A 211,504-nucleotide genomic window follows, 5' to 3' on the forward strand; every position below is an offset into this window, starting at 1 on the left:
GAAGAGAGAGGTGCAGAGTCCTGCTAGACTAGACACCACAGATACAGCCTGACAGCACGTCCCGTGAAGTCTAGCTTCTGTGCCCTACAGCAGCCTCAGGCTTTGAAGCAGTATTTGACCCTTGTTTCCCCATCTCAGGGCAGGGACAGGCAACTCCCATTCTGCTTCGATGGAAAAAGCTGAGGACATTCAGGAAGGTGAAGCTTGCAGAGAGGGTGTTTGGGGATCCAAAGAAGACCTCCCACCAGCCCCTGCAGCTTCCTCCCAATGGTGTCTTTTGCAGAGCAGAAAGGTCCTTGTTTGGGCTTTTACAGGTGCATCTTTGGGAGTGAGGTGAGGAGGAAGGGATATGCGGAGGGTCATTTTTGTTAAACTTTGGAGCCTGATTGAGGAAATGGTGGAACAGCGGAGGAGACAAACTATTAAAGGTGCAGCTCTGTGTTCAGAAGATTTGACCTAAGTCTACATTCCTTGTTGGCTGCACAGTTGAGGACTGGGGGTCTGGGTAAAAGCTGTGACTGTGAAACCTCTAAGTCAGGTTGTTCTCTGTGGAACTCCTGAATCCTGAGCTCAATGCTGTCCCCAACCCAGTCAGTGAGAAGGTGATCAACTGCCCCTGGACACAGGAACAGGGGAGGGTGGTCAAGTCATAGCGGAGAGCATGCGGCTCATTCTGTTTTAGTTAAAGGTGCTAATGCTTAAAGTGGAGGTTATAACCTTCCTTCTTCAAATGAAAACATATAAATTACAGCTTAGCTATTCAGCCAGTGCTTGAAGTTTCAGAGGCAAAGGAAGGTAGAGGGATGGGAGAGGTGGGTAGGGTGAGGCCCAGTCTCTTAGGGTGGACAATACCTAGAGCCTGCCACCCTCTTTTCTGTGTGTGTGTGTGTGTGTGTGTGTGTGTGTGTGTGTGTGTGTGTGTGTGTGTTTAACTTCAAACCCTGGAGGCACTGCCGGTAGGGAGCTGTCATTGGCAGCACATGTTACAAAGAATCAACACTAAGGTTGTATGGCTCAGGAGATCGAATTTTCACATTAGATTAATATTCATTACAAAACCAAAAACATGACAATTAAGAGCAAATTCCTGAACATTACTGAGTTCCAAAATGCTTTGATGCTTTGTCTTGAATCACAAGAACCACTAGTTCCCGGTATCTCTGAGGTATGTCCATATAACTGCGTCATAAACTCTTAAAGAAAGAGTTTAGGTTTCTGGAAAATTTTGTTTAAATGTAAACCTTATTCCACACATTGTCAGTTTTTATTTTATGTATGTGTATATGTATATGCATACACACTATATATATACATATACACACATATACATATACATACATATGCATATACAAACATATATACATATATACATATACACACTATACATATACATATACACATATACACATCTATACATATACATATACACACATATACATATGCAAACATATATACATATACATATATACATATACACACTATACATATACATGTACACACATACACATATGCATACATATATACCTGGGAACACCCAGTGCTGTACCCGGCACACAGTAGGATGGCAATCCATGGCAGTGCTCCCTTCCTCCTCCCTCACAGCAAGGCTTCTCAAGCTCAGCCAGGCACTTCAAAAGCACGGAGGCTGAGGTCCCAGCCTGGTGAGTCTGGCAGTTGTACAAGCTCCCTGGGGACTTTTGCTGTGCATCTAGATTTGAGAATCACTCCTTAAGTGTCCTGAGCAGATGAAGGACCCAAGGTTGGACAGGAGACTGTGTCCTAATGAGCACAGAGGACTGTCCTGCAGAGCGCTGCCCAGCCATGGACTTGATGGGGGTAGAGGGCAAGAGCGAGGCTGTACGCAGGAGGCTGGGAGGCCCAGCTCTAATCTCTCCCTTCAGTAAAGAGGCTCAAAGGAAAAGGGAGAGTAAAGCACCAACTCCAAAGGGAGGGAAATTTTGTTTCTGTTTACTCTCTTATTTTTAAAGTGAATTGTAAAAAGCCACTTTTTGTAGATACGCTGAATACCACTATCCAACAATTAACACAGTGAAGAGAAGATTAGCCAGATGGGAGCCGATAGCAGGAGAGGCCGGGGTCTTGCCTTCCAGGGGCCGGGCGACATGAGGTTTTAGCCCCCTTGTCTTGGCAGTTGGATGGTCAAAGTGGTGAAAACCTTGCTGCTGAAGATGGGCTGCTCATACGAGGCCGCCTTTCTGGAGGAACAGGGTGGCTGGGAGCTCATGGGGCAGGCGGAGAACCACCATCGCGGAGTGTCCTTGCTGGCAAGGTGAGGCCTGGCACCACCACTCCCGCCCCACTACCTCCCCAGGCAGGGTTCAGAGGGAGGGGAGAGACCTCGGCATCTTCAGGCAGACTTGGGTTCGCATCTGTCTCTAGGCAAGACCCTCCTATTAGTCCATCACCTCTTCTCTAAAACCAGCAGAGTGTTGTCTACCTCAGTGAGTAGACAATACAGATGTGAAAGATGGTACAACACACTCTACAGAAGCAAACTGTGGTTACCATAGTACCTGGCAACTGCAGAGCACGTAGATTTTTTTACTATGCCCCTTTTCTCGCCACATTATGAGTTTATTTTTACTTATTTATCTATCTATTTATCTATCTATTTATTTATTTATTTATTTTTAGGTGAAGGAAACTCTTAGTTGACCTCACAGATTGCAAGGACCTTGTCCGCTTCCAATCCCTTATTTTTTATTTTTTATGCCTACAATACCTGGCCTTCCTAGGTGGTCTCCCATCCAAGTACTAACCAGGCCCGACCCTGCTTAGCTTTCGAGATCAGACGGGATCAGGCTTGTTCAGGGTGGCATGGCCGTAGACCACATTATGAGTTTAGTTCCCACACTAATACAGAAATGTGGGATGGCTGAGTAGTTCAGAGTGTGGCTTTGGAGTCTGAACCCCAGCTCTCCATTTCCAGCTGTGTGACCCAGGGCAAGTTACTTCCCTCTCTGTGTCTCAGTTTTCCTTTTAGGAGTATGGAAATAAGAACAGGACCCACCTCTGAGATTTGAGGTGAGGATTAAATAAAGTGCTTGAAACAGCCCCTGGCATACAGTAAGAGCTCAACATAGTTTTACTATCATTATGCTGACTGGTGGGGCAGGGATTACTGATGTAGAGGAGCATGCCAAGGTCCAGAGAGGGACAGTTATGTACCAAAGGTCACACAGCCAGGAGGTGGCAAAGCTAAGAAACGACTTGCTGACCCAGACCAGGGCTCTTCCCTGAAACCACACACAGCCTCTCAGGAGGTCGGGAGGGGACGCCTTGATTTCATTGATGTGACTCCTGTAGGACTAGCCTGCTTCTTAGCCCTGCACCTGAGTGCCCAGGATGGTGTCCTCTCTGGGGGTCTCAGGATACAAGCACATTTATCGAGCATTTACTATGCTCTAGGCACCATGCAAAGAGCTGTACATATGTGGATTATTCCATTTAATTCTCATCATGACTGATGAAATAGCACTATTATTATCCCAGTGTTATCTATGAGGAAACTGAGGACTGGAGAAGTTAAGTGACTTGCCCAAAGTCAGACAGCTAATGGTGGGGCCAGGACTTGAACCCATGCTGTTTTACTCCACTCCGTGCACGGCTGCCACACTTTCTGGGATTCACTGATGAATGGAACATAGTGCAGTGGTCCTCAGACTTGAGTGAGCATCAGACTCATCTACAGGGCTTGCTAAAACATGATTGCTGGGCCCCACTCCCAGAGTTTCTGATTCAGTCGGTCTGGGATGAGGGCCTGAGAATGTGAATTTCTGGTGAACTCCTAGGGTTGCTGATTCTGCTGATCTGCAGGCCACACTTTGAGAACCACTAACTTAATACAATGAATGAGGCAGCTGGAGTGGGGAGCCTTGGGTTGGGGCTCCAGCGCTGCCTTTTTTCCACCTCTGTGAATCTGGGCAGGTCATACTTCAAGCCTCTGTCTCTTCATCTATGAAAACAAGGATAGTAACGATAATTGTCCCCAAAGCTTGGTGGTGAGGATCAAATGCGTTAACAACATGAAAGCATCTGGCTGCTGCCTGGTGCTTAGTGAGGGGTCCTCACATTCTCTCCTTCCTGTCCCTTCCTCTTGAAGTGGTCCCGTGCAGTGAAGGGTCTGAAGCCAATTTCTCTTACCGATTCACCCTGTGTTGTCGAACAAGTCACTTTCCTACTCTAAGTCTTAGTTTCCCCATCTGTAAAACAGAGCGGTTAAACTAGATGGCCTCTGAGATCCTGTCCAGATGAGAAACGGTGGGAACGGGGAACCCAGGTGTCTTTGCCTTGTCCAGAATTTTGAGTGTCACGGCCAGACTCCCACCTAGCGGGTCTCCCTGGGGCCAGAGAGTCTTAAGGGACTGCTCCCCTGTCTCCATCCCTAGGGCCATGGTGCACTACTCCTGCCAGGAGCTGTGCCGCATTCTCTACCTGCTCATCCCACTCCTGGAGCGAGGTGACGAGAAGCACAAGATCACTGCCACTGCCTTCTTCGTGGAGGTACAGGCTGGGCACTGGGTTATGGGAATGGGAGGTGGGGGGCTGCTCCCAGGCCTTCCCCTGAGCATAGGCTTCAGTTCACATTTCTAGTCTTTTTTTCCTTTGCAAATAGTACTTAACAATTTACAGTCTATCATGAGCTTGATTTCTCTTGACTATGAAGACCTTCCCTCCTCCCACCCTTCTCTCTCCACCCCTTCACTACATTCCATTCTTCCCAGACTCCACTAGTGCCCTAGGCAACCACCATCCTTTGCTGGGCACCGCTATGTGCCAGGTACCAATTGGAGAAACAAATATAAATTTGACTCCACCCTGCCCTCAATGAACTCTTGGTGTAAGAGAGGAGACGGAGAATACCCCAGTTATAACATGGGGTACCATAGAGTGGCGTGTGCTGTGATGGGGGCAGCCCACCTGGGCTGTGGTGGGAGAATAGAAGACTTGAGGTAGTGGGGAGCATCAGAGAGGGCTTCCTGGAAAAAGTGACATCTAAACGACATCTAAACACTTTGCCTGGCTCTGCAGGCACCAGCAGAACATGCTACCTCCAGGAGGACGAGCCTGGATCTTGGGGTCAGGAGTCCTGGGTTCTACTACTAATTTCTCACATGTCCCCGGTGAGAAAAGGGAAAGTACCATTTCTCGAGGGCCTACTATGTGCCAAACACTGTGCTGACATCTTTCATATGTTAGTTATCCAACTAATCTGCACAGCAGCACTGCAAAGAAGGACTTGTAATGCTCAAGTTTAGCTAAGATAAGGGGCATTTTTCAAGGTCACACAGCTCAAGGAGTCCAGAGAGATTCAGACCAGGTCTATCTGACTGCCTCTCCTCTATCCCAGTCAGCCTTGTAGGAGAGGTGCTTCTCTCTTAGTCTGCTAGTGGCTGCCACATGGGTTCTTTGGGGAGGTGGTGGAGGTTGGACCTTGCTAGATATCAGGGATGATGCTCCCATGTCCACTACAGGTGAAGGACTCTAGACTTAACCTTTCCCAGAGCTCCCTTGGAAGCCTGAGCAGTGGCTCTTCCTCGCTAGAGCAAGGGTTCAGTACTTCTCCCACTCCCTAGAAGAGGTGGCCTGCTCAGGGCCAGAGTCAGGCCCATCATGTTTACTGTAGTGCTTCTCTGTAGCTCCGATGTCCCTCCCTGGCTACCCTGGCTATGCTGTCATTGTCTTGTGTATACTTGCTTCTCTCAATGATAGGTAAACTTCTCAAAGGAGCTGTGTGAACCTGCCTATGCCTCAGTGTCATCATCTGTAATATGGGGATAATGAATTGCCCATCTGTTAGGGTTTTGATGAGGATTCAGTGAGGTCTATAAAGCACTCAGAACAGCACCAGCACATAGGAAGCGGTCTCTGTGAGTTAGCTCTGTTGCTATTACTGTTATTATCATTATCATTTTCTGTGTTGATAGTGCCCAGCCCAGAACCTGGTGCAGAGCAGGCCAAAGTATCCACTGGGTGGAAGGCAAGCTGTGGGAAGGGCCCTACCTTTCCTCTTCTCTCTTACCAGCTCTCTCTTCCTATCATACAGATACATGGTCTTAATAGTCACAGTAGATGTAGGGTATGGACATGGGAACGGAAGGGAGAAATGATTCTGAGGACGACCAGGCAGGAACTGAAGACCCATCCATGGCTGTGGTGGGTGGGGAGGGCTGTGAGGGAGAGGAAGGAGACGAGAGTGATGTCTGGTTTGGGACTGGGATAGTGTGGGATGGTGGCTAGTGGTGCAAACCCTGCAATGGGGACACAGGAGGAAGGACAATTCTAAGGATGAAAGGAACCGGACTTCATGTTTTGTGCAACAGTGTTCCCTAAGCACATACTCCATACGAGAGCTTGCATTAGATAACGAGGACCCAATGAGAAACACTAACATGTGTCCTTAAGGAAACCTCCCGTGAGATGGAGAGGCAGATGCATAAGCAGATCAGGGCACTAAGGTCTCCATGTCCAGAGCTTCCAGGGGCCCAGAGAAAGGGGCTGTCAGCTTAGATGAATCCTGGGGGCACTGTCAATCATAGCTTCGCGGAGGTCTGAGTTTTGGATGGAGCCATGCAAGGTGAGGAAGGGCTAGGGCGGAGGTGGACGCCCTGGCAGGAGGGCATCCCACCCAAGCCAAAGGAACAAAACAGCCTGAGTCATTTCATGAACAATGGGCAGCTTGGTTAGAAGCCAATTGATAGTAAGAGTGTAGGCAGAGGGTGGGCAGGTGTGAATGAGGACCCAGAGCAAGTAGAGCTGACGAGCTCTACTAGCTCTTCGGCTCTAAAAGTAGAGGAAAGCAGTGGGGGACATGGGGACTCTGAGCTAGAGAGTGACAAGTTCAGCTCTGCCATGAGGTGCTGATGGACATCAGGCAGAGATGTCCGGTGAACTACTGTTTTTCCAAGTTGGGAATTCTGGACAGAGAGGCTGAGTCGGAGACAGACTTGGAATTTATTCACTTAGGGACAGCAGTTAAAATCTTGAAAGTGGGGAGCTCATTGAGGAGAGTGGGCAGAGAAGACAGGGCCCGGGGCTGCCACCACTGAACACTGGGTGGAGACAGAGGAGCCACTGGCTATCACTAACTGCACTGGCTAATACACCAGCCACATGGGACCTAGTTGGCCCTTGGAATGCAGCAATCTGAATTGAAATGTATTGTAAATATAAAATTCACACCAGGTTTTAGACTTGGTTCAAAAAATTTTTAAGTGTAAAAATATACCAATAATTTTTATATTGATTACATGTTAAAATGATAATTTTTGGATATACTGGGTTAAATAAGATGTGTTATTAAAATTAATTTTACCTATTTCTTTTTACTTTTTAAAAAAGTAAAATTTAAACTAATTCATGTGGCTCATATTGGACAGCGCTGACCAGACACCAGTCATTCATGCCCCAACCCACACTCAGCCCCTAGTCGTCTAGTGTGCATTATCAGTGCGTGGGGAGATGGGTCGGGGGCTGACCCTTCGGCCCAGGGGGTACTCACTGTTACTCTCCCAGCTCCTCCAGATGGAGCAGGTGCGGCGGATCCCCGAGGAATACTCTCTGGGGAGAATGGCAGAAGGCCTGAACCACCGCGACCCCATCATGAAGGTCCTGTGCATCCGAGGTCTGGTCATCCTGGCCCGCAGGACTGAGAAGGTGAGCCTAGTCATCCTGGCCTTGGGCTGGAGGAAGGATGGAGCTGGCCATCATCAGATGCTGGTGGCTGGAATCAGAGCCCATTTCTGCCCCTGCCCCAGTTGCCTCATCTGTAAAATTGATATCCCTTAATAATTCCCTACATATTTTATTCTTTTAGAAATAGTTTCTAATCCAGATTTTCCACAACGACCTTTAAAGGCAATGTGTATAAGATGAGCTGGAGATGGTAATTATTCCTGTTTTACAGATTAGGAAATCAAGGCCAGGATTATTGAGGCATCCTTAGCATTTTAAGAAGGGCTCTGTTTTTCCTACCAATCCCTGTTGCAGCTTATGATATATAGAGCAGGATGAAGGGACAGGACACAAAGCTAATTAACAATACAAGGAAGAGAGTAGACAGCAAAGGGTCTCAGGTATCCAGGCCAGGAAGGAGTCGGTGATGTCAAAGTGAGCTTTGGGGAAAGCAAGAGCTTGAGTGAGGGCATTCCGGGCAGGTGGATAGACATAAGCAAAGGCTTGGAGGTGGGACTTGCTTCACCATGTTAGTCCAGGTAGGAGCCCCCATCCCAAATGCTCCTGCCCCATAGACTGCCAAGGTGCAAGCCCTTCTGCCTTCCATGGTGAAGGGCCTGAAGAGCGTGGATGGGCTGCTAGTGATGGAGGCAGGCCGCAACCTCAAGACCATCTTCAAGGGGCAGGACCGGAAACTAACTGACAGTTCAGTCTATGTAGAGATGCTGCAGGTCCTGCTGCCACACTTCTGTGATGTAAGGAACCCTACTGGGGTGCGGGTGGGGGCGGGGAGTGAGAAGGGTCGGGGGTGAGCATATGGAGGGCAGGTGTTTACTACTCTGGGGGCTGCAATAGCTCCCACGGCCCATTGGGGCCTGGGCAGGGCCGAGTCAGCCCAGGGCCGTAGCACCTTGCTCCAACTCATCTGTGTCTTTTTGTAATTGGTTGGCACAGAGAAAGTTCCTTTTCTAATTGGTTCTCACAGAGGGAGCTCTTTTGTAATCATATCTCCCTAGAGATTTGCCTCATTGCCATTGGTTCACCTACAGGGGGCACATTTTTGTCCTGGCAGCGGGGAGCATTTTGCTATTGGCACTAAGGCACCTTTTAGGTGCGCTAGAGCCCTGGCTGGGAAGAGTGGGTGGATCCCTGGACCCAGGCTCCAGTGAGGGGGATGCCAGCCCCAGATCAGCCTCACCAGGTGGCCTCCACTGTTCCCTGACTCTTTATCTTCTGTGGCTGGGAGGCCCTTCAGAATGCATGGAGGGAAGGCAGTGATGCCTCCACGTGGGGGAGCAGAGGCCCAAGGAGCCTCTCGGAGGTGGGAGCATGCTTGAGCCTTCCGGTCTTTCCCAGTCACGGGAGGACGTGCGCTCCTCCTGTGTCAACCTGTATGGCAAGGTGGTCCAGAAGCTGCGGTCACCCCGCACCCAGGCCATGGAGGAACAGCTGATCAACACCCTGGTGCCTCTGCTGCTGACCATGCAAGAGAGCAACGCTAAGGTGGGCCGGGTAAGTGTGCGCCGGCACCGGGCCCTACAGGCTGCCTCCCTGATCCAGAATCACTAACAATCCGTCTTGGGGAATCTGGTTTCCAAAGGCACCCATGTCAGGAATCCTCCTCAAAACAGTTGACTTCACTTGTACATTTCAAATAGGAATTGGTTTTCTAAAATCCTGTTTCACGTAACATTTTTTCTGGAACATGTCCTGGCTGTCCTGGAATTCCTCAGCTCTGGTATTCTCTTCCTATTGGTCCCCAGATCTGTGTGAAGACCCTGTTCCGCTGTTCCTGCTTCATGGCTTGGGAATTGCCAAAAAGAGCTTATAGCCGGAAGCCCTGGGACAACCAGCAGCGGACGGTGGCCAAAATTTGCAAGTACCTTGTGAGTGCTTCCAAGACTACAGTGGTCCCTTATGAGTATGTTGGAGGTGGGCAATTCTTTCCTTTTCTTTTTCTTCTTTTTACATCTTGACTGGCAATTCCATGACCACTCACAAGTTGTTGGCTTCTGAATGTTCATCCCCGTCTCTGACTTCTCGCCTCTCTTCACTCCTAGTGCTCCCACTCTAGTGGTCTGCTGACACCTCCCCCACCTGAATAATGTGCACGGCAAGCTCAGCATGTCTCTTCTGAACTGATGGACTTCCCATTTCAATTCTGCTCTGTCCCTCTAGATCCCCAAAGCTGAATCCAGAATCGTCCTAGACTCCTTCATCCTTCCACATTGGATCTATCTTAAATATCCTAAATATCTCTGATTCTGTTTCTCCCTCCCCACGCCCACTGCCATTGCCTTTAGTTCAGGTCTTGGATGTCTTTCACCTGGATCATGAGTCCAGCCATCTAGTGAGTCTCTCAGCCTTTAATCTCATCTTTATTCCCCACCCAGGTCACTAGAGTGATCTGGTTAAAACACACATCTTGAAGGGCTTCATTGGCTCCCTTTTCTACAACAGTAATTCCCAGGTGTATTGTCTGTGACACCAGTCCTTATGAGATATACCCCACAGGGGAGAAAAGGAGTTGTAAGACAAATAAGTTTGGGAAATGCTTCATCGTCACCTTCCTCTTGGAGATTTGCAATGCCATCAGCTTAGTAAAGGCTCTGAGATGTTTTGTGCCGAGGAAATGTTTCATGGGTGTTTAATTTATGGTTTCCCAAACTTATTTGACCATAGAACCTCCTTTCTAGGTAACACCTGAGAACATCCTGAGGTAGGAGCGAGCCACAAACACATGGTGAAATGCTGCACTGCAGGACACAGCCCAGTTCTCTGCATACCATTTGGGAAGCTTTGCCATCTAGTCCCATCTACTTTCCCTGTTGTCATGCACTGGGTTCTCCAGGGCCTCCGAGACAGAGATTAGCAGGGAGGGCAGGGAGCAGGAGTGGAAGAGGGAGAAGTCAGGTTATAGTGTAGTTTTACAACAGCTCTCAGCAAACACTATGTGAAATTCCCCAAACTGGAGCCAGGGGTCAGGTCTTCACACCCCTGTGTCTATTTGTCACTGGATGCCAGTGACTCTGGGAAGGGATGACCTTGGGTAAGCAGTTCTGTTCAGCCAAGGCAATCTCTATAGCTGGGAGAATAAATTTTCATATACAAAGGGAGATCTGGGCAGAGCATGGCATCCCCCACACCAATCTAATAAAAACATACAAAGTAAACTTGTTACTAGGATTGAGAAAAGGGTTCAGCACCACCATTATCAAAAATGCTTAAAATCTTCACAATCCAGCGCCAAATATTGTTACCATCATTTTATATACAGAGAAAAAGGCCTGGAGAAGGTGCTTGGTCAGGGTATTATTCAAATACCTATAGTGACCAGTGACTGGGCAGATAATGATCATGAGTGACATGGCGGTGGTAGTGCTTGTGGCAAGCTGGAGGGCTCAGTTCCTTCTGAAAGCATAAGTGGAGCACTCCAGCTCACTGTGTAGCTACTCTTGCCAGGTCCACTGGTTTCACAAAAAAAGCTAGAAACCCAGGTTTTTATAAGACATTAATTAGCAATTCATTTAGCTTGTTTAAAACACTGTGCTGGTCACTGCTTGGCCTGCCACTTGTGTACTGTGGGCTGACAGCTTGTGACCTCTGTGTTACACCCCTCTGGATTCTAAGTTTCTTCTTTGCTCTCTAGGCGTCAACAGCTTTGCTCATGTGAAGGTCAACTTCTAGCCTTAGCTTTAATAAGGGGTAGTAATCTATTCATTCATTTGTTCATTCATTCATTCATTCATCCAACACTTGCTGGGCACCTGTACCATGCCAAGCCTTGTCCAGGGTGCTGAGAACTCTGGGCTGAGTGAGATGGCCCCTCTCCTGGGGAAGCTCCAGATCCAGTGGAGGAGACAGGCACATTTAATTATAGTATGATGTCATAGGTGCCATGACAAAGGCTGTGCAAGATGCTGCAGAAATATCAAGGGTAGTGGGATCAGCTCCACCTGAGGGTTGTGGCAGATTTCAAGGAGGAGGTGGCTTTTGAGCTGAGCCTCAAGAGATGAGAGGGCATTCATCAGGTAAAGAAGAGAGGGAAGGGCACTGCAATCAGGAGTAATCACTTGTACCAGGCACAGATCTGGAGTGAGCTGGGCCGTATCCTGAGGTTGGTGTATAGTGTGCATGGCAGGCGGAGGCAGTGGTGGAAGTGGAGGCTGAGAAGGAACATGATCATGAAGGCTTTGCATGCCAGGCCCAGAAGTGTACTCCCTGATGTGCAGATTGTCAACAGAAGAATGATCAAATGAGATTTCTCTTTATCTCCCTCAACAACCTCTTAGCAGGATGCCTGCTCCCTACTTGCTTGAACTCATCCCGAACACCACTGCCAGACTATTTTATCCCAAATATTGCTTTGACATCATCCTATCAAGAATGAATGCTGGCTTCCTATTTTCTAATGCATATCTAAGCCTTATTTCTGTCTGACTTTTAGGAGCTTTTAAGACCCTCCTAATTCTCCAGTTTATTTCAAACTGCTCTGCAAGTTGAATCATTCACCCTGGTCAGACCTGTCTCTTTATGGATCATGTCCCTCACATGCCATGTCCATTCTCACCTCTGGCTGGACTTGCATTTTATAATTTTCCTTCCAGCTGCAGCAGAGGGTGGATTGGAAGAGGAGATATCCAAGGCAGGAGACCACTGAAGCGATTCTTGTAATCGACTAAGAGAAAATGAGGCCTGGCCTCTGGGGGCTCAGGCCGAGGCCAAGATGGGTAGCAGAGAAGTTTAGGAGACAAGGGCCAGGGCTTGGCTGCATGACAGGGTCACCATTCTTAGCTACATGACGGGTAGAAGGGTAATTAGTCCCTCTGAGGGCCCAGCACTCTCAGAGGTTCTCTTTGTCCCAGGTGAACACCCACCAAGACAGCGCCTTCACATTCCTCAGCCAGAGCCTGGAGTATGCCAAGAATTCCCGGGCCTCCCTCCGGAAGTTCTCAGTCATGTTCATAGGTAACCTGCCCTGGCACGACTTGTCCTGCTGCTGGGGCTTTGCACATGCTCCAATTTGCTTCCTCCCCTTGGAAGGAAGCTGCCAGCCCTTTCGGCACCTGGGTGGATGCTTCCCCTTGGGTTTGAGGCTTGGCCAGGAGACAGTCATGGTTCAAATTAGAAAGGTCTTCCCTCTTCTAGGATGACTGCTTGGGAAGTAGGTCACAGGATGGATACTGGATCAGCAGAAGTGCTGTTTCCTGCTGGAGTACAGCCGGGTCCAGGCCTAGCAGGAATCTGCCATTCACTATGGCAGGAGGGCCAATTGGCATAGTGGAAAAGTGAAGAAGAATCTCAGCTCCATGATCTCTTTTCAGAGCCTCAGTCTGTGAGATGGGACCAAGTATTGTTTCACAGACTGGATGAGAATATTTTTTAAAAATGCGAAGCCTGGCACATCTAGGTGCTCACTCGATGTTACTCTCATTCTTCAATTTCCCACCATCCCAACCTCTGCCTCTGTGGGGAAAAAAACAAATAGCAGATTTCCCCTCACCCAGAATCCCCCACGAGACCCTTCTGATGACATGCTGGGTATGTCTCCTCCCAGCTGCTCCCCTCTCCACTCCCGAATAACTGCCCCAAGGACCAGGAGACCCTGCTGCAAAGAGGATTGGAGAGGATGGCGTTCCCAGCCCCCTCCCCCAACTTTGTAAAGCGGTGTTTCCTTTAGTGCCTTTCCTCAACTCACCTGCAATAGTTCATCCATCCAGTCATACATGCATCTACTCTGTGTCAGGCACTGTGCTTAGACTAGAGAAACAAAGCCCCCTTCAGGTGGTGATGCTGATGGGTATGGGTCTGGGGTGGCTATTAGCATGATCAGTGTGGGGACAGAGAAGCCATGCTCACGACTGCGGGGAGTCCTCAGAATATGGGGTCCTGCTCAGAGGCCACTTCTAACATGGAGTGACATTGTTTCCCAGGTGCTGATTTCTCTCAGTTTTTTTCCAAATTAGTCATTTCTAAAAATGTCAGTGTTTAACACTCTGGGAGTCTCCTCTGTGCCAGGGCCTGTGCTGGGGAAACAAAGCAGAGCAGTGCCTGCCTCTGCCTGTAGAGAGCCCCCAGCATGGTGCAGTGATTCCAATCTCTGTGGGTTACTGATCTTTTGTGAGGCTCTGAAGAAAGTTATAAACACTTTCTCTAGAAAAATGCATATATCCATATGGCCCCTGTCCTGGTGCCATCCCTGCCTGCTGGACCTGTCCCCTCTCCCAGTGCCCCTCTTGGGAGATCTATCATAGGGTCAAAATGAAGTTCTCTTTTTGTGTCCTCATTTATGAGACTGGAAGAGGATGAGGAGGGTTTCTCTGAGGAGGTCTGGTCCAAGGGTGGAATGGGACTGTGGTCGGCGTCAGGAGGTGGGTGTGCTCACCTCTCGGATTATGCTCAAGGGTCCCTGGTCCCCTGCATGGACGGCATAATGACTGAAGATCGTCTAAATGAAGTTAAAGCCGGTAAGTTGTGCCCTGTGTTGGTGAGGTTGCAGGGGCCAGTGAGAAGATGAGTAGGCTCACAGTGGGTTATAAGGAAGGGCAGGGGTCCAAAGGCAAGGGTTCTCGACTCGATCCAGTTGTGCTAGTCTTTGTCCAAGCAGGTACATGGTGGATACCGTGGGGTCACCAAGACACAGAACATAGCCCACTCTAGGGGAGCTTACAGTATAGGAAACCAGGATCAGAAAACCAGACCAAAAAAAGCATTTAGTGCAAGGCAAGTGGTGCAGACTCTTAAGGGGGTCAGATTAATTTAGAAAAATGGGGAAGCTGATAGGAGCATGAAAGTAGGCTGGGGCGATTTAAGAAGGCCTCCTGGAGGAAGCAGGTTTTGCTTCAGGCTTTAGAAGGTATGATTAATTTGAAGAGCTAGGAGGTGCCTAAGCCAAGGCATGGAAGTGAGAAAAAAAGGTTGAGGTGTGAGACCTATGTGGGGACCTGGTCTTAACAAGTGGCCTCTCTCCACCTCATGACTCAGCTCTGGAAAACTTGAGACATGACCCAGAAGCATCAGTGTGCATCTGCGCAGCCCAGGCCCAGGACAACATCCTGGACAGCTGCTGGAGGAACTCCTGGCGGCTGCCGCACGGGAACACATGGGTATGCAACCCGGCCACCACCCACCGCTGGAGCCCAAGCTGTGAGAACCTGCCCACTTCCCACCAGCAGCGTTCCTGGATCATGCAGGCACTGGGGTCCTGGAAGATGTCCTTGAAGCAGTGATGTCCCTGAGCCCCCAGCCCTCCCCAGGGGAGGCCACAGCCCCAGCCATGCTCATCATAAATGCCATGTGGCTTACCTCTCTCCCCTGAGTATTTATGTCCTCGTGGAAGATGCCCTGGGGTCTGGAGCAGTCATAGCTCTGTGCGACAAATCTGTGAGAGGAGCATGGCTTTCATTGTTGACTCAGGTGACATTTACGACTCACATAGGCTGTTTGTCCACATTTTATAAGTGGGAAGCTGAGGCTCAGAGAGGTAAAGTGGCTTGCTCCAGGCCACAGAGTAAGTCTGCTGGATGTCTCAGTTTCCTCTCCCTCACAGGAAGACTATAAGAACAAACAGAGATGATGATTCAGGTGGCTTTTGGGAGAGTTAAAAAAAGAGACTCCTCTTACCCCGTGACATGATGCATATCCCAGAACCCTGATCTCTGAGTCCCACCCTTGAGTCTTTGCCTAGAGATTGGCCACCACTTATTTGGGCATCATTCACTGAAGATAACAGACATGAACAAGACCCAGCTCCAGGCCCTGATACAGTGGTTCCTCACCGTTGGTGATTTTGACACCCAGGGAATATTGGACTTTTGATTGTTACATCTTGGGGATGGAGATGCTATTGATATCCAGTGGGTAGAGGTCAGCAATACTGATAAATATCCTACAATGCACAGGAAAGTTCCCACAGTGAAGAATTATGTATCTCAAATTGTCAAAAATGCTGGGGTTGAGAAACTTTGTACTAATGGAAATGTCAGAGATATATAGAGACACCAACAGCCCAGCAGGCCAGTGCTGTGATTAAAGGAAGCATGGGGGCTATGAAGTTTAGAGGAGATATATAGGCCAGCTTGGGGCTGGGGCTTCAGAGAAGGCTTCTCAGAGACCATATTCCCCTCCAGGGGGTTTGGAAAGATGACCGCATGGTGTCTGTGTATGGAGGACAGCAGCGTACATGGGACCAAGGCCCAAATGGCAATAGGTAGGTGCAACAGAGCCCAGTGGGAGGGGAGTGTTAAGGAGGGAGACTCCATCCAGAGAACAGTGGGAAGACATGGTGAGGAGGGGAGAGGCAAAAAGGGGAATGATGTGGGCAGATGGCTGCTTTAGAAAGCTCCCCGCTCACAGGGATACAGGAGCCCCCAGGCACTGCTGGTGGGAGGGTAGATGGGTGCAGACATTCTGGACAGGAATCTGTCTCTTTTTAGACATACCAAGTTTATGTATAGCCACGACCTTGCAATTTTACTCATGGGCACACATCTCAGGGAAATCTTTTCACAGGTCCATGAAGAGAGATGTATGAGGAAGTCTATCACAGTGTTACTTGTGGTGCCTAGGAGGGAGGCATCTGACTATCCATCCTCAGGGAGTAAATGAGCATCGTGACATTCCACACAGCAGTTAGAGGTAGTGAGGTACATGTAGCATCATAGATGGGACATAAAACCTAGAGCTGAGTGAAAAAAGTTTATTAAAAACATATGCCCCAAAGAAGTTGCACTTTGTAAGAACACTTACAAACGGAAAATGCACATGAAAACACACTGAGTGGTGGGAGGGCATAAGGAGGAGGGCACTGGGACATAAAGGGGAATAAATAAAAAAGGGAGCAGAAGAAAGCCTACTCTTAATGGAACAAAAAGGCAATGGCCGAGGGTTGTGTGGATATGAACACAGGTAAGGAGACTTGGCTGGAGGCTTCAGAGGGGAAGCGGAGGCAGTGCTGGGCTGCAGTGTGGGATGGAGAAGGTGACCAGACCTGTGTGAGATTAAAGAAAAAAAATTTTCAGAACCTAGTGGTTAGTAGAGGAAGGGGAGGAATAGCAAGGCACTGAGGATGGTGCTCAGGTCTCTGGGTGGATGACTGGGCCAGCAGTGTTCCCCCACTGAGTGATCTCTCAAACCAGCAGCAGGTTTGGTAAGGGATGAGTCCAGTCTGGATGTGGAGAGCTTGAGGGCCTTGCGTGCCATGCTAGTAGAGATAGCTACCAGGTGGCTGGCTGTACAGAGGAGGAGCTCAGCAGTGGGATCTGAGATAAAACAGTTTTGGGGTTCATTTGTGTATAAGGGTAAGGTGAGATTCCCTGGGTGAGTGTGTAGAGTGGGAAGAGACATAAGCTTGAGGAGCACCTAGGATCCCATAAAGTAGACCACATAATCATTCTCCAATAAATGGTAGGCCAAGGCTTTCAGGATCCTGGTCCAAAGAGAAAGTAGGAAAAGGGGGTATAACCTTTTCCATTGCCAAGAATGTTCACAAGCATCGTCTTCTTTGCATCTCACAGTAGCCATACAGAATTATTGGAAGGGCAGGTAGGCTTCATTGCCCACATTTGACAGGTGAGGACAGGGCTCAAAGATGGTGGGCTTTGTCCAAGGTCTCAGAGGGAATCAATAAATATGTGGGTCCCAAAGGTTTCCCACCCGTGTCTGAGCCCTTTCTACCTAAACTCACACTGCTGCTTTCATTGGCCAGAGCCCAGGTCCGGGGCTGGCCTTGACACACGACAGCTGCCATATTCAGGGTCTGGGTGGCCTCAAAGCTCAACAGAGGCTGATAGACTCAGTTACTGGCCAACGCCTCCAAGTAGTCTTGAGTTGGAAGAGTTAAAGAGCACTGGGCAAATCACTTTCCTTTTCTGAGCCTCTCCTATCACCTATAAAATGGGTTCTTACAGAGTTTTATAGGAATCGAATTAAAAAATGGAAGCAAAAGGGTTTAGTAGGCTCTATACTCAAGAAGAGACACGATAATGAAGAGAATAAGAATGGGAAATGTGGTTAAGGGAGCAGGCTAGAGGAGGAAAGGTGGAAAATGAAGCTTAGGTTTGGAAGAAAGGAACCAAATGTTCTGTTACGTGCGGGCGAGTTAGAAGGGAAAGACACAGTCCTAGCCCTGGAAGGCTCGTGGCCTTCCACATGTCATCTTTTGCCTTGCTGTCAGCATGCTGAGCTGTTGCACACCTCCACGTCTCTCTGCACATGGGCTCCCAATGCCTGAAATGCCCAACTTCCCTGCAGCCTCCATCCATTTGCAGAGACCTTCCTCATCTCTGTTCTCAGCTCTGCATTACCTCCTCAGTGAAACCTCCCTGTTCCCCTCTCCTGTAACGCAGACCTCTCTGTGCCTCCACTGTGCAGATTTGTGTTTAAGCCCTGGTTTCGACTGGTCTGCAGCCTGGCTGCCTTTCCTTCTAGATAGATCAGGCTGTGGGCTACCCTAGACTGTAACACTCAATGCAGGGCCTGGCAGCCATTTGCTGGGTAACCCAGTGGCTGAAGGAAGACACATCTGGCCTGGAGACCTTGTTTTCATCCCAGTTGTGGGGATAACGAGTGGTTAACTTCATAAATAGACATGTCTGATCACATTTCCTTTCCTTAGAACTCTCCCAAAGGTCCCATTGCACTGAGTAATACCCAAGTCCTCAGAATAACGGTCCATTAACTCTCCCACTTCACCGTCTTTCTCATTCTCCTCCAGCACCATCTCCTCAGTGCCAGCTCCCCAGCTGGGGCTCCGCCCTGCCTGTTCCCTCCATGAGAATACTCCCCCATCCCACCTCCACCCCCAACCATACCCTGGCCACTCCGAGTCTCCTCCTCTGCTTGAATGCCTGTCTACCAGCTTAAAACTTTTCTCCTATAGCTTTTGCTACCACCCGACAAACTCTCATATCTTATTTATTTACTGTCTGTCCCTCCTCACAACCTTATTAACTCCAGGAGCACAGGGATTTTATCCGCTTTGCTCACCACTGTATACCCAGCGACTACAACAGGCCTGGAACCCAGAAAGAGTTTAGGAAATATGTGATAACGGGCTGAACAAATGAGCTGAGGTTTCAGAGATAGTCGGGCGTGGTGGGGTGCTGAGTTTATTCACCATTCGGGGGCCTGGGCTGCCGCACAGCTGCAGGGAGGGCGGGGCGGGGCTGGTGCCTGTAGGGGGAGGGGTGCAGCCAGGTCGGCCACGCCCCCAGAGCTGCGGAACCCGAGGAGCGTGGGCCGGCGTCGCCCGGAGGATTGAAGGAAGAGAGCCCGCGCCGCCGGAAGTTGCAGCGCCATTCCGAGTGCCGGGACTGTGGCGGGACGGCCGAGGACCCGCCATGGAGCAGCCTGAGCTGGAGGCTATCTCTGATGACGCCATGGACTCGTTCTTGGAAAAGTTCCAGAACCAGCCTTACCGAGGAGGCTTCAACGAGGACCAGTGGGAGGAGGTGGGCAGACCCCGGGGCGCTGCACGTGCGTGGGGCGTCCTGCGCACTCGGGCTCCAGGCGCGGAGGCACCTCCCTCAGTCCCCGACCCCTTGCGCTACTAGCAGAGAGGTGATTTCTGCTTGAGTGTTAAAAGTCAGCCTCAGGGGTTTCAGGGTTTTAGTATACCAGTACATTTAGAAGTCTTGGTTTTGAGGTCAGACGGATCTGTGACTCCACCACTTATTGGCCCTGATACTGGGTCAGTTACTTCCTTTAGCGGTCTCTCGGATCTGTAAAATTGCCCTAACTATAGCACCAATCTCGTAGGATTGTGGCGAAGATGAAATGAGATGGTGGGTAAAGTGCCAGGAACATAGAACCTTCTATTAATGGTAATCATTACGGGTCTTGTAAGAATGTGATAAAAGGTAGAATTATTATTATTTTTTTTTGGAAGAATGTTTAGAGATCATTATCCTACACTTTCATTTTACAGATGGGAAACTGAGGCCTGGATAGGGAGAGGTACAGCCAATCATGATGATTTGCAAATTATGATAAGAAAACTTTGATATAGAGACATGGAGTTGGATCTACTCAATGGAAAATCCTATTTGTATAGTCCATTCTTCTCTTAACAATCCCTAGGAATTCGAAAAGATCCCTCTATTTATGAAGAAAACGCCATCAGATATTGATCCCGAGGAGAATCCTGACTTGGCTTGCCTCCAGTCAATTATTTTTGATGACGAGCGATCTCCAGAAGGTATCTTCCATCATTTTAACAATTTGTGTCTCCATTGATTTGAGGTAAAGAGTGATTGGAAAAGTTCTTATTGATAACAAGTAGTAGTTAGCCTGAGCTTACTTGTAACTACTTATTCAACATATACTTCTTTGGATACCTACTAAATGCTAGGCATTGGAGATGGGGATGAAGAAGACTGCCCTCAAAGTCATGCTCCAATGAATATACAAATTGTCCTAAAGAATCAGGACAAACGTGTGATAGTGCCAACATGTAACTATAGACTTGGTGCGGCTGGAACACTGAAGGCGGAGAGGTAGGAGTGGACTCATAATGGATCAGAAATCATTCCAGGGAATAAAACAACATGAACACAAGCAGAAATATAATTACCCCCATTTCTTCAGTAATTAAAAAAAAAAAGTTCTTTCTAAAAGGATAAGTATGCATTTTTCTATTATGTTTCTTTTTTTGTAAGCACTTAATAATCTACTTTCTAAGATATTTGGAATTGATTGTAGCATTAAGTACACATAATTTTGTCCATGTTGATACCCAGTTTTATAGTATTTTGTTTTCTTTCCCTATTGGTTTCTTCTGTTTGGTTTATTATGTTTAATTTTTGCATGATTTAGAAACTTTTAATGAGACTTTTTAAAAATAGGAAATAGTGATTATTTCTTCTCTTCTTTACAGAACAGGCCAAGACCTATAAAGATGAGGGCAATGATTACTTTAAAGAAAAAGACTATAAAAAAGCTGTGATTTCATACAGTGAAGGCTTAAAGAAGAAATGTGGAGATGCTGATTTGAATGCTGTTCTTTATACCAACCGGGCAGCAGCACAGTACTATCTGGGTAATTCCATTATTTAGTGCTTTCTAAAGAGTTAACTTATGATAAAAACCATTATGATGGCTAGTGGAGAGTTTGAGAGTGTCAGAGGAAGAGGAGCTGCTTCTCCCAGAAACTTAGGATAGTTTAATTGAACTCTGATCTTCCAGGTAGACTTGGTGAAAAGGGAAGCCAGATTGTTTTTGAAAAAAATTCCCATCCCCTCTTCCTCCCATAGATTGCATAATTTTTACTATCCGAACCAAATGAGCGACGTGAAGTACCTTAATACAGGAGTTTATGATCTGGGGTTTTTTAGCCCAAATTCTCTCTCAAAAGTTTTTTTCTGGCCTTGTACCCTCTTCTCAAGTATACTAGAAGGATTAAGGCAATAGAGGTCTTTGTGTGAGAACTATATTAATATAAGGGAGAATTTCTCAAAATATTCTGTGGGGCCCTTGAAAGAAAAAATATTCTTTGGACAAGTAAGTTTGGAGAGTGTTGCTTCTTTGTTGGGGATTTGCAGCACACATTAGTATGTTAAGGACTGTGAGAAAACCTATAGCAAAGAACCTTACCCTGTGATTCTCAAGTTCTGTACGCCCCCTTTTCAGTTAACATTTATTAACATGCAGTACTGTTCAGCAGATGTCACTTTGGGAAACACTGATTATTTGGGTGGCATTATTGCTGGTGACTATTTTTGGCCATATTAGACCTGTGTTTTTTATCACAGTTTAGAGAGTACCTGGAAATGACTCCAGGCATTTCTTCGGGCCTGGGAGAGAATAAGCCTTGCAGTCTAGCTGGGATAAGTCTGTTGGGATTTAGTATCATTTGGGTAGTTTCTACCCAACCATAGTCTGCTCCTACTGTTCTCATTTAGCCTGTTTTATTATAAAATTCTAAAAAGTAAGAGTGGTGTAGAACTTTAGAGGTTAGAGGTTATTTGGGCCAACCAACCCCCTCATTTTGTATAAGCCCAGAGAGAGGCCCTTTGGTTTGTACCAGAACCTGGATTAGAAACTCAGTTTTCTGACTTCTGGAGGAATACATCTTCATTCAGATGACAAACTGAGTTCTTATTCTGTTGTAGGCACTGGCATCCTAGAGATGAGTAAGACCCAACCTTTTACTATGTGCTAAGCACTGCATTGTGAACAAGAGCTACATAGTTCTTTTTCTTGGAGAACTTAAAGGGTGTCAGTTATAGGGTTAGTAAGACCAAAAGCACCTTGTAAGAAAAAAAAAGTGTGTGTGTGACACCAGAGGGGCAGATGCTTAATGAGAGCCATTCCTTAACTAATATGTCACTGGTAGAGCTCACTTTCATATTTGTTATCCCTTTTGACCTCTTGGCAACTATGAAAGGTAGGGTAAGTTCTTAGAATATTGTTGGGTCAAAGTATCTCAAAGTGCCTTCTGATTTGCTAATTTACCCTTAGAGTGCCCTTTTCCCATATCTTTAATATTGGATATTCTCTTTAATTTTTACCAATTTCATGTTAATTTTAATTAATCATTCTTGACATTGAACATCTTTTCATGTGCTTACGGTCTGTAGTTCTGTGGGTTGGTTGCTTGGTGTTACAAACAGTTCTAAGGTTCTTGATGACCACAATTATATTTCTTTTCTAAAAACAGTTGCTCTGATTTATATTTATCCAGGATTGTACAGTGTCTTTGTGCCTACCCACAAAATTTTGGAAATATTCTGATCTCAAAACTAGTTCTTTCTTTTACTAACTGGTGTTTTATTAGGCAATTTTCGTTCTGCTCTCAATGATGTGACAGCTGCTAGAAAGCTAAAACCCTGCCACCTCAAAGCAATAATAAGAGGTAAGTCTTATAGAACTAAAGTATGATTGTCATGAAGGAAAAGTTGGCATGTACTGCACCAAAAGTTGAGACATTTTAGGCTCCTGGTCCTTATCCACAGCGACATGCCATTTTTAAAAGAATTCCCCAGAGAATCATATAACCTTTTGTGTGTTAACAATTTGTAGATAAATTGAAATTTCTCATTTCAAATTAGTAAAGAATAAAATTAATTAAAATAAAGCAGTTCCAAAAGCCACATTCTAATTTTTTCCAAATTAGCTGATTGAAAGGTGAGATCTTCAAATGCCATCTTCATGTTAATTAAAAGATAAGTTATGGGACCTTTGTTGATAACTCTGATGCTGAGATGTTTCTAGATTGTTTTTTCACTTGTAGTCTGACCTTTCTATATAATAATAGTGCTTTTATTACTTTTATACTTCATCTTTTTTTTTTTTTTGAGGAGCTTAAAGGTGCTTTGCAAACTTTAATTTATTCCTCACATATTAATCTTCCCTATATTCCCATGGACCAACTTAAAAATGCTTTATCAAAGTTCTGCTTCTTTAGATATTTATGATTGGGTGTAGTAAGTAGATCCATGTCGCTTAGCTGTGGGGAAAGAAGGTACTGAGCAAAGATTGGCAAATAAATTGAATGTAGTCCTGTGGAATTGGACTCTGGCTGGAAGTCTAATCCTCGGCCGAATTGTCAGTTTTACTTTACCATGTGACCTTGGCAAGACATCCACTCTATCAGTTTGCTCATCTCTGGAAGATGAGGTTGGATTCTGTTGACATCTAAACCCTTACAGTTCTGATATTTTGAAATTCTGTGGAAAGCCTAAAGAGGCTAACTGGAGAAAATTGAACATGATTAAAGGAGAGGCAGCTTATACTGGTAGCCATCAAGAGTAATTTTAAGAGAGACCTAATGTCTTTGGTCTTGCCACTGCTTTGATGAATGGCTGAAGCACATTCTGCTTGCTGATTCCATTTAGAAAAATCCTCTGAGATGGGCTTTATTCTTATTTGCAGACGAGGAACCCGAAGCTCAGAGATGCTCAGTTCTTTCTCTAATGCCTTTAATGCCTGGTAAATGACAGAGCCAGATTTCCAGCCCAGATCTGTCTGATTTCAAAGACTATGCTTTTTGCCACTAAGCCAAAAAGCTTTTCCCTTTAGGGTACTGGGTGGTAGCTGGTGGAGGTGGGTGTTCCTGTTTAAGGGGGACTCTTTCCATGCATGTTGTCTAAGGATCCTAATGGTTCTGGGTTCTGCAGGTGCCTTATGCCATCTGGAACTGAAAAACTTTGCCGAGGCTCTGAACTGGTGTGATGAGGGGCTGCAGATAGATGCGAAAGAAAAGAAACTTCTGGAAATGAGGGCTAAAGCAGACAAACTGAAGGTTGGTGGCAGAATCAGTAGCTATTTGACATTTGTTAATTAGTATTAATGAATTAATTAGCATTCTCAAGATTGTGTGTTTTTAGTTGTAAACTTCTTTAAAAACACACTCCAAACCAGTCTTTATCCTTAGAATGCTGGAGGACACAGAGAAGTAAACAAACAATAGTGTGATAGAGGCAAGCAAGAATACAAAGTAGGAGTGGTCTCTGACTTTGCCTTGGCCAAGAGCAGGGCAGAAATGGGGGTAGCAGAGAAGATTTGCTGAAAGAGGTGATACCTGAGTCTAATCTCTTGAAGACTGAGCAAGAGTTTACTCAGTTGGGAGTAGGGGTGAGGGGAACATTCTAGATAGGATAAAGAAGAACTGTATAGCCTTGGATAAGTTCCTGATCTTTCTGAAACTCAGACCCCTCTTTGAAAATAATGAATATAATATATACCTCAAAGGTTTTTATGAAGATTAAATGAGAGGGAGTGGGGGGGGGTGGTGAGAGAGAGAGAGTGTGTGTGTATGTACTTAGTGAATTTCTGAGACATATAGTACTAGATAAATTTGTGGTTATTTTGATTTGAATAAATAAGAAATGGTATAAGACTGCCATAGTTTGGCTGGGTGTAGGGGTGGTAGTGGGGGGCATTTGTCAAAATTAGAGGCAGTTATTTAAGGTTGCAGCTGCCTGAGGCAGTGGCTAAAGGCTTACCAGAAAACTTAAAAGGAAAAGCTGGGGAATGAGATTCTATAAGGGCTTTGTAAAGCTCCAACATATTCCTGGGAATGCAGGTCACATTATGTGCCCAGGGCTATGCACGTGCTCTGGAAAGACCTAAGCAGACCTTAAGCTCTCACTTCTGGCTGATGTGTAGGCTCTGTGCAAGCAGGAAGTGAAGGTTAAAGCTGAATTGTAAACTGCTTGGGTGAGAGTTGAAAGTGTGCACCAACATGTACATAGAGCTTTTCAGCAAAGACCGACTTTGTTGGCTTAAGGCATTTAGGGGAATCTGTCCAGTCATTAGCTAACAATTAAGCTAAACGGTTAGAAACTTTAGTGGTCACATAGAGAATACAGGCTTTACAGAATTAGTTCAGAAAAGTCACTAAGCAAACAAAAAATAACAGCAACAACAAACACTGGGGAGGAGACAGAATCTGATTTCCAGAGTTGCCACATTATATTTAAAATGTCCAGTTTACAACAAAAAATTACAAGACATGCAAAGAAAGGAAAAGTATGGTCATACACAGGAAAGAAATCAATATAAACTGTCTTGGAGGAAGCCTAGACATGGGACTTAAAAGACAAGGAGTTTAAACCAGGTATCTTAAGTATGTTCTAAGAACGAAAGGAAACAATGTCTAAAGAACTACAATAATACCAGAATGATGTCTGATCAAAGAGAGACTATCAGTAAGGAAAAATTATAAAAAAGAACCAAATACAGATACTGTAGTTGATAAGTACAATAACTGAAATGAAAAATTCACTAAGGGGCTCAACAGCAGAACTTCAAAGATAGGTCAGTTTGATTACCCAGCCTGAAGAACAGAAAGAAAAAAGAATAAAGACGAAGAGAGACCAAGACACCTGTGGGATGCCATTAAGTGCATCATAGACATAATGGGAGTTCCAGGAGAGGAGAGAAAGGGACAAAAAAAATATTTGAAGAAATAACAGTTGAAAACTTCCCAGATTTGATGACAAACAGTAATCTATCCTTCCAAGAAGCTTAATAAACTCCAAGTGGGATATACTTAAAGAAATCTGCACCCAGATACATCATAATCAAACTGTTGAAAGTCAAAGAAGAGAATCTTAAAAGCATCAAGAGAGAAGTGACAGTTCACATAGGAGACCCTCAATAAAATTAAAAGCTGATAGCAGAAACCATGGAAGCCAAAATGCAATGGGATGACATTCTAAGTGCCAAAATAAGACTATCAACCAAGAATTCTATATCCAGGAAACTTACCCTTTAAAAATGAAGGAGAGGAAGAATTAAAACTATTTGCAAGTGATATGATCTTGTATATAGAAAATCCTAAGGAATCCACTAAAAGAACTATTTGAACTAATAGTTCAGCAAGCTGGGAAGGATATGTCAGTATACAAAAATCAACTGTATTCCGTATATTTTTAACGAACGTTCCAAATGTAAAAATAAAACAATTTCATTTATAATAAAATCAAGGAGAAATAAAATACTTAGGAATAAGTTTAACAAAAGTAGCATAAAACATATACTTTGAAAATACAAAACATGGTTAAAAGAAATTAAACCTAAATAAGTGGGAAGACATTCCTTCCATGTTCATGGATAAGATCTTGATATTATTAAGATGACAATTCTCTCCAAATTGGTGTACAGATTTCAATGTACTATGCATCAAAATTCCAGCTGGCTTCTTTGCAGAATATTGAGAAGCTGATTCTGATAGTCCTATGGAAATTCAAGGGACTCATGATAGCCATAACAATCCTGAAAAACAAATGTTAACAGGACTCACACTTCCCAATTTCAAATCATACCAGAAAAGCTATAGTAATCAAGACATTGTGGTACTGGCATAAGGATAGACATATACTGTAATAGAACTGAGAACTCAGAAATAAACCCTCACATTTATAGACAGTTGATTTTCAACAAGAGTACCCAGACCATTCAGTGAGGGGAGAAATAGTCTTTTCAACAAATGATGCTGGGACTAAAACTCTTAGAAGAAAACATTGGCATAAATCTTCATGACCTTAGATTAGGCATTGGTTTCTTAGATGTGACACAAAAAGCTTAAGCAGCTAAAGAAAAAAATAGATATACTTTATTAAAAGTAAAAACTTTATGCTTCAGAGGACCCATTGACCCAGAGGACCCAAGTAAAAAGGCAACCACAGAATGGGAGAAAATATTTGTAAATCATATATCCGCTAAGGGACTTTTATCTAGAATATGTAAAACACTCTTAACATCTCAGTAATCAGAAGTTTTTTAAATGAGCAAAGGAAATGGATAGACATTTCTTTAAAGATGATACACAAATGGCCAACAAGCAAAAGAAAGATAATATCATTAGTCATTAGAGAAATATAAATCAAAAACACAATCAGATACTGATTCACTAGCATAGCTGTAATTTTTTTACAGTAGGTAAATAATAAACTGATGAAAATGTGGAGAAGCCGATACCCTTACATATTGCTGGTGGGAATGTAAAATGGTGTAACCACTATGGAAAACAATATGACAGTTCATCAAAAAGTTAACCATAGAATTACCATATAGCATAACATTTCCACTCCTAGGTATGTACCCAAAAGAACTATAAACAAGTATTCAAACAAATACTTATACATGAATGTTCATAGCAACACTATTCATAGTGGCTAAAAAGTGAAAACAATCTAAATGTCCATCTCCTGATGATAAATAAAGGAATGAAGTAGTGATACATGCTACAGATTCGATGAACCTCAAAATACTATGCTGTGAAAGAAGCCAGATATGAAAGATCACATATTCTATGATTTCATATATATATGAAACGTCCAAAATAGGTAAATCTGTAAAGACAGCAGATGGTGTCCAGGAGTTGGGACTGACTGCTAAATGGGCTTGCAGTTTTCTTTTAGGATATTGAAAAGTCTTGGAACTACATAGAGGTGTTGATTGCACAAAATAGTGAGTGTACTATATGCCACCGAATCATATACTTTAAAATGGTTAATTTTATGTCGTGAATTTCACCTCAATTAAAAATTAAAAAATACATATACTAACCAAAAAAGACAAAATTATTGATAAATAGGACTTAGTCGAAACTTAAAAAAAGAGATATCACTAAGATTAAAAGGCAAGCCATAGAATGGGAGAAAATATTTGTAATACACATGTCTGATAAAGGATTTGTATCCAGAATACATAAAGAAGTCAATATGGAAAATTTTTAAATGTGGCAAAAGAAACATACTTCTCAAAAGATTTACAATAAGCACGTAAAAATATGCACAGTATCATTAGTCGTCAGGGAAATGCAAATTAAACCTCAGTGGGATCCCAGTGTACAAGACTGCCTGCCAATACCAAATATTGGCAAAGATGTGGACCCACTGGAACTCTCACATACTGCCAGTGGGATATAAAATGGTATGACCATGTTGGAAATCAGTTTGACAGTTTCATACACCTCTCCTACGACCCAGCAATTTCACTCCTAGATATTTACCTAAGAGAAATTAAAACATGTTTATAAAAAGACTTGTATAAGAATGCTTATAGCCTGTTTTAGTCATAGTAACCCAGAAATAGTTGTGTCTAATAACAAGAAAATAGATAAGCAAAGTGTAGTATATTCATACCATTAATATTACTTGGCAGTAAAAAGAAACAAACCTGTCAGTGGTGGGATGGGGTGGGGACTGACTGCAAAGGGGTATGAAGGAACCTTCTAGGGGATAGAAATGTTTTCTGTCTTGATTGGAGTGTTGAGTACTCAGGGTATACATTTACCATAACTTATCAACTGTACACTTAAAATCTATAAATTATTCCTCGATACAGTTGATTTAAAGTGCGGGGAGGGGGCCTCCTCTGACCTAGTGGTTATTCTACTTTATGTGGGCTGCTGAGACCCCAAACTTCAGCTGAGAGAGCAGGAAGCCATATCCACCCACTTGCATCCTGTAAATAAAGTAAAAACAACATGGGACAGAGGCCGAGTCATCCTTAATCATCCATCTTAATCATTTTCTAATGTGGATCATACACCGTGTGGTTGGTCAGGTGTAGTTCCACTGGGAAGGCAGAATTGGACATAGTTTTAGTGGTATCCATGGGGCAGGCGCTCTTGATAGTATAATCATACTAATAGCAGAAAAGATTTTTGCAGCTCTCTTGGCATACTGAATTGGGGAAGGAATGACCAAGAATTATCAGCCATTGTCTCCCTGAAAGGGTAGATTTTGTTCACAAGAAAAAAAAAGACCCATGTTAACCTTTGTGGGGTATTGTGTGGAAGATAAGGGATGGTTAGTGTTATATTTTAGAGCAGGGGTCAGCAAATTGACCCACAGGCCAAATCCAGTCTGTAGCCTGTTACTGCACATTCTGTGAACTAAGAATATTTTTTGCATTTTTAAAGGGTTATAAACAGCAAACAAAACCTGATAATATATGACAGAGACTATACATGGTCTACAAAGTCTAAAATATATACTCTCTGGCCCTGTAAGGAGGAGTTTGCTGATCCCTATTAATCTACAATCTTGGGGATAAAAGAAGGATCAACTAGTTTGGGGTAGATTAGCAGGAAAAGGAAATCAAAATTATATTTCTGCCAGATTAAGTAGACTGGTAGTACTTTTCTCTCATGGATTATAATTGTGCAAAAGCCAGAGCCTCTGATAAGTTCTTACCCTGGGTTTTTCCAATGTGTTTTCCTATACTCCAGCCACACCAGAGAAGCTGAAATGCCCCATAAGCTCCAACGTTAGTCCCTATTACCGAGAATGCCCTTTCTCCTTCATCTGGTACAATCTTCCTTGTCTGTCTAAACTCACCTCCTCAAAGGGGCAGTCAGTCCTTCCTGTGTGTTTCATAGAACTTGGTTCACACTGTCATGGTAATGCATAACAGACTGTTTACTTAGCTGTTCCCCTCAGTAGATTGTAATCTACTTGGGTACAGCAACTGTAGATTTTTAAATTTCTGCTGCCACTGGTTCTAGCACCCAGACACGTGCTTTTTAAATGCTTATTGAACTGAATCTGGCCATTGGTATCCTTTGTCACAGGAGTCTGGGTTGGATAGAGACCAGAGATAGTAATTCGGAGCAGGCTGGGGTAACAAGAGGAAGCAAGTTCCCTAGAGCTGATGCATCTGAATTTCATTTTTAGCGAACTGAACAGAGGGATATAAGGAAAGCAAAGTTGAAAGAAAAGAAGGAGCAGAATCAGAATAAGGCTTTACTCCAGGCCATCAAGGTGAGTTCTCAAACCTCAGGCCCTTATGTTCTTGCTAACTCCATTAATCTTGAAGCCTCTTGGGAACATTTTTTGGGGTGCTTTACCTGAATGAATTTCTTCATTTTCTCTTTGCTCTGGTGAAGCAGTGTGATGAAGGGGCCCTGAAGTCAGCACGCTCTGAGTTCAGTCAGCTCTCCCACTTGTGTACATGTGTTGGGCTCAGGTAACCTATACTAAATAGTTGCTATGGGTTAAGCATTATTAATCACAGTAGTTTTCTGAAGTAGGTCTTCTTGTTTCTGTTTTGCTAGATGATGACAGTCTTAGAGAGGTGAAGAAACCTCATACAGCTGATGTATGTCAGAGCCAGGTCTTGCTCTTAGCCACTGTGTTATACTGCATTGAGAAAGTGTGAATTTTTAGGATGTTGCTCCTCTAACTAACAATAACAACAACAAATTCTACCTCCCTTACCCTCTTTTTCCTGCATCTTAAATGAACGTAGTCTGATCTAAACCCTGTTTTTACCTGGATATCCAGCAAGTCACCTGATGAGCCTTGGTCTTATAAGAGGGAATAACACCTGCTATGGGAGTATGGGGTAGGTTCTTGGTTTCATTCTTTGGTTAGTTAAATTATGTACCCATTTAAGTGACTTGACTTTGAGAACTTCAGACTACCAAGATACACTCTACTTATCCCTCCCCACTTCAAGTAATCTATTAACATATATTAGTAGATTAAACAGAATGTAATACTCCAGATTCTCTACCTAATCCTCATTTACAGTGAGGAATTTGGTCATTTTCTAAAATGTAGAATATTGGAATGTACAGACATTTGCCCACAGACCTTTTTTTGGGGTTCTTCCTTTAGTCCAACTCTGCATCTCAGACTTCACTGTACAGAAGAATTACTCTCAACAATAGTATACACAAAGCCAAAAATGCTACATGATATCAATGGTTTAAAGCAGGGGTCAGCAAACTGAAGCCCTGCTTGCTTGTTTGTGTTACCTATGGCTGTTTTCACACTACAGTGGCAGAGTTGAGTAGTTTACATCTGCAGAGACCATTTGACCCACAGAGCCTAAAATATTTCTTATCTGACCCTTTAAGGGAAAGTTTGCCAATCCCTGATTTAGGAGATAGCATTAAAGGTAATTTTGATTGCATGTAATTTTTTTCTTGGGTGCTAGCCTTAGCAACCTCCACACAAATACATAAGAGGTGACGCTACTATTTAGACTTTTGATTTATCCTTATTTCCATGAGATAGTTAAGATTAAGTCAATGTGCGTTATTTTTGGTATTCCATGTCCCAGCTAAACTATCTGGTGAGATGTGAAAGCATTTACCATTTTTGTACATGCCATACTCTTGCCCTTTTCTGTGCCTTTGCACATCCTGTTCCTTGGAGTGGAACACCCTTCCACCTTCCCGCATCCCCAACTTCTCTGCCTTTCAGAGTCTTTGTTCAAGGCCCAGCATTCCCCAGTCATCTCCAGTCCCCAGACTGAATTAATTCTTCATGATCTGCAGTTCCACAGCTCTACTTCTTACTGTATATTATACTTATTTCTATAGCTATCTCCCCACTAAACCATGAGCAGGGTCTTGAGTGCAGGAATCGTGTCTAACTCATCTCTGTGACAGAGTCCAACATGAGGTTGATGCCCGAGAAAGGTAAGTTAAACAAATGATGCCTACTATGTGCCAGGCCTCAGGGATAATGAAGGTGAATCCTGTGTAGAGCTGGCCCTCAGGGAGCTTGCAGTATTGTAGTTTCCCTGTTTTAGTGGAATGGATTTGCATCCTTCCATACAATAAGGTTTGTGTCTTTACCCCAGGATAGGAACATCAGGCTAGTTTCTGAAGCTGCCAGTGAGGATGAAGATTCAGCCTCAGAAGATCTAGGTGAACTTTTTCTGGATGGGCTCAGCTTAGAGAACCCCTATGGAGCTAGGCTGAGTGTAGATGACCAGGGCAGATTGAGCTGGCCTGTGCTCTTACTATATCCAGAGTATGCCCAGTCGGACTTCATCTCCACTTTTCATGAAGACTCCAGGTACTTACTTGCCCAAGAGTCCTCTGCTCTTGCTTGCATGATCTTTTCCTGCTTTCTCTGTAGGAGGGACAGGTGGATTTTGGGTTGAGGGAAGAGAATAGTATAGAAGGTTTCAATCTGGTTTGGCATAATCTCTATCCTATACCTGATTTCTCACTTTACTAATTGGCTTTTGAGTGACAAACACAGTCTCACCATTGTATTGACTGTCAAGTACTGGTACCTTCTGGCGAGATATAAAATCGTTGTAAGAGTACATGCATAGTAATGCAAGTGTATATTTATTAGAAAAAATAAAACTAGCAGTTTTAAAGTGTGATTTCATAGGGTTAATGTTTAGAATGCAGCTAAATGTAAGGGATATTGTAAAGCCTGAGTTAAAGACAATTACTATGTCATAATAGAACAAGTGATACACATACACATTTTGGATACTGTAGTCAAAATGGCTGCCTACATTTCATGTTTTGTACATTCTTGATATGTCTGATTTGGTGTCTGGGGACAATAATGTGGGAAAGATCATGAGTTATTGATACCCAGAAAGGATGTGTTATATCCTTAGGTTTATTGATCATCTAATGGTAATGTTTGGTGAAATGCCCTCTTGGGACTTAGAGCAAAAATACTGCCCTGATAATTTAGAGGTAAGTGAAATTTTATTTTGTTCTTCTGTGGGTTTTTTTGAGGGTTAGGGAGAAGTTTCACTGCTCTTTTAAAAAAATTGTAAAATATACAGAACATAAAATTTACCATTTTAGCTATTTTTAAGTGCATAGTTAATAGCATTAAGTACATTCACAATCTTATGCAACTGTCACCACTATCTACGTTTGCATCATTCCAATCTGAAACTACCCATGAAACAATAACTCCCTATTTCTCCCTCCCCTATCCCGTGGAAACCACCATTCTACTTTCTGTTTTTATTAACTTGACTATTTTAGTTACCTCATATGAATGGAGTCATAAAATATTTGTCCTTTTGTGTCTGGCTTATTTCACTTAGCATAATGTCTTCAAGGTTCATCCATTTTGTAGCATGTATCAGAATTTCCTTTTCAAGGCAGAATAATATTCCATTTTTGGGATTTAAAAAAAAAATCAATTTATAGTACAAATAATTTGTCTTCTAATCATTTCAGAATAAGATGCCAGCTGATGCCCCATCACTCCTGAATACTTTAGTGTCTACTTCCCACAATGGGAATCAACCATCAATATTAAGAAATTAACTTGGGTACATTAGTGCCACCTAATCTTCAGACTCTGTTCAGTTTTTACAGATTGTCCCAGTAATGTTCTTTATAGCAAACAGATCTGTTCAGTATCCCACATTGTATTGTATTTAGTGGTCATGTCCTTTTAGTCTCCTTCAGGCTGTGGAAGAATTTCTCAAGTCTTTCCTCAGTTTTCTAGATCTTAACACTTTTGAAGACCAGGTATTTTGTGGAAAGTCCATCAGTGTAGGTTTGTCTGTTTTCGTGACTAGATCTGGATTATGCATATTTGACTGGAATATCACATAAGTGATGCTGTGTTTTGTTGCATCCTGTCAGGTGCACGTGATTTCAGTTTGCCATTACTGATGACATCAATTTGATCATCTGATTGAGGTGGGGGGGGGATCTGACAGGCTTCTCTCTTGTAAAGCTACTATTTTTCACTTTGTAATTAGTATTTTTTAGGGAGGTACTTTAAATATCCCATTGTTTATCACACCTTAGATGTAATCATTTATTTGTATCGTAATCATTTATTTGTATCAGTGGGTTTGTGGTTTTCTATTCATTGAGTTATAATCTGTTACTATGATTATGTTATACTCGAATTGTCTCACATTTGGCCACTGTTTCCATTTTTTGTCTTGTTTCCATTTTTTAAGCACTTCCTTGCTTTCTAGCACAAGGTGTTCTAGGCCGAAATTGTGCTTTTCTTGTCCTAGCTCTGGAGTCAGCCATTTTCCCCAAGGAGCCCTGGTTCTTTTTAGTGAAAAAATGGTATTTAGAAGCCAAGATCTGTGCAATAGGTATACTCATAAGTATGGGAGGGTGGTGGGGGGGTGCAGTGCACTGCTCCAATGCCGTGTATGGGGGCCAGGGGGAGGGAGAGGACATGAGGTCTCACTGGTATCTTCAGTTGATCCAACACCACAGGATCTCTTCCTTTCTGTATTTGTAGCACTGGCTTCTATTATTAATATATTTATTAATTTGATCTCTATATTTAATCCCACTCCTGTCACCACCACTGTCCCCTCTCTCATATGAAACCTTCCTCACTCTGTTTGGACTCTTGATTCCCCACATCCAGCTGCCGCCCCAGTATGGGTGCCCTCATCCTGTGCACTCTCTTGACGCCCCACACTGCATGAACATCCTCTTCGTCCTGCTTGGTTCCCACTCCCCATAGCAGGATGCCCCCTGCCATGAGTGGCTGCCTTCTTCACCCTGGTTAGGCCCCCATATCGGCTGTTCTCATGCATAGACACCCTCCTCACCCCATGTGGGCTCTTGATACCCCACCCTGGACAGCCATCTACCAGGAAGCCCTTCTCACCATGCTTAGGCTGGCCGGCCCCCAGCAAGGATCCCCTCCTCTAGGGGCTGGGCTTTGAGCCCATCACCCCTGCAGCCCTCCTCTGCAGATGCTTCCTCACCCTGCTTGGGCTTTGACATCAGCACAAGGTTATCCTCCGTGTGGACATCCTTCTCCTGCTCTGGGCCACCATGACTTTCTTCCCCCATGCCTATGGCTCTGTGACTGAATTGTTGGGGATGGGAAGGCTTATAGGTCTGGGCTGTGTCTTGGCTCCTTTGTTTACTGGCTGGATTTTTTTGGTGAGTTATTTCCCTTCTCTGAGTATTGGTTTTATCTTTCGGAAAATGGAGCTGATAGTACCTTTTTTAGTGTCACAGGGGAGGACTGAGTGCTTTATACTCCACAGCCTATAAAGGAGCCATTCAGTGAGTAATAGTCACCATCTCTTTAACTTTTCCTTAGACTTGGTCTCGACATGCCTGGTGCTGCTATATCCCTTTGTGTGTATCTGACTCCTGCTCCTTTGTTAATCTTACAGGTCTACTTTGAAGATGAGGACAGGGCAGAACTGTACCAGGTGCCTCCCAAGAGCACCCTGCTGCAGGTGCTGCAGCACCCTAGGTGAGTCACTTCATGGGGCTGAGTAGACCAGGGAAGATGCTTATGTACTATCTCAGGGATACAGCCACATTCTCATTCCACTGTTGATTGCCTTGTACTCTCTCCCTTCTGCCCTGGACACAAAACCATGAGACACCAACCATGGAGACTGGCCTGGCCATTGGCCAAGCAGGTGGCAGTGTGATGACTCAGTGTGATGACCCATTGCACTCAGCCTTGACACCCTCAGACTGGGAGAACTGAATGGCACTTTTCTGAGGAGGGAAAAGCTTTCCTGAAGACAACTTGGATGGCCCTCTGTTCTCAATTGTGCCTTGTCCCTGATGCTGTTATATGGAAAGAACATTGACTCTTAAAGTCAGACAGTGTCATATACTGGCTCTTTGACCCTGAGCACACACTGCCTCTTTGGGTTGGTTTCCTCATCTCTGAATGGTAATAACTCTTACCTACATATTTCTCAAGGAATTTGAGAGCTGATGAGAGAGGAGTCAAAGTGCTTTTGTAAACTGTAATGGGCAGTTGTGCTGTAAGGGGGCACATTGGTTAGTAGCAGTGGCAGCCAGTTGGATTTGGTAGTTGTCCATTTCTTCTCTTTTGGGGTGTTCCTGGAATGCCCTTAGTAGATGTATAAATTGACTCATGGACTACTTTTCCCTAAGCTTTGAGCAAAGCAAGTGTTCTTGCATTTAGGCCCAGAGTCTCATGTGTTAGGGGAATGAAGGTGGTTGGGCGTGGTGGGAGATGAGGCTAGACAGCTGGGTTAAGGCCATGTGGGAAGGCCTTGATGCCCTGCCTGAAAATTGTGACCTTCATCCTGACGATGGTGTTTGGAGCCACAGAAGGTGCTTGTCTATACATAATGATGTATAGATTTTAAGTGTACTATTCGATCGGCGAAGCCTAAAGTAGGGGATGGGTTGGAGAGAGATTTAGGAGGCAGATTGGGAATTGGTGATGTGGTGACTGACTTGGTAGGGGTGTCCAGCTGGTCTTGAGGCTTCTGCTTTGGGTTGGCAAGCAGGAGGTGAAGATTTCTTCAGTTATGATCGATGATTTCTCTTGGCAGTGTTTTTTCTGGCCCCGGATCTATTTTATAGACAAATTTTTAGCTGTTCATTTTCTCAGTAGTTAACAAATTACCTAGATTCTTTAAAGGCCCAAGGTCTACTCTCCCTCATTTATGCCCTCCCCCCTAAAAAAAGGGGGAGAAATCTAAACAGAAAGCAGACTGATTTGTGAAGAACAATTTCATGCTTCTCAGAAAATGTAAATACTGTTGGAAGTGATTAACTTTTAAATGACTGGTATAGGCAAGAGGCTACCCATGACAGGTTTCCAGCAACTTCAGACCCTGGACTGGGTGGAGCCAGAATATAGGCCCCTCTGTCCAGATGTAGGTATATAAGGTAATAAGCCTTGCCCATCTCTCCAACCTGCCTCACTCTGTTTGCTTTATGCCCAACAATAGTGAAAGCTCTGGTGACCTGTACCTTCTGGCTCTGCTTCCCATCACCCCTTTCCAAATAAAGTCAAGCTCAGACATAGTACCTTCTAGGAGCCTTTCCTTATTTCTCTTCTCACAGAAGAAATCATGCTCATTGTGCTAACACTGTACTTTACAAATGCTTCTACAATTGTGCCTTGCTGTCATGAATTGATTATCTCCCTCTCCCCTGGGCTTGAGAGCAGGGACAATGGTTTTTGTTTGTTTTTAGCACAGGGCTTGGTGCACCCTGGGCATTCACTGTTGAGTGAATGAATGAAAGCATGTTCCTGTAGTGTTCTTGTCACAGTGATGCTAGAGGACTGGCCCAAAGGTTCGGGCTAGGTTGTAAAGGGGTGGGGGTGGGGAGAAAGGCAGGCTCTGCTAATTTGCCAGATTTATAAACAACCAAACAAAATGTGCTAAACTTGCATTTTAATGTTGACTCACATCCAAAGGTTCACTTTGTTGTTGGGAAGGTCCGTGAATGATTAAGATTGCAATTCAATTGACCCCTCTCTTTTGTTGTGTTCACTGCAGGTACTTTGTAAAAGCCCTGACACCAACATTTTTGGTCTGTGTAGGATCCTCTCCTTTTTGCAGAAATTATCTCCAGGGGAGAAAGGTGTACCAGGTGAAGTGACTGAGCCAGGCTGTGGGAGCCAGGCTTGCTGGATCTCCTCCCTCATTCTCCTGTCTGGAATCCAGTATACTTCAGTCTGTTGGACATACTTCTAGACTGTCTAGTTGGACACACTATCTGTCACCCTGGGGACAGTCCTTCCTCACATTATGGTGGGAGAGGAGCTGCTGACTTCCCTGAATTGCAGCCTCTCTGGTCAGAGTGCTGAGCCCCAACTGGTCTTCATCCTCTGTTGATAGAAAACTCTACGCCTTGGTCAGGACATCCTTGGACTCACTGTGATCCGTGTTAACCATCAGCCTCCATCTCTAAATGGACCATCTGTTGCAGTTAACCATAGCAACTGACCCAAGGAACTCACTGGACTGACTCAGGATCTAGTGACCTGGTTCTGAAGCTTTTTGGAGTTGGAGGCCTCAGAGAAGCTACCCCTCCAACTGCACATATACAAACCATGCATGTAATTTGAAGGCATTAAAGCTGAGCGACTCCAGCCTCTAGTTATTTCATGAGCACAGAGGATTGCTCTGTGAGGTGCTGTAGATGCCTTGGTGTGTGATGGGGCCAGGAAAGCAGGGTCCTATTTCTCCATTTATAGAGACCTGAAATCTTGGATCCCCTTGAACCCCTAAAAAGTTTGCTAATTTTTCTGATCTTTGCAATATGGAGGATTGTGACACACTTGGACAGTGTGGATTCTGCATTCCTCCCCAGTTTTCACATTTCAGGATTTTGTGCCTTTTAAACTGGAGTCTTTTTGCACATTGACTTATTGTCATAGATTGTATTTTTGTCTGCAGCTATTTGCTTCCTTTTTCCTAGAGGGTTTTATATATTCTTACCTATAGCCATGTGACTTCCTGCAGTGCCCACCACATCCCTCTGGGAGTTGTGTGCCTTCCTGAAGAGCCATTGCATGTTAGGTTCATGCTCTTTTCCCTCTGCTATGAGAAACTTTCCCAGATTGTGGCTGTTCCTTCAGCCTGGGTGCCAGAAGGGTAAGACATGTGGAGCAGAGCTGCAGCAGCTGGCCTGCAGCCAGTGATTGTAACACAAATGAGAAATGAATGTTTGTTGCTGTAATCATCAGGGGTTATGTGGTGGTTGTTACTCTAGCAAAGCTAACTAATACATCATTAAACTGAAACCAGCTGCTGTCCTTAAGATGGACTAATGTGGGATTTTGTGCTGAGTGCTTCCTTGTCTTTGAAGGTCAATTTGCTGTAGAATATTGGCAGCCATGCAGCTTTCCTTCCAGGTGCAGGTCCCTGCCTATGGCTCGTGGCCAGGAAGCTGAAGTCCAGCCTTCCTCCCAAGCCTGGCTGAGGCCATGCTTCCTCACTCCCCAGCTAGAGACTCCCACTTAGCTCTCTTTGTAAGAACCCAGCACTTTGTGTAAGAGGCCTAACATTTAGTAACAACCCTAGCAGACAGTGTAGGGTTCCCTACAGTAGCCCCCTCCATTCACCTCACTGTCTTGGGGCAAAGCAGGTTCCGGTGTGCTGCCTTCTCTGTGAAACAGACTAATTACTCCACCCTCTCCCCAACACTGGGATGAGATGCCAGAGAGCAGGTTATACATTCAAAACTACATATCTGACAAGGGTTGTCACGTGACCATCCCTATCACCCAGCCCTTTTCATAAGGCCTCTGATCGACAAGCTTCTGTTTTCCCTTCCCTTCAGTCTCTCCCTTTCCCTCCAGCTAGGGGTGGGGGCAGAAGTGCAAAGGGGAGAAATGGGACTTAGAATGGCAGACTATTAGACCAGAGGTAGGATCCTGGTGGTTGCTGACTTATTGTGACTATAAGGGACTGTGATAAGAGCCTAGTTCATCTGTAAAATGATTCACTATACCACCTACCTCATAGGCATGTCCATGGCACTTATGTGCAAATATTGTATGCAAAGTGCCTGGCACATTATTCAGTAACTAGCTCTTAAGTAAACAGGTGTACATCCATGCAAACAAGTAGTGGCACTAGACCAGTGGTTCTCAACCAGGGGACTTGCACCCCAGGGGACTTGTCAATGTCATTTTTGGTTATCACAGCTTGGTGGGATGCTGCTGACATCTAGTGAGTTGAAGCCAGGGATGCTACCTAACATCTTACTCTGCATATGATGGGTTCCCAAAGAATTATCTGGGCCAAATTAATACTGAATTTGAGAAATGCTGCACTAAACCTTCCAGAAGGCGAGCTCTCAGAGTAGGGGCCAAATGAGGCTTTGTTTTGAGTGCCCAGGCCTAACACACAGTGGGAGTTCAGTGACTGTGAGTGTGCTGATGAATGGATGGATGGATGAACAGATGAAAGAACTAAGGAATGAAAACAGTCCTGTTCCAAGGCTCCACTTACACACACAAGCATCAACAATGGCATTCCCAGGGTTGAGCCCAACATGGCTGTCTTATACCTCCTCCAGGAAGGCACCTGGCCTCACAAGCCCACAGGCTTTGCCTCCTCTGACCTCTGCCATCTTCTCTGGGTGCAAGAGAGTGGAAGGAGCATGGACTTAGGAGTGGGCCTGAGGAGGTTAGGACTACAACTCTGCTGGGCCAGAGAACAGGGGTCTCTGTGCACTGCCCACCCTGGGACCTCCCCTTCCAGTTCTCTGGCCAGTGGAAGCCTCGCTGAGCAGGGCGGAGGAGTGTGGGAAAAAAGCCCTGGGGGGTGCCCCTTATTCAGGGGCAGAGCCGGTGGGACAGGCAGCCCAAGAGGCAGATGATTCCAAGGGGAGCATGTGGGCCTGGCCATTGCCCAGTGCTTCCCCAGCCACCTGCCCATGGCTGAGACTCCAGCAGAGCCAGAGTCAGAGCTCCTGCAGGGCCTCAACCCTCCCCCGACTCATTTTACAGATGAGGAAACTGAGGCCGAGAGAAGAGGGGCAAGGCACCAGCATTCTCAGCATCCCTGACTTACAGAGCCTTTCCCACCACTTGGGGGCCCCTCCTTCTTACAGGACAAGAGTGCAGCCCTTCTCTCTGGATTTAGGATGGCAGCTGGAGATTTGGGTTGGGGGACAAAGTCCCCTTAAGCTACCCCGAAACACACTACTTGCTGGTTAGGTACACAAGGGCAGGAAGGGAACCAAGAGACATTATGGCGGCTGTCAACATGGAGTTCCAGCACTGTGCAAACCTGAATTCTCATTTTAACAGCCCCGGTCTCGGGTCTAGGATTGCAACTTTATAAATAAGGAAATGAGGACATGCAGCCTTGCCATGGCTGATTGTCAGAGCCATGATATGAACCCAAGCATCTCACTCCAGAGCCCATCTGCCTCCTTTATTGTGTTCCTTTTATTCTGTTTGGTTATAAATATTTAACAAGCACCAACCAAGGGTAAGGCATCAAGGCTGAAGTGCATCAGGCACCCTCTGCCTTCAAGGTCATGCTGTTGAGTGGATGTCATAAATCTAACTCTGGGCTGGAAACTGCTCCAGTGAAGAAAAATAAAGCCACAAAAGCAAGTCTGTCCATGCCTCTGCTCTGAGCCCGCTGTGGCTCCCCTTCATCAATATAGTGTGGTATCTAGGGCCCTTCAGGATCTGGCCCCTTACTACCTCTGCAGCTTTCTTTCTCTGGCCTCCTTAGCCCAGTCATCCTGGACACATTTCAGCTATGGGTCAGGAGGGTGCAGTGGCTTAGAGTATTAGCTCGAGCCAGGCTGCCTGCCCTCCAATTCCAGCCCCACGACTCACTAGCTATATGGCCTCCAGACAATTTGCTTAAGCACTGTACCTCAGTTTCTTCATCTACAATATAAACAAGATAGTATCACCTACCTCATGCAGATGCTGTGAGGATTAAATGAGTTAATTATGTGAAGCACATGTAACAGAGCTTGCCTTAAGTGTTCAATCGATGACACGTTTTTTAATTCTCCTATCTTGCCATGCTCTTAACTTTGGGCCTTTGCATATTGTTCCCTCTGCCTGGAACATTATTTCCACTTGCTCTCCTTCCTCTATGCCCAACTGTTTCTCCCTTTAACACCTAGTCTTCAATCAGGCCCAGCTGCCTCCTTCAGGAAGCCCTCCTGGCCCCTTATCCCACTTGTCCCACAGCCCCTGCACCATCCCTACACTTACCACACTGCATTGTAATTGTTTACTGGATGGTTCTTCCCACTTCTCTGTAAACTGAGTCAGGGACCCTGAACTGTACACTTTTGTACTGCCAGGACCTAGCAGAGCACCTGCTCAACACATAGTAGGTGCACAACAAATAACTACTGACTGATGACACAGAGGAAGGAGTGATGAATTCTGAACAGATGAGGGGTGGAAGCCACCATACATGACGAATGTGGGCCATGAAGCTGAAGAAATTGGTGGGGTGGGGTAAGTGGGTGGGCCTTCGAGCAAAGGCAAAGAGCCTTGGAAAGGCACATTCCAGAGGTAGTGCATATGCTAGCCTGGCTCAATAGTAACAGCTGTCATCTATGGAGCACTTAAGATACACTAGACAGCATTCTAGGTGATTTATGTGGACTGGCCCACTCAATCCTCTCAACACCTCTAGGAGGCAAATAGTTTTATGGCACCATTTTAATAATAAAAGTGGCACCAATGGGGTGGGTAACTTGCCCAAAGTCAACTAGCTGGTAAAAGTAGAGTCAGGACTCGAATTCAGGACTCCTCTAAACCCTTTAGGAGATATTAATAGTGACAAGACTGGGTCCCTGCCTTTGAGAAGTTGGCAACAGCCCAAGCAGCCCTTGCCTGCTCACTCCAAGATTATGGTAAAGTCTTGGCATTCACTGTCATGCAACGTCCCCATCCTGAGTAGAAGAATCCAGTCTGCAGAAACCCCTGCCAGAGCCCACAGCCAAATCTCCACAGCACCCGACACCCCACCAATGAGTCTCCTGGGTCAGCCCACGAGCTTTCTGGGTGAGCCTGGGCAGTAAGTTCTACCCTTGCAAATGGGTATTTAGCATTAACTGGTAAGTGCCTCCTCTTCACTCTCCTGGCTCTACAGTTTTAATTAGCTAAGAGCAATTAAGCTTTCACCATGGAAGCTCACTGGCAGTCTTTAGATCTGCTGGTTTAACAGGAGTAGACACCATACCTGCACCAAGGTGGTGCCTGAATGTGGAGAGCCTAAAGGTGCCACCCCCTTCTGCTGGCCCACATGTACCACCCACTCACCTACTGTGTACAAAAGGCTAACTGGCTTAATATAAGGGCAGCTGCCAAGCACCTGCTGTGAGCCAGGCACTGTAGTCCCCATTTTACCAATGAAGTGTAAGGAGTATGAGGAAGGTCAAACTTGCACAAAGTCATATGGCTATCAAGTGGCCCAGGCAGTCTGACTCAAGCCTCTAGTCTGAGTCACTATGATGTAAGCCATTATTTTAAATTAAGTGAAGTATCTTGCTCTCCTTCCTCCATGCCCAACTGTTTCTCCCTTTAGCACCTAGTCTTCGATCAGGCCCTATTGCAAATTCCCTGAGTTTGCAATAACATCATAAAAATATTTTCCCATTTTTCATATTATAGAAAACTACCCACATTTATAAAAACTTATTCTATCTAAAACAAAGCTTTACATACCCTTGGATGTGTAACAATCCATTCTAAAAAGCATTCTGGCACCTTGGTGGGAACTCTGTGAAGAGGCCTGGCATTCAAGTAGTTAGGAAATGACAATTTCAACAGATTTCTTTTATGGATAGCCCAGCAGGTGTTTCTCCCATTAAAATACAGAATATTAATGGAGCCCTTGATTTACATCCTAAGCTTGATTTTCTAGCCAGTTGCTTCTAGATCTCCCCAAGGAGCAATGATAATAAAGCCCGTACCTGTTATTTCGCCAGCATCTCCATTTCATCATTTCATGGCAAGAAGTAGCACTGGCAAGTTTAGGAAGGAGAAAGTTTATTTTGAGTATGTCCATCTTGCCTCTAAGGAGATGGAACCATTCTGCAGGCATTATTTAGTTCTTGCTGGTGGCATTTCCCAGGAAGGTTGTAAAGCATCTAAGGAAGATAAAATTAACAGGAGAACCTGAGCTCCCAATGGGCATTTTCTAAGTCACCTAGTATTAAGGAAGTGTTCCCTGAGAGCATAGCAAGAGTTAAGCATAACATATAAGCTCAGCCAACGTCCAGACAACCCTGGGAGGTAGGTACCATTATCATGAGTGCACCTTACAGATAAAGAATGTGAAATGCACAAAGGTCAGGTAATTTATCTAAGGTCACATCCCTGGTAAGAGGTGGATCTAGGATTAGGTCTCTTTAAGGTTCTGATCTTTCCACCAAATTACACTGATCTTGGCTACTAGAACAAACACTGGCTTGGCAATCAGAACACCTAGATTTCTTGTACTCTGTATTTGTTTCTCTTGGAAAATAGAGGATGGGTACCTGTTTCATATGTAGAGGCTTCTGTAGTTCAAAGACTGATTTAGCCTGACCTCTCAATACAAGATCGACAGGAAGCAGCCTAATTTAGGGGATGTAGCACCTGGCCTGCAATCAGGCCTTTTGTCAGTCAGATGGTACGTGGCAGGTTAATTCCCACTCCAGGCCTGTTTCCCATCTGTGAAGTGAGGGCTGCACAGGCAGGCTCCAAGTTCTCCTCCCATTCTAAAGTTCCATGATTCTACATCATCCCCAAATCATTCTATAACTTGCACATCTGTGAAGAGTTTAAAATTAATTGGGTGGTTTTTAAAAGTTCTTACATTTGGCTAACGTTCCAAAAATAAGATTATAGAGCACAAACTTTAAAAAAGTATATGCACCCATATGGACGAATTCTAATTTCTCATTAGTTAAGGCTAACTTAATTAGATAGACATAAATAATTCAGTTTTACTTACTGAAATCACTCACATAGTAAGAGGCCATGCATTGTAGTGGGGAGGGCAGGTTTTGGCCAATACTTGGATTCTAGCTCTGATACTTAAGAGCTGTGCATCCTTAAGTTGCTCATCGGTAAAATGAGAGTAACAGCACCTCCTGTACAATTTCAAGGTCTGAAAGGGTGTAAAAAAGGGCATCACAACACAGTGGCATGTGGCAGGCCCCCAACAAATAAATGACCAGACCATTAAAAGCTGAGAGCTCACATCAGTCTGATAATATACAACAAAAATTACTCAAAGAAACGCTCAACTACAAGGTGGGCTCAGAGAAGGCAGCTACCCACACACTAGGAGCTCTCAATAGACTTTGCACGTTAGAATCATCTGAGGAACTTTAAAATTCCTGATACCCAGCCACACCCCTGACCATAACCAGAACCTGTGGGTGGGAACCAGGTGATTCCATCGTGCAGCCAAGGGTAAACTCCCCTGCCTTACAGTCCAGCCTTTCTAGGTCTTCTCTCAGAAGCTGCATCTCCTGGCCTGAATGCTGGGCCCCCAAGCTCCAGTGGTAAGCCTGGGAGTCATTATGGCTTGGTATATGCATTAATTAGGGTACCTGATGGTGTGTGCTTGGGGTGGAGTTACTCAAGCTGTAACAGCAGTAGCAGTAATAAGCTGCTGGGAAGCTGCGTGGCAACTGGAACAATTGGCCAACACAGAACTGCAGTAGACTAGGAATCAGCCTAGGACCCTGGCCACAGGGTGCTGACCATCAACTACAAGAGGCTGGCCACCAAAGAAGGAGCTGCCCCGAACAAGAAGGAACACCCTCAGGCCTGACCGGGAGAGTGCTGGGGAAAAACCACTTCCAGGAGCTGTCAGGCATGTTTTCAGGAGGTGGTGGCCTTGAGCTTGCCCTTGACATATCCTTGTTAGATTTGGGCATGTCCAAGACCCTAATCTAGGGAGCACGAGCAATGAAAGCAGGCGGCACTGCAGTAGTGGCTCAAGTCTGCTCCTAATTTGCCACAGAATGCAGGCAGAGAACTTAACATTCACCCGGTTGTGGCTCTAGGATCCAACTCAGGACACAGTCACTGTGGCACTCGAAGCCTGCTATCCTGGTATCTGTGGGGAGAAATGGTTTAAAACACTTTCTCAGCCACCCATTTTTTTTCTTTGAGAGGAGTATAGAAATGATAGCAAAAGAAGAGTCTCAAGACAGGAAGCCACTACACTATGATGGCAGGTGTCACCACTGTTTCAAATGAACATGCAAGGCCCATCCCAATAGTTTGACTTTATTCAATCAATCCAACATGATCTCAGCATGGAGCGGCCTAAGTAGAGCCTGGTCTCTGGAGGTGCTTTTGGCAGGGGGGGTCATTAGCTGATTAAATCAACTTTCTGTGTAGCTTAGACTAAGGAGGATCAGAGGAACCAGATCTGTCATGCGCCTCTCATGGAACCAGCCAGTGACAAACAGTTGTTAAGGAATTTACAGATCTGGTTCCATTTTCTCATGTCACAGATGGAGAAACAGGCCTCAGCAGGGGAGAGGATGAGTCTAAGTGGAGGAGGGCTGGTGGGCCTAGTATGCAGCAACTGGCCCGTAATCAGACCATCACAACCGGAGGGCCCTGGCCATCGGCCATTCTCATCCTTCACGTGGGAAACTCAGCTTCCAGAAGGGCAGTGACTCGCCTGAGGGCCAACATGAGAACTCTGCCCTTTCTTGCCTCTCTGCCTCCTAATGAAGCTTCCACATCGGAATAAAAAAGGGACTGTATGTGGCAGCATGGCCAATCCAGAGAAAGGGACCAAGTTAATGACTTTAAATACAAGTCCTCTGAACAAATGACTGGATAAAAATTGGTTTCCCTAACATATTCTTACCTTCCATGAACTGCCCTGGTTCTGGGGAGACCAGCCCCAGAAAGGAGTGAAGGCAAAGGCAGTGTTAGAGTGAACTCCAAGGCTGCAAGAGGGGGTGGGGTGGGCTGGGGGCGCTTAGACAACCTGCACTTGGCTCAGTAATTCTATGACTCCTTCCTTGGTGAGAAAGACCACCTCGCCAGTGTTCTGGCACCACACCTCAAAATGGGCAGGGTCCTCCAGGGCCCTCTTGCCAGTGATGATCACAAAGGGGTAGCCAAACTTGTTGGCGTCTTTCAGTCTGTTTCCAATTGTCAGATGGGTCCTGTCGTCTAACAGGACCTCCCCGCGAAGCGGCGGCACCGCCTCTGTGATGTGGTCGTACAGGTGCCCCGTGAGCTCTGCGGCTACCGCCTCCTTACTGCCCTTCTTCGGTGGGATGAGGCAGACTTGGTAAGGGGCCAGAAGTCCAGGCCAGCGGATGCAGTCTTCTGTAGAGAGAACCTCGATGGCAGCAGCCAAGATCCGTGTCACGCCCAAGCCATAGCACCCCATTTCAGCCAAGGATGGTTTGCCATGGACGTTGATAAACTGGGCATTGAAAATGGAGGAGTACTTGGTGCCCAGGTAAAATGTGTGCCCCACTTCAATGCCTTTGGTTTTAGTCAGTGGTCCCTGGCAAGCAGGGCAGTTCCTTTGTGACAAGTCTAGTGTCTCCATGTTGGCTGAGAAGCTGCAGCTGGGACAGACTGCAAACTGGTCCTCTCCAACATCCATTGGTAGCTGGAACTCATGAGACATCATGCCCCCGATGCTACCCACGTCTGCCTGGACCTTGACACATTGCAGCCCCAGTCTGTCAAACAGGCTGTCGTAGGCATCACACACGAGGCTGTAGGTCTGCCGGGCGGCCTCTGGGGAGGAGTCAAAGGTATACATGTCCTTCATGTAAAACTCTCGGCCACGGAGAAGACCAAAGCGGGGCCTGGGCTCATCCCGAAACTTTCTTGTCACCTGGTACAGCAGGAATGGAAGCTGCTTGTAGGACAGTGTCTTCTGGGACGCGACCAGGGCTGTAATGGCTTCCTCGTGAGTTGGTCCTAAGCAGTATTCCTTGCCGTGTCTGTCTCTAAGTTTTAGCAGCTCCTTGCCCATCAAGTCCCACCGGTTGGTGGCTCGCCAGAGCTCTGCAGGGCTGAGGCTGGGCATGTTGACCTTCTGTCCCCCAATGGCCTGCATCTCCTGGTCTATCACCCGCACCAGCTTCTCCATAGCACGAACAGTATAAGGCAGGAGGTGGTAACACCCGGAGCTTGCGGGGTGGATCAGGCCCACCTGTAGCATCAGCCTCTGGCTCTTACAGGTCAGGTCACCAGACTTGCCCTCCAGGGAGAGGACCTGGTCTTCCCGAAGGTTCTGGGGCTGGAACACTCGGGACAACATCAAGCGCTTCCCTCTCCCTGGGGCACAGTGGTGAAACCTGCAAGGGATATACCCGGAAAGCTGGTGGCTGCAGGTGGCCAATGCTCTGAATCTTGCTAGCAGCCTTTCCATGCCACCCCAGCATAGGGAAGCACCTGTGCCTGGAGAAAAATGAGTTGTGCACAAATAAGCATTAACTACGTTCTGACAGCATGAAGTAGCCAGCTCAGTCTGGTCTCCAATAAACTTCTAAGATAACCACTGATTCTGCAGATGCAAACCCTTTCATTTCCAATTTCCTAGCAGATCCAAGTACTACTTCTCTTACCTCTTGTTGTCATGTAAAAAAAAAAAAATCAATATTTTTTCATTTACAAAAGGTATAATAGCATACTGTGGAGAGATAGGAATGGGTGGCGACTGCACAGGCTCTGGAACCAAACAGCCCGGTATCCAGGCAGGCTTCCCACTGACAGCTTGGGACATGTGACTTAAACCCTCTGTGCTCAGTTTCTTCATCTGTAAAATGGCAATGCAATAGGACCTACCTTCTCGGTTTATTGTAGGAACTTAGAAGAGTTATAAAAGGTTACTAGAACAGTATCTGGCACATTCTATGAGCTCAATCGACGCTTGCTATTGTTATTATAGAAAACTGGGAAAAAACAGAAATAAAAAAGAAAACGAAAGCAACTATAACCCCTCAGCCCAGAGACATCTACAGCTGATGATTCCCTCTTTCTTTTGCCAGCCCTGCCCTTTGCCCACCCCCCCTTAAATGTCAAATGTTGTGTGCTTCTTCCTTTCTCTCACACACTCCCGGGTCAGGCCTCGTGCTGACTCCTGGAGAACACAATGCACTTCAAACTCAGCGCCCTAAGAAACTCAGCGCCTTCCCCCCAAACCCACCTCCTATCACTCTGAATGGCACCATAAGCCACCCTTTGTGTAAACCAAAAGACTGGGTTCACCTACCTGTCCCCCATGCTCCACATACACCAACTCTCTTGGCCCTGTCCTCCCTACCTCTTCACATACTATTCAATTTGTCCTTCTCTCCACCTCCACAGCATCCACCCAGGTCCAGGCCACTATCATCTCATCACGCTGCAGCCACAGGGGACACTTCCAAAACACATACGGTAACAGTTTTTCTTGCTTAAAATCCTCCAGTGGCTTCCTGGTACCCTTAAAATCGGGTCTAAGCTTCTGACCTTCACGGTGCCCACGGCCCCACAGGAGCTGGCTACTGGTCCCCTTGGGCCTCTTCGCACCATCGCCCTCTCCGTGTCCCAGTTGCACCATGCTCACTTTTAAACACACTGCCCCTTTGCATACCAACATCTACCCATCCTTCAGGCCTCAGGATTACCATCCTGTCCTCTAGGATGCCTTCCTTGTCCCACTCCTCATACGGCAAAGACCAGCTTCTCCTGCAGCAGCCCATTTGCCCCCTATCAAATACCAATCTCCCTTTGGAGTTACTGCACGTTGGGCTGCTTGTCTTTCAGGCACTTTGCTCTGTGCAGGCAGGGACCACCTCTACCTTGCTCTCCACTCAGCACACAGCAGGGGTTGACTAGACACTGTCTGATGAATGAGTACGCAGGTTTCTCTATGATTTTACCAAATATTCACACATTTCTAATGGCAGTACAATAATTCATTGATTGACTATATCAAGAATGATTCTCTTACTACCAGAGAGTTGTCAGTTTTCTCCTTATGCATAAATTACAAAGAACAGAAGTCTTTATTTTGTTATCTATTTGGGAGAGGATTTTCAGGAATGGAATTCCTGAGTCAAAGGGTATAAATTTTCAAGGTTCTTGATTTATATTGTCAAATTTGGTAAGCATCTCTGATTTTCAGCACATCCTATGGAGCAAAGTTCCCCTGCACTGTGCTGAGAATGGGTTACTGATCCCTCTCAGCTCTGGGAAGCTGGAAGCCCCAGGTGGTCAGCTCTAGCTTTCAGCCTCAAGTCCTCCAGCTGGTGAACTTTGAGTGATGAATTGGAGGTACTGGGGGCGAAGTGTGCCTGTTCTTAGAACAATGAGCAATTTGGGGACGTGTTAGTGGAAGGGTAGGATAAGATGGAAGAGGTGTATTGAGATAAAAATATGAAGAGGCTTTGGTCCAATTCTGAGAAAATTATTGGGGAACCATTAATGGATTATAAACAGGAGAGAGATTGAATCAACTGTAATATGGACACTAGACAGACGAGGTCAAGAATTGTTCCGTTTATTCATTAATAAACCTTTATTGAGTGTCTGCTGTGTCCAGGCACCATGCTGGATCCTGCAGGTACAACTTGTAATAAAAATATACGTGGTTTTTGAAGGCAGAGACTTAGCCTCCAGGTGTGGCCCTGTGCTCTTCTGCCCTGTCTTTTGATACGGTGACTTCACATCTCAGAGCCTCCTCCTTCTCAGAACCTCAGGCAGCTTCATCCATTTCTCCATGCAATGTACAAATATTATCATTTCCTATGTGGCCTAGGACCTGAAAAAGGTTGGGAGGCACTGCGTCAGAGTCCTAGTCTGACTGCATGGAAAAGTGTGGGCCCTGGAGGCATGGCACATGTGGTTCACACCTGCCCCCATCACTTGAGGTCCCACCTCAGGCCCGTGGCCCAAGCCGGAAGTGCCTTCACCTCTGGCTCTTCCTAAAGCAAACAAATCTTTCTTCAAGATTTCTCTTAAGTCCACCCCCTTCTTTCTGTCCCTTACTGCCTCAACGATGGGTTAGGCCCTCAGTACCACTTGCTACAAATTACAGTATACCACTGGTTCTGAAACTTAAGTGAGCATCAGAATCACCTGGAGAGCTTGTGAAAACACTGATTGTAGGGCCTCACCTCCAGTTTGATTCAGTAGGTCTGGGGTAAAGACAGAGAACCTGCATTTCTAACAAGTTCCCAGGTGATGCTGATGCTGCTAATCCAGGGACAGCACTGGGAGCACCACTGCAGAAGCCTGTTTACCCACTCTGATTTAGATTGTAAATCACATGTGGGCAAAAACCACGTATATTTTATTCCAAGTTGTACATGCAGGATCCAGCATGGTGCCTGGACACAGCAGACACTCAATAAAGGTTTATTAATGAATGAACTGAACAATTCTTGACCCTGTCTGTCTAGTGTCCATATTACAGTTGATTCAATCTCTCTCCTGTTTATAATCCATTAATGGTTCCCCAATAATTTTCGCAGAATTGTACCAAAGCCTCCTCATATTTTTATCCCAACACACCTCTTCCAGCTTATCCTACCCCTCCCCTAACACATCCCCAAATTGCTCATTGTTCTAAGAACAGGCAAACTTCCCCCCTAGTACCTCCAATTCATCACTCAAAGTTCACTTATTGCAAGAAGCCTTCGCCAACCCTTCCAAACAGAGTGTCACTTTCTTCTCTGTGTTCCCACTGAAAACACTTCTTTATAGTATTCTGTACTGGAATAATTCTCAAACATGGTTTGGAGAAACTGGTGTGTGCCAGGCATTGGGAATGAATGTTTCATGTCCTATTTCCCTATTAAACCATGAGTTCATAAGTTTTTTTTTTTTTTTTGCATTTTTATATTTCAGGGCCTAGGACAATGCCTAATATTTAGGCTATTATTGTTTGTTGATCAACTATATTAGTAAATGAAGAACAAAGTGAAGGGGTGCAATGAGAAATTACCTGGATAATTTAAATAAGAGCCTTAAGCCCTCTGTCCCGAGCCCTAAATGTGTGCTCATCCTTAGATTCCTCAGCTTAAACCAAGAGAATAATTATTTCAATTTTCTCAGATAATGCCTTGAAAGCAATATAGTAAAAAATGTGTCCAGCACCTCGAGTCTGGCAAAGAGCCTCTGAGTCATTCAATCATTTAGTAAATTTTTATAGAGCATCTACTCTGTCCTTCTAGCACAGGCCTTTTTAAAGGTTCTTTGACTCACAATGGCCCTGCAATCCAAGCAGGAAAACTATGCATAATGTGCTTATAACAGTGCTTGGTATACAGTGTTTGTTATTATCATTATGCCTAACTCACAGAAGAAGGAGGCTCTGAGATGTGAAGTCACTGTATCAAGAGACAGGGCAGAAGAGCACAGGGCCACACCTGGAGGCTAAGTCCCTGCCTTCGATTTTCAATTCCCCCAAAGTCTCCATCACGAACCATGCTGGGAAAGAAAAACAAACAGAAAACAATGAAGGCCCAGACCTAGTTCTAAGAACTGGCTGGGTGACCGGGTCGCATGACATTTTCCGGACCTCAATTTTTCCATGTGTAAAATGAGAAGGTTGGCTCAGCCACCAGGTGAACTCTGAGGGTCTTTCCAGGGCTGGCACTTCTAGGAACACTGTGCCACAACCTTGGAGAGACAAGGAAGTCCTGCCTTCAGTTTTCCATGGAGGAAAATGAGACTAAGAGATGAGTATTACCCCAAAGTTTATATGACTGTGACCCCAACCCAAGGACGGCGTGCACGTGGGAAAGCGGACAGCAGGATCCTAGGTCTCTGCGCTCAGAGCCCATATTCACTCCACCACCCACCGCCAGTCTCTCACCCCTCCCTAGCACCCACGCTCACCAATTGCAGTCCCAGCCGACGCAGCCCACGGGACCGCCGTGCCAGGCGAACGCGCCTGCGCCCGGGGCGTGCCCGCCAAAGCTCCGCCTCCTGTCCTTCTAGCCAATCACAAAGCCGCGCTCAAGAGGACTCGCCCACCTTACAGCAGACGCAAGTGAAAGGTGTTCCGGAAGCTTTGCTGAGGAGGGAGAACTCGGCCCTCCTCAAGATCAAAGATTGGCCTGGGCGCCAATAAGTAAAGCACCATTCCGGAAGTGCGCTCTAGGATTTAGGGAGGTGTAACTCTATCATCAAAGCCTATTTTCCGGGTTTTGAGTGTGGCGTTTCCTCCTACTGTCTGGGGCCGCCTCACTCTCAGACTAGGAGAAAGGCTGGCAGTAGTGTAACCATGACAACAGTGGGCAATGCAGTTGCGAATCTACCCTATTATTTTACAGGCTTACAATTTAAATAAATTAAAAAATTTAAACAATTGGAAAAAGGCACCTTTATTATAAAGCCCAAGACAGCCTTTAAGACATTAAATCAAACTTTCATTCACATTATTTTTTGAGCAGTAACCATGTACTAGCTACTGTTGTAGAAATTGGGAATAGTGGACAAAACACAAACATAATTCCCTGTATTTAATATAGCTCACATTCTGTCAATAAACCAATACAGTGAAACTTGAGGGGAGGTCACAGAACTCGGCAACCAAGAGAAGTGGTATTTTAATGTAATTAATTTAGAAAATTAATGCAAAATCATGGTGAAAAAATTATCAAAAACTTATATAAAGACAGGATTCATCAGATGCTTTTTTACTATAGAGAAAAATTAATTGGGGAAAGTTGGAGGTCAGGAGGTTGCAATTTAAAATAAGATGATCAAGAAAGCCTCATTGAGACATTTTAGCAAAGACCTGAAGAGATGAGAGAGCCTTGCAAATATCTGGGGGAAGAATGTTACAGACAATGAGAACAACAAGTGCAAATGTGCTGAGGTGAGAGCTGCATATCATATAACTCTACCTAAGTAATAACAGTTATAGTTTATTGAATATTTAAAGTGTAGCAGATCCCATGCAATACACTGGTGATTCTAATAGTGACCTTAAGAATCTCTCAGCCTGCTCAGGATCTGCCAGGATCAACAAGGTATGATCAGTGGTGTAATGGGGGCTGAGAAACCTGTAGGAGTGCTGAGAAGGAGGGCTTCGCTGAGGTGAACTTGGAACTGAGCCTGAAGGATGAGTGGGGTTTACCAGGTCAAGAATGCAATGGGAATGGAGTAGAATGTCCAGGCAAAGGGACCAGGACAATCACAAGCATGGAATCAGGAAATGATGAACTGGTATGAGGGAAGCATGGTGTGCTTTTTAAGCATTTTATTTTATTTCATTATTAGTTTTAAGTATATACAGTACACTGGTTAGACATTTATATAGCTTATGATTTGCATCTTCTTTTCCCACCACTCCAGTGCTTGACACACAGGTCAAAGCACTGGTTCTCAACCTTGGCTGAACTGGAATTACCGTGTAACCCCTGAGATGCCAGTTATCGATCTGGGTAAGCCTGGGCATCAGTCTTTTATAGTCCCCCAGCGGCCTGAGCTGGATTTTCTGGCCTTGAGGGAAGCTGCTAGACAACATAGTGGAGGGATGGGATAGATGGTGGATGCATGTTATCATCCTGACCTTACGGTTGAGGAAAATGCAGTTTGGGTGGACCATGCAGTTGCTATCTGCTCAACCAGCTAGGTCAGGCAGAGCTGGACTGGACCTGAGTGCTTTTGCTCTAAGAATGTGGCTCAGCCTATGCAGCCTAGCACTGTGGTGGGGGCTTTCTCCAAGGAGTGCAGTCCCAAATGTTTTACTGAGGCAATATTCCCCATGCTTCCTGCTTAGGGGTAGGAGGTGAATAATCTTTGGTGTATTTTGGGATCCAAAGTAGCCTTAGCTCTCCCTGCTCCCCGTTCACATTATTACATCCCTTCCAATCCTGGAAAAGCCAGCATCCGTCCTCTGCACCCTGAGGTGTTAATTATTTCTCAATTAGCAGTTCCCAGGCTGTAGAGCATAGTGGTGTGGAGAGGCCTAATGACTTGCTATGTTTATACACCCCACATCTTCAGAACACTTTACCAATGGTAACTAATTAATGCTCACGACCCCCTTGGGAGGCAGGCTGAGAACTGCTGCATTTTACTTCGTGTTTGCAGGAGGCTCTGTAGCCTGCAGCTGCAGAGCCTGCTCAAGCCAGCCATGGTCAGGGTAGATTTGGTCCCCACTGAGAAAGTACAGGGTGGCAGAGACCCAGAATCTAGCCTTATTGCGGCTAGCAACTCCCTATGTGACATGTCATCAATCAATTTTTCATTTATTGGGTGTCTTGATTTACAGAGCTCATTCATGGTTAATAACTCACAAATTCCCTAAAACAGGAAGGAAAAAACAAAGTATTTATTCTTTCATTTATTCATTTATTGTCATTTAACACAAAAGGACAGCATACTTGCCTTGTTGCCCTGCAGCCCTGGGGACACATCTTACCCTTAGGGCTTCTATTGGCCCCTGGCTAGGGCCCCTGGGGCAAGTATAGGTTTTGCTCTTTTCTATACCTTGAGCACACAGCTTGGCCCAGATGGAGATTAGCAAAGAGTTTTGCTTTTTGTTTGTTTTACTATATCAATCAATCAATGAATGGATGTTTTGTTTCTCCCTGAGTTCAGAGCTCCTCTGAGGACAGAGAGTCATTTCTGCATCAGGAGCCCATGGTCTGGCACAGACAGGGGCTCCGAGTGTGTATTGAATGAAACAAGTGAAGGCAGAGTTAAAGGTGAACTCCCTGACGTCACGTTGCTCATAACTTCCTGGAGAGGCTGCCTCTCAGCAGCCTGAGGTAAGAAGCTGTGAAGAAGGAGGGAAAAGCAAAATGCCGAGGGACAAGCACTGCAAGGATGGGGCTGGTGGGATCAAGGGGGCTTCTTGGAAGATGGGAAATGGAATTGGATCTTAAAGGATAACTAGGAGCTTCCCAGGCTGACAGGAAGGATAGAAAGACATTCCAGTCAGGGGGTCAGTAAGTCACAACTGGCTGTAAGGAAAAAGAGAGTTCTGGAGCACAAGCATACCCAGGTGTCATGGAAGCACCAGAGGAAAGGCAGTGGGTGCCAGTGGGGCAGGGCCTAATGGACCAGGCTGCAAGTTTTCTTCGTCTTTGAGGCTGGCGAGCCTTTTTCTATGAAGAATGATACTCCCCTATCTCCACAACATATACGCACCTATTTTGAGGCTTAGCCCAAAACAACTTCTTCTCTGAGAGAAATTTTGGACATTTTGCATTCCACTCTAGACATATTTTTGTTATAATTTTATGGCCACCTCTTCTGCTGAGGACGCTGGCGAGTGTGAGAAACAGACCTGTAGGTAATGGAAGAGTTTTATACCAAAGAAGTACATGGTCAGTTGTGTTTCTTGGCCCGAGTGAGGTGTGAATCCAGATAGGAGGAAGAAGATGGGGACTCCTACCATGGACCAGACTGGGGCAGTGGGTGAGAGAGGAGGGGACAGACCCCAGAGAGCCATTAGGACAGTACATCTGAGGGACTCCTGAGCCCACCCTTGCCCCATTAGCCCAGCCCAATCTAGATAGACTGGACTGGAGGAGAGAGGGTAGCCTCGAATTGGAATCCCACCAGCCACTTCCTAGCTATATAACCTTGGGCCAGTTACCTCCTCGTTTCTTCATCAGTAAGACAGAAATCATAATACCACCACACAGAGGTATTCTGAGGGTTCAATGAGAGGTGTAATTGAAAGCATCTGTCCCATCCTTTAACTCATTCTGATTCTGGGAACTGCATGGCTCCGTTGCTCACCATAAGGAGAGAATCATCATCTTGTTGTCATGGAATTCCCTGCTCTGCCACTGTGTGGGATGCCAATCCTTCTCTGACTTCTTGGGCCCAGAGAGTATCACTTGTTCATGGGTTTGGGGCCTAAGTCTAGACTGATTAGAGGCCAGAAGGGTGCTGGGAAGATAGGCCTCTTTTTTATCAAGATTCCTCAGGATTAAAGAGTATGGTCACCAATTGTCATCCTCATCATTGTTCACATTTTCAGAGCCCTTGCTATGTGCCAGGGATAATATTAAACACTTTACACCCATTTCTGATGAAATCCCTACAACAACCACATGAGGTAAAAATATCACTCTTTCATCCATTTTATAGATGAGACAACCAAGGCTTAGGTTGGATAGCTTGTCCGTAGTCAACACAACTAGTAAAAGGGGGAGATAAAATTCAGATCTCAGCTCAATGGCACCCTCTTTGATAAACCTTCTTTGAAGTCCCCGTAGGCAGGGGCTCCACAATCCTCAGAATTTTGTCTGAGTCTCTCAACTGGCCCATTCTCTCTCTGAGGTGTGTGATAGCTAAGTGCGTACATTTGATGGGGGCAAACAGACCTGAGTGCAAATCCTTGCTTTGCCACCCACTTACTATATGGCTGTGGCGAGATATGCAGCCTCCCTGAGGCTCAGGTGCCTCGTCCTCTCCCGTGGAGTTGTGATGAAGATGCAAGGAGTTGGCCCATGTAATGAGGTAGGTAATGAGGTCAGCACAGTGCCTGGCACATAGTAGGTCATGTAGGGCACACAAAAAGGTTTCTCTTTACCGCCATAGACTGCGAGCTCTCAGAGGGGAGGGCCTGTGTCCTGTTCATCTCTAACCCTGCCATAGTAAATCTGTTTACTACATAAAAAGATTTTGTACATAGTAAATCTCAATTTCTACTTGCTGAATTAATGTCATTCTACACAATTCCCTCAATTCTTAAGAATGCCCTGCTAAAAATGCAACCAAACAAAATCTTAGCAATAGTTAATCTGACGACAACAGCCCCTCTTTGAGCACCTGCTTTAGGTTAGCTCTGCAGAGCATTGGGCACAGCTAGAAGTCTGGGGCACAGCATAGGTGCCCCAGGCCAGAGGGAATGATCAAATGTCTGTGAGTTCTGGGTGTGACTCCAGCAGTTTAACTGGTCACTCTCATCTGGGAGGATGATAGAAATTGAGTTCCTTTCAATATGTCTTTGACTTTTCTCTTTGGTGCAGGATTTGGATGAGCTGTGAGTGGAACAAGGTGGAGTTCATGCCTTCCAGAGCTAGTGGCTTACAGAGAGGAATACAGTGTTTGGATCCAGACAGACCTGGGTTTGCTTTCTAGCTCCTGCACTTACAGGCTGTGTGACCTGGGGCAAGGGACTTGACCCTTCTGATCTTTGGCTATACTTCAGTGAGGTCAGTAACCTTCTTGAAATGCTGTGAAGAGCAAGAAAACAACATTACAAAACAATGTAAACTAAAAGTTCTGTATAAATAGTAGTAATAGAAATACATTCATATTATTCTTTTGTGAGATTAAGTATATAATGAGATGATGACTTTTAAGTAATTAAATGAGATTATGTATGTAAAGCACTCGAAGGGCTCCTATTAGTGCTCAGTATAGGATTAACTTTGCATCTGCTGTTCCTCCACCCAGCAGTTCTTTCCTGCCAAGTCCACCTGGTTCACACCTTCAGCATTTTCAGGTCTCTGCTCAAATGGCACCTTTGCAGTCAGGACTCCTAACCTTCCCGCCTCCCATCACTCCCAATACTCCTTCTCTGCCTTTTTTTTTTTAAATAACATTTATCACCATCTAACATATTAAAATTTTACCTAGTTTTTGGTTTATTTGTGTTACCTCTCCCTCAACCCAAGTAGGATGCAAACTCCATCTAGGAGGGTATGATTTTTGTTTGTTTTTTTCACTGCAACATTCCCAAGGGGCACCAAACTTTTTCTATAAAAGACCAAACAGTCAATATCCTATGCTTTACAGGACATATGGTCTCTGTCACAGTTACTCAACTCTGTCGTCATAGCCTGAAAGCAGCCATAGAAGTATGTCAACAAAGAAGTATGACTGTGTTCCAATAAAACTTTATTTACAAAAATAGGCAGTGGGCCAAATTTGCCAACCCCCGGTTTAGATCATTGCCTGGCACATTGTAAATCTTTATATATATTTGTTGAATGAATTAATTAGTGAATAAATGAATGAATGAGCACATGGCAGCTGGTACAGTGCCTGGTACACAGCTGGCACTCGATAAATGCATATTCCTTCCTATTTTATACTTGTCGAGTGAACTCAAAAAGAGTCTAAAGGCTTTGCTAGAAATTTATTCAAAAGTCTTAGAGTTTGCAAACTATGAACATAGCTAGGTGAAAACCCAGATGTGTTTTGAAGAAGAAAGAAAAGAGTTATTATAGTAAAAAGTACATTCTTGAGAATTATCTGTTCTGTATTCTTAGCTGTAGTGCTGGTCCAGGATGTTATTAGTCAGATGTCAGGTGGTCTGGATACGTGAATCCTTCAGGGAGTAATCAGAGGGTTATCTGGAGGTCTAATATATGTCCAGATGTATATGTAGGCATTGATGCAGGACTGGAAAATCCAAAAGTTTTAAGTTCCCAGGCTAGTTAAGTGATTCAATTTTATATATTCCCTATTTTCCCTCTTTCCTCATTAATGCATACAACAAAATAGACCACAGTGTGTTGTATTAGAGGTACAAAGAAGGTGCCAAGGGAGTGCTGAAGTGGTGGAGTCCTCCTCTTTGGATAAAGGGAGACGTCGAGGGTGTCAAAAGCTAGGCGTCCCCAGAAGTAGACCCTGAATCAAAGAGTCTCAGGCAAGCAGTTTATTTGGGAGGCGATCCCAGGAAACACTGGTAGAGGAGTGAGGAAATGAAAGAGGGGAAGGGCCAGGAATGAATACAGGGTGTGATAATGATAGAGCCGGTTGCTGATGTGGGCAACTGGCCTCAATCCCAATGAGCCCTCAGAGGAAATGTGGAATGTGCCTCGGAATGATCCTCCCCACCCTCACCCACCATGAGGCTGGGGTATTCTCCAATTTCCATTCCCCATTAGTTGAAGGCTGCTCTCAGGAGTGACAACTACCCAGTGCTTCCAATCAAGCAGAGAATTGCACGCGGGTGCTTGCAGTAAGATGGCTTCAGCAGGTACCTGGTAGGTGAGGGGAGAAGGGACATGGCAGGCACTGAAATGACACTTGAGCTGGCCTTACAGGATAAATTTCCATTTTGTTTAAGATACTGTCTTCAGGCCTTTGATGCCTAAGGCTAACCCTAACCCTAACGGGACAGCCGCTAATGCCATTCCAATGGATAGATAGCATTTTATGTCTCTGCACCCAGTTGGAAAATTCTCTGGGAAAGACTCTGATTGACCCATCTTGGGTCATAGGTCAGCTCTTGTGGTCAGGAGGTGGGGTATAAAGACTGGCAGCCCTCTGCCTCCGCGCAGAGTGGGGAAGTTGCAATTCCTAGCCCAGGAAGAGGAGGTGTGCTATTACCAGCAGGGAGGGGCTCTGGGCAGATGCAGCAATAGATCTCCGCAGTAAATACAGAGGTTCTTTTGTTTGTTTCTTTTACTTTGTGGATGACAAATAAAACTCACAGAGTTGCTGCAGTTAAATGAAACAATTTACATGCCAAAACTGAACAAGCTCCACCACAGAGCTATTGCCAGGTTTGGAAACATAAACATGAAAAATGCATTCAGATTTTTAAAGTGTTCAGTTTATAGAGCAACATATGTGATAGAAGAGAAAGTAATCATCTAAACTCCAAATAATTAAAAAGCTATTCATTAGTGCTCTTTAGCCCGCCTGCCATACAAGTCAGTGTGGAAGGACCTCAGGAAAGTTACTGAACCACTCCAAACCTCAGTTTCCTCATCTGTAAAATGGAGACAATGCTGATACATAGCTAGCTCATGAGCTTGTGAAGATTAAATGGGGTAGGGCATGTGAAATTCTCAGTAAATAATTATGGCGATACTGATGACCGTGATTTTCTTTGACCTCCCTGTGGGAAATCTTCCTTGTTCGGTCGAATTGTTCTTCTGTGGCCACCTAGAGGCCAGCTGAAGCTTTGCCACAGCTCCACAGTTTTTGCTTACCACTGCTGCCAAGAGTATCCCCCTTCGCCTCTCCTCATCAAAATTAGAGAGATCGTATTCCAGGCAGACCTGGGAGGTAGGAAAGGTGCTCCAGGCAGGCGGAATAGGGTGTGCAGAGGCAGGAAGCGGGAAGCAAGGACAAGGAAGAGCCTGTGTGATGTGCAGCCTGGAGTGGCTGCCCATGGGCAGGAGTTGAGGAAGAAGGAGGGAGCTGGCTGTGCCCCTAACCCCATCAGCAATCCTTGCCAGTGACTTCAGCCCCACGGAGATGGGGAGGGTTTCTCACTGGAAACATGCCTGCCATGTTGGGGATCTGTTTCCATCTGCTCATTTTACTGCTGAGTTGTAAAGTGCTAAATGTCATTATCCTCCCCTTCCTTAAACAAGAAAAAAAGTTAACAGCCTGAGAAAAGGAGATATTTCACTTCATTTGGCATCCAGCCACCATTATCCACACAGGGTGCTCCCTTGGGGCCTGATTAGGGACGGGAAAAGGCCTGCTCTGTTCTGCTTTCAGCTGCAAGCAGCCCCTCTGTGCAGGCTCCTGCCTGGGCCCTGACAACTGCAGGCCAGGTCAGAGCTCAGCCTGGCCATTGGCAGAGTAGGCAGCCACCTTTTGAAGAACTCAAACACCGTACTAGGTACAACAGAAAGAGAATGGGAGTCAGAAGAAAATGACTTATTTAAGGTCAGCATGATTATTAGGGTCTGTTCCGTGTAGTCCCAGAAGCTGAACTTGAATCAGGAGATAAAACCACAGAAAAGAGGATTTCAGCTCAATAGGAGAAGCTCAGAAGACAGACTAGTTGAAAATGAATTGATTTCTTTCAGGGTAGTAAGCTGCCCATCTGCCAGACATGTGCAAGTAGCTCAGGACACTCACTGTTGAGAGGAGTCCTACTTTAGATGGAGAGGCTAGAAGAGGTGATGACTAAGGTTCTTTCCAGCTCTGAGATTCTAAAAATCTATAACTGAAAAATCTCACCTGTTTTCACGATCTTTAACATGCCTTGCTCACAGCGGCTAAACATGAGTTCCAGTTGCCTGATGTTGGCTGTTAGTTAGATGCAGAGGAAAGAATAGGCAGGAAGCATGAGGTGTGATTTATCTTCATTACTCTGATTATGAGGTCATTAGGCTTTTAGTCTGTAGTGCTCCCCTAAGGATCTCCTGCTGCTTTAGCTGTGTGACAGACAGTTGTTCTCCCAGCTGCCCAGTGGGCAGGGGTGTTCCACAGGGCTCAAAATTGTAATTACATGAAGATCAGCCACCCATTAGTCTCCCCCTACCAGCCAGAGCCACAGTCCTGGGAGACTGCCAGGCCTGGCCTCAGCAGTGGCTTGCTAAGGTGAGGTGGCCAAGGACAGCCCCAGGGACAGCCATTCTCTCCTCCCCACTGGGCCGGGGAAAGGCAACTATCACAGAATGTGTATGTCTGGTTTGGAGGGGGAGAGGTAGCCAGCTCTGCCAGCTAAAATCTTCCATAGTTTCCCATTGGTCTCCCCAGGTCCCTACTGTGGCCCACAAGCCCCTGCATAACCTGCTCTGCAGGGTCTAGCCTGTGAGCTCCCTGAAGGCAAGGACAGGTCTATTTTGTTCTCCTTTGGAGCCTCAGAGCTTGGCACTCAACCACTACTTCTACGTATTTGTTCAGTAAAGGAATGGAAGGCTTGTAGTCCTCCTGGACTTGACAGAAATAAACTTGGTAAAGGAGGCAGCCTTGAAAGGGCAGAGACAGTGGCCCACAAGTCAGGAAGTGGGATTCGAGTTTGCATCTGTCATTGAGTCATTGCTTGACCTTGGCCAAGTCTCCACTCTTTTGTCTCAGTTTCTCATTTTGGGTCTCAGTTTCCTAATTGTAGAATTGGAGAATTGGCCTAAGGCTGGAGAGGAGGAAGAAAGAAAGCCCATGCTTTCTGGTTGAGCTCTGGCCTCAAATATCCTTAGGATGCAGACCTGGCCCCAACCTCAAAACTGTGGACTAGTGATGGAATAACCTGTTTGGGACTAAAGTAGTCATGTCGCTGCTGTGAATTTACTCAGTTCAACAACCCAAACTGAGCCTGTCTTTGTGCCAAGTTCAGTGTAGGACCCTGGGGCTGAAACAGTTGTGGTTCCTGCTATAAAGAATCCAGGGTTGGGGTGAGGGCGGGAAATAGACATGACACAATTATGATCCAAGGGGAAGGAATAAATGCAATACAGTGCAACACAATGCCCTGAGAGCTCTCCATGCACAAAAGGGAGTGATTAATGAGAGCTGGGTGGATTTGATAAGACTTCCTAGAGGAAGCATCTTTGAGCTGAGCACTGGGAGGGAAATCACAGGAAAAAAACCCAGCAGAGGGATAAGATGTACAAAGGCACAGAGGAAAAGCAGTTTGGGAACAGAGTGCACTGGGGGGAGAGGACAGGGCAAAGGAACAGGTTGAGTTGGTGATCACCAACCCAATTCTAGACCATAGATGACACATCTCCCAGGAAGGACTGTTTTAGCAGGCAGCACAGAATTGGGTAGGTCTGATGCAAATCCTGGCTCTTCTCATCCTTATCTGTGACCTTGGTCAGTGTCTCAGTGTCCTCACCTGTAAAATGAGCATGATAACGCTACTCCCCAGGGCTGTGGAGAGAATTACAAGTATGAAGTGCCTAGGACATAGGAGGCAGTCCTGGAAACGGGGTTTCCTATCTCTTTTTGGCTTTTGGTCAATAGCCGGAGAGAAGCTACAGCAGGTGTTTGTTAGTCATGTATATGATTAGTGTGAATGAGATTATCAGAAAGAAAGTTTATTTAAAAAGTTTAACAGGAGGAGGCAATTCAGGGAGAAATGCGTGACCTTGGGAATGGGAAAAGCAAGGAAGGAAACAAATCGGGAAGCCTGGGAAGCAAACTTCACTAGCTTCTCAATTTTGCCAGCAGACTGCCATGAATTTAATTTGTCTGTTTGGGGAAGCAGGTGAAGAAAGAGATGGTTTCCTGTCCTAAGGAATGTCACAGGTCACAGTCGTGGGTGGAGAAGGGATAAGGGGAGAAGTGGACAGGGATCTGTGTGCAACTTGCTGTCGAGTCGCCTCCTGATTCAGCTGCAATGGAGGTGAGAGGGAGGAGGGAGAGACTGTCACTGCCCACAGTAGTGAGCCATAATGAGCCAAGAGGTAGAATCTGGAAGTCTCAGAGTGGCCTCAAAGCTCAGGTTTCACAGGTGCTTGGATTGCCACCATTAGACTTAGAATATTATCCCAATGGATATCAGCGCCCTGTGTGACAGGTGACACAAAAACACTAATGCTTTAGTGTTAATCAGTTTATTGGTATTTTTCCAAACCTGAAAAACGCTGACAGTAAGTTTGAGATACAAGGGAAGGGAGGCTAGGAAGTGTGATCCTGGGCAAGCCACTTCCCTTCGAGGGCTCTCAGTCTTCCCATCTGCACAATGAGAGGGTTGGAGTGTGTGATCTCTATGGACTGCACTTCTCAGTCCGTTCTCCATCTGCCATTGGAGATGTGAGAAGCAATGCAGGGGTGCTGGCCTATCCCTGGTTAATGCCTGAGGATCAGGGATATGAGCAAAGCAGTGAGTATAACTCTTTAAAGAAAGAATAAAATATATGCAAAATAAATCACAAACCATTATGGGGTCTTGCCATTGCAGCTATGAATAACTAGCTTTTGTGGAGTCCGGCAAGAGCTTAATCTGGAATTTTAGGTTAAGTTAGTTCTTATAGGTAGGGCCACACGAATCCAGGATGGCCATTCTAAGATTTGATGGCAATCAGAGTCTAAGTCTTTAACAATAAAATTCTACATCTAAGATTCTATGACTATGATTCCAAGAGTGTAAAATTCCAACGTTTTCTTCATTCTCCTGTAAAAGGTTCAAGACTGAGCGCAGATGGCATTTCCTGATGGGTGGGGCACCTGGGTTCCCAGAACAGGTAAGCCAAACAAAGGTTCTAGTGATGGGCTTTATTCCAGGTTGTCTGAGGGCCGTGCAGCCCATGCTGAGCACGGATGAAGCTTGCTGGAAGGCTGCTAGCCAGGTAGGAAAGAGCTCTGGGCACACAGGTGTAGACCATAGGCTTGCCCGTTACCTGCTCACTGTGCAGCTTTGCCCTCTGCTCTAGCCATGGCTATTCTGGCTGCAGGACCCAAGACCCGTTCCAGTCAATTTAAGAAAAGAGGGATTTATTATAAGGATAGAGTGTGGCTCATGGAATTCAAAGACAGGCAGTCAGGCCTCAGAGTCGCACTGGAAGCTAGAAAACCTCCACAACGGTGGCAGTTATCTTCTGTATTTCTCAGGAGACGCACAGACATCTTATTTTCTCTGCACATTTCTGGCCTTCAATCGGCAGTTTCCCAGGGGTCTCTTGGGTCTGCACCCAGCCTCCCTTGCTCTCCCGAATCAGATCCTTCTTTCTCAGTGGGCATGTCAAACTGCCCTACTGTCTCAAGGTCCTCATTCCGATTCCAGAAAGAGAATCTTATTGGCTCCACTCACCAGCCAGCTGATAGCAGGGCCATTTCCAGCGCCCAGACCTGGTAATCAGCTGTGGACAGGGCCTCAACGTCCCTCAGAAGGAGAATGCGCGGCGGCCCCGCGGAGCTCCCGAGCCCTCGCCATCGCGTTCCATGGTCTCAAAGAGCAGCCGCACCAGCGCCGGGCGGCCCTGGGCCACCAAGGCCCGGGCCAGCCCCAGCACTTCCTCCGTGTGACCGCGCCACACTCGCTGCAGCTCCTGGCGCAGGCGCGCTGCCGGGTACTTGCCCTGGGCGCAGCGCAGCCAGGCGTCCACCTCGCGGCCCAGCTCGCCGTCGCTCAGCTGCGCCTGGCTCCACTGCGCCAGCAGAGCCTCGAGCAGGCAGCCGAAGCCCTCGGTGTGGCTGGAGCCTGTGTCGTCCAGCTCCACCGCACGCTTGAAGCAGGCAGCCGCGTTGGCCTCCTCGCCCTTGATGCGTAAGCACTTGCCACGCAGCAGCTGCAGCTCAGGCAGCATGGCACCCAGCTCCGACTCGCCGGCCTTGGCTAGGAAGACCAGAGCCTGGTTCAGCGCGGCCTCGTCCACTGCCAGCATCTCTTGCACCGCATCTACGCCCATGTAGTAGTAGACCTGGGGTGGGGCGATGGGGTGAGCCTTTCTTCCCCAGTCGTGGCTGCTTCCTGATCATTCTGTTCCCACACTTGCTTTTTAAAAAATATAATTCGTTCATTCCCAACCTCCCTCCTTTGACAATTATTCACGGCAAATTTTGGTCTCCTTCCCCTAGAAAAAGAGAAACAGTACTCCTTCCAGCCCCACCACTCTTGGCCACATAACATTGAGCCAGGCAATTTCTGGGCATCAGTTTCTCGTGTAAAATTATGATCTTGTCACCTCTTGGTAATCATCTCCTCTGGATAAAGAATGATGGCCCATACTTTCTGAGTACTAAGAAAGATCAAGGCCTTGTTCTAAAAGCTGTACATGTATCGTCTCATTTAATCCTCACCATGGCTACAGAAGGTAGGTACCGTCATGGGGCAGGGCCATGCCCCCGTATTCCTCCCTATGTCCTCAGTTCCCAGGCCTGGTCTGGCAGATAGTAAATAGGTTCTTACTAAGTCATGGGCTAACCAAGTCAAGAGACTGCCTTACCTGGCCGATGTCCAGGTAGATCTTGAGGCCTGGGCACACCTTGACCACTTCCTCGAGGTCAGCCTTGGCGCAGGCCAGGTGATTCCTGTCAGGCATGCCTCCGAGCCCCATCTTGGCCCGCTCCAGGTCGTGTAAGTAGGCTCTGATGTGGACCTGCCCACAGAGTCAGCTCAGTGACGATGCTCCAAGCAAGGACCCCCATCCTTCTTTCTACCCTAAAGGAAGTCAGTCTTTTTCTTAACAGCAACTCAGAGAGGTTCTGTGGTGCAGCAGAAAACCCCTGAAACTGAGACCCAGGAGTCCTAGGTCCTAGTCCTGTGCCAAACTGAGCTAGCCACTCCCCTTTTAGGGCTTTAGTTTTACCCTGCCTGTACAACGAGGGGGTTAGATGAAGTAAAAGCCCTTCATCCATTCACCAGTTCGTTCAACAAATATCTTTTGAGTGCTTACCATATGCCAGGCCCTGCACTAGGTACTCGGGGTGCAATGGTGATAAGACAGATGAAGTCACTGCCCTGGTGGAACTTAACATTCCAGTAGGGAGATAATCATGAACAACAAGTAAACAGTACCATTTCGAGTGGTAATAAGTGCGATAAAAAAATAAATAGGGTGAAGGAATCAAGGTGATTAGGGGAGGGGGTTATTTTGCCGATTTTGTGAGAGTACAAGTAAGCAGGCAGTTTGGGAAGAATGGCAGGTGGCTCCAACTTACAGGCATCAAATTACAAATGAATCCAGACCCTCGCTTTCACCCCCACTTCCTCCCTTTTTCCCCACACTAAGAGAGCATCATGAGGTGAGGGATTGGAGATGGAAGCTCTGGTTTTATTGCCAGTTGGACTTGGCTAAATTCCAACCCCTCCCCCCTTATTAGCATGTGAGTTGCAGGTGGTTTCTCAACCTCTGTGAGCCTCATTTTCCACATCTGAAAAATCAGTACACTCATATCTTCCTTAAGGAGTTACCATGACGATTGAGAGAACATAGTCTAGCCAGGACCTAGTACATGAGTTCGTTCGTTCATTCATTCATTCAACAAATATTCATCGAGTGCCTGCTATGTGCCAGGCATTGTGCCAGGCACTGAAGGTACACTAAAGAGCAAAATGACAACATTCCCTGCCCCCGTGGAGCTTATATTTTATAATACATAAGCAAATAGAATATTAGAGAGTGATAAGTGCTAAGGAGAAAAAGTAGACCAAGAAAAGAGGACATAAAATGTTGATGAGAAGTTGGCATTTTCACTAAGATGGTGCTCAAAGCTCCTTTTCATCAAGACCTTAGGAAGGGAGGGAGGAAGCCAATAGGACATCTGGGAGAAGAGCATTCTAGGCAGAGGTCCTGAGGGGAGATCTTGCCTCAGGAACAGCAAAGAGGCCAGGGTGGCTGGAAGAGAGGGAGCTGAGCGAGGGGTGGGCAGAGGGATGTGTGTTAGATGTTACTTTACTTAGTCTTCTGACAACTTTTAAGACAGGTGTTGTTATCCATATCTTCCAGATTTGGAAACGGAGGTTTGGAGGGGTACGTGGTTTGCCCCAGTCCTGGAGTGACGAGTGGAGAGGTCAGATTTCAACCCAGGTCAGTGTGACTGCACTGGGTACTAATCAAGAAGAGGCTGCAGGTCATTGACCAGGTCATTGACCAGGTCATTGTAGAAGGGAGGCCTGCAGTGGACGGGAGGCTCCTTCATTCTTTCACTCTACAATTGTATAGAACACAAACTGTGTGCCTTGATGACTCCTAAGCTCCTTTCTGCCGCAAATGCTCCATTACCTTTGGGCTCTGGCAATAGGGTCTTGGCTCCTGGCCCTTGTTCTCTGGTGTCTGATGGCAGGAGGAGCTGGAATTAGAGGTTGACTCACCTTGGCCCTTGTGCAGTATGCCTGCCAGTTGAGCTCTGGATCTCGTAGGACATCCAGAGCCATGTTGCAGGTGCCAATGGCCATATCCTGCTTTCCTAGGAAGTGGAAGATTTTGGCCAGGCGATTCAGGATGGGGGGTTGGTCCTTGGCAATCTCGATGGCCTGGGTAAGGGAGGAGGGTAAGAGTGAACCATTTGTCTGGTTGTTTGTAAGAACTGGATAAATGATGCCTGACTTCCAGGAACCCCATCTCTGGATAGAGCCATGTCACTTCAATGCTCTTAGTCCCGATATCCACCTACCAGTAAGCTCAGTCTTATCATGCAGCCCAACACTTTGAGGTACAACTCACTGGTTCTTAATTCTCACGAACTCGACTCACTGCCATGCTCTCTGCCATGTTCAACGGGTCACATCCAGTGAATTCCTCCAGACCCCTCTTCCTCAGACACATCTAGTGCCTGCTCCCCATTTTCCTGGGGCAGGTGGGAGGAAGGCCCAGAATCAGCCCCTACATCCCCCGTACTTATGCAGTGCAGTGTTTCTGCCTGGGCCCACTTACCCCCTAGTACTGATGGCTGTCTGCCCTGTGTGTCCAATCGGTACTGATGGCTGTCTGTTCTGTGTTTGTTGCTGCCTCTGAAATGGTGGGCCCAGCCCTGGCACAGAGTAAGTTCTTGAGGAGGGGCAAAGGCACTGTGTTCGTTAGATTGGACACAGTTCTCAGAAGACTCATGAACCACTGTTTATACTCTGCTCTATTTTAAGATCTCTCATTAAGAAATTACCCATCACCCACCAGTAAACATTAGGGACGTGCCCCACGCAGGGCACTGTGCTGAGTGCACAGGTGAAGTAAATGAATATCACAGGGTCCCCAGCGTTCAAGAAGGACTTCAAAACTGAACTGAATGTGAAAACGGCCACATAAACAAGGTGCCAAGAATAAGGATTGAATATTACTTTCCAGTTTACAGTGAATAGTTTGTCTGCCACCTCCCTTGAGTCGCTCAATCTCCTAGAAGGTAGGCAGATCACATAATTAACAGATGAGGAGGCTGGGAGATGAAAGTGATTTGCCTTAGGGGCACATGGCCTGTGGGCAGAGCCAGCTACAACCACTCATCCTCTTTCCACTAGGCCATTGCACGTGGGAAGGGAAAATGCAAACCAAAGCCTGCTGGGGCTATGCCTGAGGGTATATCTGGGAAATGGTGTGTAGATTAGAAGACAAATCTGGAGACAGGTGGTGGCCAGACTGGGCCTGGGGAGGGTCTGATTCTTAGGCAAAGAGGACTAAAGATTAGGTTGCACTTTTTTTTAAAAAAAATTTGTTATTATTTATGCCTACAGCATCTGGTCTTCCTAGGTGGTCTCCCATGCAAGTACTAACCAGGTGCAACCCTGCTTAGCTTCCGAGATCAGACATCGGGTTTCTTCAGGGTGGCATGGCCGTAGACCATGGACCGTGGCTCCACTGGGGTGTGAACCCAGGACATTGTGCGTGTAAAGCAGACATGCTAACCACTGTACTATGGAACCACGTCTGCACTTTTGTTTTGGATGAAGAGAAAGGTCTGGAGTGAGGGCACTTCCTGGTGGGCACACAAGGGGCGGCGGGGCGGCGGGGAGTGGAGGGTGACACCCAGAGAAGTAGTGAGTTTCAGGAGAGGAGGCTGGGGTGTCAGGCTCTGTCCCAGTTTGGAGAGTGGGTGTGGATGGGGACACGTACCTTGCCAAAGCAGTCCAGGGGGTCGGTCCCTGAGTACCCGCAGTCGTGGACACCCATGGGGGTGGTAGAGAAGGTATCCTTCCTCTCTAGCAGCATCCCGAGGTAGCACCAGGCCAGAGCTGGGGTGAAGGGTAAGAGAAGGTCTCTAGGAAGCAGCAAGGAGGAGAGAGGGAGGGGAGCCAAGAGGAGGGAGGGGGCCAGCTCCCCCAAGGTGTCAGCCCCAGAAAGACAGAGGGAGAGTCAGCGGCATGAAACCATGGAAGGCCACCCAGGGTCCAACCAAGAGAAACAAGGTAGAAAGAGGGGACATGTGAGTGCATGGACGAATACACGGCAGTGCTTAATCTGTGTTTACTGCGTCACTTAGGGGACCTCCCTGAAGGTGCACAGCTCCTTTGACTCTGACTCTTCGCCAACCCTGAAGTCCTAGTCCCTGTCCTAGCTGTGTGGCCCTGCAAAAAAATGACTTGGCTCCTCTCCAGCACAGCCTTCATTCCCACCCAGAAAGTGGGGATGAGAGGCCGGATGGAGGAAGCTCTCTTACATTCTAGGCCTCGAGGCACACACTTGGATATACGCAGTTTCAGTAATTTGTGATCGGTGTATTCACCTGTGCAAGGCGTGTGAGCTCCTTGAGATGAACAAGCGAGTATATGAGACAGAGGGTGAGAGAGAGAGAAACAAGGTCCCCAAAAGGGAGGCCGTACTAGAGGAGGGGACAACAATAGAGACAGGTGCAGGGAGAGGCTCGTCTCCCACCCGTCCCCAAGGTCCCTACCTCGGTGGTGGGGGTCGGAGGACTTGAGAACTTGCCGGAGCAGGGCCAGTGTGCGGTTGAAGGCAGGCAGCCTCTTCTGCTCCTCAGTGTCCAGCTCCAGGAAGATGCCATCTAGTCTGTGGCCGAGAAGAGGATGCAGCTGGTAGGTATCCCCTTCTAGCTGTCCCCAGCATGCTGTAAGTCCTCCCCTCCCCAGGCCAATGGCAGGGAGGGGAACTCGGGGAGCCCTTGCCATAGAGATGGGTTCCAGGCCACACCTCCCCCCGCATTTTGTGCTCCCCCTTCCCAGCCTGACCTGATGAAGAGCGTTGCCATGGTGAAGTACCAGCCTCTTTTCTCCTCCATTGGGATCTAGGGAAGCAGAGAATGGCCCGTTCTACTGTTATTGAGGGGCTCAGGCCGTGGTTCATATGTTCCTATGCTTTCTACAAACCCTGAGAAGCAGTCAGTACAAGGGCTTTGGCCTTAACACCCTTGGTATAGTCCTGGCTCTGTCATTGACTGGGCAGGTGGCCTTGGGCAAGTCACTTCACTTCTCTGACCACAGAGGATTTGACGCGATAACCTGTGGGAATGCCCCATGTGAGGAGGCCAACACAGTGTGAGTGTGGGATACATTCCCTCCCCTCCTGTCTTGCTCCCCAAGCTAAGCTCCCCTCCCCTGGCTCCCTACCTGTGCTCTGCATCCCCCCACACTGGAGCCCACACTCCACTGGCCACCTTCTCTTTCCCCCACCATCCACCCACTTCTCCCCTTTGGTACCACCCTTCAGCTCCCACCTTCCTGAGAAAGCCCCTTTAGCATGCTGAGTGATTTCAACCAAAACCCAGGACCCCCCTGAGCTGTTTCCCATTGTTATTCTTGCCAACCTTCCTGTGCATTTAGACCGACTTGGGCACCAGATAAAATATTTATGCCATTATTTATGGGAGTAGCTGCTCCTGCCTCGAGAAGGAATTTTAATGAAAACCAATAAAACCCCTAGTGCATATCAGCAGCTCTGCTTCGGGCTCCGGCCCCTCCCTCTGCATTCATCTCCCTCCGATGATCTCCAGGGTTGATTCTGCTCTCAGCAGCCCCCGCCCCCCGCCCGCCCCAATGCTGCCTCCTCAGCCTAGGATCCCCATCATCCCTCCACCCACTCTCAGTAGCCAGGGTGAATGCATTCAGTCCAACCAGCATTTCTGGGCATCTACAGTATGAAGCCCCGTGTTGGGTGCTGTGGGGATGTGGAACAGAATGGGATCTGCACCCTGGCCCAAATGGGCTCACAGCCTGGCTGGGGAAACAGAGCCAGGCATAAATAATAGGGGTTGACTAAGTGCCTGCCTCGTGCCGGGATCTTGACACTCATCATCCCAATTTCACAACAACTTATGAGGTAGATGTCATCCCCATTTTACAGAGAAACACGTTGAGGCTCATAGAGGTAAAGTGACTCGCCAAGCTAACACAGCATGTGAGTGTCAGAGCTGGGATTCGAACCCCTTTTATTAGGCTCCAAAGCCCATGCTCCCATCACCACACTGGGTTGCCAATAACTATAATAGGAGACAAAGTTTGATCAGGGCCCTGAAAGGGATGCAGACAAATGTGGCAGGATGGAAAGGCCATCCCAGCCAGAAGATTCTGAGCTCTTGCAGAGGATGGGCTGTAAGGTGGGTCTTGAATAGCGGTGGCATTTCAGAGGGCGGGATGGGGGGACAAGAGAATTCTAGATGGAAGGCTCAGCATGGAGATGTGGTGAGCGTGGAGCATGGTGTGTGTAAATGGGGTGTGGGCTGAGCTAACACCAGCAAGTTATGTTGCAGCTGTGCTAGGGCAGCCATGGACGAGCTTGGAAGGAGGAAGAGAGGAAGGGGACCTGAGAGTCAGATCCCACTGAGTGAGCCCAGGCCCATGCCAGACAACCAAAAGAGACACCACAAATTGCATTTCTCAGCCACGATTCCCCAAGTATCTTCCTGTGTGGCCCAGGCTGGGTAGTGGGGACAGGAGAGGAAAGGCAGGCCTTACTTTTAGGAGCTTCCTGTCTGGCAGGAAAGTCAGCACCAAAGACACAGAGTAAAGGAACGCCAGGGGTATGGGAGGAGGTACTCTACATGATCCAGGGGTATGCCAAGGTTTCCAGAGAAGGACAAGCTGGAGCAAGGTTCTCAAGGACAAGTAGGAACCACCCCAGTGGATACAGTAACAGAAGGCATTCCACATGGAGGGGACATCATATGCAAAAGTAAACATAGTATGTTGGCAGCTGCATGCAGCCCCAAGTGGCCGGAACCCCAGCTGTAAGGAGTTGAGGGATGAGCCAGTAGGGGTGTACCAAGAGGGGCTCTTGAGTGCCAGGCTCAGGATTTGTAGCTCATCTGCGGGGCAGCAGGGCAGCAAGGAGCCATAGATCCAATGCCAAGATCCAACGTGTTTTTATATTCACATCGCCTTGGAGAGTAATTCTGTTACTTAGGTGGGAATATGTGTGGGCGGTTTTAGCTGGGAACAGAGCTGTCCAGAGGGGAGAACGGCAGGTCCCAGGGGTTAAAGGGTATCCTTGAGAGCTCAATGAGGAACACTGGCTAAAGCAAAAGACTGGGGTAAGCTGCTGGATAACCTTACCTGCTGCACCTACACAGGACCTGGGACAAGGGAAAGGAATTCAGATTCATGGGACAACTACTGTGGGCCAAGCTGGCTGAAGACCTGGACATAACGTCAGTGCCTGACCATGGAAAGACTGAAGGCATGTGTGTCTCAGGTTCTTTGGCAGCTCGTGGGCATGATCTCATGACCTCTGACCCCATGCCCACTTTGAGGCTGGCCAAACCGAGTCATGGTAGGGAGAGATAGAGCCTGTTTCCTCTCTGAGGCTCCTGACAAGGAGGTATAGCCACCAGCGAGAGCAGGCATAGAGACGTGGTGGCTGTAATGCAAACAGCAGAGGCTCAGGTGGCTGGCCCTGGGTGGATGAGTTACCCCTCAGGGCTGCTTCTCCATCTGCATAGGGGGATAATAATACAGGTCTCACAGGCATTGTGAAGCAGTGCCCAGCTTGGAGCACTCGTTCTATTAATGTTTGCCCTCTTTCTCCTGGTTTGGGTTAAAGCTGAACAGAGTTAGGGGTGTCTAGGAGGCTGCTCTGTCCACTGTGACCTCTTTCGGTTCCCTATGAGACAATGAGGTCTCAGGCCCTCAGGCCCCAGGAGTTCAGAGGCATCCTGCCTAACCCCACTCCCCACCCCCTGCTGTGCTCCTACGGCCTCAGATCTCCTAGGGTCCCCAGCACCTTTCTCTCCTCCACAGGTCCCCAAGGTTGGAGAGTAATGTGGTGTCCCCAGGGCTCTCCCTGGTTCATAGCTACTCTCTTGTCTGGTATTCAGGCTGCAAGAAATTAAATTATGTGCCCCAAATCACACAGTTAATACACGACAGAGCTGGGACTTAAACTCATGGCTTCATTGTCCTAGCTCCAACCCTTGTCCGCAACACTCAGTTATCTTGATCTATCTCTTTATTATATCTCTGAGTACACTAAGACCACAGAAGTGAAGCAACTTAACCAACAATCACCCAGTAGTTAGTATCGGCTTAAAACCTAGTGGTTTCACCACCACTCTAAGAGTCTGGTTATGGTTTGAACTAAGCAAGCAATACGACCTACCACCTGGTGGCAGTATGTTTGAATGGCAGGGGCAACTCCAAAGAGTTTACTCTCTTCCCCATCCACTTGAAGACTAAAACTGATTTTCGGAAAAGTGGCTAGCTGACTGACATCTATATGACAAACCTCAAACATAGTCCCTCCTCAGATTCCTGCTTAAGAGTTACATTTGCTGGAGGGCTTATAGGGTTGCATATATAGAACAGATCTGGTCTGAAGCCTTGCTGTGCCTGAGGTTTAATCCTCTACTCCTGTGATGAAGCTGGTAGAGGCTGTTCACTCTGCTGCACAATTTTGGCCCTAAAATGGCTGTCTCTTTAAAAATCCTTCTGGTTGTAACCGAAGCAGCAGCTGAAGCTGTTACCAGGGGCAACCTGGCAAGCCACAGTGCGTTAAATTAAATTAAACAGGCCTCTGACTGCTCCCTCCCCTCCTGGAGGAGGGAGGGGCTGTTCTACCTCTCTCCAGGAGAATAAAGTTGCTGTGAAACCTCTTACACGGCAAGGAATTCACTTTCCGAGTTGATGGCTCCCAGAGGCAAGATGTTTGGAGGCAGCCTAAGAGGGGCTGAAAGGACCTCTGCCAGAAACGGCGTGTTTGCTTAAGGCCTGCCTGGTGTGGGATCTGGGCAGGACGCTCCACTCTTTTTCTCATTTCGTCCTCATCATGACCCTGTGAGCTGGGGGTTCTACAAGAGGGGTCTGGCCAGCGTGTGAGTCGGCTGGAGGGGTCTCAAATTAGGCTGCTGCTCCAGCGGCAGATCTTTGGGAGGGGACTGGGCAAGGCCCAGGCTCCAGCACTGACCCTGGAGTGAAATCCTTAGATGTTGGTACTAACCTCTTGCTTGAGGGGTTCTCAGGACATTTCTCAGCCCCTCTGAGGCCCTCACTATTATTTCCCTCATGTTAGAGATGGGGAAACCGAGCCTTGAAGAGGCAGAGATTTGCCTACTTAACCTGATATTTCAGGCCAGGTTTCTCTAACTTCCGGTTCATGTTTTTTCCCACAACACCTAGCTGTAAGTGTTTGTACAGTGCTTATCGTTTACAAAGTGCACTCCCACAGATCCATGTGATCCTCAGAACATCCCGTGTGGAATGCAAAGTGGCTTAGCATTACCCTCTTAGTACAGATGGAAAAACTGAGGTGAGATGATGTCCTCAAAGTCACACAGTGAAAAAGCCTGGACTGAATCCTGGAAATGGTGCTTTTTTTTTTTTACTACACTAAGAATAGCAAAAATAAAAATTTTAAAGAATTTTTATAAGAGTTTATTTGAGCCAAACTGACAACATATGCCAGGGAGCAAGATCTCAAATGCTCCAATAATAGCAAATTTTATTGAGAACTTGCTACGTACCAGGCACATAGTTTGCATGCGTTAACACATTCGACTCTCTCTCGGGTTACTTACGAGGTAGAGACTACGATTATCCTGACTTTACGGATGAGGCAACTGTGGCCCAGAGTGGCACAGCTAGAAGGTAGCAGAACTGGGGACTCAGTAGCTAAGCCCCAAAGTCCCTGCACCCAACTACCCTAGACTAGTGGTTCTCAAAATGTGGTCCCCGGACCAGCAGCATCAGTATCACCTGGGAATTTGATACAAGAGCAGATTCTTGACTTGCTGAATCAGAAATTCAGCAGGCCCTTGTTTAAGAACCACTGCACTAGGCTCTCACTGTACCACACTGCGGGGAGCCGAGTCAAAACAGGCTGGCCAGTGGATCTCTTTTAAGTGAGCCAAAGCATCAGAAATTGTGATCCTCTAGGTGACAAAGGTGGGTGACCTGGTAGAACTTGCAGAGACTAGTAGGATTAGAATAAGCCATTTCAGAGAAGGTTTTGTTAACTTGGAGGCACAAGGATGGATCTTAGCCATTCCATTTATTTCAAAAGGTGGCCCCCAAAGAAGGAAATGTTGGGGTCTTGGTTATTTTAAAGGATTTCCATAGAAGATCTTTTAGTATATAGCAATGGCTTACGATTCTTTGTGCATCTGAACAAGTTATACAGAGACTTCGTTAGTTCTTAAGGAAAATATTTGCCTTGCAATTTGAACTTTGCCCCTGATGACGCTGTTTTCTACATTTGCGAGTCAGTTCCTGAGAGCTGACTAATTTTCTCTCAGGGGAGGGGGAATGAGAAGAAGGAAAGAGAATGAAGATTTCTTGAGCATTGACTATCCACTGGGCAATTTAGCGCATCATGGCACTGAATCCTTATAACAGTCTGAGAAGGTAGTAAATGCATCTTCCTCCTTTTACTGGCAAGGAAACAGAGGCTAAGAAAAAAGCTGTGGACCAGCCCAGCCCCACAGCTCAGGGCGGAAGTGCCAGGATTCAAGTTCAGATCTGCCTCCCTCCAACGCCCTCATTCTTTCCACCTCATCACGCTGACCGTGTGAAGGCTGACACTGCAGAAAGAAAAGTAGCAAGGTGGCAGGCCTCAGGAATATATTCTTCCTGCACAACCGGAATGTCCTCTGTAATGACACAGAGCAGTCTCCCTGCTCCGAATACTAAGCCCTGCCCCTACCCCACCTGGGCCGGCCCTGCCACCTGTGGTGCCATGTACAGGAAGGCAAGGGCAGCGGCTTTCTCCTCCCCAGCTCAGTTCCTTCCTCAGCGGGTGTGGGGAGTAAACGGATGGGATTGGAGACCCACCCTTGCCTCTACCGCCTTCAGAGATCCTAGAAAGGCCACTGGCCCAGCCTGGGTCTCAGCTTCTGCATCTATAAACAGGGATGATCCACTTGGCCTGCCTGTGTCACAGGCCTGTTAGCGGGGTGCTCAATTTGACTGGGTGGAGGAGACTTGAAGGCTGTGTGTTATGCCATGGAAGTAAGTCACCAGTGTGTCCCTTTTTTGGGTTCCCTGGATGGTTCAGTGTGAACTTAAGATTTGAGCAAATTGACTGCAGTTCCTTGTGTGTCACTCCCTTTTTGGTCTTAGGTCTGTTGTGCAAATGCAGGCCCTGTGGGTCATCTTTGCTTTTCACTTGTTCCTCAAACTTGCAGGACTGCATCGAGCAGCTTCTCTATTCCACTGTCCCTAGAGAAAAGGGACCCTGTCCTGTCCCGAGTCCAAATTCAACTCTAGCACCGGTAGAGGTCTGAAGAAGTATCTTGCCCTCTGTAGTTATAATAGTTATGCCTGAGTTTGCTCAGCTCCTCCCATAGGTCCATGCTGTGTGTGCCCTTAACATACTTTCTTTTTTTCTGTAAAAGAGGCAGTTGGGCCAGATGATGCTAAAGGCAGCTTTGACTCTCGGGTCCTATATCAATGCGGAGGGGAGATCTAGTTCCCGAACTTGCCAGGTAAGTAGGGAGAGAAGCCACCAGAAAACTCAGAAGGTGCTGATACGCAAATGTGAGTGGCATCAAGGCCATGAGAAGGCTGGAGCCAGAACCTCAGGGAAGTTATCCCTTAATCTGGGCTTTATGTCTGAGAGACCCCAGTTCAGTTCCTGCCAGCCACTCATGGCTGTATGCCCTTAGGGAAGTCACTCGAGCTCTCTGAGCCTCAGTTTGCTCATCTGTAGAATGAGGTTAAGACCAGTTCTGATTTCCTAGCATTTCCATGAGGAGCAAGTGAGACAATCTAGGAAAAGCACACGAGTGCACAGCTCATCATCTAGCGGTCATCCATCTCCTTCTCTAGCTGAACCAAATCAAACCACTCAGATTTGTGGAGGGGTGTGTGTGTGTGTGTGTGTGTGTGTGTGTGTGTGTGTGTTTTTGCAAGCACCATGGGAGGATAAACCCTGCCTCTGATCCCCAAAATTGGAGATAAACTCTTAAGTACTCAAAATACCATCCCCCACATTCCTCAAGCTGTGGTTTCCCAGCTCTAGATGTATATTTGTGCATTTTCTTCTGCCAAGATGTTTGTTCCTTTCCTCATTTCTCTGCTTCTCAAAGTTTTTTCTGTCCTTGAAATCATCTCAACCACCACCTTAGTCTAGCCCCCTCGTTTGACACAGGAAGAAATGGAGGCCCAGGGAAGGGAGGTGACTTGCCCACTGTCCCACAGTCAGGAACCCAAATCCTGGCCCCTGACTCCGAGTGGGGTCTTCCTCAAAGTCATTGCTCTTTTCCCAAGGCTGGTTCTGGGTCAGGATAAGGGAAACTGCAAGAAAGGCAGAGGGAGGCAGAGAGGGGAGCAGGGGCTCACTTAGAAGAAGAGTCTGGGGCTCCTGTGTGTCCTTGGTCCTGGCAGCCACATCAGGGGATAAGGACAAGACACCTGTGTCCATTGATGCTTGCTGGGGCCTGGCCTTCCCTCTGTGACACCAATTAATCCTTCTGTAGCCCTGTCAGGCTGATGTGACTGTTCTCATTCCACAGAGAAGGACATGGATATTCAGAGGTTAAGCAACTGGCCTAGGTCATGCAGGGCATGGCCGGCAGAGCAGGGATTCCCCTGCGGCCCGCACTCCCACACTGACACGCTGACTGAGGTCACACCTGCATGTGCCTTACACAGTGTACCAGAGTTGCCGGTGTCTGGGGGAAGTAGGGAGAGAGAGAAAGGAAGGTCGAGGGAGAGAGAAGGGGGCATGTGGAAAGAAGTGTTCGTGCGTGCGTGCGTGCGTGCGTGTGTGTCTCTGTGCATGGGGGGGTTGGGGCCCCTGAGATTACTGATGGGCCACGCCCTTGGCCTTCCTGCTAGGTCCCCACCTGCTGGGTGTGGCAATTGATTGGAACATCTCACACCTTTGTGAGGCTGGCCTACCAGCACTGCCTACCTCCTCTCCTGCCCCTGCTGGCAGAGTGAAATCTAGTACAAAGGGTCACTCTAGGCAAGTCAGTTCCTTCCCTGAGCTTGTTATGAACTTGGTACAATGGGGAATCACAATACCCAACTGGCAGTGTGTCTGTGAGGTTTGAATAAAAATCAAATGCACCAATGAACATAGAATTCTGAGCTCAGTGCTGGGGCACAGGCTGAGATTAGCCACGTCTGCGGCAGCAACGATCCTCGTTGTCACCAGGGCCTGCCCCGGGCTGTGAGCAGGGTGCAGGACCTGCAAGTGTGCAGCAAGCAATGCATGCGTTAACCCACCGATATGCCCGGAAAAGGGGAAGAAACTCAAATAACTGAGTTAGCTTGGGATGGGGAATGTCCCTTTTTTCGAGAAATATAAGTTCGAATTAACTTATTTACAAAAATAATAGGGATTTTAAGGCTTAAAATTCAGTTATTCAATTCAATTAAATTTAACAATAGTCATAAACTCCTCTGGTGTGTCCAGGTCCAGTTCTGTGCTGGACACTTGGTGAGGGAAGACGATAGAGAGATTAACCTCTAGGGGGCAGATTCCTTGGAGAAAAGCCAGAGGCTGGGAATGGTTCTATTAAAAAGCAACAGCAAAGCACGGTGGGGTCAGGGGGCGGGCAGGGAGGAGCAATGGGCCCCTCACGTGATCTGTATCCTGCCTGGAGCCTTTCGTGTTCTCTCCCTTATTCCTCACAGCAACCCTGTGAGACAGATGTTAGAATCTCATTTAGCAGATGAGGAAAATGAGACTTAGAGAAGTGAAATGACTCGCCTGTAGACACCTGGTGATGGAGGCAGAATTTTAACCTGATCTAATTCCAAAGAGTATGATCTTAATACCCATTCAACCTTGAGATTTGCCACCAAGAATCCATCTGTGACTGTGGGTGGGGTGGGGTTGGGGTGGGGGGTAATGGGAGGAGGGGAGGACTGACAGATGAAAGCAATCTGCTTCATCATATTTTTGTAACTTGAGAAAGAGGAAAGGGAGGGAGTGAAGAGCTGAGAAAGGAAGTCACAGACACTCGCCCACACAAACGCTCTGCTTATTTTTGGGTTATGGGTTGAATTATTAACTTCTATAATGTTTTCTCATAATTTTCGTTAGCAGATGAGCCACTATTCATTGGTTCTTTAGCTGCTCTTTATCTTTTGAGCTCCAAGGGCTCTCCCCTGTCTGAGACAGTTCCAGCCCCATGAAGATGGAAAATCCCTTGCAGTACAGGGTCAGCCAGATCTCTGGCTGCCCACCCCAGCTGTGCTCCTGCAGGTGGTGACCCTATCGCTTGGGAGTCTCACAGCTGCTGCTCCGCTGTCCCACTTTGTCCTTCCCCAGCCCCAACTCTGACTTCATCTCTGCACTCATCCTTCCCCACCTGACTGCCGATTCACGGCTACCCACCTTCTCTCTTGACACCTCCTCCACCCTAGATTTCCAGGAGGTGGTCTGTGAGGGGTCTCTCAACACCCCACCAGCCATCTGCACTACATTTATCACACCCCCACTTTTCTGACCATTCCGGAAAGAGCAAAGGCTTTGAAGTCAGGCAGAGTAGAGTGGATTCAACTTCCACATGCTAGCTCTGTGGAAAGCCTCATTGTGGGCCTCCTCGCTCCCAGTCTGAGGCTCTTTACGCCCCACTCTGCTGCCGTGGGCAAGGTACTTAGCCTAGCTATGCCTCAGTTCCCACATCTGTAAAATGGGACTAGAGAGTTCTTGTGAGGACTAAGATAAAGTCCGGAAGGCACCCACAGAAGACATTCATAAATATTATTGTATGAAGTTGTATGTTGTATGAAGGAAGGCTTCAAGGGGGAAGTGAGATTTGAGCTGGGTTTTGATGGATGGAGTCTGCTTTCTAGGCAGAGGGAACAGTAGCTACACAGGGAGGTATGAAACAGCACATCATGTTTGGAGAAGGCTAAGTAGTTTAGAGTAAGGTTCAAGGGAACTAAGAGGAATAAAACTAAAGATGAGGGCAGGAACCAAACTTCAGAGACCACATAGTAGTTCTTCAGGGCCATTATGTGCTCTTCCCCATGAAGCTCTGGCTGCCCTCTTTCCAGGCCTCATCCCCTGTTCTAGTGCAGCTGTCACCAAAGGTCTCAGGCTCTGCAGGACCCCCGACAGGCCCTCTGCTGGGCATGCTCTTACCTCCTTACTGCCAGTCCACTCCTGCCTCTCCCAGACCTCCCTCAGTCACTTGTGCTAAAAGGAAGTATTCCTTCTCTGAAACTCAGTCACTGCCACTCTGTCCCCAGGACCTAGACTCTCCAAGTCATTGCTGACTCCAACACTGGTCCTGATGTCCCCAAAGCACGCATCTTTTGTCAGTGTCTGGGAGCCTGTTTTCAGTTCAGAAAGGATGGTCTCTGGTGTACAGCACTCAGAGATGACTGTCACATGGCACAGGCCATGTAATGAATGCCTGTGACCTCAGCCAGTTGTAGGCACTTCTCTGATTTGTCCCTTCATCTCCTGCTCCCAGGCGAGGGGCCCAGGAAAAAATGTTTCCTCCTTCCTTTGTCTTTAAGCTTCTTCAAGATAGGGCCTGGCACATAGTAGATACTCAATAAATGTTCAGATACTGAGTATATGCTTCTCAGACATGGCCTAGTTTACTGTGATTATCCAATTGAAACATAGGGTCAAAACTTTCACCCTATGTTTCAATTGGATAATCACAGTAAACTGAGGCAGAGATCTCCATTATAAAGTTCATGAGGCAGATGCCAAGGCTAGAGACAATAAGTGACTTGTCCATAGCCACACAGCAAAATAATAAGAGAGCTGGGGACTCAAACTGAAGCCTCCTGACTCTAATTATAATGAAATCATCATCATTAGCCTAACTGCAGCTATTTCTTGAGCACCTACTCTGTGCCAGCTACTTTATAAGCACGATCTCTTCTAATCCTCAGATGATAAAATGTAGGGGGAGGCTCTAAATCTCCAGTTTCTCCTGGGAATTGTGATGGTGGGCTGACAACAGCTGCTCTGTCCAGACCTGGCGAGCAGCAGCTGGGCCAGGCCCAAAGACATAGCACAGAACCTGGTGGCCACCTCCCACCTGATGCAATCAGCTTCCTCCCTGGAGCACTGGGCAGTGCCCTGCTTGACATTCTCTCCTCTGGGAGGTCACTCACTGAGCAGGTGGCCTTCACGATGGCTGGGCTGCTTGGCTGCAGGAAGGGAGAGGCCGGCCGCCATTCCATCCCTACACCCAAACCTCTGCCTCCCTGCTCACCTCCTCCACGAAACCTTCCCCCTGAAAGCAGAAAGGGACCTTGGAGACCACCTAGTCCCATTCCCTGTTCCCCTTTCACAGATGGGGAAACCATAGCCCAGATAGGAGAAAGCCTCATTGTGGGCCTCCTCGCTCCCAGTCCGAGGCTCTTTACGCCCCACTCTGCTGCCGTGACCATGCTCAATACACATGACGCCTGCCAGGCCTTCCACGGAGGGCAGCTGGCACTCAGGGCCTCAGGCTCAGGCTTTGAAACAGAAGACCTGGGTCCCTGTTGGCCCCATTCGATGGCTGCAGCTATACCCAGCATGGGGCGGAGGTGACTCTCAGGCCGGGAGAGGCAGGGGTCGTCTGTGATCCTGCTGTCTCAGTGCAGGCCTGATTCCAGGTGCTTTCCAAATATCAGCTTTTAGTTATGTCATCAACCAGATGAGAACATCCCCATTTTACAGATGAAGAAGCTGAGGACATAAGTACTATTAGTCTCTCCATTTTGCAGAGAGGGAAATGGAAGCTCAGAGATGCTAAGGACCAATTAGAAGTGAGAGAGCTTGGAGGAGTTGGGATTTGGACCTGGACCATCTGACCCGGAGTCTATTGTCTTAAACTACACACAGTACTGCTCCCCTTAAGTCAAGTCTGTGCCCTCCACCCATACCCCCTGAAGTCTGGACTCCATATTTCCTCTCTGAAGCCATAGGCTTTGGTGGAAAAGTCTCCAAAGGGGTGTGCAGAAGCTTTGTAAATGAAGCCCTGTGTGAAGGCTTGTTGTTATTTAAATATCACAAATCTAAACCATTATGAAATGTCATCATTATCAGCTGAACCCTGCCTGTGCTGTGCCTCCACAAAGAAGTCATGGTACCTCGCTGAACTGAGGTTTCCACTTCTGTAACAGGAGGACAATGCCCTCTACATCATTCCTCTGTCATCCAAGGCAGGTTGCCTTTGAGATGGTCCTCAGGGACCTCCACCTCCTGGTATTAGTGCCCTGTGGCTTAGACCTACCAATTCACTTCTACTGAATAGAATGTAGCAAAAATGATGGGATGTCCATGTGGCAAGGACCCAAGGGAGGTCCCTGGCCACAGCCAATGAGGAACTGAACCCTGCCCAGGTGGAACAAAGGGCAGTAGAACATGGGAAAAGCCTGGCTGGAAAGGCGAATATGACAGGGGGAGGGCAGAGATCAGAGAGGGCCTCAAATGCCTACGTAGAGCCTTGGACTTATCTGCTAGGTGGTAGGGAGTCACTGAGGGTTATAAGCAGCTGAGGGACATGACCAATAAGATTGTGCGACATGACAGGGTGGAGGATGAGGCAGAAGGGTCAAGCCAGAGGGCAGTAACCCAGGCAGGATGATAGAAACTACACTGGTCCAGGCAGGGAATGATAGAGGCTGGGCTGACAGAGGGAGGCTGGAGAGGTGGAGATAGACTTCAGAGAAACAAGGCGGCAGAATGGACAGGATTTGGGGTCTGAATGAATGGGGATGCGTCTGAGAGAGAAAGTAGGAATGCCGCTCAGATTTCTGGAGGGATGTCTAGTTGTGCCTTTTACTTAGGTGGGTGTGCACAGGCACGTGGACAAGCACTTGCTGGGAGGAGAAGGTGAGAGGGATGAGTTGGCCAGGTTGAGTTTGTGGTGTTGCCAGAAGAGAAACCTAAGCAAGTTGCCTGGCTGGAAAGCAGGTCCTTCCCTAGCTAGCCCAGCAGACTAAAGCTAGACTTGGTCTGGGATCCAAGAAGGGGTTGGAGAGGAGAGGCACATTGGAAAGGGAGCCAAAGGGCCAGGGTGTAGAAAGTATGAGAGTGTGGGGGCGTCCCTGCAGACGTTAGGGGCCACGACCCCAGCCCGGGGAGGGGTTACCCACCTGCTGCCCATAGCTCAGCGCCTTGTCGTAGAGCGTGATGCCTGCCGCAAGCACCCGCGCGCGTTCCTGCGGGCTGGCACAGCCCACGTCGAAGCCGTGTGCATAGCCCTGCTCGGCCAGGCAACGCGCAGCGCGGAGCTGGGAGTCGCCTGTGGCCTCGGGGTCAGCCGCCAGGCCCATGAGGCCGGCCAGCCTCCCGGCGCACGCCTCCTCCTCTTCCTCCTGCCCCAGCTGCCCGTACACATGCGCCAGATTGGCCCAGGCATTAAGGTTGCCGGGGTCCTCGCCGACCACCTCGAGGAAGCGCTCACGGGCCTCGTCCAGCTCCTCTAGGTAGAAGGTGAAGGCGCCCAGGAGGTGGCGCACGGCGGAGCGCTGCGGGGCGGACACTAGCTCGAGCTCCTGCCGCAGGCCGTCCAGCTGCAGCTTCAGGTCTCGGGCGCGGAGCGAGGCTGGAGAGCGCGGCTCGAAGTTCAGCTGCATCTCCAGGTGGAAGTGGCCCGGGAGGTAGTCCAGATCGTCAATGAGGGCGTCCAGGTCCTCGGCCGCGGTCTCAGGCTCCGCCATGTCTGCCCTGCTGCTCCCGGGGCCTCGCCCTAACCCTGGAGGCTGCGGAGGGCCGTGGATGGAGCGCCTCCCGAAGTGAGCCCCGAGCGGGAGGCGAAGGTCAACGTTCAGGGGCCCAGGGCGCAGCCACCTCCTGGTCCCGGAGCGCCTCCAGCCTGTGGGTGGGTCCCAGCGTCGGCCCAGGGTGCGCCCTGTGGGTGTTTCCGCTTTCGCTGCTCAGCGGCTCTTAGACACCTGCATTGCACAACCAGGTGTGCCAGACAAACAGGTGCATTGCCAAATGAGGGGCTCGTAAATCCTGGTGCATGACAAAAGGCGTGTTTTTACTTTCTCTGCTGAGGAAACTGAGGTTCAGGAGGAAAAGGACTTGCTGAAGTCACAGAACTGAGATGGGCCCAAGCAGGTCTGGAACCCAGCCAAGCTCTTCCTCCATAGACACTGCTCCACCCTCCCGCCTAGAGCTCGCTGACTAGGAGAGTCAGAACTGGCACTTCCAGCTGCCTACAGAAGCCACGCTCACTCCTGGTGCTGTCTCACCCTCACCGCAATTCCTCATTGTTCTTCCTCTGAACAGGGGGACACTACCCGCCTGCTCTTTGGCCATTGTTGATCAGGCTTCCCATTTGGGATTTCTCTGCCTCCTCTCTGCCCTGCAGTTGTCCCTGGTGGAAAGACTAAGGGGCTCCGGGTGCTGGTTCTAATGTGGATTCTCCGTTGCAAATAATGTGTGATCCTCATAATTTCACACTTCAGACTTGACATAAGGGTAACATCCTCTTCCCCAGGGGCAGGGTTGATATCATGAGTAAACCTGGCATGTGTCACTCTGGATAACTGTCATTCCTCCCCCTTGTTTCCTAGCCCATCCTGCATCTCCACCTGTGGCCTTGAAGGGCATGGGTCCCCTACACTCTAGAAGGCTGGGCTGTGCTCCCTGCTGCGAGGCTGCTTGTCCCTCAGTGCTTAGCTTTTTTTTTTCTTTTTTAACAAGTCTGGACTTAGAGTTCCTCCTGCCCATTATTCCACTGGGGCTCCTGACACTCTGTTGCTCCATCTTTTTGAAAAATAGACCAACGTTTTCAAAAGAGGAAATAGAGCCAATTAGTAAACTTGTTAAAAAATATTTGACTTGAACAATAAAGAAGTAAATTAAAACAGCATTCTGGTGCTATTTTTCAAATGTAATTTTAAAATATAAATTTAATACTTTTTAATAAAAAATTGTCACTATGAATCGCTGGTGATCATGAGATGACACATGGGCTTTGACTTGCTTGGGAGGATCAGGGATGGAGTCTCAGAGAGGTTTTTTTTTTTAAATTATGATGACATATACTTAGTATAAAATATACTATTTTGACCATTTTTAAGTGTGCAGTTCAGTAGTATTAAGTATACTCACATTGTTGTACAGCAATTACCACTATCCATCTCCAGAACTTTTTCATCTTTCCAAACAGAAACTCTGTACCCATTAAAAAATAACTCCTCATTCCTCCCTTCCCCAGCTCCTGGTAAGCACCATTCTACTTCTGTCTCTATTAACTTGATTACTTTAGGTACTTCATATGAGTGGAATAATATGTTTGTCTTTTTGTGTCTGGATTATTTCAATGAACATCATTTGTCAAGGTTCATCCATGTTGTAGCATGTGTCAGAATTTCCTTTTTAAGGCTGAATAATATTGCATTTGTATATATATTCCACATTTTCTTTATCCATTCATCCATTAATGGACACTTGGGATGCCTCCATCACTTGACTATTGGGAACAGTGCTGCTATGAACATAGCAATTCCTTTGGGTGTATACCCAGAAGTGGAATTGCTGGGTCATATGGTAATTCTATGCTTAATTTTTTGAAAAACTGCTATACTGTTTTCCAGAACAGCGGCATCATTTTACATTTCCGCCAGCAATGTACAAATATTCCAATTTCTCTACATCCTCACCGACACTTGTTATTTTTTCTGGTTTTGTTTGTTTGTTATATAGCCATCCTAATGGGTGCGTTTGGCTTTTGATATGACTCTGAGAAGATGAGTAGGAGTTGAACAGGGAGGGTAGGTTGTGAGAACCTTTCAGCAGTAGGAAAGGCATATGGAAAGACCAGAGGTTTGCAGTGTAGACTGTGCCTCAGACCAGAGCAGCCCCATATAGCTGAAGCATGGGGAAGAGATGGCAGGAGATGAGGTCTGAAGTCAGTGGCCACAGCCCTATCACAGAGGCCCGAATCCTGGCTGAGAAGATTGACTTCATTCAATTGACGTAACAGATGACTCCAGAATCTGGATGAGTTAGAAACTCTTGCAGCCAGGGAGTTCTCAAATCTAGTTATGAGTTCCGTATTCATTGTGTGCTCCTATACCTCACTATATGTGACCAGGGCAAGTTACTCTCCCTGTCTGAGCCTTAGTTTCCTCTTTCATATGATGGAGACGAGAAGAGGTTGCGGCATTATCTACAAGAGAGAAAGAGTTCGTTTCTATGATCAGTGAGTTGCTGCGATGAGGAGGCTGTGGGCTAACTAAGGCAGGCTGCCTTGCCGCAGAGCTGACCCACCCTGGCCTGCTGTGGTTTGCCTGGCATCCAGAACTCCCAGCCTAGTGGACTTTGGCCTACATCCTGCAGTCACTCCTCCATGAGCCCTGCAGCCAAGGGGCTCAGGCTGGGACAGAAGCAGCAAAGCAGCCCCGGGCAGGTGTGGGCCACCATGAGAGCACCTGAGCAGGCCCGGGGCTGGTCTCAGGGCTTCCCCATGCATAAGACTTGGTAGTATACACAGCCACATCTCACTGGCACCTCAAAACATCTCCTCAAGGAGGCTGCAGTCATAGGTCCATGTGACAGATGAGGAAATTGAAACTTGGCCAAGGCCACCATCTAGGGAGCAGCAGGCCCAGGATTTAAATATAAGTCTGAGGATTTATGGACTCCTGGGAAGTTGGACTAGATTCATTTATTTGTTCACATGCTACTCAACAAATATTTACTAAGCATTTACTGTGTGCCAGGTACTGCAAAGTAGTGAATGAGACACAGTCTCTGCCCTGGGCCTGCTGAAGGTCCCTTTTGCTAGGTCATGGAATGGTCTCTTATTGAGCTTCCACTACCTGCCAGGAACATACTAAAGTAGCTCATTTAATCCTCACAGAAATCTGGAGAAACAGAGCTTATTAGCTATATTTTACAAGTAAGAAAGTTGAGAATCAGAAAAGGAAGTGACTTGCCCAAGGTCACAGAGTTGGGAAGGTGCAGAGTCTGTGCTTGGATGACCCGGGGTGTCTATTCTGTGTGTATTCCTGAGGCCTGACACTTCTGACTATCAGCTCAGCAGTGCAGGATGGACGGTCTGCCAGCCATGGCCATGTGCCTGCCTGACCTGGTGCCTGAGAGTCATGATCTTGCTGGGGGTCCAAACTTCCTATTTAAATGTTATATTGAGATGTCAGAGAGCATTGGGTGGGGCCCAAAAAGAGACCCACTGTCCCAGCAGTCTGGTTCCACCACAGGCTGGATGCAGGGCCCAGAAAAAGTCCTGTTTCTCTCTGACTTCAGTTCTGTCATCAGCAAATGAGACATGTCTCTCAAGCTATACTAGATGAAGGAGGAGGAGGGATGAGAGCTGACCTGTTGGGGCCACATACGCTCAACTCCTTTCTCTACTTAGCAGGTCATACACACACTTCAATGATGAGTTTGGCATTCTCCTCCAGGAAGCCCTCCCTGACCTACCCATCCACAGGCTAGGTCAGACACTTTCCTCTTCACAGGCCTGGTCACACTATATAGTCACTGTTTCCTCCACTAGACTCTCAGGACTGGGAGTCCAGACACCTTGTGCGGCCTCTGCAGAGTGAGCGTGTGTGTGTGTGTGTGTGTGTGTGTGTGTGTGTGTGTATGGGGGCATTTGGGGATGAGAGGAGACATCTGGGGATGATGATTCTGATTCCGTCCCTGTAACCCTTCCCTGGTCTCTGCAGCCTCACTCCTGCCCCTCCCTGTTGGCTCCTCCCCTCCCCAAAGTGGAAGCCGGCACCCTCTTTACCCAAGTTGAGTCTTCTGTGGGCCTCAGTGTTCCAGGAGCATAAGGGGAAATTAAGAGGCATTTCTTGAGCAGCGCTCTACCTGGCGCGTTGCAGGCGCAGAGATAAAGCAAGAAATCAGAAACCGTTCCTCAACAAGTGACTCTAAAATCCGACCAATGGCATCCACCACGAGGGGCCCACCACGAGGGGTCATTAAATCTGTAGGCCCCAGGAAAGGCTCTCTGGCAAAGAAGTGGTGAAAATGTGCGTAGAGTCAGGGGACAGTAAAGGCACGTTTATGAGGGTGCCACGTGGGCACAGACGCGGCCAGGGTCCTCTGGCGACAGTAAAGGCACGTTTATGAGGGTGCCACGTGGGCACAGACGCGGCCAGGGTCCTCTGGCGAATCACAAATCACAAGGCCCGGTTGCCGTGGCAGCAGCGGAGGCCGCCGGCCAAGCTTGTGCGGAGCGGAGGAGTCTGCAGCAGGAGTCCGGCGAGGAGGGGTGGAGGCCCAGCCCCTGCAGGACCTCGCAGCTGGGGGTCGGTGCCATGGTCATCAAGTCTTTCAGCGGGGCACCCTTTGGGGTGCAGAGCCACAGGTGTGGCTGGACTCGGGGCTGGAGGAGGAAGGGCTGGAGCCTAGGGGAGGTTGGAGGGGCCGCTGGCAGTGGGATGGGAGACTGGACTTTCTCTCCGGGTCAGACCTGTTGCACTCCCATGCCCGGAGTCTATTTACCACTGTTATTAAGTTATTTAAAACCATTTCAAAAGAACCTGCAAGGTACCAGACTCAGAGATGCCAAGTGGCTTGGCCCATAGTAGGTCCCTGAGTTCAAAAGTCGTGGGTAGAATTCCAGTCCAGGTTCTTTCTTTATTCATTCACACATATGACATTGAGATCTCTATATCTATCTATATCTATATCTATCTATCTATCTATCTATCTATCTATCTATCTATCTATCTATCTATCTATCTATCTATCTATATCTATATCTATATCTATATCTATATCTATATCTATCTATATCTATATCTATATATATATACATATACACACAACCTATTATATATATAGCCACTTCCTATGTGACAGACATAGTTGTAGCGTCTGGAGATACAACAATGAACAAAACGGCAAAACCTTGTACTAAGAGTTTGCATTGTTGTGGGGAGGGATGGTTGGAGTGGATAGTAAACAAAAAAAGTAAATAAAATGTTGGATAATGATAAAGGCTATGGAGAAAAAGTTGAAAGGAGGAGCTGGTAAGTGCTGGAGGGCGGGGTAGGATTAAAGGCTCCCAGCAAAGGGGAAGGGACTGGGCAAAAGTGGTATCCAGGGAGAGGGAACCGGGAAGGATGAAGACCCTAAGGTGGGGGCACACCTGCCCATCCTTCATGGGCTAGCTCCAAAGCCATCTTCCCTAACCCCCAGAACTGCCCATGCCAGGGCTGGATGTCAGGCACTGGACTCTCACTGGGCCTCTGTCCTTCCCCAGGTTCGATATGGCTGCTGTTTATCCCAACCAGAAGAAGTTGAGCACCTTTACGGGAGTCCCATACTCCAAGCCTTATTCTGTGGAGTTGGTGAGTTCGGCCAGCTCCACTGACTCTCCCACGTGGTCTGGTCACTGCCCTCCAAGTCCCACACCATGGCAGATAAACTGAGTCTTACACCTCTCCATGTCCTTAGTTCTCAGCACAGAGCTTGGTTTACAGCCAGGGCAGGACTGTAGTGAAAACAGCATGGGTCGGGACCACAGAGCCCTGGGTTCCATTCCCAGCTCTTGCACTGACTGGCTGTGGGCTCTTGAATGAGTTACTACCTCCCCCACTCTGCCTCTGAAGTGTGAGGGGGCCAATGACAGAGGAAGTCATGATGGTACTTTGAGTACCACGCCCCTCGGTGCCAGGCTTGGGGATGGAACCACAGAGGGACAGGTCACCCCTAGGTCAGGATGGGAGCTAGGTGAGGGCTTGCTCTGTGGCTGGCTCAGCCCTAACTGTGCTCTGACTCAGTCCCACATAGGACCTGGGACCTATGGCTACAAGGAGACCTGCTTCAGCAAGAAGAAGCTGATGAAGGAGGTGGGCACAGGCTGGGCCAAGGCCCAGGAAGCCACTCGGCTGACCAAGCTGCCCCACTTTCAATACCAGGCCATCTTGAGAGAAAAGCAGCTGCAGGTGAGGTCCCTGGGCCACGCCCCTCTACAATCCAAGGGTGGCCTCAGTGTCCTCCCAACCCCAGGTAGAGCTCCTTCTTTAAGGAACACCATCATCCCCTGGACCCCTTTCCCATGTGGACATCCTCAAGTTTAAGATTTTCACCTTCTCTCTTCTCTTGGGGCAGAAGGAAAAGCTGGGGCCTGGCTCCTACAACTTCAAAGACTTCTTAGAAGAGCTGCAGCAGAAACCATGCAGCACCCGGGGGCTGCTCAGCTCTGGGGAAGTTCGCTTCCGAGGATTCATTGGGGTAGGTGTTGTCTTGTAAGGAGTGGGAACCCTTCCACCCTCTGGTCTCTGTCCCCTTTGGTGGTGCCAGAAGCGCCCCTTTCGTCTCTTCCCCTCCCCAGGCTTGGCCAGGCTCTCCTTTGAGTCCTGACAGCCCTTGGCTTTCCAGCGCCACAGCCTCTAGCCCACTGGCTATTGTATATGCCTGTGTCTGTCTCCCCCACCAGACCAGAAGCTCCCTGCTGGCAGGGATAGGTCTTGTTCATCTCTGAGTTCCCAGCACAGAGCCTGGCATACAGCAAATTCATCCACCTATATATCCAGCTAGCCAGCCAACAAATAATGATGGAGCATTCACTAAGTGCCATGTACCATTGCAGCTCCTGGGGCCCCAGAAGTGATGAAGACAAAGTTCCTGCCCTCATGGAGCTGGCATCCTAGTGGTAGAAATAACAGTCTAAAGAAGCATGTTATATATTATCGGGATTGCGAGGAGAATTGAGACAAGGAAGAGAGAGAGAGTGGTAGAGATACAATTTATAGGGTGATCAGGGAAGACCTCTGGGAGGAGATGACATCTGAGAGAAACGCGCAAGACGTGAGCAACTGAGACTCATGGTGTCTGCGGGAGAGCATTCTGGGCAAGTGGGAACGGCAGAGGCTAAGGCCTTAAGTCAGATCATCCGGCAGAGGCCGGTGCGGCTGGAGGGAGGGGAAGAGAACGGGAGGAGGAATGAGCGCAGAGGCCTGAGGGCTGGCTACGAGGATCTCGCAGCAATGTGGGGGCTTCTGGTTTGATTCCAAGTGCTGTGGGAGGACAGCGGAAGGTTTTGACCAGAAGGGCCTGACTTAACTTTCAGAGACGCATCCTCCTTATGTGGGTGAGCATCGGAGGCTGCAGCAGGCGTCCAGCTGGGAGACGATGGCTGTGAGAGGTGGGGGTGGCAGGAGGGCTGCGATGGTGTTGGTGTGGGCAGGGAGGATCATCCCATGGAGGCGTGGACCGTGAGTGGGGTTCAAGCTCAATAAGGTCATGAGAGAGAAGGCAGGAGTCATATCATACCAAGTGACCGCTGTAGTTTGCTGAGAACCTCACCTCCCCTGGTCCTCCTGTTCTCTGAGCTGGACTCTCTTGCCCTTCTCTCAGCTCCTTAAATGAGCCATGCTCTTTCCACTAGGGCTCTGCTCCAGCTGTTTCTGCTGCCAGAAATGTTCTGCCTCCCCAAGTAGCTTTTTGCCTAAGGAAATCCTATTCATCCTTCAGCTCTCAGCTCCAAGGTCTGACCTGATCCCACGCCACCCCTCTGGCCCCAGGAGGTGGCATCTCTCCTTCTTAGATGTTTAGTGTCTCTCCCCCACTAGACAACAGCCCCTGAGGGTGGACCACACACCTGCCTAGTGTGTCCACTGCAGAATTCCCAAATCCTAGTAGTGCCTGGCACATAGTAGGCATGCAATAAGTATCTGTGGACTAAGTGCACGCATACCAGGTGCTCCAAAACATTCTCATTTTTCACAATCACTCCTGTTGGGGCCCTGAAGGCTCAGAGAGGGTAAGCAATTTGCCCCAGGCTACACAGTTGCAAATGAGGAACGTCCAACCCCATATCCAGAGCCTTTCCTCCATACCTCACCACTCTGAAGCCTTCTCTGAGGCCTGGAAATTACTCCTTGCCACATTCCGGGAACAAGCAGCTGCATCTTCAGGTACAGACGCTATTAACTACAACTTAGGAAGAGGGGATGCCTGGAGGCATTTAAAATTGAGTCATTACCATCAAATTTAAGGTAGTAATAGTTGACACTTAACACAGCACTTACCATGTGCCAGGCACTGTTCTAAGCACTGGAGTGTACTAATTAATCCTCACAGCAACCCTGTGAAGTAGGCACTATCATTATCTCCACTTTCCAGATGAGAAAACGAGTACAGAGGTTTCAGTAACCGCCCAAGGTCACAGAGCTACTAAGTGACAGAAGCAGAATTAGAATCCAGGTGTCCACACCTAACCACCGCGCTGTACCCATAAGCTTGGCTCCCCTGGATTTTGCTCCTTGACTAACTGCAGAGGACAGGGTCTCATGTCAGAGCCTAGCCCAGCTGAAGGCAGAGGAGTTGGGGGAACAAATCTGATGCCGTGTGTTTCCTTCCTGTCCCCAGCCCCCAACTCTGAGGCATCCGCGAGTACTGGCTGAGCAGAGTGACAGTGCCATGGGCTGTTCCTCCCTTCCAGCTATCTCTGGTCCTTATACCTGCTCCTGCAGCAACCTTGGCTAGGCCCTGTAGGATTTCTTTGAGCTGCTCTCCTGGGGTCAGTCCTGGACCCTAAGTTCAAGGACGTGGCACTGCCCCAATGGGTGAAGACAGTACCCATCCAAGGCCTGCTTTTCTCTATCACTGTCTTGCTGTGAGACCTGGGCTGGAAAGCTCATGGCCTCCTCTGGTCTCTGGTCTCTCCAGTTGTACCCCCGCCACTGCAGGTCTACAAATACCACGGGCCAAAGCTGTGGGTGCCTGCTTTGGGGCCTCATGACTCTTCCCTTAGAGAGGATGGGGCTGTCGAACCACACCTCCAAGGCAGTGCCTTCTCTGGTTTCCTAACCCCATCCTGCATTGGCATCGGGTGCTGCCCCCACCCTGCCTTCAGGGCACTCTCCCCTCTCTCGGATTTGGGGACACCAGACTCCGCAGCCCTGGAGTTCCTCTGCCAGTCCCCCCACCCTCTTTGGGGTGATTTCTCTCACTCAGCTAGGCTCCGTGAAGATGACTCCAGATCTCTATCCTGGGGTCCCTCAGGCATCTGAAACTCTGCACCCCATCCAATACCACCACATGTCAGCGTCTCCTCCAGGCCTGCTCTTCAGGGGACTGGCACCACCCAGCTGCCAGAAACCAAGCACACCTTGTTCCCCCGAAATCACTGGGGTTTGTGCTCTCACTTCCTGTCCTCCTCCTCCTCGTACCCTCTTCTTCCATTCCTACTGCCTCCCTGCTGGCCCAGGCCACCCAGGCAGTCTCTCCACGAATTCCCTGGTCTCCTGCCATTGCCAGCATCTTCCTAAAGCCTTCACGCCTCAGAATCAGGTCTCAAGGACCCTCGACGAGGCCTCCAGATCCTTTTCCATCCTCTTCCCATGGCACCTCTCCCAACCCGCCTCAGAGGTGTCATTTCGGCCTCCCTGCCTTTGCCCCTCTGCTTGGGGGACTTGCTCCCTTCACCACACCCATCTTCTGGGAACTTTCCCATTCTTCAAAGTCCAGCTATAGAAATCTTATAAGTACCAATACCTCTATTCCCACATAACCTCTACTCCTAGAATTAATCACTCCTCCAGCCTGGGTCCCAAAAGCTCTGAGAACATAACATTCTAGTTAAAATCATGGACTCTCACATCAGCCTAAGTGTATTTACTACGCCTTTGAACCTGAAGGCTTGAAGGAAGAGTGAGGCTCTGCAGAGAGCGCCCAGCACTGGGCTCCAGGAGCAGCGGCTACTCTCACTCTTTGTTATAAGTGACACTTCCAAAGTCCCTAGGACGTTGTAGTGCTCATTGCCCTTCGACTGCAGTGCCCACATAGTGCCTGGCAAGCAGGAGAGGCTCAGAAAGATCTTGAATTTTGTGCCACTCCTTTCCAGAGGTGGTAAACTTGGATGCAAGGTTTGCCTTTCTGAGACTCAGTTTCTCCATCTGTTAATTGCGGATAGCACTAATTTGATTTCAACCGGTGGTCTACTGCTGGGCCGCGGACCAGTACAGTCCGTGGTCTGTTAGGAACCAGGCCACACAGCAGAAGGTGAGCGGTGGGCTAGCTTCATCTGTATTTGCAGCTGCTCCCCAGCACCAGCATCACCACCTCAGCTTCACCTCAGATCATCAGGCATTAGATTCTCATCGGAGCACTGCTCCCTGGTGCCAAAAAGGTTGGAGACCGCTGGTCTGCAGGACCAAGATTAGGCTTGTGAAGTACCTAACACATGATACAAGGACCCAGCTTCCTACAAACATGCTGAAAAGCTGGGGACCTAGAAGGGGGTGATGTGTAGTCGTGTCCCTTGGAGGGAGAACAAGTCAGATGCCACAGCTGCCTGACCCCCGCAGCCGAGCTCCCTGACCCCTCTGCCCTTCCAGTTCTCGGCTGCTTTCCCAGGGTGCGTTCTTGGACCGGGAGGTGGGCAGGGCTGCGCCATCATGGAGCGACAGCGACCCCGTGTGGCTAAAAGGTGCAGAGCAGGAGAAAACAACATGCTGGCTGGGTCTTGGAGGGAGGACCTCCACCCAACCACCTACCCACCAACACTGCAGGGAGGCGCTCCTCACTCCACCTACAAAGGATATACTTCCGACGTTGACAGTCAAGGTCCTGAGTGGTCATTCCAGCTTTCCTGCTGTAGTTCTCAGCCTCTCCTACCTCTTTCTCCCACCTGCTGCTCCAAGACAGCCATCCCGCCCTGACTTGTCACATGTCAGTGCCCACTGTGGGCTGGGCGCTATGCAGGAGTCTTTATAGACATTATTTAATTTCATCCTCATTACCCTAGGAGAAAGTATTATCATTTCCATGTTGCAAATATGGACCATGAGGCTCAGAAGGAATAAGTGCCCAAGGTCACTCAGCTAGGAAGCAACAGTCAGGATTCAAACCCAGGACTCCAGATCCATCCAGGTCACACACAGCACAGTGAGAAACTCATTCATGCAAATGCAGAGCTATGACGCAGGGGTGTAATGGGTGGAATTTCCGAGACCACCAAAGTAAGCAACTTTCTGGGGTGATCGGGGAAGGAGGGCTTCATTCCCAGGAAAGAGGACATTTGAGCTGGCTTTGCAAGATTCGAAGAATTTTCCAAGACAAAGAAGGCAGGAAGGGCATTTTGGGTGGTAGTAACAGCACAAGTAAGCAGAGTAAGGAGGTTAGCAGAACGGTGTGTGTTTGGGGACCAGCAAGGACCCACTTTGGCCGAAGTGTGGATGTAGGAAGGGAGCAATAAGAGATAAATTGGACAGGCCAATGGGGCCCTGGTAAAGTGTCTGAACATAGAAATGGAGGTTTGAACAATGACGGAGGCTCTTGGGTCAACAGTGCTGTGTGTTTGGGGACAGTTGACATGTAGGAGCCCTGAAAATCCCATTCCTCTCTTGGGGGCATCTCTTCCTCAGCTGTACTCAGCATAAGGAGTGGAACTGATGACCTTTATGTCTCTCCCTCCCCACACAGAACTACTATCCAGGTCCTGGAAATTATGGCGAGAAAGGCAATCCATACACAAAGCTGGAGGAGAGCGCCTGGAACCGGTCTCATTCCGAGGGACTCATGTGCAGGATGACCAACAAGCCGCTCCCTTTGGCTCATCAGGTATCCCCCTCACCTGACCAGGGCTGGCTGCCTTCATGCACAGTCCTGCGGGGCAGACTCCCAAAGCAGATGAAGAAACCAAGACCCTGCAGGTCGGTGGGCCTGCTTTCGCAGCCCTCCTGCAGACACTGGCATCTGTGCTCCGTTCTAGGGGAGTGGTCTGGCACCATGCACCTACACCTTGAAAAGTGACATGGAGGCAAACCTGGGCCGATCCATGGGCACCCGCGGCTTCTATGACATTTTCTCTGGTGATCGAAATAAGCCTACTTATGGACATTACTCTGTGCAGGTGGGTACCCAGCGGGGTGTGGGGGTGCATTCCCTAGCAAGATGACAGACTTCACCACCACCACCAGGAACACCACCCTGTGTGCCACACTCTGCTCACACTTCACCCTCACAGCAAGGGTGAGATATGGCGCCCTGTGTCGGATCAGGAAACTTGAGGCTGTCCACACTGCTGGTAAGGCAGAGTCACAATCTGAACCCCAGCAAGGCTGTCTGATTTCACCGTCAGTCCTCTGTCCTCTGCACTGGCATGAACCGCAGAGGAAGCGCAGGTGGTCATGATGCCAGGACTGCATGGGAAACTGTCCGCAAAGCCTGCAGGGACCTTGATAGCTCAGATCTGGATGTCCTGCTATTTTGGACACACTTCCCGGGCATCGCAGATCTAGCTAAGCTGGCTGGGTTAGTGTCATGCTGTTAACAAGGCAGAGAACTGCAGGGCCGGGAGGGGATACTTAAGTAGAATTTTAGCTTGACCCCGCTTTTCCTGCACCAATCGAGTTTCTGTTGTGTGATCCATAGCACCCTGTGCTTTGCTTTCTTCATGCTCGCAGCAACTGGACTTAAGTATTTGTGTAATTACCTGTTTATTTTGTCTCCTTTGTGCATTCTTTCAGTGTATGTGTTTACTCCAGGTAATAGTCTAGGTGCAGGGGAAACCTGCCCCTAGGGTACTTACATTCTAATGGAAAAAGAAACACAGAGGTAAGTAAAAAACAATACAGAGTGTTAACAGGTGGTGAGGGCTATGGTGAAGTGCGTTAGGAGCACTAGGAAGGCAGTAAAATATTGAATTCTTTTGGACTGGTTGTTAAATAGCCACTGAACTGAGCTCTGTCACCTGATGCCAGCTCCCCTGAGCCTCCCAGACCTTTCCATGAGCAGCTTCTAAGGTGGTGCAGCCCGGCACAGCGGGAGCCTTGGGACCCTCATCAGGCTCTACAGCCTATGTCCATTCTGATTGGTTAGTCAGTGCCCAGGCGACACGATAACATTTTTTATTACCTAAAAAGTAATAGATTTTAATTTTTAGAGAAGTTTTAGGTTCACAGCAAAATTTAGCAGAAAGAAGAGAGTTTCCGTGTACCTTCTGTGCCCTTTACATGCACGGCTTCCTCCACCGTCAACATCCTGCCCCAGAGCGGGGTGCATTTATTATAACTGATAAACCTGCATTGACACGTCATCATCATACCTTAGGGTTCACTCTTGGTGTTCTACATTCTGTGGATTTGAACAAATGTATAATGACATGTACCCACCATTATAATATCATACAGAGCAGTTTCACCGCTCTAACAGTCTTCTGTGTTCTCCCATTTTTTAAGTATTTGGATCGTCGCTCCTGCTTAGAACAGTGCCCGATTCAGTAAATGTTCAGGAAGTGAGGGAAAGAAAGAAGGAATGGATAAACTTAAGCTGGGTTGTAGGATGTGTCACACAGGGTGCTAGAAGACCGTCAGACTAGCCTCCGGCTGAGGGCTGCGTCTCTCCCACCCGGCTGGGCCCACGGGCTGTGGGACGTCCCCAGGCAGTGTGGAGAGCGATGCCTCATTGTGTGGCCACCTGCTTTTCTCTGATTGCTGCTGAGGGTCCTAAAGAGGGGCCCTTGATTTTCCTGGCATAACAGACACATTTGTTTCCCCCTCTCTGTTTCTCAGAAAATAAAGCCCAGGGAATTGATGAATTTCAAGAGCTTCACGGAAGAACTTAACTCACGTCACAATAAGAAGCGTGGGGTGTTTTCGCAAGTTTCCCGCAACCCGAAAACCCCTACAGAGAGGATTTACTGGGCCACCCTCAGCCAGTGTCCCCGAAAACTAGTTAGTGTCTCCCCAAGGCCTTCCTTCCTCTCTTGGATGGTGGCTTTCCTGCAGGGCCGGGTGGGGTGCTGGTGGCTATTTCCGGGGGCAGGGGGAAAGCTCAGCAGGTGGGTGTCAGCCCCACCTGCTTTCCAGTCCTGCTCTTGCACTTACTAGTTACGTTGGGTGGGTCTCTCTCACTCTGAGCCTTGGTTTGCACACTTGTCCTAGGGCCACATCCAGGTGGCTGCAAGGATTAAATGAGGTTGAGTACTGGAGCCCACCGCATGGAGCCTGTACCCGGAAGTGCCCAGCCAGCGTTGACCTCCACCCTGCCCCTCCACCTCACAGAGAGAGGACAAGGGAGGGCACTGGGGTGGGGCAGAGTGTGATTACAAGCTCTACCCTGGCAGAGGGGCTGCACACCTATTTGGGCCAAGGGAGCGGTGGACTCTTTTTTTGGAAGGCAGCAGCCAGTCATCTGAGTAGGCTCTGGATTTTACCGGGGCCCTCCAAGCAGAGTCTCCCCCGCCACCCCCAGAGAGAGAACCGCTAAGGGCTTGGGGAGGAGTGGGGTTCTGGGAGAAGGAAAAGGGGTACCCCCATTTCCTGAATGCTTGCTCTGGGCCAGGTAGCTGCCAGCCCCACCCATCCCCATGGAGGGATTACCATTTACATTTCACAAAAGGAAACTGAGCCCCAGAGAAAGGAAGGGATTTGCCCAGGCTGCCCCAGCAATGGTGAGGAGTGAGATTGGAATCCAGCTCATCTAGCTCTAAGGTCTGAGTGGCTTCTGCGCCCCCAGGCTGGAGCCTAGAACATCTCTCTGGACCCTGCCAAGCTGTGAGGGTCCTTGGGAACCTGGACAGAGGTGTCAGGCTAGTGGGTGGGGTTCAGAATAGGTGTCAGGGGTTATGAGGGCAACACAGGGCCCCCACAGTCCTGAAGGATGGGCTCCTTGTGAGTTAGGAGGCGGCTGGGTACCTTCCACCATCCTTGGCTCAAGGCCTAGTGCCACCAGTTGGGTAATGTCAGCTGCCAGGAGCCCTTACCTGCTTGGGCTCCAGGCTGACCACTGCCAGACCTGGCCAGCTTTCAGCCTTCATTCCTTACCCCAGGCCACGTCTGGTCCCGGTATGTGGCTTCCTTCAGAGAAGGAATGCAGAAACGTCAACCAGCCACCATTCTTGCTGTCCTCCAAGCGCATAGGCATAAGGGCCTACCAGATGCTTCTGGGAAGCTGGGTGAGTGGGTCTTTGTCATAGGGTACGTGGTAATGGGCAGCCCCCAACCCTCCTTGCCCCCATGGAAACCGATGCTCCCACCCCTTTCCTCCCCACGGGTTAACACCCACTCTCACTGTCTTTTTTCTCTATGGCATTGGTTTCCAACTCTGAGCAAGCATTAGCATCATCTTGGAGGGCTTGTTAAAACATGGCTTGCTGGGCCCCATGCCAGAGCATCTACTTCAGCGTCCTGGGGCAGGGCCTGGGAATTTGCCTTTCTAACCATTTCCCAGGTGATGTAGATGCTGCTGTCGGGACATCACTGCACTATGGGACATCACCCCAGAGACATCTCATTCTCTTATTTTCCCAGGGAAATGCTCCTTTCATTCTCTTTGTGTTTGTCTTGGGGCCTCAGGGCAGCTGGTGGAGCTGGCCCCTCCTGGCTGAGCAAGGACCCCCTTTGTCCTCTCCCTACCCCTCTCTTCCCCCTCCCCAGAGGCAGCCATTCCCTGTGTGTGTGTGTTATAACCTTCTTCTGTCTTGACTTCCAGTTAGCACAGGTTAGTTTTGCCTGGTTTTGAACAGCTGTATATTTTTAAAATCTCTCCTGGTTTCCCTGGGAATATCTTGCTGTGACTTATTTGTCTTCCCATTATGCTCCCACTGCCCCGCTCACAGCCCACACCTGAGCTTTCCCTCCTCTGAGGAGAGCAGCATGCCAGCCAGCCCCCTCTTCACCTCCCTGAGTGATGGCTTGGTCCCCAGTGTGCCCACACTCCCTGCCCTGCCTGATTCTCATGAGGGCCAACTGGTCAGTCCTCTGCATTCTTCCTTTTCTCACTTTCAGCCTGCATCTCGTGCAGGGAAAAGGGTCTCCTCTTGGACCTCCCCAAATAAGATGTTTAGACAGGAGCCAAACAACCATGCTGCTACCACAGAGCTGGCCAAAGTCGGGGTGGGGGGGCAGAGGCTGAGCCCGCCCAGCCCTTACAGCCTTTCTGACTGCACACCCAGCTGGGAGCCTCTTCCCAGTGAGACAGGCCTTTCCCTTGTCAGCAGCGAGTCCAGCTTCACACTGGACTAGTGTTTGGTTCCTAACATGTCCCAGGCCACCCTTGGCCTGCTCTTTACAGATGGCGGGGTTCTTTTCCTGCCATTCTTTTGCCCTCACTAGTCACTCTGGGCAGGTCGCAGTTCCTCTCTCTTGGCACCTCTTGTATCTATGACCCAGGTTTCTGGGCAGGATGGTATATTAATTTCCTAGGGCTGCCATAACGAAGGTGGTTGAAAACAATAGGACTTTATCTCCTCACAGTTCTGGAGGCTGGCAGCCTGAAATCCAGGTGTCAGCAGGGCTGTGCTCCCTCTGAAACCTGGACAGGGGGAAATCCTTCCTGGCCTCTTCCTAGCTTCTGGTGGTGGCTGGCATTCTGTGGAATTCCTTGGCTTGTAAATGCATCGCTCCAACCTCTGTACCCATCTTCCCCCGTAAGTCTCTTCTTATATAAGGACAGCAGTCACGCTGGATTAAGGGCCCACCCTACCCCAGTGTGACTTCATCTTAACTAACGACATCTGCAATTACAGTGTTTCCAAATAAGGTCACATCGAGGTACTGGGGTAACCCATATCTTTTTCATGTATCTTTTTGGGAGACATAATTCAACCCATAACAGATGGAGTAATGAGGAGCCTCAGGGAGGGCGGGAGGCCTGAGATTAAGTCTCCAGGCCAGGCATTGGGGTTGCTAACGTCCTGCCTCTTCTACCTGGTGCAGAACCCCGTGGGTGTGGGCCGCTACCTCAACACCTGGCTGATGGAGACAAAGGACCAACGGCAGCGATATCGGTCCCTGTTCCTGGCTGGAGCCCAGCGCTACCCCTCAGACCCTGCGCGGGATAAGCTTATGCAGTGAGTGCCACTGGAGATCCAGCAGAGGGGCCAGGGCAAGGAAGGGCTCCTTGTGGGGTGGGCGGGGGCTCGCTCCGCCTTACGCTTGCTTCCAATGGAGACACAGCTGCTGCCCCTAGTGTCAGCCAAACAGCTGTGGTGGTGGAGAGAGTTCTCATCCTGGCTTTATTGCTTACTGGCTGTGCGAGATGGGGTTCATCACTTAACCTCTCTGGGCCTCATTTCCCTCAGCTGTCAAATGAGCAAAGGACTGTGGAGACCTAAATGAGATGCTCTATCTAAAGCTTGTGGTAAGGAACTCATCAACACTAACTCCTGCGCCCAGACCCCACACAGTCTAGCCTCTGAAGTGCAAGGCTTTGCCCCACGGAATCTCAGTTTCTTGGTTTTCTTAATGGAGTTGGTAAAACTCATTTCAGGAAGTCGTTGTGAAGCCAGAGGAAGAAAGTGCATGAAATACCGTGGCTAGCTGTAAAACAGCTTGCAATTGTTAGCTGCTGCCATATTTTATTGAACTAAGAGACCAACAATTGCAATGTATTCTCAATTTCAGAAATGTTAAAATGTAAATAAGCATGCACTTTAGAGCTGATCATTTTGTTGTTGGAGATCTTGGGGCATGAGGACCAGATCACTCAGGGAAAACCAGCTTTAAACTATTTTTGTCAAAGTAGTTTTGTGTTTTCTTTCTTGATTTACTCTTGTTTTGGTGGCTTCCATAGACATGGTAAAAAGATGTAACATTTTTGATAGACTATCATGCCTATATGCCTAAAAATAAATGTTTTTTTTCCTGCCTGCACAACTGATCAATAGTTTGGTTGGAAATAAAATTTTAGGTTGGAAATAATTTTCCCTTGGAATTTTGAAGGATTTGCTTCATTGCCTTCAAGTTTCAAGTGTGGTTGTTGAGAATTCTGATGCCATTTCAATTTTTTTGTCCTTCGTATGCAACCTGCATGGTCCTTTCTGGAACCTTTTAGGATTTTCTTTTTGTCTCCTGAAGTTTCATGATGATGGGTCTTAGTGTGAGTCTATTTTCATTTATTGTTTTGGCTCTCCATGAGTTTCTTCTTTCTGGAAACTCAGGATCTTCTATTCCAGGAAGATTTTTGCATTTCGGTCTTTGGTGATTTTCTCTGTTTTCTCTTTTTTCGCTTTCAGATGAATCTTAGACCTTTTATTTGATGTTCTATTTTTCTTATCTTTTGTTTCTTATATCTGACCTCTGCCTTTTCTGTCCTATCTTCTGGTAAATTTTTCCCTGTCCTTATCTTTAGACCCTACTATTGCCTTTTTATATGTTGGCTTTCATCTTTTTTAGTTTCCAAGAGCTCTTGTGTGTTATGGATTGCTTCCCGCCCCTCCTCACAATCTTTTAATAGCACTCAGTTCTTTGTCATGTCCTTTTATCTAAGGATAATGGCAGTTTTCCTTCAGTTCCCTTTTGCTCCCTGCATTGTATCCACTTCTTCCAAGGTCCTTTTTTCCTTTCACTTGTTCTGTTCACATTTAAGAGAAAAACACTAAAAAAATGCTGTGCGTCTGGGTGGGGCTCGTCGGTTGGCGGCTTCACTGGGAGTGATTGATGGGGATCTGGTCATTCCCTTGGGAGACCCTCAATGTCAGTGTTTCGAAGTGTTTTCCCTGGGACCATTCAGCTTCTCTAGAAAAGGATCCTGCATCCTGGGGGTTGGTGGGGCGAGGGGTGGGAGTGTGGAGTGCTGGTGTTTAGGGAAGGGGGCTGGGGGTCTTGACCAGTATATGGTCTTCCACCGGCTCCCTCTGTTCTCACTGGCACCTGGCTGCCTACCTTCCACTGCGCCTGCTTCCTCCCTTGGAGTCTCTCCCAACACTAAGCCTTCAGTCTCCTGCTGGGTGGGTGAGGAGTTGGTTGGGGAGGGAGTGTGTCTACCTTTCCCCTTGATTTCAGCCATCCGTCTTGTGCCTGCTTTTTGAGATACTGGTGCTTCCAATTCCAGGACCTCTCTGGGGTTTGTGGCAGGAGCTGGCAAGCTTCTCATTGGCTCCTCTACTGCAGGCAGCTCTTGGGTCAGCCCTCTCAGCTCTGCAAATGCTTCCTCGCACTTTGCATTTCCCCAAAACTTAACACCTTTGTCCCCTTTCTTGTTTATTTATTTTTTAAAAAAATTTCTATATAGTTTTTTCAGTGGATCGCAGGAGGGAGGAGAGATAAATGCATATATTCATCTGCCTTATTTAATTGACAGTCATATGGAACTTTCTTATTGTGCAAAAACATTTTCTTCCCCTTTCTAGCCAAGGTGGTTAGCTTTCTTTTACAGGTGTTCAACCAGGACCAGAGAAGGGAACAACTTGCCCAAGGTCACACAGCTGGTAAGTGATAGAGCTGGAACTAAAATACAGTCCTTTCCCTCACAGAGCGGAGCTCATTCCATACACCAATGTGAGTGTAACTATGGAAGACTGGGCCCAGGCTGTTGACTGTAGTTATACCTGGAGGGTTACCAGGGTCTTTCTCATTCCACCTTGCTTTATTTCTGAAATTTTTGAAGTTTTCAAAATAAACATTATTTTTATAACCAGAAAAAAAAAAAGAAAGAAAGAAAAACAAATAGAAAAAGGACGAGCGCTCTTGAGAGAGACTATACAAATTATGAGTTCTCCTTGTAGACCCATCTCTAGCCAAGAGTCACCCATCTTCCAGACCTCAGTTTTCCCACCTGGAAAAGGAGAATAATTTATATCCTGCAGGGACATATATCCTACAGGGTCAGCCTTAATTAAGGATTATGAATACTACTGAATGGAAGCCAACCAGCAGGTCCCTGTGGGCGTCTGATTGTCAGGCTGCTGTATGACTCTCCCTGAGGCTCAGGTTTGGCATTGTCCATGGAGCCCCAACCCACGAGGGCTCTTGGACTCACAGTCAGAATTATGTCACGAGCCACAGAATATAGGTCATAGGTGGGAAGAGGATTTCCTTATACACTCTTTTCTGGATTGATTCCTTTAAAAAACCTGCTCTGTGTTCGGTCTGCCCGGGGCACTTCTGAGCTGCTGATTGTTTTCAGGTGACCAGAAATGTTCTCTCATTCACTCACTGAGTTTTTCGTTTCTGGTTTTATATTTTAATTTCTAAGAGTTATTTTTTGTTTTCCGAATGTTCCTTTAAGTACAACGTGCTCTTATTTCATGGACACAATGCTTTCTTATCCTTCGAAGATGTTATTTTTGTTGTTGTTGTCATCGTTGTACCTGTATTAGCATTTATTTGATGCTAAATTCACTCCGGGGCCATAAATTTTTGTTTCTTCAGTTTCTTCTGGGATGTCTTTTTCTTCTGTGCCACCTCCTCTTCCGGTTTAGGAACAGTCTGCTCTTTTTCACTGAGGATCATCTCAGTGTTGCAGGGGGATGAGCTCTGTAAGTTCTGTGCCTCCTCTGGGAGCTTCGTTCACCTGGATGTGCTTAATGACTAGAGAATCTACATCTAACCCCTTAAGTTCAGCATCACTCGCTGCATTTTTAAGCATGTGCAGCAAAAATTCAGCACTCTTTTTGGGCCACCGACCCTGCATCCAGCCCCACTGTTGAGTGGGGGCACACCTACCAACTCCACCATTGTAATGATGGAAAGGCACACATTGCTTCTGTAAAGTGACATCCTTTAGCTAACTGAATGGCTTTTCGGATATGCATACCCTTGATGGCCTGGGCGGTTTCACGAGTGTTTTTAAAGTGAATACGAAGATTTGAACCTCTTGATTTGCACAATTTTATGGGGTTTTCTGGGTCAAGTGAATAGCAAACCACTTTCAGAGGTCACTTCAGGCTGCTTACAGGAAGAGCTGAAGATATTATTGAGATGATTGCCTGACATCATCTGCTTTTTTTCAAATCACTTTTTTTTCTGTCTGTTGTTTTGGCCTCAGTCTTCCATATCTGAGATTTCTCTCAAATGTCTGGTGATCCTTGGCTGTTGACTCATGCCTAACTAAAAATCCCACTGAAGGCCTTTTGAGCCACGCTTCTCTTGTTCAGTCCTGCTTCCACATCTGGAAGTGTACTTTCCCTTCTAATAAAGCTTTTCTTTTTCCGCTGTAAAAAAGTAAATAAACATAAAGAAAAAATAAAAATAAATAAATAAAATTTTTTTGATTGTTGATCACAGACTTCATCATCGGATGACCAAGCTGAGTGTTCTTGGGAGAACTTTAAAGTCCATGTTGTTAGAATTTTTCTCTTGGCCTAGGTTCTTCTGGGGGATGTAAGCCTGGCTGCCAGAGCTCCAAGTGGAGGAGAAGAGCCTAGAGGTCTCAATATTTAGCGACCGAATTCCCATTTCATTCCCTGTTTTAAATATGGTACTCCCGATATCAAATGTTCCCGGTGTCATCCTGTAGAGAGAACCTCTCTGTCTTCAGAGGATAAATTCTCCAATCTTTATTCATGAAGGGCGCTCATCCGGATGCAGAGAGTAGGGTGGGAAACTGATATCACACAGACTTTGAATCAATTTCAGTTCCATCTTCACTTCCGCTTCCGGGAGTACCTGGGGCTGTCGGTTCCCCAGTCCTGTGGAGCTGAAGGAATTCTGAGCTTTATCTTCTCCTGGCTTAAGGTTTAGATTTCTTAGGTCTGCTACCCAAGAAAGTTAGTTACCATTCTTCCATCTGCTTTAAAGTTCCAAAATATTTTTTCTTACTGCTGCCCCTTCTATTCTTTTTGTCCTTGTGGGTACGTGCTTTAAATTTTTATTCCTTTACTCTTGTTTTAGTGGGATTTCAGGAGGTTGGAAGGTTAACGTATGCATCCAATCCGCTTACAGTGTTGTGAAATGTTTGAGTTTCAAAAGTAGAATAAAAATCTTGCAAGTATTACATCTAAAAGGACAAACTACAATCTAAATAAAAGACAGTCAGACATGTTTTGAGCATCTCTTCTGAAAAATGAATAATAAAAAACACTATATAGAATTCTCAAGAAAAAGACTTGAGACTGTAAAATTTTCTATGTAGCCAAACTATAGTCATGTACAAGGCAAACAGATGCACAAGGATTCAAATGTACTTTTTCTGAAAATTTTACTGGGGGCTATATTCCAGTCAACTGGAAAATGAATTAGCATTGAGAGCTCAAGAAAGGAAAAGAATATATCTGTCTATGATATACCAAATAAATGTAACCAACAGCAACAAAAAAAATGGTAATACAAACAGCAAGCAATGCAGCATTCAAGGCTAAATTATTAAATGAGACAAAGATACCGGAGTATTTAATCATGATAAACAATGAAATCCACGAGGACATTATAATACTAACCTTATGCACCCAAAATAACAGTGACAAACTCCTACGATCATAACAGGAATTCTTAACAGAGCTGTCTGAGAATAAGGTAAAGATATGTAAATAATTATTTGGAGGATTTAAATAGGTATATTTTATTCCACATTATTTTCAGATAACTCATAGGACATTTATAAAAGTTGATCCTCTAAGAAAATCTCATTTAAAATGTCTAAATTAAAACCATGCTACATAGAAAATTTTAGATCATTGTACTATGTTTAGATTTTTTCTAAACATAGTACAATAAAACAAGAGGTTAACAAATAAAGGAGAACTCCCAAAACCAAGTGTTTGGAAATTAGAAAGTTCTCTACTAAACAGCTCTTGGATGTAAGAGAAAATCAGGTTTAAAAAACAGGCTATTTAGAAATTAATTACAATGAAAACTTTTTATCAAAACCTGTGTAATATTGTCAAGCATCCATCAGAGGACAATTCAAAGCTTTAATTGCTTTTAATATAGAATAAGAAAGACTGAAACCCAAAGAAGTAATTATTCTACTCTAGAAGTTTTAAAAAATCAAAATAAATTTAAAAATAAAGCAGGAGTAAAGAATTAATAAAAACAAATAAAGGCTGGATGGGTGGAGGCATTCACAAACCCTCAGTGTTGATGGGCTAATGTTAATGCCTGCCTTTGGCTCCAGGGTGGTAATCGCAATCCAGTGTGCCTGTGGATGAGAAAATGTACAGTCCAGACTGCGTCAGTGCTATCTCCCCCATCTTATATATGAGTAAGCGAGGCTCCAAGGGGTGGAGGTGATGGAAATGGCCCAGAGTCCCACAGCCAAACAGAGGCAGGGCAGGGACCAGGAATTGTGGCTCTGACTCCAGTCCTGGGCTTCTGCCACTCCTCCCTTGCCAGGTGTGGAGGAAGCCATGAATGGCAGAACACAATATGTCTTACAACAGTTTGCTGTCTTCAGTCCAGATGAGGGAGGGTGTGTGCGCGAGAGTTGCGCAGTCTCTTGGAATATGTCCTTTTCACCGCTCGATCCCAAGCTTCATCTGTTTCTTCCTGTTAAACCACAGGGTTATGGGCATCTAGCCAGGCAGCCTGGGATTTAACTCTTGCATAGGAAAGGCAGCCTTTTGCTTTTCATTCTTTAGAGTTGTGTATACGGCAGGTACTTATAAATCTGGTTGACTGACCAATGGACCAGGTTTTCCATCTGTCCATCTTTCTGGCTCTTATTGCTAGATCTTTTCATTCCATCTGGCCACCCTCTGGCCCTGTGGACATGAGCACTCTGTGCTCCAGCCAGGCCTTTGTACCATACTCTTGCTCTTTAGCCCTTTGAGTTTTTGGCCATACTGTGATCTGTTCTTGGAACATCCTTCTCCTAGTTTCTGTCTGGGAAAATCCTATTCATCCTCCACAACTCCGCTTAAATGGGAAGCCTTCCCTGATTTTTCCAGACAGTGTCTCTTCATTCTCAGCCTCTTGAGAATTCCTAGGTTGGATCGCTTTTAAAAATTATATTGTAATATTTGTTAATATGCCCGTGGTCCCTACTAAAGAGAACATTTCCATTCTCTGGCTCCACTGTCTAGCTGGCATGCATAGAAGGAACTCACTGAATATTCGCTAAAGAATGATTCAGTGTATTGATTGCTCTAGAATTTGGATAACTCCATGAAAGGAATGCTTCAGAACTTCCAGTTTGATTTGGGAGAAGTTTATTTTTCCTTTTAAGTTTCTTTCACCTGAAATTTTATTGTGAAAAATTTTAAACATACAGCAAAATTGAGAGGCTTTTACAGTATACACCTGTATACCCACCACTTAGATCATGTCACTAATGTTTTACTCTTCTTGTTTTATGATATATCTTTCTATCTATTCATTTATTAATCTATTAATCATCCATCCACTATCATCCTTCTATCCATCTATTAATCACCTTACAATTTGATAAATTTCAAAGTAAATGGCAGACATCAATACAATTCCTTCTGAATACTTCAATATGCAATACCACCTTTTCAGCATTTTAAACAAAAGCCATATTCCTTGTCCAGAAATCTGAAATTGAAATCATAAATATTCATTCTTAATAATAATAGTAATAATAATAATAAAATCTTATATCCTTGGAGTTTATAATATATAACATGATTTTATATGTATTTACTGTATATAGTAACTTTAAAAGGTAGATATTACTCTCAGTGTTTTTCAGTTGAGAAAACTGAAGTTTGGAGAGAGAAAGTGTTTTCCTAAAGTCACTGCTAGTCAATGGCATTTGTGCATGCAGTCTTCAAAAATTAATTGAGCACTTACTATGTGCCGGACACATCCTGGCTACTGGGACATTGCAAAAGAGAATCAGGCAGCAGTTCTGCCCCAGAGTGGCTTCCGGCTTCCTAGGGAAGGCACTCACCTCCGTTTTGACATTTACAGGGCAACATGAGAAGAAGGATGAAGGCAGGTGGGACCCAGGACTTTTCTTTCTACATTTGGAATGCTTTCCCCACTCTTCCCCCTTCAGTTTTCTGAGGATGAGAGCAGGAGGGAAAGCAATTTGAACCCAGAAGGCTAAGGCAGAGAGAGCATGCAACATAACCATCTTCCTGTCCTCACCCTGCCTGCCCTGGTCCAATTGCTTTACCTCCTGGGCCTTTGTGCATGCTGCTTTGGTGGGATATTGGAAAGTTGGGACAGGAAAGGGGGACTCTTAGGAAGTTCAGCACAGAGTCCTGCTTCCCACAACTCCCAGGACACATTTGCTATTGAACACAGAAGTCTGGTGATTACCATGGAGACAACATGGTGCCAGGGATAGACAGGGCATTAGCTCCACGGGAAGGCAGAGTGGAGAGGCCATATTTTTACCTTTCTTTTCTTCCTTCCTTCTATCCTTCTTTCCTTCCATCCTTCTCCTTCTCCTCCCTCCCTCCCTCCTTCCCTCCTTCCTTCCTTCCTTCCTTCCTTCCTTCCTTCCTTCCCTTCCTTCCTTCCTTCCTTCCTTCCTTCCTTCCTTCCTTCCTTCCTTCCTTCTTCTCCTTCTTTCCTTTCATTTTTCCCATTTTTGGTAGGGGTAGACACTTGAGCATATTTCTAGGCTGACGGGCAAGGAAGAAGCAAGATATTCAGGTGTGAGGTGGTGAAACCGGATCCTTGCATCAGCTGGCCTTGAATAGACCAGGGAGTAGGGGAGACAAAAAGGTCGATAATTCAATAAAATTAAGCCAACATTTTCTAGGGGCCAGGAGTTCTTGCTCAGAAGGCCACAGGAAGTGAAGCAGAGGGGAAGGATTGATTTATAATCAGGTACATGACAAAGGGCTCAGCAAGATGGCATGAGAGAGTGCAGTACAGAGAGAGAAGTGCCCAAGTATATCTGGGAAGGTGATACAAAGAGATGGAGGATGCTGCAGGCTGCCAGCCTGGGCGCGGAGGGGTGAACAGCTTGGACTGTCTGGGGTGGCTGAGCGGCTGGAGGGTGGGGCATGGAGGGGGTGTGGTAAGAGTTGGAGCAAGATGAATCAGGCGGGGCAGGAGCATAGTATCTTGACGTAGGAGTCTGGCCTTTTTTCAGATACCTGCAAATCAATAGCCAACAAGCTTTCCTCAACGTGCATTTGGCACAGGAGGAGAACTTTGGAAAGCGCCACTTGGAAGATTGGAAAATATTGGGATGGGATTTGCCTTTGCCTCTTCATATCTGAGTTACTGGATGCTCAGGCAGGAAACCCTTAGGGGATATGAGACTTTACATTAAACCCCGGAAAGAGCTCTGGATTGGAGGAGGGGACTGGGTTTCTGTACTTACAAGCTATGTCCTTGACTAGTCACCTGGGCTTCTTGAGACAGGTTGTTTTCTCAGTAGCCTCAGAGTTTATAGCCCCTGTCCCAGTGGGTAGCCTGGATTCTGCTCTGTATGGTGTGTCTACTTGATAGTTGCTTTTAGGTCAGCCTGACTTCCCAACCTGACTTGGCTTGTTTCAGGCTCTGACGAGTGTGAGGAATTTGGGATATGAAGTACCAAATATGTGCAAGAAAGTATGCTGGGATTGCCCTTGAAGCAGGTTGTGTGTGATGGTGGCAGGAACAGTGGCCTGGGAGGCAGGAACAGGTGTTCTGTCCTAGGTATATATAAATCATTTAATCTTTTTCCGACTTTGAGGATGGACACCTATGTTCAAGGCCATGGCTATGTTTCTAAGGCACTTACAATTGACGGTATAGTACACTGTAAGGGAACAGAGAAAGTACTGTGGAAGTTCAAGGGAGGGAAGGATTATATCCAATTTGGAGACTCAAGGAGGGCTGGTTAAAAGAAATGACATTTGAGCTTGCTCTCAAAAGTTGGCTAAGGGTTGGGCTTGACAAGGCAATAACCACCATTTGTAAAAGGTTAACTGTGTGCCAGGCACTCTATTCAATATATAAACATAATCTCTTATGGGCCTCACAGAGCTCTTCGGGGTAAATATATTTATTATGTAGATGAGGAAATGAATTAACTTTCTCAAGGTCACAGTGAGTTACTGACTGTAACAGTTAGCTGTTGCAGTGTAACAATTCAGTGGCTTAAAACAATATCCATTTCTTTTATTTATGAGTCTGTGGGTTAGGTAGGGGCCGCCTGGTCTCAGATGGTCCTAAATGGGGCAACTAGACTCTCTTCCACATGGGGTATCATCGTTCAGCAGTCCAGCCCAGACTTGTTCTCATGGAAGAGGCAGGGGTTTGCAAGAGGAAGTGTGCAAGGCCTTTTGCAGCCTACGCTCACAGTGGCACCATTACATCGTCCACATTCTGTGGGCAAAGCAAGTAACAAGACCAGCCTAGTTTCAAAGGCAGGGGAAGTAGACTCTACTTCTTGATGAGAGAAGCTGCAGAGTCACATTGCAGAGGGCATGGAGACAAGAAGTGGAGACTTGGGCCATTTTTACTCCCTATTACAGTAGCAGAGCAGGATTGGATCTCTGCTCTAGCTGGCTCCAAGCTGTGTTCTTTCCACGAGGCTTCACTTCCAGGGAAGATAAAAAATTTGTAGGACAGAAATGAGCAAAGGAAAGGGAGCAATAAAGCTCAGGACATGTTTGGAAAACACTAGATGTTTCATCCTGGATGAGGTGTGGGGTGTGTAAAGGGGAACAGCAGAGAGTAAGGCAGTCAGGGTTGATCTGGTCAGTCTTTGGAGACCTTGAATACAAAAGTAAGCTGCGTGGACTTTATCATGCCTGTTAGAAGCCATGGAAGGATTTTTTTTTTTTTAAATTTAGACTATAATGATATAACTCTGTACAGTAAAATTCACTTTTAAGGAGTACATATCTATAAGTTTTGACAAATGTGTATGATTCTATAGTCACAAAAACAAACAATTACCACCCCCCAAAAAAGGTTTCCTTGTGCCACTTGTAGTCAATTTTCTCCCCCTCCCCCAGTCCTTGGCAACTACTAATATGATAGCATTTCTATAGTTTTGCTTTTTCCAGAATGTCATATAAATGGAATCATGCCATGTATAGAATTTTGTGTCTTTTCTTTCATTTTACATAACGCTCCTGAGATTCGTGTATGTCATTGCAGGTTATCAGTAGCTCATTCCTTTCTAATGCTGAGTTGTATTTCGTTGAATGGATGTATCACAATTTGTTTATTTCCAAGACGAGGGACATTTGGGTGATTTCTAGTTTGGGCAATTTTAAATAAAGTTGCTATAAACAGTAATATGTGAATCTTTGTTTAAACATATATTTTCATTTCTCTTTAGTAAATACCTAGAGTAGGATTTCTAGGTCAAAGTGTATATATAACTGCCAACCTATTATCTGAAATGTCTGTATGAGTTTGTATTCTTACTAGTAATGTATGTGTGGTCTAATAGCTTCATCTCCTTGTTAGCAGCAGTATTGTCAGTTTTTTTTTCTTTCTAATTTTAGCCATCCTAACAGTTGTAGTTCCTGATGGTTTGAATTGGCATTTCTCCAATGACAGGATGTTGGGCATCTTTTCATGTTTCCATATCTCTTCTTTTCACATTAAAAAAAAAATGGGTTGCTTTCTTCTATTAAGTTTTAAGAGTTCTTTATATATCCTAGGCATACATTTTTTTATCAGATAATTGTTTTGAAAATATTTTCTCCCAGACACTCAGAAGGGTTTTAATAGGAAGTAACTCTTCGAGTTTTAAAGGTGTGCTCTGTGGCATTGTGTGGTGGGGGAGTGGATGGGGAGGGAGAGACAAGGAGGCTGTCTTAATAGTCAGGTGAGAGCTGAGGCTCTGAGCCAGGCCAGGGGCATGGTATAGGGAGGAGCAAAGAGACAGAGGCATGAGGCCTGTTGAATGGTAGTAAACACCTCTTTTACCCTGTGAGTCCACCCTCCCTCCCACCTTCCTTCTTTTGACAGATATTTATAGAACACCTACTAAGCATGATTGGGCTAGATGATCTTTCAGGTGCTAGGAAGTTCTTACAAGCCAACTTGGGCTCTGATGAGCTGAACTAGGTGTAAAGCAGAGGGATCCCCTCCTTAAAACCAGGCTGTTCTGATAGAAAAGCTCTGGAGGTCATCAATTTTGGCCTCTCACCCAATGTAGGATCTCCTGGGAAGCACAGCCAACAGGTACCTGTTCACTTCCTGTGGGTGCCCCTCCTGGGATGGGGGGCTAACTCTGTCCAAGGGACCACTTTCATTTTCTCTTTCTCTTTTTAAGGGAAAGGATCACACCTTTTACTAAGGGGAAGTGCCCTCCAACAGTGGATTACAATTCAGATCCTACTCCTTAAAGCCACACATGGACAGCCCGCGGTGACCAGAAGGCCCAAAGGACTGAAGATGGATCTGGGGATGGGAGGGTGATAGTGGGAATGGGGGGGTCTTGGAGAAAGGACATATGGGAATGCCTGGGAGAGGGGGAGATGTAGTGATGTGATGGAACCACTTTTCTGGAGACATCTACCTGGAGGTCATGGTGCCTGCTGGGACGGCTAGGATGAGAGATCTTTTGTTATGAGATCAATTATCCTGAGAATTCAAATCAGCCAGTGACATGAACATGAGAGCCAGACAGTGGATGAACTAAAAAGGTGGAACGCGATTGACACTTTTGGAACCCCTTTCTATAAAGCCAAGGTGCTTAACTCCCTGTTCATTAAAATCCAAAGAGGCGGGAGAGTGTGGCATATGTCATAAGGCAGCTCTAGGTCCCCTCCAGGAGTACTTCATCTCCACCCCAGGATGCTTCTGGAAGCTCAGCAGGTCCTCCTGCTACGAGGAGGCTGCTGACCTCCAGGCAATGTGCAGCCATTGGGAACAATTAGTTTCATCCCTGGAGTCAGGCCTCATGGGCACACCAGTCTAGCATAAAGTTTTGTCTGTGGGCATTGGCCACAGTGTTCTGAGCTGCTTCCCATACTGTTGTTTGTCAGTGAGATTGAAGAGGATGGCAGAAGCATATTGTCCCTAGAGAAAAGGAGACTGAGGCACCACAGCCTCAGCCAAAAAACTCACATAAAGAAAAAGAAAAATACTTTGAATACTTCTTCAGAGCTTGAGTGCCTTACAGAAAGCAGTACTTTCTCACTCAGGTCAAAATAACTATTTTGGAAGAAGTAAAACTGTCTTTATTCATAAACATGTCATCTATGTAAAAAATCATACTGAATCCTCAAAAAAGGAACGATGAGCCCAAATAGATACAAACTAGAGCTAATAAGTCAGTTTAGCAAGTTCAGGAAATAAGATCAATATACCAAAATCAACTGTTTCTATATATTAGCAATAAAAAATCAAAAATTGAAAATGTCATTTATCATAGCATCGAAACTATCAAATACCTAGGTATAAATCTGACAAAAGATGTACAAGATCTGTACACTGAATTCAGCTAAAATACTGCTGAGAGAAATTAAAGAATACCTAAATGAGGGAGAGATATACCATGTTCATGAATCAAAGACTCAATGTTTTTAAGATGTTAGTCCCTCCTCCCTCATATCAAACTATGAATTTAAAACAATACGAATCAAAATCCCAGTGATTTTTTTAAGTTGACAAGCTGATCTAACACTTATATGGAAATATAAAAGACATAAAATAGCTAAAACAAATTGGAAAAAGAGGAACAAAGCTGGAGAACATTACTTCATCTCACGGTGTGAAATTGGTGTCATGATAGACAAATAGATTAAAGGAATAGAACATAGAACCCAGAGACAGACACGCTTAGGGGCAACGGATTTTCAACGAAGGTGGAAAGACAATCCAAAGGGAAAATAGTCTTTTCAACAAATGGTGCTGGAACTATTGGATAGCAACATGCCAAAAAAAAAAAAAACAAAACTATGACCAGACTTGAATCATATACAAAAATTAACTCAAAATAGATCATAGACCTAAATGTAAAATCTAAACTATAAAACTTCTAGAAGAAAACATAAGAGAAAATATTTGTGCTTTGTGTTAGGCGAATATTTCTTAGATATTAATTTGACTGCTTATTCGAATGTTTAACTATTTGAACAATTTGTTAAATAAGATTCAATTAAAATAAAACTTTTGTTATTTTAAAGACTATGAGAATGAAAAGACTAGCCACAGACAAGAAAATATTTGCAAATCATATATCTTATAAAGGACTTATATCAGACTTCATATATTAGTCATGGAAATGCAAATTAAAACCATAATGAGATACCACTGCCCACCTATTAAGATAGTTAAAAAGAATGACCATACCTAGTGTTGGTGAAAATGTAGAACAACTGAAACTCATACACCTTAGGTGGAAATATAAAATAGTACAACCCCTTTGGAAAAGTCTGGCAAGTTAAAAAGTTAACCATACACCTATCATATGATCCAGCCATTCCTCTCCTGAGTATTTACCCAAGAAAAGAAAGCGTGTCCACACAAAGACTGTGCAGAAATGTTCCTAGCCACTTTATTTGTCATAGCCCCAAACTGGAAAAAACCCAAATGTCCATCAACAAGTGAATGAATAAACAAATGCAGTTTATCCATACATATGTCAAGACAAATCAAATTGTACACTTAACATATGCTTTTTATATGTTAATTATACCTCAACAATTGTTACCGTTTAAAAGAAACTAAGGAGAAATAACAATGCGATGTAGGATCTTAGGATTCTGAAAAGAAAAACGAACATTAGTGTTAAAATTGGTGTAATTTAAATAAAGGCTGTGGTTATTTAATATTATGCCAGTATTAATAACTTAGTTTTGATCATTTTACTATGGTTTTGTAGAAGAGAAGTTGAGTGAAGGGGCTATGAGAAATCTGTACTATCATTGCAACTTTTCTGTAAGTCTAAAATTAATTAAAAATAAAAAGTTAAAAAATATCTGCAATAACTTTTTAAAAAGATGCTTTACCTTATATAAAAAGAAAAAGTGCATTTTTTCAAATATATTAGCCATCGTATTTTCGACAGTCTGTTGCCATAGAGAAAGTCAGCAAATTTGGAGTGCTTATCTTATTGTAAGAGAAACCTGCATAGTAACTTCAGGCAGTTCTTTTACTTTGCCATGAGATACCAATGACCTTCTCTGTTACAAAAGCCATGTATGCTGAAAAGGAACAGCCTACTATAATGGAGTGAAAGGTTCTCTGGCTGCCAAGGAAAGCTCTGTTTCACTGTTTCTATGTCTGGAACTACTGTCTTGGCTGTCTTTAGCTAAGGCTCTTTGAGCACTTTGGTATTGTAAGACTAGATGAATCTGCACCCTTGTTTGACTCAACAGTTTCAGTGTGGCCTTCAGGCAAATCGACAGATCTTTCTTGAGCTTTACTTTCCTTTTTATAAAACAGATAAAAACTGACCTGCTTTTGTAACAAGATTGTGAGGATTAAATAAGATATTGTACGTTGTGTGCAATTCAAATGTAAGGTGGAACTGAAGACCTAAACTATAAAATCTGTTTTAAAGATTTCTCCTTTAAGGAGAATTCACCAAATCCTGATTTGTGAAATTGAACAATTGGAAAAAGAATTTCCTAAAGGGTTCCTTTCAAATAACTTTAGGATGGGAAGCCCACGTCACACATTTTAGGAAAATGTCCATTATGTGTATCTATGTATTTGCATAAAACTTTCTTACACTAAACTCAACTCTTCTAAATGCTCATTGGAGCCTGACAACCCTCTAACAATTAGGGTGAACTAAACTGCTCTAACAAATAGTCCTGAACATGTAGTTACTCAACTACAATAAAAGTTATATTTCTTGCACCCATAACCAAATCAGGTTTTAGGTTTGTAGGCAGTTCTCCATACAGTGACTCAGGGATCCATGCTCCTTACAACTTGTGACTTGGTCACAGCCTATGGCCTGGTTGTCATCTGCACCCAGCTAATATAAGGAGAGCCAGGAGAACCTCACATAGGCTTTCACCACTTCTGCTCACATTCTACTAAAGAATTCTGACACAAGGACACACTTACCTGCAAGAGAGGTTGGGAAATGTAGTCCAGCAGTTTGCTCAAAGAAGGGAGGGATAGATTTTAGTGGATAACTAGTGGTCTCCATCAGTTTGTAGATTAGGTCACAATCAGGTGACAAACTCAATACTGTAGCCTAGAGGCCCTGACGACCATGTCTGGTGCCTTAAGAAGCCCAGCCTCGACCCTGATCTGAACCACCACTGCCTCTCACCTGGACTCTCCTCGCTGGTCTGTCTTCCACCCTTTCCCCTGCAGTCTATTCTCCACCCTGCAGATGGGGGACCCTATTAACACTTGTACCAAATCATTGTGACAATGCTAAAGATTCAAACCTGGGGGAGAAAATTACCCATGATCCCACCGCCTTCATAAACTTGTCATTTCCCCCATATTGTCTCTCAGTCTTTGTTCTCGGGTGCACAGATCTGAGGGAAATTGACCCAATGAGGGGCATGGTTTGCACTTGATCCAGGTCTGACTCCACATTGTGGTTCCCAGAGCAAGACACAACAAAGGCTACTTTCCAGGTCACACGTTTATTTTTACAGAAGCGGTGGCCATACAGCCACAGGGACATGAAGTGTTCTAGACAGTAGATACAGTGCCTGTAGCTGCAAGAGCCTGCTAGGGGAGACTCATGCCTTTCTCCTTGGTCCCCATGATCCAGGGAAAAAAATCAAAATCACACAACATCCCCATTCCCACATGCCCTCCCTTCATTTTTAGTAATATCCAATTAAATTTATGCATTCTTCCAGCCAAAGAAATAGGCTATAATTGATTTTACAAAAAACCTTCATGCAGCCAAGAAACTCAGGGCTCTGGAGGAGAGAGGCCTATTCTTTTACTTTCCAAACACACTGTTCCCCTGTGCAAAGTTCAACTCCATCTGAAACCACTGCACAGACGGACAGTGACAGGACTGAATACAAGTAAAAGCTGGTTACTCGACTCACCATGCTGGGAAGGCTGCCCCCTTCTGGGCAAGATATGACTGAAGCAAAACATTAACCTGAAGTGCAATGTCAAGACCTCCCCATCCAAGCCCCAGGTTCTGGGTGTCTGTGAAGAACAGGATTTGGTTTGTAGGACTAAGGACAACAGAGGCGGCTGGCATCTCTGGCTCTACTCCCAATGGCTTAGAAACAGAGATCCCACTGGTGAAAAGATGGAGCCTTATCTGTTGGGTTAATCTGCTTAGGTTGACCATTCCTCTACAGCAAGTAGGATCATCAGTTTAACCCCAAACAGGAAGCAGATGGGCCCACTGAGAGCTAATGCCAGAATTCACATGCTTTGCATACAAGCAAAAGAATGGTTGTTTTTTTTTTCCTATGCCTTCTCCAGAGGCCAAATGGATAAGGGGGTTCCTTTGTCTTCTAGGTGCCATGAATGTCCAGTACTTGGGCTGAAGGACCTTAAATGACAGACCACTCCCAGGTGTCCACTTGGATCATTTGTTTTCCTCTGACTTTCCACACAAATGAGGTTTTCCATGGGTTTTGCAACCACAAGGTCTAAGATAGCCATGAATTTCCACACTAGAAGGGTCCCAGGGAGGTCTTGTCTGTACTGATGCGATAGATGAGCAAAAACTACAGTTTAGAGGAACAAATGACTCGCCCACAGTTGCACAGCTCATTGAGCAAGGGCTGAAACCCAGGTCTCTGACTCCTAGTGCAGTGCACGCGCTCTCTCTCAGAATGTCACTGCCTGGCACAGCTCACTTCATTCCAGCTTCCCTTATGTGACACAATTCCTTCTCAGACTCTCGGTTTTTAGCCGAGGCTGCACAGTTCTTAAGATGGGAGTTGCATAAATGACCAACTTTTAGTAAGTGGAGAAGGACCTCAGGGAGTTCCTTTCCCTCTGGAATGGAAATGGAGCTAACTTTTCTCTGAGCTTAGGATTTGTAAGGCACTGAAATCAACTACGGCTGGGGGTGGGGGAGAAAAAAAAGAGAGGATGAGTGGTTAAAGATATCAAGCAGATGCTCTATTCTTTCAGCCCCACAGTGAGAATCCTCACGAAACCTAACAACGGTGGGCTCCGTTTTCCTGCTTGGTGTGGTCCACCCCACCCCCCATTCCACGGGGCAGCATGGACGCATCCCCACCAGGACTAAGCGGATTCTGGGGACAAGAGGCACGGAGGGTTGGAGAGCCAAGAATAAGCCCAGGTCCTCTGTATACAATTCAGAGCAGAAACCATTCACGCCACACCGGCGGGTATCCCAGGTCTAGGCTGGGACAGGATTCAACCCTGAAATGTTCCCAGGGACATGGTCCTCTTGGAGTAGACTGAGTGATGGCTGGGGTGGGCCCATGAGCCTGAGCATGAAGGAGGGAGAGGCAGAACATCACCAAGGATGGCAGAGAAAACTTTGGGATAGGACCTTTGGCACAGCACATCTTCGGACGCCTGCCCATTTGTTGCCCTCCTGAGACCCCAGGGATGGAGAGGAACCTTCCTTCTTTCTGCCCATGAGGATAAATACTGGCCGACTGAAGCAATGGCAGTGCCGCTCCAGGGCAACCCTTCATTATTCTAGCCAAACCTGTGCCTAGGTGACCTAACGTGGAGCCTTTGGGACTCAACCACTGAAACCAAAGCACTTCAGTCAGCTGTGATGCAGAATAGGAAGCAGTAACAGCTAGCAAAGCCTTCGGGCAGATATTGTTAACCCCTGGCAACAGATGAAGAGCTGGGCTCAGAGGCTGAGTGACTCACCCAAAGTCACACAGCTAATGAGTGGCTGTACTGAGAACTGGACTCAGATACATCTGACTTCAAATCCCATGTCCTTCCCACTCCACTAGGTAGCCCCTGGAGGCTGGGAACAGCCCATCAGGATTGTCTGGGTGGGATTTCTGGAGGGGTTCTTTCCGAAAGTAGGGATCTGGGAGAGCAGCCAAGCATAAGTGAAGGGAAGATGCCTCCTGACCTTGGGGGCAGGGTCCACCCACACATCTGTCTCTTTGTGGGTGGGCTCTGACTCAGTGCCTGGCAGCCTTGCAGATCTTGTCGTATACCTCAGGAAAGGCGTCATGGCAATTGAGCTGATCCCGCAGCTTGTGGTACAGCGAGCCATCAAACATCTCCCAGAACTCCTCGCGGTTCATGTAGCAGTCAGCATACAGCATCTGGAACCTGCAGAGCAGAGATAGGGTACGGAAGTGGGGAAGTGATGTTAGTGGGACACAGCACATTCTGCAGTGCAGAAATCACTTCTGGAGGATTTTCTTGTCGAATTCCCCTAACGATCTGGTGGTGGAAGGTGGTGCAGGAATTCTTATCCCCTATTTGCTGATGGGAAATCAAGGTTCAGGGCATTAAGTGACTTGGCAGTAGAGGCAGAGTCAGGATTAGAACTAGGACTGTGGCTTCTCCCTGTGCTTGGTGCACTGCCTCCCTGGCGGGGCCACTGGCTGCTTTCTTTTCATTTTTTTTCTCCTGATGCTTAATAAACTGCACATATTGAAAGTACACAACTTACTAAGTTTGACATATGTATACAACCTAGAAACCATCATCTCAGTCTAGATAATGACCACAATGACCCTCCAAACTTTCCCTTATGCCCCTGTGTTATCGCCCTCCACCAGCTCAGGTGGATTTACTTTCTGTCACCAGGGATTCGGGAATTTTATATACATGGAAACATCGCTATTCTTTTTTCCTGGCTTCTTTCAATCAGCATAATTATTTTGAGATTTGTTCACATTATGTAGGTCAATACCTACAGGTATTAGGGTTAGGGTTAGGGTTAAAATGGTTCCAGGCCATTTTCTGAGCACTGCTCGGTCCTGGGACCCTGTATGGCTTTCACAATCATAAATTCCTTCTTCCTTAGCTTTGGTCTTCCAACCTGGAGTGGCATCCCCCAGAACATATGGAAAACCACCCCATTATCTTCCCCGGAGGGAGGAGTGGGGCAGTTCTCGCATTCCCAGCTCAAGCAGCTAGGGGGTGGGGGGATACAGTGTGCTGACCAGAGGAAGGGGATGCAGAGAGAAGAGGGGCAGGAGCCCTGCAAGCCCACCTCCTTAACTTCCACTAGGTACTTTCCAAAGCAGAGGCTGCCAAGCGACAAACTCCAAAGCGAACAGATAGTCTGACTCAGAACCTGGCCACCTTGGACCTTCCCTGAACCGCCCTGCAGCCATCCCTTAGAGCTGGAGGCCAGAGGGATCAGGCCACATTTGGAGCCACTCACCCATGAACACTTCGGACGAATTTCTCCAACTGCCGCATGCAGGACCTGGCTTCGAAGTGCTTCACGCGTGGCTCCCCGTAAGCTCCGATGTCCACGTAGAGCTCTGTCTCGTCTCCCTTAGGGTGCACCAGGCCAGGCTGGCTGGGCAAGATGAATGGGCACAGCCAGATAGGGTAGACCTGGGTGGACCAGGCAGGGAGTATTGGTGCTTTTTCTCCAACAGGTGAAAGGCTCATGGCTGGCCCACCCCACATCTACCCAAAGGGAGGCTTTTCGGCACTCTCCAGGGCCCCGTCTTCTGGCTGCTCACAGCTTCACCCCCAACTCCACACTAGAGAATGCAATCTGAGAAGTTCATGGAAATGCTCATCACAGGGCCCTATGTCTGCTCTCTTGTCAGGGCCTTCGCTGAGCGGGCTCATTTTGCAGTTGGGAAAACAGAGGCCCCCCAACTGCCCAAGGTCAGTCACAGGGTTCAGAGGAGAAGACCTTGGATTCCACGGGACGGCTGTTGGCCTGGCCTGCCCGGCCCCGCCCCAACTCACGTGGATGTCGTTGTGGAAGGTGTGCAGGGCCGGTATCATGCATTTCATGGGCACCAGCATGTCTTGCACCACGTGGTGCTGCTCATACAGTTTGCGCAAGGTCTCGCCCTGGGTCAGCTTCAGCAGGGAGATCTTGGGAGGCACCATCCAGCCAAAGAGGTAGCGGAAGATGGGGCTGTTGCCAAAGGGAATGATGTCCTGAAAGACGAAGGTTGGGGATGCAGAGAAGGAACCAAGGATGGAGCGTCTCCGTGTGCCAGCGGCCAGGCTCTCAGTCAGTGCTTGTTCTGTATGACAGGGTCCACCCCAAATGGAGGGGCATGATGGACCCCAGGATTTACCCAGTTGGATCCCAGCTGGAGTCTTGGCTTTGGCATTTACCAGCTGTGATGAGCTTGGGTTAGTTACTTAGCCTCTCTGAGCTCGGTTTCCTTATCTGTAAAATGGGACTTGTGAGAATAGTGATATACCAAATGGAAGGCACTCAGCCCAGTGCCTGGAGCAAAATAATAAGGTATCTATAATTGTTGTTCTAGCTGTTGAGGTCAGAGTGGCTGGCGCACGGCAGGCAACTGCAAATGTCTGAGAAATAAATGCTGTTGAATGAGAAGCATAAACAATCCTCTTTGGGTCACACAGCCAGGGACAGCTCTCACTGGGGTGGGCAAGGTCTGGCTCAGGTTCAATTATGAGCCCACTGGTTTACATCATCTCCTGGGAGGCCTTCTCTGACCCCCAACCTCCCCTTTAAACTGTTACTGCTCTCCATCCCTCCACGTACAACAGCAAATTCTTGCTCATCTTTCAAGGCCAAGCTTGATGGCTACCCTAGACAGAACTAGCCACTTCCTCTTTGTGTTCCTGTGGCCCTCACAGTGCCACCCCACCTGCCTACTCCAACTTCGTCTCCCCAAACCGCCCCCTGAGTAGAGGCTGTTCTTCCTCCTTCAAATCACGAGGGAGAGCTGCCTCACTCAGCACTGCTGCTTTCCAAGACATCCTCTGCTCCCCGCCAGCTCTGCTATGGCTCCCAACAGCAAGGACCCTATATAGCATGGCCCCCTGCTCAGTCTTCCTCCCTGCTCCAAGTCTGCTGTCTTCCTGAGGGTCACCAGTGTCCACTGGTAACCCACTCCCACAGCTCCTTGACACCAAAGATGTTCCTTCATTAGATAATTATGAGGTGCCCATGAGGTCAAGTGCTAGGTTCTATGCTAGGTGCTGGGGATACCAAGATAACTGAGACTTGGTCCCTGTCCTCAAGTGTGGAAGAGACGTGGCCACAAGACTAAGGTGTAAGAAAAGTTGGGACCAAGAGATGCAGAAGCAGTTCACAAAAGGGTCCACATTAGACTAGGGGCCAGGGGAGGCTCCCAAAGAAGCCACCATGCTGACCTTTGGGGTTGAGTGACTCTTCCCCTCCACTCCCTTGGAATCACCTCTCTGATCACCAGTCCACTCCCATAAGGGAGAGATCTGTCTGCTTTCTTCTCCGTTAGATTCCAGCACCTACACCAATGCCTGGCATATAAGAGTACAATACATGCAAAGGCTTTTTTTTTTTTTTTTTTTTTTTGTCTCCTTGGCTTTTTTGGAAAAGCGACATATGCCCATAGCAGAAATTCCAACAGTCCAAAGGTTAAGCCTCCTTTCAAGTCCCTGAGCTTTCTTTCCACTCCCCAAAGGCAACCACTGTTAGGAACTGAGTACCTTCTAGAGGCATTTGATGCCAACAAGCATATGGGCTGTACAAAAAGCAACTCACAGATAGGGGCATCGACAGCCTCCTGCTTATCACTGTATCCTGTGCATCAGCGCCCACAGTGCTACCCATTCTTTGTCGTGGATGCCTAACACTGTGCTGCAGGGACCCACAAACTATGGCTCCTGGGACAAATCTAGTCCACCTTCTGGTTTTGAAAATAAAGTTTTATTGGAATATATCCATGCCCATTCATTTATATACTGTCTATGGCTGCTTTCAGGCTATAAGGGCAGAGTTGCTCCTAGAGAGACCTCATGGTCCATGGAGCCTAAACTACTACCTGGCCCTTTACAGAGAATGTTTGTTGACCTCTGCTCTACTGTATGGATGTAGCCTAATTTACTTAATCAGTTCTATACTAATTAATGGGTATTTCAATTATTTCCTGACTACTCCAATGAATATCCTTTGTGCATGCATCTTTGTATTTACACGTACATTTATCTGTAAGATGAATTCCTAGAAGTGGAAAATTCTGGTTTAGACAGTGTGTGCAATTTTAATGGATACTATTTTAAGAGCTTGCACCACTTTATACTCTCCCAGACAACGCAGGAGACTGTTGTTTCCCCACACTCTGGCCAGCGTGGTGTGTTATCAAACTTTCGCATCTCTGTCATTCTGATAGGTGGAAAATGAGGCTCCTGTAGTTTTGTTTCACCTGTCTTGAATTCTGAGTGAGACCACATCACTTTTCTTATGTTTAAAATCCATTTACATTTTTTCCCCCTAAAATAGTCCATCGTTAGCCTAAAGTTATCAGCTGGAACCACTCCTTTTCCAATGTCTCAACTTCACAAAGTTCGGGTGCCCTGCCCTTCTCCTTTCCCTCCTCTGTCTACCCCATTATTCACCCTTCTGCCTTGGAATGATCCTGGGCCCTATGTCCCTGGCTTCACTCCTGGTCCTGTCCTACCAGCATGCTAAGGTCAGTCATCACAGCCTCTCCCATTCTCGGACCCCAGCTCTCCAGCTGCCTTTGGCCTTTATCTGTGTCCAGCTTGTTACTGGCTTTCTCTGCTCTGCTGGGATGCAGGACCCCACTAAGGGTTCAAGAGGCCCCGCTTGATCCAGAACCCCAAACCCCAAAGGCAGGCCCTGTGATAGCGGCATTGTAACAATCAAGGACCTATCTATCCTTCCATATTGATGTTATTGCTCTGAATTAGTCAACCATTTAAACTGCTAAAAATGAGGACATCGAAAAGAAAGGAAAGACAGGGCTGCCCAGAGTCCCTTTTCTTTTCAGTCCTTCCTTATTCATCAGTAGCCAAGGCGAAGTGTTGGTAGAATGTGAATGTTATCAAGAAGGGAAATAAAAGCATTTGAGTTAGTTTTGTGCAGCACTTTCACTGGTTCTTTAAGAATGACATACATATGCATGAAGAGTTAAATGCTCTTATATTACATTTAAAAGATAAATAGTAAAACTCATGCTAATAACTTAAGTTTTTAATATTTCTTTACTCAGAATAACATTAAATAGCAAATATTTATGATAAGAGACGGACCAAGGAAGAGAGCAAAAAGCTTCGTAATTCAGTATCTTTGATGGCATGTTTCCCCCTGCTTTTTGCACTGGGCCCTGAAGATTGTGTAGCTAGCTCTAACCTCAAATATTGCTGATTGACAGAGCTGGGTGAGGAAGAGACTGGACCTGCCAAGTGTGGCCCAGATGCGACAGGAATGAAGTGATCACCTAGAATGCTGTTGATCATGACCATACTGATATGTGTGTCCTCAGTCCTGCCCTGAAGTCCTGACACATAGAGACAGCTGCCCACTTGACGTCCTAAACAGATATCTGAAAGGCATCTCAAACTGACATGCCCTAAACCAAACTTCTGATTTCCCTTCCCAGGCCTTTCCCCCATGTTGCCCACAGCAGTCAATGGCACATTTGGTCACCAGTTGCTTGGGGCCCTAACCTTGGAATCACTCCCATGGCCGATCTGTTCAGAGGATTGGTTGGTTCTGCTTTCACACTATCTCCCAGATATGATACTTTTTCCCTCCTCTACTGCTACCACCCTAAACTCAGATATCTTCTTTCTTCTATTTTTCATCTAGCTGTCAAAGTTATTCATTTAAACCAGAAATCAGGTCATGTCACATCACTTTTCTGTGCAAAGCCCTCTTCCAATTTCCTATCATACTTAGAGTAAAATATAAAGTCCTTCCTTGACTTACAAGGACCCATTTGATTCAGTCTCTGACTGTTATGTGACCTTATTCCTCACCACGGATCTAGCTCAGGGGCCTTCTTGCTGTTTTTCCACTACGACAACTGGTTAACTATATGCAAAGGAGTGGCGTCAGACCTCTACCTCACATCATGTAAAAAACTTAACTCAAAATAAATCAACAACCTAAATATAAGAGCTAAAATCATAAAGCTCTTAGAAGAAAACATAGGGCTAAATCTCCATAACCCTGGGTTTAGTAAGGGATTCTTAGATATGACACTAAAAGCATGAGTAACAAAAAATACATATACTGAACTTCATCAAAACTAAAAATTTTTGTGCATCAAAAGAAAGTGAAAAGACAACCTATAGGATGGGAGCAAATATCTGTAAGTCATTTATCTCATAAGGGTCTAGTGTTCAGAACATATAAACTCTTACAACTCAACAACAGACAAGCCAATTAAAAATGAGCAAAGAAGCTGAATAGACACTTCTCCCAAAAATATGCAAATGGCTAATAAGCATGCGAAAGGATGCTTAACATCATTAGTCATTAGGAAAATGCAAATCAAAATCACAATGAGATTCCATCTCATACCCACTAGGATGGCTATAATCAAAAACCAGAGAACAAGTGTTGGTGAGAATGTAGAGAAACTGGAACACTGCTGTTAGAAGTGTAAAATGGCTCAGCCACTGTGGAGAAAAGGTGAGTGGTTCCTCAATAAATTAGACACAGAGTTATCTAATGACCCAGCAATTCCACTCATGAGCATATACCCAAAAGAACTGAAAACTAGTACTCAAATACTTGTATGTGAATGTACAGCAGCATAATTCACAATGCCAATCGGTGGAAACAATCCAGAATGTCCAACCACAGGTGAATAGATAAACAAAATGTGTCATATCCATACAATGGAGTGTTATTCAGCAATAAAAGGAAATGAGTGCTGATACATGCTACAACACAGATGAATGCTGAAAGCATACTTAGTGAAAGAGGCCAGACACAAATGATTCCATTTATATGAACTACCTAAAGTAGATAAATCCGTAGAGACAGAACAGATCGATGGTTGCCAGGCTGGGGGAAGGGGGAATGGGGAGCAACTGCTAAGGGCACAGTATTTCCTTCTGGGGTGATGAAAACGTTTTGGAACTAGATCGAGGTGATGGTTGCACAATATTATGCATGTACTAAATGCCACGGAATCGTATACTTTAAAATGGTTAAATTTATGCTACTGCACTTCAATTCAAAAAGGAAAAAAAAAATCCATGCAGCCCATTTGAGGACCTGTGCTCTGGCACCTCCCTCACCTAGAACACTCTCCCCTGGACTTCTTCATGGCTTGTCCTCTCTATGTTCAGGTCCCTGCTCATAAGTTATCTCCTGAGAGGCCTTCCCTGATGCCCTTCAAAATGTCACTGTTCCCCATCCCTCCATGTACAACAGCAAATTCTTGCTCATCTGTCAAGGCCAAGCTTGATGGCTACCTCCAACCCTAGACAGGACCAGATTAGCCATTTCCTTTTCCTGTTCTTGTGGCCCTTTACAGGACTAGAGTCTGTCTGCTTGGCTGGGCTGCAGTTCCTCAAGGACGGAACAGGTCAGTGTTCCCCAAATTACCTGGCCCAGCACTCCACTCTCTGTTCACTGGGAACCTGCCGCTTTAAGTGAAGAAGGTCCAATCTCAGAGGAAGCAACTGTGTTACTATGTAAGAGTGTGTTCCAGTTCCCTAGAACAAAGCCACTCTTTGCTCTTAAGGGAGAGAGTGTGGCTACAATGTTAACCATCCTGGTTCCCTGCCCTGCCAACTTAGAGGAGCCAGGACTACTGGGAAATCTGAGCCTCACCTGGAGCTCCCAGAAGATGCTACGCGTGTGCCGGTGGTAGTAGTGTCTCAACGGGATGTATTCCAGGCCCTCTTGGTTTGTCTTCAGATAGTTCTCCACGTGCTTGAAGAACCACGGCTTGTAGTAATTGCCAATGCTATTCAGCTGAAATGACAGAGGGCATTGTGTCAGCCCACAGACAAGCACTAAGTGCCATCAGGGTGTAACAGTGATACCCAGCTTCTGTTCAGCACTCCTGGCCTTTTCAAAGCTCTTTCATGTCTATTATCTCCTTTTTAGACTCTTGAAAGCCTGGTGAGGTTAAGCACAGTGGGTATTCTCTAACAGGGAGAGCAGAAGCTCAAAAAGGTTAAGTGGTGTGCCCAGGGCCCAACAGCTAGTTCCTCATAGTCTAGAGGACTTACTTAGTGACCCCGACCTAGTCCCCTGCTCTTTCTCAATGAGAAAAATCAAAGCGCAAATGTTTTCTGGCATCTGCCACAACACGGTGCTCCATGCAGGTGAATTCCTCCCTCCCTCCCTTCCACTAGGCCAGTGTTGGCACAAACACGGAGCATGGGTCATCCCCTCCTCCCTGGGTCCCATGGTCAACAGCACTAATTAACCATGATACTTTCCCTGCAGCCCTAGACTAAGCCTCACTATCCTCTGAGTGTGTGCTCCCTCTAGGCAGCCACCGTCAATGGAGGAAACCCACAGAGCAAACCTACGTACTTCCTTGGGACTGGGCCTTGTGGCCCCAATGCCTAAACCTTATATTTAGCTGGTATCTTCTTCAGTCCTAAATGGTTCAGGACTTCACCTGTGCCCTGGGATGGCTTAGCTTCTCTAGGCCTCAACTTCCTCATCTGTGAGATGAATTATGAGCAGATGCTTTCAGAGAGAGGCAGAGCAGCAGCCTCAAAAGAGCACAGGCTCTAGGACTGGGCAGCTAAGGCCAAATCCTGGCCTAGTCACACACTAGCTGTGTTACTTTGGGCAGGTCATTCTATCAGCCTGTTTCTTCACATGTAAAATGGTAATAAAAATATATGCTTTGTGGGAGTTTTTCTTGGTGCCTATTAGAAATGATACATACACACACATACATACTGTGGATGCTCAGGCCTCACATCAGACCAGCTTCTCGAGGGGGTGGGAGAGGCACTGGAGTTTTATGGGGCAGATAAGATCACACCCAGCTGGGCAGGCTAAGTAAAGGATTAGGAAGAAGTGGAGAGTGGAGGCCAGAGAGGAAAAAAGTCGTCAGGGAGCCATTAGGGAGGCAAGACGTGAGGCAGCCCCAGGGGAGCTGGTGGAAGGGAATAATCAGAACATGTGCCAAGTGCCCATACTCCAGGCAGTGTCGCCAGCACCTAACCATTTCATTCTTTATCCCTTCCAAGACCTTGCATAGTAGGGTTGTCCCTGTTTCACGAAAGAGACTGAGAATTATCAAGGTTATATAGACTGCCTGAGGCCACCAGGCTGGCAAAAGGCAGGGCAAGAATGTACCCCACGCTGTGCAAGGCCAGGGGCAGAAAGCAGAGAACCCTGAATGGCCGGCTCTGGAATGTGGGCATTATCAAAACAAAACAAAACAATCCTATTTTTTTCATGATTCTAAATGGAATGTACACTGTATGAAAACTTTAAACACTGCAGAAGTATATAACTTGGAGAAACACCTCTGTAGCCTCACCCTCACCCCTGTAGCCTACTAAAACTTATGTGTTCATTAGGTTTTATTTTCTGTATACTACACACACACACACACACACACACACACACATTTATAAAAAACGAGGCCATCCCATGCATACTCTTGGCCAATTTGCTTTTTCCACTTATAAGGCACGAGGCTGACCCTGGGAATGTTACTTAGCCTCTCTGAGCCTCATCTTCTGTGCAGGCAAAATGGAGACATTATTACCCCCTGGTTGGGAAGACTAAAAGATAATGCAGAAAGTGCCATGCATAAGGCCAGCCCACAATGCCTGCCCACACTGGGGGTACAATATTCAGTTTCTGGCCCCCACTGGCCTTCTAGTCCCACATCCCTTTGGCAATCCCTTCCACCCTGGAGCCAGCCAATCCTTTGAGTGGTATCTTATCTGGGTGTCGCCCTCTTCTGCAGGCCACTCTGCTGGTAGGCCACTTTGCGGGGGGAAACCAGGGGCCGCAATGTGATAGGAAAGTGGGGTTACAGAGCCTGTTTGTCTAAGTCAGTTTCAGTGAGGTCGGTATAGGGTAGGGCAAAAGACACCATGCGCTGGCCTCTGCTTGCTGATGCTAAGGAGATTGAAACCCAATAGGAACACAGCAATCTGATCTAACCCTGGGTGGGGCCTGGCTACACACCTCGCAGTGGCACCAGCTGCATAATGAGATTGAGACTTCGGAGTATCTGGAGACAGGTGCTCCTGATGCTCACTGACTTATCAGAAACAATTCATGCCAGAGAAGCCCAGGATATGATCAAGGGCACACCAGCTGGGGCAGCCAAGCAGCCACACGAGTCCCAGTTCCAGTCCTGGCATTTAGATAGCAAACTACTTCCTATCTCTGGGCCTCCCCTGTAAAATGGGGGTGGGTTGCCTCCTCTCAGGGCCACAATGAGCCTTCCACTGGACAGTGCCTGCAGAGGGCCTATCACAGAGCCTGGCACAGAGCCTGGCACAAAGGGACAAATTCCTGAATAGCCTGCCAATCAGGAGATTTGAAAGAAATGCTCCTCAAACGAACTGTCCACACATCTAACGGCATTTATCACTCTCTGCCCCCAGTCCTGTTCCCACTGGGCATCAGGGTTTTGCTTATCGGGACATTCTGCAAAAGGCTGTGGCCTAAGAGCCCAGCCCCTCTGCCCAACACTAGACAAGACTTTGAGTAAGGCCTCAGTTTTCTCCTTGGGAATAGGACCAGGGTGCTTAAACATTTTAAAAGATGCACAAACCCTTCTGTCCAATTGTAAGCTTAAGTGACATCTAATATATCAAACAGGTGACAGAGTAGCGGGTACAGTGGGGGAGGTGATTCCCCTTGGCCCCCTCCCTCAGCTCATTACTTCTGACAGCCTCTAAGGGAACACATTAGAGAAGCTAGAAAACCTCTGAACCAGAGATCCTTACCAGGTGACTAAGGGACACGAGCTGCCTGGGCTCAGCCCCGGTCAGGCAGAGCCAGGGCCTTGGGAGTGCCAGTGCTCCTATCCCTGGTCCAGGATCTTCATCCACTAGTGCCCACAAGGAATGGTGCTCAATCAATGCTTGTGGATGATGCTAAATTCTAGAAGATGGTATGGAGGGGAAGGGACACTGAACTAGGGGTCAGAGACCCAAATTTAAATCTGCCCATTGCTAGCTGTGTGTCCTCAGGGGAGTCTCTTTCCCCCTCTTGGCCTCATTTTCTTATTTGGAGAGGGGATTGTACTAGATAATTTGAGTCTCTTCCAATTTTAAAATGTTTTCAGTATATAGGTATAGATCAAGTGCCTTAAGAGAGCTTACCTTTTGATCTGCTAATTCTGCTTTAAGATATTATTTAAATTACAAACAAAAGATGCTCATTGCTATATTAATTAAAATAATAAAAAACTAGAAATCAACTTAAATTTGCAACTATCGGGCAGTGGTTTAGTAAATGATAGGGCATTTAGTAAACATTCACTCAGTGTAACGTTCTGCAGACATTAAATATGACTGTTTTGAACGTAATATAACAACATGGAAAAATGCTTATCACACTAGACCAGAAAAAACAAATTTGAACAGGTGATCACAGCTGAAGGCAAACAAACCAAAAAAGTGCAAAGAGATGTTCAGCCTCACAGGTGACCTGAAGACTGCAAAATAAAACGAGATACTATTTTTAACCCTATCAGATGGGCAAAAATGAAACAGTGATACTATCCAGTGTTGGCAAGAACGGAGGGGAAAGGCATTCATTCTCACACACCACTGCTGGAAGTGGACAGAAGCATAGCTTTTCTGGAGAGCTGTTCGGTCATAGCTATTAATATTTAACATGCTCAAACACGCTCAGGGATTCCATTTTTTGGACTCAATCCTACAGAAATGCTCGTACAAGAGGCCAAGACTATTCATGGAAAATCTGATTTGTAAGAGCAAACCATTTAAGCAATATAAATGCTTATCAGTCAGTAATGAGTTAGGTCAATTCTTTACATGCAACAATGGGATCCAATGGAATGAAATGACGACATATACACATGCACACACACACACACACACAAATAGGCCTTGAAGAATGCACACCAAACTGTTACAAGTCATTGTATGCCTGGGGGTGAAAACAAATACTTTCATTGTTTTACTACTTCTGTAGTTTAAAAACTTCAAAAAAAATCTATGCACTGAAAGAGAGAGGAAATAACTAAACATATTAGCGACAGCTGGCTTTGGGTCATGTTTATAGGTAGTCTTTTCTCTCCTTTTGTTTACGCTTTCCAAGTCTCTCATAATAAAATTAATAAAAACTCTCATAAAAACTGCTATTAAATATTATACAGTAAGTTGAAGGAATATCCATCTGGATTGTAAGACATCAAATCCAATTACTCAGATCTTGGCTTGGTCATCTTGTGGAAGTTTAATATGACCTCTTGGAGTCTCAGTTTCCTCAGTGTAAAATGAGGTAAGTTGCTTTGAGGATAAAAGATTATGCCATCAAGAGACACACACATATGTGGCAGGTGACAGAAGCAGTGGAAATGGAAGCTTTTGTCACTGCCTAAGATAATTCTGACTATAAATTCTGTTGCCCAAATCCAAGGTGAGCTGACTCAGGTTGTAGACTCAAAAAGGGTGACTATCAGGGTCAGGGTGGGGCAATAGGCTCAGACCCAGCCCGCCCAGGCCTTCTTCCTCCAGGCCTTGGTCTGCAGTAGTTGACACCCTAACCTACCTTGCTGGGCTCTGCCTTGTCCGTCATGGCCCCTGTCATGATGACAGCCTCATCCAAGGAATACAGCAGCCCTTCTACGAAGTGGTTCTCCTGCCGCTGGGACTCATGTTTGAACTTGTCGCAGATTGCCTCCAGGCCCCACACTGGCTCAAAGCGCAGCTTGACGTACTTCTTGGCAGGGATGATGCGAATCTCTGCGGCAACAAGGAAGCCCAGGGTCCCACAGGACCAGGGCACAGCGTAGAACAGGTCTGAGTTTTCTGACTGCAAGGAAGAGTCAACGCATGCTGAGAGCATGAACCCTGGGTCCCACATTGTGGCACATAGTCAACAAGGGCACAAAGAACCTGGGGCCTGGGCTAAATTCCTATTCTGTCACCATCTTGCTGGGTAAACCCCACAAGGCACTTTATAAACTGGGCTTTCTGGCCCTCAGTTTTCACTCTGAAGCTTCGGCATGACATATGACCTTACATTGCCTAGCGTCAGGGGTACTCACAGAGAACCTCCCTCCTCCATCATTGAGGCATAGCTCCTGGACCGCAGGTTACCCAGAAAGAGGCCACAACCAGCACTACCCAAAGACCCAAAACAGGGGACTAAGGGCCAGGAGTTCAAGGCCAGGCTGAACAAAGAGCTGAACCCTTACTAAGGGTTAGAGTCACCAAGGGACATTAAAATGCCTCCCTTCCAGGCATTTACAGAGCCTTTCCTACTCTATCAGCTGTAGGAGTGCCCCTCCCCCACCACAGCCTAGGGAGAGTATTAACACTTCCACTTGAACAAGTAAAAAAATTGAGGTGCCAAGAGACAGCAGGGCTCATCCAAGGCTCCCCACAGACAGTGTGGAGATGCTGGGCCTCAGGCAAAATCACCTAAACTCCTGAGCCAGCATTGTTCTGCTGCACAGCTTCATCAGAGTCCCCAAATCTGCTTCTAATGTCACCATTTTCTTGTTTTGGTATTTGCCTCAGAGACAAACAACAGACTTTTCGCCTGGCCATTCTAATTTAGATTCTTTGATTCTAATAAAGTGCCTTTTGAAGAAGTCCAGCCTTGTGTGGTCGTCACCCTGAGGACAGCTGGTGTCTGCTTGTGTCGACTGCCATTGGTGTGGGCACGGTAGGTGCAGCAGGGAAGTGCTGAAGCCGCTGGAACAGCTGAAGTAGGCCCAACCAAGCCTCCCCCTAATCACACAGTCAGATCAGCAATAATAAGCAGGCATCTACTTTCTCCTCCTGACAAAGCATTTGTCAGATAGGAAACTTGGCCTCAGAGAACGGAAGTAATTCACTAATGTTTGTTTCTTCTCTCTGCTGGTAAAAATTGGTTGAAGGCAGGGAAATGGGCTAAAATGATGTAAAAAGGGTCCCTCTTGCCCAAGACCAGAGCTCCTAAACCAGGAGTCCTGCCCTGGACTCTTTTGTGAGGCCAACTCTGGGAACTCTGAAACATCTGCTTCCAAAGCATCACACTGTCCCCGCATCCCAGGGGCTCCTCAGATATGCTTGGAGAGATCTGACTTTATTTAAAGTTTCAATCCTGTCCCGCTCCTTAGGGTAAATGCCTCAAATGTCTGTGTCCCACTTTGGGCCATAGAATTGTCTTTAATTTCTCCAAAATAGCCCCTTTTATTGCTTTAGTTATCCCTCACACCATCTGACATAGAGCTTTGATACTGAAGCCTGACTTCCCCTACAGAGGCAGTACAGTGTAATTAAAAGCTAAGGACATTGATCTAGGAGCCTGATAACTTGGATCTGAATCCCAGCTAAGTGGGATTTATCAGCTGTCTGATTTTGGTAAAGTTTATTAACCTCCCTGTGCTTTAGTTTCCTATCTATAAAATGTGGCTAATAATAATAACAACTACCTCATAAAGTTGTTAAAGGATTAAGTCTTAATATATAAAGTATTTATAATAGTGTCTGAGCACGTAAAGGGGCTATTTTAATCTGTTAGCATGAATACAGACCTAGACTGAACAAGTGTACTTGAAACAAAGCACCTCCGGGGAGCACCAGGGTCCTTGATGCCCAGAGCAAGCTGGTGGGGACGTCCTGTCTCTGAACTTACCGGTGTGCATCGCACAAAGCTGCCATCAGCCAGGACCAGCTCGTAGGCAGTGCAGATGTGTTGGAATAGGCCATATTTGTGGGACGATGACTCGATGCCTGTGCCCATGATCAAACCCCCTGCAGAAACACATGAGTTAGCTAGGTGGAGCAGTGGGGTGCAGGGTGGGGAAGAATTGAGTAAAGGGCACTTCACTGGAGCTCGGAAGCTCATAGCATAAGGGTGGTATGACAGGGCTGGCAGAAACGAGCTGCCCACTTAGGGGAGACTTCCCATCTCTGGATCTGGAGAGTAGGAGAGAGGAAGAGGAGCTCAGATTGGAGAATGAAGGCTTCCTCGAAAAGGGATGGATGGGAGACTTTGTCAATGACGCTCATACGTCTGGCCAGACCCAACCTACAAACCTGTGTGCATTCGTTTTAAGAGGGACCTTAATGAAAAGGGATGTTGATTGGGTGGCAGGAGGCTGTGTCCCATGGGAATAGTTAAAAGAACTGAAGTCGTTTCTCTTTGAGAAGTGAAGGGTTTGGGGACCATGAATCTTCCTAAAGGAAAGAGAGACTAGACTTATTTTGTGTGCTCTACAGGGTAGAACTGAAGCCATGAATACAAGTCACAGGGAAGCAGATTCAAGCTAGAGATTAAAAAGTGCTGTTTGATAGCTTGAGCTGTTTAGAAATGAAACAGCCAAAAGGAAGCACTCTGTCTTTGGAGCTGGCCAAACAGAGATGGGGGGACTTCTGTTATAGACGAAATAGTGACAGCTTCTACACTGGATGGAATATGGGCCAAAGTGCCTCAGCTCTGATCCTAGGACTATCTGAGTCCTCACCCACTGTGAGGTCATCTAGCTCAGGTAACACAGGCAGCGTCCAGCCAATGGAGTTTAGCAGCGAGGTCACCTGACCCATGGTCACCAAGGGCTCCACACGGACAATCTGTTGACATAAGAAGAGAGACCTTGAGTCACAAGGAAACTTCCAGGCCTAACAGGGCATCTTTCCAAACCTTCCTAAACAATCAGTGCAGAGATTCCTACCTGGCTTTTATAGCCTCTTTCTGGAACATTATACTGCCTTATGTTATAGTAAATGAGGTTTCTGGCTCTGGGTTTGTTACTGTTTAATCTTGTCCTTTTAAGTATCTTTATATGTAATACTTAGTTTATTTTTCTTCTAGATTTTAGAAGAAATATTCCTTTATTTGGAAGAAACAGCATATATGAAGATGACAAAAATCTATCCCAGTTCTTCAGAGTATCAGTATTAACACTGAAATGTATTTACTTTGTCTTTTTCTAAGCATATCTATATTGCAATTTTGTACGTTTTCATACAATGCACACACACACAAATATAAACACACACTTTCTCATCTTGTTTTTAAAATTTCACACAATACTACAATCATTGTCCTTTGTTATTAAATATTCTTGGAAAACATAATTTTTAATGGACACATTAACATGCCATCATGAGGACTTCTGCTTCCAGCTAAGATGCAGCAACAAGGACCAGATTTACCCTGCTGCCTGAAAACAAAGAAGAGACAAAATACATAAAACAAGAGTTTTCAACATAGTGGACATCAGGCAATGAAGTCTTGAAAGACAGGAAATCAAACAAGGGGAGCTCTGTGAATGCCCCAGCTCAGTGCCTAGAGTTAGGCAGTGCAGGGAGGGGAAACTCAGCGGGGCCCAGTGGACTCTTAGTTGAGAGCCCCGGAAGATCGAGGTGAATAGAATTTAGAAGACAGAGTACTGGAGAAGAAACTGTACATAGAGAAAACTCTGAGGAACTGCAAAGGGTGCCCATTGAATATTCAGCTGAGTACGGATCAGTGCATACACATGAAGAAATTACTTTTCTGAGGGGAAATGCCACCAGAGAGGATAACAGGTAACAGTGCAGGGGCTCACACAGGGTAGGGATAGTATCTGTTCCCAAAAGCCAGACAGGAAAATCTCATGTTTCGCAGTGCATTGGGTAGAGTACACAGAATGGTCTCACCTCACAGTGGGGAATAACTACCCCTACATTAAATGTTCCTCTGTCGCCACCTAAAAAATCAAGACCCAATAGGATCAAACTGTTTCCCAGTAACTTAGCTATATCTCAGAGCAGAGCTCAATAAGATTTCTAAAAATACAAAAATATCCAGCACCCAACAAGGTAAAATTCATAGTGTCTAAAAATCCAATCAAAGTTTACTAGTCATGCAAAGAGTGAGGCAAATTCAATCCACAATGAGGAGAAAAATCAATCCGTTTTAATAAAAACGTATCCAGATTTGACACAGATATTAAAATTTGCAGGCAAGGGCATTAAAATAGTTATTATTGCTGTATTCCTTATTTTCAAAAAGTTAAGTAGAGACATTAAAAAGATAGTAAAAACACCCGTATCAAACTTCTAGAAATAAAAACAACAACGTCTGAGATGAAAAATACACTGGCTGGGATTGATAGCAGATCAGACATTGCTGAAGAAAAAAGCAGTGAACTTAATACAGAGCAGTAGAAACTATTCAAAATGAAACAGAAGAAAAAATTAAAACGAACAGTGTATCACTCAGTGAAACAACTTCAATACTGAAGGCAGTCCTCAAAGAAGAGGGTAGTGGACAGAAAAAATATTTAAAGAAATAAAGATCCCCAAATTTCTAAATTAGATGAAAATTATAATAAATCCCAAGCCAAGAACAATGAAGAAAATTATACCAAGGTACATCACAATAAAATTGCTCAAAACTAATGATAAAGAGAAATTCTGAAAAACAGCCAGAGAGAAAAAAAGACATGTTACATACAGAGGAATGAAGATAAGAATAATAGATTTCTTGTTGGAAACAGTGCAAGATGACAGTGAGACATCTTTAAAGTGCTGAGTGAAAAAACTGCCAACCTGGAATTTCATACCTAGTGAAAATACCTGTCAAAAATGAAGGCAATTCACATCCATTAGGATGGATACTATCAAAAAACAAAAACAAAAACAAAAAACCCAGAAAAAAACAAGTGTTGGTGAGGATGTGGAGAAATTGAGAACTTTGCGCACTGTTGATAGGACTGTAAAATGGTACAGTCACTATGGAAAACAGTATGGTGGTTGCTCAAAAAATTAAAAACAGAACTACCATATGACTCAGCAATTCCACTTTTGGGTACACATCCAAAAGAATTGTAAGCAGGGTCTTGAAAATATATCTGTACCCCCATGCTCATAGCACTATTATTCACAATAGCTAACACGTGGAGGCAACCAAGTATCCATGCATAGAAGAATGAATAGGCAAAATGTGATATATACATACAATGGAATATTATTCAGCCTTAAAGGCAAATACTGTATGATTCCACTTCTATGAAATATTTAGAGAAGTCAAAAATCAGACAGAAATTTTAATAGTCATTTGCTAGGTCTTGGGAGGGAGGGGGAACGAGGAGTTATTGTTTTAAAGTATAGAGTTTCAGTTTTGCAAGATGAAAAGAGTTATGGAGATAGATGGTGGAGATGGCTGCATAATTTTATGAACATATTTAATACCACTGAACTGTACACTTAAAAATAGTTAAGATTGTAAATTTTGTGTTATGCATACTTTACAATAAAAGCTGAAAAAGAAATGAAGGGAAAATAAGTGTTTTCAGACATATGGCAGCTAAAAGATTCATCACCAGCAAAATTACCATACAAAATGTTAAAAGAGATCCTTCTGGCAGAAGGAAAATGAAACCAGATGGAAATATGAATCCACACAATGAAATGAAGAAATGGCAACTATATGGGTAAGTATATAAAATTTTTCTTATTATTTAAATTTCTTAAAAAGATAACTATTAAAAAACAGTAATGTGGTATGGGCTTTATAACATAAATAACAGTACAACAATATCACAGAGGTTGGGAGGAGAGAAATAGAAGTGTATAACTATAAGATTTTTCTTATACTACAGATAAAATAAGACATCATTTGAAGGTAAACTGTGATAAGTAAAGTGTATACTATAAATCCTGAAACAACTGCCAAAATAACAAAACAAAATTACAGTTAATAAGCCAACAAGAGAGCTAAAATAGAATCATTAAAATTATTTAGTAATTCAAAAGAAAAAAAAGAAGGGAAAAAAAACAAATGGGACAAAGAGAAAACAAAGAACAAGGTGACAGAGTTAAGGCAAACCTTATCAATAATAACATTAAATGTAAATGGTCTTACCATCACAATTAAAAGGCAGAGATCATCAGATTGGATAAAAACTATATGCTGCTTATAAAAAAACACATTTTTAATATTTAAAAAAACAGATTAAAAGTGAAAGGATGGAAAAAGATACACCATGCTATAAGTCACAAAATAAAAAAAAAAAAAAAAAAAAAAAACGTAGATGATAGAGGCTCTGTTCATCCCTCTGGGGACTAAATCAAAGTTGTGACAGAAACAAAGAGCAGCAGCAAGGAAAAATCGCCTGGGATTTAGATGAACAAGCCATACAACTACAGAGAAATCCAAGAAAGCACCATTCAACAGCAGAAGGTAGGACGGGGTGATAACACGGGATTGCCCAGTCTGATCTGCTGAGTGAGACCCAGGTTGCGGCAGAGGCAGATGCCTCTTAAAGGGGCGGATTTTCGCGGTGACGGACCTGCTTGCTCTGAGCACCAGTGCCAATTCGGCTGTGCGCAGGGGGCACCAGGGGCTTACAGGGAGACATTGTCGGAGTGAGGGCCGAGGGTACAGAAGTGCCGGGGGTATCCGTTGTTCCCTGTTGAGCTCTCCCCGCTACCAGTGCGCCGGACACAGTGCCTCCATAGCTGAGACATCATCAAACTGAATAACAAAGGTCGCTCCGCCCAGAGGATTCTCTGAAACCCCGCCTACCCCAGCTCGAGCCCCGCCCAAGTCACATCCAGGTATATCCTATGTGAATCAGGTGCTCCTTGCTGAGACTCACACTGGTGGAGGCAGCTGGCCTTGGTTTCTGGTGTGGCCTTATGAGGCAATTATAAGCACAGCATCTATGTATTGCTTGCTGAATCTTAACAGCTGGCCCTGGAGGGGTAGAGGCTTGGGCTAAATTTGGCCTGCAGCTGAATCCCTCTCAGGACTGTGCCACTGGACACCTACTTCACAAATCCACACTAATAAGACCGGGAGACTTAGGAGCTTTGCTTAGTAAATAGAAACAGACATGGAAAGGCAGCCAAAATGGGAAGACAAAGAAGTAGAAACCATATGAGAGAACAGAACAGAGATCCAGATATAATGGAGTCAAGTAATCTAACAGATGCAGAGTTCAAAACACTGGTTATATAAAGATGCTCAATGAACTTTTGAGACATGTAGATAAATTCAGTGAGAACTTCAACAAAGAGATAAAAAACATAAAAATGGAAATGGAAATTATAAAAAGGAACCAGTCTGAAATGGAGAACACATTATCTGAGATGAGAAGTATAGTAAATGGAATAAACAAATAAACAAAGTGAATAAAGAAGAAGATCAAATGCCCTATCTAGAGGACAGGAAGGCCAATCAGGACACTCAATCAGAATGGCAAGGAAAAAAGATGCCAAGACTATAAAAATAATTTAAGGAGGATATGGGACACTATTAAGGCTCCAAATATTCGTCTGATCAGTGAAACTGAAGAAAATCAAGATGCTGAACAGCTATTTAAAGAAATAACAATGGAAAACTTCCCTAACCTGTTGAAGGAAATGGACATAAAACCCCAAGAAGCTCGGAGAATTCCAAAAATCAGGGATCCAAAGAGGCCCACGCCAAGACACATCATAATTAAAATGCCAAAGTTTAAATACAAAGAAATAATATTAAAAGCAGGAAGAAAAAAACAAATAATTACATATAAAAGAACACTGGCAGCTGATTTCTCAAAAGAAACTATGCAGGACAGAGGGGTTTGGCAAAAAATATTCGACAGGATGAAGACCCAGGATCTACAACCAAGAACAATTTATCCAGCAAAACTATCATTTAGAGTTGAAGGACAGATAAAGAACTTCCCAGACAAAAAATAAACTAAAGAAATTTATCATCACCAAGCCAGAATTACAGGAAATGTCGAAGGCACTTCTTTAAGAAAAAACATGTATCAAAAAAAGGAATAAAGAAATAAAGAATTCCTATTAGTAAGTACCTTAAATGGACAAGAATTAAGCGCTCCAACCAAAAGATAGAGTGGCTGAAAGGATAAGAAAACAAGACCCCTGCATAAGAAAAGGAAGGGAATGAAAAAAGATATTGCTTTGATGAACCTAGAAGATATTTAAGTCAGACAGAGAAAAATAAACACTATATGATTTCACTTATATGCGGAATTTAAGGAGTAAAAAGAACAAACTAATCAAAAATAGACTGACAAATACAGTAGACAATTTGTTGACAGACAGCGGGGGTGTTTTGAGGGGACTGGGAGAATAGGATGAAGGGTTAAAGAAGTACAAATTAGTAGCTGATAGATGGTTACAGGAATGGGGAGCTCGGCATAGGGAATGCAATTAGCATTAATACATTGGCTAGGTGGAGGGTCAGGGAAGGGAGGGAGCAATTGGAAGGATCACTTTACAACTATATAGATGTCTAACCAATGTACTGTATACTTGAAACTAATTACAATTTTTTTAAAAAAATTTAAAAATGTAAACGGATTAAATGTTCCAATCAAAAGACAAATGGATAAAGAATATGTGGCACCAAAAAAAAAAAAAAAAAAGCTAGAATGACTTTATTATATCAGACAAAGTAGATTTCAGAGCAAAGAATATAACTAGAATGAAAGAGGTCATTTCATAATTATAAAGGATCAATTAATCAAGGGGATGTAAAGTTACTAAACGTTTATTTACCTAATTATAGAGCTTCAAAACAAATGAAGCAAATACTGATGGAACCACAAGAGATAAACAAATCCACAATCATAGGTAGATATTCAATAGTCTTCCTTCAGTAATTGATAGAATAAGTAGAGAGAATATTTGTAAGGATATAGAAGACTTGAACAACACTATAAATCAACATGACCTAATTAACATTTATAGTACACACCAGCCCCAAATGGCAGAATACACATTTAAAAAAATGTACATGGAACATTTATCAAGATAGATCATATTCTTCTGGGCCATAAGATAAGTCTCAATAAACTGAAAAACATTCTGATCATATAAAGTATATTTTCTGACAACAATTGAATTAAATTACAAATCAGTAACAAAGATCTCTGGAAAATTCCCAAATATTTGGAAACAGAATAAAATAAATAACTCATGGGTCAAAACAGGTGTCAAAAAGGAAACCAGACTGCTTCTCAGCCTTTCGGCCAAGATCAAATTGTAAAAAGGAAATTGGAAAGTATTTTGAACTGAATGAAAATGAAAAGATAACCTATCAAAATTTGTGGAATGGCTCAAGGGAGAAATTTATAGTGTTAAACATCTATGTAAAATGCTACAAGCACATTGAAAGACAAGCTGGCAGTCTCTTAAAAAGTTAACCAAACACCTATCAAATGAGTCAGTGATTCCTTTCCTGGGTATTTTACCCAAGAGACAGGAAAGCATGTATCTACACAAGACATGTCTATAAATGTTCCTAGTGATTTTATTTGTGATAGCCCAAAGCTGGAAATAACTCAAATATCCTATGATAAGTGAAAGGATAAACAAACTGTGATATACTCATACAATGGAATACCACTCAGCAATAAAACATAATGTACTTCTGATACATACTTCGATATGGATTTCTCTCGAAATAATTACAGAGTGAAAGAAGCCAGACAAAACAAGAGTACATAACGCATGATTCCATTCATATAAAACTCTAAAATACAAACTAATGTATAATGACAAAAAGCTGGTCACTATAGGGATGTGGGGTAAGAGGCAGGGAAGGCCCTGAGGAATGGATTACCAAGGGGCAAGAGGGAACCTTTGAGGTGATGTGTATGTTCATTGTCTTGATTGTAATGGTTTCACAGGTGTACACATATCTCAAAATTTATTATCAAATTGTACACTGTATGTGCAGGTTATTATACATTAAGTCTATATCAGTAAAGCCGAGGGGACAAAAAAAGGCACAGGTGATTAAGTAAACTGGCCAAGGTCTCACAACAAAATGCCATCATGTGGATATATCATATCTAACAACTCTCTACTATTGAATATTGTGTTGTCTTCGATTAGAAATAAAGCTGTGATTTAAAGAGAGAAAGGAAGAAAAAAAGCTGTCATACAATCTCTCTCTGTATTGTCTATGATTTAAGCTTATTTCCTGTTTCCTTAAGCCAGGTTTTAAGAACCAGAATTATTCGATAGGCCAAAGAGCATGCACATGTCTATGGCTATTAACAAGTGGGTCCTCAGGAAGCTTGCAACAAGGCCCTCTGTTTACCAGTACACCTCCTTACCAAAAAGGGGTAAGTAGGTTCCCTTTTGTGTCTCTTTTTTCTCAAGCACAAATGATCACTTCATGCATTTCACTGATAGTCTACGTTTTAAATCTGCAATATGATACCTTACATAGGGAAAAAGCTTCTTCCAAAAAGGTAACTATTAATAATCAAACCAGCTTTAATATGACTGACCATTCAAGGTCTTGTTTTGCATGAAACAAGTTAATTTTAGCAGGTGTAAAGCACTGTGTGAAAAAAAAAAGAAAACTGGGTACATTCTCAACATTTAACATAGGGCTTCCCTACTAGGAGTCTGTAGGATATTGGAGAAGGGTATTACGTTCGGGTTTAAATTTAAAGAAAATGAAAAACCAATTCACTTCACTTTGTGTTCCTTTCTGCATTTTTGGAAGTCCCTGAGAGATCAGAAAGCCTCCTGTCTCATTTCCCCCCATGATTTCCCCATCCCTGTCTTCCTGTGGAACTGCAGATAATCAAAGAATCCCCCTGAACTCTCAATTTGCACTATGAGATAGAGTTATAACCAATCTCTTCCAAAGCTGAGGCTTTGAAGAATGGCAATGACCAGGGATCTTAGTCTTGTCTACCCTCAAATGCCCTTGCCTAAAATCATGTCCTTCCAAGCCACTTGCACCAGGGGCAGTCCTGCTCATTCCCAGAGCCAGGGAACCACGCCACACTCACCTGTTTCTTGGTGTCCACCTCCAGAATATCCATCAGGTTGATCATGATGTTTTTGTGTGTCTTCTTGTACTTCCCAACCCGGAGCGAGATGGTGAGCCAGCCGGGGCGCCCTGTGCACATGAAGGTCTTGCTGCCTTGCTCCTTCCATTCTCGTACCTGCAACCACGGGACAGAGGCTGAGCTAGCCCTACCAGTATCCCCAGAGCAGCTCGAAGCCTTGTTTTCAGGGGAAGGAGCTCAAAAAGATGCCCAGGCATTTTGTCAGCAAACATTTACTGAGCCCTTGCCTTCTTCCAGGCACTGCAAGGCCCACTGGCCTTACCCTCTGGAATCTCCCCGGCTAGTGTGGCAGGCAAAAAGCCGAAGTGTTGCCACACTACAAAGCAGAATGAAGAATGATCACAGTACTTTGAAAACACTAACTGGGAAATTCAGGAAAGGTTTTGTAATGGTAATAATAGCAACCATACAAATAAGATGGTTACTAGGTGCCCCCATTGTGTCAGGCACCTATTGTACACCGTCTCATTTAATTCTCACAACAACCCCAGGAAGTTGGGATGATCCCCTTTTGCAGGTGAGAAAACTGGGAGGTGAAATAACTTGCCCAAGGTCACACAATCAGTGAAGGACAGAGCTCAGATTCACAGCCAAGACCATCCGACTTCTGGAAGGACAGATGGGCTTGTATTAACAGTCAATAGAATAACAGCTAACATGTAGTGAGGCTTGTTACATGCCAAGTCCTGTCCTAAGCATGTGCATGTGTTAACTCATGATCACTTGGAAGGAGAGAGAAATGGCAGGGAAGGACCACCAAGCCAATGGAAGGAAGAGCTTTTGCAAAACCTCTACTGTTAAGTGACCAGAGTACAAAACACAAAGAACAAATGGCCCATGAGCCAAAAGCCCATCAGGAACACGGGAGGAAGTATTCCATTCCTGCTGAGATGGGCAAGGGCAAAGAGGTGTCTGTCTGCTGCTCTGACCTGCGACCATCCATTCCCTCACCTGCTTTTAACACTCCCATCCTCCTTTGGTTCAGGTGATGCTATTTCTCCCCCAACCCCAGGAGGTGGGCACATCACTGAGGCCTGAGTCCATCCTCTTGGCCATAGTAACCAGTTCAGGGATGGGCCTATGATTCAAGTCAAGCCAATAAGGCCGGTTCTAGGAGAGGCACTCTTGCTGTACTGGGTTTGCTAAGCTGGTTGGATTGGATGTAAGCTAGAAACTGCTGGGGCCTTCACAGGAAGACGGGCTCCATGAGAATGAAGTTGACCCAGAGGAAAGCAGAGCCAAGAAATGGCAAATGGGTGGAAAGACAGAGATAGGGGATCCTAGATCCAGTCATGCCTAAGGTAATTTTACTCCTGGATTTTTCAGGACCTAGGTCAATGAAGTCCTTTTTTTGCTCAACAGTCTGCGTTGAGTTTCTATCACTTGCAACCAAGAATCCTAAAGGAGGTTGCATTGAAGCTGACTAGGCAAATAGCACAAAATGAGGGAAGAATGTTTCTGCATTCAGAGGCCAAGGTGCAGTGGGAAGTAGAGGTGTCTGAGAAGAGAGTTATCGAGGACGGGATTCCTGTGAGTAGAGCTGAAGGCACGAGAAGTGGGATTCATGACCAAGCAGGCCTTGCCTCTGCCCGACTGCAGTCCCAGGACATAATTTAAGCTCAGAGGTGTGGGGAATGGATTGGGCATGCTGCATTCAAGCTGGAGGGTGGGCCATACCACATGAAATGAACATGGAAGCCATAAAGCCTGAAATATTGGTTGCAATGGATTCAACCAAGATTTGGGGCAGGGAGGCAATGATGTGAAAAGTGGCCCTTGTGACTGACTACATGCTGGCTAAAGAGAGATGGGGAGGGCCCAGAAAAGGGGCAACTAGTCTGGTAGCTATTACTACATGCCAGGTGTGAAGTAACAGAACGAGACCTACAGGGTGAAATGGGATGGGAGAGAAAAAACAGTCAGAGTTCAGGCTCTGAAATCAGCTGATCTGGGTTCTAGCCCTATTTACTAGTTATATCACCGTGAACACCGACTTACAGTTTGAACCTCAATTTTTCCCATGTGTAGAACAGATACAAGACCTAACAGGGTTGCTGTGAGGATTAGAAATAATGGATATCAGTGGCACGGGGTGCGGAACATGGCAGGTCCAGGGGAGTGGGCTGGACTGGCAGAGCCCCTTGTCTTCCTGTCCAGTGAGCCCTTTGGTTTAGTTTAGGTAAACAAGTGCTTACTGGGCTGTTCTGGGCCAGAGGTGAGCTCCGGGAGCTCACACTGATGGGGGGAGGTTGGCAGGGAGGACAACCAGGTAAATGAATCTGAACACATGGAAAGAGCAAAGAAGAGAGTACAATTGGGGAGGGAGGGATCTGGAGCTGTGACTGTGACCAGCAAAACCCAGGGCAGCCCAAGCAAAGCACTTCTAGAAGCTGCATTCTCCCATCCAGGCCATGGTCTTCTCCCTTATCAGGATGCTCTCAGCATCCATCTTTATGCTCTTGCTTCCAGCATCCAACATGATGCAAACAGAACATGGAAGCTGCTACACCTGTGGCGAGAGGTGCAGCAGGAAACAGAAGCTCTCTGCAACCTGATGCCAGTAAAAGAAGAACACAAGTTGGGGCAGAGGGAGCCAAGAACCTGCCCAGGCCCAATGCCCATGCCAACCTTGAATGTAAGAAAAAGGGTCCACTCAGAGCAGTAGCAGGGCAAGGCTCTGTGCCTTGCTGCTGTGACACTGACACAGGGAGGATGCACAGAGGTACTGAGGGACTTGTCCAGGAGTGACTGCCTGGCTCAGAGGCCGCAAAGCTCCTCACCTTGTCACTTTAGTTCTTTATTCTAAGTGTGTCGAAAGCTCCTTGCTGCTACAGAGTAAACTCAAAACTGACTTTCCAACCTCCTTCCCCTCTCGGTCTTCACACCGGACCCTCCACTCCACAACACCCCCCCATTTCCTCTACTTTCCAGTCTCTGGTGCCAGCTCCACCTCCCAGAAGCCCTCCCTCCTCTGAAATCGCTGGGGCCTGATGATAGTTACCTGTGCAGTGCCCACCTCTCCTTATGATTCTTTATATCCCTCCTGGTACCCGAACGTGCTCTGCATATAGTAGGTACTCCATAAAGAGCAGAGTAATGTTTTGTTCCCTCCTTTGCTTACTTCGTTCTCTTCCTGGGAAGCCTCAACCATCACATTTTTTGTTGAGTTCAAATCCTCCTCAGACTCCACCTCCTCTTTGCAGTCTGGGCTCCCTCAGCGCCGCACACGACTCTGCGCCTTGCGCGCTACTGTGCACTCACATGGCCCTGTCCCCTCAGCCCGGGGCTCTGGCGCCCGCCCGGGACCGCTCACCTGCTTCTGGATGTCCCGCACGCGCTGCTCGTGCAGGCGCGGCGCGCTGCTGAGCTTGAACACCACCCAGGCGCGCATGTAGTAGTAGATGTCGAAGATGAGCGAGAGCGGCAGAAGGAAAAGGCACACGAACACCCAGCGCTGGTGGATGAGCACGAACTCCAGCCCCTTCACACGGATCCAGAGCAGGAAGAGCAGCGCGCACACGGCCAGCGACACGGCGGGCTCCATGGTGGGGCCGGTGGCGCGCCACGCGGGGGACGGGATGCCTGCTCGCGTCTCTCGTCACCACCACGCGCTCCGTGTCCGCCTGCGCTCAACCAGGGCCAGTCGCCGGCTGTTAGAAAGCTAGAGAGCTGCGGGCGGGGGAGAGGAGGGGGCGGGGGGGGTTGCCTCGCCGCCTAGCGATTGGCTCATTTCGCAAAGGTTCGGTGGGCCGAGACCCTGTTGGCGACCAATAGCGAGCCGCGCCGGAGATCGGACCAGGAACCCGCTGTTTTTATTGGCTGCAGGAGTCAGGCCGCTCCACTCTCTTCTCACCAACGCGTGGGGCGGGGTGTCTGGGGACCCGCGTGGTGGCGGAGTGGACCGTTCTCTGTACCGCGGCAGCGCAGGGACGCGGGCGGCAGGACTCGCGCTTCCGGCCTGGGGGACAGCCCTCAGAGCCCCTCAGCCGAGGGAGGTGCCTGCTCCCTCCTCCACTCCTTAGGTGGCGCCTCCCGCAGAGGCGCGTGAAGCGGTCACGCGTTGGGTTACCACCAGAGGCGTAAGGTGAGGTGAGGGCGCCCCACGGCTCTGGGTCACCCTGCAGCTTGACGGAGGATTTCCCGCCTGGCTAGCACCCTTCACCCTTTCCCACTCTACTGAGGGGGATGGGGAGGGCTGGAGGAAAAAGAATGAAGGCGCGAACTTTAGCTATTGTAAACGCTCTAGCGCCCACTCTGCCAGGCAGTGTTGCAGGCCTTGGGGTAGGGTGGTGAGCAAAGCAGTGTCCCTGCCCTCATGGAGCAGCTGCTTCAGGGTAGTGGCGACTGTTAGAGGCAAAAACCTAAATCTGGTGTCATTTGCACTTCACCTTTCTTGAAATTTTAGGAAGTATGGGAGGTTTTTATTTTAGAAGCCAAACTTGATGTTACTTACCAGGCCTTGCTTATCTATTCACTTTCCTCTCTTTCTTCTTTGCCCTAACATGTACTCTTAGGGTCTCTGGGACCCACTCTCCCTTGTTTCAGTGCCTTCGCTCAAGCTGGCACCTCTAAAATGCCCTTTCCCATCCCCTTCATAGAGCTGAGATTCCACATCCTTGAAGCCAGCTCTGGGCTACCTTTAAAATTACATTTCTGGCACTTCTTTCCCCTCTCAGTTGCTCATAAAAGTTACATAGTTACATCTATGTCATGATTCTTTCACATTATTTTGTAATCGTCCCTTTATGTGTCTCTCACCCACACAGAGTGAGCTTTAGGCTAATCAATGTCTCATTTGCTTTTGTATTTCCAGTTTCCGGCACAATGCTTGATGCATAGTAGACACTTCAGTGTTTGCTCACCAATGAATGAATGAAGAATGTAGGCAGAGGCTCAAATATTGAATAATTACCATTTTGCATTGGGCTTGGTATATGGCGAGTCCAAATTGCCACGGACTTTAAGGTTAAAAATACACATTGGAGTTCAAAGATGTAGTACAAAAAAGAGAATGCAAAATAGGTCAATAATTTATATGGATTACATGTTGAAATGATAACATTTTGATATACTGGGCTAAATAAAATATAGTATTAAAATTGATTTCACTTTTATTTACTTTTTTAAGGTGGCTATTAAAAAATTAAAAATTACGGATTTATCTCGCGTTATATTTTTAGCAGCTCTGATTAAGAGAGGAAGTTGAAGTGTGAAGAGGAGAGGCACTGTGGACAATGCCTTTCTCCCCTGATTCTGCCTGAATTCAAATGTTGGAACTGTTAGAGAGGGCTTTGCTTCAAAAACTTAACCATCCTGAATGAGATAATTTAGAAATTAAAGTTCAACCTAGAAATTAACATTGGACAGAAGTGTTTAGTGCCTTGTAGGAGAAATGACAGAAATTACTGGTACTCAGAATAGTTTTCCACTTGGGAAGAGAAGGAGAAAGCCCCAATAAGATAGATCTTTAGGGGACAACTCTCCAAAACAAAAAAGAAGTGAAAAAGTACTCAGAACAATTGTTTACCCAGCATGCATGTTCTCATTCTCTGTTCCTGTCTACCGTCCTATATCTCGATTCTTCTTTTCTCTCTACACAAACTCCAGCCCTTTGGGTTGCTATTATTTAGGCAAGGAAAACGATTACTGTGAGTTGGGTCAATTAATTAATTTTATTTTTTTAAATTAACGTATAGTAAAAGTGCTTATCTTAATGTACAGTTATGAATGTTAGGACATATAAGGGTTCTTCTAACCAACACAATTGAGCATACAGAATAGTACCGTCTCTCCAAATAACTCTCTCCTGGACTCCTTTGTAGTTATACCCTTCTGCCTCCCCTGGCCCCTGGCCCCTGGCAACCTTTGCTCTGTTCTCCCTGCTCTTCCAGAATGGAATCATGCAGTATGTAATCTTGGCTCCATTAATTTTTTTAATAGATTTTTTTTTTATTGTGGTAAAGTACACATAACCATTACCATCTTAACTATTTTTAAATGTGCAATTCAATGGTATTAAACACATTCACATTGTTGTACAGCCTTCACCACCATCCATTCTCATAACTTTCATCTTGTTAAACCGAAACTATACTCATTAACAACAATTTCCCATTCTCCCCTCCCTCCAGCCCTGGCAACCACCATCTCTAAGATTTTGACTACTCTCAGTATCTCATACAAGTGGAATCATTCAATATTTGTCTTTTGTGACTGACTTATTTCACTTATAACATCTTCAAGGTTCAATCATGTTATATAGTATATTGCAGAATTTTCTTCCTTTTTAAGGTTGAATAGTAACTCATTGTATGTATCACTGAAGAAGAATTTCCTACTTAAATGGCTAACTTTGTAATCAGTTCTTTGTTCTGCTTCTGTAAACATGCTTGCTGCATAGGCCAAAGATCTCAGGATCAACTGAAAACTCACCCTCTCTTTTGGATGTTCTGCCTTAGTGCCTGTTTGAACAGATGTATTGCCTTAGTGCCTGTTTTTTAAAAAAAATCTCATGCTCTGTAACTGCCTGTAGCCCATAGCAACTCCCGAGGTCTGTAAATTAGCCCATGCCAACTGTAACAACACAGGTATAAAAGTGAAATTGGCCATAAGCCCGGGGCCTAGATTTTCAGAGCACTAGCTCTTCTGGGACCACTGGTGTAATAAACCTGAGTTCTCCAACCCTCCGAGTGCTGCTTGGTTTCTCGCTGATCTTTGCAATTTTTCTGCAACACCACATTTTGCTTATCCGTTCATTCATCAATGAACACTTGGGTTGCTTCCATTTTTTTAGCTACTGTGAATAATCCTGTCATGAACGTGGATGTACAAATATCTCTTCAAGACCCCGCTTTCAATTCTTTTGGGTGTATACCCAAAAGTAGAATTGCTGGATCATATAGTAATTCTATGTTTAATTTTTGAAGAACTCCCATACTGTTTTCAAAAGCAGCTATATCATTTTACATTCTCACCAACAGTACTGAGGGTTCCCATTTCTCCACATCCTTGTCGACACTTGTGTTTTTCTGGGGCTTTTTTTTTTTTTTTTAAATAGTAGCCATCCTAATGGGTGTGAAGTGGTATCCCACTGCAGTTTTGATTTATATTTCCCTAATTAGTGATGCTGAGCATCTTTTCATGTGATTTTTGGCTATTCATCTTTGGAGAAATGTCTGTTGAAATCCTTTGCCCATTTTTAAACCAAGTTGTCTGGGTTTTTTTGTTGTTAAGCTTTAGGGGTTCCTTTATATTCCAGATGTTAATCTCATATCAGATATATGATTTGCAAATAATTTCTCCCATTCTGTAGGTTGTCAGGCCCATCAATTTTTGCCTAAGTCAGCGAAGTGCCCTGTGACAGGGCTTCTACCCATGAATGCACCTAATTGTTAATAAATGTACTTTATTTACATGAAAACTCAGTTAAAATGCTTAGGAATAGGACATCCTGGTTAACAAGTTCTCAGGTTAACTCGAAGTTAAGCAAAATCCCTTTTACAGTTTGACCATGAAGCAATCTTCCTAAAACCTGAGTCCTCATTTCTTTCTTAATGAATAGAGCCTAATGAACACAAATAATTCTTTTATTACAGAGTTCAATGAACACCAGAGTCCTAACAAAGAGTATTTTCGTATATTTGTGTAATACATCTACTGAGATTGTTGGTATTCACAACCAGTCTGAGGGATGACAATGCATAAAACTATTAATCTGTGTTGTTTATAATAAATGGAGACGTTCAGGCCTAGAGGGCTTACTTAAGTGACTTGCCTGATCAGTGTCTTATTCTGGTAAATAGAGAAGCCAAGTTATGGCTCCTGTCTTCTAGATCTTTCCATCAGTTGAATCTGCTTCCTCGATTTTTGGGTGAAACACCATTTCTTTGGTTCCATAGATATAAAATGAAAGTTTTAGAATAGGGTTTTTTGAAGTGTGTGTGGTCTGCAGACCAGTCACGTAAGAATGCTGGCTAAAATGCAGTTTCCTGGACTCAACCACATTCCATTGCACCTAATATCTGGAAGTGAAGCCCAGGAATAGGCTTTTTAAAAAGGTCTCCACGTTATGCTCACACATGCTATTTAGGAGCTAGTATTGAATGTGTATTGGCTCTGAAACGAGTCCAAGAATATTATCTTTGTTTTTTTAAATAAAGCCCTAGTAAGAGATTCTTTTCCTTTGCCAGGGGCGGCTTTCACCTAAAAGCCAAATTTATCTAGAAAACTATAATATGCTAACTTTCAGATAATCAAGATTTTATCTTATTACTTGAGTTTCTTAAGAACGGTAAGCAAATTTTGAAGTCAAGATAAGACCGTAACTCAATTCTAGGCGAGTTGGCTTTCTTGTGCTAGTGGATGGAGTCATTCATTGATTCATTCATTCTGTCTCGTGATGATTTGGCTGCATAGAAGTCAAAGAGCTGCAACGATGGGTGATTATTTTCTCATGTAGCAACAAGTCTAAATGTAGGTTGACCCGGAGTTGGTTAATTCATTGGCTCAATGACATCCTAACAGATCCACTTCTTACTATCTTCTGCCTACTCTGTGTTTCCCAGATTGGCCTTCCTGATGATGGCCGGAGTGGCCATAGTTCTGGTGCTCTATCAGATATAGCAACAGCCAGTAGAATGGGAATCAATTTGAGATGAAAGTTAACTGTATCTCCAACACATTCATTCAGTGATTATTGATACGCAGGAATTATGCCAAGTCCTGGGAAAACAGTAGTAAACTAGATACAATCTTTTCCCCTGACAGATCATTGTGGGAGATCTAGACAAATCAATAGGTAATGATAAATCAGTGTCTTAAATACTCTGATAAAAAATTATAAGATACTATGGAAGCACATGAAAATTATAAGATACTATGGAAGCACACACACACACACACACACACACACACACACACACACACACAGAGTCCAGGAAGACTTCTGAGAGGAATTGATGACTAAGCAAAGACACCATGGGATGACTATGAGTTAGCCAGGTGAAGTATTTGAGTTTAAAGGAAAAAGAACATTCCAGGAGAGGAGTGCCATGTGCAAAAGCCCAGAAGAAGGTGAGGGGATATGGTATTTGGACAACTTATCATGATTTTTTGGACACCTTAACTCCCAATGTGATGGTATTAGGAAGTGGGGCTTTTGGGAGGTAACTGAGGTTAGATGAGGTCATGAAGGTAGAGCCCTCATGGTGGGATTAGTGCCTTTATAAGGGCCAGAGCCCTTTCTCTTTACCATGTGAAGACACAGTGAGAAGGCAGCCATCTGTGAACCAAGAGGAGGGCCCTCACCAGGAACCCCTCCATTGTGGCACCCTGATCTCAGACTTCCAGGCTCTAGAACTGTGAGAAATAAATGTTCTGTTATAGCAGCTCGAACTGACTGAGACATGAGTCAGAGGTCATTTTGTCTGGTGCCAGGAAGTGATTGATAATTGGACATCATTGAGGGGAGTAGCAGACAAGCCTTGAGAGTCCATTTCCTGTATCGTCTCCGTTTTGGGTGCTGTTGTCTTCTTTCTGAGATGTTAATGAATCAATCTGACAGATCGGCCCTTACTAAAGCATGGCTGTGTTAGAAGAATTTTTTAAAAAGAGATTAATAATGGCTACAATTGATTATATTTTATATAAAAATAGCTTTTTTTTTTGCTTTTGTCAATGTGGGCTAAATTCTTCTAAACAATTTCAACTATATAGGAAAGCACAGAGAAGAAAGTAAAATATCAACCCAAATTTCATTCAGATAACTTAAGTTCACACATTCATGACTGACCTTCTAGACATATCCCTAGGCCCACATATATATACATATATAATTTTACAAAACAAGGTCAACTCAACACAAGAGTTACAACTTGCTTTTATAAAACTTAACCATATGCTATTGGTTTCTTTGTGTTCCAATGTGTATGTTTGTGTGTATGTATATAGGTGTTTGTGCATGTGTGTACATGCATGTGTGTAGTTTAATTTATTTAATTATTCCTCTATTGAAGGACATTTAAGTTGTTTCCAAAGTTTTATTATGACGAGCAAAATTCCAGTGAATTTTCGTTATTCTATATATTTTTTCGAACTTATAAAATTTTCTTAAATTTCTTCATATTTTAAAACCTATCATCAAATTACTCTCCAAAAACATTACCTGTAAGATATAAACAGCAATTTCCCCACACCTTTACTAACATTATGGTATCTCACAATTGTTCAGATGGTAGGCATTTCAGACTCTGTAGGTGGCTGCACACTTGTCCTGTCAGCTCTCACAGCACACATGTAAGCAGTTTGCTGAAGACCAACCCACCACAAAGGAAATTCAGCCGCCACTCTCGTTTTCCAGCCTGCCATAATGTACAGTTCTCCGTGCTTTCTAGATAGGAAAGATTGAAACCAATGTCTCAGACCAGTCTTGACAATTGAGAGGCAGTCAACAGAAATCAAGGGCATTGCCATTCCTAGCCTTGGCCTTGTGGCTGCCCAGAGTGTTCTCACATTTTACTATCATTCTTGTGGGTAGTTCTTGCAGCTCTTTTGTGGCTAGAGCTTTCTTTGTGCTCAGGTCAGCCACAAACTTTCTGACCAATGTTCTCGATTGCAACACTCGTTCATTTAAAAATCAATTAATAAACCATTAAAAATCTATTGAATGGAGTGGTCATAAAGCCCCCAGGTGTTAGCTTGCATCCCCTGTTATTTATTTGTTTTAATATTTTTAATCTCTGTATGAGCACAGGGCCGACGTCTCAAAGTCAACTGGTCCCCAGCTTGATTCTTGAATCAGAATAATTTCAGTTTCTTCTAACAAAGTCAGAACATCTCTTAAAAACCAAATTATTGACAAATAAGCATCACATACAAACGATAACATTTATATATTTTCATTTACTTCGTGGTCAGACTTCTAGCAGCTCACTACTAAAAAACAGCAGTGAAGCCAAGTAGAGTAAAAGTTAGCAGCACCAATTTCATTCCAATAGTTTAGGTTCAAAACTTGACTCTTCCACCACATTAACCTTGGGCAAGTTACTCTAGGTATCTTCTGATATTCGACAAGTTCTCAGTGACTATTATCTGTCATTACCATTTCCCAACAGAAAGGGGCAAATCTCTTTGATCATTTACTGAACCTATGCCCCTTATCCTTTGGCAAAAATAAATGAGCCCAAAGTCACAGACCATTACTTAAATTGATATGTAAAATGAAACCACCGATTTCATAGCTTGGTGGCTTGACATCCTGGGGACAAAGGTTGGAAAAATAAGTTGACACATAGAGAAGGGACAGCTGATGGGGTGAGGGTAAATTGTAGATTTGCTGTGCATAAACAGAAAAGTGACTTGGGCTGTTTAATTTGAGACAAAGAGTCCTTTCTAAGTAGCCTCTCAGAGGGCATGGCTGTGGGGTTGACAGCTCTATATAGTAATAGATGTGCATAATGATCACCTGAAGCATCAATAAAAGGTCAGATATGTTCTGAGTAAGTTGTTCAGCCAGACAAAGAGGTGTGTAATGCCTTTTAAAAGACACCTGAGACTAATTTTGGATGGGATCTCTTAGAGAAACCACTTAGTCTAAAATCTTACTTGCCCAGGAGCAGCGTATTCTGGATTTAAGAAGTGCACGGATCAAGAGAAAACTGAGAACCATTCCAGAGTTGCCAACTTGTTATTTTGCCATGTAAAGAAACCAAGAAACAAACTAATAAAAGAACTACCATCAATTATTATGTCAGAAAAAGTCAGAAGGTCACATTCTCAGAATAAAGGACAGCCCTTCAAATTGAACACATTTAGCATTGTGAAACACTTGATACATTTCACAGCTTTTCTGATTCTGTTGTAATTTCTGGATGTGTTGTCATGCACCAACCAAATGGGCCTGGAATTTAGAAAGTACTGTTGTCTAAAGCAGTGTTTTTCAAAGTGTGGGCCCCGGGTCAACAGCATCAGCATCACCTGGGAACTGGTTAGAAATGCAAATTCTCAGGCTACCTGCCCTATTCCCCCGCCCCATCTAATGAAGCCAAAATTCTGGAAGTGGGCCCAGCAATGTGTATTATAAACCCTCATGTGATTCTGACACACCCAAGTCTGAGAGCCACTATCGTAAAACATTCTTTCTACATAGATTGTACCCACCTTCTCTGGAAAACCTCTGGTGACAGGATCCTGCTCCCTCGCAAAGAAGTCTTTTCCCATGTGAGTCATCTCAGGTGGTTGAAACTCCTAGACTAGCCTCCTTGGTCCAAGTTCTGCCCTCTCGAGACACATAGAATGAATCCTGTCTTTCTGCCCTAGCTTGACAACACTGTATGCGTGTGAAGGTGACGATTACAGCTCCTTTCCCAGATGAACACAGCCACTGCTCTTACTGGTGCTGTCATGGCTTGATCTCTAATCGTTTTGTCAGCCTGATCACCCTCAACTGGCTGCTCTTTTATTATTATTATTATTATTATTATTATTATTATTATTATTATTAAAAACTACAATTTATTGGACACTTGTTGCTTTTTGTCATGCACTGCCTAGGTATAGTCCATTTTTCCCTCTTTTAACTTTCTCAACAACCCTGGGAAGTTGGTCTGTTATCTCCATTTTATAGAAAGCAAATAAGCTCAGGGAGGTCAAGTAACATGCCCAGTATCACTCAGTTTGTACGTAGCTGAGCCAGATTCCACACTCAGGTCTGTGGCATTCTAGGTCTGGTGCTATTTCCATTATACCAAGCTGTCCTTAAATTTCCATCAAAATCTTGTTAATTTAGGGGAGGCTGAGCCAGGAAGAGATAACCATGAGGGCTGAGATATAACGTGGATGAGAGTGTGAACTCTGGAGTTAAACACATTTAGATTGAGTCCCGTTTTCTACAGTTACTAATTATATAACCTTGAGTGTGTTTCCTCTTCTCTCTAAACCTCAATTTCCTCATCTGTACAATGGGGATAATAATACCATCCACCTCATAAGGCTGCTATGAGTAGTAATGAATTAGTGCTGATAAAGCACTTAGCAAAGTTCTGGGTACATAGTGAGTACTCAGGAAATATCTCTGTTATTACTGAGTAGATATACTCAGCAATTATGTAATTATAGATGGGTTATATCCAGACACATGTGCATTAAAGCAATATAAATCATTGTCTCCAGCTCCACTGAACACCCACTAATTTCTGACCCTGGACTATTTCTGCAACCTCCTAAATGATTTCTTATCTCCAACTTCTAACTCTTTCAAGCCAGCCTATGAGTGCTGAAAAGTCAGTCTTCCTGAAGCCTAGCTCTGATTATGATGTCATCTCTCTGCTGAAACACTATCTTCAAATTAAGTCCAAAAATCTCTTTTAGGCTTCCCAGGATCTTTATATGATATAGCCCTAAATTCCTCCTCTCCCATGATCCCACTAATGGATTCTGTCCCACATGGATTCTGGTTCCAGCTAAACTGAATTATGGGCTTTTCTTCATACACAAAGTTCTTCCTGCATTTTCTCCATCCAAAACAGCCACTGTCTCCACCTAACCCTTGTCTGACCCAAAGCTTTTTGTCCTTCCCTCTGTCCCTTAGAAATCTGTCAAAATTTTTTTCAATGATCCAGTGCTTCTTCTCTCATGCAGCGTTTCCTACAACTCCTAGATAGATGAGGACGACTTCTTCTTTTGGATTCATTTGGCCTTTTTTTCCTGAATAAATATATTTTTAAAATTCATTTGCCCTTTATTTCTTGAATTATAATAGTGTTAGGCAAAGAACTTAGATTTCGCCACCAGATAGACCTGGGTTCAAATTCTGAGTCTTCCTCTGATTAGTGTATCATGTATCTGAGATTAAATTTCCTTATTTGCAAACTAGAGATAATAAAGTCCCCCTCATACGGTGTCCGTGAAGACCGAAGGAGACGGGGAAACAGAAGGCCCCTGCTCAGAGCCTGATTCCAGCATCCTTTCCTTTCTCCCCTGAGTGAATAACATGTTTTATGTCCCTTATTTGTTGAGAGCAAGTGTGGGTCCCAGGCCTGGCGAGTTCCAGATCTGGCTGTGATCCAGGCTCGTGGCTAGGACTAGGACTCCAGATTTAGAATGTAACATTAGTCAAGTAGGGCGCCTGCGCCTAAAATATGTAAACATACTTCAGCTTATTGTATCATGCATGTGTGGCTGAATGCCACTATTGTACTCTGATATGTATGGAGCCCATGTGGCCCCTGGGGAGTGGAAGGGGAGCACAAGAAAGGGAGCAGAAGCAGAAGTGCGCTCCCCACAATAGAGTCGGTGCCTGGTGTTTCATTCTCATGTCGGCCTCTTGTGCTTGCTTCCAACTGGGCTTCTCAGCACTGAAACCTTCCCTTCTCAATCAGCTTGGCGCTGACAGCAAGGACTTCATCTTCATCATGTTGGTATCATTCACAGTGCTTAGAATAATTCTTTATATACAGATGCTCAATACATGTTGGAATGAACTTTCCGCCTCTTACTAGCAAAGTGAACCTCTCTGAACATTTTGTCCTTAAAGTTAGTGATACTAGAAATTAATCTTATTGTTTGTTCCAGCTAAGCCATTCTTCCATTTATTCAACAAATATCTACTGAGCATCTACCATGTGTTAGGCAGTCTGCAAGGCAGTGCAGATGCCACAATGATTAAGTCAGATGTTTTGTAATTATAACTCTGTTTCAAAGAAACAAAAGCCAGGCAGCACTGGCCCTGGAGTGTGGACCGGCAATGCTGTGCCGCAGATGTCAACACTAGAGAGGAATGTGTGCAGGTAGTTTGGGAGGGTTGGGGCTCCCGGCCTTAAAGCACTCTCCCATCAGAAGTAGGAATGCCAGTTGTTTCCCTTGGCTTTGTGCTTCATAGGAGGGTGCTCATTAGCTGGATACGAGGTTTGTTTGTCTGTTTGTTTTTTAACAGCTTTATTGAGATAGAATTTACATATTGTAAAATTTGCCTGTTTAAATTGTACAATTCAATGGTTTTTAATATACTTACAGAGTTGTATGACCATCACTCTATCCAACTGATGGACATTTTTAACCCCCAAAGAAACTGGCCTGTTTTCTTTTTAAAACTGACCTTTGCCCAGTTGAGCCCTACCTTTCTTCATCAGCATGGTGTAAATGGCAGGGATGAGAAATCAGAGTGTGGAAATATGTTTAAATCATTGATAATCACTTGAAAAGTTGGCTTGAAGTACACTGTCATTCCCAGAGATTCCAGCTCTGCTGTGTGCACATGCCCCAGCTAAATGAAGCTTCTGTAAACACAGCTCAATCCTATCAGCCCTCGCTCAACCGGCTCTAGGGCTCCCGGCCTCCGCACAAACCACAGATTCCTTAAGCTGGAAGTCACGTGATGACCTAAGATAGGGCCATGCCACCCTTCCTGTTTAGCTCCTTCCCCTCCCATTAGTTCCCCACTTTTGCCCTCAGCGCCCTTCTCCTCCCTCATTCAGACAATTACCCTTCTCTGTCCTGTTTCCAAAGGTGCCCCTGTAACAACAAAGCCTTGTCTTGATCCTGCCTCCCTCTCCACCCCACTTCTTACCTCTCCTTATTGACACACTCCTTGAGTAAGTGGCTCATACTTCTACCCCTATTTCCTCACTTCTTTTCCCACAGCCACCTCACCGGCCCCTGTGGGCCTCTCTTAAACTCGCATCTGGACCTCTGATGACTTTAGAACTGCCAGACCAGAGGCCCCTTTCAGTCTTCCTTTCTGTCCTCTTTGTCCTCTCTCTCCTCCTTGAAGCCCTGTCCTCCCTGGCCTGCAAACTGGCACCCTCCTCCCACCAGTCTGACCAGCCAGCCCTTGCGTGGCTCTGCCTTGTGTGGCTCTGCCCTTCCATGCCTCACTGCTTTCCGAATACTCGACCCCCCACTCTCAGTGGCCACATGCAGAGGCTCCCACACCTTTCTAGGTGGTCAAAGTCTGGCAAGGCAGAAATGCAGTTTTCAAGCAAGAGGCCTTAGCGCTCACCTTCTTGGTTCTGGGCAGGCTGTCTGGTTTGGGCCGCACTGTTCTGGGAGAAGAGGGTCTTAGGCAAAGCTGCCTCTCCCCTCGATAAGTAGAGGATCTGAGGAGAGCATGGGCCAATTGACATAGGAATCCAGCAGCTGTGGGGAGAGGAGGGCCTGAGACACCACTCCCTCCTCAACCCCTAGTCTCTGAGATCGGAAGGTAGGGACATCCAACAGGTGGACCCCGTGGTCTTGTCCCTGGTCCTAGAGCTGGTGGAAAGGGCACCAGAAGTCTCAAAAGACAGCATACCACAGGGTCTGGCAGATGAGCATCTACCCACGACGAACGTGAGGGCTGGTTCTTGGGCATTGCTTAGCTATGCTCTTCTGTCTGGGGAAATGAAGGAGAGGGTTGAGCTTAATGGGCTGCAGCAGGAGTGGTCCTGACAGTGGCAAGTCAGGACTTCAATCTGCAGAGCTCTCAGAGCTGTTGGCTAGCTGGGAACAAGGCAGGTCTCCTAAGAGAGAGGTGTAGGACTTTCTGTTAAGAAGGGCAAGAGGGGCTTGAGCAGTTTATTTGAAAAACAAAGATGTGGCTGTATTTGTACACTGGTTAGATGAAGTGGGACACATATAAATACACCCCATTTCTTGTCCTATATATGCAATGCTACTGGACAGCTCTACTTGGAACCTTGTAGGAAGCTCAGAGTCAGCATATCCTGGATTATGGCATAATTAGTATAGTCTCCCAGGCCGGATGCATTGGAGTCGTTCTTTAAAAAAAAACCACTACACAAATATCTTTTCATTATATAAGTAACATTTACTTTGAGAATATTACAAAATGATTCTATATTACAGATGTGGGAACTGAGGCCAGAAGAGTCATCATGATTTCAAGGTCACATGACCAATGCAACACAGTCTAAGATTCATACCCTTCCTATTATACCGTCTGTTCTAGAGAGAGAACAATGTTTGACATGTCCTACGTCTTTAATGAGCCCCTTCAGATTCCAGTCTCTTCGGAGTGCACTTTGTTTATCCCGTAAATTCATCGAGGCTCAGTTTCCACATTGCTCCCAGGAAGCCCGCCCTGATGTCCTGACCCATACTGACTCTGTAACAGATTTTATGAAATAACCTTGCAACCTTGCTGGTGTTGGGAGCATTCTTCACCTCAATTTGTAATAACCATGATCGTGCGCATTTCATGGACCACCCCCCGTTTGTTATTTTTCAGATGAGGAAAGTGAAATTGAAAAAAAATGAGCAACTTGCCCAGGCTCCCATGGCAGAACAGGGATTCAGATCCAATCTGACTATAAACTGGGTGCCTTTCTGGTGTATTGTTATGCTCACCTCCCATGGACCTGGCTCAATGGGCACTTGAGCAGTGCTTCTCAAACCTGACTGTGTGTGGGGAACTTGCAAAGATGCAGATTTGGATTCAGGATGTTGGGGTGGAGACTGAGTCCGCATTTCTAACAAGGTCCCAAGTGATGTCAATGCTTCTGGTCTGAGCACCACAGTTTGAGAAGCAGGAGTTTAGAGCTCTCCTCTCACTCTGTGGTAGAAGAAACCAAGGTTTAGAGAAGTAAAGTGGCTTTACTTTAAGCCACATAGCAACTTAGTGAAAGAGGCAGGATAAGGATTCAGGAATCCTGATGGTCAGTCCAGAGTCTTTCCTACATTCTGTGTCAGTTGTTAAGCTACTGCCTCTTAGCTCTAACCTTAGCTTTCTATTCTTGGTTTTGGTTGCTTGAGCTGGAATTCTGCAAACCACATGTTTCTTATTTGCCCTCTGGCCCCATATTAGGATATAAGAGAGAGAGAGAGAGAGAGAGAGAGAGAAAGGGGAGGGAAGGGTGGGGAAGAGGAGAGAGGGAAGGAGGGAGAGATAATACATACTCAGCCATCAGCTGGGATTGGGGTGGGGGACTTGCTCTTTCCTGTTTGCTTTCTGAGGACTTGTGCTCGTTTTCCTCTTCCTGAGAGCATCACCCAGTATTTTCTTCCTAAAGCAGCACTGGATTCAGTTTGCAGTTTTCTCAGTACTTGCATAATATCCTCGTCATGCCCCAGCCTCACAGGCACCAGCACCAGTGACTAGCACACTTCCTCAGGAGTTAAGTCCCAGGTCTACGGTGCCCTCTTCCAATTGTTTACTTGTAATTATTCCAACCTATTTCCCTTGCCACCACTCCCACCCTCCCACAGCCCTAGGAGTGAGACAGTTTCTTGCATGTGCTCCCTCCAAGATATCTATTTTCTTGACTTTTCAGTTACTGAGCCAAAAACTTTAACCCAGCTTATATTTCTATATACTAACTTCTCTCTGTGAAAATAACTTGACTTTGACTAATATACTTTATGACATGTTAACTCAAAAATTAGCAAAACATCCCCACTCAACTCTGAATTCCTGAAGGACAGTCACTGGGTCATTGTGATGAGTCTAGTAGTATCTATTGGAGTGAGTGCCTGGTGCACAGCAGCAAAGACACACACACACACACACACACACACACACACACACACACACACACACACAGAGTGGATAAAGCTGTTAGATATTTTTCTCTTCATGCTAGACTCACAGAAGGGCCTCATTTTAAAATATATTCCGATTGAATTGAAAATAAATTTTTGGCTCCGTGGAGGTGGTGAGCAATAAAAAACAGCCCAGGTTTTAGAATCAACAGGACCTGGGCTTCTGATCCTCCTCCTTCCACTCATTAGGCAAATTGCTTCCACTTCTTCTCCATCTCCTCCTCTGGAAGACAGAGATAATACCTACTTTTGGGCTGTTGTTAGAATCAGAAGTAATGTAGGTAAAGGCTGACACTGGGTTGAAGCACAGTTGGGGAGCTGCCAGGGCACATGATCAAAGAGGATTAAGTCTCTGTTCTAATCAGGTTCCAGCAGAGAAGAACAAGAAGCACATGGTGAACTGGGGAGATTAAATTGTCCATGAAGATGGGATAAATGAGGAGTAATTTTCGATGAAGTAAAGATAGGGAGGGAGTTGAGGCCTAAAACCTTCTCAGAGAAGGTTTTGAGTTTATGAGGAGCCTGGTGACTATAGAGGGGCCATCAGCTCACGAGCACTAGAATTCTCCATGTGCCAGGCCCAGTGCGGGGCACTAGGGGTGCAGAGACGGATGGCAAAGGGTTGTTGTCTTGGAAGCACACAGTGCAGTCAATCAATTCGTTCAACTCGCATCACCAAGGGACTACTGGCTGCCAGGCTCTGGGCCAGGGGCTGGGACTACAAAGTGAATTAAAGTCAGCTCTGACTTCAGGAATTCAAAATTTATTAAGGGCCTTCCCCATGAATGGGCTCGTCCAATCTGAACAAAAGCCCTTGTGTGTACATAAAGTGTTAAGCACCGCAGATGGCAGAGAGTCAGCCCACACACAGCAGGTGCTGGCTGTGATTGTTGCCCCATTTTATAGAAGAGGAGAGGAAGGCACAGAGCAATGAAGTAACCAGCAGAGACAAGGTTCAAGCCCAGGCAGCTTGACCCTGTGGACTCTGCTCTTAGCCAGCATCCATATGACCTCTCATAAACACCTGGTAGGAGGTGCGGTCACAGTCCAGTTGAGAGTGGTGAGGCCAGCCCCAGACAGGAGGCATGGGAGGCCTCCTTGGGGGCTGGGATGTGGTCATTTCTGCCTGTCTACTCTAGAATATTTTGTGTCTTGGTTTTCTTATCTTAGAAGCTTTGTTCATACCCTTTCCACCTAGCTTAGTTCTGTCTTCTAGAAGCTTCTCTCATTGCTATTGTCCAAGCTGAGAGTAAAGAGCAAAGAGCAAGGGAGAGGATATGGCATCAGAAGAGTTGGAAAAACACTTAATCTCTCTGGCTTCAGGTTCCTCATCAGAAAACCAGGAAATTAATAATAATAACAATAATAATAATAATAATAATAATAATAATAAATTACCTTCACGGGTCTGCTGTGAAGACACAATCAGAATGCGTGTATAGTTGTGCTTCCTAACAGATAAAACACTGTACTTTCAAACACTTAATGTCCACGTCACACGTTCTCCTGCACACCCTTGTCTTCCTGAGGGTTTATGGCTCAGGAAAAACAGCAGGGGTTTTGATTTAGACAGAGGTGAGCTTCAGTCTCAGGGCTGCTCTTACTGACTGTAAGATCTTGGGGAAATCCCTTAGCGTTTTGAGCCTCAGTTTCCTCATCTGTAAAAGGGGGTTAAAGTTACCTCCTGGGAGGGTTGTGCCATTTGGTGAGATGAGCTCAATAAACAACGAGGCTTGATAGCTGCTTCAGGCTCCTCTCCTGGAGCTGGGGAAGGAGGGGGAAGGAGAGTAAAAGAAAGATTTTATCTGACCGACAAGGTGGAGGCTGGCCTTGCCTTTTCTGAGGCATAAAGCAGGCTCTAACAGGTTTGGCACGTCTGACAGGTTTGGAGCTCTCTGCTCTGCTCCTTTCTGTTTCTTTGGTTGATGTTCCTCCCCTCTAACCCCTGATCTTCCCACCTGTCAGAGCAGCAGACTCACAGCTGGAGCCTAACACCACCTGGGCCGCCTGTTTCAGGAGTTGCGGGGGCTCCAGCAGGCTCTGCCTGTGGCCCAGTGGGTGCTGGGGAACACCTGGGGTCCTCGGAGCTGCCCTGTTCTCCACCCCTGCTGCAGCCTCCTAAGCTCTTCAGTCGGGAGTCAGGCTCCAGTCTGCTGTGCTTCAAGGACAAACTAGGATACTGAGAGGACTCCAGAAGGCCTCCTCTTTGGAACTAAGGTGAAGGAAATAGCACAGCACATCAGCAGCCATCTCCGAAGAAAGCTCTTCACGATCATTCCTTCAGAATCCACCCTTTCAGACCCTCGTATTAGTTTTCTATAGCTGCGTAGCAAATTACCGCCAAAGTAACAGCTAGAAGGCACTCAAACGCATTATCTCCCTGTTCTTTAGGGCAGAAGTTTAACATGTCTGTGTGGACAGAGCTTGGACAGAGCTGACTCCATCTTGGAGCTAATCTGTCATCTTAACTTCTGAGTGAATTCCGATGCTTGGCCTCCTGTTGCCCCTCCCCATGGACTCTGGAACATGTACAGAGGCTCTGGGCTAATCATAGAATTCGCATTAACCCTTCCTCCACGTTATCTATCTCGTAACTCGTTCTGTTGCCAGAGCCTCCCCACAACCTTAGTCCAGAGCTCGCCCCTCAAACCCCAGCCCCCTGCCCTGTCCACTGCACATTCCTTTCCCAGCATGTTGACCCATTTGCTTAGGGGATATAAGCAGATGGTCTGGGGGCGGGGAGGGGCGGAAGGTGCTGGGATCTGACTATCTTGCTGCTGCCCAAGACTGTATTTCTGTATTTACGTTCTCCATTACACTTGTTAACTGACAAGCTTGACTTGTTCACCTCATTCTTTGGTCTCTCTGCTCCTTCAGTGGACAGTCTTTTAACAAAACTGAGTCCTTTGCTTAGGGTCTCATGAGGCTGGAGTCAAGGTGTCAGTGGGCTGGGCTCTTGTCTGGAGCCCCTGGGGAAGAAGCACATTCAAGCTCATCTTTGGTGGAATCCAGTTCCTTGAGGTTGCAGGACTGGGGCCTGTTTCTTTGGCCTCTATTTCAACTCTTCAGGCATTCACATTCCTTCTCACAAGCCTCTGACTCCTCTCCGCCATCTCCCTAGCACAAACTGCCACCATCTCTCATTGATCCTTCGACAACTTCCTCAAGGGTCTCTCTGAAGCCACTTGTGCCTATTCTAGTTCATTTTCCAGATAGTACCAGTATATATATCTATTTTTTAAAGTAAAGCATCAGATATCAGCCCTCTGCCTAAAATTCTTCACTAGTCCCCCATTGCTCCTAGACAGACCTGGCCAGCAGCCCCCAAATAGTATTCTCCAACCTCACAAGACTCAACTTGCACCTCCCTCCCCCCTTCCCCTCCATGCCGTAGCCACAGTGATCTTTCCAAATCTTTAATGGATCAGATTCCTGCCCACATCAGGACCTTTGTTCAAACTTGTATTAATCTGCTCAGGCTAATGTACCAAAACACCACAGACTGGGTGGCTTCACAATAGAAATTCATTTTCTCACAGTTCTGGAGGCCAGAAGCCCAAGATCAAGGTGTCAGCAGGACTGCTTTCTGGTGAGAACGCTTTCCTCAGCTTGTAGACAGCGGGCTGTCTCTTCGCTGTGTCCTCACATGGCCTTTCCTTGGTGCTCCCATGGAGAGGGAGATCTCTCTCTCCTCGTCCTTGTAAGGACACCTTATACGATCTATCTCTTCCTCTTCTTATAAAGATGTCAGTCCTATTGGATTAGGGCCCTACCCTTATGACATTGTTTAACCTTCATCACCTCCTTAAAGGACCCATCTACAAATACAGCCGCATTGGAGATTGAGCTTCGGCATGTGAATTTGGGGGAAAGGGACTCAATTCAGTCCATAACAGTGCAGTTCTCTTGATTCTCACTCATTCTTCAGATCTCAGCTCAAAACTCACTTCCCCACGGATCCCCCAAACTGGATATGATCCCCTTGTTATTTGCTTTTCTGACCCCACGTTCTGTTTTCTTCAGTGCATTTATCTCAGTTTGCGATATTTTTATGCAATTATTTGGTTAAGACTGGTCTCTACCTCCAGACTCTAAGCTTCATGAAGATAAGGACAAGCTCAATTTTATTCTTCATGGAACCACACCCCAAACCCTAGTCCAAGGACAGCGCCTGGAACGAAGAAAGCACAGCCTGGACTGCCTGGGCTATTTAACCTGTACTATAGTATACTCTTCCCCTCACCTGTAATGGATAATTCTCAAAATTCCAAACAACATAATGTATATCATACACTTACCCACAGAAGGGAGTCATAAGCTATTGAAAGCACCACGTATTGTGGCTTTGGTTGAAATCACACCTCACTGTGGGCATACTGGTGGTCTCTTGCTGTTTAGCACTTGAGTATATATTTTATTAGTGGAATTGGAAGGTATGTTTCCTATGATTAAATCAATTCAAGCTGGTTTTACTCCAAATCTTTTAAGTCACTGAGCTCTTGGAGTGAAAAATAATAAAAGCCCTCCCATGTAAGGCCACAAGGTGGCAGCACAAAGCAGCATGTCTAAGCAAGACCCAAGGTTTTCTTTTCCTCTTGGAGGGGAGCAGTGAGGGCATTGATTGGCTTCAACAGGGGACCTTAAACTAGGAAGTATGGGTTCTGCCACCACCGGCTTTAATCAGGATGCCAGGAGACAGACACTTAGCTGCCTTGTGCCCCATTTACCACCCCTAAAACTGGAACAGTGGTATTCACACCTACTTACCTTACTATTCATTCATTTGTTCATCTTTGAGCCAACATCCACAGAATCCTAGGTCTAGCTGGGCCCCAGGTGAATAAGACCAGCCTGCCTGCTCTGCGCAGTGTGAGAAGTGCTCTGATTGTCTGCAAGAGACAAGAGGCACACAGTAGGACAGGAGTACCTGGGTTGGCCGGCGGGTGGCGGGGCTGCTCAGAATCAGGGTCCTCAGGGAGCAAGAGGAGCCCATCCACCCTCGATATCTGCCTGCATGTTATCATAAGGTTAATAGGTATCAGCCACAGTAAAGCAGAGAAAGGACCCTGGAGGGTAAAGAGGAGGCTTGGTGAAGAGTGATAGAAAGAGAGGGATTTGACCATTTCCCTGGTTCCTGGAAAGACGACAAGATGGTATTTTTTATTCATTCCTTCTTAACAAGAAAGCTTTCAAAACAAACTGGTGGCTTCTCAGTGTGTCTGCAGCTGCCGCCATCCATCCTTCAGCCCTGTACAGGGTGGTCATCAAGGTGATCAAGTCTGTACACCTGACTCCTCTGAGTTTGGTGGCATCACCAGGCAGGATTGGTGCACTTTTGAGGGTGGCAGGGATCAGCCTAGTGGTGGGGCAGGCCCCTGCCGCACGGCCACGTGCTGGCCGAAAGGGCGACTAAGGCAGGGCCTGTACCCAGAGAGCTCACCTTCTGCTGCAAGAGTCTCAAACATCCACTGCACACAAATCTGGGGAGTAGGTTAAAATGCAGATCCTGACTCAGGGGTCTGGGTAGAGCTGAGATCCTGTATTTCTGACGAGCTCCAGGGGATACGATGCTGCTGGTCTCATATACACTTTAAGGAGCAAGGATTTAGTGGGTATATATGAAAGATCGTCTAGGTGCCAAGCACTGGGTACTTAAAAAATAACTTCTTTACATATGAAGTTTTACATCTTTTTAATATACCCATTTTGTACACTTTCCCTGACCCTCTCTCCCCGCCCCCTGCCTCCCTTAGTCATTATAGAGTTGGGAATTCGCCCTGGAGGGTTTCTACAGATAAATTTCCGTTGCTCAGATTTCTCTTCCTGAAGGTCGACTCTGGTCATAGTGCAGAGAGCAAGTGCAGGGGTTAAGACTGGAGGTGGAAGGATCAGTGAATCGGGCTTTGAAGTTGTCCTGGGCAGAGCTGGTGGTGGCTCGCACTAGGACAGTGATGAGAAGGGAGAGAAATGGAGGGGTGCCCACAATATTTAGGTGTGGTAATTGGGGGCAGGACTGGGAAGAAAGGGAGACTCTAAGAGGATTCCCAGGGTGGAAGTGGGTGCCATCAGTTAGTTGGCATGTGGGGCTGAGGAAGGGGACTGGGGCAGGGTGGGGAGAAGTGGTTCTGGAAGCAGCATAGGACATGGCACCACCAGGGATCGGGCTTAGAGGATGACCAGCGCCTGAAAGACAGCCTGGCACAGCACTTTAAGTAACTATGTGGAATGAGTGAAAGCTGAAGTTCTGGGCTTGGAGAGATGGAGTAGCCAGGACCGCCAGGTGGACAATTGACCCTGTTGTGCCTGAGAATGTCTGGCTGTGCCTGGGGCCTTGACTCTGGGTTATTAAAGACCATTTGTGAACTCTCCGATTTTAGCAGATGGCTCTGGGCAATGTGGAGGTCCCCGGAGCCCTTAATGTTTCTGTGGCCCGTGTGGCCTGGGAACCACAGTGTAGCATGTCCTCAAGTGTCCAAGCACCACAATGAGATGTATTGTGGCAGAGATCACCACAAGGTGGTGCTCATAGGTGTTCTTTATTTTTAATTTCCATTCCTCCATGACAAATTTGGGATTCTTATGTGTTGTCGGGCCAACAGCACCCTGACTTAGTCTTCATAAGTTAGGAGGCTGACTCCAAGTGCTCTGGTGTTTGCAACTACCCCAGCCTGAGAAATATAGGCTAGGATTCCTAGAGCAAAATAAAGGTCCTCATTCAACAACTTGGTTTGAATGGCAGCTCCCCAATGGCACAACAATGTAACACTCTGGCTGTGTGACCTTGGACAAGTTATTTACTCCTTGGGACCTCAGCTTTCTTAATATGAAAAGTAGGGATAATAATTATTCCTCTCTCATACAGTTGTTGGGGAAAATAAGAACTAATGGAAGCAGTACTGTATTATTTTTTTTAATCAGAGCCCTTCAATTCCAGCTTTGCACAACCACCTGCATCTTCTAACCAGCATTTACAGATTCCCCAGCTCTGTGGCTGGCCCTGTGCTGCCTGCTGGGGAGGCAAAGACGAATGCAAGGTAGTGACCGCCCTCAAGTGCTACAACCTGCAGGAGTGGCCCATGAGGATAGCTCCTCCCTGGGCCTAGGATTGTGTGTGATGCCCCTGAGGTCTCAGAGCCAGTGTGTGGCCCATCTGGGCCTGGACCCTGAGGGTCCTGACTGCAAGCCCAAGGTGACAGAAATTCAGAACAGTGACTTCAACTCACCCAAGTAGAGCAAAATTCCCCTTGATACCTGCCTAGTGCCTGTTGACACATTGGCATTAGGGTAGCTGGTCCGGATGAGTGAGGCTCCAGTTTGCATTCCAACGTAGGGATTTACAAGGAAGCAGTGTCAAATTGCTTCTAGAAATGGTACGGTTTCCTGCAGGCCTGGGCCTTTGCAAAACCATAATAGGAACCATTGTTCATTCGATGATTCAGGGCCTTCTGGAAGGTGGACTACGTGACACACTTCTCCTTGAATAAAGTTCCAGGAAGTGTTTCCCTCTGTGTAGACAGTTTGGTCTGATTTTTCATCTTAGGAAAAAGACATCAAGTGAACCTGGTGTTTCCTTGATGTTTGTTCAGCCAGGGAATGACTATAAGTCAGATTTGACTATAACCGGCTCTTTGCAGATACCTGGTATCAGTGGCTCTTTCTGTCCCTTTTCAACAGGCTCTGCTCACTTAGAAGGATAGCATGTGGTTAGGAGCACAGACCCTAGACCCGGGCAGTGTAGGTTCATAATCCTAGCTCTACTATTTACTAGTTTGGGCAGGTGACTTAACTCTCTTTAGCTCAGTTTCCCCATCTGTAAACTGGGTGGCTGTGAGAATTTAAATTAGTTCATTTTGTAAAGTGCTGAGAATAGTGCCTGTCACATAATAAGTGCTATGTAAGTGTGAGCTATTCTGTGTCTTCTCCATCTGTCTCGCCTTGCCCTCTCTTGACGGGATGTAATAGAGAGCAAGGGACGTGAACATTTATAAAGTGGCATTATAGCTGAAGCACTTTACATACGTAATTTGTGAAACTCTTCATAGCCATATAAGGTAGGAACTCTCATCCTTATTTGACCAATGAGGAAATAGAGGTTCACTGTGAGGAAGTGGCTAGTGCTGATCACCCCTGCTGCAGAGAAGTGACCCAGTCCTCAAACCCAGGCTGGGGCATTCTCTGCTGTCTTCCCTGTCTTTTGGCCCTAGTCCCCTAGGCCCTTAGCTGTCTCTCAGTATCCACCTCGCACTGATCTATCAGGCCTGGGCATCAGAACAGATACTGAGAGTGTTAGAGTAAATAATACTGACTGCTTTGACAAATAACCCTCAAATCCCAACACTTACCATGCTAGAGATTTCTCATTCCCATCACAGTTTAATGCAGGGCAGGTATGGTGAGGGGGTCTATTCCACACAGTCACTTGAGGACCGAGAGTCCTTTTATCTAGTGACCTTGCCACCCTCCAAGGGCTCAGAGTGCCCTCCAGTCCTCTGCAAAGTAAAGGGGTTTTAGAGGTAGAGGCTGTGTCTGCTTCTTCAGAACCTCACCCTGCCCAGGACACATGAAATATACATTTGCTGAATTGAGAGGCTCATCAGGGGGTTGTTTGGGGAATACCTAACTCTGCCTAAGAAAGGTGGGGAAGTGTTCACCAAAAAGGGTACATCTGTGTTGGGTATCAAAGGATGAACGAGAGTTGCCTGGATAAGGTGTAGGGGAAGGGCATTCTGAGCAGTATGGAACAGAATGTGCAAAGACGCATGGATAGGAAAGGTAAGGGTCCAATGTGTCAGGTCCAAGGGTCACAGAGTAGGAGGTTAGGGGAGGGGAGAAGAGGCTGGAGAAGTAACCAGGACTGCAGTTAGAAGGTTCCTGTTCCTCATTGTTTCTTATCCTTCAAGTGCCAGCCCCAGGCCTCCTCCCCAGGACTCTAGGATGTGGGGAGCCATCTTTTGTTCTTGGAAGCATTGATGGCAGGCCATTTTAGCCTAGAATGATCCTCACAGTAGCCCAGTGAGGGAGAAAGAGTATATATAATTATGGTCCCCGTTACTTTTATTGTCTAATTGCTTATCGCTATTTTATTTCTTAAAATTTGACTTTTGTTTATTGAACTTATGTGTAGTGAAATTGCTAAATTCACTCATAGATTCTTTTGGATTTTCTACACAATCCTATCATGTACAGATAATGAGTTTTATTTCTTTTGTATAATCCTTACACACTTTCTTTCTTTTCCTTACCTTATTGCATTGACTGGGATGTCCAATAATTAATGATGGCAGACATCCTTGTCTCTTTCCTGATCTCAGAGGGAAAACTTTCAGTATTTCACTACTAAGTATTAGTCAGCTCAGGCTGCCATAACAAAATACTATAGACTGGGTAGTTTAAACAACAGAAATTTATTTCTTGCAGTTCTCAAAGCTGGGAAGTCCAAGATCAAAGAGCTGGGAAGGTAGATTTCATTCTGAGGCCTCTTCTCTTGGCTTGTAGGCAGCTTCCATCTTGCTCTGTTTCCATCTGACCAGAGAGAGGGGTCTATTCTTATAAGGACACCAGTCCTATCATATTAGGGCCCACTTTTATGATATCATTTAACCTTAATTACTTCCTAAAAGCCCTATCTCCATTTACAGCTATACTAGGGGTTAGAGTTTCAACATATAAATTTTGGGGCAATATAATTCTATCCATAGCAAGGCTAGCATTTACTGTAGATTTTTTTTTTTTTTAGTAGATGCCTTTAATCAGATTAAGTTTCCTTCCCTTCTAATTTGCTAAGCATTTTTTAAAACTCAGGAGTTGGGGTTGAATTTTATCAAATGCTTTTTTTTATACCTATCAAGATAAACTTATAGATTTTTCTCTATTTTGTTGTGTTAATAAGATTTTTTCAGTCGTTCTTAACTGAGGGTAATTTTTCTCCCTGGGGGACATTTGACAATGTCTGGAGACATTTTTGATTGACTCAACTGGTGTGTGTGTGTGTGTGTGTGTGTGTGTGTGTGTGTTACTAGTAACTCATGAGTAGAAATTGGGTGTTGTTAAACATCCTATGGTACACACAACTGGGCCCCATGATGAGAATTATCCAAACAAAAATGTCAATAGCGCCAAGATTATACTGATCGATTTTTGAATGTTAAACCAACCTTTCTTTTGGGAATTCAACCACCTTGGTTGTGATATAATATTTAAAAACCCTCGAATGCTGCCTTTTGCTGGGGTGGGAGGGAAAACTTTCCAGGATCCTCTGGGGACGGGGTGGGGGTGTGAGCAGGAGATATTTGTGATTCTGAATTGTCAGAGCCCAGTTGGGGGAATGGTCAGTGGAGATGATGTTCATTTTGATTTATTTTATCCCAAAGGCTGCAAATACTGGGTGGCAGCCATTCACTTTCTGAGTCTTAAGTATCAAAAAAAGAGTGCCCTTGGATGTGGATACAGACCAACCTCAGGCCACCTCATCCGCCACTTACAGCCACCATCTCTTCCTCTTGCCCCGCATGCCATTCAGGCAACTCTCCTTTTCATTAGTGTGACTTTCTTCAAATGGGCTTACTTATGCTAAGTGGTTCTTATATTCAACACACATTTAATATATCATTTCATTGTAATTTATATTATAGTGCATGTTCACTGAAAGAAAATGTGTATTCAACACTGTCCAGTATCATTGTGTCAATAACATCCAATGAGGTCGATGCTACATAGTACGTAGAGGTTATATATTTCACATTATGTGGAAATCCTTAGTGATTTGTTAGAGGTATTTAAAAGAGTGTTTTAGTGATATTCAGAAAATTGATTGGGCTCTTTAGGTGGGCTGTGAACACAGTATAAATTTTTTTTGTTTAAAATACTGGAACATAAGCTCCTGCAGGCCAAGTTTTCTCCAGCTGCCTGGAGAGCCACTGTGATTAAGGGACTTCTAATAGTTCCAAAGAACAATCTGGAAGTTTCCAGAATGATGAGAGAAAACAAATACATCCTAGAGTTGTTAGCTATATGACCCAAGGGACCTAGTACCAGAGTCCTAGGATATCAGGGGCAGAGAGAGGGAGGGGTCCTGGGAAAGCAGGTAGGCCAACCCTCCCTAGCTGACATAAGGAAAAATGGTGGCCCAGTGACCCAACCTGGGAAGGGACTGGCCCAGGGCCGAAAGATGAACTAATGATTATGTAAAGCAAGATCTCCTGCCTCCGATGTCAGTGCTTTTTTCTACTTTCCCTAGTCCAAAACTCATCTAGTCCAATCATTTCAGTTACTAATGGGGGTCCCAGAGATGAATGACTTGGCCAGGGTCACTTTGTAGGCTAATGGCAAATTTGGGTGTAAAAGCAGAGCATTCAGGCCTGTCAGCAACTTTAGTTATGTCACATGCAACTCTTTATTTCACTGCTGAGAAACCAGGCCCAAAAAGGGTAGCGACCAATTGTATTTTCCCCAGAATCTGGCTTTGCTGCTGCTGGCATCCTCACTTGGGTGGGTGGAGGTGCCATTCAATGAGCATTGACCACAGGAGACAGGGCAGCTTTGGGGGAAAATGGTGATTTGATTTGAATGGGTTGAGTGGGAGGTTTTATGGGACATCGGCCATTGGGTGAGTGAGGCTGGGGTTGGGAATGGATTAGCCTAGGAAGCAGGAGTTGAGGCAGGAGTTGAGGCAGGAAATACGGCTCTTCAGAAATCCTAGGTTAGCAGATGATTCCAAAAGAGCCTATATGCCCGTCGAGAAAGCACAGACTCTGAACAATCAAAGTCCAGGATTTCTACTAGATTTGGATGGGAACTTGCCGATTAGCGAGTCCAATTCAGAAGAAAGAAGAGGAGAGGAAGAAAGAGAATTAAGCCCCAGAATAGTCTCAGAGCTTGAAAGGGCCCTACCTTTTTAGAGATAGGGAACTGAGGCTGAGAGGGGGCAAAGACTTGGCCAAGGCCACGAGTCACAGTCCAGACCCAAACCAGGCCTCCTGTCTGGCCAGCTTCCTCCCTTCTGCCCTATTTCAGCATATTGAGAATAGCTTTCCTTCCACACTGACAGTCAGCTTGCTGTATCTTTCTCAGACTCTCTAGAAATGGAGGGAGCAGCTGGCTCTTTCCCAGAATCTGAGCCCTTTCATGTGTCATCCCTGGAGTCAAGGCTGTTGCCAGCCTTCCATCCACACACTCTCCCAGCTTTAGACCTTTGTCTTGGCTGGTAGACAAGATTTCCTCCTCCTACCGGCCTGCATCTCCCCCGCTGCAGCCATGGGCTCTCCCAGAACAGAGGCCCCAGAATAGCACAGGGCCATCTCACTTGGGAAGAATATGCCTTCCAAAAAAGCTGAGGCCTTGAGGTTCTAATTCTTTTCTTACCCACAGATGGCAGTTTCCTCTTTGAGAACATGAACTCAGAGGATGCAGCAGCTCCTTGCCTCTCCATGAATAGACTGTCTCCTAAGTACAGAATTCCAGGAACCCCCAGAGCCATAGAGACGAGGGCCACAGGCCTTTCAAGGTCAGCTGCATGGGTAAGAGCATATCCCTTGAAGAATGGCTGGAGCCAGCTCCAACAGTCTGAATAATTTATCCTGGCACCCAGTCTGGTGCAACTCGGGACCAACAGGAATTTCCCATAACCCCACTCACCTGCCTTCAAATCATCTGCATTAATTGATTGTCCCCTTCACATAGTATTCACTGAGCACTTACCATGTGTTAAGCCTCTTCTAGGCACTAGAATTTTTTGGATATATCAAATACAACAGACAAAGATCCCTGCATTCAAGCAATGAATATTTTAAGATGGCGGTAGTTAAAAGAGACTTCTGTACTATTTTATATATACTATTTTATATATACCCAGAAGTAAGGAGTATAGAGTTTCAGTGTTGGATACACCTGAATTTAAACTGCTCTGTTCTCTGATCAAGTCTGCTCCAAGACTGGATTCTCAAAGGAAATGAAAACATTATGTCCTACACAAAAACTTACACATGAAAGTTCACAGCAGCTGTATTAGTAGCATCCAAGAAGTAGAAACAACTCAAATGTCCATCAACTGATGAACAGGTAAACAAACTGTGGTATATCCTTACTGATACATGTTACGACATGGATGAACTTTGAAAACAGTGTCCTAAGTGAAAGAAGCCAGACATAAAAGACCACATGTTATATGTTTCCATTTATGTGAAATGTCCAGAATAGGTGAATAGAATAGTGGTTGCCTAGGGCTGGAAGGGATGGAGGAATTAGAGTGTGATGGTTAAAGGGGTGTAGGGGTAATGAAAATGTTCTAAATTTATTATGGTGATGGATGCACATCTCTGTGAATATACTAAAAGTCACTGAATTGTACATGGGTGAGTTTTATGGTATGTGAATTATATCTCAATAAAGCTGAAAAAAAAAATTCCTACCACATAGGGCCTTTGGGGATTAAATGGCTTAAGTATACGATGTACCTAGTATAGTGTCTGGCATTTAGTAGTCAATGGATGTTAGCTTTTATTCCGTTCATAATTCTTAATAGGCTGCTTTATACGAAGCCCAGCATAAGAATGACATACCTTGTGGTAATCTGTATTGTGCCTGGAGCAGATGCTCCTTCCTTACTCCTGGTCCCAGCCCTTTCTTTGCCTGGTGAAATCCTATATGTAGCACAACCCGGCTAAGATGCCACCTCCGTGAAACCTCCCTAGTAGTCTATCTAGAAATCCTGGGGTGTTTTCTGTAGTATCCCTGACAAGAAACATTCAGAGGCAAGATCTTGTCACAATATGGCCTGTTTCCAAATTCTTTGCGCACACCGTTATTCAATGTGTCCTGCCCTCTGTGTCCAGCATGGTACCTGGCATGGAGGGCATGATCCTATAATGAAAGTGTTTATAACACATAGACTGTCTTCCCTGGCAAGCACCTGTGATGGGTAGAATTCTCAGATGGCCCTCATGACCTTTGCCCTCTGCTTACATGGCAAGAATTTTGTCGACTTAATTGAGTTTACTAATCAGCTGACCTTAAGACAGAGAGATGGGTGGGTCTAACCTGATGACAGGTTATCAGAGTTTTCTTCCTCTAATAGCAGAAAAGGTTGTCAGAGAGCTTCAAAGTGGGAGACAGATTTGGCTCAGGTTTTCCATTGCTGAGCTGGAGGAGGCTACAGGGTAAGACCTGAGAGCACCCTCGGGGGGCTGAGAGCAAGGCACTTGTCTCTCAGCCTTTGTGATTTTGCTGAAGTAACAAACAAAAATGAGTATGATATTGCTATGTCAACAGTAATTGAAAAATAAATTAAAAAAAAAAGAAAAGAAAAGCAACTGGCAGATGACTTGTAATAAGCGGATGCAAGTGGTGGCCCTCTTCCCTACCCGCCTGAAGCAGAAGCTGGTGACCAATTTTCTCCTCTGAGTCTCCCACCCAGTGGCAGGGAACATCCAAGGAGCTGCTTGCTCGGAAAGGGTCTGTAAGTATGACCAAGCCTGTGGGCCTCCCAGAGCTCCCCAAAAAGTGGGGAAGAGGTAGACGGAGCCAGAAGAGCTGAGCCAGATCCCTGGGTCCTAATCAGGGCCTAGTCTCAGTGGTCCTGACCGTGCTAGGTCTGGCTGGGTCCTGAGCCAAATCACAACTAATCTCTGTCCTCTGGAGGGGAGGTCACCACTGACTAAGGAGATTCACAAATAAAGCCACTGTAATATGAGAGTGCACCCTGCGGAATCCTTGCAATGCTGAGGGGACTCAGGTCCTGTTCCCTGCCTTGCTGGGGTAGCAGGAAAAGACAAAAACCAAACCCAGATCTGGGCTGGTCTGGGAACTGGCTCCCTTTGACCCACATGAACTTTTCAAGGTTTAACCAGCCTCTGACTTTGTCCAGCCTTTGAACATGCTGTTCCTTCAGCCTGGATGCTAAGCCCCATTCTCATCTTTCTAAGACAACTCAGATGTCCTCCCATAGAAGAATTCTCTCTCTCTCTTCCTCTCCGCCTCTCTTCTTTCCTGCCTCTATCTCCTCTCCCCCCCCCCCCCCCCGCCTCCCCACCACCACCCAATTTCTCTCACAAATAAACACACAGCTGACCCTACCTCCAGGCGCCCAAATCACCTGTCCACAAAAACTGCTTTTAGTCTGCATTTGTTAAATGGCCCAGAGCTTAACCTGCACTGTTTAACTCATTCAATACTCAACAGACCTGTGAGTTGGGATCCTCAGCTTTCCTTTGACACAAAAGGAAGAAGGTTCAGAGAAATTAGGTCACACAATAAGTGGGGAGGCCCTGCTCCCAAGCTCCACTCTTTCTGGACTCTCACTATCTGGGGCAGTGACCTCTAATTGGGGCTGGGGGGAAGCACTTACATGTGGGCCATTATTTCTGTGAATGCCTTCCGCCTCACGATGTGAGGTCCTGGTGGGCCTGCCCGGAGGGCTTGCTCTCAGATTGTCCGCTGTGAGAAGAAAAAGCCAGTTCCTCAACGGAGTAGCAAAAACACTTAGGCCAGCGACTCTCCCTCTTTGGGCCTCAGTTTCTCTTGCTGTAAAATGGGAACGAAAGGGCAGGGTCTGCTAGAGTCCCCTTTGACTGAGAGCTGATGGCTCATGAAGCAGTTCATCTCCGTTCCCAAGCCTGCCCCAGTGAGATCGTGGGGGTGGGATGGCCGCAAGGACAGAGGTTCCTGACAGTTCTAGGGCGGTTCCAGATAACAGCCGCTCCCCTGGCGCTGGTAAACCCCAACCCCCACCAACCCATCTCGCGCTGTCACTTTCAGATCCGGCGGGGCCTCTTGGGTGGTGGCGCGGCATCTAGCGCCTCCTGGAGCCGGGTTCTCCCGACTCTTCGTCGCGTGCCGCAGCTTGCGAGGACGCGGATCCCAGGAGAGGTGCGGCGGGCCGCGCCCGAGCCCAGGGCGCCTGGCTGCAGTCGGCTCCGCCAAGTCGAGGCCGGGGGCGGGGGCGGGGGGACGGTCACCACCGGAGTCGAGGGCGAAGCCAGGGCTCCGCGCGCTCCTCGGCACCCGCGTTAGCGCCTCCGCCGGGTTGCAAAGCCGCTGCGGGAGCGCGCTGTCCCGGGACCGGAGCCTGCCGGGGCGAGCCGGGCTTGGCACCTCTGCTCCGGGTGCCGGGCGGCGGGAGCGGACCTGGGGACAGGCGAGGTGAGACCCCGGGACGAGACCCGGCGCCTGACCTTAGCACTTTTGCAGGGTGCGGAGAGCGGGGCTAGAGGAACCGAAAGACACTGTTCCCAGGTTCGTGTCACCCTCCTGTCTGACAGCCACCATGCCTTTACCCGCGCCGGGCTCCCCAAGCCTGGACCACGCCTGACCGCCTGCCTCGCGATGGCTGCGCCCGCGGTGGGTACATCCTTCCTTCTCTTCCTCCTTCAGGAGCATTTTGGCTCTTCCTAACGCCGACCCCACCTGGACCCCTTCCGTTCACCTTGACCACAGTGGCTTGGTGCGCAGTCTGGACACCCAGGTCTCCTCCTGTGTTCTAACTCTCTGGGTGGCCTAGGGCCATGGCACTCAGGGCCTCAGTTTACCCGGTGATTACATGGAGATGGTCGTGGCCACTAGTTCAGACAATTTAGTTCTCTACAGAAAATTGGCATCTGAAGTTCCCTTGTTAATAGCAGTACAAAACGGGGGGACGGGAGGCATGGAGAAGCCCAGTGTCAGAGCCAGGGTCTATCCTCTGTCCAGCTCTGTGTTACCATGCTTCACTTGCAGCTTGCCATCTTTGCCGTCTCATCTTCATAACTTGTTCCTCCCTGGGAGGCAAGAATTTGAGCTCAGAGATGTTGAGCAGCCTGCTTAAAGTCACAGAGCTAACATAGAATGGCCATAGTTAGAGGGAGCAGTAAATCCGAGGCAGGAAAAGGCCTCTTCTGGCTGGTGGGAGGTGGGGGTTCTGGGAGAGGGTGGTTGGTGTTTGGGCTGAGTCTTGAAGGGGTGGGTCTGTGAATGAGGGCCCTGGATGGAGACAGGTGGAGAGAGCAACACCTACAGAGGCCCCCAGGTCGCAGGAGTTCAGGCGTGTGTGGGTGTCAGGGAGCTGAGGAAGGGGGCCAGCCTGGCAGGCCCTGACTGAGTGCCAGGATCAGAAGTGGGACTTCTCTGGGACTGGGATTATGCCCTCCAGGGCAGGGGGCCATTTCTTCTTTCCCCATCAGAGTACTACTAGGTACATAAGTGTGAGAGGTGAAGACCACTGAAGACCACTCTCTGAAATGGGCCAGAGGGAATCTTGGGCCAGAACATCTTGCCGATAGTCAGAGCCCTGATCTGTAATAATAATGAAAACCACCGTACACCAACAGAACAGGCTGTCCTTCATCTAGTGAACCTTCCATCCTCTACCCTCTGGTAGTGTCAGGTTGGCATGCATCTTGTCTGCCCATGGAAGATCCACATGGAAGGAAGGAGACCCACACAGAGGGAGATGATCAGTGACCACGACACCTGTGAGAACACGTGAAGGGCAATCGCAAGTGCTTGTCTGAGGCCCAGGAGGTGTCAAGGCAGGAAGGAGGGCAGTACATTCTGGAAAGCAAGAACTGCCTGTGCCAAAAACTTACAGATACATCTCTTCACGGCAAAGTCTCGACTTTATGTATTAAAAATATAGATAGATCTAGTTGTACACACACACACAGGGATTTGAGTCAGACTAAACCTAGGTTCAAATTCAGCACTGATCTTGGACAATCTGTCATCCTCAAAACCCCAGTGTCCTCAGAACATAATGCTGTTTTGAAGGTTAAGTCACAGAACACCTGTAAAGTGCTTGGTGTGGTGCCCAGCCTGTGTAAATGCCCAGCGCACACCTGCTGTCACCATCATTGTGTATGTAGGCCAAGGGAGAAATGGGAAGGAAACATTCACGTGGGGGTCATACTCATCTCTGAGGGGAGGGCTGAACAATTATTTATATTTTGCATTTTTATTCCCTTCTGTAGTTTTTCTCTTTTTTTCTACAATAAGCAACTATTGCTTTTATAGAAAGTAAAAAGCACCATAAATTAACTTATGCAGGAGTGAGTTCTTCAAGTGTTGAGGGACTCAGCCGTATCTGGCTTTGGGCAAAGTCTCTCACCTTTTTGGGCACCATCTGCTCATTTGCAAAGCAGGAATTTCTTTTCCTGCCCTGTTGTGGTTGAGTCAGATGTGATGACGCTCAGTGTGAAGGGTAACTGTCAAATGTTGCAGTATGCAGTCCAGAGCTTATTGTCATTGATCCGCTGGTTAGTCTTTTAAGTTGGTTTCTCCAGCTGTCTGACTTTGGGGAGAGAGTAGTCAGGTTCTTCTCCCAACCCTATGAAAATACATTCAGCTGGAGACAGGAGATACTTGCCCCAAAGACAGATTCATAGGCAGAGAACTGCAGGTAATTTACAAATGGTAGTTTTTTTTTTCTATATGCTTTTGGTGGTCTGGGGGCTCTGAAAGATTAAGGTCCTCTCCTAGAGACCATGTTACAAGGATACATTCTCTCACACATGCACATGCACACATTTTAACACACATTCGGGAAGATGCCCTTTTAAAAAAATTAATTTATTTTAAATTATAGTTGACATAGAGTATTATATTAGTTTCAGGTGTACAACATAGTGATTCAACATTTATGTACCTTACAAAGTGATCACCACCATAAATCTAGTAACCATCTGTCACTGTACATAGTTATTATGATGTTATTGACTCTATTCCCTACATTGTACCTTATATCCCCACGACATGTTTTATAACTGGAAGTTTGTACTTCTTAATCCCCTTTCCCTATTCCTCCCCTCCCCAACACCTCTGGTGGGAACATACCCTATTGATAGCTTCAGCTACTGTATCTTGAACATTGTGCCATGTCCCAACACTTCCCTAAGAGCATGCCTTTGAATGGCTTTGAAGCAGAGTATCTTTCAGATGTACCCCATTTGGCATTTCAAATGAGGTAGCAGGCCCAGAGCAGTTGGGAAGCTTACCCCAGGACACATCTGGTGTGCTGCAGGGTGGGCACTAAAGCCAGGCCTCTGTTCCACGGCTGGGTGCTGGAGCAGCTGGACTCCTGTGTTCCCTCCCCTCACCCGCTTCTCCTAGCTGTGGGGTAGGCTTTTTAGACAACAAGCATTTGCCCAGCAACACTTTCCTTCATTTAAGAGAATTTCTTCAACAAATGTTTATTGAGCAGCTACTATGTGCCAGGCACTGGGAGATATAGCAGTGAACAGGGCCAATAGGGACAGCAAAGGAGAAATTAAACACAGTTAAGTGCCGCGGTCCAAGAAGGCCCAGGGGACGTGGGTGTTTAAAGCGTCACCAGCAAAGTCTTCTTGAGTGGGGGCCAAGTTAAGCCTTGAGGGGAGATAAAAGCAAATTAGCAGGGAGAGAAAACAGCATGTACAATGGCCTAGAGGTTGGCTTAGGGCACAACATGGACTTGGGTTTCAGCCTCTTCCTGTCTGTATGATCTGTGGGGCCAGGTTCCCTCCCAGTGTTTTTTCTTTTTTTCCTGTGCACTTTTCTTTATTTAATTGAAATAATACTGTGTACTTGATTATGTTATTAAGCTGAAAAAGGAAGCCATCATGAGCATTTCCCCATTAAACATTTGAGCTGAGCTAAATTCTTAAAAAATCAGTCATTAATATTCCATCTAGAGGTTACGCCATGGTTTACATGCCATTTCCCTAGAGCTGGACATTTAGGCTCTTTCCAAATTAGGATTATTATAAATAAGGCCATGGTGACTTTGCACAACTTTTTGCACAATTTTGTCTTCTATCATGAATTTCAACTTCAGACTTCTCAGTGCCCTCCATCGCACTTGCTCCTTTATTACTCTGGGTTTCAGCGTCATCCTGTCAAATGGAGATTTAAGTGTCGACCTCTCGGGATTGTGACCGGGGTGAAGCGAGGCAATGAGTAACCAGCAAGCCCCAATCCCGGCAGGCCTTGTGGACCCAACATGTGTTCACTCTCCTCCCTCCCTGCCCTGGTAGGCACAATGGGGTCTTATACCCACCAGGCAGATGAGACCTCTGAGGCCTGGAGAAGGGCCCGGAGTGAACATGGCCACACTTACTGAGCTACTGGGTCTTAGGCATGGTGCTAGGAACTTTAGACACATTTTCTGTGACTTTCAAGACAGCCCTGCAAAGTTGAGAACACAATCTCCATTTCACTGATGAGGAAACTGAGGCACAGAGGACTCAAATGACTCTCCAAGGTTGCACAGTGACTTCAGGTGGAGGAGGACTAAAACCTGGGTCTCAGTATCCAGCAGGTCTCTCACATGCCCATTTACTCTCGTCTGTCCTTCTCCATGTCCAGACCTGTGACAGGGGCCGTGTGGCCTCCACCCTCCGCTACTGCATGACGGTCAGCGGCACGGTGGTTCTCGTGGCTGGAATACTCTGTTTTGCTTGGTGGAGTGAAGAGAATACAGGTGCCCAGCCTGGCCAGCCGGCCTCACCCACTGGACACCCTGAACCTGAGGCCCTCAGAAACCTGCTCAGGTCCATCAGCTTCTTCTGCTGCGGTGCAGGTGGCCTGCTGCTGCTCCTTGGCCTTCTGTGGTCCATCAAGGCCAGAACCCAGGGGCCACCCCAATGGGACCCATATCACCTCTCCAGAGACCTGTACTACCTCACTGTGGAGCCCTTGAAAAAGGAGAGCTGCAGGTCAGTGGGGCAGGATGGGGGAAGCTGGTAGGGGCCATAAGTGGAGGGCACTATTTCATCATTATTCATTTGCTCAGTAAACCCTCATGCGCTTCCTCCTCTGGACCAGCTTTGTCTATGCCCTGAGGACTTGAAGGCTGATCAGCCCAATCTTGGAGGAGTTTAAGGCTCCATAACAGAAGTAGATCTTGATAAGCCAGAGTAGTTAGAGCTGTGAGAGAGACTCAGACATTGGCCTGTGGAGACATGGAGAAATCTAGGAAGGCTTCTTGGAGGAGGTAGCAGCTGAAAATAGCATAGGGGTTAAAAGCCCAGGCACGCGTCAGAGTAGGATCCTCTCCTGGTTTTATTACTAATTAGCAGTAGGGCGTCAAGTAGATTGTGCAAACCCACTGAGCCTCAGCTTGCTCATCTGAAAACTCCTGTATGGTACTTAATGGGCCAGACACTGTTCTAAGTGCATTTTGTATATTTACTCATTTAATCCTTACAGAGGCCCTCTGAAGTAGGAGACCGAGGAGACCGAGGTACGAAGATGTATGTAACTTGCCTAAGGACACCCAGCTAGTGTGTGTCAGGGCCAGGACTTGGACCCAGAGTTTATACTCTCACCCACTCACTAGCTCAGGGGACACGGGGAGAATTAAATGAGATGACATGTATGTAGAACTTAGCCCCGTATCTGGCACACGGTAGATGCACAGTAAATGTTAGCTTTTTTTCCAGTGGCTGAGGTGATGAGAGGCAGTTTAGGCAGGTGGAAGAGGACATGTGGAAGCTCAGGTGGGATGTGGAGTGCAGACCAAATCTTGCATTAAGACAATATATTTCAATATATTTTTGTTCCAAGGAGGCTTTTTAGGCATTTTTTCTTAATCTTCTACATGAAATTTAAATACCACAGATATGCAACATATTTACTTATATTCTGTATGTATATCTGTGCTTTATACATAAGAACAGCATCACCAATATACCAAGAACCAATTCTGGCCCTGTTAAGAAAATGAATTATGCATGCACTTATTCTGTACTTATTCATCCAACCAAGTATTGGGTGTGCCTATGTATCAGGGACCTGTATACATCTTCTCCAGTCCTTCTGTCCCCTGCAAGGTAAGAATTGCTGTTGTCATTTACAGAAAAAGATGGTGAGGGTTATACAGCTAGAAAGCAGCAGAGCCTGCTGGCTACACAGCTTGCATTCTCTCACACCTCTTTGTAAGCACCAGATTTGGATGTATTAGAGGGTAAGCCAGACATCTGTGAGCTGGCCTGGGACCTGGACACCTTCTTCCCTTAAAGGGGAAAATGCATCCTGAGTTAAGGAATGTAACAGATTATTCCCACAACTGGCCTGTGAATTCTCAAGGTCAGAGATGATAGAGTATTCAACAGAGGCCACTTAGTCCAGTGGTTAAGCCTTGGTTTGACCCAATGGTTAGAGGACAGGGCAGGGCCTTGGGGACTCTCCAGCCAAATCCTTCACTTCTCAGATGAGAATCCTGGGTCTCAGAGAGACCAGTGACCTAGCTGGTCACACAGTGAGTTAGTTGTCTGTTGGAACCAGGCCAGGCCTCAGGGAGCTCTGGCCCAGAGCCTGTCCCTCTCCACTCACTGTGGCCTGAGTGTAGGGATTGGGTGTTGTCTGTACACACAGCCATGTTGATCCAACAGGGTCTAGGCCACAGCCGTGTCTGTCAGGTGGGGCCACTTGACCTTCATTCCCTGCCAGGCCAGGGAAGAGGCCCACTCTGCAGGATGCAGGGTGTCCCTGGCCCATCAAATTTAGAGACCCAACTCTTTGATTCAGAACTGAGTGTTGGGGAGGCTGCTTCTGCTAATGGCTCTTCCCTGTCCCTGGGGCTGACTCAGCCCAGCCCTGCCACCTGTTAGCCCAGCATTTGGCCCCCATGGGGAGGCCACTATGCTGTTCCTGTCTCAGGCACCTTACTCTCTGGAAGGTGCCTGGCTGTGGGTAAATGCAGGTCAGAGACAAAAGCTTCCTAGACCGGTGGCTTGGCCAGATTTCTTCGTCTCTTGGGGCCTCAGTTTCTCCATTTACTCATCTACTTATTCTTTCACACATTTAGCTGTATTTACTGAGCACCTATTATGTGCTGAGTCCTATGCAGGACACTGACAAGACAACACTGTACAGAACAGATAAAACCCTTTCCCTCTGGGGGCTCCCATCTTATGGGTGAGCCCCTACATGAGGTGTCTGGACAGGAGGCCTCCCAGGGCCCCCACCCACTGAGTACAACAGAAAAAGCATGGGCCTATTCAAACATGCGGGTTTCAGTCTGCTCTTTCTTTTTTTAAGCTGTGTCCTTGAGCATATTAGACTCTCTGAGCTGGGTCTAATTCCTCACCTGTCAGGTGGGGGGGGACAGACCTGTTCCCTAGGGTCGCCGTTAGGCTCGGATTAGAAGATAGGTGTGTAAAGTTTGTGCTCACATTAGTGCTCTGTAGTTTACGACGTATTGTTATGCTCGCTAACTGATTTGAGCCTCAACTGCTCATACGTGGAGCAGCTTATGAGGCAAGTATAAAGATTAGGCCCATTTTACAGACGAGAAAGCTGAGGAATGAGGGGGTTAGAGGATGGATCGGGAGAAGTGTGATAGGTGGAGTTGGCTTGAATGTTGCAACCAGAGCTGGGGCTTTGCCGCTTGGTTGATGCGTGATTTTGACTCATCTGTACAGTGGCTGAGAGATGCTATCCCTCAGGGTTGTCATGAAATGTGAAATAGATGAGAGGGTTTAAGTGCTGGCAAACAGTATTTCATCTCTGTCCCTTCTCCTTTTCCTACCATGTTTGCCTGGCTCAGCTGAGGGCAGAGGAGCTGGTGCCAGGCCAGATCTCCTGCCCCAACCAGGCTCCAGAGAGTGGGTGAGCCCCAGCCTCAGTGGAGCTTCCTGTGCATGGGGACCAGAGTGGCAGCCCACCCCACACAACCTCAGGGTGCTACATCCTCCAGAACACACCATGAATGAGCCTCCCCATAAAGTGTGCAATATGTCTTCCCTGCGTGAGACCTCATGGTCTTCAAGTTCCAGCAATCTGAACCTTGACCATGGTGACTTGGGGCTGGGTGGGCCCACCTGGCTGCTAAGGTGACAGCAGGTAGCATGAGTGCCATTTCACATATGTTCTCAAGCACTTTCTGCTGTGGGCTCAGCTCACCCATGCCCTGCCTTGCCTGCTGTCGCCTAAGCAAACTCAATCCTTTGTCATGTCTCTAGAGTGTGGAGAAGTGGGGGTGTGTGCAGCAGGAGTGTGACTAGGAAGTGAGCAAGGCAGGAGATGTGGGGCTCTGGAAGCCTTATTACCCACATTTTTCTGTGTGTTGTCAAAGCTTTTTTCATTTTTCCATGCCTTGCATCTATGAAATAGGAATTGTTACCCCCATTTTACAGTTAAGGAGAAAGAGGCTCAGAGAGGGTGTGGACACAGTCTAGGTCACACAGCAATAGAACCTGGCTCGCTTGTCTCCAGGAACAATAATCTTTGCCTGCTCTCACCTGCAAAGGATGCTGGGAGTGCAGAGAAGGGTTAGGTCCCTTATCAGCTTCCTTAGCTTCAAAGCTCCTGGGCTGGCTTCCAGAGGAGGGTCTGTGAGGGAAGTTCGTAAGAGCACTGGACGGGGAGCCCCAGATTTGGCTTCTGGCTGGTGCCCTCCATCAGACTAGCACACAGGGTGGGGGTCAACCCGAGGCTCCCTGCCAGCCTGCTCCATGACTCTGTCTGTGACTGCAGCAGTGAGCCTGCCTTCCAGTGGGCTGCTCTGAGGGCTATAGTAAGCTTGAGATGAGAAGACACATTGCCTAGAGACAGGCTGCGTCTCTGACAGGTGATGGGTGCTCACATGAGTGGCATCAGCACATTCCCAGCATAGCTTCACCACCAGGCCCTGGAGTGAAATCCCCTCCATGTCCTCTTCTGTCCTCCGGGCCAGCCTCTGCCATCAGCCGCTCCCCTGTCTAGACGGGCAGGTCCACTGGTATGGACTGAGCTGCTTCCCTACCAGCTCCAAACTGATGACCCTGGGTGAGTGACAGCCTCTCTGAGCCTCTGGTGGCCTTGCTCTGCAGGAGACTGTGATGAGTTTTGTTGCCCATACCCCTTCTTCATGGAGACGTTTGAGACTTTGTGACTGGGGCCAATTTATGGACATGTGCTAATTGTCCCCTTGCATTCTCTCATTTAATCTCCACACAGTCCCATGAGGTAGGGGCCGTTATTGTCCTCATTAACAGGAGGAAACCAAGGCCCAGATTAATGGAATTACTGACCTTGATGTCCCTCCAGGAATATGGCAGAGGAGGGAGCCAGTGCCCAGACTCATAACCAGCCCCCAAGTGACTTGGAGTGGGAAGGGACCTTCGAGATCACCTAGTCGGCCTCCGTATCTGATTGGATCATTCCCAAAGCAGAAACAGCTCAGGCCTAGGATCAGTGACACTCTTGCCCCACAGGGTCATAAGAGGAGAAGGGAAAGGGACTCCTCAGAGGTGACCGGCGGAGACCCTGAGAAGACTGAGGGCCAGTATCATTCCCATCAGCACTGGTGCAAATGGGATGTGGGGACTTGTTCTTGGAATCTGGCTGCAAAGCCTGGTCGGAGGAGCCTCAGAGGACCTGGTGTCTGTGTCAGGTCTCTGCAGGGTGGTTCATGTAGGGGAGGTGGGGGAGAGTCACAGGAAAGCCAAGCTGTTCACAGACAGATGTGGTTGACTCTATCTCCGGAGGTATACAAGCAGAAGTATTTACTTGGTGGACTTACTGTATCAGAGCTTCAAACATCCTGACGGGTAAGGGAATTGAGGTCTGCCCTCCTGCTCTGAGCATCCACAACTCGGCTCTTGTAAGGGATATTACAGTAAGCTGGGAGTCTTTCTGCCCACAGACCATCACTCAGTCTTTCAACAAACATCCCCAAGCATATGCCCTCAGCCGCTGGACGCTCAAAGTCAGTCCCTGCCCTAGAAGACAACCAGGCAGGGTCAGTGTGGTGACAGAAGAAAGCAGTGTGGGAGCCCAGAGCAAGGAATTGGAGCTTTGCTGGGGGAGGGACCAGTCAGGTGAAGGAGGAGGGAAAGACTTTCCCTGCGGAGAGAACAGAGGAGGCACGAGGAGGCACAGTGGGCACATCAGGGAGTGGAATGGAAGAGCTGAGGTTAGCAGGGGCCGCTCAGGCCAATCTCCAAGTGTGTATATGGGACCCTGGGGAACCCACAGAGTGTGTGGACCAGGAGCTGGTCCATGCAGCTCTTCCTGCCCCCAGCCTTCCTCACTGTCTCCCTGGCATGCAGTAAGTTTTCCCCTTGCCTCTGCTAACAGCCTCTCTTCTCCTGTCCCTGTAGGACCCCAAAGCTTGTTGCCATCCCCACTTACGAGGAGGCCATGTGCTGCCCATTGGCCGAGGGGTCCCTGGTACCACCTGCATACGCCATGGAGGAAGGCCCGATGTGCAGTGCCTCCAGGGATGCCCTGCTTGGGACCCGGTCCACCTTGCCTCCACCCAGCTATGAGAGCATCATCCTTGCTGCTGATGCCATCCCTGGAGATACAAATCCTGGTGCTGCCTGCTCCTGCCCAGCTGGTTCAGATCACAGTGGAAGGAAGTTAAAGACTCTTAATAGGCCCTGAAGCCAGAGACAAATCTTGAGCTTCTTCTAGTGTCTGATACAGTGTCCGGTATATAATAAGCACTCAACAAATGTTTGTTGCTGAATGCCGTTTTATTTATCTATTGCTGTGTAACAAATGATTTGAAATCAGTCTATTTTATTATCTCTCATGATTCTCTGGGTTGTCTAGACCCACCTTGGTGGTTCTTCTGCCCCACATAATGCTGGTGGGCTACTGTCATCAGGGGCCCAGCTGGGCCAAGGCGGTATCCTCATACGGCTGGCAGTTAGTGCTAGCTGTCAGCTGGGAGATTTTATTGTGCACATGAGAAAATTGGGGCCCGGAGGCATAGCCAGGACTGGCTAAGGTCACACACTAAATTTATAACCAAAAGAACATGGACTCTTAATTTAGATCACCTATGCCTGGGTTCCACTATGTACCAGCTGAGTGACCTTGGACAAGGGACTTTACTTCTCTCTGCTGCAGTTTCCTCTTCTGTAAAATGGGAATTGGGAATTACAGTGGCACCAGCTCCTACCTCAGAGAGCTGAGCTGTGAGGATTAAAATGAGACGAAAGCAGCTGACATTGTAAGCTCACATTGACCGTGCAGGCTCAGAACTAATGCATTGAATGACAAATGCGGTTTTTTTTTTAGCCCAGTGACAGGTGTCTATCAAGTATGAAGTGATTGTCAGATTTTGTTAGTAGAGGTGACCACCCTCCCTCCACCAAGTGCAAATCTGGTCACGGCTTCCATATTTCCTGTGATGGGGAGTTCACAACCTGTCCTTACTTTCCAGATATGGCAGAAATGTCTGCTTTCTGTCCGGCTACATTTTGCATCCCTATATCTTCACATTACCCCATTCACAGAGGATAAAACCATCTCAGATTAAGCAACCTTCCTAAGGTCACACAGCAAGCTGGAGTTCAAAGTCCTGGAGCTCAGTCAGCTGGATAAGAGTGGCATTCCCTGAGGGCCTAATGAATGCTGGGCCGGGACCTCTGCCATTATTTCATACCCTCAAGTCTGCTCTGCTGCTGGCCACCTGCATATGTGGAAATTGAGCCTCAGGGAGGTAAAATCGCAGAGCATAAAGGCAGAGCCAGTGTTTCATTCAGGCCTGGATGGGCTCCTTGCCGAGATCCTCCCACTTAGGCCTGGACTCAGGTCTCCCTGCTTCTACCAGTGTCCCCTGCAGTCTCTTCTCAGCTCAGAATGGCCTGACCCTCCCCAGGTGGAAGATGCCTTTTCTAGGTTAAGAATCTTGAGTGGTTCCCAGCTCACTTTGGATAATGAAAGCCCACACTGTGGTACAGGCTGGGGCCAGGGTGTCTGGGCCGGCCCTTCCTCCTCTCACTTCCTCCCCGCCACCACCCCGCCCACCTCCTTCTGCTGTGTCAGTCCCGCTGTGGGCCTTTGTACTTTCCCTCTCTCTCTCCCCAAAGCTCCTCCCCAGGGCTTGCTCCTCACCTTCCTGCACCTTTGTTCAGTCTCTCTCTTCAAGAAGCGTCCTTGACCACTCTGTTTAAAACCGAGTCCCACCCATGCTCTTGCACTCCCAGCCCCCTTCGGGCCCTATTTGTTTATAATCCCTGTCACCATTTAACAATTTACCTTTTAAAATTTGTTTGTTTGTTTATTGTCTATATCTCCCCACCAGGACATAAGCTCCCTGAGAACAGGAAATTTTTTCTTTCTTTCCTTTATGTTTGTATCTCTAAAGCCTAGAAATGGTGCCTGGTACGAGGGAGATGCTCAGTAGGTATTTGTTGACTGAACAAATGATTCGATAAATGTTGGCTATTATTATCATTATTAGGCCCTCTCTTAACCACCCAAGCCAGATCTCATGAATCTTCTGTATTTCTCTCCTTCTCCATCACCAAATTCTGGATCCCCATTTGCGCCTCCTTTGCTTCCTCCCCTTCTCTCCTGTCTGTGCCTTGCTCTTGTTGCGGGAAGCGACACTCAACGGAGGAATTCGGAGGCTCAGACAACTTTGTTAGAGGAAGGAAAATTTAATGCTGGCGTAGAGCGAGGGGCATTCAACAGACCCAAAGCACAATCTCCCCTTGGTTAGATTTCTTACAGCTTATATACCCTGGCAGTGTCCGTGCAAGGGGTGCATGATTCCTTTGTCTGAGGTTTTACATGTCCCTCCTTACTCAGAGTTGGGAGGGGGAGCTTCGGGTGGGGGGCTGCAGGGGAGGAATTTCCAGAACCTTGGTCTTACAGGTCGTTTGCTTTGTAGAGTCTGAGACCTTGGTGTTATCAGCACCTTTATCAGATTCTTGAACAGAGAGACAGGACTCCTAGGCTTACAGATAGGGAGCAGCACTCATTGATGTCAGTGCCGCTCAGCAAGTTCCTTACCCAAAGGCTGAGCTCTCGCTGTAACACAGCAAACAGTTTTACAGTCTTGACATTCCTATGTCAAGACTACAGAGATAGAAAAGGGGCTGGAGAATCCTTGAGGTGGGTGATGCAGCTGTGAAAACATGTTAACTGAAGAGCATAGGGCAGAATGGGGGAAGAGAGAGCAGTTTTAACGGGCTGGGTCGGTTATTTCTGCAGGCGCTTTCCTTTGTATCTTTCATTACTTTCAGATGCCTCCTCTCCTCTCTCACTCTCCCTGGTATGATGGGGATGTAGGTTTGAGTTCTGCCTTGGTCCTGACCTTGCTGTGTGACCTTGAACTGGACATACAACACACAGATATACGACACACAGACACGCACACACAGACACACACCAGTTTCTCTTATGTATTATGAGGATAGGGGTAGGAATTTATGGGGCCCCCTGCAATTCCTAAAGGGTAAACGGGGTCGCAGGTTGGAAAGCGGAGCCTAGCTTCCCTCCTACCCCAAAGTGAGTAACCTCCCCAAGGCAGGTGAGTTAATGAGTTGCAGGTGTGATTAGGAGGCACCATCTTTGCCTCCTAGGATCTGGAAGATGTAGAGGGTGGAGAGGGCTGGAAGACAGGAAAAATTTTTCTGCTTTTCTCTCTATATCAACTCATCTATGAAGGCCCCCAGGAGGGGCAGTGACTTGCTCAGGGTCACCAGTGACTTGGAGGCTGAGCCAGGGCCATGGAGCCAAGTCTCTTGTGAGGCAAGCCACCTAAACTTTCTGAGCCACAGTGGCCTCGCTGTGAACTGGGGACACGTGTCCACTGGTGGGGCACAGGGCGGAAGAACCACATGAGGCTGGGTCTGCCACTCTGGAGCCCTCAGTAGGCAATGGTTTGCTTCTTGGTCGCTTCCCCACTAGGCCCGGATATCCAGTTTCTTCATCTACCACTCAGAGCCCACATCTAGTGCCTGCCTCCAGGCCTGGGATGTCAGGGGCCCTCGGAGCTCGTGCCTCTCGCACACTTTTCCTGTGCCCTCCCAGGCTTCTGTTACCCTCTGGTTGGGCTGGTGACCCCACTTCCTGCAGCTCCCCATCTCAAATCAGTTGGAAATTTCCCAGCTGGAAATTCCCATACCACGCTCCCTCCCCACCCCAGCAACTAATCACTTCTAAAAATGATTCACTTCAGTCTTTGTCTCGCCAGGTTTCTGCTAGAGCCTGATGACTGCTTCTCACGTCCACCATCTCCTCTTCCTTCTTCCAAACTGATCTCAAAACCAGAGGATCGTTGTAAAATTAAAATCTGACGTGTGTCATTGTCCCCTGCAAAAGCCCTTTGGAGGAACCCGCTGGGCTTTGAGAGATGTCAGATACCTTAGCATAAGCCCGGGAGGTCGTCCCTGTGCTTCCTTCTCTGGCCTCCCTCTCCACTGTGACTAACACCCATCCCTCCATTCTCAAACGTGGATGGACAGTCTGTCTGGTTCTAGCCACGGTGAATTAAACGAAGTACCCACTGTGGAAATTTGAGTTCTCGTTGGGGGTGGGGGTGGGGACAGACAAAAGACAAGATTAATAAATAATGTATACAGTAGGATAGATGGTGATAAGTACTATGGAAAAAAGTAAATCTGGAAAGGAGGACTGGGAACAGTAATATCACATGAGGGAAGGCCTTGCCGTGAAGCTGACATTTGGACAAAGACTTGAAGGAGGTAAGGGAGGGAGCCATGCAGGTATCTGGAGGAAGAGCATTCCAGGCAGCTGGAGCAGCAGGTGCAAAGGTCCTGGGGTGCCTGTGCATGGAGCATGGAGCCAGGGCGGCTGGAATGCAGTGAGTGAGGGAAGATGTGGCAGAAGATGAGCTTGGAGGGGTGATGGGGTGGGCGGCATGAGCAAATTATCTAAAGTCTAGTAGGCCATTTTGAGGTCTTTGACTTTTACTCTAGTATGACAGAAAATCATTTCAGGGTTCTGAGCAAGAGTGACAAGGTCTGACCTGGCATTTGGGTTGGAAAGAGACTTCAGGGGGCAAGGGTAAAAGCAGAGAGAACTTGGGGGACAGAGATGATGGGGGCTCAGACCAGGCTGATGAGCAGTAGTGGGGCAGGGGGTGAGAAGTAGATTGGATTCTTATATCTTGGAGGTGGAGTCAACAAGATGCGAGTGTGAGAGAGGAGGTGAGGATGCTGGCCAGGATACCCAGGTGACGGCCTAGATAACACTGGAATGATGGAGATGACCTGGGAGCAGCTGGTCTGGGGAGGAAAGGGAGGAGTATGTAGTGTAGGGGTGCGTGAGTGCATAATATTTAGAGTTTTATTTCTAGCTATGAATGAGTCAGTGCTTACCTGCCCCTGTGCCTTTGCACATGCTGGTCTGAAGTGTTTTTACTGTCCTGACAGAACTCCAGCTGACTTCTCAAGGATCCCTTCTGTGAATATGTCCCTTCGATTCCTTCCCCCAGGTACCTGGAGTTCTCCCCACACCCAAGTCCATCTGTCTCTCTGCATTGTGCACATGCTGGACCTGAGGCATAGCTCAGAGCCTTTATCATATTTTGCCTCTGAAGGTAGGACCAAAGGCCATCACTCTTTGAAATTCTGTGTTTATCAGAGTGCCTTACACCTCAGAGTACACTGTACATAATAGGTGTTCAACAAGAGACTGGGGACCTGGTTTGAATCTTGGCTCTGCTATTTATAGGTTCTGTGACCTTGAGCTGCTCCCCTTGCCTTTATGAGCTTCAGTATCTGCATCTGTCAGATGGGTGTGTTTTTCAGGATCTTGTGAGGATCCTAAATTCTGTGGACAGGAAAAAACAAAACAAAACAAAAAAAAGTGGTTAGAGCGCCCTCTTCTGGAAGACGACAGACTCCTCAGCCACTCTCCCGCACTTTGTAGGGGAGGGAGGTAAAAGTCAGAGGCGGGTGAGAGGGGAACGGGAAAAACCGATAACCCAACACTTCCAACGCACTGTTCACATCTTTTCCCATTTATTCCTCACCACGGTCTGTGGAAGAGGTTAGATTAAACCCATTTTACTGATCACATACTTGTCCCAGAGCTGCTTATGCGTCACTCACATTTTAAATATTTTTAAGAGGAGAAAAACCAGAAAGGAGGCTGGGTCGTGGAGAGAAAAGAAAAGGTGGGGGGAAAGACGAGAGTGCTCGGGTGACTTGGATGGATCTCGGGAGGGGTTAAGGACCAGGTCCGTCTACACTGTGGCTGGAGCTGTGGGTGTCCCGGACCCTACTCAACCACCCACTCAGTTTGGGGAGATCTTGGCCAGTCCCTTCCACTCCCCGGGCTCAGTTTCCTCGCCTGTAAAATGGGCATGATAACCCCTCCCCTGTTCCCCTCTCTGGGCTGAGGGAAAGACAGCGGCTTGACCCAAAGGATGTGAAAGCGCCTTGTCGAGCACGTGCTGTGGCCGCCCCAAGGGGGCGCGAGAGGCTCCTGCTGGACAGCGACCATGAGATCCACTCCCACCGCCCACCAGGACCCCCGGACCAGCGAGGACAGGCTGAGGCTCCTCTGGGCCTGTTTCCTTTTCTGGGAGGGGCACTCATTGCTTCCCTTCTCTGAGCCTCTGCAAGATGATGATAATAGTGTTTCCATGGTGGGTCCCAGCCTACTGATAAGCCCAGATTACAAAGCATTTTTTCCTCCATCAGATCACTTACCTGCACAATACCTGAGAGGTGGCCCCGATTCCACCCTCAATCCTAGGTGACAAAACTCAAGCCCAGAGCAGAGCCACCAGCCTAATTTCACCTGGGGAGTCAGACCTGAACATGACCCAGTGACTCTCGGCACTTCTCCGACTCCTCAGCAACCTCCCGCTGGGAGGCTCTCCTGAACTCTGTGACAGGGCCCTCCTCTACAAACCGTAGGGTGTAGCCCAGCTAGATCTGAGGGCTGGTGAAGGAGAAACCGCTGCTTGAAAAGTGTGTGCGGACAGGAATAGCAGGCAGAGGGTGTGGTGTCCTGGAAGCACAGCTCTTGTTGGGAAGGAGGGAGAGACGGTGATAACACACAGGAAAATCCCCAGTCTAAGCCGGGAAGCCAGATGGAAGCCGTTACCCCACACCAGCAACACAATCCGGTGCAAACGACAAGTTAGCATTTTCTTTTAGAGACACGGTGGTCCTCACTTTTTTTCATAATCGTGTAAGGGAATCTGTTGTTTCCCATCAGCCTATCCCCAAAACTGGAATTCTACAATGTCATTCTTAGGATTAAATCATCTTCCTAGATTAGGAGGCAAGGAAATCGCTGTCAGTCATTCACATCCTACAGGAGCATTAAGACACCAGAGCTTTTCCAGGGGGCAGCTCATGAAGTATGAGAAGGGAACAGAGGAACCCAGGAAGGCCAGGCCTGCAGACAGCTCTGTCCTGGGAGATGCTATCGTTATTCCCATTTTACAGAAGAGGAAAACTGAGGCACAAGGAGGTAACATGATCAAGGCCACCCTGCCCCACGATACAGGAGCCAGAACTCAAGCCCAAGCAGTCTGCCTAGTCCCCAGAGCCCACGTTCTTAACCATCCTGCTATAGTTAGGGAGTATCACACGTTGGCTAGGGACATGACCTCTAGGTACAAATCCCATCTGCTGCACCATTTCTAGATGAGTGACCTTGGGCAAGTGACTTGTCTGTGCCTCAGTGTCCTCATTTATAAAGTGAGGCAGTAGTGCCTACCTCCCGGGGTTCCCCTTAAATGAATAATACCTGTAACATGTTTAGAACAGTACCATGCATGCAGCCACCATCCAGTGAATATGGGCTATTGTTCCTGAACCCCTTATGGACACATGACCTTGATGAGTCTAGAATGCTTCAGGATTTCAAAATGCCAGCCCATGGGAGCCTGGAATCCTCCAGTGGCATTCTGATGTGTTTTGGCTGCAACATTGTACCAGGCTTCCCATGGCTGGACGGTGTGGGTCTGCCTGTCCACCCAGCTCAGCCCCACACAGGCAAATGAGGTGATGTCAAAGGCTTGGCTGGGGCCCAGCCCCTGTAACCTCCCCCTCTCCTTCCTTTCTTCTCCCTCATTCAGAGTCACACACACACTCCAGCTGGGCCCAGTGGAAAGGTGAGAGGGAGAGAAGGTGGCTGGTGGGGGCAGAAGCCATCCAAGCGTGGCTCCTGCAGCCTGGTGAACCTGTGGGTCCAGGAGCTGCGGCTGGACCTGAGGGAGCCTTCTCTCCCTCTAACTTTAAGCTCAGATTTGCAGTGATCCCAGTGTGAGGTGTGTGAGTGCCCACGCGGGTGGCAGGTGCCCCTTCGCGGGCAGGGCACGGACCGAGGCCTGGCTGAGTCGCCATGACGGATGAGAAGACCTTCCGCATCGGCTTCATTGTGCTGGGGTTCTTCCTGCTGGCCCTTGGCACATTCCTCATGAGCCATGACCGACCCCAGATCTACGGCACCTTCTATGCCATGGGCAGCGTCATGGTGATCGGGGGCATCATCTGGAGCATGTGCCAATGCTACCCCAAGGTAGGCAGTGGGGTGAGGTGGCGGGTTGGCTTGGGGCCAAGGTCTGGGGACGAGGGACCACGAAGGCCAGTCTGTGCCTCTATTCTAGGCATACGCTGCGCCTGCCCCATCCTTCAATCTCTTTTCATTCTCCCGATTTTCACTCCTCTTATCTTCTCTCCACTTTCCTGATCATCCATCCATCCATCCATCCATCCACCTCTCTGTCCCTCCATCACTCCATCCATCCCTCTCTTCCTTATAAGGATTGATCAGAAGCCCCTGGTCTGGAGCCCTGAAATAGGCACAATGAGGGAGACAGAGTAAAACCCAACACATGATCTTTGTGTGCATAAACCAAAGTTAATGAGAGCTTGGCACCTGCCAGGCACTGCTGCATTCATGGTGCAGCTCAGTCCTCATCCAGAGTTTTTGGTACCTCTATAGTTCCATTTTATAGTGGAGAAGCTCAAGGCTAAGAAAGGTGAGGTCTCACAGCTCCTGAGTCAGAATTGGGATCAGAGCTCACATGTGTGTGACATAAGGCATAACTCTCCACCTCAGAGGGCTATCCCTGTGTCCCAGAGCTACTAAGAGTTCTGGGTGGGTCAGGTATAATCTGATGGCATGGGTTAGTCAGTGCTTGATCCTTCAGAGTTTCAATGTACTCCTAACCTTCTGAGTGACTTAGTGATGAGAAGAGCACTGATTTGGGAGGTCTGAGTTTTAGCTCCTGCTCTGTCCCAAACTCTGTGTGATCTTTGCCTCTCTGACTCTCAGTTTCTCACATCTGCAAACTAGGGCCCCAAGTACCTATTTCTCCCAGCTCACAGTTATTATGAACAGAGATGGGATGTAGGAATGTTTTATAAACCGTTGAGTATTATATTTAGGTGAAGGGCTGCCACCCTTACTGTTATTGGTCCTTCCGGCAGCCCTGTGGAATGGGTGTGTCAGGAGCTGTGAGCATTTAGTGCCCAGAGAGGTTGCCTGGCTTTTCTAAAGTCACACAGCTGATCAGACAGACCCAGGGAAACAGAAAGAGAAGCATGGATTTTAACCTGAGCTCTGCCTCTAACTTCTTGGGAGATTTAGGTCAAGCCCCTTCTCTCTCCGAGCCTCAGTTTCCTCATCTGTACGATGTAAGAGTCAGGAAAAGGGGTGGGAAAGGGGGTGCATCTGAGAATCTTCCTGATTGTGACATCCGCCCAGGCAGTCCCCACCACCTGCAACCCCTTCGTCACCTCCAGCCTGGGTGCTCTGCTGCGGGGGTGGTGCAGGGAGGGGGTCAGGAGAGAAGAGAGGAGGCTCCTGGGAACCTGGGCCCAGCTCTACCCAGCCCTGCCCCCTCCATGGGTCAACTTCGGGCTGTCAGAATGTGTGGTGCTAGGGCGGTCCTGGCTGGTTTGTAGTCATTTACCTAGCAGTTTACAGTCAACTCTCCTCTGTAAAATGCCCTGAGCAGAGGTCATAGAGAGAGGAGGGCCTTCAGGCGAGCCACTCACTTCATTATCCTCCTTTTCCCAGCGAAGGAGGCTGGACCATGGGGGAAGGCAAGGGAACAGTGGGGGGCACAGGGAGGGGTGTCTTTCTTGCTCTCTTTCTTACCAAGAGCTGGTTCTCGCGAGGTGGGCAGAGCGACTGGGTGGCAGTGGGGGATGAGGGAGAGAGAGGGGAAGAGGGAATATTGCTGTGTATTAATGAGTAACTGTTGATAGATTCACGTGCTCCTGTGCTCTGGAGGCAGTATGGCAGGGTGGAAGCACGTTTTGGTGTCCAACAAGCCCAGATTCAAATCCCTCCTTGCTCTTGCCCCGTTTCTGTGTCCTTGGCAGAGGGAGTCGTCCCACGTCCTGAGCCTTGCGGCCGAGTGAGAGGAACCAGTGGGGTCTTGTGTCGGGGAACCCGGCATCATGCCTGGCACAGAGGTGTTTTGAAGGCATTATTCTCAGGACTAGTGTTTGTGGCATTGGGCGGCTTCTCTGTGTGTGTGCATGCAGGTGTGGGCCCGTGTGGGTGTTACAGACAGCACACTAAGGGAGGGAGGGAAGTGCGTTCTAACCCAGGGAGGTGCGCTAGAAGGGGAGGACCCATCTCTCATACTGTTTCTTTGGTGTCCGGGCCATCCATGGGAGCCCTCAGCAAATGCTTTGCCCACCCCACTCCTCAGGATCCTCCCCTTCCTCTCAGTGCCTGGCAAATGGAAATTTCCTGGATTGAAAGAAATATAAATATAAGGGACTAGAATCAATTAATTAAGATATAGGGGGTAAAAGTTGGCCAACACCAACTGAATTAAACTATCCCCATCTTTGAGGGGCTGGAGATCTTGCAGGGAAGACAATTTTCCGCCTGATGAGGAGGGAGTAGACTTTACAGAGAAGATGGGCTGAGTTTTGTGGGCCAAATAGAAGTTTACCAGACAGAGAAGTTAAGAAAGACATTCCAGGCAGAAGGAACAGCATGATCAAAGACACGAAGTAAAAGAGCAAGGCAGCGGGGTCAGCATGGCTGCTAGGGGTCAGAGGTGGAGAAGGAAGGTCAGGGAGAAAGAGTTAAGGGCTCAGCATCTCTGGGCCTGAGATGCCATGCTAGGGAATTTGCATCTTATCCTTTAGTTGATGGGACAAGAGAGGGACCAGATCAGCTTTGCAGTTCAAAGAAGTTATCAGGCTGACATCTGGGGGTGTCGGAAAGGGAAGGTTCAGAGTCCACCAGACCTGTAGGGGAGGCTCTTCCTTTGGTCCAGGTGAGAGATGATGGTTTCCCAGACTAAGGCAGAATTTAAACCCAAGACTGTAGGAACTGAGAAGACATTTCCAGTTCGTCAAACATACAATACCCGTTTGTGGCTGGACGTGGCATTGCCACTTCCATCTACTTATCTCGCTGAAGATCTGAAGTAGACTTGGTCAGATCTGGTGGCCAGCTGGGCCTCAGGCTTGAGAGGGGAGGAGGAATTGGGGCAAGTCTAGTAGGTGGGGCAGTCAGGGCTGCTGCGCCCATTAGCTAAGATTGGGGTGGACGGCTGGGAGAAAGGGAAAGATTGGCAGGGAAAGCAGGGTCTCCCCCTGTTCAGCTTCTGCTTCGGCCCACAGATCCCCCATTCCCCACTCCTGCCTGCTCAGCTGGAGCCCAGGATCAGGCCCCTGATTGGCAGCTAATGGATTGTTCTCCCCATGGCCCTTTCTTGTTCCTTCTGCTCTTTCTCTTTGGAGGGATTTGTCTAAATGCAAATCTGCCTGTGCACTCTCATACTGGGAACTCCTTCAGGGCTCCTGCTGCTTCTAGATAAAAGCTGAACCCCTTGCTGCTGTTCTGGGATTTTCATGTTCTGATCTCCCCTCCCCAGCTTCGACTCTGCCTGTCTCACTCTCTGAAAAGGACTTGTATTCTAAGGTGCTTCTCTGTCTTTCCTTCTCCTCCAGGCTTTTCACAATAGCAATGATGATGATGAGGATGGTGGTGGTGATGGTGATGGTGATGATGTTGATGGAGGTGATGATGGTGGTGGCGATAGTGACAATGGTGATGATGGTGAGGAGGAGGATGGTGACCAGGCCATGAGGTGATGAGGCAGAGGAAGGAACAAATTCTAGGAAGTACAAAACCAGCTGGCAAATACAGAGCATCCTTAGTGGGTGTGGAAGATACCCAGGCCCCTGCCTTATGTCCGGACATTTGGGGGAAGCTTGCCCTCCTAGGGTTATTATTATTCCTTTCTCCCCAGCAGAACGAACCTTTTCTGGTGTAGACAAGTGTCTTTTACTTATCGCGTTCTCTGAAAAGGAGAAAAGGGACTGCTCTCTACGAACCTGGTATAATGTAGCAGGGTTTCATCAAATATTGATCAAACAAATTTTACTGGAAAAGACCATGACTCAGAGAAGGTAGCATCAAACTTCAGTAGCATCAAACTATAATTTACTGAGCAGCTACTATGTGTCAGGCACTGTGCTGGGGGATTCCTTAGATAGTATCTCATGGAATCCTCACAGCAACTCCAGGAGATAGGCGTCGCTAGCAGTAATTTTTTAACTTGTAAAATACGCACAACATAAATTTTACCATCTTAACCATTTTTGAGGGTGCAGTTCAATAGTGTTAATCACATTCACATTGTTGTGCAACAGATCTCCAGAACTCTTTTCATCATGAAAAATGAAACTCTGTACCCAGTAAACAATAACTCCTCATCCTGCTCCTTCCGGGATGTGGCAACCACCATTCTACTTTCCATCCCTACGAATTGGACTATTCTAGATGCCTCATACCAGTGGGATCATACAAGATTGGTCTTTTTGCGATTGGATTATTTCTTCACATTTTATCTGTGTATGGACATTTAGTTCCTTCCACCTCTTGTCTACTGTGAACGATGCTGCAAACATCTCTTTGAGGCAAACTCATTTTGCACAGGAGCGCGGAGAGGCTCTGGGAGGGGAGATGACCTGCCCGAGGAAGCTTTCTCTCCCAGTCTCCCAGACCGCAGAGGCGGGGCTCCTTCTGCCTCATCTCCCTGCTTTCTTCATGATCCCCCTCCCATCCCCTTCCTTTATGTGCCCACGCCATGCGGCTGCACTTGCAGAGACTTCTTGGCCCCTGAAAGTTCAGAGATAGGGACTCGTGGGCACAATCCTGGCTATACACTTCTTGGTCCCCACCACAGCCTCTGTGCCAAGAAATGCATGACAATGACCTGCTTTCCACTCATTCACCAGATGTGGATGAAGTGCTTACTCTGTGCCAGGCACATTCTGGGCACTGCCCGAGGACACAGGGAAATGACAAGATGTGAGTTCCTCCAGGGTAAGGGTGTTTGTCTCACTGCCTGCTGCCTTCTAGGGCCTAGAAGAGTGCTTGGAACACAGCAGGTGCTCGATAAACGTTTATCAGGTGAACGTAGAGCCAGGTGGGAGCAGGAGCCAGGAGATCCACGTACGTACTGGTGCTGGGCCCTGAGCAGGCCCCTCTCCTGTCAGAAGGGGAGGCTCTCTCTGATCGGTCTCTTTCGCAGAGGTCGTAGAGAGTTTAGGCCTGTGCTCTGGGGCAGCAGCAGCCAAGCCTGTGTGCAGGCAGCCACAGAAAAGCTGTTGCCCCTGTGCCCTGCAGATCACCTTCATCCCCGCTGACTCTGACTTCCAAGGCATCCTGTCCCCAAGGAAGTCGCTGGGCTTGCTGGAGAGTGGGCTGATCGCTGAGAAGAGGTAGGTGCCTGGCTCTCCTGGGCTGGGAGGGGCTGGAGGGGAGGGGCGGTGAGCCTCTCAGTGGGGCAGTGAGCCGGTCTTCCCTTACAGAGGAGAGAGAGGGAGTGCGCTGGGAGGGGTGGACTTGGCTTCCCCACTTACTGAGAACATACTATGAGGAATCATGGATTGTTCTGAACTCTCGATTCTGTGAGATAGGCATTATTATGCCCATTTTACAGATGAGGAAATTGAGACTCAGGGACTTCGTTCTGTCTTACCGTGAACTAATGGCAGACACGAAATCAAAAACAGGTTTGACCCTAAATCCCAAATGGCGATGGCCATGGCACAGACCTGGGGCTCTGCCACTTACCGGCTGTGTGACTTTGGGAAAGTGATGTACCTCTTTTTGTCCCCTCTGTAAAATGGGGATCTTAATGGTACCCTCCTCCTGGGGCTTCAGGGAGGGTTCAGTGAGATAATGTATGCCGAGCGCTAAGACCAGAACCTGGTGCTTAGTAGGCCCTCTGTAAGTGTTTGTCATCATTAGTAAGAAGAACTTCCTGTGTATCAGAGACCAAATTAGGCCTTTTGTACCCGTTGCCTCCTTCGGTCCTCATGGAAACCTTGTGAAGGAGTCGGGTATCCAGCCCTTTACACGGTCGTGGAAACTGAAGCTTAGGAAGTGCAGTCACGACCCCCAAATCTCACGGGGAGTCCATGACAGACCAGACCCAACCAGACCTGCCTTTGTCCCCGAAGGTGACAAGCCCTGGAGGCTTGCCAGGACATGGCAGAGAGCACTCCATCCCTGGAGAGGAGGTGAGACCAGCCGCACTCCTCCCTGCCCCCAGAGGCTGTGATTCCATGCTCAGAAGGCCAGGCCGCAGGTCCAGGGTCTGTGGCCAGGGCTCTGGAACTCTCTCTGCTTCGCTGGGGGAAGGAGGTGGTGATGGTATTTTCTGTTCTTGGCACGCAGAGTGACCAAATGTCCCAGGGGAATGAGGCGATAGAACGTGGGTGGGAGTGGGGGCCAGACTCAGGACTAGTCACATGGGGAGAGCTGCTGTGACAGAGCCTGAGTCTGGGCTCTTCCTGGTTAGTCCCCAGCCCTGGGCAAGGGAACCTCACTTTCCAGAGGGACCACAGAGAGCAGTAGAAAATGTGATGTCTGGAGTCTCGTTTCTGCCACCTTGTGTCAGAGTTACCTGGGCAAGTCAGCTAAAGCCTCTGTGCCTCAGTTTCCCCCAGTATTTCTCAGAGTTACGGTGAGGATTAGATGAGCTACCCGACGGAACCTGGTAGCACTCAGTAGCTACATGATTACCGCTGATATTTCTTCATCTGAAAAAAGGGAATGATCATTCTGCTCAAGGCGTTCAGAATAAATGGGACGATAAGCACAAAGCCTTTAGGCCTCCGTCTGGAACCCAGCAAACTCTTAGTCAATGTGACTGTTCTTCGTTTTGCAGTCAAGTTTTTGGAGTTAACTTTGGACACCCAGGGTGAAAGGAACACTGGGCTCAGCTCTGCCACTTACCTTACCTTGCTGGGCCTCAGACTCCTCATCTGTGAATTAGGTACAGTAATGACCCCCAAAGGCCTCTTTGAGATCAGGGGAGACCAAGTGGCTAGAGCAGGTGGACCAGGGAACAACACTGATGTCTGTTGAATGATTCTTTGCCCACCTGCTCATTCTCTCCTTTGCTGTCTGCCGTGCCTCCACCTAGCCCCCAGCCCCCCTATATCAGGCTGCGGGAGGAAGCCGCCTATGACCAGAGCCTGCCCGACTTTGGCCACATCCAGATGAAGGTCATGGGCTACGGTGAGGACCCCCACCCCCTGCTGGCCCCTGAGCTGGGACGGCAGCAGCCGGAAGCCAGTGATAGAAGAGAAAGTGGCCCTCATGTCGCTCAGGCCTGGATGGAGGCTGCCGTGGTTGTCCACAGGGGCTCGGATGAGGATGAGGGAGAAAGAATCCCACCTCAGAGCAGGCCTGGGTGAGTGCGCAGAGCGCAGAAGTGGGGATGCTGCCCACTTCTGGGGTGAAGGAGGAGGGAGGCCACTGAGGGGTAGTTTGGTTCATTTGGGAGTAGAGAGGGCAGTAGGGGTGCGGACACCCTGAGAGGGAGCAGGCGTAGCAGACACATGAGTCTGGTCTTAGTCAGATGGGCCTGAGTTCAAATCCCAGCAGATCTGGCAAGTTTCTCACCCCCCTGAGCCTCAGTTTCCCCACAATCCTCCGAGGATTGCTGTGAAGACTGCGACAGTGCATGAAATGTCAGGCATATATCATAGGCCTCTGTGCTGTCTGAATGCTTGTCATGAGTAGCCAGGGGCAGAGAGCCAAAGGACCTGAGTTCAAATCCATCCGGACTGCCACAGATACGCTCTATGACTTTAAGCAGGTCACTCACCACCCCACCCCACTCCATCCCGGTTGTTTATGGACTGGGTTCCTCATTCATCTATTTACTCAGTCATCCTACCACCATTACTGGGCACCTACTCCCTGCCAGGCCTTAAGGACTCACACCTTGCAAGAACTCCCAATCCAACGGGGAGGCAGATGAAGGAACAGAAAGTGACACCCAGTGTGATGGGGGCTGATGGCCGAGAGGAGACCCCTGAGTGATTGAAGAAGCAGAGGAGTGACCTGGTTTGGATAATGACATGATAATAGCCCATTTCTTGAGCTGCTACTATGTGCCAGGCATTGTGCAAAGTGCTTTGCACACATGATCTGCCGTAAACCTCAGAGACACCAGAGGAGTGAATACTGTTATTTCCCCTACCTTACAGGGGAGGAAACCGAGGCCTAGACAGGTGAATTCACCTCCCCTGGCTTTGCAGCTAGAGGCTGAGGTTTGGACTCAGCCAGTCTGACTCAGAGTTACCCTTGCCCTCTCTGGCTTTGCCCCTACAGACCCCCAGCCTGTCCCCAGGGTCCTGCGCCCTTGGCTTCCTTCCAAGATGACCTGGACGTGGATTCCAGTGAGGGCGACAGCCCCAACCCGTCTCCATGTGAGGCGGAAGAGCCTGGTCCTCAGCCACGGGAGCCCTGGGCCGGCAGGTGCTGGCTGGACCGCTTCCACGACTTTGCTCTGATAGATGACCCCACATTGGAGGACATGCCTCCAGAGGGGCAGTTGCGAGACACAGCCCTGCCCGGCTATTGGCAGCCGTCCCCGAGGACAAAAGAGGAGGAGGCAGCTTCGGACACAGGCGCCAAGGGGCCAGAGCAGGAGGAGGAAGATTTTTACTATGGGCTGCCGGACAGCCCTGGGGACCCTCTTCCAGACAAGGAACTGGGCTTTGAGCCCGACACCCAGGGCTGATGTGAAACTTTCCCGGGCACTAACCTGGCATGGCTAGCCCTGTGTGACCTCACCAGGCCTCAATCTCCCTATCTGCAAAACGGGATTGCATGGTGGTTCAAAGAAACAGTGTATCCTGGAGCACTTGGAGAACTGTAAAGAAACACACAGGGAGGGCATGATTACTTTCGAAGGACCATCACTTATCCCAATTGTTATTTTTTGGGGGATAAAGTTTTGAAGGTGAAATGTGATTTGTGGAGAAGATTTGCAGCAGCTGGGTCTCTCAAAGGCCTTTTTTTCCTCCCCTCAAAGTTGGCCTCTGAACAGGAGCGCTCCTTGGTGCTATGCCTGGGTCCCTGATCCTCTGTGGAGGCCTCTCAGGGTTCCTGTTCCTGTCGAGTCTTGTAGTCCACCTGGTAGCTGGCGTGATCCGTCTTCACCCAGAGCTAACACATTCTCCTGCTCACATCCCTCCTGTGGCTCCCATCACTCCAGGACCCAGAGCCTTCCATGACTGACCTCTGCTGATCTCCTTTCACCCTGGTTAGCCCCTCTGCTCCTCGGTCCCCAGGCCATGCCCCACCACGCACACTCATCCTGCTGCCCCGTGCCCTTCCCACAGTCTCCTCTGCCAGGAAGCTCCCTTGTCTGCCTGGCAAACATATGCTCACCCTTCAAACTCTTAAACAGATAGCCCTTCTCTAAAAGCCTTTCCTGATACTGCCTCCTGGAATAAGTTGGTCCTGGCTCCTCGGTGCCATCTGTAGGTTTGTACACTTAACACTGGGGCGTAACTGTCTGCTCAAGGCTGGAACTCTTGCTTTACTCACCTTGGTATCTCTTGTTGCCAGAATCAGAGGTTATTGAAGGTGTGTGGACTGACCAGAACCCAGGAAATTTTTGCAGATAACGTTCCCCTCTCCCATTTCCCTAAACCTTAGACTCCTAGTCGCTTTGCTCTCTGGCATTCAAAACTCTAAATGGCCTGCATAGGAGCCACAAAGCCAAGAGAAGAGCCCTCAGAGTAACTCCCATTTCTGCAGCATACATCTGCATTGGGTTAAGATTGTGGGTGAAATGAAGCTTCCTGGCTTAATGCAATTTGATTGAAGTGGCATTTACTGAGCATCTACTGTGTGCCAGACACGAAGCCAGGATCTTTAGGGGGAAAGAGACATAAACTGATAACAACTCTTGCCTTCAAAGGGCTCACAGTTTAGTGAGCTTGTTTTTTTTTAAGTTAGGGACAGAGCGAAGAGCAGGAGCTGAGGTGGGAGCAGAGAAGTAAAAAATTGGCACACCAGAGGCAGCAGAGTGACAACCACTCAATCATCTGGGGCCAGCAAGTGCAGGGGCAAATAGCTTGGCCTTTTTCAGCAGGCCCCGAAGATACCACTGTATTGTAGCATCACAGAATAATGCTTGTAGTATGCCGATCTCTGCCAAGTCCCTCTGTGTCCCAGCACAGGCCCGGTGGCAGTTTCAGAGGAAGGGGCAGTGGCACTACCTCAGTTAGGTCCACACACTCAGAAGTTGCACTCTGGGCCATCTGGGAAGGCGGGGGCCGTCACCTAGGCTGGGCTTCTGGGTCAAGGCTAGGGGACTCGGAAGTGGGAAAGGGATGTCCCCTATGCTGGATCAGAGGGTACACCCCCAGAACACATTCCACTTCCAGTGTGAAAGCCTCAGTAGTGAAAGGCATCATTGGGCGCGTCCCCTGCGCCATAACATGTCCACTCATAGCCCCGAGTTATTAGACCGGGTGAAGTGTAGTATGTCTCTGCATTCTGTTTACAAAGGCAGGGGAGAAGGGGGACCTGCATCAGAAACAGCAACAGGAGGAATGGCTGAAATAAAAAAGTTTTCAATGTTTCAAGGGGCCACCTTTATTCGCCTACAAATTCTTTTATGTAAAACCACCTGCTCCCTCTCTGGGCTGGAAAAATGAGGCATCGTGCCTGGCGGGCACCACGGGCACCCTCTAGAAAGTGAATGCCAAACACCGTGGTGTGACCACGTGGGACAGCCGTGTGGTATGTGCCTGAATCACAATGCTAGGGCATTCCCTGGATCTTACCAGAGAACCAAGAGCCTGGCTGCCAGGCCCACCAGCAGAGAGAGGCCTACCCAGGAAGTTGCACCAAGGGCTCAGGGCCATGGAGAGAGATGGTGAGACTTGCTTGGGCTTTGGCTGCAGTTCCGGCTCCTCTACCATCTTACTGTGTGACGGGGAGACCGCACACCCACTCTGCTCAGGACAGTCCTGATTTATGCACACTTAGTAGTGCATCCTTTCATTCTCAGAGGTATCCCATTTAAATGGTAAATTATATATTCGCCCTACTCTGTGACCTTGAGTCTGGTTGCCTCTGTGGACCTCAGTTTCCTCATGTGCAAAGGAAGATAATGGATGCCGGTCTTTGACCTTTGCAGGGGTTAGGTGGCGGGGGTATTTGATAGATTCATCTGCCAGTGCCTGCAGGAGACCACCAGGAGCTCATCTGTAGCTAATAGTTGGGTTTATTACTCATCGCAATGAGGGGAACAGACCCCATGGGTACAGTGCGGTGCTCTGTGTAGTAGGGTGTGAGAAAGGACTTATGGGATTTGAGCTTGTGTGAGGTGATTTGGGGGAGGACCTAAGGAAGTGGGGCTCTGCTCTGTTGGGAAGCAGGGTTAATTCTATAATAGGTCATCTCAATCAATCTGATCTAGAAGGAGGAAAGCTGAATGAAGCTGTAATTGGTAGAGAAGCAGCAGTCACCCTCCAGCCAGGAGAAAGGCGTGTTTGGTTATTGTTGTGGCCGTGGCAATGGTCATATTTTGCCTTTTCTCGGCCATGGCTACCAAGTGGTTTTGATTTGTCTTGAGCCATCACGGACACAGAGTGGCCTTGTTGGGTGCCGATGCTCAGTGAACTTGATCATGTTCAGCAGGACACCAAAACCTAGCTGTGAGGGTCACCTGCCCTCTGGTTTCACTCTGGTCTCACTGTTTAGTGGGTCCTCCTCGGGGCCTGACAGTGACTGTGGGGAAGGAGTGGGGAGTAAAATGCTGTGGATTTCATTTGAAAAGAAGGGCCTGTAGCTTTTTAAAAGTTTGAACAGCATGGGGCAAGGGGTCCTTATTCCATTCAGCTCTGAACGTCCCCAGCTCTGTGATCTGCCTCGCGAGGTTATTACACATGAAACCCCACCAGCCCCTTTCCTTGGCCTGCCACCTTTCAGTCTCCTCTGAGAACACAGGCCTCTGGGATGGCCCCTCTCGTTGGCTCATTAACCGGGAAGGTGTGAGGTCTTCTTGCAGGTCTCCAGAGTGGGTGGAGTGCTGCAGGTCCTGGAGGAGCAGCCTTGGCAAACCCTAAGATTTCAGCTGTCGGCCCCAGGCTCCAGGTTTGTGTACCATGGCAAAAATTCCTGCTCTTTTCACCCTCCTGTCAGGTCAGAGGGAGTTGGGAAGTTTCCACTCTCTGGGTGAAAAAGGCCCTGGAGGGATGGAGAGATGGTTCCCGCCCTAAACTGGGAAAGAGAGTGTCCTGGAGGCAGGGAGCTCTGGCCCCACTGGCTGCTTGCCATGACCTTGGGCATGCTGCAGCCCTCCTGGGCTCGGTCTTTGGACTCTATACAACTAAGTGGAGGTGGACAAGATTGCACTTTTACTCCCAGTCCGTAAGCACTGTGCCAGGTGCCCTCATGCCTATTACCCCATCTGGTCCTCGCAGTGGCCCTGGGGACAGATCTGTCGACCCTACATTGCAAACATTTGTTCTGAATCCCAGAGTCTGAAGTCAGAAAGACCTGGGTTTGTACTCAGCCTCAACCGGTACCTAGCTGTGTGACCTTGGACAAGTCACTGCCCCATCCACATCCACATTTATACAGTGGGGAAGATAATACCTAGCTTTCAGGCTGTCGTGAGGGAGAACTAATGGGTATACTGCCTCCTGCACATTGTAGGTGGTCAAACAGAGTCAGTCTCCTTCCTTTCTTCTCCAGGTCTCAGTTTCCTCATCTGCACAGTGGGGATCAATTCTGTCCTGCTTATGAATTGAAAGTAAGTGAGTGGATTCATCAGAGAGAAGATGTGTGTGAGAGCTCTTTGCAAAGGGTACAGAAAGTCTACAGTGTGCCAGGTACCAAGGGGCAGGTCAGCTGATAGCCAGTGACTAGGAGCTAAGGCAGAGATAAAGTACCTCCCGCAGGACGGGGAGGAGAGAGCAGAGTGCTGAGTAAGAGAGGCAGCATCTCAGGAGCAAGGAGGAGAAGCAGGATCCTTTGTGCCCGGTGATACAGACAGCAGACAGAGTTACTGAGCATCTGCTGGGTAGCGGGTATTCCACATGTATTAGCTTGCTGAATTTAATCCTCCCATCACCCCTGAAAGAGGGCTATTCCAGGGGCAGAGCTGGGGTTCAAACACAGTTCCTCCGAGCCTGTGCTCTTTCCACTCTGCCACCTGCTGCACACATGGAACAAGACGCAGTGATGCACTGACTATGTTATGCTCACCTGATCTCATTTCATCCTCAAAACCTGAATGATTGTTGTGTTGTCCCCATTTTACAGATGAAGAAACTGAGGCTCAGAGAGGTTGAATAATTTGCCCATTATCCCAGAGAAGAGCTAAATGGAGGAAAGGAGATATAGCTATGGGCTTTCTACTACTGCCAGGAACCAGCCAATAGTCTCAGGTCATCCCAACCCTAGTGAGGACAGGAGAAAGACACATATCAGGCAGCAAGGTTCCACTGAGCACTTACCTGTGCCTTTTCCTGTACTAATGCTGAGGGCAGACACACCCTTGCTCCTGTATCTTCCATGATCCCTATTGCCAGAGGATAAGGCTAGATTCCTGAGCGTGGCATTTGAGGCCTTCATGATCTGGCCCCAACTGCCCTTTCCAGCCCATTTGCCCACCACTTCCTCCCGTGCAGCAGCCACTGGAAACCTGACCCTTCACACCATTCTACCTGTTCCTTCTGCCTCATGCCCTTCATCCCCTTCTCTATCATCCTTCAAGGCTTGGTTCAAATTCTTCCTGTTCCTTGGAGCCTGAACTGGCCCTGCTCCCCACTCCTGGGGCAGAACCCATCCCCGCTCACCCTCTCCTCCAGGTTCTGCCTAAATGGTGTGCACCACGCTGGTCCCAGCGCTTCTTATGTGACTGGCTGTGCACGTGCCAGTCTCCCCACCTGGACTGGGAAGTCCTTCAAGGGCAGAGGCCTCTTCCTACCCATATTTTTATCCCAGGACTTAGCAAAGGTACATGGCAGTAGTGCTGGTGGACAGGATGAAATGGACCTGACCTGACCTGGACCAAGTGCCCGCTTGGAAGGCTCGCTGGCTCAGGCACACAGACTGCACAGCAGGGATGAGGAGCATCGGTTCTGGCATAATTAGCCTGAGTTTGAGGCTGGGCTTCCCCTCCACCCCACGAGCTCTGTGATTTTGGTCAAGAGACTTACCCCCTCTGGTCCTCACTTTCCTTATCAATAAAATGAAGTTAATATTATCTACCTAATAGCATGTTGTGAAGATGAGATGAAATCATGCATGCCGAGTACTCAGGGTGTGCTTGGTGCCTGATGAGCGCTCAGTAAATGAGAGCGATCATCATTATTATCAATTGCAAGGGTGAGGGGAATGTGTACAATGTGCAGACACCAGGAGCCACTGTAGACTGGGGTTGGCATCCAGCACTGTCTCATCAGTGCTTCTCAAATTCAGGTCAATATGGACCCTGCTGGGCTGGTAGCATCAGACTCTTCTGGGAAGCTTTAAAAGTCCAGTGTCCTAGAACCACCCTAGAGAGGTCTGGGGATGGTCTGACTTTTGAATCAGCAAGCCAGGTGATTCTAAAGCACACAAAGTCTTAGTCTTTTGTTTTTAAATGGGTTATTAAGGACTGGGATGTTTTGGAAGGTGATCCAGAGAAGGTGGGGGTTGTAAGCCAGGATTTAAACAGGCAATGAAGAGGCAAGGGTATGTCGGGCAGAGGACACGGGCAAAGCCCCAGAGGAAAGAAGGAGGAAGAGGTGGTCCTGAGAATCTGGAGGAGATGGGCTTGGCTGGAGCGATGGTGGCCAAACTCAGAGAGAGAGAAGCTGGAGCTTGTCGTGGGCTCCTTGAATTCTGCCGTGCAGCTCAGATTTGATCTGATGGGCAAGAAGACCTGCTGATGGTTCTTGAGTAGAGGAGTGACATGAAGAAAGGAATCTTTAGGGCATATTCTAGTTAATAAGTGCAAAAGGGATTGGAGGGGAACATACTGGTGGTGAGAAGCTTGGCTCATGGCCTGAGGCAGGAATTTAATTCCCAGCCTAGCCTGTGAAAGGTTTTTCCCACCTGTGAGAGTGGCCCTGGATAGACGCCAGGTCAGGACTGAAGCTTGGCAGAGCCAGTGTCTCCAAGTCCTTGTTGCTGACCACAAGTCCCGCTGAGTGGAGTGAGGAACCCCATGGATCTTGTCCAAGACATGAGAGCCCAGGCTAAGGCAGTGCCTGGTTCAAAGACAGCCTGAGGTGGGGTGGCAAGTGGGGGCCCAAGTGACCCAGGAAGTGCCCAGGTAGGGAACAGGCCCCTCAGGTAATTCTTTGGATGGTGAGAGTTCCCAA

The 211,504-nt window shown here is 46.9% G+C and overlaps 8 protein-coding genes and 3 pseudogenes across 21 annotated transcripts in view; 5 read left to right on the top strand and 6 right to left on the bottom strand.

Annotated features, from left to right (window-relative positions):
- MROH7 (maestro heat like repeat family member 7) overlaps positions 1-15,005 on the top strand; it is a 48,839-nt gene extending 33,834 nt beyond the window's left edge. For 2 of the 3 annotated variants that reach the window (XM_039883187.1, XM_039883191.1), the window contains 9 exons: positions 2,153-2,290; positions 4,410-4,524; positions 7,537-7,677; positions 8,271-8,450; positions 9,052-9,207; positions 9,459-9,581; positions 12,561-12,663; positions 14,100-14,162; positions 14,680-15,005. In XM_039883187.1, coding sequence (XP_039739121.1) covers positions 2,153-2,290; positions 4,410-4,524; positions 7,537-7,677; positions 8,271-8,450; positions 9,052-9,207; positions 9,459-9,581; positions 12,561-12,663; positions 14,100-14,162; positions 14,680-14,924 — 1,264 coding nt within the window. In that variant the 3' untranslated portion in view covers positions 14,925-15,005. The remainder of the gene's footprint in view (positions 1-2,152; positions 2,291-4,409; positions 4,525-7,536; positions 7,678-8,270; positions 8,451-9,051; positions 9,208-9,458; positions 9,582-12,560; positions 12,664-14,099; positions 14,163-14,679) is intronic. The other variant, XM_039883179.1, reaches the window with a different exon arrangement.
- On the bottom strand, positions 2,732-2,850 carry LOC120581402 (uncharacterized; annotated as a pseudogene).
- Positions 15,006-18,957: 3,952 nt separating the features above from the next.
- Positions 18,958-37,742, top strand: TTC4 (tetratricopeptide repeat domain 4). 2 transcript variants are annotated; one of them, XM_039887204.1, is made up of 10 exons: positions 18,958-19,145; positions 19,774-19,891; positions 20,570-20,731; positions 22,469-22,546; positions 23,811-23,935; positions 29,823-29,909; positions 31,741-31,958; positions 32,524-32,605; positions 35,038-35,120; positions 37,147-37,742. In XM_039887204.1, exons 1-10 carry the CDS (start codon positions 19,035-19,037, stop codon positions 37,247-37,249), a joined length of 1,167 nt encoding a protein of 388 aa, XP_039743138.1. In that variant the 5' UTR covers positions 18,958-19,034; the 3' UTR covers positions 37,250-37,742. The 2 variants fall into 2 exon arrangements, with proteins under 2 accessions (XP_039743138.1, XP_039743148.1); XM_039887214.1 differs by lacking the exons at positions 35,038-35,120; positions 37,147-37,742 and adding an exon at positions 33,104-34,003.
- Positions 37,743-43,119: 5,377 nt separating this feature from the next.
- Positions 43,120-52,099, bottom strand: PARS2 (prolyl-tRNA synthetase 2, mitochondrial). 9 transcript variants are annotated; one of them, XM_039887132.1, is made up of 4 exons: positions 51,960-52,099; positions 46,168-47,531; positions 44,086-44,241; positions 43,120-43,237 (listed from the first exon to the last, which is right to left on the bottom strand). In XM_039887132.1, exons 2-3 carry the CDS (start codon positions 47,500-47,502, stop codon positions 44,095-44,097), a joined length of 1,482 nt encoding a protein of 493 aa, XP_039743066.1. In that variant the 5' UTR covers positions 47,503-47,531; positions 51,960-52,099; the 3' UTR covers positions 43,120-43,237; positions 44,086-44,094. The 9 variants fall into 9 exon arrangements, with proteins under 9 accessions (XP_039743066.1, XP_039743113.1, XP_039743082.1 ...); XM_039887179.1 differs by lacking the exon at positions 44,086-44,241 and adding an exon at positions 45,133-45,201; XM_039887148.1 differs by lacking the exon at positions 44,086-44,241 and adding an exon at positions 45,133-45,201 and having other exon boundaries at positions 45,970-47,531.
- Positions 52,100-62,811: 10,712 nt separating this feature from the next.
- TTC22 (tetratricopeptide repeat domain 22) lies at positions 62,812-84,449 on the bottom strand. Of its 2 annotated transcripts, none has more exons than XM_039887225.1 (7): positions 83,557-84,449; positions 70,294-70,349; positions 69,999-70,114; positions 69,221-69,339; positions 67,489-67,650; positions 65,621-65,773; positions 62,812-65,095 (listed from the first exon to the last, which is right to left on the bottom strand). In XM_039887225.1, the coding sequence occupies exons 1-7, from the start codon at positions 84,121-84,123 to the stop codon at positions 64,559-64,561; spliced, it is 1,710 nt and encodes a 569-aa protein (XP_039743159.1). In that variant the 5' UTR covers positions 84,124-84,449; the 3' UTR covers positions 62,812-64,558. The 2 variants fall into 2 exon arrangements, with proteins under 2 accessions (XP_039743159.1, XP_039743164.1); XM_039887230.1 differs by having other exon boundaries at positions 64,669-65,010.
- On the bottom strand, positions 68,833-68,948 carry LOC120581308 (uncharacterized; annotated as a pseudogene).
- Positions 84,450-88,704: 4,255 nt separating the features above from the next.
- Positions 88,705-113,754, top strand: CIMAP2 (ciliary microtubule associated protein 2). Its single transcript, XM_039882875.1, has 10 exons — positions 88,705-88,754; positions 89,655-89,742; positions 90,175-90,339; positions 90,506-90,628; positions 95,825-95,962; positions 96,114-96,254; positions 97,915-98,076; positions 99,174-99,299; positions 101,062-101,195; positions 113,207-113,754. Exons 1-10 carry the CDS (start codon positions 88,705-88,707, stop codon positions 113,277-113,279), a joined length of 1,200 nt encoding a protein of 399 aa, XP_039738809.1. The 3' UTR covers positions 113,280-113,754.
- Positions 104,464-109,163, bottom strand: LOC120618543 (60S ribosomal protein L17-like; annotated as a pseudogene).
- A 3,721-nt stretch (positions 113,755-117,475) lies between the features above and the next one.
- On the bottom strand, positions 117,476-147,366 carry DHCR24 (24-dehydrocholesterol reductase). The gene is made up of 9 exons (XM_039887239.1): positions 147,013-147,366; positions 143,640-143,795; positions 135,348-135,453; positions 134,516-134,634; positions 132,440-132,703; positions 127,535-127,678; positions 121,720-121,917; positions 121,175-121,353; positions 117,476-120,108 (listed from the first exon to the last, which is right to left on the bottom strand). The coding sequence occupies exons 1-9, from the start codon at positions 147,241-147,243 to the stop codon at positions 119,955-119,957; spliced, it is 1,551 nt and encodes a 516-aa protein (XP_039743173.1). The 5' UTR covers positions 147,244-147,366; the 3' UTR covers positions 117,476-119,954.
- Positions 147,367-147,391: 25 nt separating this feature from the next.
- On the top strand, positions 147,392-188,697 carry TMEM61 (transmembrane protein 61). Of its 2 annotated transcripts, XM_039887253.1 has the most exons (4): positions 177,519-178,091; positions 178,413-178,562; positions 182,538-182,887; positions 188,258-188,697. In XM_039887253.1, exons 1-4 carry the CDS (start codon positions 177,804-177,806, stop codon positions 188,541-188,543), a joined length of 1,074 nt encoding a protein of 357 aa, XP_039743187.1. In that variant the 5' UTR covers positions 177,519-177,803; the 3' UTR covers positions 188,544-188,697. The 2 variants fall into 2 exon arrangements, 1 of the variants encoding a protein (XP_039743187.1); XR_005658244.1 differs by lacking the exons at positions 177,519-178,091; positions 178,413-178,562; positions 182,538-182,887; positions 188,258-188,697 and adding exons at positions 147,392-147,783; positions 148,513-150,380.
- A 7,494-nt stretch (positions 188,698-196,191) lies between these two features.
- On the top strand, positions 196,192-206,170 carry BSND (barttin CLCNK type accessory subunit beta). Its single transcript, XM_039883202.1, has 4 exons — positions 196,192-196,403; positions 201,495-201,589; positions 203,302-203,571; positions 204,498-206,170. The coding sequence occupies exons 1-4, from the start codon at positions 196,227-196,229 to the stop codon at positions 204,907-204,909; spliced, it is 954 nt and encodes a 317-aa protein (XP_039739136.1). The 5' UTR covers positions 196,192-196,226; the 3' UTR covers positions 204,910-206,170.
- The last annotated feature ends 5,334 nt before the right edge of the window (positions 206,171-211,504 follow it).

The sequence above is a fragment of the Pteropus medius genome, unplaced genomic scaffold, assembly GCF_902729225.1.
Source record: "Pteropus medius unplaced genomic scaffold, Ma_sr-lr_union100, whole genome shotgun sequence".
Taxonomy (NCBI): domain Eukaryota; kingdom Metazoa; phylum Chordata; class Mammalia; order Chiroptera; family Pteropodidae; genus Pteropus; species Pteropus medius.

Excerpts from the sequence above, each read along its gene's own strand:
- TTC4 (XM_039887204.1), top strand. The coding sequence starts at position 19,035 with ATGGAGCAGCCTGAGCTGGAGGCTATCTCTGATGACGCCATGGACTCG. Across the intron at positions 23,936-29,822 it reads CTAAAGCAGACAAACTGAAG|CGAACTGAACAGAGGGATAT; the intron begins GTTGGTGGCAGA and ends TTTCATTTTTAG. Across the intron at positions 35,121-37,146 it reads CAGGTGCTGCAGCACCCTAG|GTACTTTGTAAAAGCCCTGA; the intron begins GTGAGTCACTTC and ends TGTTCACTGCAG.
- PARS2 (XM_039887132.1), bottom strand. The coding sequence starts at position 47,502 with ATGGAAAGGCTGCTAGCAAGATTCAGAGCATTGGCCACCTGCAGCCAC. Across the intron at positions 44,242-46,167 it reads AGGACCCTGCCCATTTTGAG|ACCTTGAAATTGTACAGGAG; the intron begins GTGTGGTGCCAG and ends ACACCCTTTCAG.
- TTC22 (XM_039887225.1), bottom strand. The coding sequence starts at position 84,123 with ATGGCGGAGCCTGAGACCGCGGCCGAGGACCTGGACGCCCTCATTGAC. Across the intron at positions 70,115-70,293 it reads ATGGCAACGCTCTTCATCAG|ACTAGATGGCATCTTCCTGG; the intron begins GTCAGGCTGGGA and ends TCTCGGCCACAG. Across the intron at positions 67,651-69,220 it reads CCCTGGACTGCTTTGGCAAG|GCCATCGAGATTGCCAAGGA; the intron begins GTACGTGTCCCC and ends TCCCTTACCCAG.
- CIMAP2 (XM_039882875.1), top strand. The coding sequence starts at position 88,705 with ATGGTCATCAAGTCTTTCAGCGGGGCACCCTTTGGGGTGCAGAGCCAC. Across the intron at positions 95,963-96,113 it reads CGCTCCCTTTGGCTCATCAG|GGGAGTGGTCTGGCACCATG; the intron begins GTATCCCCCTCA and ends GCTCCGTTCTAG. Across the intron at positions 98,077-99,173 it reads GCCAGTGTCCCCGAAAACTA|GCCACGTCTGGTCCCGGTAT; the intron begins GTTAGTGTCTCC and ends TCCTTACCCCAG.
- DHCR24 (XM_039887239.1), bottom strand. The coding sequence starts at position 147,243 with ATGGAGCCCGCCGTGTCGCTGGCCGTGTGCGCGCTGCTCTTCCTGCTC. Across the intron at positions 121,354-121,719 it reads CCTTCCACAACGACATCCAC|GTCTACCCTATCTGGCTGTG; the intron begins GTGAGTTGGGGC and ends TGGTCCACCCAG. Across the intron at positions 120,109-121,174 it reads TTCGTCCGAAGTGTTCATGG|GTTCCAGATGCTGTATGCTG; the intron begins GTGAGTGGCTCC and ends TCTGCTCTGCAG.
- TMEM61 (XM_039887253.1), top strand. The coding sequence starts at position 177,804 with ATGGCTCATGAAGCAGTTCATCTCCGTTCCCAAGCCTGCCCCAGTGAG. Across the intron at positions 178,563-182,537 it reads TCGCGATGGCTGCGCCCGCG|ACCTGTGACAGGGGCCGTGT; the intron begins GTGGGTACATCC and ends CTCCATGTCCAG. Across the intron at positions 182,888-188,257 it reads TTGAAAAAGGAGAGCTGCAG|GACCCCAAAGCTTGTTGCCA; the intron begins GTCAGTGGGGCA and ends CTGTCCCTGTAG.
- BSND (XM_039883202.1), top strand. The coding sequence starts at position 196,227 with ATGACGGATGAGAAGACCTTCCGCATCGGCTTCATTGTGCTGGGGTTC. Across the intron at positions 201,590-203,301 it reads GGGCTGATCGCTGAGAAGAG|CCCCCAGCCCCCCTATATCA; the intron begins GTAGGTGCCTGG and ends GCCTCCACCTAG. Across the intron at positions 203,572-204,497 it reads CCACCTCAGAGCAGGCCTGG|ACCCCCAGCCTGTCCCCAGG; the intron begins GTGAGTGCGCAG and ends TTGCCCCTACAG.